Source organism: Barbus barbus (assembly GCF_936440315.1).
Source record: "Barbus barbus genome assembly, chromosome: 21".
Taxonomy (NCBI): Eukaryota; Metazoa; Chordata; class Actinopteri; order Cypriniformes; family Cyprinidae; genus Barbus; species Barbus barbus.
This window is the reverse complement of record NC_136749.1, coordinates 21,950,150-22,169,308: the sequence shown is the minus strand read 5'-3', so window position 1 is coordinate 22,169,308 and position 219,159 is coordinate 21,950,150. Positions and strand designations below refer to the sequence as shown.

The 219,159-nt window shown below is 37.7% G+C and overlaps 11 protein-coding genes across 12 annotated transcripts; 8 read left to right on the top strand and 3 right to left on the bottom strand.

The window, feature by feature from the left end:
- Nucleotides 1–16,522: 16,522 nt before the first annotated feature.
- On the top strand, nt 16,523–27,921 carry LOC306887148 (purine nucleoside phosphorylase-like). The gene is made up of 6 exons (XM_079444689.1): nt 16,523–16,661; nt 17,885–18,057; nt 21,856–21,959; nt 26,107–26,282; nt 26,414–26,604; nt 27,373–27,921. The coding sequence occupies exons 1-6, from the start codon at nt 16,639–16,641 to the stop codon at nt 27,618–27,620; spliced, it is 915 nt and encodes a 304-aa protein (XP_079300815.1). The 5' UTR covers nt 16,523–16,638; the 3' UTR covers nt 27,621–27,921.
- Nucleotides 27,922–35,367: 7,446 nt separating this feature from the next.
- LOC306887828 (calbindin-like) lies at nt 35,368–51,615 on the top strand (the record flags this gene model as incomplete). The annotated part of the gene is made up of 11 exons (XM_079445832.1): nt 35,368–35,446; nt 35,741–35,817; nt 44,030–44,104; nt 44,655–44,735; nt 45,404–45,460; nt 48,200–48,277; nt 48,379–48,434; nt 48,527–48,566; nt 48,648–48,701; nt 50,720–50,791; nt 51,502–51,615. 11 exons carry the CDS (start codon nt 35,368–35,370, stop codon nt 51,613–51,615), a joined length of 783 nt encoding a protein of 260 aa, XP_079301958.1.
- On the bottom strand, nt 51,142–60,409 carry LOC306887496 (2,4-dienoyl-CoA reductase [(3E)-enoyl-CoA-producing], mitochondrial-like). The gene is made up of 11 exons (XM_079445256.1): nt 60,196–60,409; nt 59,596–59,795; nt 59,110–59,167; nt 58,917–59,003; nt 58,679–58,826; nt 56,354–56,453; nt 55,443–55,515; nt 55,009–55,155; nt 54,609–54,671; nt 54,111–54,524; nt 51,142–53,811 (listed from the first exon to the last, which is right to left on the bottom strand). The coding sequence occupies exons 1-10, from the start codon at nt 60,262–60,264 to the stop codon at nt 54,465–54,467; spliced, it is 1,005 nt and encodes a 334-aa protein (XP_079301382.1). The 5' UTR covers nt 60,265–60,409; the 3' UTR covers nt 51,142–53,811; nt 54,111–54,464.
- An 80-nt stretch (nt 60,410–60,489) lies between these two features.
- Nucleotides 60,490–72,501, top strand: LOC306887495 (phosphoinositide 3-kinase regulatory subunit 4-like). Of its 2 annotated transcripts, XM_079445254.1 has the most exons (21): nt 60,518–60,740; nt 61,089–61,849; nt 61,943–62,076; nt 62,707–63,316; nt 64,189–64,323; nt 64,507–64,728; nt 64,808–64,981; nt 65,062–65,207; nt 65,331–65,534; nt 67,001–67,202; nt 67,313–67,333; nt 68,206–68,303; nt 68,721–68,943; nt 69,524–69,689; nt 69,779–69,943; nt 70,073–70,284; nt 70,430–70,561; nt 70,954–71,054; nt 71,153–71,241; nt 71,632–71,752; nt 71,840–72,501. In XM_079445254.1, exons 2-21 carry the CDS (start codon nt 61,132–61,134, stop codon nt 72,008–72,010), a joined length of 4,044 nt encoding a protein of 1,347 aa, XP_079301380.1. In that variant the 5' UTR covers nt 60,518–60,740; nt 61,089–61,131; the 3' UTR covers nt 72,011–72,501. The 2 variants fall into 2 exon arrangements, with proteins under 2 accessions (XP_079301381.1, XP_079301380.1); XM_079445255.1 differs by lacking the exon at nt 67,313–67,333 and having other exon boundaries at nt 60,490–60,740.
- A 2,166-nt stretch (nt 72,502–74,667) lies between these two features.
- On the bottom strand, nt 74,668–137,466 carry LOC306887497 (collagen alpha-6(VI) chain-like). The gene is made up of 40 exons (XM_079445257.1): nt 137,200–137,466; nt 107,973–108,070; nt 106,617–107,207; nt 105,027–105,581; nt 103,849–104,466; nt 102,890–103,447; nt 101,707–102,258; nt 100,324–100,896; nt 99,648–100,220; nt 98,746–99,095; nt 98,442–98,520; nt 98,154–98,299; nt 97,711–97,803; nt 97,567–97,620; nt 96,456–96,527; nt 96,326–96,352; nt 95,938–95,982; nt 95,604–95,657; nt 95,446–95,508; nt 95,017–95,082; nt 87,017–87,070; nt 86,895–86,930; nt 86,759–86,821; nt 86,408–86,470; nt 86,234–86,296; nt 86,082–86,144; nt 85,842–85,892; nt 85,664–85,699; nt 85,476–85,538; nt 85,333–85,395; nt 85,218–85,253; nt 81,396–81,432; nt 80,603–81,096; nt 80,145–80,241; nt 78,369–79,037; nt 78,013–78,121; nt 77,085–77,209; nt 76,728–76,898; nt 75,752–75,799; nt 74,668–75,624 (listed from the first exon to the last, which is right to left on the bottom strand). The coding sequence occupies exons 2-40, from the start codon at nt 108,046–108,048 to the stop codon at nt 75,452–75,454; spliced, it is 7,659 nt and encodes a 2,552-aa protein (XP_079301383.1). The 5' UTR covers nt 108,049–108,070; nt 137,200–137,466; the 3' UTR covers nt 74,668–75,451.
- Nucleotides 137,467–142,895: 5,429 nt separating this feature from the next.
- On the top strand, nt 142,896–157,473 carry LOC306886851 (calpain-7-like). Its single transcript, XM_079444182.1, has 21 exons — nt 142,896–143,299; nt 143,485–143,599; nt 144,688–144,845; nt 145,488–145,555; nt 145,792–145,998; nt 146,874–146,960; nt 147,537–147,663; nt 147,843–147,928; nt 148,194–148,287; nt 148,416–148,562; nt 149,286–149,392; nt 149,886–150,006; nt 150,115–150,259; nt 150,345–150,444; nt 150,529–150,664; nt 151,220–151,295; nt 151,399–151,544; nt 151,628–151,690; nt 151,783–151,913; nt 153,522–153,614; nt 155,848–157,473. Exons 1-21 carry the CDS (start codon nt 143,198–143,200, stop codon nt 155,990–155,992), a joined length of 2,454 nt encoding a protein of 817 aa, XP_079300308.1. The 5' UTR covers nt 142,896–143,197; the 3' UTR covers nt 155,993–157,473.
- Nucleotides 157,418–171,703, bottom strand: LOC306886852 (SH3 domain-binding protein 5-like). The gene is made up of 9 exons (XM_079444183.1): nt 171,416–171,703; nt 170,552–170,614; nt 168,339–168,467; nt 162,140–162,304; nt 161,931–162,061; nt 161,057–161,099; nt 160,542–160,761; nt 160,050–160,361; nt 157,418–159,038 (listed from the first exon to the last, which is right to left on the bottom strand). Exons 1-9 carry the CDS (start codon nt 171,494–171,496, stop codon nt 158,827–158,829), a joined length of 1,356 nt encoding a protein of 451 aa, XP_079300309.1. The 5' UTR covers nt 171,497–171,703; the 3' UTR covers nt 157,418–158,826.
- Nucleotides 171,704–176,137: 4,434 nt separating this feature from the next.
- On the top strand, nt 176,138–183,371 carry LOC306887364 (small ribosomal subunit protein uS15m-like). Its single transcript, XM_079445035.1, has 8 exons — nt 176,138–176,399; nt 180,503–180,565; nt 180,672–180,747; nt 180,885–180,933; nt 181,113–181,197; nt 181,312–181,370; nt 182,763–182,954; nt 183,064–183,371. The coding sequence occupies exons 1-8, from the start codon at nt 176,246–176,248 to the stop codon at nt 183,175–183,177; spliced, it is 792 nt and encodes a 263-aa protein (XP_079301161.1). The 5' UTR covers nt 176,138–176,245; the 3' UTR covers nt 183,178–183,371.
- A 365-nt stretch (nt 183,372–183,736) lies between these two features.
- Nucleotides 183,737–185,991, top strand: LOC306887141 (cornifelin-like). Its single transcript, XM_079444683.1, has 4 exons — nt 183,737–183,829; nt 184,784–184,939; nt 185,133–185,269; nt 185,404–185,991. The coding sequence occupies exons 2-4, from the start codon at nt 184,831–184,833 to the stop codon at nt 185,500–185,502; spliced, it is 345 nt and encodes a 114-aa protein (XP_079300809.1). The 5' UTR covers nt 183,737–183,829; nt 184,784–184,830; the 3' UTR covers nt 185,503–185,991.
- A 60-nt stretch (nt 185,992–186,051) lies between these two features.
- Nucleotides 186,052–193,233, top strand: LOC306887361 (protein OSCP1-like). Its single transcript, XM_079445031.1, has 10 exons — nt 186,052–186,318; nt 188,359–188,513; nt 188,844–189,011; nt 189,292–189,372; nt 189,543–189,646; nt 190,238–190,366; nt 190,586–190,655; nt 190,835–190,974; nt 191,853–191,916; nt 192,157–193,233. Exons 1-10 carry the CDS (start codon nt 186,207–186,209, stop codon nt 192,274–192,276), a joined length of 1,143 nt encoding a protein of 380 aa, XP_079301157.1. The 5' UTR covers nt 186,052–186,206; the 3' UTR covers nt 192,277–193,233.
- A 2,999-nt stretch (nt 193,234–196,232) lies between these two features.
- Nucleotides 196,233–215,096, top strand: LOC306887356 (serine/threonine-protein kinase 40). Its single transcript, XM_079445025.1, has 11 exons — nt 196,233–196,468; nt 199,186–199,312; nt 199,679–199,764; nt 200,747–200,890; nt 201,772–201,996; nt 203,862–203,914; nt 208,239–208,354; nt 210,229–210,373; nt 210,762–210,881; nt 211,130–211,214; nt 211,640–215,096. The coding sequence occupies exons 2-11, from the start codon at nt 199,195–199,197 to the stop codon at nt 211,856–211,858; spliced, it is 1,311 nt and encodes a 436-aa protein (XP_079301151.1). The 5' UTR covers nt 196,233–196,468; nt 199,186–199,194; the 3' UTR covers nt 211,859–215,096.
- Nucleotides 215,097–219,159: the final 4,063 nt, after the last annotated feature.

The following is a 219,159-nucleotide window of genomic DNA, read 5'->3' as shown; positions in this document are numbered from 1 at the left end:
TAAGACAACAAATGTCCACGGTGGTTGAATGCATGTATGCGTGTGTGTGTGTGTATTTTATGTTGAGTGCACTTGTTCATCCACATTGATTTGCATGTGGACACTCTATTCATCACTATGAAGAGGGCTAGTCATTAAGTTTGACTCTGTGTATTGATTCACATCACTATAACCCTATAAACCTCCAAAACTGTTGACACCTCACTGCCTCTATAGGTGACATGAGGGCTGACTGGAAAAGTATACATCTTGTTATCCACCCTGATGATCAGTCTAAGCCACTTGTTCCTACTTTTCTCATAAGATGTGACTTTCTGTTTCCTGCATTTAATGCCAACACAAATTCCTATTACGCTGGTGCTTTACAGCAATTCAGTTTCTAAATAAAGAGCTCTGTGTCAAGACAGGGCAAAAAGGAAATGGAATAGATTTTCTTCAAGTTCACTCTGCTGACACTTTTGCTTTAGGGGACAAAGCGTTCTGGCTTACAGATGAAATGGGGACCAAATGAAAAGCAAAAGTACTGCCAGGTTTGGAGTGACCAAAGTGCCCCCAGGAGCCAGGCTCTCATTATCACCAGCCTGTAGACGATAGTAGTGGGAACATTTGTATTCATATAGCATGACCACACATCAAGCCTTTGGGACAGACTGTTTACAGAGGTGATATTGTAGAACAAGCATGCTGACACATGGAAAAGGAAAGCAAAACTAAAATAATTCATAGACGTTGATGTAGGCATTTTATGCATGCAGATTTGATTTAAGTTGGATTGAGCTACATGATTTACTGAAGTATAAAATAATACTATGAAATAAATAATAGAAATGTAAATTAAACAAAAATAAATATTGACTGGCAATCATCTTATGCATGCACTGAACCATAATTGACAGAACAGCAAAAATACAATGAAATGAACTAATTTAAACAAATAAACTATTAATTTATATTTTATAACATTTAAATTAATGATTTTAAACACTTTTGTTTTAATTTATTACAACAAAAAAGGACAACAACATTATAATTTAATATGCTGACATATGTTCATTTAAAAAAAAAAAAACTGTTTATTTCAAGATATCTAAATATTTTAAAAAGAAAAACCTTTGACATTTTTTATAAAATATTCAAAATATTTATTAAATATACATTTCAAATAAAAGTAAATAATAAAATAGAACAGAACAGAATATAATAAAATAAAGTGGTTCAAAATGTTTTTATGTATTTGATTTTTATTTTTTTGGTTTGTTGAAATATTTTTTATTTAGGTCAATAGTTATATATAATATATACAATAACATATACAACATTATTAGTATAAAATTTAAAATGAATCAGAAATATATGACTGATTGAAAATTCATACAGTCTGAGCTGACAACTTGACAAAAATCACATTAAGTATCATTTGTTAAATGTTGTGTGCATGTTTGCAAAAAAGCAATTGTTTTTCCTTCTACATGGTTTTAACCAAAATCAATAATAGCCAAGATATATAAAACTCTTAAACTCTCCAACTTTTCAAAAGAGGCTTTAACCACTGACACTCCTTCACTTCACATGCAGTATGGTGTGAAGAAACACAACTGTCTTTGCTGTTATTCACCAAGCGCAAAAATGAAAGCTAAAGCTTAGCTGCCATAACTGATGCCTTGAGAGGAAGATAATTAGACTGGTTTTTACCCTCCGTTGCCTCCCTCTTTGTGTTTTCGATTTCATTTGGCTCTTAGGGCCTGCACGTAATAAATTCGGAGATAGAGGCAGATAAACAACTGTTATAATCTCACAAGATTTACAACATACGTTATTATGAAACCAATAGCCTGTGAAAAGCAGTTGGCATGAGCGGGTATGATGATACCACTGTGAAGGCCTTTTCTCCTCTGAAATGAACCACTCATGAAAACACAAAGCTGGGGAGGCAGATGGCAAGATATATAAGTCATAAAGTTCAAAAATTGACGGGATTATGTGTTGTCCTGGTAATAGTTGCTTTCATTGATTTAAGCCTTTATATCAGGGTTCAATTTAATAACTGTGAATTTTCCATCAGCAATCGTTTCTTTAAAGGAAATGGGTCAAGAGGTGAAAGAATATCACGTGAATCGACTAAACACATTTGGTACGATATCAGCGTCAAATAGAGAAAATATACATTGTGAAAAATAAAGTAATAATGTAATAAGTAATGTATGTGGGCTTATTCTATTTTTTCACCACTTCTCTGTTTGCTTTTAGCAGATGTGGCAGTACAGAGCAGCTGCTTGTGGAAAGCCAGCACTACTTGGCCAAGCAGAGCATGTGTATGTGTGTATGCGTGTGTGTGATCATGCGTGAAATTATAACACTGGGGTGTAAACACCGTCGATATGAGAATAACAATGCACTCCCAACAGCACAACTCCCTGTATGACTGAGGGGAAACTTAAACACTGTCATAGATGCAAAAACCTTGTCTATTGCTCTTTAAGAGATGTCTGAACAGAAGTAGTGAGATCATGAAAATGAAAAATATATTATAATGAAAAAAATAAATGAATAAACTGAGTAAAGAAAAAGATGGACAAACAAAATACCACAAAATCCCAAAATATATGTTTTTATTAACTTTTCACTAAAAGTGTTATGTTACACTAAAACAATTCTGAAATATTTTTATTTTTATTTTTATACAAAATGACAATTTGTTTTGAACATGAAGACATATTAAAGCTAAAGATAAACCAAATACTAAAAAAAAAAAAATCTGAAATATAAATTTTCATTTCAGAATTGTTTATGCTGATAACATAATTTATAATGAAAACAATTATAGTAAAAACTAAATTATTTATTAATTTAGAAAAATGCAAAATTTAATTTTCAGTAGTGGTGAAGTGGACTTTGGGACCCAACCAAACAAAAAAAAAAAAAAAAAAAAAAAATACAACAATACAACACAATACCAAATAATTTTACTTATTCATGTCCAAAAAGGAGTAGGAAGAAGCATAAGCTTATTTAATCCTACCCCTTCTCCACTCCACGTTGATAATAATAATCAATAACAATAGTCATCAAATCAACTTTATGGTAACAATAAATCACCAACTTAACTTCATAACTCTGTCATCTCATCCTTGTCTTAATACACCCTTTTGACATTCCTACATATATTTACAATAAATATACAAACAAAACCCAAATAAACACTATGTCTAAATAATCCGTATGAACACCTAATCAGATCCGTTCTTCCTCCTGATACATTCTGAGAACCATACGTTTATACTGCTTTTTAAACTGGATCACACTTGGGCATTGCTTGAGCACTAGACCTGTCTGTTCCACAATTTCACTCCACATACAGAAATACAAAAGCTTCTTAAATGTTGTACGAACATAAAAATGCATGTGCATAAAAATGAATATATAACTGATCAAATTGAATGCCCTGTTGCTTGATTTTAGTTTTTTTTGTTGTTTTTTTTTGATTGATTGATTGACCTTGTACTTTGCATTTTTCAATTATTCTTTAAAAAGGTTTTTTTTAAATAAACAAGAATTTTGAATAAAACATGATGTGAGCTTAATGGGAACTGGGGTGTGCTTAAAGGGTACACAAATGTACCCATTAAGCACAGCCAGACCTTTTGTATTTAATGATGTATATCTTAATCAAAATTCTTTTGTCATTTAAAATAAAATTAAATATTTTTATGTGAGAGATTAATATTTTATTTTAACATAACTTTTTGTACCGAAAAAACTTGCATAAAAACTTCAAGCAGTTGAATCCATTTCACTGTGACTCACATGCTTTGTTTTATTTTGATGGGGTTGGCCTAAATTATCATCCTCCAATTTAAATAATCTACAGAATATTCTAGCAATGACAAGCAATATAGGGGTTCAGTTAATTCACCTATTTACCAAATTATATTCTCCAGTCACTTAGTAATTCTGTCAGACACCTGAAAATGTCCTCTTCACTTTCTGGTCTTGTCTGACCTCTTTCTCATTTTATTTTCGCTTGAAACCTGACCTCTGTCCGAGGAAGCGTAGCTGTGGTGCACACTCGTTAAGTGTTTGGCATTTGAGGAACAAAAGCCCCCCACGTCCTGAATGTACCGATGGATCAGCTTATAACAAGCCCTGTCGCTAAGGGGCCCTAATGAATTCAAAGATATGCAAACCCACGTGGGCCTCTCATTCAGATAAGGTGAAACAGAATGAATCACGTTCCCGAAATACACAACCATTAACCTTTCTTCACTTGTCAGGCATGAGAGGACTGACACATCTGGCTTTCTTTCAGGTCAAATGCACAAAAAGGTGACATGTGGCTCAGCTGCCTGCAGGGACTTCCTTTTAAAAAAGCTTGTACAAAAACGATTTGCTTTTGTTTTTCACCTGACGAACAAATATTCTTTGATTTTCCTAACACTTGTATCAGTTATTTACACTGAGTAACATAAAATCCTACTGTTCTTGGTGTGAGTTTATTCAATCTTTTTCTTAATACCTTAAAACGTTGGCAACCAAATCACTCAATAAAAAAAAAATATTTTATTGAACATGTTAACCTCAATGGTGGGCACATTGTTACATTACATGGATATTCTGGTATTCTGCTAAATTCTGGGTTTGGAACAAGACAGCTAAATCAACAGCACTTGATTACCACAAAATGTACCAGGTAATGTATGTAACCCAGGTTCCCTGAAGGGAACGAGAGCTGCGTCGAAACGCATATGGGAACGCCATCAGCATAACCGACGCTCAGAATATCGTCTACAACAAGTCCAATAGAAGGGCGAGGCGTCACGGGCGGGGTGACGTCACGGCCAGGAAGTATATAAGCACGTGAGGCAGAGCCCGCTTCAGCTTCATGTCATGAAGCAAGCGCTGGCAGGGATACCAGAAGTATGGCTTCGAGACGCAGCTCTCGTTCCCTTCAGGGAACCTGGGTTACATACGTAACCTGGTACGTTCCCTTCCAGGAACTTCGAGCTGCGTCGAAACGCATATGGGAACGCTATACCAACGCCGCCAGACTGACACGTCCCACGTCCCAGAGCAGCTCTGTGGATGTACGTGCCCAGTGCTCACACTGGACACATACGGTTGTGCTTCTCCTGGCCGGGTTCCCCGAAGGGAGGAGGACAGAGGCCTGGAGTACGACCGGCTGCGGTATGACCGTTAGAACCTTCGGTACGTACCCCATTTTTCAGGGATAGAGAAAGACTTTAGCCAAACTGGGCACACAGTCAACATCGAAGGGGCCGCACAGGGCCTGAAGGTGACCACCCTCCTCAGAGAAATGGTGGCTAACCAGAAGACGGTCTTGGAGGTGAGGAGTCAATCTGTTATCTCCTCGACATGCTCAAAAGGTGCTCACACCGAGCCTCGGAACCGCAGCCAGGTCCCATGTGGGGACGTGATCGTACAGGAGGCCTCAGCCACTCAGTGAGTCACTCACTCACTGAAAGCCTCCGCGCACCGGAGGAAACATGTAACTAGGGGGTATCTGCCCACTGATTGGCCACCGATAATGAGCCAGAGCAGTCTCTGAAACTGCTTGACAGTGAGTGGCTGGCCTTCTCGTACTCTCTTGACTGCCGTGAGGATCGACTCGATCCGAGCAGGGGTCAGATGAGCCTGCATCGTGGTCGAATCCCACACTACGCCTAGATAAGTGGTTCTCTGAACTGGAGAAAGCACACTCTTCTTGGCGTTTAGTCTTAACCCCAGATCTTTCATGTGGGCGAGAACGACATCTCGATGCCGAACCGCCAACCGCTCTGATTGAGCGAGGGGACTGCTCCCGCCCAGCAGCCTCAACAGTTAGAGACCGGCGGAGGAGAAATATCTTCTGGCCTAAATCACCGCCCTCGTCTAAATCCGGGCTCACACGGTGCGATTTTTAATAGTCTTTTGCGATTCCTGCTTGTCACACTGTACGAACATGATCCCCATGTCAGACTGTAGGATCTCAGTTGTCTTAATGTCAGACTGTACGACAGTCAAGACGCGATAAAAACGGACATACTCAAGAAGACTTGTCCGGAGTTTTACGTCATCAATACGTGACCCGCATTCTCTTGCTATAATGGTAGCTAGCAAACAACAGCAACGTGTAGCGTTAGTTTTATTAATTACATGCCTTGATGTTTAAAAAAAAACAAACAAAAAAAAAAAGCGAAAAAGACGACGTGTGTGGAGCAAGTCATGGCTGGGCAAAAGAGGACTTTATGGACTTCCAGTTCTACAGAGCGAACTTGAGGTAATTTTGTTATTCGAGTTTAAACATCCTGCCCCTTAATAAATAAACTTTACCTAAACTTTACTTTGTACATATATTGTTTTTACAAATAATGAATGGTTTGAAGTTGTCACGCTAATTGCGTCATCAAGTTCAGTGCTCCTATTGGTTCTTGGTTTGACGGTCGTCGTAGGAGATGTCACACTGCAGGAAAGTGTCTGAACTCTTCTGACACTGCCAGAATTTAATCGGAGGAAAAAATTGATCGCAACGGCCATTAATCGGTTGTCGGTGAACATGTCAAACCAGCGATCTAGACAACTGATTTTAGCCTAGGATTATAGGAATCTTTTAGGATTTTCAAAATTTGTCTCAGACGACCAAATTAAGTCTCTCAGCAGTTCGGCCTGGTACGCCTGTAACACTGCCATTGTGTGCAGACACGCACCGGCCTGACCTGCTGCCGCATACCCCCTGCCCACTAGGGATGATGTGGTGCGCAGAGGCTTAGAGGGCAGGGTAGGAGCCTTCAGAGCCGACGCCCCCGCGGGTGACAGATAGCTCGCGAGCGTCTGTTCGACCCGGGGCATCGCTCTGTACCCGCGCGCGTCCAACTCCCGCACATTACCATAATAACGAGAGGCGGAAATGAGCGGGCGGGATGAAAATAGTTCGCCCCCGATCTCGACACCTCGATGTGGAGATGGGGAAAAACGAGAGGCTCCTACTTAGAGGTGGCCGCGCGCGCAGAAAACGCTCATCGAGTAAACTAGCGCGCGGCACAGGAACTTTCTCGGGGGGCCAACTGATGTCTAGTTTGGCCACTGCCCGTGTGACCACCTCTAAAAACTCCTCATACTGGGGCGGAGGCGGCGAACCCTCGTGAACGCTCGTCACATCAACCAGAAGAAAGACGCAGCGTCAAGCCCTCGTCTCGGGGGAAGAGACCGCTTCCAAACGAAAGACGGGGCGCCAGATCTGGCGGATACGGGAGGAGATAAGGACATACCCGTCTCACTCTCACCAGCCAGATCAGCCTGCGAGCCCCGCGAGCGCAGCCGCCGCTCTGCCTTTCTCTCTCTCTCTCTTTCTTTACGGCAGAAGCGGGACCGGCTTTATTTTCTCTTATGCTTGTGCAAACACTGCAGCTTACAAAGCTTGGAAGACAAGCGGGGCGTTGAGCCCTCTCTCTGGGGGAAGAACGCGGCTTCCGAACACAGAGAGCGGGCGCTGGATCTGTGGGGTGCTCACAAAGGCTCTCTCCTCGAAGAGAACCCTCCGGGTGCGGAGTGTGCGCAGCGAGAGCCGCTCACAGCGCACCCAGGCAGACCACGCACAGACTCTGTGTGTCCTCCCCAGTAATAAAGCGAGGGCAAGGACTAGCACACAATCTGAAGCGCGATCCAAAATCGCACCCTGTTTTAGTCTTGGCTTTGGCATGTCTACTCTTTCTCAGACAAACAACAGTAAATAAGACTCACAAAACAGATATGGACTGACAATACACAGATCGCTTGCTGAATGACAAAAAGCTGACGCGGGCTCTGCCTCACGTGCTTATATACTTCCTGGCCGTGACGTCACCCCGCCCGTGACGCCTCGCCCTTCTATTGGACTTGTTGTAGACCAGGGATCCTCAAATCTGGCCCACTCCTGCAGAGTTTAGTTCTAACCCTAATCAAACACACCTGAGCTGCTAATCAGAGTCTTCAAGATCATTAGAAAATCACAGGTAGGTGAGTTTGAACAGGGTTGGAGCTAAACTCTGCAGCAGATTGGACCTCCAGGGTAAGATTTGAGGAACTCTGTTGTAGACGATATTCAGAGCGTCGGTTACGCTGATGGCGTTCCCATATGCGTTTCGACGCAGTTCGAAGTTCCTGGAAGGAAAATACATTTTAACTAGTTCCTCCTTCTCTCTTTTTTTTTTTTTTTTTACAGCGTTGCAGAGAGGCACTTACAATGACAGTCAATAGGGCCAATCTGTAAACATTATGCATGTTAACATCCTTTTAGTGTGAAAAAATGCTTATTAACTGTGTAAAGGTACAGTAAATCCATCTTTACAACTTTGTTGCCATGACATTGGCAACTAAAATGACAAAATTTAGATTTAAACAGCTCAAATAATACACACATTTTAACATAAGAATTAATGTAAGTCATTTTATAAAACCATGTGCTTTACATTTCTGCTTTTAAATTCTCACTATAGCCTTGTTTTTACTTTTTTTAACCAAAAAGGGATGAGTCTAAATACATTTTTTGTTGTTATCAACATTATGCCACAAATGCTGTTGACTGAGCTTGTACTGAACCTGGGACAGACTATTATGAGCTTATTTTAAATGTATTAAATTTAAATTTATTAGCAAAATTTAAGCAATAAAATAATTATGAAAGACAAAATGAATTAACAATCAAAAACCTAAAATGCAACAAAAACTATAAAGTATTTCTGGCGAAATAATATTGTAATTAATAAAACATTTAAAGTGTCAATAAAATGTGACAACTTGCCCCGGCCCAGTATGAAAAACACCCTTCTCCTAAAAACATAAAATTTTCTGTGACCATCATCAGTTTGTAACATAATTTTGTAAAATATAGGATAAGGCCATTATCTTTATTATGTATTTATATTATCTTTCCACCACCTAACACACAGTCTCATCCCAACTCGTCACATATTGACGCTTGGTTTTTGCGTTGCTTTTTGACGCTCAAGGTACCCCTTTAGCGTCACTTTTCGACGTGAAGGGAAGGTAATTTTTTTAAATAGGAAACACTTAGCGTATATTAATCATTTTTAAATAAATTATGCCAGTACTTGCATCTGCCTCCTATATCTTGCGTTTTCTTCACAGATGGTAGGTTTAGGGGCAGGGGTTGGGTAAGTCACTATTTTGACTGTTTACATTCAAAAATCACACCTCTACATATATGCAATAATGGCAACCTTATTATAACGATAAAATTCCCAATAGCGCGTTAGCATATCGACGCCGAAAAGTTACGCTTCCCTTCACGTCGAAAAGTGAACGCCAAAACCAAAGCGTCAATATGTGACGACTTGGGATGAGACCGGGTTGCACCACCAGACCACTGACGGAAAAAGAGCCAGTTTATCACAATATGTAACCTCTCACACACATCTGACCATCTGATGTATGATTCTAGCTGGACATCTTCCCAGCAATATCTCATAATGGTGTTATCCGGAGCACATCATTGCTGATATGTTGCCTCTGGCATTTTTTTTCATGTTAACAGCCATATGGGCGACAAGAGACCGAAAACTTGTCCCTGCACAGATCTGTGGCAGAGGGAGGTAAATTGTAGCGAGGAATCCCTGAAGAGAGATTATGGAAGTACATGTTTTCATGACACGCCAGCGACAGATAACAGGTAGAGCGATATGGTGAGGACTCGATCGTCTATTCTCATCTGTCAACCCACCACGACATCCTCAGACAGCATGTCATCACTCATTATGTAACCCTGTCATCTACACAATGAGCATTCTTTCATCTTTAAGATAGAGGCGATGCTCACCATGTGGCGCAAACATGCCTGAGGCATGTCATAACCATCTGCCACTAAGAGAATGATGGGAAAATCTGAGTGGACTATTAAAGCTGGTGGGTATTTTCTGATCTGATTACACAGAGATCTATGTCTCTGTTAAAAAGATCTCTGCAGTCGCACCTGGCCTTTAACCTGTGATTGTTGCACTCATTTTTTTCTCTATTTCAAACCTCCTGTTGAGCTCAGAATAAGATGCACTGATTGGATAAAAATGTGCAGTATATAACTGCCTAGAAGCAACATTTTGTAGTCATACAGCTATAAACTCTATTTTCAAATACAATCCGTCTGATCACCATTGTAAGCATAAAATTGTAATTGTTGATGCATTTCTTTGTTTTTACTAGCATTTTTCTTTTATTCTTTATTTCTTTTTAAACATATTTCCATATGAGAGGTAGTGGATTCTTGGAAACTATGATCATATTGTAATAAGATTTATATTCAAATGTTTCTATCCCAGGATTACCAGATCATGAATATTGGTTAGTCTGCCACTACACCATAAACTGCGCCATACAGTATCTATCATTCTGTTTCCAGTTCATAACTACACCACTATTTTCCCTTTGACATTTTTTTTGCACGTAACATAAATCATAAATGTCGAATTATATTACATTTATGAAAGTATACTATGTTGATTTGACAAATGGACTTCTCCCAAATGGACTGTTCCTCATTATAGCAATAAAGAAGCAATTTTTGTTCAACGTTCAAAGAATGCTTGTGATATCATACTTCAATCACTGTTGTCAGTCTCCAACCAGCTAAGTGGATGCCTTCTCTTGACCTTTCATCATGCTAAGCCCCCATGACTCTCCATGGTGAGTAATCAATCAGCATGCTTTAACTCACTCTAATTAACCTCCTGAAGTACTAGTGTGATGCTCTGTAGGGTGGGTAACGTACTGCAATTCTTATGAACCGGCCTGCTGGTAGGCCTGATTAGCCATGTGAAGTCATGTCTGTGTGCGAAAAAGGAAATTATCTCTTTCAACAGCGGCTTCCCTAAACATTCCATGAGCGACAGTAATAACCGTCTTTTTTAACATCACCCAAAAACCCAGAGGTAATCATCACGGTGAAGTTCAAAACAACATTTTTATATTGTTTCCCTTCTTGTAAAGATAGAAACATGGGAGAATGCCAACCCTTACTGTTTCCAGCAAGTGAGCTCAGTATGGCATACCCCAACACTGTTTTCTTATTATATCCTGGCCTTTTATTCCTCTTATTTGACGGATAATATTATAAAATGGCCAATGAGAAGTAATACTTGGGAGAAAGTGTTTGTAAATCTTAAAGTCTCGATAAAACATAAGTAGTGACACATATTGTGTTCTGTATTGAGACATGCATCCAAATGTAACAGATTATCAAAAAAACTGGAGTGTTGTGGAGATAGATGAACCATGAAGGTTCAGTTATGATATTCTGATTAAACACTCACAAGGTCAGAACATTTAAAAAAAAAATTAAACATACACAGTCTAACTGTTCATAATAAGATCTATAAAATGCATTAAGATTTTAATTTCATCGGCCTTTAATCTGTACAGTATGAGATCCAATTCTCATTAACAGATGTCTTTTGGATCAAGACCCTTGCCAGTACCTGAATTCCCATTTACAAAACGTATTCACAGCATAGAGAAACACTATCTAAATGAAAAATATTATAGAAGCTAATATTTAGGATATTATTTAATAGTAAAAAATTATTTAGACATATTAAATTGCATCAAATACACACACACACACACACACACACACATATAATGAGATGGTGAGTATCTGAATTCATTTGCAACTGAATTTATTCAGAGATGAATAGAAAATGGTGTTTCACATTTGACTTGTCAAAAAGTAATTTCCCTGTTTCCTCAGCTGATTTACCAGAAGAAAATTCCATTCAAGGAACATTAAGCATTTTTGGGAAAATGTAATACCTGTTCTGTGACATTACACAAGGCATTTCCTGAGTCACTGCAAATGGGGGGCTAGCGTTGAAGTGGTATAAATTTGTATCTGTGATTGAAGTTTGGAGTTGCTGTTCCCAAGTATTTCTGTGTATGTGTATCCGTGTGTATGTGTTTGTGTGTTTGTGCATAACCATTAAAGGCGGAAATGAAATGACAAATTCACAATCTGATTCCTTCTCCTCTCATATAAATTTTCACTTTGCAAAACTGCTCTCTTAGCATCAAAGATTTTAGTCCTGGCTGTAAATATGACAGACATCAACACATAGCAGTAGATTACAATATTTGAGACAGGTACAGGCTATTTTCAATCCAATTTATAATGTAAATGTAAAGGTAAAACATTGATTAATAATCAGGTTAGATGAAATATAGAATTTTATGTGGATGAAAAAGAGGATATTTCTGTAATTTCTGATACTGTATTTGTGTCAGAAATTGACTAAGGTCTGTAGGAAACAATTCACATTTTTTATACAAACACCCTTTTTGCATTCCACAGAAGAAAGTCATTCATTCAAGTTTGGAACAACATGAGGGTGAATAAATGATGTCAGAATCATGTATAGCTACGCAATGACTGTGCTGAAAGATCATTATTAATACATGATAAGTCCTAGCTCTCAGCTGAGAATTTGCTGATGTGATGTACAGAATTATGGATCTGGATATGTGCTTCCCTGTTGCATCAGCAGTTTGTTCTATTGAAATGTAATTGAGTCTGATTTGTTGAGTTTATTGGGACAGAAACCTCTTGAAACTATGATGATTAAACTATTGACAACAAAGGAAATCTGACTTTTACTTATGTTTGTTTTTTTCTGAGCTATTGGCCTGGATATGCAATATCTGATTTTGCATGCTTACACAGAGTGACCTTGATTACAGGATGTGCTTTATTGGCAGAAGATCCAAGTACAATGTGAGTGAAAGGCAGAAATATTATTGATTTAAAATGCCCCTAGAGTACCACATCAATATTTTCGCAGTTATATAACCACTGCATTCTGAGAGGAGAAATGGAAGAAGAATTCCACAATTATCGTAGATTGATTCAAAAGTAAGATTTTATTGACACTTAGTAAAGTGATGTCATTATTAGTCTAGTCGTCTTAAGTTACAAATTGCTTTTTTGAGTAAAAAACAGACAATGGCAGTCTAGAGGTTTCAGACTTGACATCAGCCAGGGCCGCCCAGCAGATATAGGCTTGATGAATCATTAACCTTTGCCCTCATTAAAGACAAAGGTCAGATGATTAATTATAGGTTGCTTTAAGTCCATAGTGCTGACGTCAGTCAACAAACTCCATGCAATTAGACCAGCTCAGATGCATTATGGAGTTGCTATAGGTAAGATAATGAAGGGAACCTTTTTAAAGTCATATTGTTCTGAAAGGATGGAGGTATATCAGTAAAGTATCTTATAGTTCACCCAATAATGAAAATGTTTCATTTTCATCAGTCATCATTTACACATCCTCAACCTGTATGAGTTTCTTTCTTCTGTTAAACACAAAAGGAGATATTCTCGCATGTTGTAGTAGCCACTGATTACTATACTACAGAAAAATACTATGGAAGTCAATGGCTGCAGCAACTGTTTGGCACCGAATTGTACCAAATTGAACCAAGTATGCTTGAACATTATGTGTGTTTTTGGTCCGTTTAAATATCTACATTGTGTGAAATCACACTAGAGTTCATTTGGAAGCAGACCGGAGTTCGTTTTAATCTAAACAAACCTGCCAAATGTAAACACACCCTAAGTCATTTACATTCAGATTATGATCTTTAAAGGAATAATTCACCTCAAGTTCTGTCATCAGATACTCATGTTGTTCCAAACCTGTGTGACTTTCTTCTCTGAGCGCATATTACTGCAAATAATATTATGTGATGCTCAAAAGAGATTTAATTTTACTTGCAGTGTGATGCAATTGTTATTAATGAGCATATATCATTATTGAAATCTTATAGAAATAATGTGGTTCACAGCAGGGTAGAAGAGTCACTCACTTTGACAGCTCATGGAGGAAAGTTAGTCTTGGGTGAAATTGTGTTTTGAGATTCATAATTATGCAAGTATTGCTTTGTTTGTGTGTGTGCATGTGGCTTTTAGATGGTATGTAGTGTTTGGAGTGACTTTAGATTGTTGCATTCTTATCAGCACTGCAAAGTTATTTATAATACAACTTTTTTCACTTGCTCGGTGTCAACTAATCAGCTGTTTGATGAGTGGACAGATGGCATGTTTGGAATCAACACCAAATCATCCTTACATACACACACACACACACAGACAGACATGTTGGTTTTTGTGGTTTATGGGGACTCTCCATAGGCGTAATGGTTTTTATACTGAACAAACTGTGCGTGCTATTGCCCTACACCAACCCTACACCTAAACTTAGCCCTCACAGGAGACTTTGTGCATTTTTAGATTTTCAAAAAAACACCATTTAGTATGTTTTTTAAGCCTTTTGAATTACGGGGACATAGGCAGTGTCCTCATAAACATCCTTCATATTGTAATACCTCTGTTATACCCATGTCATTATACAAATTTGTGTCCTCATAAACCACATAAACATGCACACACACACATACACACACGTACAACACATAACATGCACTGCCGTTCGTTTACCTTGACTTCACGTTCACAGTCCCCTCTCCTGTTAGGTCAGTAGAAGCTTGTTTGCTAACTGAAGGGACCCCACTACGTTGCCAGCACATGTTGGTGAGACAGCTGGCAGACTGTATGTCTGGACAAAAAGTCACGGTCAGTCTCACCCATCCTCCCCACAGGGTCTCGTCAAATGAAAACTGATCAAAACACAACACCAGCTGAATGGCAGCACAGAAGGAGTCCCATTTTTTTTCTGAATTCTGAGTTTAAATGTAGCAATTATGATTTTTTCATTTAGAATTCAGAGTTTATGTCACAGTTATTTTCTCAGGATCCTAAGTTTTAATCTTGCAATTCTGCTTTTTTGCTCTTAATTCTAAGTTTACTTCTTGAAATTGTTTTTATTCTAAAGTATAATTCCAGATTTAAACATAATTTCAGATTTGTACCTCAAAATTATGACCTTTTTAATCACATGATTCTGAGAAAAAGTAATAATTGTAAGATGAAGTCGCTATTATCTTTTCGGTAGCAGAAATATGCTTCATTTGTATTTTTATATATTTGAAAACTTTTTTTCCTGTGATGGCAGTTATTTCAGTCTTCAATGTCACATAATGCTTCAGAAATCATTTTAATATGGTGCTAAAGATTTAGTGCTAAAGAAACATTTCTTCTCATTATAATCTAGGTTAACAACAGTTGTGCTGCTTAATATTTTTGTGGGAAAAAAATCACATATTTAGCTATTAGCATATGCTAACATTACACTTGATAGTGAATTGACCTTGCTAACAGAGTTAGGTTAATAGTTAGCATATATGTGAATGGTACACTCACACAAATCTGTTCAGTTTCCTTTTGGTTAATCATGAGCTATGTTCATTTTCAGTTGGAAATATGTACTTAACAAAAAACAGGATGATCTTTGAACCATTGGAGCTCAATGAATGAGCAATCACTTTTCTGTCCCTGTTGGTCAGTCTATGATCTGCGTGCTGTGGACATCATGTAACTGTTACATAATTTAACATCTGGGTATGTTACTCATTGACATGAACTACCTTGGACCCCTGGCACAAAAAAAGCCCTGATACTGAGCTTGTTTCATTCAACAAAAGCAGTAAATATGAAGTCGCTATTGAGTAATTTTAGGAAAAACAAGTTAGGTATTTTGCTTAATTGTGGTTTCTCATATAATGTTCAGATTAGGTTATTTTCCATATTACAGTAAGTTATCAGCTCAATATCTCTGTGCAGAAATGATGTCTCAGACACTGCTGTAAATGCATCAGTGTATTTAGATTTCGAGTCGCACCTCTCCAATACTGAGTCTGCCAATCGATTTCCAAGCCACAGTATAAAGGCTTTGGAGAATTATAATGGACCCTGAAGCTCTAAGCTATAATGTATTCAGTAATCGCACAGCTCAGCAAAGTGCACAAACATGTCAAAGTTTTCTATTTACCATAGTATAAGTCACTCTGCCCCTTCTGACAGTCTTACAGACTGATGTGGGTAGACAATATGTTTTTATTATTTTTTTCAAGCTAAGGTCATTGTACAGCATCTACACAGCAAATATTTGGCAAATGGTTTTCCCCAAATTATTGGGGGAAAAAATTATATTTGATTGATTTAGCAGAAATTTATTAGCTGTTTTAGCACCTTTCAAGGGTCAGAAAGTTCTTCCAAAAATAAAAAAATATTTAGAAAATTTGAAAGGTTTTAGTGTGTGTGTTTGTGTGTGTGTAGCCTATAGCTGTCATTAGGACCACAGTGAATTTCATTGTATGCACAGAAACTGTTTAAAACATATTTTATTTCATAGAAGAAATGTATTTTATTTTATATATATATATTTTATAAACATTACCAGTAGGGCTACAACATAAACAAAATATAGTGCATTGCAGCCTGTACACTAGCACATGGCTGTCTGCATTTTCAGTAAACTGTATTTATTTTAGCGTCTCAAGGTAAAGTTTCTCAGGGGAGAGAGTCATATAATTTCTTGGAAAGGATATGGAGGTTTCCTGCTCTCACCATTTATGCAGCCAATGAGACGAGACCTTTGAGAGGTTATTCGGTCTCTGTCTCTTTCTCTCTGTTAACTGTTCTGATAAGACAAGTACACACTTTTTGCAGGTGCTGTCAGCCTGTGACTACCTGTGACTGAGATCATGCACACCAAGGAAAACTCATGGTAAACTTTAGTTTTATGTCATTGATATAATTTACATACCAGACAATGTATAAAGCAATTATTATTAAAAGCATTATTGTTGAAAACAAACTTATTTATATTTACTATTTGAGCTAAAGAGTCAGTAGTCAGTGTAATTTGGATTCACAGCTGTTATCTTAGAGTATGATCTTTAATCTGCATTTAATCAATTCAGTAAGGTCAATAAAAATATATCAGGCCTGCTAAACACAGCTGAGTCACAATATGGAGCAGAATTATCTTCAAATGAGATGCAAATTAAATGACAACTGCATGCTGTAAATTTGTGTTTTGGACTCTTCAAAACTCCATCCAGAAACGTCCACTGTTTGCATTTTCTCTGCCATTTCTTCTAGGCTTTTGCCTATTCAACTTTAACCACATTATGCCAGCTTTATACTTTCAGATTTTTGCTACCAGCCAATTTTGAAATATCAAGAGGTGGTTTCATTCATATTAGTTCATTTCCTGTGTGCTTTATACAGAACACATTTTCATAACTGACTCCGGAAATCTTGAGACCTAATAAAAATGATGTTTTTTTTTACATTGCGAGTTGTCAAAGTAGATTAGGCTTGATTGTTATTATATCAATGTGAAGGTCTGTTCTGTATTTACATATTGTGTATTGATATCTGATCACAGAACATATTTCTAATTTTTGAAGAAAAGAAAATAACTTAACTGGCATTTTTCTAGTTTTCGAGTTAAAAGAAAAATCTTATTTGTATTCTTAAAGATCAAACAAAAATAAATATATGTTAAATATGCTAAAGGAGAAGGAAACAAACTTAATTCAAAAGATCTTAATATTATGAATATGAATATGAATATTTTTGTCTTGTTATAATGAATATTTATATATTTATACTAAAAACAACCAACAAATGAAAATGTTTTCAAATGCTCTGGCATTGCACAACTTAAATATAATACAAATATGAATATAATATGAATATAACATTTTGGTTTTAACATTTAAAAATAAACCAGTTAATAATCAATTATCTCGATGCTTTGAATTTATTCAAATTATGTCAAATTTGCAATATGAAAGATCATCATGTTTCTCATTGTAAGTACTGACTAATACTCAGAAGCTTGTATTTTGCAACTTAGCATTTTATCTGACAATTTGAGCAGATATCAATGTGACCTGTTTTAATGCATCTGGCCATCATTCTTTCTTTCTCCTGACTCAGCTGCTGTTCCTTTGATGACTGCAAACTGACTACAGAATGGCTGCTGAGCAGGACGAGACACAGGCCAAAGATAGCTATCGTGTGCGGCTCTGGACTGGGACTTCTCGCAGACAATGTCTCAAATAAACAGACCTTCAGCTATGAGGACATTCCCAATTTCCCAGTGAGCACAGGTACTAGGTTCATGGAAGCATATCAGAGCTGAACTGAAGGAAGAGTTTACACCAATTCTCTTCCTTTCTTTTTCTTTCTTTCTTTCTTTCTTTCTTTCTTTCTTTCTTTCTTTCTTTCTTTCTTTCTTTCGAAAGAAACAAACTCCAGAAACATGTTTCTGTAACAAAACATTATTTGGCATATGCAGTAATAAAGCAAATGATAGAGCCAGTGGATGTTCTTTTGTTAATTTACACAGCATGGTCATTTCAGTCAGCATGTTGAGTCTATAAAAAAGCCACTTGACAGATACGGGAGTTGTTGCTAATGCAGGGAGCGAATCTGAAAGCACAGAGGTTTTCATTCTGTCCCTCATTGTATTGTATGGTTAACAAATTATGTCCAGCTCCTGGTAATATGAGCTACAAAATGAATAACTACTGCCTATGAATAAAATATCATGACTGGAGCAAAAATAGCCCCTAATATCTGCCACAGGGAGTTCATACTATGATATCTTTGACAGGTTTAAATATTTATATGGCGAGGTGAATAATCTTGAGAAGCGTTCAGATGCATCACATGATATTTGCACTATTATACCTGATATTATACCTGTAGCAGGTGTGTGTGTGTGTGTGTGTGTATGAGTGTGTGGGTACTTGAATGATGGCTGAAGAATGAGAGCACTTGTAATTAAGGGAAAGTATAATAAGGGTCTTAGAATCCATTTGTGTTGTCATTCTTTCTCAAACCAGCGCATTTAAATTATGAAGTGGATTAATGGAGAGCAACAGAAGAATGACTGACAGTTTGAATAATGAGGACTATGGATGCTCTGTGCTCATTTTTTAAATAATAAATTGTGAGCATTGCCTATTACATCAGTCATATAAATCACCAAGTGTCAAGTCAAAATCAAATAAATCAAAATTCACATCACTTTAGTGTCACTACACCATATAGATGGATGTGAAAAGTCTCTACCAACAAATTATACATACATATTACATATACATATATATATATATATATATATATATATATATATATATATATATATATATATATATATATATATATATATATAAAGGTTTAAGGTTTAACTTTCAAAATATGCACCACTTATTTCTCATTAAAACAAATTTAGATAATAAGGAATTTTTAAGCATAACTAAATTTCTCTCAGAACTTTTCTAATTACAGTCATTGTTTTGCCAAATTGTATGACAATCTGAACAGGCAGCATGCACCGAAACGTTCATTTGCTCATTCATTTTTACAATGTTGCAGGAAATACATTTCACGGTGAGTGTAATAGCCCCCCTCTCTAAGTGAGTTTTTTTCCCTGAGAGTCATTCATCAACGCTTGTGCAAGAAAAGAGGAATCGGCCCCTGGAAAAACAGAGCTATTATTCCAGCAGAACCTCATTACGCTGCAGGTTTTAGGGCCAAACACATCTCATCAGCCAAAATTCAAGGTTACATTAACATAAGCTCCAATTCACTTGCCTCAATCAGCTTGTTCCTATGTCAAAGTAAGTTCCTGAAGCCACAAACAAACTGCAGCTTCCTACTTGCTCATAACTGTAAAAAACAATGTTTGCTCCACCTCTTCGCACACTAATGATACACAATCAGTCTCACTAATGCCATCCTTGATGACATCAGCAGTCATCCCTAAGCAGCAGATATCAACTTTTCCTATGTTGAATGAGCATGCAAATGCAAATCAAGGAACTTCCAAGTACAGCCAAACCAGCAGGATCTCTGAGACTCGGGAATAGTCATTAGTCAGTTAATGTCATGTTGTAGAAAAAGATTAGATGGTTTCTGTTATCAATAGCAGCATCTGACCCTTTATTTGCTCATTACAGAAGAGGTTATTAGATGAATAAGCCCTTAGGAAGACGCAATATATTACGAAGAGAGCAAAGAGTAAATGCATTACAGCAGGAGGGTTTTAATAAGTTAAAGATACAGTAGTGCTCATAAGATTACTTTGCATGAAAATTTGAAAAGTGCATGTTATTATCATTTTTTATTCAGTTATAAACAATAACTGAATTTATAAAAATGACTCTGTTCAAAAGTTTACATTCCCTTGAATCTTAATACTGTGTGTCATTTCCTGGATGATCCATAACTGTCAAGTTCCATGACTGAAAAGTTTAACTAGAGATTGTCTTACTATAGGGAGGGGAGAGGGTCTGTATTACTTACTATTGGAGAAAACGTAACGGCTAACTTGGATCACGTGTCCCTTAATAACCAATCACATTACAACCTTGACGTCACTGAATTTCAGTCACTAAATCAGCATTTATGGATACTATAGGAATGAATGAGAAGTGGCGTAGGCTGTATCCCATCTGTCGCAAAAAGTCAGTGACTACTTTTATTAAACGGCATATTTTTCGGTGTAAACTCTAAAATAAATTCAATCCAAAAGTATTGTTTAGTGTAAAACACGTTGAAGATTAGCAGATGGGCTGTCTATTCATTAAATGATAAGCCATTTCCTCTAAAAAGCTGTTTATTACGCTTTTTTGGGTAATGGTTGCAGACTTGCATTCTAGTGGCTTTGGTTTAACTGCCTGCTGTTATTCAGAAAAATCCTCCAGCTCCTGCAAATTTTCTCAGGTTTTCCAGCATCTTCTGGATATTGAACCCTTTCCAATAGTGACTATATGATTTAGAGATTAATTGAGGGACAATTGAGGTTCTCATATCTATTACAAAAGGTGAAAACATTTACTGATGCTCAAGCATCAGTAAATGTTTTCACCTTACTGAGCATTAGTAAATAAGCTAAAAATAAGCTTATTCAGGACAGTACTAAATAAAAAAAATAACATACAATTTTCATGATCCCACTTATTTTGTAAAAATATTAACATTTTGCGTAGTCTGCAAGGGGTATGTAAACTTATGAGCACAACAGCAGCTTTTGACCCCAACTGCATTTTATCATCCAACTGCTTTATCACACTGCGTTAGAGCAAATCAATGTAAAAGTGTCACATTTTGAAAATGTTTTCCGACTAAATGTCATCATAGAGTTTGTTGTGTTGCTGTCATGAAATTCTCACCTCAAGGTCATATTTTAGGATTTAATCCCGCAATTAAACTACAATTACAATTTTTATATGTTATATAAATATTGTATAACTGCAATATGCTATATAATATTTATATTATAAAATATATCAAATGTAATATAAAATTATAAATATATATATACACACAAAATGGCACAAAATCAGGATATTAGAATGATTAATGAAGGATTTTGTGACACAGTATTGCTGTTTTATTGTATTATGGCTTGTTTAAGTGATCTCTTTGTTATGGAGAGATGTGCAGTGGAGGGTAATTGGACAGTCGAGCTTGTTTAGCCCTTCACTGACCTCCGTTTCTCTGCAGCAAGTAAAGCAGCTTTATGGTGTTCAAATGCATTTAGAGGGCTTGTTTAAACTGAAAAGAGGGTGTTCACAAAATGCATTTTTGCATTCCACACTGCTATTATATATATTATAATATTTATATTATAAAATATATCAAATGTAATATAAAATTATAAATATATATATACACACAAAATGGCACAAAATCAGGATATTAGAATGATTAATGAAGGATTTTGTGACACAGTATTGCTGTTTTATTGTATTTTGACCTAATAATGCATAAGACTTTTTTCAAAAACATGGAAAAAATCTTTCTGACCGAAACCTTTATGAATCATATGGTTTATATAGAATATAAAAAAAATTGTATATGTGTTTTTACTCATATGTTTGTCTTTTTAAACACAGTTCCAGGTCATGAAGGGTGCCTGGTGTTTGGTCAACTCAAAGGCAAGTCGTGTGTCTTTATGCAAGGAAGGTTTCATCTCTACGAGGGTTACTCATTGTGTAAGGTGAGCTCAAAAATGATTTGATGTCTCTGTTGCAGGTACTACCACTGCCATCTTGTTTTCCTTTCACTTAACTGATTCAGCTTCATCTTGCCTTTCGATAGGCTTCTTAGATGCATCCATTTATAATACTTACAAACTCAGTGGCTTCTGTGCTTGAAGTAAAAGCTATTTCACAAACCCCATTTTTGGCATCAATGTCTCATAAAGTATTGTAGCGTGTATTTCAGGCAGTGGCCTTGGCGTCTCTTAGCATCACCTCAAGGACAAGTGAACTTGTTGTAAACAGCTCCTATTTGTAAAAACAGAAAGGAGCTGTTACCTCCTGTATGGGCCATTAACTTTATCTGTCACAATCAGGAGCCACACCGCATGAATACAGAGGCTGAATACTGAGAATGCAGGTGTGGAGGAGAAACGAACTGCTAGCTGCTGCTGTCATTCACATATCAAAGCAGTTCATTGACATTGTTTAGTTTGCACTTGCAGTCCATTGTGACCGTGAACCTTGTTTTCAGGAGAGAAAACACTTTTGTTTTCATTTAAAAATGGAACTGCATGCATTAACATATTAACATGTGATATTAATGGTGAATACATTTTCAAATCGGTTGAAAGTCTTATTTAATTTACAAGTTTGTCATGTTAATTTATCCCAGAGTTCAACTAAGCAGCATGAATTATGTTCCATCAAAGTCAGTCCAGGGAAATAATTTATCTGTTGCACATGGGGCCGGAGAGCCACTTTTTACTAAACTACAGAGGAATCTACAACCTCCTGCCCTGGGGTGGGACTGCCACTGTAATTGCAGCCCTGACAACATGACACAATGCATTACAATCAGTTGTCATGGCCACCGTGCCCTCTACAGCCAGCCAAGAGCTTTTCACTCTTAATATGCTGCTAGGGCATTAAATCCATCAGCCCCCTGTATTTGCAAACTCCAGTCTTTCAAAACACTATTTTGTATTTAATGTCTTAATGGCTGTGGCACATAAAACACACTGACACTGCATCACAATTTGCATAGTACTCATTTTAAATCGGATGTGAGAATTCAGTTGGTAATTCTCAGATCTTATCAGGCAAATGTTGTAAATAGTTTTTTTTTTTTTGTATATTTTGACCCATGACATTAGCAATGCTAATGCAACATTCTAACATTTGTCCAACAGGTAGGCCTACATATATTTTTTATTTACTTTTTACATTAAAAAAGACAAGGATTATGTGGATGAACCTGCCAAAGCAATTTATTTAAACTGTGAATCTAAAAGTAAATGCATTGGAAGGTTATGAATTTAGCTTGATGCTAATAATAATTTGCATTTTAGTACTGTGTATATATTTATTAATATTTTAAATTATCTTTCATTTTTATGTTTTCAGTTTAATTGTAGTTTTAATTCAGTCTTTAGCAGTTTTGCTTTTGTCATTTGAATTTTTTAGCTTTATTTATTAATGTTAGCAATTTAGTACTTAATTATTAGTTGCCAAGAAAACATTTCTAATTTTCATTTAAGTTGAAGATTTATTTTTTTCGTCTACTATTTATATTTTATTTCAGCTTTATTTCAATTGCTTTTAATAATTCTGGCTTTAGTTAACTATAACAACACTGATGCTAATGCAAGATATGCAGATTCAATTTTATGACTCATACGTTGTCTTCCTCTAAAGTATCAATTAATTGTAAACAGCTCAATTAGTGCATAATATAAGTATGTAAATTGGGATATAAAAAAAATGAGTTTTTTTTTTTATTGGGGGTAGATACAGAATTTTCAAAACTCCTCATATAATAAGCAGTAGTGGTTATTAAATCCTTTGTCAAACTGTGACAGCTGGTTTGTAAATGCACCTTCAGTCCACTGTTCATTTCCCTTTAGCTGACTCATATCTGTGAGTCACTGTGCAAATCTGTGCACCTCAGTTCAAGTGGCATGTGAACCGATCATCTCTTTCTCTTTACTAGTTATAGTGTGAAATAATCATGAATGAACATCAGAGGGTATCTTGTTTCAACCGTGGAAAGACGTCAGTACACTGCTTTTCAAGTTAAAGTCCACCAATGTTAATCTACTTTCCTGTCTGGTTTGTCATACATTGTATATGCCTACAGGTTGTTTCTAATCTCTTACTATAATATTGTTGCAGTGTTCATCTTGTTAATGGTTTTATACACTGTAACTGATTATAATTTCCTTATCAGAAGCTTTGAGATATGTTATAGATCACTTCAGTATTTCATGTGCACACAATGTGCATATTTATTTATTTATATACAATTGCTAAATATTTCTGCTTATTATTAACTAAACCCTGTCCAGTTTAAGTAAATGATAAATGTGCAATGAGTGTTTGAATTAAATAATTTTTTTAGCACAAACATGCCTCCTTTCTATGTGGGATTAATACAGGTTTCACCTCATTTATGCACTTTTTTGGCAAAACTAATATTGCTTGCAGAAATCAGGCATAATAGAATATGTCTTTTTCTAAAATTTAATTTGCATAATTTAGTAAATCCAGTGCTAAATAAAAAATACAGCGTGCAATTATGTAATCAGCAAGCGCAAGTCATTCTTAGTGAATTTTCTCCTTTAACGTCTTGTCTATACAAAATTGAAATATATACCAATTCATACAGTGCCAAAACATATTCTCATTACTCCATAATAGTGCACATTAATCAAGCTGCCGGTGATGGGTAATCAACGGACCATCTATAGACCTATAATGCAGCACCTATAGAGCAATTCTCTCAGGAGAGTTAAATACTCAAAAATTGAGCGATCTGATCTCTGAGAGTTTGCAATCCACGAAGAAGTCAGCTTTGATTTAGAGGGTACCAAACTGGGGTGTATTTCCTGAGAATGCCGGTCCACCTCGTTGACCCTTCTGTGTATAGCTGTAATGGCCGTGTTGCTTGTGGCAGCCCCGCACGTCCACCCTGGTTCGTCAGCTGGAGAACAGGCTGACAGACCGTGACATCCCTATTGAGCTGTGCTATACTGAGCCCGCAAGTTCATTATTCCTCTGCTGCTCGCACTGACACCTCCCTTAATGGCTCCCTGCTTTATAATCCTATATTTATCCCATTTAGAATCACTAAAGCTTATTTAATACTATAGTCTAAATCTGTGAGGCACTGTAGAATACCATTGCACATATAGGCTTGTGGATGGTGTCATATTCACACAGTCTTCTGAAATGAGAGGTGGCCCCTTTCCAGTCCAATATAAATTTGATAACAAATTATAATAATAATTTAATTATTTATATGTATAAACATATAAATAAATGTTGGTCCAGGGCCATTAGAGACCATTTTGACACCCTATTAATGGAAATCATAACATGGGTTATTTTGCTGAAGCTGTCATTCTTATAAAAATTCTGTCATTTCAATGTACACTTAATTTTTTTTATTTCTAATCACTGTCTTCCTGATAACATTAATGTACTTAATACATAAATGATATGCTAAAATACAGTCTCATTATGTTAATGTTAAAGGGACAGTTCTTCCAAAAAAATTAAAATTCTGTCATTATTTACTCACCCTGAAGTTGTCAAAAAAGAAGATATTTGGAAGAATGTTGGTAACCAAACAATTGCTACTGACTTCCATAGAATTTTTTCCCATACTATATGGAAGTCAATGGCTACTGTTTTTAGTTAAAAACATTCAAAATATGTTCTTTTGTCCTTAACAGAAGAAAGAAACTCATACAGATTTGGAACAACTTGAGAATTATTTTTAATTTTGGGTAAACTTTCATTCTAACAAAGGCGTTGGGACGCTCATTGGTGCCCCCTGCAGATGGTGGTGCAGGTGACCACCTGGTTCACCTGTGCCTGTAAATAGCCCTGTGTTGCTCTCCTTTCGTCTTATATTTGTTTTGCTTTATTTCTGTAATTTGTATTATTTCCTTATCCAAATTTGAGAAGAAGCAAAGACTGCACTTGACACATGCTATTTTTACATCTTTGATTTCCATATATTCCATTAAATACGTCTGAACCTGAGAGGCAATGGCTCATTAATTTAATATGTTAAAAGTTAAAATAATATATTAGACAGTTTAGTCAGAGAGGTTCCCTGCTTTGAGTAACAACTTGTATTTTCTGTGGGATTTTTTCCAGGTCACGTACCCCGTGCGGATCTTCAAGCTGATGGGTGTGGAGACCATTGTTGTAACAAATGCCTCTGGAGGTCTTTGTCAGGATTTCAAAGTGGGAGACATCATGGTCATTAAGGACCATATTAACTTGCCAGGATTTGCTGGGCAGCACCCACTGTGTGGACCCAATGATGAACGGTATGCAGATAAGGGAGAGAAACAGACAGAATAAAGTGTAAAAGTGAGGGAGGAAGTATTGAATATTATTTTACAGAACTGTTTTCCATTTCATGGAAAAGGTGGTGCGTTTTCTTTCATCTCTTCCTCAGATTTGGGATCCGGTTTCCTTGCATGTCTGATGCTTACAGCAAAGACCTGAGGAAACTAGTTTTGGACATCACTGCTGAGCTGGGCTACTCTAATTTTGTGCATGAGGGGGTTTACTGTATGGTTAGTGGACCCAACTTTGAGACCATCGCTGAGGCACGCATGCTGCACATCTTGGGGAGCGATTCTGTTGGTATGGACAATCACAATACACAAGAAAAAAAAAGAAGAAAATTTGGTCTTTTGAATCCGTTTTATCTAAAGCTCAAATTTGACTAAACATTAGACAATGTGTCTCAACTATTAACTGAAATAAATAAGTTAAAGTACCTTTTTAGGAATATAAAAAAGTAATAAAAATAACTGAAACTTAAACTGAAAATATAAAAAGCTATTGACGTATAAATAGTGTAATAAAATATGACCAGTGTGTAGTGAGTTCCTCATTGCTGCATGAATGTCCTCTCTCTGAGGAGTTTGAGTGGTTTAACATGCTGTTTTCTTTTGTGTATAGTGCCTATCCTTTAATCAGTATTTCATGAAAATTATAGCAGGTTAATAATGATGTGCCATACAAGCAGGCCCACTTTAATCAATGTGATTAGTTTAATCAGTGATCTGAATAACTCTTTTGCCCATATGATTGGCATAAACTATACTCACTGCTGGTCCTCTGATGAGCTGAATGATGTCTTAGATAATTGGGCTCCGATTACCAAACGGCAGCACTGTGGGGTATGTGCTAAGTGGGCTCCCCTGGCTAGACCGGTCAGCTCTTAGTTCCTGTGTGAGTCCTTCTTCCTGTGTATCCAACAAGACCCCAATAGTCCTCATTAAGTATTAAGTGAGACTCAGACCCGGTCTGCTTTATTAATGAATCACCTACTGTGCCACAACAAGATGACTGCCATTTAATTAAGAGTCTCTCTCTATTTCTCTTTTCCTCCTGCTGCCCTCTCAGGCATGAGCACAGTTCCTGAGGTGACGGTAGCCAAGCATTGCGGACTGCGGGTCCTGGGTCTCTCGCTCATCACCAACAAGGTATCTCTGGACTACAGCCGTGAGGAGAAAGTGAATCACGAAGAGGTCCTACAGATCAGTAAGATGAGAGCTGAGATGCTCCAGAATGTGCTCGTAACCTTCATCGCTCGCTCTCATCAAGTGGAGACCATCAACAACAGCAACTGCATCTACTCAAATGCCGTGTAGGGTCAATATAACCAGCTGAATTGAGGGTACTGTGAAAGTCATGTGAATCTATAGTACTACAGATCTTGAAGGCTCATGTTGTGGTTTTTATCTGGTTGGATGACAATTTCCAGTGTCAGACGTTACTGTGCCTTTGTGGAGGCTGTATTTGACCTTCATAATCTGATTGTTGTGTTGTTACACTTATGTATTTCCCTGACCAGAAAAGAAAATATGAAAATAACAAAAATGTACAATCTAAATAAATCTCCCTCAGTTGAAAGCATTTGACAGTTCAGATGGAACATGCATTTAAAAGCCCAAAAAATAAATAAATAATAATATTATAAATAAATAATGCAACGTATATGGTGCTTAATCTACACTATTAATTGTATTGTGTTTTAAGATTTACATTGACATCTATGCTTTTATGCATTTTATTCAAATTGACTTACACTTTATTCAAATTACACCTTTCTTTTTTATCAGTTCTTGCTTTTCCTGGAAATCAAACCCATAATCTTGCTGTTGTTAGCAGCATGTTTTATTGCTTTTATAGGAAGGCCAGACTTGAAGAAAATGTCTGTATGCAGTATGGAATAACAGAAAAGGCACTGATAATTTTCTGCCAGGACATCATCTGTTTTTCTACATATTTTTAGAGACTCCGCAAAAAAATAGCTAGCGGTGATACATTTTGTATATGTGTCAAGATCAACAAACATATTACAACAATATATAGGACAATATTTAGGACCATTGTTAGATGCATATGCAGATGCAGTAACTACACCTATAAAATAAATATTTGATATTCAATATTCTTTTATTCTGCAGAACACATGATATTTTGTAGAATGTTTAAACTGTGTTCCATACAATGAAAGTGTATTCTATGTGAGTGAGTGAGTGAGTGAGTGAAGTGACATACGGCCAAGTATGGTGACCCATACTCGGAATTCGTGCTCTGCATTTAACCCATCCAACGTGCACACACACAGCAGTGAACACACACACACCGTGAACACACAGCCATTTATGCTGCGGCGCCCGGGGAGCAGTTGGGGGTTCGGTGCCTTGCTCAAGGGCACCTCAGTCGTGGTATTGAGGGTGGAGAGAGCGCTGGACATTCACTCCCCCCACCTACAATCCCTGCCGGCCCGAGACTCGAACCCACAACCTTTGGATTACGAGTCCGACTCTCTAACCATTAGGCCACGACTTCCCCGTGTTCTACAGAATAAAGTCATACAGGTTTGTAAAGCATGATGATGAGTAAATTATCCATTCTAGTATTCATTCCAAAGGTTTTCATAGATGTTTACAACTCGTCATGACCAAAATTCCCTTGATATTTTGACACATAAAAAAGGTAATTTCCTGTAAATTTAAGAACTCAAAATTTTCTCTTTAGTCTAAAAACAGCTTACATTGAAGGCAGTCTGCCAAAACAAAAGGTTGTGGAATGTGCCACTCTATGAAGATCATCAACGCCTGCTTCTCATACAGTCTATGCTGCTTCTACATTGCTCCCTGTTTAGCCCCGCCCACTGATTCACACATGTAGTGTAAATAACCAGAGGTGAATGCGGGTCAGGGCAGAAATCAAACGATAAAGATTGCTCTAAAGATAACTAGACACTGCGCAGTGCCAAGTTGTGGAAGAACAGTCTTTGGATTGCCTTCATTTTGACCCCAACGACATTAGGAAAAAGTGGATGAACTTTATTTTTAAGGAAGTTCCTGACCACATCAGTAAGAACATGGTCCTTTGTTCACTTCATTTTAACCGTGGATTTGTTTACAAACAAGAAACAATTCGATGCAGGATTTTCAGAAAGATTGAAAATAAAAGACAAAGCTGTGTCAGCTATATGGAATCCAACAGAAATGTCACACCAATGTGAGTATCTGTTTTTATTATGTGGTCACTATTGCTCTGTCTGTTATTACAGATTGTTTGATATTTAATGAGTATTTACGTGTTTTTTTTACCTAAATCACAGCAGTATCCATCTATGAAGGATGTAGGCTGTTAAACATACACAACTATTAGCCAATCATAACAGACAAATATATTAGCCCCTGTGAATACCTGTTATGGCCCATAAGAGACCTACATAAGACCTAGTTGGGTCCCATCACTAGCCCATGTAGGAAGACTTATATAGGCACCAAATGGGAGCTACCTGGTTAACCCATATGGGCCTATGGAGCCCATCAAGGGCCCATCATCAGCCCATCTAGGCTAGCCCATGTAGGGCCACCATGGAAACTGACTACAAAATTAGCTGGGTCCCAGCTGGGTAGCCCAGGTGGTCCCAAGATATCGGCCAAGTTGCAACCCCTATGGGCCCCACATGGGTGTGTTGCCTGGGAGTGGCCACTTCTGAGCCTACAGTCCGCCACATCTATTCAAAGAGAGCATTCTGATGAGGGGGGTGGAAAACGGGACAGAAAATAGCCTATTATTTCTAGATTGTGATGTTTTTAAATGTAAAAATCTAACATTATAAGGGTACCTCAGAGAACAGTACAAAATAATAAAAAAGGCAGTCCATGACACATTTAATTATGTATTTAGCATTTTCTCATAGCAATTCTTATCCCCTTTTGTTATTGCACCATTGTTTTCTGTTATCATGAGCAAACATGGATTCATTTTCAATGCATCATGAGCCATGAATATTTTAAAATCAATGCTATCTCAATTTATGAGGTGTAGATGAGTGGTTTATATGCAGGTGCTGCTTTTTTCCATGTATTTATGAGATAGTCTCTGTAAAAATACCAGCTTGGGGCAAAATATTTTGAATAACTCTTTTACTGACAAACACTTTAATTTTTGCTCTTCTAAGATGTAACTTAGGGTCAAAAAGTCATTATTCTAATTAGCACCATCTTATAATGAGTATTCTTATCAATAAAATGGATTTTTACTTAATCGAAATTTTGACAGTGTTGGTGTTGCGGGCATAACCTTCTTTGATTTTCTTTGGATGTCAAGTACAGAAATCAAAAGTTCGCCTGGCCCAAATTCATTTAAATGCAGACATTCACATTCCTGTTTTTTGGAGTCAGCATGAAATACTGGTCCCTTCTGAACAGTCTTTAGTTCTTTGAAAGTTCTGCTAGAAAGCCGGATCTTAAAACTCTTTTCAGACTTTTAAATCTCTCACTGAACATAAGGCTGAACTTCGACCATTTAAGCTCCACATACATTAGCAAGGATGAAAATGCTTATTGTGGAATAATCAGAGAAATCCAGACTTGCTACTTCCCCACAAATTGCACCACAGTTAGAAGGTGTTCCACAATACCCAGGACAAAAATGTCTGTGTGGTTGCTGATAGACCTCAGCTGTCACAGATTTGATAGTGCACTAGGCTATTTGCTGCATCTTCAGGATCTGAGGGACAAAAAGTACTTTCTTTATGTGGTAAATCCAGGCTGAGACTGGCTGCAATCAGACTTCCTAAAAATAGCTGGCAATTATCTTGGGAGCAAAGTTGAATTACTTTGTAAATGGCTGAGTGAGATGCAAATTATTGGAAAATATGAATGTAAGCAGTTTTCATATCACAATTATTTTAGTGAAGACATTTCTATTATGAAAAAACAAGTCAAATTTGCAAGTAAGAGATAATTTAAAATTGGCGTATATGTGTGATCAAGACAAACAAAAAATAATAACCAAAATGGTTCCCTTTTCCCACTGGTTGCTCAACAGTGATCTGCTTAATGGATAATTGTTCTTCCATGAATAACATACACTGAGGCATCGGGGAAGTCGTGGCCTAATGGTTAGAGAGTTGGACTCGTGATCCAAAGGTTGCGGGTTCGAGTCTCCGGCCGGCAGGGATTGTAGGTGGGGGGAATGAATGTCCAGCGCTCTCTCCACCCTCAATACCACGACTGAGGTGCCCTTGAGCAAGGCACTGAATCCCCAACTGCTCCCCGGGCACTGCAGCATAAAATGGCTGCCCACTGCTCCGGGTGTGTGTTCACGGTGTGTGTGTGTTCACTGCTGTGTGTGTGCACGTTGGATGGGCTAAATGCAGAGCACGAATTCCGAGTATGGGTCACCATACTTGGCTGAATGTCACTTCACTCACTTCACTCACTTCACTTCACATCTTTTAATGAGGAGAGTTATCAAGATGTGCTTAACTATAAAAAGTTAGGCAGACCAAAAAATGTACTTGAATTATTATCACACAAGTAGGATTATGATATGGATCTATATCAGCAGATCTGGGATTACAGTTGTCACGGCCGTGCTGATTTACCATATTGCACTCTTTCTCATATGATACTGCTTATATACACAAACCGAATTCTGCAAATATTGGGACGTTTTTTTAAATTTGAATAAAATGAAAACTAAAAGACTTTCAAATCACATTAGCCAATATTTTATTCAGAACATAGAGATCATAACAAATGTTTAAACAGAAAAATTTTACACTTTTATATATATATAAATGACCTCATTTCAAATTTGATGCATGCTACAGGTCTCAAAAATGTTGGCGCGGGGGCAACAAAGGGCTGAAAAAGCAAGACATTTTTGAAAATATTCAGTTGGGAGAACATCTAGCAACTAATTAAGTTAATTGAAATTAATTTGAATTAATTTGAATAATTAATTTGAAATCTCTGTGCATAAGGGACAAGACCGAAGACCTTTGTTGGATGCCTGTGGTCTTTGGGCCCTCAGCACAATTCTGTCATTGACATTACTAAATGGGCTCAGGAATACTTCCAGAAACCACTGTCGGTAAACACAATCTGCCGTGCCATCTGCAGATGCCAACTAAAGCTCTATCATGCAAAAAGGAAGCCATATGTGAACATGGTCCAGAAGCGCCGTCATGTCCTGTGGGCCAAGGCTCCTTTAAAATGGACTGTTTCAAAGTGGAAAAGTGTTCTATGGTCAGATGAGTCCAAATTTAACATTCTTGTTGGAAATCACGGATGCCGTGTCCTCCGGGCTAAAGAGGAGGGAGACCTTCCAGCGTGTTATCAGCGTTTAGTTCAAAAGCAAGCATCTCTGATGGTACGGGGGTGCATAAGTACATACGGTATGGGCAGCTTGCATGTTTTGGAAGGCACTATGAATGCTGAAAGGTATATAAAGGTTTTAGAGCAACATATGCTCCCCTCCAGACGATGTGTATTTCACCAGGACAATGCAAAACCATATACTGCAGCTATAACAACAGCATGGCTTCGTAGTAGAAGAGTCCGGGTGCTGAATTGACCTGCCCGCAGTCCAGGTCTTTCACCTATAGAGAACATTTGGGGCATCATTAAACGAAAAATATGTCAAAGACAAGCACAAACTCTTCAGCAGCTGGAAATCTATATCAGGCTAGAATGGGACCAAATTCCAACACCAAAACTCCAGAAACTCATAACCTCGATGCCCAGATGTCTTCAACCTGTTTTGAAAAGAAGAAGAGATGCTACAGCATGGTAAACATGCCCCCATCTCAACTATTTTGAGACTTGTAGCAGGTATCAAATTTGAAATGAGCTCATTTTGTGCATAAAATTTAAAAATTTCTCAGTTTAAACATTTGTTATATTATCTATGTTCTATGTGAATAAAATATTGGATCATGTGATTTGAAATTCTTTTAGTTTTCATTTTATTCAAATTTAAAAAACGTCCCAACATTTCCGTAATTCGGGTTGTGTGTATAATATGCATATGTATATATATATATATATATATATATATATATATATACACACACACACACACAGACACACACACACACACACACACACACACACACACACACAGTACAACAGTTATAGCATAGTGAAGCTGAACTTTTGAAATCAGTTTAGAATTACTGTAACTCTGATTCATATGGTGTGTATCATATGGTGTGTATCTCAGCATCTGAGGTGTAGATGAGCTGTTTACATGTGCAGGTGCCACTGTTTACTTGCTAAGGTGTGATGCAAGATCCTCACAACAATACTCTGCAGGAGTGTTTCATAATGGCCTCGGTTCACACTACAACTGTCAGCCAACCCATCTGTGTGTCTATACAGCAAATAGTGGCCGACACCACACACATATGCCACATCGTCATGCCTCCCTCTCTCTGAGTGCTAAGAAACTCAAATGTTGTGTTGTGAATAACATCTGGACACACCATTAGCACCATGCAGTCTAATTTAAGCTCATTTTACTCGCTCTGCCAGACTACCAGGGAAGTTTCTAATTGCATGAGGGTGGCTGTGTGTGGTGAACTGTCCATCTATCTGTCTGCCTGCCTACCTGCCAGGCAGGATGCCGTGACAGAGGACCAGAGACCCAGCTGTCATTGTCTGGGCAGAGCCTCATTAATTAACATATGGAGAGCAATTATCTCATGGGTCATTGTTCATTTTTACGAATTAATGTTCTGTAATCAAGAGAAAACTAACAAGAAAACTGAATTGGGAATGATGTCCGTAGAGGCAAAAGGAAAATTAATTCCATAAATTCAGCACTAGGATCAATTCATACACAAAGAACACATATATGCAACATACAGAAAAGTTTGCTCTCCTGGATGTTGAAATCTCTGAATTGTGAAGCTAGCTATTAGTGGTGCTTTCCATATAAAGCCCCGTGACTGGGAACTGCAAATTTACCTTTGTAGATTCTGAACAAAAAATCCATAAATATCCAAAGAGAGCTAAAACTCTGTCACCATCAACCACAAAGAAAAAAAAATGCATAGTAAACTCACTGAACCAGACCTCCAAGGCCATCCAAACTACATCAGTAAAATAAAAATCTAGACTCAATTTTCCACCTAGGTATGTTCAATTTTCTTTTTGCATCTTGATTTTTGGAATCCATTTGCAAGATAGTATAGGACAAAATTGCACATAAATGTCCAACCAAAAGGTGTGAGAATTATAGGATTCATTTATGACTTTCGGGGAGCAAAAAAACCCACATCATTTTAAAGCACTGTTGAACATTTTCTAGATTATTAGCCAACGTGAAAGCATGCAGGAGGTGTCAGTCAGGCACAATATCTGTCGAGGTTCACGTCGCCTCAAACAATTTATTTATTTATTTTTTAATAAACCACAAAACCTGTTCTGAAATATGTGACGTGCAAGTCTATGAATAATGACAGTACTTGTCATGCTTTATCGTAGTATGGCACGAAAATGATTGCAATAGAAAATGTCACGGATAGCCTAACTCTGGTCATTTTGCGACATGTAAAAAAATGGGCGCGCTGGCAAGCTTGACAAACAGTCTAGGCTACGATAGAGAAAGCATTGTTGAAATTAATATATTGCTGGAAAAAAAATAGCAATATAAAAATAGCAAACAAAAAAAGCTACTAAAAACCTCCTGCCCAAAAGAAGTCGAAGCAAGTGAATAATTCGCACATTTTTATTGATTATGAGCGCACTTCATGCACGTCAGATTGTAAAATGGCATTTTTTGTGGCCAAATGTTCCACAGTTCCTATTTCGAGTTTTATTAGTGTAAATGGGCTCGGTTGGAGTCTGTGACATCCGCGCAGAAAGAAGTCCTGATTTAAATGCGTCTCACATCTGTCTAGCTCAGCAGTAAATCACCAGCGCGCGCTACCTGCGGCGCGCGGAGACAGAGGTGCGCTGGGCGTTTGCCATCATCTGAGGGGAGGGCGGAACTTCACTTAAATACTGGAGACATCACAGAGCCATTCTCACAGCATCGGTCTCACAGCTTCAGCGCCTGACACACGGAGAAAACATGGCAAACGCCTACCTGCAAGGAGTAGAGATCTCAGCCTCTCAGTTCCTGGATATATTCCATCATTATGACAACGATGGTAATTTCTTTCCTTGTTTTGTGGATTTCGTGAACTGAAACATTTTTGTGGAAGAAAATAAATTGGGATTATTCTTGCCACCTGCTTTGCAACTGGTTTCCAAAAGTTTGGTTAAAATTATTTGTCTAATGTATCTTACCTAACAGACAGTCATTAACATGTGAGGATGTCAAAATTTGACAAGAGATAGATTGTTAGTCGTTTCAGATGGTTTTGAAATATTCTTTTTGGCTGACTGATGAAAGCACGTCTCATCTGTGTTGTGTCATTGATTTGGGGTGTAAATGCTCTCAGGTAATGGATATATCGAGGGGAAGGAGTTGCAGAATTTTATCAAAGAACTTCAGCAAGCTCGAAAACAAGCAGGACTGGTAAGTCACAGTTTTCTTCAGGCTTCTGCTGCATATTGGTATATAAGCATCAGGCTAGTACACATATGTGAAACATCCCAAGAAGATATTGTGTTGATAATGCAATATAATAATAATAATTATAATATCAATAATAAGAACAGTATCTATAGTTATTATTTGGGGAACAAGAAAAAAAATAATTTCTCAAGAAAAAAAAAAATCCTGTATTGTTTTGGAGAAAAAAAAATCTAATTTTCCTGCTGTCCACATAATAAACTGTGAACTTTTGATTTTGTGGTTAAAAAAGAAAAAAAAAGAAAAAAGAAAGCCAATTAATTAATTTGGTTATTAGAACATGAGATGAGTTTGATTGCTTTAAAGAATAAAAGAAAATACATAATTATTATTATTCATAATATAAAACAAAATATAAATTTATTATATTTAAACATACTTGTCTAAAATTTGCCTAAATATGGAAAAATCTTGTCTAAATTTTAATTTTTTTTATGAAATTATTATTATTATTATTATTATTTTTTAATCTGATCCATTTTTGTTTGATATTGTAAGGATATGGTAGTGGATTGCAAGAAGATTGCAAAGTTCGATTTCCCTGATTTTTTTAGTTGTAGAGGAGTTTGAAAAAGCAAATGTTAAAGAAAATTAAAAATTTTGAAAAAAAATAAGAATTAATGCAAATGAAAGAAAAAAAAACAATAACTTTGTTAACAATGAAAACAATTTAGCATCAGACACCACTGCAACCCAACAAGATACTATCTGCTAATAATATCTCCTCCGATGCAGGTGTGAGGTGTTGGTCATGGTCACAATTCATCTAAATGGATCTCATTTTGGTTCAGTAAAATGACACTTTATCTATGTGACCTTTTCAGAAGATATTGCAATTTTAGTGGCATTACACATTTTTCTCCAGGCTAGCATATATAATAAATGATGATGAATTCTGCCTTTGCTCTATCATATGATGGAGTGATATGTTATCAGACCTGTTAAAGCTCTGATAGAGGACAGAGACTTTGTCCCAGTTTGTCTCAGTCAGCACGTTAGAATAAGTCTGTCTCCCCATCTGGGTCCATACACATCTGCTGCTGGCTCCTCCCCTCATTTGCTTCATAGAGAATAAATCCTCATTTGCGTTTGTTTTACAATAACTCTGCCGTCCTCTGTAGTTGCAATCTGCTGGTTATGCTGTTATCTATAAAGAACAGCAATGCACAGTGTGTTGAAAACGAAGATGAAAGAACCTAAGCCTCATTGAAGGGAACTGCGTGCAGACTTGATGTAGTGGAATGACCTTGGATGAAACTCATTACTGGTACGAATGATGGTTTGTTCTTGTCTGGAAAATACATATGCTGAAATTGCCAAGCAAACAACATTCATAAGGGCTGTGAATGACTGAATACATGCTGAATAATTGGGAACTGAATGACTGTAATGAATGTCATAATAACAAATGTGAAGTTTGTGAAGGTCAGAGTACGTAGCCATTTAACGACGCTCCATGAGCAGCCCGGGTTAGGTATCATGCTCAAGGTCTCAAGGCTTGCTCTTTATGGGATCAGATAATATAGGAAGCATTTCCATCTCAATGGCAGTTGCTCGGTGACTAAAGGACTGAGAATGTCTGGTCAAGGGAACAACTGAAAGATTTTGAGGCAAAAAAATAAATACATTAATAAATTAATATAATAAATAATATATAAATAAATTAAAATATATTGATAATTTCACCAAGAACATGCACAAGTCTTTTCTACTGGCTAAAATAAAATAAAATAATAATAATAAAATGTGCACTGAAAATATGAAATACAAAATGTTACCAATATACAGGTGCATCTCAATAAATTAGAATGTTGTGAAAAATGACATTTTTTTCTTGTAAGTTATTTCAAAAAGTGGAACTTTCATATATTTTAGATTCATTGCATGTAAAGTAAAACATTTCAAAAGTTTTTTTGTTTTAATTTTGATGATTAGAGCTTACAGCTCATGAAAGTCAAAAATCAGTATCTCAAAATATTAGAATATTTACATTTGAGTTTCAATTAATGATCATCCCTACAGTATAAATTCCGGGTATCTCTTGTTCTCTGAAACCACAATAATGGAGAAGACTGCTGACTTGGCAATGATCCAGAAGATGGACATTGACACCCTCCACAAAGAGGGTAAGTCACAGAGGGTCATTACTGAAAGGTGTGAATGTTTACAGAGTGCTGTATCAAAGCATATTAAATGCAAAGTTCACTGGAAGGAAGAATTTGGGTAGGAAAAGGTGCACAAGCAACAGGGATGACTGCAAGCTTGAGAATACTGTCAAGCAAAGCTGATTCTTGTGAGAGCTTCACAAGGAGTGGACTGAAGCTGGAGTCAGTGCATCAAGAGTCACCACGCTCAGAGATCTTCAGGAAAAGGGCTACCAAGCCACTTTTGAACCAGAGACAACGTCAGAAGCGTCTTACCTGGGCTGTGGAGAAAAGAACTGGACTGTTGCTCAGTGGTCCAAAGTCCTCTTTTCAGATGAAAGTAAATTTTGCATTTCATTTGGAAATCAAGGTCTCCAGAATCTGGAGGAAGAGTGGAGAGGCACAGAATCCATGTTGCTTGAAGTCCAGTGTGAAGTTTCCACAATCAGTGATGATTTGGGCTGTCATGTCATCTGCTGGTGTTGGTCCACTGTGTTTTCTGAAGTCCACAGTCAACGCAGCCATCTACCAGGAAATTTTAGAGCACTTCATGTTTCCTTCTGCTGACAAGCTTTATGGAGATGCTGATTTAATTTTCCAGCAGGACTTGGCACCTGCCCACACTGCCGAAGGTACCAAAAGCTGGTTCAATGACCATGGTGTTACTGTGCTTGATTGGCCAGCAAACTCGCCTGACCTGAACCCCATGGAGAATCTATGGGGTACTGTCAAGAGGAAGATGAGAGGCACCAGACCCAACAATGCAGATGACCTGAAGGCCGCTATCAAAGCAACCTGGGCTTCCATACCACCTCAGCAGTGCCACAAACTGATCAACTCCATGCCACGCCGAATTGAGGCAGTAATTAAAGCAAAAGGAGCCCCTACCAAGTATTGAGTACATATACAGTAAATGAACACGCTTTCCAGAAGGCCAACAATTCACTAAAAATGTTTTTTTTTATTGGTCTTATGAAGTATTCTAATTTGTTGAGATGGTGAATTGGTGGGTTTTTGTTAAATGTGAGCCTAAATCATCACAATTAAAAGAACCAAAGACTTAAACTACTTCAGTCTGTGTGCATTTAATTTATTTAATATACGAGTTTCACAATTTGAGTTGGATTACTGAAATAAATGAACTTTTCCATGACATTCTAATTTATTGAGATGCACCTGTACACTATATTGCCAAAAGTTTTGGGTCACTCCTTCTATTGAACAGGTTTGACTACTTTATAATTTCCATTTGTACAAATCTAGAAAGTTTCTAAAAAATCACAAGCACACAATTCCATTGATCATAATATCATAAGGTTTGTAACATTAAGATTGGAACTCCCAATACTTTTGGCAATATATTATATGTTGCCTGCAATAAAATCTGACAGAATACACTGCTAATCATAAATGTCAATTATGATAAAAGAGGCTTTTTGAACCAGTTTGGTAGTTACAGTATCAATCACCAGGGGCTAATAGATAAACCTTGACACTTTTACACAAACAAGCATTTACCAGAACTGATACAATCACACCATTTTATACTCTTCTAAAATCCAAATATACAGGTGTGCAGCTGGTCTGACATTATAAAACAGTGACTTTCTTGTCCTCCATGTTGTTCCCGAGGTTGTGTCCAGTGGCTGTACTTTATTGAGATTCCCATGTCATTGAGTTACAGCCCTATTAGACGTAAAGAGGAGGTGATGGACTGTGACAGGACTGAGGAAAAGCAGCCACTGGGTCATTTCACACCTCTAATGATATTGTGCTGTGCTTTTCTGCTCCCTGAATGTCTCCCGTGGGCCTCTGCATATAACAATTTAATTTATTCAGACTTTAAGACTTATAGATCGTCTGTGTGTCCAGGTTTCATTTAATCTTGTACATCTGTGCCTACCGTACTTCAGCACTGTTCACCTCTCTCAAATAAACTCTCAAATAAAGCACACTGAAAATGTATTCCTAGATGTACATGGAACTCAACGCAAAAACCTCAAAAATTGTGACAATCTACAAACAGCAAATGAGTAAAAATATGAGCCAGCCATAATTTATTCATGCTGCAATGCATGCTGGGAGCTGACAAACATTGAACAAATCAACAACATTGCGCCATATTAAACTGCAAACTGCTTGTTCAGATAACTCTGCTAAGCTAGTTGGGAAAAGATTTAGAGGAATATTGCTAGACTAATATGCATATATATGTATATATATAGTTTTTTAAAGATATTTTGAGATAAAAACAAATCCGTGGTTCTTTTATGTGTGTCACACCATAGGACATTACGTCACCGTAAAGGACAAAAATGGTAGTTATTAAATGATTTATATTTAATTTTGAACATGTCAAAGGAGAAAGAAAGTTTCATTTTGATACAAACAATATCAACATGTATTTAAACAATACACAAAATAATTTTCATCAACAAAATTCAGTCTCTTAGTCAATCAGTATGTTACTGAATCTCTTCTGGCCCCCCGCTGGAGGTGCGGCACAGCTAAATATGATTGGTATTCAAACTATATTCATTTATGTAAATTATTATTTTTTTTTTTAATTATATGGCTACTCTTTTTAAGGCATAATTCTGCATTGTTCTCTTAGGATCTCCTCCCTTCTGCGTAGATCCCTGTTAATTTTCTCTATATTTTTATGCCCTCTCTCTTCCACTAATTTCTCTCCCTCAATTCTTCTCTCTCAAAAACAAAGTATCACATTTTATGCTTATTTTCATGACACTTTATAACAGTACAAGTTTTCTGTAAAAACATCAGAGAATATTTTAATTAATGTAATTATTGCATTTAAGAACACTGAAAATGATAAAAAAAAACAAAAAAAAAGACAAATCTTATTTAATTATTCAAAATGCTTTTTAAAGAGACCTTGTCCTCTGGTGTAACGCCGTAGGATGTTTCAGCCTTTTTCTGTCAATTAATGACCTTGCTATTCAAAGCTAACCTGTCATTAGCGGTTAGAAAGACACATTTGCATAATTTTCCATGATTATAGTTTAACATGCAGTTTTTAATTTAAAAATATAATTTTGGGGTGTCACACCAAAGGACAACAAAACGAAACCCTTTTGTAGTGGTTGCAAAAAAGTTAAATATTTAAACAATTCTGAGACAAAAATTGACCATCTGCTCATGTCATGGGCTTGACGGGGGGCTTCAGTAACATGACCATGAATGAGGTCCTTCAACTAATTAAGTTTCCTCTGGAATTGGCCGATTTAGAATCATGTTATGGTGTCACACCAGAGGACATGGTTTTCAGAGACAAAATGTATCAAGTTCCTACTCTTTCAGAAATATATGGATGAAAAAAATTATTGCCATTTACTAAAATAGACACTTGTACAATTATACTGGAGGTATTTATTAACATTTTTATGCTTTTATTTTTCATTATAAAAGTTGTAATTTACTGAACCGTGCTTGGGACAGTCACACCATAGGACAATTTTGAGATCAAAAAAAAAAAAAAAAAATTCTAATAACACTGCAGCTTTTATAACAAAAGATCTTGTTTAAATGTTTAACCATTTACTGCATTTTAGATAATGACAATATTAATTTTTATCTTGTGGGACAGTAAATGCTGTTCCTCTGAACTTTTTATTCATCAAAGAAATCTGAAAAAGTTCTACTCTGCTCTTTTCAAAATAATAATAATAATAATAATAGGTTTTGAGGAGCAAATCAGAATATTAGAATGATTTCTGAAGGATCATGTAATGATGCTAAAAATTCAGCTTTAAAATAAGCAGAATAAATTACATTTTAAAGTACATTCAAATAGAAAACATTTATTATAAAATGGTAAAAAAAAAATACTGTTTTTGCTGTACTTTGGATCAAATAAATGCAGGCCTGGTTAGCTGAAGAGACTTATTTAAAAACATTAAAAAAAAATACTTTTTAAAAACCTATATGGCTACTCTTTTTTAAGGCATCATTTTTATTGCATTTACTTTCTGCATTGTTCTCTTAGGATCTCCTCCCTTCTGTGTGGATCCCTGTTAATTTTCTCTGTATTTTTATGCCCTCTCGCTTCCACTAATTTCTCTCCATCAATTCTTCTCTCTCAAAAACAAAGTATCACATTTTATGCTTATTTTCAGAGAGACTTCTTTAAAAGAGACTTAAAATCATAAAAAAAAATACTTTTCAAAAACCTTTGACTGGTAATGTATATGTTGTAGATTCTAATTAATTCTCACAAATAAAACTATTTTTATCTGAAAAGAGCCGCTCAACCGAAACAGTTTCATTTGAATATTTTCTCCAGTTCTTTTAAATTATGTTTTGATTTTATCCTTCCTTCACTGTCATATCAGCTAAAGCAGAAATATTTGGAGTTTTTGTCATTTATCTGGACAGAAACCACAGAAGACAAGGATTTCAGGATGGTTCAACAATTAATCATGGGTCTTTTCAACCAATCACACAGAATCCTCTGTGTATAGAAAAGAGTTTCACAAATCACCGTACAGCCATTAATCATTATGGCAGACATTATAGATACCATCACCAGTTCAGAGATGTTTGGCTAATGGATAAAGAGAGCAAGAAAGCATCCTGACAAAAGCATTGACATTAAGTAATGATTAATGCTCCCACTGGTAAGAAATGACAAACTGCATGATAAAACAATAAATAAACATAGATCTACAAACAATTGTTCTTATGTTTATATTCAACTTTAAAGGCCACCAGTGCAATTATATTAAAAATGAGCAGTACATTCTGATAAATAAATTAAATGTTTGCAGGCAACATATACATTTCATTATAATATAGAAAAAAAGTTTGATTACGTCATTAACTGATTTTTACCATACATTTCTGTCATATGTACATCAGCTTGACAGTCACCACTGATAAGCTACTACTAAATATATTGTAGAAACTTAATTCCCTGTGAAGCTGCTTTGCAACGATTTGTATTGTGAAAAGCGCTATACAAATAAACTTGAACTGAATTGAATTGAAAAAAGCATTAAATGGACTTCAAAGCTACTAGAACGTTTTTATTTAAAAAAAGTCTCTAAAAAAAAATGTCAAAATGAATTTGGAATTTTCTATATGGATTTTTTTTATAGGTGTTTTTTTTCAGGTCTGTTTTGAGTTATGCATTGTGTTGTGTAGTGTTTTAGGGTTGAAAGAAATGTCTGTTTTAATGGAAATTTAATGGAAAATGCAGGACATTATCTGTTTTTCTATTGATTTTCTATATAACGGTATATTACATATGAAATTTTTTTTTATTTTAATTATAAGCAACAATAAATATTGAGTAAAAATAAAGGATAAATATATTATAAATATAGTATATACTTAGGAATTTCTAAAAAAAAAGAAGAAAAAAAATATTTTAAACTTTCCATGTCACCTATGCTAAAGCACACTGGAAAGAATATACACTCAATTTAGTATTCTGCCCTACACCAGTGCCATGCCCTCTCAGAGATGCCTGCTTGAGGATATGCCTTCATTTGTCTCAGCCACCCTATTGATTCTCCCTGAAACCGTAGTAAGACAAATAACTTTTGGTAAATAGGCGAAAGTTTGGAAAACTTGGTGGGTTGCATTTCATTGGTGCTTCAAGCAGATGTAACAAACTCTGGAGTCTGGGCCTAACTTTCATCAAAACCAGTACTCCATCATGAGGGGTTTCACATTTTAGTGATTTCTGCACAGTCACTGCTTTGTGTCTCATGCAAAAATGGCCATTTTTTTTTTTGAGAGAGAAATGAGAACTCTTCTCATCTGTATCAAAAGCAGTGTGAAAACACAATCAGCATTGTGCAATGAGGGCTGAAGATAGCAGCACATCCCATCTGTCTGGGCACATTTGTTCTTACACATCAATGGCTTTTAGAAGGCAGTCGGAAGCTTGATTATAGCCACTGAATTCGGCAGCAAACTGTATTTTTTTGTTAAAGAATGTATTCTTTAGAATGCCTGTTTGTTAAATTATTTTATTTTTCCCCCAGGAACTAACAGACAAAATGAAGGCCTTTGTGGAGAAATATGAGAAAAAGGCTGATGGAAAAATAGGTATCATTGAGGTAAGAAAGCTAAAAACCTATGCTATGGTATTCAAATAAGAGATTTGTTGGACTGTCCAAATGGCTGGCACAAGCAATTATGTCTGGCAGGCACAGGCCGCAGTGTTTAGGCTCCAAAATTAAAAAGGTTCGGCATGGTGACAATCCAAAATTCAGCTTATGTGTTGATTTACCTGCGAACAAAAATGTTTGTTCATTTATGAAATGCTTTCATCCAACAAAAGTACCATGAGCCACTTCTGACCATCAAACATCAGTTATGAAAACAGAATCGCTTGTTCACATTGTTGAACGCATAACCTGTTCAAAGCAGTGAATGAGTGTAGATTTACAGTCATCAGTGCAGCGGTCAGCTCTCTGGGGAAAATCATTTCAGAGATGCTATCACTGACCAGATATCCTCAGACCCAGCAGCCTTTGACACTTCATAAACTGACATCCATTCATAACTGACAGTCAACTTGTCTTTACCCACAGGATTTGATGCACATTATATTAATTGAACAGTTCATACATTTTGATCTGATCTTTGTCTTTACATCTTTCACAGCTGGTTCAAATACTCCCTACAGAGGAAAACTTCTTGCTCTTTTTCAGACAACAGCTGAAATCCTGTGCAGAATTTATGGAGGTGAGGTTTATACAAACTAGAATATACCATTGCATGTCTTTGAAGAATACAATTACAGCACCAAGTCAGCATATTAGAATGATTTCTGAAGGATCAGTGACACTGAAGACTGGAGTAATGACTGCTGAAAATTCAGCTTTGCTAACACAGAAATAAACTACTATTTAAAATAGAAAACTTTTATTTTAAATTGTAATATTTAACAGTATTACTGTATTTACCGTTTTTCATCAAATAGCATAAGAGACTTCCAAAAAAATCTTACCAAGCCCAAACTTTTGAAAAGTAGAGTATGTTGTATGACTTAAAGACATTTAAATATGTAAATTCAATTCAGTTTTATTTGTATAGCGCTTTTCACAATACAAATCGTTGCAAAGCAGCTTTACAGGAAATTAAGTTTCTACAATATATTTAGTAGTAGCTTATCAGTGGTGATATGTCAAGTTGATGTACATCAATGATGTAATCAAACAGACGATGAACAGAAATTATTATATGTTGCAATCAAACTTATTGCAAAATTTGGTAGTTCTGTGTGTTGTTTCAGGGTTGGCATCATCTGAGGTCCTCTGAGGGGTTGGCATCATCTCTTCTCAGGTGTTCGGTCATCAGCTTCAGCTTTCTGTAACAATTCCAGTGTTTAATGTGATTAATTTCTCCACCAGGCTTGGAGAACTTATGATGCTGATCACAGTGGATACATCGAATCTGACGAACTTAAGGTGAGAAAAACTTTTCACCTCTCGCAAGATGTGAGCTCAGAGAGAAACCATCTTTGTTGAGGAAATTAACCTTGTGTGTAAAGCCCCAGACACCCTAATGCTGTAGGTGCATAAATGGTACTAGTAATTTTAAACCTGTTATTTTCTCTTCAATTATGCATGTTGCTATGACTAAACCAGGACACTCAACATGCACTTTTCGTAATGTGACTATAGTAACATGTCTGGTTCTGTTTGAGATCAGTTTGACCTGGTGGTGAGCAAAAATGTTACAGAAAAAAGCCATAAAAAATCTTAATATGATAAAAATGCACTAGATTGGTTATTAATTTTTGGAGTACATAATTTGTTCTCGTATGCTTGGGAGTATCAGCCATGAAGTATTAACCAGTTACTCAAAGAAATAGTTCACCAAAAATGAGAGAAAAAAAAAAATGCCGACAATTTACTCACCCTTGGACCATCCAAGATGTAGAGAAGTTTGTTTCTCCATTGGAATAGATTTGGATAAATTTAGCATTGCATCACTTGCTCACCACTGGATCCTCTGCAGTGAATGGGTGCCGTCAGATTTGAGAGTTCAAACAGCTGAAAAAAAAAAAAAAACCACAATCCACAAGTAATCCACATAACTCCAGTCCATCAATTACTGTTTTGTGAAGCAAAAAGCTGTGTGTCTGTAATAAGATGTTCTAACTTTAAACTGTTGCTTCCAGCTAAGATCCTCTATCATAATATTGCTTTTTCATGTGAAAAGGTCATCTTGTCTAAACTGGAAGAGTGTTACGCCCCGTCTAGCATTTCATTAGCTCTGTACTTGTACTCTGCATAAATGACAATAAAGTTGAATCTAATCTAATCTAAAAGGACGCAACATGAAATGAGAGAGTGGAAGCGGGGAATCTTTTAAGGGTTTTAATGAAACCAAACAAAAATACAATAGTCAAATAAATAATTAGGGATCTTTTCTTCAGGAGCTGACCTGGCCAAAATAACAAACAAAACTCTTACTTTAAGACCGCTTTCCTAAACCCGAACGAAAATAAAATAAAAAGTACAATATATTAATCGAACTTCCTAGCCAAAAACAGAGATCAAAAAGGTTTACAATAAAAAATAACGTCAAACTCCTTACTTTCCCAAACCCTCAAGATTTACAATGATATACAAACTATTTACAAGTTTACAAATGTCAGTGGATTTTGATGCATTATCTTGGTAAGTGTTATCATGGATAATGGATTGATATTTTGGCCAGAAGCAATGGTTTAAAGTTGAAACGCCTTAATGATGGATTTGTTTCTTACAAACTCACAGCTTTTCGCTTCACAAGACATTAATTGATGGATTGGAGTTTTGTTCGCAGGTAAATAAACACCACATGAGTTGTGTGGATTTATAGTGATGCTGTTTGGACTCTCATTCTAACAGCACCCATTCACTGCAGAGTGATATAAGGCTAAATTTCACCAAATCTGTTTCAATGAAGAAACAAACAACAACAACAAAAAAAAGGGTGAGGAAATTGTCAGCAATTTTTCATTTCTATGTGAACCGTTCTTTAAGTTTAAGTTAAGTTTGTTAGTTAAGACACTAAATTAGCCTTCAGTGCTCTCAGATGAACATGGACAAGTGGGTTAACATCTTTTGGGTTTGGCAGGGAGTAATGCATTAGCACATTTGGCACACAAACTTGCTGATCAGCATACTTAAAGTTCAATTCCATCCTATTATCTCTTTATGATCTTGTTTCATATCACTCAGGACAAACCTTTTTAAAAGAGTAAACTAATTAAAAACACATAATTAAACTAAAGATGCAAATCGCCTCAGAAGGCAGCTCACACCTTCTAAAATGTAAGAGACTGATTCATGAGGTCAATCATGAGCATATTGGATTGGATTAGATCTTGAGTTTCCTTCTTAAAAGTCAGCAGTGCGCTAGGTCTTTCTCTAGCATGTGGACTGGAGGGTACGACAACAAACAGAACAAAAGATTTGATTTTTAGACCAGCACTAATAACCATATGCATCCCTCAAAGGGGCTTGTGTAAAGCAAGCACTGAGGATTTGTGAATTTAAATGAAAATAGGGAGCGGTTTCTTTGAACAGCTGCTAGATTTACAGTCAGTGATTTGATGAGTGCAATCTGTCAACACTGGACTGCTTTTGGACCCACTAATAGACCTCCAGCAGGAAAAGGAAATTCTGAGAGCTCTGTGAATTATGGACGTTGCATTTTGGAGACATTACCACTATACAAAACATAATATGGATAGTTCCGGTCATGGATACTGATTGGTCAAAACTGGTTATATCCTTCAATCAAGTGCAAAAGTGCCTGACCGTTTTTTCAGCAGCCTTGGTTCAGAAAGTATTTTTCTCATGATTTTTTTCCCATATGGATTTTGAAAAGTCTTTGTTTAATAGTTATAAGCCCTGAACTAAGCCAATTAGTTACAAGGTGAATCACAACATTAGCATTTGAAAATTTAAGACAAAAAGACAAAAGGTACAAGGATTTAATTAGGAAAAGAACTACAATCCCATGAAGCATTGCAATGATAATCGAACTAAAAATGGCAGAGAACTTTTACCTTTAGAAAATATGCATATTATGTATACAAATGTTTAGGTAGTTTGAGTGTGTAGACAGAGAAACTGACCCTGTTAATCACAGAAGTGCAATTTACTGACCCCAAACTTTCTTAATGTATAATCCAACCTAATGTTTTTCAGAATTTTTTGAAAGACCTGCTTCAGAGGGCTAAAAAACCATATGATGAGAAGAAATTAGAGGAGTACACACTGACTACGGTAAGCTCAGAGTGAACTCCACAGCCCAACAAAAATGTGTATTTAGTGTCACCTTGAGAACTTGCCACTTGAGGGAATAAATATTGTTTATTTTTTTACAGCTGAAAATATTTGATTCAAATAAGGATGGGAAATTATGTCTGTCAGAAATGGCACGGTTAGTGAGCTTGCAAATTCATTATGAATATTTATCATTGCCCTATTAACTTTGATATAAAAATGGCAAATAGCTCTTATTTTTTTAAACAGGCTGTTACCAGACCAGGAGAACTTTCTACTCAAATTTCAGGTATGTCAGCATTAGGAATGATCTCATGAATGCATTGGATTTACCCTTAACCACCTACAACTGAACAAATCTTTTCTTCAGGGGGTAAAAATGGCCAGAAAAGAATTCAACAAGATTTTTGAGTTATACGATCAGGTAAGTCTCTTGCATTGATCAATCACTCTGTCATATCATCAAAATCCTCTGTGCCTGCACAGCCTTAAAATACCTCAAGCCTAAACTTAATACTGGTTGATTTTATGCATAACCAAGCATGCATAGATCAGCCAGAGTGTCTCTAATTGTATAAGACCCGAGGAAAGCAGCCATTACTATTCAAAGACAGTGCTCTTTCTGGATATCACCGCCAACACCATTGAATCTTTTGGCCCTGGCTCCATTGTAATGTATTACTGTGTCCCTGAATAGGGCAAGTTCCTCACTGCTGATGACAGCACCCCTGATCTTTATTGATTGGCAGGTTCGGGTTGCGAACTCACATGGCGACCGGCTCAAAGGCACACATACCCATTTTTGGGCTATTAGAAAACACAGAGTGATGATGCGGCATTAGAGGAGGCAGCATGTGCTTAAAGCTCTGGGGCATTTCATTACAGACACACCGACTGCTGGTCTGCATTTAACAGACATGTGGTTTGGCCTCATACTGTTTGCTCTGGGACAATGCAACAGGCTAGCTCGTTCTTTCATCAGGTAATTAAGAGGTGATTTAAAGCCACTTTACCAATATATGGAGATACATAGACTTACTTGATCGGCTTATTCTTAATTTAATGCTTTAATGCCTCTTGAAAAGTCATATTGAAGCTTATTTTTGATGCAGTATGAAATAGTAAACAAAACAATTCACACAAAAATTTAAATTATGTTATTTAATCTCAAAATATTATATCAATATATAAAAATACAAAAAATGGGAAAAAATGTGTGACGATTTGTTCTTGAGCATATTTGCAATCCCACGTTGCTAAACTGTTATTTTATGTCCAAAAACTGTGAAAATAAAATAAATAAAATACTTCTGTGTTCCTAAAAATGTAAGAAATATAAGAGGTCATTTTAAGGCCATATTTCAGACATTGAAAATACATGGACTTACTTAATTAGCTTATTCTTAATTTAAAGGGATAGTTCACCCAAAAATGAGAATTCTGTCATTAATTACTCACCCTCATGCCGTTCCAAACCTGCGAGACCTTTGGTCATCTTTGGAACAAGAATTAAGATATTTGTTATGAAATCCGGGAGCTCTCTGACCCTCCCATAGACAGCAAGGGTCCTACCAAGATCAAGGTCCAGAAACGTAGTAAGGACATCGGTAAAATAGTCCACGTGACATCAGGGGTTCAACCGTTCTTTTATGAGACTATTGTAAAAGAATACTTTTTGTGTGCAAAAAAAAAAAAAAAAAACTATTTTACTGATGTCCTTGCTACGTTTCTGGACCTTCATCCTGGTAATATCCTTGCTGTCTATGGAAGGGTCATAGAGATGGATTTGATAAAAAAATATCTCTGTGTTCCGAAGATCAACGAAGGTCTTATGGGTTTGGAAAGACATGAGGGTAATTAATGACAGAATTTTCCTTTTTGGATGAACTATCCATTTAATGGCAAATGCATAGATATGTATTTTTATGATACAGTATATATGTATAAATTTTAGTCAAAAAGTCAAATCAAATAAAATCTACTTTCTGGTTCCCAAAAATTTAAGAAATACAAAATATAAATATGATTTTAAAAAAAGATTGAAAAAAAGGATTTGATAGGCCATGATGGTGAATAAAAAAAGGTGTTTTCTTTAAACCAAAGCCAATACATATAGAACATACACTGCCTTTTCAGAAGCACATCTAAATGTCTCAGGCCATCTAAAGGACGTTACAGGCCCACTTTCTCTGGCTGTTATTTCTCCAAAGCACCAAATGAGCACCACGAGACCCAGCATGTCATTGCATTGACTCTGTGTGCAAAACCGATCCTTAATGCCCTGATTTCCAATCTCTCCCTAGAGAACATTGCATGAGGCGTCCCTAATGTCTGAATAGAGAATACAGGAAATGATGGTAAAGTGGCATGACACTGAGTTTCCTCAGTGGCTGTCACACATCTGTGCTCGTTAATGTTCACTATGCTCTCCGCCTCTCCCAGGACAGGAACGGTTACATGGACGAGAATGAGCTCGACGCCCTCCTCAAAGACCTTTGTGAGAAAAACAAGAAGGTACGCATCTAAAATAAAACCCAGCTGATCGGAGGTTTCATGCTTTTATTTTCTGTTGTTGATGTATTTTGACTCTCATTAGAAGCTAAAGATGAGCACAAACTATTTTCCTGAAGCAAACTCATAAATGATAATACTAGTGAGAAATCTAATCTCCTGCTGCTTCATGTGGATTGCATGCAAATTCTCAGCTTTAGAGGACAGAAAAAAGGAAGAAATTACTATCATACACAACTATCTTTACTAAAAAAGCATTTGTCTGAAAAGGAGGGGCCTTTTCATTCTAGAGAACACCTGATTGGACAAGAATCTATGTAGTGCAGGATGAGGATAAAAAAACTCAATAGCATCCATAAAACATTTTTTATTTTTTTTGATTAACAAAGGATTTCTGTCACTTTTAATCAATTTAATACATCCTTTGTGAGTAAAAGTATTAATTTCCCAGAAAAAAATCTTACTGACACCAAGCATTTGAACAACAACTGTACAGGTCATTTTGAACAAAGGGTTTGTTTAGACTTCATAAATGTAGTAAAGTAAAAAAGTAATTTTAATTAGATTATACAGTATATAATTCAATGTATTTATATGGTGTACTTTGGGTTTTAAAAATGTTGCTGCATGTCTGAAAAAAGCATTCGAGACTCATGAAAACTGAAAATTTCGAATGCCACACTGACACACATGCTCTTCCGATCTCTTCACAGGTACTAGAAGTCAACAAAATCCCGACGTATAAGAGCGCCATCATGGCTCTGTCTGATGGCGGCAAGCTCTACAGAACAGAGTTAGCGCTGGTGTTATGCGCAGAGGAGATGTGAACGCCTCTGTCTGTACACACATTATCCCAGAACCCCATCCTCAGCTCACCTGTGACGCGTAAAGTAGCTAGAACCCTCTTACGTTCTTTCATTTTGAACATGGATTTCACATAGACAGGCAACCCTGTGGCACATACTTTACAATTTGTTGTTTCTATACTGTTTCTAAGTGTACAGATTTTTTTTAAATGGCACACGTACAATATATACAAACTACACTGCATACATAAACACGACATTTCCCTCAAAAAAAGATGAGACCCAACATGCTAACAAATCCCCGTCCCGATTCAATATCCAAAATATCCACCAATAACTATTCAGTAAGTATAATAAGTATTGATTTATCTTACAATATCATAGACAAAAGCAATAATGTCCTCAAGGAATGCTGATGAAACATGGCCTGTTGGTGGAATCTATGTTAAACTCCAAAAGGCTGCATTTACTTTTGCGATGCATGTTTGTAACTGACGGCAGGCCCTGCTAGTGGGGTATTTTTGACTGCAAGCACATGCCGAATGTAATGAATCTCCCCAGTCCTGTCTCTAATGTTAGATTTTGCACTGTAAAGAATTACATGTCTATGCTAAACACCACAGACACTGTGTAAGAAAACATTAAACATATTGAATGACTATCTGTGTCCAGTTGTGTGTCATAGATCCTTTAGTCTCTAAAAATCAGCCTAATTTTAATTCCAAACTTGAATTCCATGACTTTCTTTGTTCAGTGGAAGAAATACAGTGAAAGTAATTGGGATCCATTGTTGATTTGTTTTGGACTTCATTGATTTTCATTGTATGGATAAAAACAGTTGAAGCATTCTTCTAAATATCTTCTTTTGCGTTCTGCAGAAGAAAGTTAGTCGGGTTTGGAACAATATGAGTAAATGATGAAGATCTGAAGAAGTTCATTGTTTGATTCGGTGCAACAATCACAAAATGCAAATGTTAGTTTGCTCTGTAATTAAAACCATTCTCAAAATAAATGCCTGGTTTTGAAAATGTATATGAAAATAAAGCTGGGGTTGGAGAGTTCAAGCAAAAAACACAAAGCAAGCAACTCTCAGTAGAGTTCTTCTTTCCCATTTAAAGTTTCAACAGATCATGATCTTATCTTATAATTGAACAGTTGACCTTACCAAAGCGGACACCCTAAGACATAAAACTTGCGTCATTGCGAACAAACAGAAACACTGTTTATAAACCTGTTTGTTTAGTTGGAACGTTGATAGATTGATGAAACTAAATCAACTAGGATAGCGGCATATTGAAAATGCAGTTGATTTTCCTATTTTCCCATATCTATATCAAGATATTATGGAATTGTGGAAATTTCGATTAGCCACCTTTGGGCCGGAACACCAAGGATGAATGGCATTCAAGAGAAATGCCTCTTCCCCTCAAGTGCTGTAGAAAATTGTTTTGATACCAGAATTTCGATGCCAATTTATAAGCTAATTTAGCACCCTGCCAGTAATATCCAGCGATTTAGGCTTGACCTGAAAATGCCACCGTTAAGACTAATTGATATTTAGCACTAATGACAATAAGGACACATTGAGACCTAAAACCATCAAAACTCAGGCTTCATCCAGCAAATATATTCAATTACATATTAAACAATCTATTATAACATAATATATTAAAAGATTACACAACTTTTCAAAAGTCAGCAAGATTTCTATTTCAAATATATTGCTCTATATCTATACCTGCTCTATAACTTTCTATTCAAAGAATCCTGAAAAACGGATCACAAAAACAACAGGCAGCATAACTTTTTTCAACGTTGATAATGTTACTTCAGTACCAAATCTAACAGAAATTCAATATTTTAAATGGTAATTTCTTAAAAAAAAAAAAGACTGACCTCAAACTTTTGAACTGTTGTGTCTAAGTGTGTACACAAATAAACTGAACATCATGCATTCAACAAAGTGTAAGATTTATATGCGATTATCTGTGTTATGAAAGCATTATAATTCATTATATGCTATCAACAAGAGCAGGTCAAGAAGAACACATACCATTTTTCCTAAGGATAAACACCACATATTTTTGTGCTCTGTCAAAAAAGACTGCGTTTGCTCCACCACAAGCAGTAATGTAATCTAAACTGGAAACCACCAGGAAGAAAGAGCAGAGAAAAAATGAAAATGAAGAATCCTGAGTGAAGCCTGATTTAAAAACACTTTCAAAGATCAAAAACTCTCCAGAAGTACAAAGCAAATCCTGTATTTCCCTCATTTAATTGTATTTTTTCCCCCACAAATTGATAATTAAACAAGAATTAAGGCAGAATTTATTCTGCAGAATATATTTTTGACAAAATGAACTACGCATGAACAAGTTAATGTACACTAAACTGTAATATCTACTTTGTCATTACATCATAATGCTGTTGAAAGTTATTGTAAGACTTCCAACACTTGTTGCCATAAAAGGTCAGGTTGATTTTACATGCTTTAAACATAGTAATATCTCTAACACGTTTTTTGTGGGATTTATCATAACAGGGACAGTAACCATCCATTCATCCATCTATTCTCCAAACCGCTTAGGATTGCTGGAGTCCATCCCAGTGTACAGGGGCAGTGTGTAGGTTAAAAATGTAACCTACATGTTTACAGCATACAGGATGTAATGGCCATTGTTACAATGGATAGATAAGGCAGAAACGGCAGACATCAATAAGTACACAAGTCTATAATTTAGCACAGCTCAATGCTTTGTATGTGCCAAGACAATATTAGTCTCAATTTACACAATGTAAAAATCATATTTTAAAATAGTCGATCCTCTGTGTTACAATGGGAGATTACGACTGTCAGAGGTTTCAGAGGTTTATGATCCTTTTGTGCTTCTGATCATTGCTTCCATTATGGCCCATTGCTCCGGTGTGACCTAGAAAATAAAATCAAAGTAAAGATACAATAAATAAAGTAATAAAAACTCCTCATTGTAAATATCTGATTGATTACAAATCACCTTTTTCAAACCATTAAATTCACCAGCAATGGAGACATATTCACCACCATCCATTCGAATGATCTATGAGGACAGAGGAGACATATAAGATGGAAATTTGTCTTTCACTGTGAAAAACATATTAGCTGCCCTGTCAGGGCTCCTTAACTTTATAAGTATAGGGCCATTACAGTAATGCGCCGGACCATATAATTCCATATTGATCTCTGGAGCGCTATTTTTTTTTCTCTAATTCTTCACAAAATTCCCTCCAATACTCAGAGAGGGAAAGAGGGGTGGAGTGAGTGCCCTTGGCTCCGTTTCTATTTGGCTGTAAACGGAGAGGCCCTGTGGGGATGATGCTAGGTGAGCTCTCACCCAGAGAGACAAAGCTCTTTTCACGCAAGGTCACCGAACTCACCGCGCCTGATACCCAGCTGGCATAATCGCTGCAGAGGTATGCAGCAAGGTTGGCGATCTCTTCAGGAGTTCCCAGACGACCCACGGCTATATTCTCTAACATGTTCTGTTCAAACATACCGGTGGGATCCAGTCTGCTAAAGGCACCCTTCAGAAAGATAAAGGAGAAATCACTGTAAAGCATATCGTTTTAGATTGATTACATAAACTTAAAAAAATATAAAGCTTTAAAGTTTGAAAATAATCCAAACGGGATTGAGTCAGAGAGCTGAACTTAAAAACCTAACCATTCAGACTGGTTTTCTGTTTTTTTTAAAAGATCTGATAAGAAGTATGATTCATCCTTAAACTGGACATCACTACTTCTCCATAAACAGACCTAGGTTTGGATGATGACGTTTTCAGAGAAGGGCCACTTAAAAACATGCACACTACCTTGGTTTTGATTGGTCCTGGTTGAATAACGTTGAATCTCATGCCGTATCTGCCCCACTCTGCTGCCAGAGACCTGTGGGTAGACTGAATCGGTCAGACCTTTTACACATGCTCTGATTTATTTGAAATCCATTTTTTGGGCACATCTGCACATCCTATCTATCAGACATGTCCAGCACAGTTTCTAGTGAAATTATCTTCCTGAGAGAGGCTTTTTCCACTTTAGGTTTATCACACAGAAGCAGCAGTAAGAAACATGGTGACTCACGATCAAGCCAAGGAAAATGCAATCAAAGGGCTGTTAAGGCTCTGGTGATCTTATGTACAGAATGTATAGAGCATGTATAAAAATAAAAAATAAAAAAAAATTGTATTGATTAAAAGAAAGAAAATTTGTAAATATTTGTAAGGTAATTTTTTACCTTAGACCTACAATTAATAATAATACAATATCTACTAAAAAATATATTTTTATCAACTTTGAAAAAATAATTTTAATATGTAATTTTAAGTAAGTTTAATACTATAACCTAAGATGATAATAATAAAAAAATAATAACAATATTTACATATATAAATCCTGTCATTGAACTAAACATTTCAGCAGAGATTATATTATTATTAATAAGCTAGTGGTCTGAATCATCAGTTAGATACTGTGCTGTTCACCTCTCCCTGTTGTATTTTCCGCATATTTAACACTCCTTAAGGGGAGAGGATCAAGATCCCCATCTTATAATTAAAATATAAATGAAACATAGCACACGGCACCTTCATTATGATAATATATGCAGCCCTCCAAGAATATATTAGAAAGGCATTTGACAGGAGGACCCGATCCTCAAAAGAGACCACAGCCTGCCAGGTGAATTGGACCTAAAAACGTGTCGGAAGTGTAACAGAATACATACGTGCAAAGCTTCTCCACTCCAGCTTTAGCCGCAGCACTTGGCACAACAAATCCTGAGCCACTCTCAGCATAGATTGTGGTGATGGCCAGAAACGCAGCACCTTTAGAAATTCAACAAGATTATCAATTTCTGGTGCTTCAAATAACATGGAACTAAGCTTCAGATCACCTGTGACACAATAAGATGATGATAAAACACACAGTGTCGTGAAGGTCAAACTTGTAATCAATAGTAATCTTTAGACTATGAGTTAATGGAGTAAATGAATAGTCTGTAATCACAATGTTCAAGGAAGCAGAAAGAGGTCAAAATAATCAGGTGAGAGGCTGGATATCTGAATTTGAGATGCTAATTCTCTCTCGCTCTCTCCCTCTCTCACACAAACACACACAAATGTGACTGAGGCAATGAACCAGAATCATCTTATCTTGCTTGTTGTCATTGTACCCACACACATACTTGGCTCTTATCATTGCAAAGTAAATGTACATAAAGACTAATGATGTCTTAATTTACAGAGGAGTAATTACACTGGCTTACTGGTTACAGCCAGAAGCTGTTATCTTGACAGAAAACAAAAGAGCAGAAAACAGCATGAATGCACATAAATTAGCCTGTAATAAAAACAGGCTTGATTACCAAAACAAAATCCCACAAACTTTTTATGCCTCATTTCCAAAAGCATTGCTCATGGAAGAAGCCACAGGCAACCTCATTACAGCAGAAGCATCAAGACAACAGGCAGAAGAAAAACATGGATCATCTGTACAACCATACATCTCTTATGCATGCCAAGGCTGCATTTATTTGATCAAAATGACAGTAAAAACAATACTATTGTTAAATATTACAATTTAAGACAACTGTTTCCCATTTTAATATATTTTGAAATGTAATTTTTTTTATTCCTGTGATGGCAAAGGTACATTTTCAGCACCCATTACTCTACAAAATGTATTTTAATATGACGATTTGCTGATACCTTCATCCAAATCGTGATGCATTATTTCAGGATTATTTGACAAATGGAAAGCTCTTTTGAACAGTAATGTAAAAAAATAAATATTTTAGGGTTCTATATTTATCTCTATTGACCGCATCTGTGACCAGCAACCTCAGAAAATAATGTTGACGTGTGCCTCAAAAACAAAAATGCACTTACATAAATTCTTCACAACAAAAAATAAAATGATCTAAACTGTCATTGTAGCAATATGACTACATTTTTGGATGGATGGACTTTTGGTTATACATTACCATGTTTACATGTAAAATGTGGCAGTACTTTTGGAATGATGTACATTGTAAACAATTATTTCAAAGCAATGTCAAACTTCTTAGAATTCTGATGCAAGGGCATGAATTTTCACACTTTTTATTTTTACAAAAACACAAAATTATTTTCACATATGTGATTGATAGAACTTTCTATTAAATTCAAAACATTCTATCAACTATTAAATAATCACCAAAACAAATAACGCAGATTATCAGTCATTTAGAGAAGGGTGCTATTGTTAATTTGAGTACTTTTTTTGCACTTACTGCCCTCTAGTGTCATGTACTCCAAATCAACTGCTTCCATTCATCTAATCGAACATCCGTTTCACGTATTTATGCATTTTGCAGAAGCTTTTATCCAAAGAGCCTTACATTGCATTCTAGGTACACATTTTGGTAACACTTTATTTTTGATAGTCCACTTTAGACATTCTACTAACAGTAAGTAACTTTGCAACTAGATGTCAACTAGCAGTCTTTAGAGTATTAGGACTGTCTTCTAACACTTTATTTTGATGGGTCCACAACATAAAACATACTGACTATGAGCAACTTAGTAACTTCTTCTACTAACCCTAAACCTAACCTAACAGTCTACTCTGAGGCTGATGACACACGGGGCAACTTTGAGCAATTTTGCTGGGCAACTTTTTTTGAGCAATGTTTTTTGGGCACTGGGTAACAAATTTCTATCTGGATACTTTAGATCGGCTGTGAGCTCTGCGTCTCACCTGGTTGCCTGTTGACGGCAATATTGTCCAAAGTTGTCCAAAAAAGTTGCCCAGTATATCATCAGCATGAGAGTTAGTTGACATGTAGTTGCAAAGTTTCTTATAGTAAGTAGAATGTCTAAAGTGGAATATCAAAATAAAGTGTAACCCACATTTTTTTTTAATCAATGCATTCCCTTGGCATTGCTAGCGCTATGCTCAATGCTCAATGTTCTGCAGTATATTACAACGTTCAGGTTTTCCTTAAAATTATTAAAAGTTGAATAATTACCCTGCAACTACTTTGCTCCATCTCTAGAAAAATAATAATCACCTTTCTCAGCTTTGATGAGGCGTTTCCCGATGTCTAGCGTGACATATGCGGTGCCATTCAGCACTATGTCAGTGATGGTTCTCCAGGCATTAGGAGAAAGTTTCTCTGAAGGAGAGATGAAGTTTCCAGCAGCATTGTTTATCACCACCTGTGGGTTGACAAAGCACATCAGAAACAGGTTTGTGTATTTGTCTGAATCTATTGTATCACTGCTGTTAAGATGGAGACCTAAACCTACATCAGGCAGGCCGACATCATTTACAAGCTGGTTAACAGCGGCCTCCACTGAAGCAGGGTCTCTAACATTACACTGGACGGCATGGACCTGAAACATGAACACATTTATCAAGTTCTACACCATAATCTGGAATCCACATGAACTACTCTAAAAGTATAACAATGTTTGCATAGACTTTCTAAAGCAGAGGTACCTTGTTTCCTGTCTGTTGTGAGATTTCATCTGCTGTTTTCTTCAAAACATCAAGATTTCTGGAAGTGTGACGACAGAAGACAAATAATCGCTCAAATTCAAAATGATTTAAACTTTTGGCTTTGCTTGTAGGGTGCATCAGCAAATAAAATAAAGGTGAAGGTGTGTTCAAAGTAAGATTTGTTTTTTAAATGTTTTTGAAAAACTCACCGGGGTACATTTACTTGATCGGAATTACAGTAAAAGCAATAAACAAACAAATAGTGTAACAAATTTAAAATAACGCTTTTCTACTTGAACAGATTTTAAAATGTAATTTATTCTTGTGGTGGCAAAGCTGAATTCCAGTCTTCAGTGCCACATGATCCTTCAGAAATCATTCTTATATACTGATTTGGTGCTCAAGAAACATTTCCTATTATCAATGTTGGAAACAATTGTGCTGCTTAATACTTTTTTGAAAATTTTAACAAAAGGGATAACTAACCTGCTGGCTATCATGCACTCTGCTCCCAGTGAAGACAGAGTGGTGGTCATGGCTTTTCCAAGTCCCGTTCCTCCTCCAGTGATGAAGGCCACTTTGTTTTTGTAAGTTCCTGGGAGAAGCATAACACCCTCAGAAGATGGGAAGAATCTAGCTTGAGGAGGCTGGCTCTGGTATAATGGGTTTGTCCCAATTCCAATCAGCTGTTAAAGGATGCAAAGAGGATCATTGAATTTTAATGCATTAATTCAGTCAGTAATAGTAGCCTAGCTATTATAAATAGAAACTGGGTGGAAGGTCATATGCCAGTTCTCTGCTTAAGCTAGAGAATTATACATTCTAGCGCATGCAATAGGTCTCACATGAGTGCACATTACAATTAAGAGATCATTTCACCCAAATATAACACACTTTGCATGCTATTTAAAATTAAATTCTCTAAAATGCACAATAAACCATATATAAAATATAAGATTGTGCGTTTATCTAAAGTTCCAGGTAAATAAATTACTTTATATTGGCAGCATTTTATGAGATTTCGAAACTCAATTGTAAAAGCATGCACAAAATCTTAAGTGCACATGGACACAATAAAACTCTTACTCGTGCTGGTATGAAGCACTTGTTTGGAGAAACTCTATTTAACACGGTCAGTCCTCTGAACAGCGCCATTGCGTCAAAATGTATCTTTTTTTTTTTTTTTAGAGAGAGAAAGCGTATTTGAACAATGTCATAACATGCAAATAATTAGTGGAGTCGGACTCAATAACGCCTCTGACGCATTGAAATGACTCTACAACTAAAGTCCGAACATCCCGAATGATATCTTCCGGTTTCCGGCTGATCTGGGATCAGACACGTGAGACATTTCATCCAATAGCGCGTCGTTATTGAGCTGAGGAACAGATCTCAGATCAGCCCATGAAGACGCACACCGCTCGAGTTCACTGCTGAGACATAATAACAAACGAGGCGGCCCTTTTATGTAAATGTCTGTATATTATATCGTTCGTATGATTTTGCATGTTTGTTAGTAACGTTTGTTTTAACCTGGGCAAAATGTAGGATGTCATTTTGAGTTAGGTGGGAGGAAATAACTATTGCTAACCAGTCGGTTAGTTGAAAGCGCGCTGGGCTCAAACATTCAGGTAAACAACCGTTTATTTTTACATCAGTGCTGTAAACAAACAATATATACGCACATGTACGTGACATAATACTTTATAACTGCAACCGATATAGAGAGAAAATGGCAAAAATGTAAATATTCGGAGTTTGTTTTCTAGCGAGTATTGCTAACAGATATGATGCAGCATTTTGTCTCATCACACTGTATGATGTGAAGACTGTATCCTGAATTGGAAGATTACAACGTACTAAATTTATAACAAAATTTTGCATGCATCCACTCCAGTTGCAGGTAGTTAGTAATAATTTTAAGGAAAACCTGAACGTTGTAATATACTGCAGAACCAACTTCTATCTTTCTGTAATAGGTACAAATTTGTCTTTGAGGACAACCATCTCTGATCCAGTGAGATGGGGAACCAGCTGGCTGGAATTGCTCCATCACAGATTCTTTCAGTGGACAGTTACTTCTCAGACATCCATGATTATGAATATGACAAAAGTCTTGGCAGTACGCGGTTTTTCAAAGTGGCCCGGGCGAAACATAGAGAAGGATTGGTTGTGGTTAAGGTCTTTGCGATCCAGGACCCCTCTCTGCCCCTGACCAGCTACAAACAAGAGCTGGAGGAGCTGAAGATCAGACTGCACTCCTGCCAGAACTGTCTGCCTTTTCAAAAAGCCACACTTACTGAGAAAGCAGCCATACTATTTCGGCAGTATGTTCGGGATAACTTGTATGACCGTATCAGCACTCGACCGTTCCTCAACAATGTGGAGAAGAAGTGGATTGCCTTCCAGATCCTCAATGCTGTAGACCAGGCCCATAAATCTGGTGTGCGTCATGGTGACATTAAAACCGAGAATGTTATGGTGACAAGCTGGAACTGGGTACTTCTCACAGACTTTGCTAGTTTTAAACCTACATACTTGCCTGAAGACAACCCTGCAGATTTCAACTACTTCTTCGACACGTCTAGGAGGAGAACGTGCTACATTGCACCGGAGAGATTTGTGGATGGCAGTATGTTTGCCACAGAAAGTGACCAGACAACTCCGCTTGTGGATCTCTCCAGCAATAGCCAGAGGACCAGGGGAGAACTCAAGCAGCCCATGGACATCTTCTCAGCTGGTATTCATCACTATTACATAGTTTTCAGTTTGCTTAAAGCCAATGCATTATGACATTTTTCAAACATCTTTCCTGTTTATTTTCTTTTGATAGGTTGTGTGATTGCAGAGTTGTTTACAGAGGGTGTCCCACTCTTCGACCTCTCACAATTGCTGGCTTACCGTAAAGGACATTTCCAAACCGAACAAGTGCTGATGAAAATTGAAGACTGCAGTATTAGAGAACTGGTAGCATTTCTATTCATATGAGATTTTTTGATACTTTGTATTATTTCACTTTAGGTTTTACAAATGTTTACACTACCATTCAAAAGTTTGGGGTTGGCAAGTTTTTGAAAATGCCTTGAAGTCCCTTATGCTCACTGAGACTGCTTTTCTTTGACCAAAATATTATTTTACCATTTTAATATATTTTAAAACAAAATGTATTCCTTGATGGCAAAGATCAGTTTTCAGCAGCCATTACTCTGGTCTTCTGTGCCATGGTCTTTTAGAAATTATTCCAATATGCAGATTTGGTGCCCAACAAAAATATTATTATTATTCATGTTGAAAGCAGTTGTGCAGCTTAGTATATTTTTGGAAATCATGATAGCCTACTTTGTTCCAGGATTTTTGATGAATACATAGTTCAGAAGAACAGAAATAGAAATCCTTTGTAATATTTTGAATGTCTTTACTGTCACTTTTGATCAGTTTAATGAATCCTTGCTGAATAAGTTTCTTTCAAAAAAATCTTACTGACCCCAGTCTTTTGAATGGTAGTGTGATTTATTTAATAAATTATATAGTAATTAACACAGTTAATAAATAATATGATACTAGGGAGTACTCTATAATTTCATGCACTCTATGCAGGTTGCACAAATGGTGCAGCGAGAACCGGAAAAGCGTCTGACAGCTGAAGAATATCTAAAGCAGCAGCGAGGCAAAGCTTTCCCAGAAATCTTTTATACCTTCCTTCAGCCCTACATGGCTCAGTTTGCTAAGGAGGCCTTCCAATCTGCAGACGAAAGGGTGTTGGTCATTCGTAAGAACCTGGAGAACATCCTCAATAACTTGTGCAGTGACGGGCAGACGGGGAAGACTGAAAAACAGGAGAAAGCATCTCAGGAGCTTAGTTTATCCAAGGAACAAGGGCTTGTGGTACTGGTTTCAGTGATCACATCATGTCTGCAGACACTACGTTTCTGCGACTCCAAGCTGGCAGCACTGGAGCTGATTCTTCATCTGGCAGGCCGGCTAAATGTGGAGACACTGCTGGACAGGATTACACCTTACTTACTGCACTTCTGCAATGACTCTATGCCACGCGTCAGGGCTGAGGCTGTCCGCACACTGACTAAAGTGCTGGCACTGGTCAAGGAGGTTCCTCGCAATGATGTCAATATCTACCCAGAATACATTTTACCTGGAATTGCCCACTTGGCCCAAGATGAAGCCACAATTGTCAGACTTGCTTATGCAGGTATTTTAGTGCTAAAACAAATGCTGGAGTGAATGGTTTCTAGATTATCTTGTCTAAATTACTCTTTTTAAAAGTGTAAATACTTAAGTTTTCACAATCCAATCAGTCTCTGATTTTAAATAAATCAAATCATTTGAGAATGATTGGAAATTCTTTCATATTTCTTAGATCACACAAGTAAAATGGATTGTGAAAACCATTTCATATGGACTTGAATATATATTTAGATAATGTAATGCAATTCCTTATATATTATTTTACAGTTCAAAAGTTTGGGGTCAGTAAGATTTTTTTTTTTTTTTAAAGAAAGCAATTCATAGTTTTATAGTTTTCTGCAAGGATGCATTAAATTGTACAAAAGTGATAGCAGTGACATTTAAAATATTATGAAAGATTTCTATTTCAATTAAATGCTAATTATATATTAAAATTAGTGCTGTCAAACGATTAATCACATCCAAAATAAGTTTGTTTACATAATATATTTTTTGTGTACTGTGTATATTAAATATGTATATATAAACACACACACACATATTTAAGATAAATGTTGTTTTTATATATTAAATATTTATATTTAATATAAATATACATGTAAATATTTTCAAAATATATGCTGTATGTGTGTGTATTTATATATACAAATATACACAATACACACATTATGTAAACAACAACTTATTTTGGATGCAATTTATTGCGATTAATCATTACCGCACTAATTAAAAATATAAAGCAGTTGATTTAAATTGTAATAATTTTTTACAATATTACTATTTCTTAATTATTTTCAATTAAATAACCAGCCTGGGTGATTTTTTTTTTTTTTATCTTACCGAGCCCAAATATTTGAATATTATATTATATTATAGAGAACATAGCACACTTGGCGGAGACAGCGCTTCGTTTTTTGGAGCTGGTGCAGGAGAATAATTTGAGCTCTGAACAAGACCTCAATGGAGAGGACACAGAAGAAACTCTTCACCCCAATGAAAACTACGATTCAGGTAAAAGTCTGCCCTTTAATATGATCTCACTTTTATGGTAGTCTTAAAAAAAAAAAAAGTTAATAGATATTGTCTGTATAAATCCCAATGTAAGATCCAACGTTTTGCACTACAGTAATAGCCAGCTTGCATGGAAATGCTGTCATTAAAATGTTGTGGATATGATCCATCCCTTGTCTAAAGAGCTGCAGGCCTTGCACGAGATGGTTCAGCAGAAGGTGGTGACGTTACTGAGCGACCCTGAAAACATAGTCAAACAGACGCTGATGGAGAACGGCATCACACGCCTCTGCGTGTTCTTCGGCAGGCAGAAAGCCAATGATGTCCTTCTATCCCACATGATCACCTTCCTCAATGACAAGAATGACTGGCACCTCCGAGGAGCTTTCTTTGACAGCATAGTAGGTAGGTTGCCATCACAGTCACTTCATATAATATCAGACAGTCACTCACAACATGTAACCAAATCTCCTCCTCCCTGCAGGTGTAGCAGCATATGTGGGCTGGCAGAGTTCCTCCATCCTGAAGCCTCTTCTGCAGCAAGGCCTGAGTGACGTGGAGGAGTTTGTCATTTATAAAGCTCTCAATGCTCTCACTTGCATGTGTCAGCTGGGGCTACTGCAGAAACCTCACATCTACGAGTTTGTCAGTGATATTGGTGAGAGAAATTCTGCTCTCTTGTACGCCACTGTATAATGTGCTTCATAATTATTGTGTATAATTGTTATTGTTCCACAGCTCCTTTCTTGTGTCACCCCAATCTGTGGATCCGCTATGGAGCTGTGGGTTTCATCACTGTTGTCGCTCAGCACCTCAACATCGCTGACGTCTACTGCAAACTCATGCCTCATCTCAACCCTTTCATCACACAGCCTATTATACAGGTGATTAGTCACAACTACTCTGAATAAAATTCTCCTTTTGTGTTTCACAGAAGGAAGGAAGTTATACAGGTTTGGAACGACATAAATGACAGAATTTTCAACTCTTTTTCTGCCTTTGGACAGATTGATAAAGAGATTGTGTTGCTCAGTGTGCTGAAAGAACCCGTAAGTCGTGCCATCTTTGACTATGCGCTGCGTTCCAAAGACATCGGAAGCCTCTTCAGACACCTGTTACTCCGCCAAAAAAAGCGCAATGTCTCCATCCCAGAATGCTCTGTTCCTGAGGATCCCGCAATTGCCCAGCTGCTTAAGAAACTTCTTTCACAGGTCAGGATTTTTATTTTTATTAATTACTATTGATTTTTTTATATTTTATTTAAATTTTATTGTCTTCATTAATGTATAAGGCTGCTAGTTTAGATTTTTTTGTACAAAATCATTTTAAAATGAGAAAATAATTACTTTGTTTTAGAACAACACTTCTGTTGTGAAATAGTCATAGCACTGACCCTAACCCTAGTCCTAAGTAATGACTGTTTTTTAAAACATTTTTATTGTAAAAAAGAAATAAAAAGATATTCATAATAACACACACACACACACACACACACTATATTGCCAAAAGTATTGGGTCACCCCCTTCTAATGAACATGTTTTGACTACTTTAGTCATTTCTATGAGTACAAATATTAATGTTTAAGCATATGATAATATTTTAGGGAATTGTGTGCTTCTAATTTTATAACAACAGTTTGGACAGGACCCTTTTCTATTCTAACATGACAGTGCCTCTGTGTATAAGGCACGGTTAAAAAAGACATGATTGAATCAGTCAGTGTGGAAGAACTTGACTGGTCTGCAGAAAGCCAAGTCCTGATCCCAGCTGAACACCTCTGGTCTGACTTTATATGCAGACCTTGAGCCAAAAACTCATCACCAAACACCAATGACTTGTACATAAGGGTACTGTCATTTTAGACACGTCCAAAACTGTTGCAACAGAGATGGAAATACAATTTTTAAATACATGAATTATTATGTTTTATATTATGAATTATATTATGTTTCCATCTTTGTTGCTACAGCTTTGTTAGTGCCTTTTTCTGTTCTAAAGAAGGGGGTGTCCCAACACTTTTGTCCTTATACAAGTCATTGGTGTCCAGTTCCTCCCATAGTAGCTTAATTGGGTTGAGATCGGGTGATTGGGGAGGCCATTCCATGACAGACATGATGCCAGCTGACTGTTTCCTCTCCAAATAGGATTTACACAGCTTGGAAGTGTGCTTAGGGTCATTGTCTTGTTGGAAGGTTTAGGAAGGTTGGGGTGTTTCCAAACTTTTGGAGGGCAGTGTATATCTTAACTCCCCACCCCCCAAGCATCCAAAATTTAATTATACAAGTAAAGTAGTTGTTATACAAAGGCTAAGACAGATATAGTCACATACAAAAGTACATATATACACACACATCAATCAGTAGAGTGAGAGGTATTTTTTGCCTGTGCCAATATTTGGTTATTTTCCAGAAACTGTATAAACAGATACCAAATTGTATGGTAGTGCTTTAATTTGCCCTTTATACTGTAGGCTATTCTTCCCAATACAATATAATGTGTCCAATCTTTCAACCAATGGTCAATGGATGGACCTTCTATGTTCTTCCAGTAGAATGCCATTAAACGAGTAATGACGGATTAATAGAAGTGTTGTTTCAGGAATAATAAGGCATGTTGCCTTGACTTATGTCACACTTGTATGAATTAAGTTGAGCTGTATCATGTGATTTCTAACAGGGGATGACAGAGGCTGAGGAGGACAAGCTCCTAGCTCTGAAAGACTTCATGCTCAAGTCCAACAAGGCCAAAGCCAACATCATAGACCAGAGCCACCTGAGTGATGGAGGCCATAGTGGAGTAATTGATCTCGGTACACTGGGAATCACTGGCCGACAGGTGGACCTCATCAAGCCCAAGCAGGAGTTTGAAGACAAGAGAGGTGGGTGACACACTGTCTGCATTCATATTTACTGTTATTTGAGGATATGTATATACTTCTCATTGCGTCACCATTTAAAATGAATGTCTTTAATTTTCATTTGATTTCAGACTTCATCCCTTCTGCCTCTGGTATATTGTTTAGATCTCAAGCAGCTGAGCTCTGTTTGAAGTTATAATCACTCACTTTGACTAACTTCGAGGCTTTGTGCATTTAAATTGGAGAAGTCATGATAACAGGCAGATGTGATGTGGATAGATGCACTTTGTTTTGCACGACAGCTCATGTTGGCTAATAATGCTTTTGTTGCAGTCAGTTTGTTACAAACCAGTGGTAGAGTGTTGCTGCAGTATGGATTATATATAGATTTTCTAGTATACACTAGCATTCAAAAGTTGTTTTTTTAACTACTATTTTTATTCAGCAAGAATGCATGGAAATTATCACAAGCGACAGATTTAATGTTACAAAATATTTCTATTTCAAATAAATGCTGTTCTTTTAAATGTTTTATTCATTAAAGAATCCTGAACCAAGCAAAAAAAAACATTTAAAAAAAATAAATAACTTTAGAAGGGACCCCATTCCTATGGATAAAGATATATTTATACTTTAATAGATTTATACTTTTAGTCCTCACACATTTTGAGTTAGTTAAAAAAATAAATCTGGGCTTGTAGAACTGCAGCTATAGATGAAGTTGCATATTTATTTGCTGAGAGTTAATGATCTCAACATTGTATAGTCCTCATCATTTCTAGTGTATTTGGGGAATAAAGTTTTATTCTGTTTGCCACACCTCTAGGAAAACATTTATTTTTTTATCTAATATTAATTTGCATACTGTCACTGTGCTGACTAAATCAGTTGCTTCTTTTCTTTTACACGTGTCAGTCCGCATGTTAACACGTTAACTGAGCACCGAGTGTTTTAGAAACCAGAAATGCATCTTCTATCAGAACCACTTTTAAAATAGGTCAATTTTTTAAATCTCTTCTTGCAGCTCGCAAACACACGAAACAGGACTCCAACTTGAACGAAGAGTGGAAGAGCATGTTTGGTTCTCTGGACCCTCCCAGCTCGGCGCAGACGCCCTCGACGGTACCTAATGTTCTAGTTCAGAGCGGTGTTGGGGAGCCCAACGGAACTCTGTCCGGAGAGCGCCTGCGATCTGAGAGTTCCTCACAGACTCTTAACCTCCCTCATGTTCCATCCTCAGCCCAGGTCGACCGCTGAGCCGACAGTGTGCTATCGTCCCTCCCCTGCTCTTTCTCTGCCCTCTCAGCCTCTTCCATGAGCCTTTTCAGCAACACCTTTTTTGTGCATTTGTCTGTGTTGCAGCTTTGTAGTCTGTAGAGGCTTTGAATCATAGCAGTCATCTGATATTTTCAGTCATGTTTGCACAAACATGCAGGAATGTGCTGGTTTTTCCCAGATGAAATATATTGGCATGTTCTTAAATAATACTGATGATAAACGACTAAAATCTTTTTAAACCCACTCCCCTTTCCTCTTCAGATTCCTGAAAGTGGAGCTATGCAGTCCAGGAAAACCACAGCGCTCCCTACTATTCAAGTGGTACAGTCTGTATCTGGAGCATCCACGTACCAGCGGCGCATCACTACATGCAAGGCAGAGCTACAGCAGCTGGTGCAGCAGAAAAGAGAGCAATGCAATGCAGAACGCATGGCCAAACAGATGATGGAGAGTGCAGAGTGGGAGAGCAAGCCTCCACTGCCAGGTACAGCAGTCACATGTCACCTCACTAATACAAGTACATTGTGTGGCTGTCTAGCTTCTGCTTGCTAGATCTTGTACAGAACTCATCTGCAGCTGACTTTTTTGTTGACCTTTCATTTTTATATTTAAACTGCAAAGGCATTTTAATTGGGAAATAAAAGCTAAAAGTACCTTTTACTTGGGTTATGTAAATTAAAAAAAAAAATTGATTTGAATTGTTCTGCAGTATTATATATTTTTGTAATGAAATATTTAGAAAAATGCTGCTGTTCATTATGCTGTTTGATATCACTAGACAGTACTGTAATATTATTAACAGAAACCGGGAGTGATAAAAATATTACTGACAATAAACTGCTGATGTTTGTTTGATGATGTTCAATCATTAAGTTGTTTTAAAGGATAGCCTACTGCTCCATTAAGTAACTTTTTGTTATTGGCTTATAGTGTAACTAACTGTTTTTTGAGAAGGGCGGTTTTACTGTGGTTGATCTACTTTAAATTAGAGTTGATTAGGGTTTTCTAGCTTGTTTGCCTCACACAGGTTATTTTCACTGTTAACTGCAGCTGTTACATTGCAGGGTGGCATCCAAAAGGTCTTCTAGTGGCCCATCTCCATGAGCACAAATCTGCCGTGAACCGAATCAGAGTCTCCGACGAGCACTCCATCTTTGCTACATGCTCCAATGATGGAACTGTAAAAATTTGGGACAGCCAGAAAATGGAGGGCAAGACGACCACCACAAGGTGGATAATATCTATACAATGTCTATAAATTGTCTAGGTTGTTGTATTACTTTTATGCAAGCTGAAATGACTGAAAATGCGATTTTCAGGTCTGTGCTGACATATTCTCGGATTGGAGGCCATGTGAAAACACTGACCTTTTGTCAGGGGTCACATTACCTTGCTGTTGCATCAGATAATGGTTCCATCCAGCTTCTTGCAGTTGAGGCAAACAAGCCACCCAAATCACCCAAAGTCCAGCCTTGTCAGACCAGGTGTGTGCAGGTCATGTAACTCCACTTGTAGCATCCTGAATTTGTGTGCTGCCGACAACGGTATAAATGAGTGAATCAAAACCATCACACGCAGCCAGTCAGATCAGTAAGCCACTGAATCTCTTCCAGGTTCCTGGACCCAAAGGATGAGGGCTGTGCGGTGGACATACATCACTTTAACTCAGGGGCACAGACGGTTCTGGCCTATGCCACTGTGAACGGCTTTTTGGTGGGTTGGGATCTCCGCAGCAATAGCAATGCCTGGACCCTCCGCCATGACCTGCGCCTTGGCCTCATCACTTCCTTTGCTGTGGACATGCACCAGTGTTGGCTGTGTGTGGGTAAGAGAGTTGGATAGTGAAGCAGACGTGTGCCGATCAAAACCCAAATTACAGAAGAATGTTTAAGACATTCCTATACCATTATAGTGATTCGTATGGTTTGCTCGGTCAAGATTTGACTTATTTTATGTCCTACTTAACACAGGCACAAGTAATGGCACAATGGCTTGCTGGGATATGCGTTTTCAGTTGCCAATTTCCAGCCACTCCCACCCAGCCCGAGCGAGAATCAGACGCCTGCTGATGCATCCACTCTACCAGTCCTCTGTCATTGCAGGTAAAAAGTCTCTTATGATCACCAATGCCACATTTATTTGATCAAAATGCAGTAAAAACCACAATATTTAAAAATTTAAAATAGCTTTTTTTAAATATATTTTTAAGTATAATTTAGTCTGGGGATGGAAAAGCTGAATTTTCAGAAGCAATACTCAATCACATGAGCCTTCACAAATCATTCTAATATGCTTATTTGATGCTCAACAGCTGTTCTATAGAATAAACGTTTAAAAGATTATTTTTCTTTACTGCTTTTAGAAGTCTTTACTGTCACTTTTGAGGGATTTAATGTATCCTTTCAGACTAAAAGTATCGATTTCTTAAAAAAAAAAATATATACAAGTATATAAAATAGAGTAAGGTTATAAAAGTTTTTCTTATTCTCTTCAGCTGTCCAAGGTAACAATGAGGTGTCCATGTGGGATATGGAGACCGGAGACAGGAAGTTCACCTTGTGGGCTAGCTCTGCACCTCCGCTTTCAGAGATGCAGGTACGTTGTCACTTCTGCATCACAATACACATTCATAATTAATAAATAAATTCAGACTTGCCTGCTGTCATTACACTGGACTCTGTTGTTCTCTACAGCCCTCTCCTCACAGTGTTCATGGGATATACTGCAGCCCTGCTGATGGCAATCCTCTCCTACTTACAGCTGGATCTGACATGAGAATCAGGTGAGGCTAATTAGCAAACTAATCACTGTTGAGGGGTGATGATTTAGCAGGTTAGAAGGCATCAAGGCTTGTTTGAATCCAATGTTTGCACAACAACCTGTTTACAAAGACTACGTCCACATTAATGTGAAATGTTTCATATTTGAAAGCAGCATTTTCGTTTCCATTCAAATGATTTAAGCACTTTCCAAATATGTCCAACTCTCGGTTGAATTTCAGATGATACTTTCATACAAAATCAGCTGCATGCAGATTAAGACACAACCAATATTTCCACAAGCAAATATCATTAATTGGGTGCAAAGGTTTTACATTCCCAAGGTTATGAGAGCATGTGCGGATATATTGAGCATGTTATGAATTTGAGTGCGTTCTGTATGATATCTGCAGGTTTTGGGATTTGGCCTACCCTGAGAGGTCATACATCGTCGCAGGCGGTGCAAACGACTCGCTTCACTGTCCTTCTGTGTTCTACAACCGCAAGATCATAGAAGGAACAGAAGTAGTACAGGTCTGAAGCTAATTTCCATCTGATGTTCTGTTTTCTGCACATTTATATTTGACTGATCTTCTCTTCTGTCTCCTTTGACCTTACCAGGAGATCCACAGTAAGCAGAAAAGCGGATCCACTGAGGACACACCCCGCCGTGGCCCAGAATCCCTTCCTGTGGGTCACCACGACATCATTACTGATATTGCAACTTTCCAGACCACCCAGGGCTTTATAGTCACCTCCTCTAGAGATGGCATTGTCAAAGTCTGGAAGTGAGAGAAACACTGTGCCAAGATGGGACCCCGTTAAATGGACATCTGATCAAGTGCACTGTAAATTTAAATATAATGCCAATTAATATAATAAAGTCATTTAGGAGCAAATAACTAACTATATATAAAACCGTGAAAGTTCAGTTTGCTTTGTATGTTTTTCTGTGCTTTATGTGAATATCAAGGTCATATGATCACACGATATGATCACACTGCAGAAAACAGGACATGGTGAGCTAAAACAGTGTTTCACACAGTAGTTACACTTATAGTGTTATTTCTGCACTGCTTAACCCATGTAGTTTTGTTTTGAGGCCTGAGTGCAAGACATGGATGAGATTGAAACTTCCATTATAATCACCCTGTATGGATATTACTGAATAAATGTCATAACATATATGTATTCGCTTTTTTGTCTGGAAAACCAAACATTGAGCACAGCATATTTAACATTGTCTCAAATGAACATGACCCATGGATTCCCAAATGAATAAAATCAAGTCCAACTGTATTTTTTTTATTATGAAAAACCTGATCCGATAACAGAAGTAAAATAGGTTGAGACCAGTTTTCACAATTTTTAAAGATTAAAAAATGCATAAATTTTACAGACCTGCAAACTCATCAGAGAAAAAAAGGTGACAGTGTTGGGGTTGGGGGGGGGTTGCAGAATGGGCGACGCCGACACTGTGAACGCATTAGCCTTGCACGTTCGCCAGATTCTAAATAGACATTGTTGTTTACAAGTAATGCGCCGCATCCCATGCAACAAGACGTCAAATTGCTTTGTTACACTGTATTACTCTCGCATCAGCTGTTGTCTAAACAGTCACATCTACCCACATCAACACATCAAAAACGCTTTCAAAGTAGGGCTACATCCAGCTGACTTGAATGACTGCTGCGCACACGACAACCTCCATAATTTGTCGTTAATCAGGGTAGCTCAGAATTGGAATAGTAGCCAGAACGCAGGGCAGAGCACCTGGCTTAAGTTAGGGGCTAATGATAAGGTTGCAACCTAAGTTGGCTATCTGAAATACTATATACTTACGTAGCAAGCTAAATGGTGAACTTTAGTTAGCAAGACGGTCAGACAATGCAGGAATTAACATTACAACTAGCTAACAATGTTAGATGGCTAGAAAATTTGCTATCTTGCTAACGGAAATTCCAGCATTGGATCCGCTTGTATTGCTTGCTATTAAGCATTTTGCTCGAAGCATAGGCTAACTGTATGAAAAAAAAACGCTAACTTAGCTGACGTTATTTGACTTAAGCAAACAAATAGCTGTTGTTTAGCTCCAAATTGGGGTGGGCGATATGGGAAAAATATATCACGGTTTTTTTTAGAAATATCACGATTCACGATTTTATCACGATTCTTTGTCATGTTTTACTATTTTGGTTTTACAAGTTGTCTGAGCATTACAGCCAAACTAGAAAGACAAAGATGCATGGCAGATATTTAGGCCAAAGTGGGTGAAGATAAAAAATCTTTTTCATTATTTTATCTTTCTTATTAAAAAATAAGAACAAAGATACACATTACAAATACACATAATATACAAATAATAAAAACAGTGCTTTATTTTCAGGTACAATAGGTGTATTTAGCAGGAGCATTCAATGAAATTGAATGAACAAATATAAAAATAAAACACTACATAGACTGATTCCTAAAGCAACTGTATTAAAGTTTTTCAGTCAAGAATAGTGAGTGATTTTTCTCTTTGTGTTTTGTTGTTTTGTTAACGTTAAATGAATATTTCCCCCAAAAATAAATATTCTGTCATCTGTCTGTCAATTCTGTCATAATGTTTTATTTTTATACCATCATTTACTCAAAAGTTGTTTTAAACATGAATGAGTTTCTTTCTTCTGCTGAACATAAATGCTATTTTGAAGAAGGTGGAAAACCAAACAGTTGCTGGTCCTCAGTGACTTCCATAGGATTTTTCTTTCTTGCTATCAAAGTCAATGTAGACCAGCAACTGTTTGGTTACCCTCATTCTTCAAAATACCTTATTTTGGGTTCAGCACAAGAAATTAATAGAGGTTTGGGACAACATGTGAGAGAGTAAATAATGACAGAAATTAAATTTTAGGGTGAACTATCCCTTTAATGACAGTCGACAGCATGTTTAGTGTCCTGTCCCTTTAAGAGCTGCACGCATCTAATATACAGGCACGCATCAGTTTCTCTCTTAACTATTTACTTTCATTTTAGAGATAACCAACTCAGTCTGTATGTAAACCTTGTGTGTTTTGACAGTATTAGCGCAAAATATAACTTAGTTGAGTAATCAGGCGCTCGCGCTGTTAGACAGGCGTTTTAGTGCGCGTGCTTCAGGTGTATGCGCTCAGAAAAAGCGCACGTCAGACCAGCGCGCGAATTAAACATTTAACCAGCAAGGCTTGTGTGCAAATAATGTACTTTTGCGATCGCGAATAAGTGCAGTGTCCTGTCAGAGTAATTCTACTGCTGTATGTCGTGTTGTACAGTATATAGAGACGGAGACCAGAACTGTATTTGATATAATGTGTTCTGTAGCACGATACTACGATATTTCTTCAAAAGCAGATCGTGGAGACATTTTTATCGTCCACGATCAAAAATCGTCATATCGCACACCCCTAGCTCCAAAAAGACTGATTTACCTTGAATTCAATTTCCATCAGAGTTTCCACATTAGGTCAGGTGTCTCTTGACAGGCGCGAACACAGATGGCAGTGTGTTTCAAGATCCTGAACCAAGCGCTGAGATTCCGATTGGTCCAGAAAAAATGTCATTTATAAGAATTGTCCAATAATGGCCTACATGGCATGCAAGCCCACCCCCACCTCCCTCTCTTGACAGGCGCGAGCTCAGTAGAGATTCCAACCGGATGTCAATTAACTCGGGACGCCCATAGCGCAACAGCACTATATGTCTTCACACTGCCTACAAGGCTATCGGCCCAACGTGACTTATAGAGGTTTCTGCCAACTGATAAGAATTTTTAAAAGTTAATTGCGACTTTTTATTTCACAAATCAGACTTTAAAAAATATTCTTGCAATTTTGAGAAAAAAAGTCTGATTTGCAAGATTAAAAACTAAAAAAAATGCACACTTTTTTCAGGATTTCAAGGTAAAAAAAGCCATAATTTTGAGATGTAACCTAAGAAGTGCAAGAGAAAAAGTAAGAATTGTGAGATAAAAAGCCACAATAACCCTTTTTTCCCTTAGCGGAAACAGGAAAGCTTCCATACCTGACTGACCATAAAAGTACCACAAACATAAAAAATATACTTATTTGCTATTGTGTTGGCGTGCCGGATAATTATGTGTTTTATGTTGTAGAACTTGCACAAATATAATTTTCTAGCTCAGAGAGAATGATTGCTAAATATGAGGGTGAAGAAAGTCTTTGCTCAAAAGTGTCATTTGGAAAGTGATCCTGGTTAAATGTCTCTTACACAAAGAGCTTCACATTCCTCCTGCGTAGTAAACCTGTTTTTGTTTCCTCCACATCCTCCAAACCAGAAGTGTATGCATTCATTTTGCTGGATGTCATAGTGCCAGCTTAATACATAGTGACTGCAGGGCCCCGTATCCTGTTTCATGAAGCACGCATCTGTGAGTGGAAACATCAGGAGTTTGGTCAGTAACACTTCAGGCGATACTGTAATCGCCAGATCAAATCCTTTTAACCAAGTCAGCAAAAGCCAGACAAGCAGTTACAGAGACAGCTCATTTCTCACCATTCACTAATGCCATTTCCTCTTTTGCCTGCAGGATTACTTCAGGATCTGGAGATTTAATAAAGAATAAAAATGTTTTAGAAATTATTTTATATAGACAAAGTACCTTGCAGGGCTCTAGACTCATTCTTCCCACTGGTCACACTTTTGCAACTAACTTTCTCAGTTGGTCGCACGAGCACATAATTTGGTCGCTATTTTATTTTATTTTTATTTTTATTTTTTTTGCTACAACATTTGATTAATCAATGCATGCTGATGAACTTTTATCATAGTTTATAGTTATAGTTTATAGGCAGGGGTGCTTGTAGGATAGGTTAGAAAGCCACCATGCATTTGTACAAGTGCCACCACATCAAACTTTTACTCGCACGTTCTCAAAAAATAGTTGGTCGCAGTCTAGAGCCCTGCTTTGTGTGATATAATTACAACAGAACAGAGTTGAAAATTAGAATTGCAAATTGTTCATGGTTTGAGTTTTGGGTGGGACTACATGCTTTTCCAAGCAACCCAGCAGAAAAATACATTGAACTAGACTAATCTGTTTTGCTGCTCTTCGTCGGTCTGGCAGACTGGTATGTTGGCTATTGATTTAGAGGGATTTTGGGCAACTTTTCAGCTATTCAGGCTGAAAGACTGGCCAGATTTCAGAAATGAAAATCGGGGACATTTTGAAGTTCCACTGTAAAAAGACCATTGAAATCTCACTTGTTATTATAAAATGAATTAAAAAATGAAAATGAAAATTATTCTACAGAAGCTGAAGTTCAGTTTGCCCTGGCTGGAGGACCAGCTTAAACTAAAAAAGCTCCATTCACATCTTCTTTAAAAATCTACAGTAGTTATTTTTGCAACTTGGTTTGGTTCGGTTAGTGACACAGACGTTAAACAATTAAGCATCTTTAAGGTTAGGTTACATTCAGCTATATGTACTTTAATAGCAAAGCATTTATAAGACACTGCACAAAGGACTTACTTTGTTGGCCACAGATCTGAAGGCATTCCTTTTCTGAATTAAAACGGTTAATGTTTCCGTCACAACCCCCGTACCAGAAGGGTAAGCATGTACCGACCGCTTCATTATAGTACCAGCGCTGCACATATTCACCACAGATAGTGCCACGGTCACTGTTCAGGTGACACGGATCTGAAAGCAAAACACTTATTTACTGATAAGCCATGCAGAGGATCCTGTAAAGTAATTTATACACACATATATAAGCAACGTTTAAATAAAACTGCTTTTGTTTAAAGTGAAGTATAATTTCTGTCCTTTTTGTTGCATTTGTTTTAACACTAGAGGCACTGTAATGTGAGGTTTTTAAGAGCATACTGTCAGTGCGGTCAATAGGAGACTTGACTCCTGAGTTTCCACGGCCTGAGTTCTGCTGGTCCTCAGTCTCCTCCACTTCCTCTTCCAACGCTACATCTGGGTATGCAGTGGGTGGCACCGGAACACTAGGAAATAGCAATTGTTTTGACACTGGGCACACACAGCTGCACCACTTTTTATGCAAAATGAATTGAAGTATAATTTATGATAAATTAAATTGCTTATAATTGATAATTAATTATAAATAAATTTGGATATTAATAAAATAAATTACATTTGCATTTAGTCTATTAGCAGACACTTTTATCCAAAGTAACTTACAAATGAGAACAAAAGAAGCAATATATTGTATGAATGTATTTATTTATTGCAGGTTTATTTTAATAACCTGCATCTTTGTAAAAAAAGAAACTGCCTTCTTTTTTAAAAAGATAACCTGCATAATTTTAAATATGCACTTGTCTCCTATGTAAATTACATTTATTTATTTATTTATTTTCATTTCATTTAATATTTTATTAACCTGCCTTTCTATGTATATAAATAAATGTACTCTTTTGCTGGTTTTAAGCTGCATCTTAATAAGTATCTGCCTCTTATTATGTAAATTACATTCATAAAAAAATTAATTGCAAATTTATTAACCTGAATTTTACTAACCTACACCTTTCTATGTAAATGACATGCATTATATGTAAATTACATTCACTATAAATAAATTATATATAAATAATAAACATATGTATTTATTTATTTATAAACCTGCTGATACAGGTTTGCAGTATTATTTATTAAATAAGCATCTTCCTCCTTACTATGAAACTAAATAAATAAACACAGTAATCAATGTTCAGTGTTATTTCTATGACCTCAAACAAACAGATATTTCACATTAGATGACAACAGATCAGATTTTGTCAGCTGATACCTATATACAGGTCTTTCTGCAGCATTGTAGTCCAAACGCTGACCTGGACGTTGCTGAATATTACTACACTGTTGCTGGAGTAACGGATGAGGGTAGGAGTTCACATTTTCTGCAATCACAAATAAACCATATTAACACACACAAGCTCCTCAAGATGAAAAACGTTTTGCAAAGCCATCCTTAAAGGGATAATTCACCTCAAAATGAAAATACTATCATTTATTCACCCTCATAGCAATTTCTGTGAATTTCACTGTGTTTTTTGTGCTTTCTGAGTGTCATCAGTGTGAGCATATTTTGACTGGGTGAACTATCCCAAAGTTTAAGCCCTCAAATCTGCATAAAGCATTCCTTACTGCTCAGAATGTGGAAGAACGTCCTCATGAAGCGCTGTGCATACTCATGTTCTCCATGTTTCAAGTGGCCCAGGTGAATGATGTGCTGTTCTAAGGGGTAGCTGGCAAGCTCCTCCACCTGAGCGGCGCTGATGTGGTCACCCACCATCAGGGTGAAGAGAACAACACCCTCACACTTCGCCACCTTGGAGATAAAGTCCAGCTTCGCTCTGTCCTGAGATGTCATCTCCTCTCCAATGATGACCAACACCATCTTGTTCTTGCGACCCCTAGGAGCGGAGAGGATGCCCTGCATTATGACGTATTCCATCGCAAGATCAAGTCGGGAAGAGCCTCCGGTTTGCTGTAGATCCTGGTAGATGCTCCGCTTCATTAAACTGCGATCTGGGAACTGCTGGAAGCCGAATATCACTTTGACAGCGGACTGGGCTTCACTGTACGTGGAGCTCTGCTGGTAGACGGCCACTCTCGCTAGTCTGTCAGCCCCGTTGGGTTGACTGCTCACAACGATCTGATCGAGCACCCCGCCGAGTACCTCCTTCACACCCTCATACTCGTCAGACAGGATGCTACGGGAGCCGTCCACAATCACCGCAAAGTCTATGTTCAACTCCTGAGGAGCAGATGGCAGGTTGGTGCCGTCACATTCTCTAGCTGGTCTGCAGGGATCTTAGAAGAGAAAAGAGAGCAGATATGATCACAAATAAACTACAACCACAGACCTCCATAGGGAGATCTGCAGAAATCAAACATCTATCATTTACAACGTTCTACACATGCTCCATTCCTTGCATGTATGTTTATGGGAATTCGTGGCCTAATGGTTAGAGTCGAACTCGTAATCCAAAGGTTGTGGGTTCGAGTCTCAGGCCGGCAGGGATTGTAGGTGGGGGGAGTGAATGTCCAGCGCTCTCTCCACCCTCAATACCACGACTGAGGTGCCCTTGAGCAAGGCACCGAACCCCGGGCGCCGCAGCATAAATGGCTGCCCACTGCTCCGGGTGTGTGTTTACGGTGTGTGTGTGTTCACTGCTGTGTGTGTGCACTTTGGATGGGATAAATGCAGAGCACCAATTCAGAGTATGGGTCACCATACTTGGCCGTTTGTCACTTCACTTTCACTTATTAAATATTTTTTTTGTATTATTTAATGCTTTTAGCTACCTATCAGTATATAATACTTTTACACATTAATTTGATGAGAAATGTTTGATTTCATATTGAATTGTCTGAGCTTATTTGCAGACTGAAAATATGAACAATGTTTGAGAGACTGTACACTTATTATATTGGGAAAGGATGTATTACATGAATTATAATGACAGTGAAGACATTTATAATATTACAAAAGATTTCTGTTTCATATAAACGCTGAACTTAAACTTATTCATCAAGGAAATACTGGAAAAACTATTTTCCAGTTTTTCACCAATTAATAATAATAATATTTCTTAAGCAGCAGATCACCATATTAAAATCATTTCTGAAGGATCATGTGACACTAAAGACTGGATTAAGTTATTTTCAGTTGCAACAACACTTCACAATAATTTAAATAAATGCCTTGGTGAGCAGATTCTTTTAAAAATATCTTACAGATACCAAACCTTTGAATGACATATATGATATAATGATATGATATGATATATGATATCTTCATGTGGTTTCATGCAGAACTGTTAAATATTAGATAATCTTCTATAGAATGAATCATGATTCTTCCTTATTTTCTAGCACTAGGTGTGAGAGAGATGGAGAGAAATTACTGGGTCTTACCAAAGCAAATAACACAACTCTGGATCTTAGTGAGAGTAGTATTCTGGTCTTGCAATCTACCCAGCACAGTCAAGATAAAACTCTGGGTTTCATCTGCCTGCACACAACAAAACATCACACAATGAGAATGAATAGGCCTGCACACTGTTAAAACACTGTGTTTTGTATTAAAACTTCTTCTGTTAGGCACATATATCATGATTTAATAATTAAAGGGACAATTCACCCAAAAGTAAAAATTCAGTCAGCATTCAGAAAGGTTTGAAGAACCAACTCACTAACTTAAAAAGTAATAGAAAAGTGTGACTTTAAAATTTCCCCTTGGTCAGCCATACATATTTGTAACAACATGAAGGGGAGTAAATGATGACAGAATGTTCATTTTTGCGTAAACTATTCCTTTAAATAATAAAAAGTTAAGGAAAATACAGATTTAAGTGTGCTTACAGTAACTTTACCTCAAAAGCTCTTCTAATATTAGGAGCATTCCTTAGTGAGATGACCCCAAGTCTAATGTTCAGGGCTTTGTACTCTAGAATGGCTGTGGTCAGGGACGTGGAATCCTGAGATTCTCCAGCGGTGAGGAAGATCGCTATCTTCCTCATCAGGACGCCCTTTCGCACACGCTTCAGGACATTCCTGCCCACGAACCGCATGGCAGCGCCTATGTTACGCTGATTTGAATTGCGTTCAAGGGCGATGTTATTCACCGCTTCAATAAGCTGCTTCTTGCGGTTATAGTCATTGAAGCGGATCAGGTATTTGGTGTTGGAGCTGTAGGAGACCACAGCCACCCGAGCCCCAGTTGGGCAGCTGCTCTCTGCAATGTTGATATTGTCCAGCAGACTAAGAACTACAGAACGCATGCGTTCAAATCCTTGAGGAAGCACATCTTCAGACATGTCCAAGCCAATCACAAGATCAGTAGGGTAGGCAGGGCATTTTATGTTATCTAGAGAGACAAATATACGAGAGTAAGACACCATATTTAACAATGAATTTAATTTTAATTGAATGAATGATGAATAATGAATGAATGAAATTAATTTTAAATTTAAGTTTATAAAATTAATGTAACATTTTTGGGTTTAGAAATATGACATAAAAAGTTACCTACCTCTGTAGCAAACTGTTAAAAAACATAAAAGATGTCAATAAAAAGCATGATCATCATCATCATCATCGTCATCATCATCATAAGGCTATTATCTATTTCAAGAAAAAAAAGAATCATAAATAAAGGCTTCTTACCACAGTTGTCTCTGACATATGAGATCAGTTGACAGTCCTACGAAAGAATTTATATTATTTAGATATGTATATATATTTTAAATTAAACATTATTTCAATGTTTTTACTTATGTATGAACAGAAGTTTCCCAGTTAATATTGGCAAATTTCACTCTTCCTCTGTACTTTTGACCTGTGGGGTCCCTCAAGGCTCTACTCTAGCTCCCATGTTATTTTCCTTGTATATGCTTCCCCTCGGATCTATCTTTGAGAAGTATGGTATAAGCTATCATTGTTATGCAGATGACACTCAGATATACATTCCTTTGAAACATAAGAATGGATTAGACCCGGTGGCTGCCTGCCTCTTGGATGTTAAAGCATGGATGTCTCTAAATTTTTTTAAGTCTGAATGAGAGTAAAACAGAGATTGTGGTGTTTACCCCTTTGGATACACACTGTATACCAAATCTAAATCGTGGTGTTCTGGCACCTTATGTAAAGCCGTATGTGAAAATTCTGGGTGTGGTTTGGACAGTCCCTTAAAGCTTGATAGACAAGTCAATCAAGTTGTGAAGTCAAGCTTTTGTCATTTGGGAACTCTGGTAAAAATGAAGTCCTTTCTTTTTTTTTACTAACTTTGAAAGAGTAATCCATGCTTTTATCACCACCAGGCTTGATTATTGTAACTCTCTTTATTTGTGGATTATTCGATCCTCCTTAAACCGCCTTCAGATGGTCCAAAATGCGGCTGCTAGAGTCCTGACGGGAGCTTGAAAGCGTGGGCATATTACCCCTGTCCTTCAGTCGTTACATTGGTTACCTGAGAGCTACAGGATTAATTTTAAAGTGCTCTTTCTGGTTTTTAAGTCTTTAAATGGTTTAGCACCCTCTTACCTCTCGGATCTGTTGATAGACCACCAACCTGCAAGAGCTCTTAGGTCTGCCAACTTAAGGCTCTTAGTGGTTCCTAGAACCAGACTCAAGTCTAGGTGTGACTGAGCACTCGCCGTAGCTGCTCCGAGACTTTGGAATAGTCTTCCTACAGAAATCAGAACCGCCCCTACACTATCCATTTTTAAATCCAGGTTAAAAACGTTTTTATTTGATCTGGCTAATTATTTGTGATTTGCATTTGCTCTACCCTGTGGCTTGCAGTTTTATTTGTGACCTTGTCTTTGTTTTTAATTCTGTTTGTGGTTACTTACTTTGTACAGCACACTGGTCAATGGCTAGTTGTGTTTAGTTGTTCTTTAAAAATAAATTGAAATTGTATTTACTAATGTTTCAAATTTAGACACTTCATATTTACACAGTATTCTGATTGTTGTGGAGTAAATATGCAAACATACTATATTTGTAATATATTTGTTATATTACATTTACATTACCACTTTTAGAATCCTGAAAAAATGCATTACAGTTTCCACAAAAATATTAAGCAGTACAAATGTTTTCAACATTGATAATATTAAGAAATATTTCTTCAGTACCAAAATAGCATATTAGAATTATTTCTGAAGGATCATGTGACACTGATGATTGGAGTAATGGCTGCTAAAAATGTAGCTTTGCCATCACACAAATAAATGTAAATATATATAATATTGAAAAAATATAAAATATTTTAAATTGTTATTTTAGGGTTTTTGTTTTTTTTAAAGAGGTCATATGATGCGATTTCAAGTTTTGCTTTCTCTTTGGAGTGTTACAAGCTGATTGTGCATAGATAAGATCCCTGAAGTTTTAAAGACTAAAGTCTCAAAACCAAAGAGATATTATCAAAGTAAAGAAGTATAAAAATATATTTATCAAAGTTAAGACTCTGCCACGATCCCCTAAAACGGCTCATTAAAACACGCCCCCACATGTCTACATCACGATGTGGAAATATTTGCTTAAGGCGTGGTTTCAGTAACTGCAGTAGTTTTGATGCAGCTGTGTCAGGGAGACGCTGTGTGTTTCTAGGCGAAACCAAAAGCACTTTAGTTGGCCTTCCGAAAGTAGATGCATTAAGGCCAAAGTATACTTCGGCTGTCCGCATTTCGTCATAAAGAGGGCTCGCAGACAGCCGTGCACCCCTTACATGTGTAGGCAATTTTTTGAGACAGCAGGGATGGTGAGCGTACCAGCTTTTTTCAACCCGGTTCTTGGCCCTATGATTTCCGTGATGCAGAAAACACTGACGGAATCTCAGAATCCAGTTATAAAAACGGAATTTACAGTTTAGCACGGAATGTCACGGAATTTGTCAAAGTTCGGATGAATTCATCAAAAGTAGGTCATTACACTTAAATCAAATCGCGGCACGGACTAGTATCTGTAAATATTAAGCCGCAAAAGTTGTTCTGCCTGTCTCTGTATGAATGAATGGAGCAGACGCGTGTTTTTCTTTACTACATACACTGACGCGCTGTGATTTCAGCATCTGCCATCTCAATGAGAACATGAATACATAAACAACATCTCCAGAACTGCTCTGAGAGTCACTTCACAAGCATTTTACCGTTTCATTCGCGTAAAACCAGTGTCGTATCATATAGCTACACACACAGAAATGTAAAGGTATTCAAGGCAACCCGTCAAAATAAAAGTTTATCTTAAAGACATTGTGCCAGAAATATATTACTATTATTTAGTAGAATGTATGTGGTACTATTACTACTGTTGAAAAAAAATAATAAATCTTTATTTTTAAAGAAAAAAATCACACAATATTTCTTCAAAATTTTAATTTTAACAAAATAAATTTTTAAATTTCATAAATTAAAAGAAATAAAATTTGGGTGAAACTTGTATACTGTTTTTCTTATTACTTCCGAAAAAACTTGAAACACAATTTTAAATAAATATAAAGAATGGCATTGATTTTTGTACATTTTATTTTTGTTTGACTTTATTAATAAAAAATAGTATGTTTTTTTAATTAGCATGTTTTTGTGTTTTGCTTTGGTACCGAAATTGGTAAAGAGAACCGTGGATTTTCACTGGTATCGGTCCCGAATGCTGAAATTTTGGTACCGTGACAACTACCGGGGCCTTTAAGAACCATTAAGAACAACAGAACAGCACAACCCAGATGTTATCACAACACATTTTATGGACGACCGTTTCGTGAACCTAGCTGAGGAGGTAATTCTGACTTTGCTTTGACAATCTGGCGCTTCTGAATCAATGACTGCAAGTATGTTTTGTTATTAGTTTAAATATTTGCTATTGACTGTTCAAATGCGGAGTTTTACGCGTTGTGTGTGTGTGTGTGTGTGCGTGCTTGCGTGTGTGTGTGAGAGAGGGAGACACAGTCACACACTGCAAACACATACAAGCTTCATCACTGTGTCTGTCTGTCACGACTCACGCGACTCTGTTCCCCTCTCTGGCTTGAACTGATGGTAAAACTAAGGACATTATTAACTGTCTTTACATTTATTTTGAAAGCTGAAGCTCGCGATTATGGAAAGGGGCTTTACATTTCCAATGAGTGCTTGCAGTGTTCTGCCAATCACAATGCACTGGGTCAGTTGGCCAATCAGAGCAGACTGAGCTTGTTGGAAGGAGGGACTTTTTAGAAAACTAAGCGTTTGAGAGAGGCGGGGCATAGAGGACCTACAATAATGTACAGTATTTGAAACATAATGTGTTTTTTGAACATTAAAGCATGTCAACATATTCTGTTACACCAAGTACACAAAATAATGATCTTTAAAGCATCATATGACCCCTTTAACATTATGCGAACTAAAGTGTTATTTTCAAAATCCAACAATTTATTTCCAGGTTCCTTTATATATAAAATTTTAAATGTTAAACAGTAGAGCAGTAATAAAAAAATCAGAAACTTACAGAAATCGGTCTGGTTCCTTGTGGTCCTTTTGGGCCCTATGTGAAGAAAACAACATTCTTTATCCGTTCAAATTCCCATAATCATACGATGTGACTAATTTGAAAATAAACATACCCTGTGCCCAGTCCCGCCCTCGCTGCCAGGATCTCCACGTGATCCTGGCCTACCAGCATTGCCCTGTTATCAGACATGCAATTTAGTCTTCTTAAGGTTCTCATAGAATGAGTAAAAAAAAAAAAACTTTAAAATGTTATTACCGCTCTTCCTCTGTTGCCTTTAGGACCACCACCTCCATTTTCTCCTTTGAAACCCTGATCACCCTGAATGTAAAAAAAGCGAGTGACTAAACAGTTCACTCATTATTGGTTATTCTATCAAGTGATTATGTTAGAACCAACCACATTATAATTACTGTACTTCCAAGTTTTTTACTTCCAAAACTCACCTGAAGTCCTGGATAACCTGGGAAACCAGAATCTCCCTTTGAAAAAAAAATTAAAGAAATAAATAATAAATAAAAGTCTGTATGTTGTTTTTAGTGAAATAATACCATACTGTATATTGTGGCATCACACAAATTTGAAATTTGAGAACAAATTATTGCGACATAATTCTCTATAAACCTTCTGTCCTTTGGGTCCTGGGAATCCATAGCCATCTGTACCATCTTTTCCCTATGATTAGAAATAAAGGCTGCAATCAGTGGTTGCATCCGTGTCTAACGTAAAATAAAGACAATCAGACAAAATGTTGAATTGTTACATTTAAGAACAAAACAGCATTTCCGAATTAGCTAAATGATGATGGATAATGCCCGACATTGCTGAGTTTTGGCAGCGTATAAAAAAGAAAGATAAAGTAACCGGCGGTCCTCTAGGGCCTGGAGGTCCGAAAGCTCCCTTGACTCCAGGATCACCTGGCTGGCCCTGTAAAGCAAAAGCAAGATGAGCAGGTTTAGTACTAAACAAGCTCACATTTATAAATAAAGAGGATGATTTTAAAAGAAGTCGCTGACCTTCTGTCCCCTGGACCCAGAGCTTCCTTTAGATCCTGGCCTTCCTGGAGAGCCAGGAGGTCCCTGTGTCAAAGAAATCAACACAATGTCATTGATGGCCGGATATGGTTTACTGGATATTAATGGCAACAGTAACCAAATAAAATAGTTAATTCATTGTTTTTCAGCATGCACCTGAGGTCCAGGTAGACCAATATAACCTTTCTGCCCAACTGGACCAGGTGGACCACGAGCACCCTGAACAGAGACAGAAAGTAAGACTCGATCACAAGCGCAAACTGAAAATATTTACATGAATCCAATTTGAGATCAAATGCATTTTGAATGGGGGTTACATACATTTCACAATAATTAATAGCTCTCCAAAACAAATTTAATCTTCAATTGCATATTTTCTTACTGTTAACAAACTGGCAAACAAATCAGCTGCAACGCTACATGTTTTTTGGATTATCATTAGGTCCACCCTGTATTTATTGATAGATTTAAAAAAAAATAGAGCAATAGGAACTATTTGTACATTACCAGTGGACCTGTGGCCCCAGGGAGTCCTTGTAGTCCTGGTGCTCCTAGAGGCCCAGTGGGACCCTGAATTCACCAGCAAAAAGCCATTTGGTATAATTTTAGAAGTGACTTAAATATTATTTTGACAATACTTTACCAGCAGACCCGCTGAGCCTCTTCTGCCATCAGGACCCTGAAAATAAAGACCAAGATATTAAAAGAGAAAACAGGCTTATAAGTTAATACTTCTGTACTTTTCAAAGATTAAGATTCATTTACTGGTCTGCTATTATCACCAATTTGGCCACGATTACCATCTGGTCCTGGTTCACCCTGTTCACACAGAGAGAGAACGATAAAAAAATAAGAGATTGATATTTGTTGTTAAATCATTCATATATATATATATATATATATATATATATATATATATATATATATATATATATATATATATATATATATATATATATATATATATATATATATATATTAGGGCTGTCAATGTTAAGGCGTTAACGCATGTGATTAATCTAAAAAATGTAACGCCTTAATATTTTTTTAACGCAAATTAATCATTTGATAAGGTTTGACCCCAACTTTTTGCCGTCATCAGGCCAGCCTCCACTTTGAAAAACACGGTCAGTCTAGCCGCCACGTTATTTTGCTCTGAGCGCATATACTACGCATTACGGTAATAGCTTGTTAAAACAGATCAGAGGAAACGCGATCTCTGGCATTCATTTATTAAACCAGTTTCTCTGTCAATAATGAATGAATGAATGAACAAATAAATAAATGGACCCATTATATTTGAAAAAACTGTCTGATGAGAAATAAAAAAATAAAGCCTTTTACAACTTGCATATAACCATTTTGTATCTGTAAATTCACATTGTTATAAAAATATAAAAAACCCTGTCTCCACAAAAAACTCCCTGTTTCCACACACCACTTTTAATTTAGATTAGTAGTTCACAACCCCAGGGTGTCACTCAACCAGTTTCAAAACGATCTGATGTTGCATTACAAAATAAAAGCCTTCCAAAACTCATATATGAGCAGTTTTGTCATTCATTTTGAATAGCTCTAAAACGGAAACTCCCTGTTTCCACAGACAAGTTTCAATTCAGATTAGTAGTTCACAACCCCAGGGTGTCACTCAGCCAGTTTCAAAACAATCCGATGTTGCATTACATAATAAATAAAGGCCTTGTGTATTTCAGCAGGATAATGCAAAACCACATACTGCAGCCATTACAACAGCATGTAATGGCTGCAGTATAAAGCCATTACATGCGATTTTAGTTGTCATTTTATTCAAATTTAAAAAACGTCCTAACATTTCCAGAATTCGGGTTGTGTGTATATATATATATATATATATATATATATATATATATATATATATATATATATATATATATATATATACATATACAGGGATTGAAATGAACTTTTTCACTCACCAGCCAATTTGGCTAATACATTTTTAAGTTACTGGCCATTCATAACTTCTACCAGCCAAAAAATAACACCAAAATAAACTAACAGCTTGAGGCTGTCTACACTGGAAGTGACAAAGCGACCGTTGCAAATCATTTTGTGTCAGTATTAAAGGTGTGCAATATTGATAAAAAAATAATCTCAACATTTTCTGGGATTTTATCGATAAAGATAATTAGATTATATTTTGTTGAGTGTGTTATTGTGCTGGTATCTTAAGGACTGTTGTGAACAGCTGACTCCTGGTGTTTTTTATTCTTCACATTCTGTGTGGTTAGTTCACAGCAGTGATAGAAATTAATCTTTTCCAAAAAAGTTTGATTTGTACCTTTTATGGGCATTTATACCTTTTATAAAGCCATTTTTTTCTAAAAGTGTGCATTTTTTGAGTCAAAATTTTACATTTAATCAGTCAATTATAATAATATAATACATTTAGGCTGTTACTAAACAAATGAAATCATTATCAATAAAATTAATCTTTGCAGAAGTTGCATCTGAAGTGGCATTTAGATGTTGTTTTTTCACTTGCAGTAAGAAATGCATACATAATGTTTTGATATTTTAAACATGAAACATTAAACATATTTGAAATTATTTAAATAATGAAAAGATACAGTAAATGTGAAATTGAAACCGCCAGTAGGTGGAATCAAGTCACTGTTAATAAGCGAGTCATTGAGACTGAACCGAATCATTTAAACCATTGATTTATTCAGGATTGAAACACCATCATGCTGCGCAGAGACGCAAAACAGTGCTGTGGCTGTGTTAGGAATATTTTCTCTTGTCGAAATAGCGCAAAAACAGGCAATATGGTGTCTAAAACGTAAGTCTCTTGATAGTAACATAATTTATTGAACTGTTGAATAAAATCAATATCACATTTGTAACCATGCTGATATTTTAAGCGGCACTCTTCGTGTGATATTGATTAACTTAATGAATTGATATACTGGTGCATATCAATAAATTAGAATGTCGTGGAAAAGTTCATTTATTTCAGTAAGTCAACTCAAATTGTGAAACTCGTATATTAAATAAATTAAATGCACACAGACTGAAGTAGTTTAAGTCTTTGGTTCTTTTAATTGTGATGATTTAGGCACACATTTAACAAAAACCCACCAATTCACCAATCTCAACAAATTAGAATACTTCATAAAACCAATAATAAAAATAAAAAAAAATTAGTCAATTGTTGGCCTTCTGGAAAGCATGTTCATTTACTGTATATGTACTCAATACTTGGTAGGGGCTCCTTTTGCTTTAATTACTGCCTCAATTCGGCGTGGCATGGAGTTGATCAGTTTGTGGCACTGCTGAGGTGGTATGGAAGCCCAGGTTGCTTTGATAGCGGCCTTCAGGTCATCTGCATTGTTGGGTCTGGTGTCTCTCATCTTCCTCTTGACAATACCCATAGAGCATAGGTCACTAACAGGCGGACCCAAAAGCCGTCCCATACGGACCCGTCTACAGCCAAAACAGAAGGTTAAGATTTAAACCACCTGACGGGGCGCTTCTATTTCTACCAGCGCAGCTTTTGAAGTCTTTACGGTAGTGGGGTCGCCAACTGGCAGACTCCAGTCCGAATTCGTGAAGGCTTTTGACATAATGAAATAAATAAATACCAAACGCTAATTTAATAAATCAAATTTATATTAAGTAACGTTACATCAAGGTCAGCTCTAGAGTCATTTGGGTGTAGTCGTGCGTGCAGTGATGAGAGATGCATGCGTGCAGAGATGAAACTCTCAGTGAGTGAAAAACGATGGCATTTTCAAAAATTAGGAAAGTTGACGCGTCCTTAAACCGTCTTAAATGGTACAAGAAAGTCTTAATTATGATTTCAGGAGGTCTTAAATGTGGGGACTGAAAGACAAGAATTGCGATTAAACTTAAAAAGGCTATTCATTCAATAAATATGAGCGCTGCACGTTTCAGATTCAGCTGCTGCGCTGCTTTGTGGAGTCTGTCTCTTGGGCTTGTGTACTGCCATTCCGCTGGAAGAGGATGATTTTCCATTTCCAGTCAGCCTGTAACGTTATGTCTTCTGTTGTCTAAGATCAATGTGAAAACAACCCATGATTTTAAGCAGCAAACACGCAGGGTTGTAAATGTGAACTGGTGGATCAACAAGAAGATAATGTGTTGTAAAATGTAACCAATTAAGGCAGTAAAATATATTTATATATGTTATTTAATTAATATAATACTTGATTGTTTTTGTGAAAACCTGTATCTGAACTGTAAATCATGCTTTTTACAGTCATTTTATTTTATTTATTTATTTTATTTTTGTGCAGGTCTTAAAAAAGGTCTTTAAATGTCTTGAAATTAAGCTTAAATATCTTGCATATACCCTGGCCTGGCAAAAACCATCAATTGTTTTTTAGAATTGTCCGGACCTCGGCTGGTGGAGAGGGTTCATTACTGGACCTCAAGCCATTTTAGTTGAAGACCCCTGCCATAGATTCTCTATGGGGTTCAGGTCAGGTGAGTTTGCTGGCCAATCAAGCACAGTTACACCATGGTCACTGAACCAGCTTTTGGTACCTTTGGCAGTGTGGGCAGAAAATGAAATCAGCATCTCCATAAAGCTTGTCAGCAGAAGGAAACATGAAGTGCTCTAAAATTTCCTGGTAGATGGATGCGTTGACTGTGGACTTCAGAAAACACAGTGGACCAACACCAGCAGATGACATGGCAGCCCAAATCATCACTGAGTGAGGAAACTTCACACTGGACTTCAAGCAACATGGATTCTGTGCCTCTCCACTCTTGCTCCAGACTCTGGGACCTTGATTTCCAAATGAAATGCAAAATTTACTTTCATCTGAAAAGAGGACTTTGGACCACTGAGCAACAGTCCAGTTCTTTTCTCCACAGCCCAGGTAAGACGCTTCTGATGTTGTCTCTGGTTCAGAAGTGGCTTGGTAGCCCTTTTCCTGAAGACGTCTGAGCGTGGTGACTCTTGATGCACTGACTCCAGCTTCAGTCCACTCCTTGTGAAGCTCTCACAAGAATCAGCTTTGCTTGACAGTATTCTCAAGCTTGCGGTCATCCCTGTTGCTTGTGCACCTTTTCCTACCCAAATTCTTTCTTCCAGTCAACTTTGCATTTAATATGCTTTGATACAGCACTCTGTAAACAGTCACACCTTTCAGTAATGACCCTCTGTGACTTACCCTCTTTGTGGAGGGTGTCAATGTTCGTCTTCTGGATCATTGCCAAGTCAGCAGTCTTCTCCATTATTGTGGTTTCAAAGAACAAGAGATACCCGGAATTTATACTGTAGGGATGATTATTAATTGAAACTCAAATGTAAATATTCTAATATTTTGAGATACTGATTTTTGACTTTCATGAGCTGTAAGCTCTAATCATCCAAATTAAAACAAAAAAACTTTTGAAATGTTTTACTTTACATGCAATGAATCTAAAATATATGAAAGTTTCACTTTTGAAATAACTTACAAGGAAAAAAAGAACTTTTTCACGACATTCTAATTTATTGAGATGCACCTATAACTATATAAATTTTCTGCCCCCTTATCTTGAATTGTGATCATTCCTAATGCATATTAATAGACTGAATGCAGTAAAAGAATGACTTCATCACATAGTCGTGCATGCGTGCACCCTGTAGTTTTTGCAATATACTCGATGATGTCATGATGTCTCACAAGTTCAGTATTCGCGATAAACCTGGCAGATTTGGCTTGCAAGAACTTCGCCAAGAAATTAATGAGTGAACACAACTTACGAAAAGTAACCCGTAAGTGATTTGACACCGTTACCCGCCAAAGCTGATTTTTACCCGCATTTGGCGGGTGTTAATTCCAAACCCTATATATATATATATATATATATATATATATATATATATATGTATAAGTATTGTAACAGTAAAGACAAAATTGCTCTGTTGGCTGTGGAGTCAAGACATCTGAAAATATGATTAAAAGATGAATATGAGACAAAACTACAGAATGTCACATTTTATTATTAGCCGTTTCAACACATACATGTTTTACCAAATAAAAAGAACAGCAATTTTAGAGTTCATCCCACTCATTGATGTGAGAATAAGTATTGGGACAGTTGAACACAAGGCAGAATCTTCTTTTAATCTTCTTTTAAAAGATTAAAAGCTATTATTTCGTTGCAGATCGCTTGCGCACAATCACAGCAGTGAGACTGTGACCCATAGACATCCCCAGACTCTTGGTCTCATCCTTTGAAATACTTTCCCCAGCCTTTAATGCAGCCAATCCCAATTGTTGCTTGTTTTGGGGAGTTTCTGCCTTTACTCTCCTCTTCAGCTGGTGAAATTCATGTTCAATCGGATTTAAATCTGGAGATTGACTTGGGCAATCTAAGACGTTCCATTTCTTTGCCCTTATAAATTCCTTGACTGAACTGGCAGGGTGTTTTGGGTCATTGTCCTGATGCAATATGAAGCACTTCCCAATGAATCTGGTGGTATTTTCTTGAATATTGGTATTTGATGCTTTTTGAAGACAACGTGTTGTTTATGTATTTTAGATGATCTTGTGAATTTGTAGTGGGATCTTTGTTGGTTTTTGTAACTATCATAATTTTTAACTGTTTATGATGTGATGTTCATTTATACTCCTAATGAGCTTAATTGTTTACAGATGGAGCTTTGTTAAGTGGTCATGTGTTCATCTTAAAAGAGATGAATTTGAACATTTGTATACTCCTGATGAAGGTCGTGTGACCGAAACGTTGTGTCAATTAATAAATATTACTTTTTTGCAAGTTACGATAGTGTGCGGGAATTGCTTGTCTGTTGAGGCGATCCACCTGGTTGGTCCTTTGTCCTACGCACCTATTACTTGCAGGTGTGCGATGGAGTTTGATCACTAATTGAATATTGGTAGGCAAGATGGTTTTGTACCCTTCCAAAGTCATTCTGCTACTGTCATCATACATTAAGTCATCAGTAAAGTTGAGACGGCCTGTTCCAGAGGCAGCCATGCATGCCCATGCCATGACAACACCTCCACCATGCTTTACAGATGAGGCTGTATGCTTAGGATTATTTGCAGTTCCCTTTTTTCTCCACAATTTTCCTTTCCCATCACTTAGATAAAGGTTCATCTTTGTCTCATCGGTCCATAAACACAGTTCCAAAACTCTTCTGGCTCACCTTTGTGCTTTTTTGCAAACTCTAATCTTGCCTTTCTATTTTTGTTGCTGGTCAGAGGTTTGCATCTTGCTGTGTAGCATCTGTAATTCTGTGTCAAAGTCTCCTGAGGACAGTAGAATGTCAGAGCATCACCCCAGCTTTCTGGAAGTTGTTGGTGATTTTACAGACACGTCTTTTAGGGTTCATTTTCACAGCTTTTATGATTTGTCTGTCATCCACTACTGTTGTTTTCTCATCCGATCAGGTCGTTGTTGGTTGCTGGTGGTTTCCAAACTCTTGATTTCTCTATGCCCTTTGTTTTTTCTAGAGCTCTAATTGACTTCCTCTTTTCTTTTAGCATCCAAATTGCTTGCTTTTCTCTCAAAGCCAGCTTCCTCATCTTCATCCTGGTTTGTGTGTGTCATCATCGAATGCAAGATTCAGAATACAGAAGTAATGGATATAACTGATACGACACATTCCCAGCTTTTAATATCTGAAGAATTAATGCGACAGGACACAGCTGATCACTTAGAAAGACCTGTGAGGCAACTGTTCCAATACTTTCCCCGGTGGGAAGTAGTGGCCTAATGGTTAGAGATTTGGACTCATAATCCAAAGGTTGCGGGTTTGAGTCTCTGGCCGGCAGGGATTGTAGGTGGGGGAAGTGAATGTACAGCGCTCTCTCCACCCTCAATACCACGACTGAGGTGCCCTTGAGCAAGGCACCAAACCCCCAACTGCTCCCCGGGCGCTGCAGCATAAAAATGGCTACCCACTGCTCCGGGTGTGTGTTCACTGCTGTGTGTGTGCACTTTGGATCGGATAAATGCAGAGCACGAATTCCGAGTATGGGTCACTATACTTGGCTGTATGTCACTTCACAAAATTAAATTATGCTCACATCAGATAGAGGGATGAAACTGGTAACTGGTAAAACTGGTAAAACTGGTAAAACATCTATGTGTTGAATCACCCAATAATAAAATGTGACATTCTGTAGTTTTGTCTCATATTCATCTTTTAATCATATTTTGAAATGTCTTGGCTCCACAGCCAACAGAGCAATTTTGTCTTTACTGTTCCAATACTTTTTGGAGGGCACTGTATGTATATGTGTATATATATATATATATATATATATATATATATATATATATATATATATATATATACACATATATATATATACACACACACACACACACACACATATACACACACACACAAGGACTGAGCAACAATATAAATAAATACTAATAATAAAATGTATAATAAATATATAGTCGACAACAAATTTCATTATCGATCATTATCGTCTGGTCTTTTGTCACTGCCATCTGTTTCATGGCTTACAGCTTTTATATCTGTTTTTATGTTTTTATAGAATTAAATGTAAATGTGAAATTTTTTTTTGGAATAGAACATCGGCCAGTATGCAGAATAACATGTTTTACAAAAAACAGAATACAGAAATACAGAAAATAAAATGACATTTTATTTAAATGTCAATCAAAATTATTACAAACAACAGATTAGTTTATACTTTTTATTTGCATAATGTAAAAAGGCACTGTTAAGTGTCAGTTGTTAGTGAAATTAAATAATCTCCCCATACCTGAATGCCTGGGCCCCCGATGTCACCTTTGCGACCGCGGGAGTTGTTGTCTAGTCCTGGATTTCCCTGAGTATTATTAAATGTATTAACAGGGGTCAAAATTCAGCCAAACACTACTGGAACATCTGCTGCATGACGTTTATCAGTCGCTGTCCTTGCACCTGCTATTATTCCCCACAATTCACTATTTTGCTTCAAGACGCTAGAGACATTCTTTGCCAAATTTGGCAACAAGAAACAATGTTAACCACAAACCATTCCTTTGGAACAGAGAGATCTTGACAAATGAACAGAAGTACTGTATGCAAACTACTTAAATATGATTTGAACAATCTTTTGAAATCAATGGAAATTAAAAATAATATTCCAATTATTGATCTGTGCTTTGTTACATTAAAGGATAATTATGTGCAGCTGAAATCTACTAACCGGATCTCCTCTTAGGCCTCGCTGTCCTGGGTTTCCGGGGTTTCCTCTGATACCTCTTGGACCCTGCGTTTTGAGTACAATGAAGATCATACATATGCACTAAAGAAAGACTGTCATTGTTGAGAAGTACAAAGAAGAATATATGTGATGGATTTTACTGGGCTGCCTGGATCTCCTCGCTCTCCCGGGCTTCCTGCTGCTCCTGTTATACCCTGAGAGGAACAAACAGATGTGGAACAGAAATGCATGACTTTCATGTTGTAAAAATTCAGGGGAAACTAAATATTTTGATTGTTTGCTTAGTGGTTAATATATAATACATCTCGTGTAAATAAAGTTAATATAATAGTGAGACTACCATAGCAAGCATTTAAGATGTTATATAGATATTATATATTAAAGATAACCTTTGTTTATTTTAGTTTGCTTCATATCTATGTATCAGCCCTGGATTAGTCACTGGATGTCAGAAGAACAACATCATTTTCTTACCTGTTCACCATTTACCCCATCTAAACCATCTTCTCCATCCTCTCCCTAGTCAAAAAGAAGATTAAAAGAGACTCATGACATTAATAAGCAATCAGCGGTTACGTTACTTTCATTAACAAGCCAAATGAAAGTGAATAAGAAAGGAGACGAACACAATTTATATGCAACCTCATAAAAACAACAAAAACCACAGGCTAAAACAAACCTTTCCCGATGGCAATCAAAGACAGTAATCCAAACACAGGTGCTGACTAGTAACTGCTGTCTGGCAATAAATAGGTAGAAACTTGTATGACTTGTATCTTAAAGTTATTTGCCTCTCTCTACAGAGCTTAAATGTTCATGTGACTTCAGATGTCAGTGTCCATATTCTTATGGTTGTACTCACAATGTCGCCTCTGTAGCCTCTGCCTCCCTGAAGAAAAATAAACAAACAGCAAAAACTAAATGTTGCAGTGTTTCAGTGCTAAAAGTCACATTTAAAATTAAGTAAGAAAACACATAGCACTGCATGTTACCTGTATGCCTCTTCTTCCAATGCATCCCTGATGTCCTCGAGTTCCATTCAACCCAGGAAGCCCCCTATCACCCTGAAACACAAATGTATTGTACATTAAAGTCATATGTTCAGTATATACTATATTCAGTTACTGAAGTTTACACAAAAATTAATAGTACTTCTCACAAATGCAGTGCAATTCAAAAGTTAGAGGTTGTAAGTTCTTTAATGATTTTTATGTTTTATGCCCGCCAAGGCTACATTTATTTGATAAAAAATATAGTAAAAACAAATATTGTGACATATTGTTACAGTTTAAATGGCCGTTTCTATTTTAATATATTTTAAAACATAATTTATTCCTGTGAGGCCAATTTAATCAATCACATCAATTATTCCAGTCGTCAGTGTCACATGATCTTTCAGAAATCACTCGAATTACTATCACTCAAAATACTGTGCTGCTTAATATTTTGTGTATTTTATAGATATTTTTTAACTATATATGATATTTTATGTCCAATCTCTGCTGTCACTATTGATCAATTTAATACTTCCTTGATGATCCTTGATGAATATTAATTTCTTTAAAAAAAAAAAAAAATCTTACTGACCTCCAAACTTTTAATGGTAGTGTGTTAAAATAGTAACTCCACATGAGATGATGACTACAGTCATATCATTGACCAAGAAAAAGTTTTTTAATTCTAGATTTAATCACTATAGCAAGTTGTAATGTATTTTCTATTTTTAATTTTATTTTCTTCATTTTTTAACATTATTTTCTACTGTAAAGCTAAACGATGTGAATTGTAATATGAATTCTAAAAGCACAAATAAACTGCAAAAATACTTAAAATTTTTTTTTTTTTTTTTACAATGAGGAACTCAATCAGCAACCAAAAACTTTTGCCGTCCAGTCCAAGACTATTATCATGTCGGGCCAGGGTAACAGTTGTTGTAACATTATTATGACAAACTGTGTTAGCAATTAAAAAATATTAAGGATACAAATAGCACAAGCACAATGAGGTCAAGGGCATTGTAAAGTAACTTGCTTATCACAGGTGATTTTAAAAAACAAAAATATATGTAAACAAATAAAAATTAATGTAAATTGGAGAACTTACAGGTAATCCTTCTTGTCCATGGAAACCAGGAAGTCCCCTCAGTCCAGGTGACCCCTGATCAGCAGAACAGTGACAAATTATAAACACTTATCTCCACAGGACTCAAATATTTTTCAGTAAATCCTCAGTCCTAAATCTAATCACCTTCATCCCTGGAAGACCATAATTTCCACCTGCTCCCTCGTGACCGGTGCATTTACACATCACATTACAGCACTCCCTTGCGGCAACTGTATCCTGCGGATTGGAAGAAAGTGTGAGAGTGACAAACACTTGGAGGTAGGCGTTATAAAGTGACTGTTGATACCAAGCACTTGACATCTTTCTTCAGCACTCTTTAAAAACTCACATCTCTTAGAGAGCTTCACACTCCCACCCACAGGAAGCCATTTGTTTACACAGCAGTCAAAACACTGTTGTGATTACTAAGGCAGCTAATGTACTTTAAATAACAATGTGACAAATAAGGCCAAAAATTTCTCATAGCACTAAGATTGTGAAATACAGAGCCATTCCTCATGGCCATGATCCGATTCTCTCAACGTCTCATCCTTTGATCTAGGATTTGGATATTTAAATTGACTTACAATCTGCTTCTGCATGACGCTGGCCACATTCTGCATGCCGATAGAGAGAAGCTGCTTGTAGTGCATTCCTCGCCCGAACTCCAGCCACTGCAGGTCAGCAGGGTTTTTAAATTCTTCTAGCGCCACAGTCATCAATGCTTTTACGCCTGTGAATGTCACAAAGGGAGTCTTAGTAAACATAATGAGCATATACAACCTCCATTGTTTTGAAGCAGGCACATCTGTAACTGTAATTGTAGCATGAAGTGCAGTGTTTTAAAGAAACTCATTGCTGTTTAATTGCTGTACCACTGGTCTTGAGGCTGTTGACAGCAAGCAGAAGGTCCTCAACAGGCTCATCCAACCCGTCTGTAAAGATGATAAGCATCTAGAAAGAGAAATCAAAGAAAAACTTTCTTCCTTGATGAAAAGACCAGCTTAAAACAACATCAATATCCTTATTGGTTCATGCTGGTTTATGGTGGTCAGTGCTCATTCGTTCGTTCGTTCCATCAATCAACCAACCAACGAACCAACCTGTCTGTCTGTCTGTCTGTCTGTCTGTCTCTGATGTATTTTTCAGATGAGCTGGTTTGGTAATTGCTGTTCTCACCTTTACACCAGAATTTGAAGCTCTGAACCTCTCCTCAAACGAGCGTAGAAGCTGGGTGTTGAATTTCAGAGATTGTGAAGTCTGAAATGCCATCACTTTTTTTACCACACCTTCATCGTACTCTTCGAAGGAAACATCATCCACCATCTTTCCATTAGCATCGACCAATCGGAAACCTACATTGGTATTGAGGGTTGGGCTTGGGATACAGCACAGGTTGTGCACAACTGAAATGTACTGGATGATCTCGGGCAGGTAGGACTGCAGCTTTTTCTGGTCTCTAAATATTGACCGAGAACTTAAACTGGTGCGCGAGTTATCAAATCCGATGCCAATGTCAATAGTACAACCTAAATAAAGAGAGACAGAATTTTTATGTGATCAATTGAATGCTGTAAATGTTCTAATCACAACAATATAATTATATGCATATATTAATAATTATTGCCACGCTAAAGGTATTAATAGCTGATATTCAAATTCTATCCTATTTTGCCTAATTAAAAGTAAAATGATTTTAAATGCTGCAAAACACATTATAATGTGCAATATGAAAAAATCTGCATTTAGACATTTGCTAAAGATTTCATTTAACAGTAAATTAATAGTTAAACCATTAGTGTTAATAAAGATTCATTTTAAGTGAGAGTTAGATGATGAGTAATCTGAAAGGTAATTTAAATGAAAAAAATATGGGAAATTAACAATTAATTATGAAAAATTAATATCCAATATCAAACAAAAATGATAAGCAAAAAAACACTCTAATATCGGCCAATAACAGTACAAATAGAGTACAAAAAAACTGTGGATTCCTAATTTGGTGTTAGTCTTAAAGGTATATTCTAATTTATTTTCAATTCTACAATTTAATATCACACATAGATGGTATTTCTACTCACTTGAAGGTATTTTAGGACTACAAAGGGCATCAACCAATGTTGCCGTTTTCAGATTAAGGTAGCTGAAGTTCTCCACTCTGAATATCCTCTCTTGTGACCCGGCAATATAACTGAGCTGCGACACTGAGACATCATCCCCAATTCCAATAGCAAAGATGTTAATTTGATGGCGTCGGAGATATTCGATTTTATTGTCCACACTATCTGATGAAATGCCGTCAGTAATAAGTACAAGATTTTGCGGTATGCTGCTCTCTCGGCGACTCCCTTTGCTCTCCTCGAAGAATTCCACAACTTTATCCAGAGCATTTCCAATATATGTCCCGTCTTTTATTTGCTTGATTTGTCGAATTGCTGATTTCACCCCCTCCACATCTTTATGCTCATTTAAGTAGAACTCCTTCTGATATGAGCTGCTGAACTGGGCTATACCAATTCTGAAAAGTTCTTGAGAAATACGCAGCTGGTCCATAACATTTAGCAAGAAAGCAATCATAGTTTTCCATGGCTCCTCCTTGATGCTTTCAGATCCATCAATCAGAAACACCACGTCGGCTACCTCTATCTGGCATTCTGCAAGACAGAATAATCAGAGACAATCCAGTTCTGGTCATGCTGATAAATCTGACATCTAATTTGACTTTGAATTCTTAAAGTCTGAAGCTAAAGCTTTTACCTGGTTTGGTTTCATTGCAAAGCACACTGGAGACATTCCTCTGCAGTCCTTTAAGGCCCTCATAATTATCAACGTGGAAGATTTTGCTTTTGTTCTTGGTAATGATCTCCAGCTCGCTCTCTTGAGCTCTAGCCACTCCAATTCCATACACATTTATACCTTTGGCTGCAAACTCATCAGCCGATGCACGTAAATTTTCTCGGTCTCTAGCATCACCATCCGTAATTACGAACAGCATTTGAGGGATGCGCCATTTCTGGCGCCCACCATTCTCTTCTTTGAAGTAATTGAGCGAGTATTTGAGAGCCTTAGCTGTGTTGTTGTTTCCAGTTGGGGTCTTCAAGGTTTCTATGGCCTCAACTACCTGACGTTTATTGTTGTACTGGTTTAAAGAGAATTGATTTGGAGTGCCTGAGTAAACAATAACGCCAATGCGAGTCAGATTGTCCCCAATCTGTGTGCTGTTCACCACGGAGATTAAAAAGTTTCTAATGTTTTCAAATTCTTGACTACGAATCCGTCTGGTGCACTGCACCAGGAAGATCACATCAGCCAAGTGCTTGCTCGAACAATCTACAAATAATATGAGAAAAACGTTTATTAATATTCCATTAAAAAAATCATGTACTCCAAGACTAGCTTAAACAAGCATAAATTGCAAGACTGGTCTAAGATGGTTTATTCTAGTGCTTGCTTGATATTGGTCATAACTATGTTGTTCACAGCAAAATTTAGTAGTCAACCAACATATTTGCATTTGAATAATTTTAACCGGGTGACTAACAGGAAGCAGAACTGCAATTCAAATAAGTTAAAAATTAAAATGGCCCCATGATTTATTCACCCTAACCGCTAAGTGTGTTACACGTGTACGTGAGAGGTACAAAATGAGTAGAGGAAAATGTCAGAGGATTTCGGTATAATCCAAGAGGAGACTGGTTTTCCTTTGCTGTAAATGCCACTCTCTCTTGTATGTGCATACGACAGCTAGCAGACGCTATAGATAACGATTTATAACGTTTTAAATATGCATATTTTTCGAACACAAGCATATCGCTTTGCTTCAAGAGGCCTTTATTAACCGCTTTATTAACTCTTCAAGTAAAATTGTGTGCAAAAATTACCTATAGAAATTTACTCTTAATATAACGTCTTTACTTTTGAAAAATTTAAATTAAAATTTACCAAGGGTGGCATTTTGCAGAATGCCATTGCCTGTTGAACATTTTGGTACTATAAATGAGTACAATGAACTTTCTGTCAATCAAATTTTTCCAAACCCTAAATAAATAAACAACATCCAATATACAAAGTTTATCTTTTCAAGAGGGATGTGCTGTAAACATGGCATAAATGAACATTTTAGGAATGTTTATGATTCACCTGAGCTGCAGAGCTTGAATTGGAGGTTTTTGTCAATGGACTGAAGTGCACCGAAATCCCTCTCCACGTACACTTTATCTTGAGTTTCACTGATCTCCAAGAGCTGGGTGGCGTTTACAAGGCCCACACCTATTGAGAAGATGGTCACACCCTTGTCTCTGATGGCCTTTGCGGGTAAAGCGACAGCATCATGAGCGTCCCCATCTGTGATAACTACAAGGAACTGTGGAACATCCGGCCGACCGCCGTTAGATTTGTCAAAATACTTTGAAATAAATGAGAGCGCGTTTCCTGTGTATGTGTTTCCCGTTAGCTGTTTAATGCTGTTGATCACTTTCTCTACTTCATCTTGGTTGTAGAACTTATTCAGTGGAAAGTGCTCCTGTGGATTATCGCTGAACTGGACCACCCCAATATGAACATTATCTTCTCCAATGCTGGTACCATTTACGACTTTGATAATAAACGTCTTCATTGATGTAAAGTCTGGGCCATAAATGCTAGAAGAGCCGTCAATCAAAAACATGATATCTGCCACTTTGTTCTTGCAGGCTAAAGAAAGTAGAAGAAAAAAATCCAGTAAATATATAACAAATTTAAAATTAGAATTAAAATCTTTTCGCGACACTACCATCCAAAAGTTTGTGGAATTTCAAGAATTTTTTTATGTTTTTGAATGCTTACCAAGTAAAAACAGTAATCTTGTAAAATATTATTACAGTTTTAAATAACTGTTTTAATGGATTTCAGAAATGGATTCAAATGGCAAAGCTGAATTTTCAGAAGCCATTACTTGAATCTTCAGTTTCACAAGTTACTTCAGAAATAACTCTTATATGCTGATTTGGTGCTCAAAAAAGTTTATCATTATTAATCTTGGGGAAAACTGTGTTGCATAACAGTTTAGTGTAAAATATAGTAGCTTTTTCCCAGATTCGTTGATGTATAGTTAGTAGAACAGTTTGTATTTGAATATGAAATATCTTTTGTAATATTATAAATGTTACTGTCACATTAGTTTACAGTGTCCATGTTGAATAAAAGAAAAAAAATTACTTTCCTCAAACTTTTGAATGGTGGTGTATCTTTAATAAGCATTTTAGTGTTTCAAGTTTGTTTAAATGTATGTTGTTTTAAACCAGACAAAAACGTGGATTTTTTTCATTATATGTAATAGTCTTACCCCCTTGTGAACAAATATCTGTGATAATTACATTCTTGAGGGCATTCAGAGCATCATAGTTGCGCACATAGAACCGCTTAGTTGCATCAGCTGTCATTCTCAAGAGCTCATCCTGGTTGGCATCCCTTAATCCAATGGCATAGACTGAAACACCTTGAATCCTCAGCTCTGCCGCTGGTTCACTCACCTCATCTTGGGATTCCTTATCAGTAATGACAATGAGAATCTCCTGCACCATAGCCGGACGGGATGCTTTCGCCTGACTAAAGAGTTCGGCCACATAAGTCAGTGCTTTGCCAGTCTCTGTGCCTCCATAGGGCTGAATGATATTCTTCACAGCCGCTTCTAAGGAGATTCTGTTTTTGTGCTCCATGAGGCTGAACTGTAGAGTCGGCTCACAATCGACTTTCACAACTCCCACACGAACTTGATTGGGTCCAATGTTGAATAGTTGCAGGACGCCTAGGATAAATTTCTTCACGTCTTCGAAGTCGGCACGAGTGATGCCGGAGTGGTCCAACAGGAAATAAATATCGGCTTCCTCTGTGTTCACACATCCTAAAAGTGAGGATTGAATTACAAGTAAAGAAACTATAAGCAGAAACCAAAAGTAACATACTAAATTAAAGCATAAGATATTTAGCACAAGCTCTTTATATTAAGTGCATAATGATGGTAAATAAAGTATAAAAAAAAATTAAAATACAAATAAAATTTTTATGAATAATATTCTCATTATGTAATAATTTCTCCTTAACCATTACATAAAATGGCTGAGAATTTCATCAAAAGCTATGAGGCAAAAAAAATCATGCTGAATCTAATTACTCATAACTAATTTAACAAATCTATCAATCAATTGCTTGAAATAGCATGTAATCCCTCGACAATGTTGGAAGTTAATGATTTTTTTTTTTTTTACTTTTTAACTCAATGCCTTCATTGTTTGTTGCTTTTACCTTGTTTTAGGATGAATCTATTGTTCTTGTCAAAATCTCTATTGACCACAACCTTACAAAGGCTCTTTCTGAGGCTTTTCTCCAGCGAAGTAAGCATCTGAAAACTATCCACATTGAACACAAACTGCCATTCAGGGTAAGATCCTATTTTTTTGAGCTCATCCACACTAGCATCCTTCACCCCGAGGGCATATACAGTGACTCCTGAACGCCTCAACTCAGCAGCTGGGACGGTGACATCATCATGTGACTTGCCATCAGTGATGATGACTGCAATCTGCTCAACACCAAGAGCTTTCCTGCTGCCCCTACTCTTAGTAAAGAGATTGCTCTTGGCAAACTTCAAGGCCGCACCAGTTGCGGTTCGTCCACCTCTGTATGGTATGATTTTAATATAGTCCAGAATTTCATTTTTATTAATGAAACTGTCCAAGTAGAATTCAGCACTGGGGGTTTCATTGTAACTAATCATTCCCACCCTCACATTTTCAGACTTCACGTCAAGGCCACTAATTGTGCGGTGGATGAAACGTTTCACTTGTTGAAAGTCGCTACTGGTGATACTAGTCGATTCATCCACAATAAACACAATATCCGCCACTTGGGCTGATCTGCAATCTGTTCAAAGACAATAAAAATACATTAATATAGGTTAACAAGTGAAAAATACTGTGGTAAAATTTAACAGTAACGATTATCACAAAAATACACATTACAGTTGCATATTACAGTTTACGCTGCATGGTTTTCAGTTTGTTTTACTTGCTCTTCATTTTGCTAAACAAGACAACAATATTAAGCTCTCTGCTGCCCCCTTAAGTACATATGGTGTTTATGAGAAATTACAACAGATTGACTGACATGCAACATATGCTAATGCTTTTGTGGGAAAAAAAAATCAGCATTTGAGGTAAATTATGGTTACTGTTTGGTTGAATTGCAAAATTGGCTTTTCATAATCTCGACATAGCAGCTACCACGGGGGTGGTGACCCACCTAATATAGAATAAAACTGAATCTATATATGTAACGCATATGACTGCAGTCATCATCTCATTTTAATCAAAAACATTATTCATATCTTGTGTGTCAAACTTACTTAATGCCTTAAAGAACATATAATTTGTAATGTGCTGTTATGTCTGTATTGTTCACAGTTAAAATAAAGGCAAACTAACCTCCTGTAACATTGAAAACTTCTGTTTCCTGAATCAGTTTTATGATATCTGCTGCAACAGCAATGATATTCTGATCAACCTGGAAAGTGGGTAGCGTAGGTGACAGGTAGCCTAAATCTACTTCCAATCTGATATCAATAACGGTCACATCCTCATCCTTCATTGTTCGTATGGCCCTCAGAGTGGAGTCGGAAGAGTTCCCTGTTCTCAGCACCAGTAGATACTGCTTGTAGCCTTTAGCAATTCTGCTGCCAGACGCCATGTTAAGAAACTGAGTACGAACATAATCTATGGCTTGTCCTAATTTTCGCTTTCCATTGGGTCTGGGCTCAAACCGATTTATGTACCCTTTGGTTTTTTCCGTTACTTTGTAGTCATTAAACAGGAACTCCTTGACGACATTCTCTCCAAATTGAGCCAGTGCAATCTTATGAGATCCATCGCCCACACTGAGATTCAAAGCCAGTTGGTTGAGAAGTTCCCTTATCTGCTGTGTTTCTTTCTGGGCCAAACTATCCACCAGGACAAATACATCAGCAAACATTGGAGCAATGGCTGAAACAGACACAAAATGAATAATTGACACCTATTTTATACATTTATGCAAATATAGATATATGAATATACAACATATTGCATAGTATCTGCTTATAACTTAACCAGCAGTGATGGTCATTTACTCAAGTCATTTACTCAAGCCATTCACTAGTCATAAATCACTCTACCAACTCTAAATTCCTAGAATTACAGACAGGGGCGCGCCCTGAGTTTTAGCGAATAGGTCAGGTATGATGGTCAAAGTAAGTAGGGTATGAAGTAGTGGAATAGTTTGGTGTTTTGGAAGGTTTTTTTCACTTAGTGCTGAAGAGTTTGAACAAAGCGTGAGAATATTTGTTTTTAAATTCCTTATTTTTATTATTATTTTTTTAATTCCTTGTTTATATTGTTGTGATTATTATTTTTTAATGACTATTTTACTTCCTTTTATGTAAAGCACTTTGAATTACCACTGTGTATGAAATGTGCTATACATAATTAAACTTGCCATGCCTTCACAAATAATGATTTTAAAAATACAAGATGGGCAGAACTCCTTTCAACTTCAGCAAGAAAAAGCTGCAAAAGACATGAGGCATGAGAGCAGCAGTCAAATGTAAGTTTGTTTTTTTGCATTTTATATGTACTCAGCATGAGCATAGCTCAGCTTGGACTAAAAAAGTAAATATTCATCAAGATTCTTCAACATGCTTGATATAAATGAGTTTTTTCCCTTCCCTTCCCCTTGTGGGTGTTTGTATTGTCAATATACAATAACAATAACAGTTAGTTAGTAACATCAGTGATGTACAGTACATAACCATAAACAGCACATAAAAATATTAAAATTTGAACTAAAAATAAAATTAAACCTTCAAAGAAAAATTAAAAGCTAACTTAAATATAACTGTATATAAATAGTATTAACACTGTACCAGGTGTAAACCGTTATCTTGCTTGACCACTTGTGGTTGGATTGCCAGAGACAAATTCAGAAATCAGGTGTATACAGGCTTGTTGACTTCTGAACTTAGTTTTTAAAACTTAATTTACCTTTCCCCTGATCTCTCATCAAGATACACACTGTCTCCTTCATGGTGGTCGTCAGTCCTTGCAGTTCTTGGTAATTGTCAATATTAACCACAAAACGCTCAGGTGGTCTGTTGGCAATGGCCTTTAGCGCAGTCATATTGGTTGGACCAACACCAATGGCAAAGATGATAATACCCTTCTGTCGCAGATCTTCAGCAGGTTTTTTTATATCATCGGCTGAGTCTCCATCTGTGATCACCACAACAATCTGAGGCACTTTTTCATTGATACGGCTTCTATTCGCACTCGTGAAATAGTTGTCCTTAAGGAAATTCATGGCTTTTCCCATGTACGTGCCTCCTGTTCGGTATGGAAGGTTATCTATTTTTTTTAAAAGCTCCGCTTTGTTTGCATACTCCCCTATCAGAAACTCTTTGAGGGGATCGGTGCTGAACCGAGCAAGGCCAACTTGTACCTTTTTAGTGTCAATTTCCAAACCATCCACGAAAGTGTGAATGAAAGTATTAACCTCCCGGAAGTCTCGAGTACTGATGCTGCTAGAACTATCCACAAGGAATACAATGTCATATGGCGGATTTTCATCCAGGCATCCTATCAATGAGAGTATAATAAGCAACACGTGACAATTAAGACATATATAAGTGTCATAAATGACACAACTACATACTACTGTTCAAAAGTAGTGGGTTGGCAGGATTTTTTAATGTCAAGTCTTTTATGTCATCAAGGCTGCATTTATTTGATCAAAAATACACTAAAACAGTAATGTGAAATATTATTTCAGTTTTAAAAAAACTACTTTCTATTTTAATAGATATTTTTAAATGAAATTTATTCCTGTGATGGCAAAGCTGAATTTTGAACAAAACAGCAATTACTCCAGTCTTCAGTGTCACATGATCCTTCAGAAATCAAATCTCATTTGATGCTCAAGACACATTTTGAAAGAGTTGTGCTGCTTAATATTTTTGTGGGAAACTTGACACTTTTTTTTGATGAATATTAAGTTTAAAAGAATAGAATTTACTTGTTACAATTTGAGTCACTGTCACTTTTGATCAATTAAGTGCATTCTCCCTGCTGAATAAATGTTTTCTTTTTATTCAAAATAAAAATCTTACTGACCAAACTTTTGAACGGTAGTATATATAGAATCAAAAATTATAAATACAATTTAAAAAATACACAATTGGTTAAAAACACTAAACACACATAACATTCATCATCAGTAGTATCAATAACATTCATTTTCTGTGGGCTGTGGGCCATGTTAAAATAAAAGTCCATGTATTATTTAGGAAATTATTAATTGTCAGTAAATTAGACATGACAAGTATTTGTCTGGAAGGTGTTTACCTGTTTGCTGCGCAGTGCTTACAAGGAAACATGATATAATGATTAAACCAGAAAGGAATGTCTGTATCTTCCCCATTGTCTGAGCACGTCCTGAAAACCTTAACAGTAAAAAAGAATAATTTTTATAAAATAATTCATGATATTTCTAATAAATTTAGTATCACCTGATACTAAACCTAACTTGACCCCTAACTTGAGCAAAATGCTCCATAGACCAGTGGACATCTGGTTTTTATAAAATGTGAATTAAAAATCTATATTAAAACTAAAGTCAAAGAAATACATCAGAAAGAGACAATTATTCCTTAAAACAGGCCTGCATATTTAAAACAAGGAACAATACAATAGCATTATTGTTGATGTTTATATAAAAATGTCGAAATTACTAAAAAATATAGCAATATAGTAAATGTGCTGAAATGAGTCTGCCTGTTTGTCTGCTACCCAAATGAACTAAAAAGATAGCAATAATCAAATAAATTAGCTACAACAGTGAGGCAAACAAAATTGTTTTATTTTTTTCCAGCTAAGAAATGTTTAAGTTGGAATGAAAGCAGAGAGCATGTTTCACACACAGACCAGCTGTGACATTTAAGGTCAATTGAGGGCATCAAGCTCTCATAGCCCAAGACCCCAAACTCTTTTATGTGGTGAGAAGAAAGGAATACAACCTCATGAGGACCCAAAAACCACATAAATGTTAGACTTCCCATAGTCCCATGTAATGTTTTCAGTTGCTAAGATTTGTCTTATTTTGAAGAAAAATAAATGCAAAATGTAATAAATGTTTAGACATTCCTATCCTTTCTGTGAAGCCACACAATCCAGATGGTAGCAGCAGAACCAAACAAAACTAATAATGATTGTTTGCAAACAGGTTTCAAACATTGTCCCTTGTCTGCCATTAATCAAATAACACATACAGTATTTCCACACTAAAAAGAATAGTTGACCCAAAAATAAAAATGTACCCTCAGGCCATCTAAGCTGTTTGTTTCTTAATTGGAACAGATTTGGAGAAATTTAGCATTACATCACCAATGATTCCTCTGCAGTGAATGGGTGCCATCAAAATAAGAGGTCAAACAGCTGATTAAAACATCACAATAATCCACAAGTAATCAACATGACTCAATTAACATCTTGTAAATGACAGGTTGCATGTTTATAATAAACAAATCCATCATTAAGATGTTTTTATTTTACTATTGTTATTATTTTTCATTTCAAACCACTTGTAAAATATAAATCCTCTATCCATAACAGGGGCGTTTCCTTCGAGGAGGCAAGGGAGACAGTGTCTCCTCAAAAAATTGGATGAGAAAATAATCTATATTATAAACATAAATCGCAAATATTACTAAATATGGCATTAAAAGTATAAAAGTACTCATTTTTTCTAAAGTAACGCTGTCAAACAGAGACATCCGCAGGTAAAGTTACAGCGGAGGCTTGCCTCCCTTCAGTCCATAGACTTAAAGCAGAGACCTTAAGCGTGTGGTGACTTTTCTGGCATTCAGTGTGATGAAATGAAAGATATATCTTCGTGTCTGTGGCAGTGTTTACATTGCTTTTATGATGATGATGGCCCGAAAATAAGTTGACTATTAAAAAGAACAGCTGAACATCAGTTCACAAATAAAAAATATTGGTAACATTTTACAATAAGGTGTCATTTAATATAACACGAACAAACAATTAACATTTATTACAGTATTTAGCCTATTAATCTTTGTTTACATTAGTTAATACAAATACAGTTCATTGTTAGTTCATGTTAGTTCACAGTGCATAAACTAATGTTAACAAACACAACTTTTGCTTTTAATAATGCAGTAAATAGTAAATGTTGACATTCATATTAATTAAGATTAATAAATGCTGTAGAAGTAGGCTATTGTTTATTCTTAGTTCATGTTAACTGAAGTAGTTAACTAATGTTAACTAATGAAACCTTATTGTTTCCAGAATATTGTTCCCTATCAGTCGGTCACTCCGAGTCACGTCGGTGACTGACGAATTGGGATCTCGCTTAGAGAGACCAATCCCCTACGAGAGTATCTAAACAAGCCAATGGATATTGGCATGCGATTACTGCATCCAGCTGCCGCTAATCACAGCGTGAGTATAAGTAGGCAGCGGGTGCAGCGCATATTCAGCTTTTCGCTTTGGAGCCGAGCGTTCATCGTTCTGCTCCTGACCAACCTACAGTGTCTGCAAGTCAGTGCGCTCTTCGAGGCATTCTTGTGCTGATGGTACGGCGCATCAGTGGCGGTGGTTCTTCCTGTGTCGAGTGGATTGCACACATCAGGTTGCACTACCCCCTGATTGTGTTGCAAACGGACCATCTCCCCTGTGCGCTTCAGCACACTGAAAGAGTGATTTCTAAAAGTGCATTCACGGGTACGTCTTTTTAAAGACGACGTTGCATCTGGCAAACTCGACGTTACGTCTTTGTAAAGACGAGTTGGGTCTTGCTTCAGACAACGTGTCACCCGTGCGTTTCTGGATGCGGTCGTTACCTGGTGCCGGGTGATGGTCATGATCGCTGCCTCACATGCCTGGGCAGTAAGCATGCTGAGGTGGCGCTCGTGGATGAGGCATCTTCTCAGGGTGGGAAGATGATCATCTTGGAGTTGCGGGCCAGGCTCTGATACCTCGACAAAGGGACGGAGCTCTGTTGCCTCTGCCTTGATTTGGCTCTCATTCTGGCTGCAGACAGACGGGGACCATTTCAGGCGGTGGCATGGTGGCAAACCCTCCAGGGAACCAACCCTCGAGGGACCATCGCCCCTCTTGCGCTCCAAAACCAGTTGAGCTGTCAGTGGAACATGCTGGGCCCTCTACAAGGGGAGCACCAGCAGTTACCCTGGCGCTCCTCCCGATGACCAGACGTTGACTGCTGCATCGGAGGGTGAGCTGGAGATTTCTGGGCAAGAAGATTCGGCTGCTGCTGCTCCGGCAGTAGCAGTGCCTGAGTTGGATCTAGAAATCACGACTATGCTTTCCCGGGCCACTGAGAGGGTAGGGCTCGAGTGGAGATCCCACCGTGTCCCGAGCCCTCGAGGTTGGACGACTGGTTTCTCGGGGTAGCTTGCGCTGGTTCTCAGCGCCCTGCCCCAGTGCCTCTCTTCCCGGAGGTGCATGGGGAGCTTACCAGGTTGTGAACGGCACCTTTTACTGCCAGAAACCGCCCTGTAGAGCGGTTGTCTCTGCCTCTGGGTCCCAAGGGGGCATGGAGAGTCACGGACGGACCAACTCCGGACCGCGCTCATCCTCCTCTTCGCCAGCTGGCAGCAGTGGGCGGTTCGAGAGCGTCATCAAAGGCCCTACTCACGCACCCTCTGCCAAACCTCGGAACCAGGTAAGCGCGCACCGCACACTCGGACCCCTTGGTCCGCCACGGGCCGTGTTCCTGTGTTCCACCTCGCTGCCCCACCGCGGGTACGTCGGTGGTCCCGCTGGTCCGCTTGTACGGTGTTTGGGTTGCGGAGGCAGCCCTTGTTCCCATGAGAGAACAGGGCGTTCGCATTTTCAACTACCTCAACGACTGGCCCATACTGGCTCAGTCTTAGGACCAGTTGTGCGAACACAGGGATTTGGTGTCACACCTCAGCCAGTTGGGCCTTCAGGTCAACTGGGAAAAGAGCAAACTCTCCTCGACGCAGAGGTTCTCTTTTCTCGGTATGGAGTTGGATTCGGTCAGCCAGACATTTTCATTTTTGGGTTAACTATTCACGCCACTGGTTGACAAAACTTTGCTATGTTGGGCTGGGCGGCATGGAGAGAGAGATAAAGGTCAATAAATTTTGTTATTTTTCATTAATCAAATTCATTCACATTCTATTTTGCCTTTCATAAGGCAATGGACACATCTGTATCCGCTAGCTTCTCTCCATTCATGCTTTTGAGAGGTACAAATATCCTATGCATAGAAAGTAAAACATGCCCGTCATCCCAAAGTAGGGGCTCAAAGGAAATCACATCTAATCTGTATTCTGCAATATTATATGTACTTTTTTTTACTTTGTTGTTTGTTTCAGTTGAAGTTATTTGCATGTGCATCTTCCAGCATCGTCCTGACAGTTTAATTCATTTATGAGCTGCTGAGTTGAGCTGGATGGTGCAGTTGCTTTAATGTGGTCTGCGAATCTTGAAACAGTTTCAGTATAAAGAATAGAAAAATTTAGAACCTTTCCAACAAATTAAGGTTTTCATAAAAGAAAAAAGTTTTTTCAATACAAAGGCAAAAAAAAAAAAAAAAATTTTTTTTCGATTTTTCAGAAATCATTCTAATATCTAAGATCTGCTGCTCAAGAAACATGTAATGATACATGTAATAACATTAAGCAGTTGTCTTTTTTTGGGATTCTTTGAATAAAAAATTTATACATTTCTATCAATTTAATATGATGAATAAAAGTATTAATTTCTTTCAGTAAAAAAATATTGGTGAATTTAAACTTTTGAATGACAGTATACATAAAAATACAGATTGAATTTTGTTTATTTAACTAATTTACTATCACTATTATTGTTGTCATGGGAAGTCGTTGCCTAATGGTTAGAGAGTCGGACTCGTAATCCAAAGGTTGTGGGTTCGAGTCTTGGGCCGGCAGGGATTGTAGGTGGGGGGAGTGAATGTCCAGCGCTCTCTCCACCCTCAATACCACGACTGAGGTGCCCTTGAGCAAGGCACCGAACCCCCAACTGCTCCCTGGGCGCCACAGCATAAATGGCTGCCCACTGCTCCGTGTGTGTGTTCACTGCTGTGTGTGTGCACGTTGGATGGGTTAAATGCAGAGCACGAATTCACCATACTTGGCAGTATGTCACTTCACTTCATTTTATTTTAATGAAATCAGCTTAATAAGATCGGTACCTGTTTAAATTCCATTATCATTTTGTTGTACTGCTTAAATTCACAGCAAACTGTGGTAACCAGGATTTTCTTCTTCTCCCACATTAAACCACGCCCCAGTGATGAAAGAAAATGAGTAGCCCAACCCTGTTCTATGCCATAAACATAAAAAATGTCAACAGCTTTGATAAAACAGAGTTGAACAGAAAACAAATGATATCCAAACTTCCCAAAAGAGATTTAAACCCTTAAGCCAGAACCAACTGGGTGAAAAACTGTTGTCAGGCCCATATGTTTAAGGGTAACAGGAAAGGTGGGTCAAACATTGTACACATGCAAGTAATTAAACTGTGAAAAGAGAGTTGACTGATTGAGAAAACCAAAACCAGAGGACATGACACAAAGATCAGTGAGGCAAATCTTTGTATTCACATTTATTTCCTGCCTTATGATTTCAGGGATCAGACAATGTTAGTCTGAATTTCCAAATCAGACTAGGCTCCTATTTTGATTGGCGATGCTGTATGCAAGCCTTCAAATCTATCACATTCATGCAGGCATAGAGAAAAAGTAAGTTTTCTTTTTATGGTCATCATTCTTTAGTGATGACCATAAAAAGTTGCTGTGTAAACGAAATTTAAATATTCCAGTAGGCTATTACTATATTTATTCTATATACTATATTTTTACCAGTTCTATTTATTTATTTATTTATTTATGCAGTAAGTAAGTTTACTATTTTCCTCCTTATCTATAGCCTACTACTTTTCACGTCATAAATCAAGACAGTTTGCACACATATAAGAGACCTCAAAAAACCAGCCAGTAGTTTAATAAATAAATAATTTAATAATCTATGCTACAATAATATAACAAAATAATTGCGTTTTATGTATGACTTGCAAAAAAATCATTAAATAAAAATTGCATTCAAGATTAAACTTAATGTAAAATTTACATTTAAAATGAATTTTAAAACGTTTATAATTATTTGCAGCTATGTGAAAGGAGACATGTTTAACTGTTAAAAATATCGTTATCATCACCATCATTATTATAATTAAGTATATAACCTTAACACATTTTTTAAACAAGGTTTTAAATAAAATGCAAGCAGAGAGCTTTACTTTGATACAAATCAGTTTCCAAAGAGTTAGGCTACTTTAAACTCTCATATTTCTAGCAGTGCTTAATCCTCTCCAAACACTTGCACAACCACTCATATCTTATTATAATAAAAACACACACAACAATAATTTTCAGCAATAATGGAAGCAATGCCTCTGCATGCAAGAATAAAGCATGTGCACTTACTGCAGCTACATCTGTCGGAGTGCGAGACAACAATCCCACTGCACGAGCGTGTCTGAGTGACCACTCCTCACTGAACACCCCCCCCCCCCCGTATCTTCATTCTTTTGATGAATTTTAACTACCAAGTTTCTGAATAAAGCTTAGTTCTATGCATTTGGAAAACTGTATCGAAATAATATTAATTTTTATATGGCTCATCACAATAGACTTCTATTCCATTTTATTTTGCAAAATGTATAGCCTATAGCATATTAAGCCTATAGCCCTAGCTCTGTCAGGTGTGCTGTGGAAATTATCCGAACTCTCAATTATATTTCGTTATTATTATTTTAAATCAATGCTATTGGTCTTCATTATATGAAAAGTATTCAAAAGAGCTTGTCACTAAACTTTGTAATGGTATTGGATCAAGCACTGTAACTGTCAGCGAAAACTTGTAACTTCACCCCGCCTCCACTCAGAATGAAGCGCCGCGCAGCGCGCACAGCCTGGAGACAGAGCTCCGTCTGTTCGCAATGCAAGAGTAAAAAATAATTGATGTTTGAACAAGTACAGCATTTTCTTTACTCAAACCAGGGCAGGGGCGGCGTTTCTGTATGGCAGAGTATGGCAGTCGCCAAACACTATGTCTATAAAGGCTAATGTTTTTTGTGTGTGTGTTTGAAGAGTGGAGAAGAGTCTTAGCTTTTGCACTCTTGTATAGGCTATAAGTTACTACATTTTAAATATGCTGTGCATTTAGTGCTTCATCGTTTATATAATGAGATTTTGGGCAAGTGTATTAAATGACAAGAAAAATTAAGTGCCCATATAGCAATAAAAGTTATAACCAGTATGTTGATGAAAGCATAACGTTAGCCTGTAATGTGATGCATTTGCTGCTCAAAAAACTCCATTTGAGCTTTATTTTCATAAAATGTTTAGTGCAAGTGTCTAATAAAGCCACATACCAACTCTGACGAGAGTTGATATGTGGCATACCCTATATGTCAGGTGTGGCTGAAGGGATGAGAGCAAGGACTCGCTTGCAGGAGGAAATAGGGCTTTATTAACAATAAAATAAACAAACAAAAACTACCCCGTAGGGGAAAACAGACTGGCAAGGCTGGACAAGGCTGGACAGGACTTCACACAGGGTAACATCGACGACGAACCAGCACAGGACTGCAAACACAAGGAGATTATAAAGGGAGCAAATGAGGAGGAGAAAGAGTAAACACAGGTGGGGCAAATTAACCAATAATCAGGAAACAAGGTGGGTGGGGTCAAGACAACTGGCACATGGAACCAAACAAGACAAGCCATGTGCTCACACAAAAAAAAACACAAGCACATGGTCAGCAAAACAAAATCACTAGCCATGTGCAAAACAGGACACGAACACGCAGCTAATGAGGAGACTCATAAGCTGCATGTTGGAGTGAGAGCACGATGCTTTACCTCTCTTCCTCTGAGGAGGTTGAGGTGATCAGCAGGGCAGAGCAGCCCCAACCGTGTTCCAGCTCCTCATTTAGGGAACATCACTTCTTGTACTCTCCATAATATTGGAGTCAGAGTTGCGCTCCTGGGCCAAAGGCTTCTAGCAGAAGACGGATCTGTGGATTGTCATTCTGGATAGTCTTTGGCTAAAACATCCTGCTGCCTATGACCCAGGACTTCTGAGGGCCGGCCCCTCTGGGGAAAAGCGGCGTACATCGCATTACACAGTGCCCGTCTCTCCTCAGTGCCCTCAGGAGATCGGTCTGCCAACCCTGCCATTGTTCCAGGGCGCAGCGGTCTCCAGCGAGCGCTTCTCTCAGTTACTTCCGCCCGGAAACGTAACGGAACTGAGAGGCTCGCCGCCCCTTTGGGGGTCTTTAGATCAGCTAGAGTGGCCGTCCCCTGCCGGTCTTCCGCTTCAGGGCACCGAGCTAGCAGCTCTAAGCACACCAGAGGCCTCTGGCAATGGAACGAGAAGTAGAGTACTCTCTTGAGGAAGGAGAGGCCATTGAGGTGGTCCCTCCTCACGAAAGAGAGTCCGGGTTCTACAGCTGGTACCTCATAGTTCCCAAGAAGGATGGAGGATTGCATCCCATTTTAGATCTGCGTCAGTTGAACCTCTCAGTCAGCAGACTGAAGTTCAAGATGCTCAAAACTCAAACAGGTAAGTATCTCAGATGTCACATTAGATCTAAAAGACGCATACTTCCACGTCTCCATCCTTCCCACTTACAGGAAGTCCCTGAGGTTTGCTTTTGGGGGGAAAAGCTTACCAATATCGGGTTCTTCCCGTTGGCCTTGCACTCTCACCCCGCACTTTTACATCAGCAATTGGTTGATTCTAGCTCAATCGGAGCAGCTGGCGATTCGACATCGAGGTGTCGTTCTCGCGCACTTGAAAGAGCTGGGGTTGAGACTGAACGCCAAGAAAAGTGTGCTTTCTCCAGTACAGAGAACCACTTATCTAGGCGTGGTGTGGGATCCGACCACGATGCAGGCATGCATGTCCCCTGCTCGGCTCGAGTCGGTCCTCACGTCAGTCAAGAGAGTGAAAGAAGGCCAGTCACTCACTGTCAAGCAGTTTCAGGGACTGCTGGGTCTGAGGGCACCTGCGTCCAATGTGATACCTTTTGGCCTGCTGAACATGAGACCCCTTCTGTGGTGGCTCAAGACCAAGGAGTTCTCCCCGAGGGGAAAACCACTCCGCACTTTCAAGGTCACGAGACGATGCATACGTGCCTTAGACATGTGGAGGAAACCTTGGTTCTTTTCCCAGGGCCCGGTGTTGGGAGCTCCTTATCGTAACACTAGCGATGGACACGTCCCTCACCGGTTGGGGAGCGGTCATGAGTGGCCACCCTGCCCGCAGTCTGTGGAGTGGCTGCCATCTGACATGGCATATCAATTGGCTGGAGATGCTGGCCGTGTTTCGAGCACTCAAACACTTCCTCCCAGACCTAAGAGACCACCACGTGTTGGTGCGCACCGACAGCACGTCGGTGGTCTCGTACATAAACCACCAGGGAGGTCTGCGGTCGCGAACCTTGTGCAAGCTGGCGCACCAGATCCTTGTGTGGTCCCAGGGCAAACTCCTCTCATTAAGAGCAGTGCACATTCCTGGGCATCTCAATGTGGGAGCAGACGTTCTGTTGAGACAGGGGCCGAGGCCCGGGGAATGGATGCTTCACCCCGAGGTGGTGAAGCAGATATGGAGAGTGTTTGGCCAGGCACAGGTGGACATGTTTGCGACTAAATATGGAGAGTGTTTGGCCAGGCACAGGTGGACATGTTTGCGACTAAAGAGTCAGCTCAATGTCCCCTCTGGTTCTCTCTGACTCCTCCAGCTCCTCTAGGACTGGATGCTATGGTGCAGACTTGGCCGAGGCTTCGTCTGTACACTTTTCCCCCTATCGCTCTACTCCCGGGAGTTCTGGCGAGAGTGCGTCGGGACGAGGTCAGTCTACTACTGGTAGCGCCGTTCTGGCCGGGCCGGGCCGTCGGACCTGATTTCTCTCCTCGACGGCACTCCATGGGAGATTCCCGTCAGTGTGGCCACTGAGGGGGCACAGCTCATAGATTCCGGTCTCTCAACCCAGGTTGTCAAGACCATCCTCCAATCCAGAGCTCTCTCTACGAAGAAACTATACGCCCTGAAGTGGACACTCTTCACGTCATGGTGCAGAGACCACCAGCTCGACCCAGTTAACTGCCCGATTGGTAAAGTTCTGGAATTCCTGCAGGCCCGTTTCTCTGCAGGGTTAAACCACTCCACCATTAAAGTTTATGTAGCGGCTATTGCGGCCTACCACGTTCCTGTCGGTGGTCAGTCAGTGGGTAGACACTCCCTCGTTACACGTTTCCTCCACGGTGCGCTGAGACTGAGGCCGCCGGTACGTTCACGTGTCCCCACGTGGGACCTGGCTGGGGTACTAGAGGCTCTTTGCAAGGCTTCCTTCGAACCCATTGAGGAGATATCTGACAGATTCCTCACAATTAAGACTGCCTTCCTTCTGGCTATTTCCTCTCTAAAGAGAGTTGGTGATCTTCAGGCCCTTTCAGTGGCCCCTGCCTATCTTGACTTTGCGCCCGGCATGGCCAAAGTTTTTTCTTTACCCTCGAGCGGGGTATGTACCTAAAGTTCCCTCTGTTACACCACAGCCCATCGTACGTCAGGCCTTCTGTCTTCCTCCCTTCAGGGAGCCAGACCAGCAGAAGCTTAATTGTATGTGTCCAGTGCGAGCACTGGGCACGTACATCCACAGAGCTGCCCTGTGGAGAAAGGCGGACCAACTGCTTGTGTGCTATGGTCCTCCTAAGAGGGGACCCTCAGTAGGTGGATAGTGGATGCGATTAACACTGCCTATGAGTCCTCTCGGCTCCCCTCGCCGATGGGAGTCAGAGCTCACTCAACCCGAGGTGTGGCGGCCTCCAAGGCCTTCCTAGCAGGTGTGTCTATGCAGGACATTTGCAATGCTGCTGGGTGTTCCACGTCCCTCACTTTCGTGAGGTTCTATAACCTCGACATGCAAGCCGCTCCGGGCTCTTCTGTTCTCCCGTCCTAGTACACACAGGGCAGGGACTTGTCAGTTTGGCGGCGTGGGCATCTCGTTCCCCTAGCGTTTTCAACGCAGCTCGAGTTCCTGAAGGGGATGCTGCGTCTCGAAAGCCACACTTCCGGCATCCCTGTCAGCGCTTGCTTCATTCCTAGAAGCTGATGCCAGCTCCGCAGCACGTGCTTTTATGCTTCCTGGTCGATTACGTCACCCGCCCTATAGCCTATGCTATACATTGCAAAATGTATAGCATATATATATTAACAGGGGTGGCATTTACGTATGGCAGAGTATGGCAGTCGCCATACCCTAGCTCTGTCAGATGTGCTGTGGAAATTATCCGAACTCTCAATTATATTTCGTTATTATTATTTTAAATCAATGCTATTGGTCTTCATTATATAAAAAGCATTCAAAAGAGCTTGTCACTAAACTTTGTAATGGTATTGGATCCTCAAACTGTCAGCGAAAACTTGTAACCTCACCCCTGACTGCACTTTTCGTGACTTCAGCGTAGTTTTCTACATCCATTCGCGGGGATTCATCTGTATGTTCTAAATCGATCGATTTTGAACTGAAAGTGTTTTGCACTGGATTTATCCTGGAATTGAACTGTATTTTGAGTCATCTTGTTATGATTTGAACTCTTCAGTGTTCCCAGCTGTGTGGACTTTGCTTATCAAAGAAACCATAACAATGTGTAAAAAATAAAAATAAAAGCCATAGCGGACAATGGACTCTTAAGGACTCTGGGTTTGAATTGTGGTGAAACTGAACTGTTGTCATCTCTTCAGGACATTTCTGATGTAGTCCATATTTTTCATATATTGTCAGTTTCTTCAAAGTTTATCCAAGTGTTTATATTTAATTTGTTACTCTAATATTCCAGTGCAGGAAATTAATTCAAGTGTAATTGATCTGAATGACATTGCTCTAAGTTATTGTTTTGAATTTCATTTTGTTTTGAAGTAGCTGATTTCATTACAATGAGGAGACGTATTGATGACATGACTGACTTAACTGACCGTTCTCCACACGTTGAGTATCCACCGAGACGGAGAGCGCCAGTATCAGCTGATTGTCTGGAGACGCAGGTCGAATCACTGAAAGATGAAGTGGCGATGCTGCAGAGATGCCAGAATGAGTCTCTCGACTTACAAAGAGGTATTATTGGCCGCTGCACACAAAACGTGCACATGCCTACTTCATATCAGTTACCTCCACAGGTTAGGCTTGTTGCTTCTTCTACCCCTCATGTCCAGATGCCAGCTGTTCAAATACAGGGACCTCAATCCATTCAAGCTGAGACACACCAGGACAGAGAATATAGTAGGCCTGGCTCAAAGCTCTCTGGAATTGAACAACGCGACCAGAACTCTAGCTTCAGTATTACATTAATCAAGACTGGAGCCTCCAGTATTTATGAATGAGGGAAAAGTTCAGCCCGATGACTGGCTTCTGCTTGTGGATGCTTATAGAACTTCCTTGGGTCTGAGTGATGCTCAAATTATGCTCGAATTACCACGCTTCTTAGCTAAAGAGCCCAGGAAGTGGTTTACAGTACTGAGTTCACATGTCACATCTTGGACACAGTTCTGCACACTGTTTAAGAATGTGTTTCTTCCATCAGATAACCAAGTGCGTGTCTGGAGAAGTATTCTTGACATTGTACCCAGGAGAACCATTTCCAACATTTGGAGCACACTTGCTATCTAAATTCAAGAAGCTCAAGTCTTCACCACCAGAGCAGGAACAAATTGATCTTATCTGCAAGCATGCACTGGAGCGCTATATGGCAAGCAAATTATCTCAGTAATAGACCTTTTGATGTGCGCCCACGAGCTGCACTGTGCTCTTAGCCCTGACTGTTGTAATGAAGCAGTGGTACAAAAAAGTAAACATGCACGAGAAACTTACTGTTTCAAATGCTCCACACCTGGCTTCACATCTAGGAACTGTCCGAACAGCAACGTGGTACAAGCTGAATCTTTTCCGGCCACTGAAAACCAGAGTGGTCAAGTTTCAAATGAGTCACGAAACACTAATGAGGATATGGAAGCCGCAACATACATGGACAGAGGGGAGAAAAACCAAAGCTCAGTTCGGCAGAAGGTAAACTTCAAGGGGGGGAGGACGTTTCACAGAGGCAATCCTCCCTCCAGAAGATAAATGTGCCTCAACCATGTCTTATGTCCCCACCTGAACCGCTTGTGCTTGGTCATGTGGAGGACCATACTTCTCCATCATTTTGGAATACACCATTTATCATTAAAGTCAACCTCTGTAACAAAGCGGTGGATGCAGCTCTGGACACAGGTGCCTCACTTTCAGCTGTTCGTACAAACATAATTTCGGATGTCTTGCAACGTTCTCAGAAGGTTGGCAAGTGTCAGTGGAGAAGCAGTCAAGACCAAAGACAGCTTTCGTATCGCACTGTGGCCCGTTTCAATTCAAAGTCCTCCCTTTTGGGCTTAGTAATGCCCCGGCCACATTTCAAAGAGTAATGAACAACGTCCTTGCTTGGTTAATTTATAAGTGCTGTGCAGTGTTGTTGTCATATTGTCATCGCTTCTCCAACGTTTGAGCAGCACTTAGTAGACCTTCGACAAGTCCTTTTTAGACTTGAGTCAGCTGGTCTCACGCTCAAACTGAATAAATGTCAGTTCTGTTTGAGTGAACTTACCTTCCTAGGATACAGGGTCACACACCTGAAGGTATTTCTTCTGACCCGAAAAAGGTGGAGGCAGTCACTGAGTTCAAAACGCCAACGGATGTGGAACAAGTGAGGAGATTAATCGGCCTCACAGGCTATTACAGACTATTCATTCCAAATTATGCACGGAAAGCCGAGACACTTTTTAAACTCACCAGAAAGGAAACCCCATTCAACTGGGATGACAGTTGTCAGGTTTCAATGGATTATGTTGCTATGGCTTTTGCAAATAGAACTTTGCACAAAGCTGAAAGGCCATACTCGACACCCGAGAAGGAGTGTTTGGGAGTGATTTGGGCTTTGGAACATTTTAGGCCTTACGTTGAGGGCCTTCATGTAACCATTTATACAGACCACAACAGCCTGAGGTGGTTGATAAATCGTCCCATTGCGCCTACAGGATTTTGATTTTAGCATCGTCCACAAGCCAGGTATTCAGAATAATGTTCCAGATGCTCTGTCATGCAACCCACTGCCGCATAGTGCTGGCCCCATTGACATTCTTCCGGCGCATGCAATCATAGGTGGTTTGGATCTGCGCAGTCTCTCCTCGGTCATGATCACTGTCAGAGAGCAATTGAGGCAGTTGCAGAAAGATACTTCTCTAAGTGGGTGGAAGTAAGTGCAGTGCGGTCAGCGACGGCTCAGGTGCAAGTAAATTCTTTAGTGAGATCTTTGTCCGCCATGGCACACCCACTTATCTCATTTCAGATCGGGGAACGCCATTTGTAAGCAAGCTCTTCGAACACGTGATCACTGCCCTTGGTACTGAACACTGGTTGACAACGGCGTGCCACCCACAAACTAACGCAACCGAGAGAGTGAACCGCACATTGAAGACTGTCATCTGTGCATATGTGGGGGACAAGCACACTTCGTGGGACAAATATCTTCCACAAATCTGTTTCGCTCTTCGTACTGCACTACATGAGAGCACTGGTCACTCTCCAGCAATGATGTTATATGGCCGTGAGTTGGAGTTATATGTCGCCGCTTGATTTGATAACATAACCAAGTGCTACGGGAGTAGACGATCCTGACATACTGTACCCTGAGAGTCTGAGAGCTACCCTGCAGGTTACTCACGATCATGCCAGAGCCAATCTGGAGGCAAGTCATACAAAAAGGAAACATTATTATGACCAGAAGCGTTGCACAGCCTCCGGTGCTATGGGTGACTTGGTCAGGGTCAAGACCCACCCCAAATCTGTCGCTGATGCAAACTTTACTGCCGAGCTGGCTCCAGTATATGCTGGGCCATTTGTTATCTCTAAGAAACTGTCAAGTGTCAGTTACAGACTTTCAAATGTACACACTGGGGGAGATGCTGGCGTCTTTCATGTGGCGAATCTACAGCCATTTCATTCATGGGACACAGCCATGAACAAAACAAGTTCCTTTGACAATGTTGAAATGTCTCTGCCTTGGAATGGGGACATTACCTCCCAGATGGATGGGGAGAGATCTGTTGATGTTGATCAGAGGCTTAGTCCTGACCACTCAAACAGACTTTCAGTTGGTCAGTCGGTTGGTGGTGTCCCAGAACATTTGACTGAACATTCACTTGACATGGTTCCAGACAGTATTGACGTGGGGGCTGTCTCTAAGTTACATGACATGACACCTGACATGAGTAATGCTGCAACCCTGCCCACTGTTTCAAACCAGGGTCTGGGTCATTATGTACTGAGACAAAGACGAGTCCCTAGAATTACGTCTGACTGGACAGTGAATAGGTCGACTAACCCCTACCATACACAAAGGCTTGATTTGCATTAAGGACGAAAGACAAAGTTTCAGTGTTGCTTAAGAGTGTTAATTGTTCTGGGTACATGTTCTTGGTACTGGTTCATTGTTTGCATCTGACAAATTTGTGCATTCCACTTTTGTATTTCTGTTATGATTTTTGTTTATTTCCAAACTAATGTGCAATGTACGAACATGTATGCTTGTACTATTTGTGCATTATCTATTCCTCTGCCCTTTTATCTTTTTAACTCAGTCATGTATGAAGAGTTGTTAAGTGGAAGTGTTTCTTTTGCTGTGTACGGCTGAGGGCAGCCTTTTTTTGGCCGGGGAAAATCTGTAACGAGTGAAATAAGATGTGGCTCCTTTAAGAGCGGAGCGCCATTCTGTAAGCAGTCTGCAGATGCATGTGCCACGAGAACCGCATGTGTGCTGGTCAGATGGTTTTATTTTAATTTATGTTGCTCATTTAAGTTTTTCTTCAAATAAGTAATGCTGTTGACAGAGGAATAAAGCTCGAGATGTCGAGGGTGACCTGTGTGAGCTTCGAATGATTTCCTAACTCAGCGTGTTACACCTGGAAATTATCTTGAAGCAATGTAGAGTCAAACACTGGTGACTAGATCAAAAAAGTGACTGATTTTTGGCCACACGTGAATTTTACATCGCATGATACTACAGTATCGATAGTACTACATACATGTTTGCATAGCAACTTTACTTTCCCTCGTGTTAAAACAGCTATCTTAACTCAGAACATGTGCTCTTTCTGTAAGGTGAGAAGAGACATCTCCTACACATAGTCTTATACCATTACAGCTTTCTGTTTCAAGCAGGCCATTTACTTTTTTTAAATTTAAAGGAATAGTTCACCCAAAAACAAGCAATTTCCTGTAGCTCAAATAGTAGAGCATGGTGCTAGCAACGCCAAGGTCATGGGTTCGATTCCCAGGGAAAGCAAGAGCTGATAAAATGTAAAAACTGTAACTTGAATGCAATGTAAGTCGCTTTGGATAAAAGCATCTGCTAAATGCATAAATGTAAATGTAACAAAAAATTGACCTACCCTCAGGCCATCCAAGATGTGGATGAGTTTGTTTTTCCATTAAAACGATTTAGCATCACATCATTTTCTCACCAATGGATCCTCAGCAGTGAATGGGTGCTGTCAGAATGAGAGTTCAAACAGCTGATAAAAAACATCACAATAATCCACGAGTAATCTACATGACTCAAAAAAAAAGAAACAAAAAAAAAAACAGTATGCTCATTTTTGTGGGAACTATTACTTTAAACTGCCATCTGTAGTTTCACCGAAATTCAAAAGAAATTTAAGTTCTTCGGAAATTCTTTGAAACTGGCAGGATCCCTGTTTGGCTGATGTTATGTTCTCTGGCATATATTCTTAAACTTCTTCTTCTTCAACAGGGGTGCCCAACTCTGTTCCTGGTGATCGACTGCCCTGCAAAATTTAGCTCCAACTCTAATCAAACACACCTGAAGCAACTAATTAAGGTCTTCAGGATCGCGTGAAAACTAAAGGCAGGTGTGTTTGATTAGAGTTTGAGCTAAACTTTGCAGGACAGTCGATCGCCAGGAACAGGGTTGTGCACCCCTGTTCTACAACATAAGCTGTAGTTTTACATGGACACATGCTTTATAGACTGTAATAAATGCAGCTAATTATGCTGATTGCTAAATTTATCCACCATGGACATTCTCAGTGAGAGAAAACTCAAATGTTGGCTGAATTGTTAGCATCAACATTTAGATTCTGTGAATTATCCAATAGATGTGTCAGACAAAGCTAAACAGAATAGAGGACATTATGCAGAACTGGCCAGACAAGCAGGCTGTTCAGATTTGTTTTGGCTAATGCCTATGGGATATTGTTTGTGGTTTAGTTTATGGGTTTATGGTTCATATCATTACAAAACCATTATGAATTCAAGTGCTTATGCAAATGTATGAGTTAAAAACATCTTATTCCTTATTCTTAATCCTGCTTTAAAAAACAAGAGTATCTAACATTATTGTTTGTCTTTGAAAGTACATGCCATCTCTTGTTCTTTCTCTTTTGACCTCAAATTATTTAATGTCTACTGTGTTGCAGGATCACAGAAAGAACTGAGAGTGGGATGTGTCTTATATAAATCCATTAATGCCAGATTGTTCCAATTTACAGCTGTGCAGATGTTTCTCCATGACTGGGAAAATTAAAGGCAGGTGTATTTCATTAGAGTTGGAGATGAACTTTGCAGGACAGTCGATCGCCAGGAACAGGACCGGGCACCCGTTAGTTAGATAAAGTCATAAAATTCTAAAATGTCAAAAGTATAAATTGGGGAAATTCTTTTTATATAGAATTGATTTCAGTTTCCTATATTTCTTTTCCTAGCTGATTTTTCACCCACAGAAACGCCCACATTTCTTTCAACTAGGGTCAAAACTGATGTGTTCATGTCTGTATGTGTCACATATGTGCATGTGTACTAATTATCTTGTAAATGTGGCATTGGCTATATGTAAGTCATATAGCTGCCTTTAAAATATTTGTTTACGTCAAGGTGTTTGCATATTTCTTTGGGTGTGCACCTAGCTCTCCTTTAACCAAAATGTTAAACCACGTGGGGAAGTCGTGGCCTAATGGTTAGAGAATTGGACTCGTAATCGAAAGGTTGCGGGTTCGAGTCCCCGGCCGGCAGGGATTGTAGGTGGGGGGAGTGAATGTCCAGCGCTCTCTCCACCCTCAATACCACAACTGAGGTGCCCTTGAGCAAGGCACCGAACCCCCAACTGCTCCCCGGGCGCCGCAGCATAAATGGCTGCCCACTGCTCCGGGTGTGTGTTCACGGTGTGTGTGTGTGCATTTGTTCACTACCCACTGCTGTGTGTGTGCACTTGGATGGGTTAAACGCAGAGCACCAATTTTGAGTATGGGTCACCATACTTGACAATACGTCACGACTTTACTTTACCACAACATACATTTACTGCACTGGAAAAAAGCTAATCCACTAGCTAATCATTGCCATATGAAAGGTAAGGACCTCTCTAATTAGTCTGTGATTTGTTAAGCATCTGAGTTCAGTTCTCTTCCATGTTGCAAGACTTACATGGAATCCAAAGTTGAGCAGTTATTAATCAACTCTTGAAATGTCTGTCAGTGTCAACCAATCACAATCAAGAATCTAACAATGTTGTAGTATAACAGAGCAATAGGGCACACGAGGCCATGCTTTCCAATGAAAGCACAAGCACTCTATGTGGCGTTCTAGGGTTTACCGTGGTGAACATCAATAAACGACACATGTTATCGACACAGGTACTGTCAATGATTTTTTTTAAATCTAACAAAAATATCCAGAAAATGATTCTACTCACCAAAAGATAACACTAACATATCTGTGAACAATAACATAAAAAGAGACTTTGTTTAGCCAATCAGGAAGTGATTTCTGTCTGTCAAACATTTTATTTAAATATATAGAAATGCAAATCCTGTTCTACTTTGTAAATAACATGAAAATTTAACTCTTGTTCCATTATTACACTTAGCAGATTTTCACGCATTTAGGATTTCCTTTTCTCACTGGATATTTATACCTTTGCAGTGTTTTTTGTACTAAAACAAATAATTTAAGGATGTTGGTGATTTGGTGAGTTGTTTTTGTAGAGTGGAAACAATAAATGTTATTTTTTTTAAATTGGTTCACCCCTCTACACTATAACATTAGTCAATCAACAAACAAATCATGTTATATTTTCAGTAAGAGCTTTTTATTAGCAGCCAATTTACCATGATATTTTAATGTCATATCATAAAAGTGCCATCATAGTGACTAGTCCACAATCTTCTGAATTCTTTTGAAACTTTAAGATACTGAAATTACATCAATGAAGCAAGAAATTTGGGCTTTAATCTGTACACCTCCCATTAAAACACAGACAAGGAGGAGCATGGGTATCACGCTTGCAAAAATGGATTTTGCCTGCCTTGTAATACAAAGATGAAACTGCTGGTCTCTGTGATGTTTGGGGGTTCCTGCTTTGTTCTCAAGCACTCATGTTTTATATTCAAAGCCCAAAATGCAACATTAAGTGTCTGTTCACTAACTTGTATCATGCAGCAATTATTTGGATCATGCTGCTGTTCCTTGATGGACAATGCTTTGTCTGTGGAAAAAACAGATTATTCACACTGATATTTAAAATTTTAAGTTTAGTCAACTTTAAATGTTAAGTTGTACTAATGACAACTTGGATATTTGAGTTGACTAAACTCAAAATATAAGTGTTTTGTATTTATTTTGTGCTATAACTAGTTATAAGGAATAGATGTTTGGTTCACGTGCTACTTGAACTGAGGAGCAGCGATCTGTCGCATCACATTAAAGAGGCGCAAAATGGTCTTTGACATTTAAATTTCATAAAAATGACCAATTAAAATATGAGACAACCTGCTCTGTCTTGTCCTTTGGTGTGTTGTCTCCTCTTATTTCTGTGATGCATTTGTCCCTGCATGAGAACATTAATGATGTGTGGTGTGAGAACGTCTCATCAGAATTCAGAATAATTTGGTTTGCAATATATATTCCATTGAAAAGATATTAAGACATGATCTCACTGACAATAAATAAACTACTCTCTGGCAGGATTGTTTTAGTTAAGATGTTTTAATCCAACAGGGAAGTTTATTGTCTCTCTAAACATTGTTCTCTGATTTATAGTTTTATTTTGTTGCTTTTGTGGCATGAAACCCATAAAGTATTTATTACTTTATGACTGTAGCAGTTTTAAAATAGACTTTGTGTCTGACAGCGGATTTCCTAGTCTCATGAAAGGGAATTGTAGTTCTCTGGCATGAGGCCTTCCAAGATTGTGAAGTCCAAAATGAATAAGATGTCATAATAATTACATTTTATGAAATGAATGCACTGCACATTGCTTGTTTTTCTTACAGTAGTGTTTTTTTTTTTTTTTTTCTTCTCTTGTGTCCACCTGTTACAGAACGGCAGACACAAGCAATTAGCAGGTTCAGGTATGTTTATTGAACAACAGAAAGGAAGAGAGGTAAGCTGTGGTGATGAACCTGGGGCTGGCAATCAGGGGATTGGCTGTGGTTCTCTTGATCTCTACTTGCAAGTTTTCATGGAGGGTCCAGGGACGATCGGCGGCCACACACCCACACCGCAGACCTTGGGACAGGAACACGGAGATCTTGGAGCAGACTCGGAACAGTATCCTGGGAACAGGTAGTACACACAGAGGTAGGTAAGTAGTTTAACAGCAATGGTGCAAATGCTTGTGAGAGCCTGGGAAGTCCTCTTCTCACGAACGAGACCGGACATCAAGTGTTGGGTGGTATGTGGCTTTATAGGAGGAGATAACGAGGGACATGATGAGGACCAGGTGAACGTGATGAGTGGCAGGTGGAAACAGGTGTGTGTGTGACATGACGGAAGAAAAGCAGGCCGATCTGTAACATTAGCTCCCCCTCCCGGAAGGTGCGTCCCGCACCATAATAACTACATCGGGGGAGGAACGTCCTGAAGGCCGATGCAGGGCAGGGACACAGGGGAAGCCTCCAGGCTGGATCCAGGGACTCGGGAGACCCTGGCGGATCAGGAACCTCGGGAAGCCGTGGCAAACCAGGAGGTTTGGGGAACCCCGGCGGGTCAGGAGACTCGTGAGGCCATGGCGGGACTGGAGACCCGGGAGACCATGGCGGATCAAAGAGCTTGGACGGCCATGGCGGTATTATTCTGGAGGAGCGGGCTCTAGGGGGCGCTCGGACAGCGCGGACTCTTGGGGGCGCTCGGACAGCGCGGACTCTTGGGGGCGCTCGGACAGCGCGGACTCTTGGGGGCGCTCGGACAGCGCGGACTCTTGGGGGCGCTCGGACAGCGCGGACTCTTGGGGGCGCTCGGACAGCGCGGACTCTTGGGGGCGCTCGGACAGCGCGGACTCTTGGGGGCGCTCGGACAGCGCGGACTCTTGGGGGCGCTCGGACAGCGCGGACTCTTGGGGGCGCTCGGACAGCGCGGACTCTCGGGGTTCGGGATCGGCGCTCCTGGCCGTGGCTTGAGAACTGGACTCTCGGGTTTCGGGACTGGCGCTCCTGGCCATGGGCTGAGAGCTGAATTCTTGGGATTCGGTACCGGCACTCCAGGTCGTGGGCTGAGAGCTGAATTCTCAGGATTCGGGACCGGCACTCCTGGCCGTGGCTTGAAAACTGGATTCGGGATCGGCAGTCCTGGCCGTGGTCTGAGAACTGGACTCTCGGGATTCGGGGTCGGCACTCCTGGCTGTGGTCTGGGAACTGGATTCGGGATCGGCAGTACTGGCCGTGGTCTGAGAACTGGACTCTCGGGATTCGGGATCGGCACTCCTGGCTGTGGCATGAGAACTGGATTCTCGGGGTTCGGGATCGGCACTCCTGGCCGTGACTAGAGAACTGGATTCTCGGGGTTCGGGATTGGCACTCCTGGCCGTAGTCTGGGAACTGGATTCTCGGGATTCGGGGTCGGCACTCCTGGCCGTGGTCTGGGAACTGGATTCTCGGGATTCGGGACCGGCACTCCTGGCCGTGGCTCGAGAACTGGATTCCCGGGATTCGGGATCGGCACTCCTGGCCGTGACTAGAGAACTGGATTCTCGGGGTTCGGGATTGGCACTCCTGGCCGTAGTCTGGGAACTGGATTCTCGGGATTCGGGGTCGGCACTCCTGGCCGTGGTCTGGGAACTGGATTCTCGGGATTCGGGACCGGCACTCCTGGCCGTGGCTCGAGAACTGGATTCCCGGGATTTGGGATCGGCACTCCTGGCCGTGACTTGAGAACTGGATTCTCGGGGTTCGGGATCGGCACTCCTGGCCGTAGTCTGGGAACTGGATTCTCGGAATTCGGGGTTGGCACTCCTGGCCGTGGTCTGGGAACTGGATTCTCGGAGCTCGGGATCGGTAGATTCTTTGGGGTGCTCTGGAGGCGCGGTTTCGTATGTCGCGGGCGGCAGAATCTTCATCGCCGCGGGCGGAGGCTGGACTGCAAGGAACCTCCTCTACAGTATAAGATGAACCCGCGAGGTGAAGTACTTCATTCATGTACTGTAGTAGGGAGCCCGGGGCAGTGGCAGGTTACTGTCCTGTTACCGTCTTTCTGTTGCACTGTGGAGCTTCTAATCACTACAACAAATTCCTTGTTTGTGTAAACATACTTGGCCAATAAAGCTCATTCTGATTCTAATTCTGATTCTGAAATGTGTCTGATTGGAGAATGTTAATCACTCAAAGTCTGGCACTGAGGAGTTCTCCCCTTTCAAAGTCTGCTGCCAAAAGTTACTTGGCAGCTGAAGGATAACAGTCCTTTCAAGCATCCTTGGCCTAGAATGTGATGTTATTTACTGTACTGTTACAACACAGTGAATATTACAGCAGCAACAACAACTACAGTATTTCTGCCCAGTCCCTTGACATATGATACTACAGATGATTTTCTTCTTCAGACCTGGTCCTGTTGTCATGGCCCAGCTGAGGGACTGCTTTCTGGATCACAAATGTTATATTAACTGGCTGCTGTTGCCATTGCAGTTTGTATTGTATTTGTAGATTTCCAAACTTCCATTTGGAAGTTTATAGAGAATAAATGAAGTTAATATCTAATTGTCACGTTTCTCAGGAACACGGAACGAGGAGACACAGAGATATTCAAATAACAGTCTTTTAATGACTTAACAGGCAGGGAACAGGTGTAGACTCACACAGAAGACATCTAAGAACCGACAAACGAGAACTGAAAGGACAGGGGCTTATAAAGACAGGATAATTACAAAGACAGGTGAATGGAATCAACTAATAATCAAACTAATCAGGGGAGAAACTGGGTCACGGAACACATGGGGAGCAAAAAACACAACAAAAGCAGTCCAAAATCCTGACACTAATATGCATGTAATGTTTGGATTTAGATCGGCCTATGGGACATAAATGTACAAGTGAGGCCAGTTACAGATAAACAGATGAATAATAAACAGTAATTTAATTTGATGGAATAAAATAGCTTCATCCCTAAATCAAAAATGAGATCAGAAGGAAACTGTGATATTATATTTTTAATTTTTTTTAGTATTGCTTGAATTGGTTGTAGATTACTGGCTCTGGATTGTTTTTAGTTCAAGGCCAAGGTTTCACACAGTCCTAAAATGATTTATCATGCAATAGCAAAGAGTTACTTTATTACGAATATTTCAATGTCCACCAGACTTGCCTTTAGTTTGAATTTCAAATTGTTTGTGGGGATTTTTGTGTGTGTGTGTTTTGATGTCATTCTTTTGGCTTCAGTAGTTCACTGCACAAAACAAATAGTGAATATTCTTCTCACAAATTAATCTGTATGTAGGCAATGGCTTTTCTTTTAACTTATTTTTTCTCATGTTTTTTGAGGATGAAGAAATGATGTGCAACATGCTGGTTGCATTGCATAATTTAGCTTCACAAAAGGAGTGATTAATTTGTGCCAAAATATTATCAACAAAAGATATGAAAAATGTGTTCTTCTCCCTTTTAAAATATTTAAGTCTATTTATTTTGCTATCCTGTGTTCCAGTTCAGTTCATTTTTATTTGTATAGCACTTTTCACAATGCAAAGCTTTACAGAAAATGCATGTTTCAATGATACAATGTAATTAGGACCTAATGAAAAACAAATAATGCATTAAATCAAGAAATTACATTAAATCTTTTTGAGCCTCATTGAGCGGCCACAGTTGGCTGAGTTAAGGAGGAAAAAAAGTGAGAAAACTTTGAAGAGAATCAGTCTCACAGGAGGCCCATCCTCCCCTAGCTGCCAAAATGATCTCATAACACTAACATTTCATATAAGATATGACTGTAATAATATGTTTTAATATATGTTATTTGAAAGCTTGGGCTAAGAGAGGTTACTTTAATCTAGATTTGATCTCGATTCAGAGTTTAGGAGCTAAATATGAGAAAGCTCTTCTCCTTTTTTTGACTTTGATATTCAATGTACTAGATACTCAGTAGTACATAGTATCATCTGTTATAGCATTTTATTATTAAAGCATTGTTTTGCAGACTTACAATGTGCCATTTGAGAACCACTGTTCTAGATCATTAGACATGATGTAATGGTTTATTTGAAGCCTGTCTGAAACCAATAAGGGGGCACCTTTACAAAATGTGCCTGCAAAGTCACTGGCTAACTGGGAAGCACATCTGGACTTTTAGTCCTACATTTTGTTACATTTTGGAATTTGAACTACCAAATAACACGATTTCTTTTAAATTACTTGCTAAACACATTTTATACCATCATCAGTTTCAAAACTTAAATGCTCAGAGAGCACCAGGTGGCAAGGAAAAAACTGAAACAAATGTTTCTTGTCTTTAGCCAGTTGAATCTTGTTTCAGTTGATTCTGGTTATAAGCCATCTTTCTTGGGCTCCTGGGATATCAACTGCTCTGTTGCATTTATTTACTTCTTCTCACACAACTGAGAGTGCCCTGTATAAAACATCCCTTCATAGCCAAAAGAACAGTGAGAGATGAATCACTGTGGCCAGCAACTCGCTGTTGCTACGGTGCTGACAAGACGTGAGACGTGCGGATCCATGTGCAAAGCTTTATTATAAAACATGGTCATACAGGCAGGGTCGGGAGACAGCAAACAGGTATGGCAGAGGCAAGACAGAGTAATTCCGTGGAGCAAGCGTGGGTCGATGATCGGCGAACAGTATCCAAAGGGGCAAGGCAGAGAGATAATCCAGAGTCGAGAGCAATAATCCAAACAGGGAGCGAACAGAGTCCAAACGGCAGAGGCAAAGGGTAAATCCAGGAAACAAGAGCAGGGTCAAACACGACAGGAAAACAAGGCAAGACTAGACTATAAGAATGGCTCTGTAAAGTTGCTATCGCTGAATGAGAGATAAACGCTAACAATACTCGGCCCAGAGCAAGAGGAAGTCCCAGGTTAAATAGTGAGTGCGTGATTGTGAAATGAGCATCAGGTGTGTGTGATGAGTGAATGGTGACAGCTGTGATCTGTGCAATGCGTTGTGGGAACTGTAGTCCAGTGTGCTGTGTAGTGTGAGAGTCAATGTGGTGAATGAGTGACATCTGGTGGCGAGTTAACGGAAGAGCATGGCCAGGATTCGTGACAGCTGTAATTCCTTGGAATTTTGACCCTGCACCATCTGGTTTTATTATGTCAAATAAAGGCAAATATTGCTCTAAAATACCATTAGCTTTAATAAATGAAGTAATGCTAAAGGGAGAGTTCCTTTCTTTTTTTTCCTGTGGAACACACAATATATTTTGGTAACCAGTCTTTTGGTTACTTGTTAACCAAACAGTTGGATTTACATGGACAAAAACACTTATTTTATGTTCCACAGAAGAAATGGAGTCATATGGGTTTTGAATGACAACATAAGGGTGAGATAGATTTCTGTGAACCTTCCTTTTAACAAATGAAAAAAATAAAATAAACATGTCAAAATTCCATATGCTCTGTACTTAGGACTATCTGTACTTAAGACTGCATGTTATCTTTGAATTATGGGTCCTTACTTAATCAAATAAATAAAACAATGTATTATCTTTAAGACATTATTTTACTGATATTTTGGCACAAAACACTTAATTTGCAATAATTGTTAGATTTCCAGAACGCTTGGCTGCAATAATTGGCTGCAACTTCTCTGTGATGTCAAGATGATAACAAACATCAGTGGTGTTCTACTCCAGATGTTCCTCATTAAGCCAAACATGGATAAAAGTGAGTGGTGATATTTTGATGGAGAGCTGCAGAACAAGATCTAAATATTTGCAGTTTCTGTTTTCTCAAATAAAGCTGAAAAGAGTAAAAGAAACTGATTTAGCAAAATGAAACACTGAAATAGGGTTAGTGTTTGATGCACTTGAGAAGAAATCTTCCATGTAACAAAACTTAAAGGCTGCACCTAATTCTAGTGAGAGATTTTGTTTAGAAGCATTTAAGAAGCATTTAAGCTCATTTGATCATAAGATTACTCAATTACAGAAATCGTCCACTGCAGAAACGAGCTTCCTTTGTTTACTGCCTAACTTAAAGGACGAACACTGAAAAAGGAAACTTCCCTTTATTTACATTTCCAGACTTCAGTGTTTTCTGTCTGCAGTTCTAATAAATCCATCATGTTTGTGAGCTTTAATAAAAAAGATAAGGAATAATCTCTAAACCTTACTCCCTTTCTAAAAAATACTCAAGTTTCAAAACTCAGCTTAGACATTTAACCTTATTCAAAATCATGATAAAACCGATATTGCTTTAAAAGGAGCAATTCCTTTAGCACTGAATGTTCTCTGATTGCAGCAGTTGTTGACCAGTTTTGGCTTTGGTTTTAGATTTTGTCAGTTTTGCCTGAGTTGAAAATAAAATAGTTATAATAGTAATAGTGTTTTTCCTGCACTTGAGGTCACTTTATCTGCCTAACTGCCTGTTTCTCTCTCATATTTAATGAGTCAAATTTGTGACATAAGGAAAACACGTGATTTCTTTTTGTATTTCTCATAATCTTCGAAGGCTGAGTCAAAGCCACTGATTTATAAATCTCTCAGTTTTTCTTGTGTTCTCCAGTCTTGACTGTGACCTCTGTCAAAAGGAGAATGAACAGGCTTTATAATAAATAAAAAATAAAGCATCTCAACATGGAATTATATTCTTTTTATGACGTTTTATGGCTTTATTCACCTCATCTCAAACAAATGATCATGGTTATTAAGTTAAATATAACTTAACACGTTGATAACACAAATGATGTGTTAGGACTTGCGTTTACTGACCTAATAAACTCTTTTGGAGTCAAGCAAAACGTCACCGGGCTCACTGGGCTCACACTTAATCATACGCTATTTAATTATATCGCATGGAATTGATCTTACCGATATAGATATCGTACCTCAAAGTGATGATGTTGCTGATCATTTCCTTGTATCATGCATGCTGCGTATTACTGATATTAGTTATATGGCTCCGCGTTATCGTCCGGGCAGAACTATTGTTCTAGCCACCAAAGACAGATTCACAAATAACCTGCCTGATTTATCTCAACTCCTCTGTGTACCCATAAATACACATGAACTAGATGAAATGATTAGCAACATGGGCACTATCTTCTCTAATACATTAGAAGCTGTTTCCCCCCTCCAATTGAAAAAGGTTAGAGAAAAACGTACTGCGCCATGGTACAATAGTTATACCCATTCTCTCAAGAAAGAAACTCGTAATCTTGAGCGCAAATGGAGAAAAACTAACTTAAGAAACCCCAACTAGATTCTAATTAACTGGCAAATTACAGACCCATTTCAAATCTTCCATTTATGTCTACAATTTTAGAAAAATTTGTGTCTGCTCAATTGTGTTCCTACTTGCAAAAAAATGATCTCTATGAAGAATTTTAGTCAGGTTTCAGGCCTCACCATAGCACAGAAACTGTGCTTATTATAATTACAAATGACTTGCTTCTTGCTTCAGACCAAGGCTGCATCTCATTGCTAGTATTACTTGATCTTAGTGCTGCGTTCGGCACTATTGACCATGACACACTCATAGATCGATTACAAAACTATACTGGTATTCAAGGGCAGGCTTTAAGATGGTTTAGATCCTACCTGTCCAATCGCTACCACTTTGTTAATTTAAATGGGGAGTCATCTCAATTATCACCAGTAAAGTATGGAGTACCACAAGGATCTGTCCTAGGTCCTCTGCTATTTTCAATATACATGTTGCCCCTTGGTAATATTATTAGAAAATACGGGATTAGTTTTCATTGTTATGCTGATGATACTCAACGATATATCTCAACAAGACCAGATGAAACTTCTAAACTATCTAAGCTAACAGATTGTGTAAAAAAGATTGGATGACCAATAATTTCCTCCTATTAAATTCAGATAAGACAGAGATATTACTTATTGGACCCAAAAAACAGTACACAGAATCTCTTGGATTACAATTTGCAACTAGACGGATGTACTGTTACGTCCTCTAAAGTCAAAAATCTAGGTGTTATATTAGACAGCAACTTGTCCTTTGAAAATCATATTTCCCATGTTACAAAAACAGCATTCTTCCATCTTAGAAACATTGCCAAGCTTCGAAACATGCTACCTGTTTCTGATGCAGAAAAGCTAGTTCATGCATTCATGACCTCTAGTCTAAACTATTGTAATGCACTGCTAGGTGGTTGTCCTGCATCTTCAATGAACAAGCTACAGATAGTCCAAAATGCAGCGGCTAGAGTTCTTACCAGGTCAAGAAAATATGATCATATTACCCCAATTTTACAGTCTCTGCACTGGCTACCTATTAAGTTCCGTATCATTTACAAAATATTATTACTTGCCTATAAGGCCATAAATGGTTTAGCTCCTGCATACCTAACTCGTCTTCTACCACGCTACAATCTAAGGTAGCAAAACTCTGGACTTTTGGTAGTATCTAGTGTAGTGTATTGTAACCACATATTATCTTTATTTTAGCTTTAGGGAATCACTCTTAAGATGATTAGATGATTTATATGATTAATTGCTATTAATCAGAATGTCCAACTTATACCTGGTTAACGATACCTTATTAACGACTTGTCCAGCAAGTATTAATATCAGCACGTTATTTCTTAACCATTTGTTTATCTTATTCGCTGGCCAACGATAAAACAACCCAAATAGTTAACTTTAGTTATCAAGCTCATGAGCGTAGGTAACGCGATCTTTTTGGCAAATAATTAAGATTTGAAGAATCACATAGCAACAGACAAGAGATTTCTTAATGGAATCAAAGTTTATTTACTACTCTAACACACTACTACATTAGACAACACAAAACAAAAGACATAAACACACACATTCGTTGCAATGGATTGTTCTGATCTGAAGAGAGTCTTAGGTTCTAATGCTCGTTTCAACCTGAGGGAAATCACACGCAGGAACTCTTTTATCTTTACTCTTAAAAGACAGATACAACCAGTTTCAGCCGATTTAGGAGATTTTGCCTTACTTTGCCTTCAGTTGTTTCCGATCGAGCTCAGGATCTGGAGGAAGCTCTCAGGAAGTCGTTCGGTTCTTGGCTTCAGATGTTAGTTTCTTTCAAAGTTGAACTTTGATCGCGGTGGCAATGCTCAGCCGTGATGTTAGTGGCCAGAAGCGCTTTTCTGCGCGTGAGCAGAATGAGAGACGAGCGAGGTGAGCTTAAGCTCTGCTTTTCAGTTTTTCAACTTCAACACCTTTCACAGTTGTGTATCTGTTTTTAACGGGCCGATTTGGGATCCGCCCACGGGCGCCTGACCCAATCGGATTCTTCCTGTGGGGCGTTTGATCCAATCGCAAGTGTTTCTGTGGGGCAGAGCCCCGCCCTGCACAACTGCGTGTTGTGCATACATTATCTTGTTCAGTTATTCATCACATGAAGAAATTATTGAAAGCAAATTTCTATCCGTTATTGTAATCATGCATTGATGAAAACAGATCATTTTCATTCACACCATAATATTATTCATGACATCATCTTTCGTCTGAAACCAAACTCCACATAATTTTGCATAACCAAAACACATATATCGATTCTATCCATTACGCAGTTAATGCATCGATTAAATGATCCTAAATTCTAAATAAACACATCGAGCATGTGAACTGAACATCTAGTGATCAGTTAAAGTTATACATTCTGGAAAAAGATTACCATAAGTTCAAAATAACGCAACAAGCTTATAAATGTCACAAACAAAAACATTCTTCATATAGGTTGTACCTATATTGTCTATAGTGTTTTTGTTTTCGAGTATAATTTGTTTCAGTAGCAGAACCTAGTATAACTTTGTCCCTTAAAACACACAATATCCTTACGCAAAGGTGTGGCTATCTTTGCCTGTTTCGATAGCCGGAGAAAAACAGGCGTGTTTCCCCCCCTCCTTTGGGAGAAGCGCGAGGTCTTAAAGGTCACTTCTTCAGCGATTACTTTTCTTGAATTACGGCGCTTAATGGAGTTAGGTTTAGGGGAGTACGTGGCGCCAATGTAAAGTAAAATCCGGGAGTATGAATTCTGTTTTTTTTTCTTCATCCGACTTTATGATGAAAGCAGCCAGGCGCTTAAAATGGCTCTTCTCTTAAAAGCATCCAGATGTGACTGTTCCATATATCCTGGTTTTATGGTCCCAGGAGAAAAGGGGGTTCGAAGCGATGGGCGCTGGAATGCAAGCTTTGATCCTTGCTTCAGGAATGTGTTGAAAATAGGTGTGTGCGTATCAGAAGTAAGACCAGTTCTTACACTAGGATAGCAAAGGCTGGCGAGCCCTTTAAGAACCGATTGCTTTTCCACAGGCTAGAGAGCCAATACAGAGCCAGGTCTTACGTCACAATACGTTTCATCTTTCGGTTCACTAGTGCGGCACAACAGCCTTGTTCGAGGTGCATCAGCGCCACGCAGACCGATCGATCGGCACACAAAACACTAAAGCACCGCGAGAGCGATCCAAAAGCATAAAGAGCAGTCTGGTTTCCAGTCGCTCCCGCAGCACCCTGATGCCTCGCACCGACCGGTCCGTGCAGCGTTGATGCATCCCAAACAAGCCTAAACAAACTATCAACAATGGTGGACATTGCGTTGCTATTGATGTTCATGGCTTTGCGAACCTACATTGGCATCCAAACACGGCGAATCAAACGTGTTCGCGTTTAGTTTCTATTTCAAATATGGCGGTCCAAGTTTCTGTTCGTCTTGTTGGTTACAATAACCCCGCCCCCAGCCCCTGACGCAAGCGGTTCTTCCTTCTAGCCCAGCAATGTTTTGGTGGGCTTTTCCTGGTTCGGAGCTGGTGCTTTGGGTGTCGAAAAACAAAGAACCGGTTTGAAACTAGGCTCTGGCTCCGAACCAGCACTGGAACTGCCTTGGTGGAAAAGGGGTATAAAGGAGGTAGAGCTTTTTCACATTTAGCTCCCAAACTCTGGAATAGCCTTCCTGATAACGTTCGAGGTTCAGACACACTCTCTCTGTTTAAATCTAGATTAAAGACACATCTCTTTAGCCAAGCATTCACATAATGCATCGTATAATCTTGTACTGCAGTTATATCTGATCAAATGTACATTGTTATTATTCTTTAGCTTGGGTTGAACAAATAATTTTTGCTTAGATGGAACAGCAGCTATGCTAATTATGTCTCTATTTGTTTCTCTGTTTCTGATTAACATCCCGTGGTAACTAGGAATTACAGAAGCTTCAGTCTGGATCCAACCCTTAAATGATCTGAGATGACCGAACACCTGAGAAAAGATAATGCCAACCCCTCAGAGGACCTCAGAGGATGCCAATGCTCAGACAACATACAGAATTACCAAATTTTGCCATAAGTTAAATATATTAAGGTTCTGCAATATATAAATATAGTGTGGAAACTTAATTTCTTGTAGAGCTGCTTTGCAACGATTTGTATTGTAAAAAGCGCTATACAAATAAACTTGAACTTGAACTTGAACTTAACCACAATCCAAACTTGGTCCAAACTAAGCAGCAAGAACAGACCACCATTCTGGAAAGAGTCGTAATTCCAAAAACATGGTCAGAGAACTAGTTTTAGAACAAACAGATTAACAGATACCAGACCTGGGGCCAGATTTACAATAGCAAAAACAGAACAACACAAAGGGTATACATAGTACAAATGAAAGAGGTATAAGGAGGCCAAAATGTTATATCTTTCTGTGAATTCCTTCTGGCTGTTTTTTAACAGCCGTTACTTCAGGCTTCAATGTCATATGATCCTTCAGAAATCATTCTAATATGCTGATTTTGTGCTTAAGAAACATTTCTTATAAAGTAGCGGTGGTGCTGCTTAATTTTGTTTTTTTGTTTTTTTTTGTGGAAACTCTTCAGGTTTCTACTTTAATTTTCTTTTTTATTAAATGTATTATGTGTAGTCTGAGTCTGTTTAGCTAAAGGAACAATATGTTGTTGTTTTCGGATATTTAAAAGTTTACACATTCCATGCTAATGATGGAGACAACGTGTTCTCGAAGTCAATGACTGTGATGTAATGTATTTGAGCAAAATACAGATATAATGCATTTGTGATAAATGTGACAAAAACGGTATCAGTTACAAATGTGTGTCCAAAAAGTTAAATAGTTGATTAAGTTTCATATACTTTCCTGTATTTAAAAAATGCAGATGGCATTCTGAAGAGCTTATCAGTTAAAATGTGTACATCAAATCGATTGTAACAGTTCATTAAGTCATGTTCACATTATGTGAGTATATAAAATGCATCTATAAAATGATTATTTGTCTAAATTCAAATTCAACAAATTTCAGTTCTCTGAAACCAAAAAGAAACTCTTGAGAATACTCTAAATGGGTAAAAAGGGTGTATAAAGAGTTTGAATGTACTGTTCATATGTTTGAAAGAACATTTGAAAGGAAAGTATCATGAACATGTTGCCAGTTAAAAATATATTTCATGTAGTTTAAACACTCTCATGTCACTCATGTTTCAGCAATGTTGAAATGGAAAAAACTTGATAAAATGTGGTGCAATGCTTTATATGTTCATCAAAGAGAAAATATAGAGACTCTGATGGTGAAGCAGCAGCTCCATGTCCTGTGTTTTATTAACTATTCGCATCTCCCCTCATCAGGCCAAGTAGAGCTCGCTGCATCCTGCGGTGGACATCCAACCCCACCCACATCCAAGTGTGACATCATATTGGTAGGTTTAGGGGTGGAGATGGGGTGGGTTTAGGGATCAGGGCTTGGAGATGGGTAGGTTTAGAGGTGGAGATGGGGTGGGTTTAGGGATCAGGGCTTGGAGATGGGTAGGTTTAGAGGTGGAGATGGGGTGGGTTTAGGGATCAGGGCGTGGAGATGGGTAGGTTTAGGGATGGGTTTAGGGATCAGGGCTTGGAGATGCGTAGGTTTAGGGGTGGAGATGGGGTGGGTTTAGGGATCAGGGCTTGGAGATGGGTAGGTTTAGGGGTGGAGATGGGGTGGGTTTAGGGATCAGGGCGTGGAGATGGGTAGGTTTAGGGGTGGAGATGGGGTGGGTTTAGGGATCAGGGCTTGGAGATGGGTAGGTTTAGGGGTGGAGATGGGGTGGGTTTAGGGATCAGGGCGTGGAGATGGGTAGGTTTAGGGGTGGAGATGGGTAGGTTTAGGGGTGGAGATGGGGTAGGTTTAAGGGTGAAGATGGGTAGGTTTAGGGGTGGAGATGGGGTAGGTTTAAGGGTGAAGATGGGTAGGTTTAGGGGTGGAGATGGGGTGGGGTTAGGGATCAGGGCGTGGAGATACGTAGGTTTAGGGGTGAAGATGGGTAGGTTTAGGGGTGGAGATGGGTAGGTTTAGGTAAATGTAAGGTGGGAGGAGTTGGATCTGGATCCAACCACGCCCCCTGGATCTTGTGGGCTGCAGCGAGACGCTCCTCCATCAGGCGGTGAGGGCGCTACAAACTACACATAGAGGAGTATATCAACAACCGCAAAACAAAGTCCAGACAGACTTTATTAATAGGGGGTCACAGTTTACAAGTCCATACTACCTATAAAACAACATTTTATGGCCAACAATTCCTTCATATCAAAACTTCAGGTGAAAATTACACAGCATCAGATGTGTTTGTTTATGACTGTGTGTGCAGAGGATGTGTTCACAGGTGGAATAGTTCAACACTGTGAAAACGGCCTAAATCACACATCATTGCTTCTTAAACACTTTCAGTTATTGGTCATATTTAACTTTGATAGATTAATAGATAGATAGATAGATAGATAGATAGATAGATAGATAGATAGATAGATAGATAGATAGATAGATAGATAGATAGATAGATAGATAGATAGAACACAATAGGCTATTATTTTGTAAACTTTAAAATAATACAGACTAGACTGTTATGGCATGTTCACAAACATTTTCATCCAAATTTAGATTTTTTTTTAAGTTGAAAAATAAAGACTGTACAAAGATTTTACACATTCAGTTTTATGGGGCTTAATTAAACTACTGTTTTTCACGTGTAGGCTATGCTTGTGTAGCCTACAGATGTTTATGAACAGCTGCAACATGACCGTGATATTTCCAATCATAGGGGAAGTTTTTTAAAAATTTAAAAAATAATTCCAACGCATTTTACTCATTTCTGGGGGAAGTGGTGGATTTTCCCACACTCGACGCGAATCACGACGATGTCCGATTCGTAAATGAATCATTCCTTGGGTCGGATCTTTGCAGTGCATTGGTTTACAATAGTAGTTCAAACTATGTGTTCATGAATCAGACTGGAGGTTTTGTTCAAATCGGAGTGAAGTGGTCTTGTCAAAAACAAATTGAACCAAGCAACAACCGTTTTCTGTCAAACACGTTTTTAAAGTTACAAGCAAGAAAATATTAAATCTTTTAGAGTGAACCGGGGATATTAAAACGTCTGTAGCCTATATATGTAAATAGTTTTTGTATTGTTTAATGTAAACATATACTTAAGTTCAAAATGACTTTGTTTTTTAATTAATTTTATGTGTCCCTGTCTAGGAAGACCTTATTTACTACATGATGTGGCATTACTGGAACATTTTAGTCTAGAACATGTAATATTAGAGGTAGGGATGTGGGGCACCACGTAATGAACCACTGAATTGTTTTTGAACCGGTTCATTGAAATGAACTGTTTGAAGGAACCGATTCGCGGAATGAGTCCGACGGCATCCGCTTTGAAAGCAATGACGTGTCGTGACCACCGCATCCGGAAGTACTGCGGGCTTGAGGATTTGTTTTGATGTCATCATAGCAATTTAAAACGTTGTGTTTTCACACCTTATGTAGAGTCACTAAGTTTGAAAGCTCCTTGAAATCAATATTTTTCAGCCTTGCCTTATTTTATGTCGGAGTTCGAGGTCGGGAAGTTCAACTCAAGAAGGAAATCCTCGGAGGAGCTGCTATGATGAAGAACAGGTTAAAATGATTTGCCATATGGCCTTTAAGCTCAGTTAACAACATTTAAACGTCAATTATGGATTGTACAGCTCTTGAACTCGATGCTATTAAATTTGCCAAATCGGCTGTATTGCATGATCAGAAGGGGAAATACAATGAAGCTGTTTTCTACTATAAGGTAAGATTCTCCTATTTGACATTTAAGGCTAATTGATCTTAAACTTCCTGAAAAGGCTTTATTCTTTAATGGAATTATCAGCTTGTTCCATGTTATGGCAATAAAAGCTGGCATTAAACAATTTTCAATATACAGTATATTCAATATTGAATACATATTCATATTTTCTTTTGGGTTCTGAATAGGAGGCTGCCCAGGCTCTCATCTATGCAGGCATGGCTGGATCCAAACTAACGTTAGAGAACATTCAAGACAAAGTAAACGAGTACTTGAACAGAGTACAGACTCTACTCAGTGCCGGTCAGTTTATGTGAACTAATACCAACATGACCACATCAAAAAGCTGTTTTTATCTATTGATATTCAGTATCATGATTTAAACTTTCTTTTAAGTTAATTCTTTAAGGCTGAATTTTTTTCTGCCGTTCTCTGTGTTCAACAAAAGTGAAACCTCCTTGTTGTTGTAGGTGGAAGAAATTATGCTCATATTTTCCACGGCCCAACCTTTAGAAAGCTTACATGGCTCATTTGAAAGTGGTGTGACTAACACAGCATTTGGGAATCACAAATGAATGCTGTCAGATTTCTAGTTCACAGTTAAATGCAATTCTCTTCCTCGTTCTCTTGTGTTATGTCATTTGAGAACAGCATTACATTTGAGTTGTTCTCTCATTAATTACTCACCTTTAGGTCATTGCAAAATGCTACGAGTTTCTCCCTTGGAACACAAAAGAATTGTATCGGTTGCTCTTTTTAACAATGATTGGTTTCAAGCTTCAAAAAGGATGCAAAAGGGCCATAAAATTATCAAGAAAGTGACGTATACAATTCATGTGCTTTAATGAAAATATTCTGAAAATATTTTAAATGTTAGCTTTGTGTGAGGAACAGACTAGAATCCAAGTTTTTATTCACTAACATTCTTGCGTTGTTAACCGCTATAACAGGATAATTGAGTCAGTGAGCTTATATATAATGCCAGAAACGCATAAATCAAGATATAAACTAAAATCAAAATCATTTTCCCCCCTCAATGACTATTTTTTTAATTGAAGAACTTACCGAATGAGATTCTGGGATCCTCTGTTGGACATTAGAGGGTATTTGAGTCTGAAAGGTTGAAAGCCCCTGCTTTAAAAAATGGTTAAAAAATTGGATGTAATTGAGGCAGATATCAAGATTTTCAGTGAATAAGAACCTAGGCTAAATATATGTCCCCCCCCCCACACACACACACTAAGCTATCGTTTGACTTCAGTAGATTTAATATATAGTACACAAGTCTTATGGACCATTTTTATTGAGCATTTGGATACTTTTCAAAGCTTGCAAGCCTGTCTCCATTCATTGTAAGTGTGTTAGTACACTGACTGAATCCCTGTGATTAGTTCAAGCACAGAGCACTGACCCTCTGAAGAGTAAACATCAGCTGGATCTGGAGAGGGCATACTTCCTGGTGACACAGGCTTTTGAAGAGGATGAGAAAGAAAACGCAGATGAGGCCATTGAGCTCTATACACAGGCTGTGGAGTTGTGTATTCAAGCGGTGAGTTGTCAGATAAGGGGAAATGCTTTGAGTTTGAAGATATTCTTTTGTTCAAAAGTCTCAAGAAAAAGGCCAATAAACTTTTTTATTTCAAATAAATCAATATCTTTATTTAGCAAGGACCCATTAAATTGATCAGAAATGACAGTAAAGATATTTACAAAAATGTCCATTTCAAATAAATACTTTTTTTTTTATAAAGAATTCTAAATTAAGGTATCATGATTCCCACCAAAATATTAACAACTTATAATCAATAACTATTCAGATTTGCCATCACAAGAATAAAGTACATTGTAGAAACCAGTTATTTTAAATGGTTATATTTCAACATATTATTATTTTTACTGTTTATTATTGTTTTACTCATCAGCATGAGACTTTTTTCAAAAACAAAAAAAATCAGGCTAACCCCAAACTTTTGAACGGTAGTGTATATAAAGAACTCAATCATAACTATACGTGTATACTCAGATACTAGCAGCAGTTCTGAAGTAATAGTTGTCAGTCTTCGGAACAGGTGGTGGTGTTAAATTGGTTGTTCTGGTTTCATATCTCTCACTGCCGGGTATATGGGCTCCTCTGTAACTAGAAACTGAGCCAAGCCCTGTAATCTTTGAACTCTTTCTCTCTCCCAAACAGTCCAATGAGACATCAGATCAAGCACTACAGGGGAAACTGAAGCAGCTTGCTCGACAGGCTCTGGACAGGTGCTTCACTGTTTACTCTAACACTAAAATACTAATAATCCAGTGTATTATGAATATTTTTAGTGAAAAATCACATAATCAACAGCAATATCGACAGCAGTTGTGGCATATTGACGATTACCATTGAATATTACTACAATCACAACTATCACACATTGAAAACGGAATGATGTACAATCAGTGCAATGCACATTTTACCTATAATCCTTTGTTTTCATCTCCTTTTCCTGTTTCAGGGCAGAGGGACTGAAAGACTCTCTTAGTAAACCAGCAAACCAGGACAAGGCCGCCTCCTCTGCATCCAAAGGCCCTGCTCAGGTGAGGCAGTTCTTTCCGCTGGGCCCAGACTTCTCCCTCCATGACAATGCGCAGCCGGTCCGAGCAGTGCAGTCCAGTGAGCCACAGGGTCAACGTTACACAGCGGAGGAGATTGAGGTGCTCAGGTAGGCTCAGAGCAAACCTGATGTCTTATATTTAATTGTGCATTCTCAGTTCCCTTGTGTGCATTTTGATCACATTTACCTGACATCTCTCTCGCTCACTACAGTTAATCTTAAAAAAGTGCTAATAATTTTATTGTAGTGTAAAATCCATCTCAAAATGAATATCAGTTTTTTTATGCTGTGCATTTATAATGTTGTGATGCCTAAATTGACTTTAAAAAATTATTTTAAATTAATTTTATTTGGACAAAACTAGGGCTGGGTAAAAAATATCGATTCTCCGATTTTAATCGATCTTCAGTTTAACGCAACGATATCGATTCAGGAAATCCCCGAATCGATTCTTAATGCGCGTGCTTCACGTAAGAGGATATGAATATTCACCTCTCGTCCTGAAGGTGTCACCATCTTTCGAATTGCTCCACTAAAAAAAACAACTGTGTGCACCCTATTATTAATGTAGATGTGTATTTCAGTAATAAACTTAAGTAGGAGAGTTTCAGTTACCAGCATTTATATCAAAATATGGATCCCATGTCTGCAAAACTAACATTTTAAATGAAATATTGATAGCTAATCGATATCGAATCGAATCGAAATCGAATCCGAATCGAAACCATAAAAATAAGAATCGAATCGAATCGCAGAATTGGTCACAATACCCAGCCCTAGACAAAACATTATATCATTTTATAATATGGTTTTATTTTATTGGTTATCAGCCACTACATGAAATAAAATTGTCTCATTGATATCAGCCACAATTACATGTTTTTAGCATTGATTCAATGTAATGCATATAAGTTCGTTGACATTTTGAAAGTATAATTTAATGAAAATATGTTCTTAACTTTTTCTTTTTTTGTGTTTTGCAGGAAGACCTCCAAGATAAATAGAATTGAATATGTTCCATTCATGAGTGTTGACCTGAGGGAACGGTTTGCGTTTCCTGTTCCATTCTCGTGAGTACTTTATGTATGAGTGCAATTTGAACAAGTGCAGCCGTTTCACTGACATCCACTGGTATTTTTGTACCCTGCAACAGCTGTATTTTGCTTAGATTTACACTAACATTCAAAATTTTGGGGTCAGTAAGATTTATTTTATTTTTTTTTTGAAAGAAATTAACACTTTTATTCTGCAAAGAGACATTAAATTCATCAAAAGTGACAGTAAAGACATTTATGATACAAAAGAGTTCTATTTCAAATTAAAGCAGTTTAATGCTGTTTTTTTTTTTGCCTTGAAGTAACTGTTGTTGAAAATTCAGCTTTGCCATCACAGTAATAAATGACATTTGAAAATATATTACAAAATTTCACTTGTAATTATATTTCACAATATTACTGTTTTTACTGTATTTCTGATCAAATAAATGCAGTCTTATTGAGCATAAGAGACTTCTTTCAGATACATTGAAAAAATCTTACCCACCACAAACTTTTTAACAGTAGTGAATTTAAGCAGTAGCAGTAGCTTATAACACTGAAATATAGTATAGTCCCAACATTGGGTGACATGATTATGTTTATAAATAGGGACAAATGTGGGAAACTAGCTCTGTCGCCAAAGCAGAAAGCTGTATTCTCACGTTGGGTTCGACCTGATGACATCTGCAATAACCCCACCATGATCTACACTGTGTCCAGCTTCAGCATCAAGCAGGTCACACTTTATGCATCTTTGCTTCTCATTCAAACTTTAGCAGCCAGTTAACAGGCAACAACTTGACCAGTAATAGTTTTGAATATTATTTAAAGCAGTTTTGCCATTCAGAAAGCTCTGTTGTTTGCTCATGTGACTTTAAGCGTATGTAATGGTCTTTTATTTGTTCATGTTTGCAGACGGTTGTGTCAGACTGTTCTTTCGTTGCCTCATTGGCCATCAGCGCAGCATATGAGAGACGTTACAACAAAAAATTAATCACAAGGTACAACGGGTGTGCTAGGCCTTACTGTTTACACTAATAGTTTGACTCGTGTGTAACCCTTGGATTATGAGGCTGCTTTTTGGATGCCTCATGGACTGAATCAACTTGAGAATGTCAGGTGTCCTCAGGCTGGAATGTAAAGAATTCCTGAACAAGCACCTCTTTTACTGTAATTTATATTAATAATAATTATATAACAAGAATTATAGAAGTCAATGGGAGGTTCCCACAATGATACAATGTTTGTTTGCATGTTTGTATGTAGCATCATCTACCCACAGAACAGGAAAGGAGAACCAGAGTATAACCCTTGTGGGAAATACATGGTGAAACTGCACATTAATGGCGTCCCAAGAAAGGTGCCTAACCACTCTAAACCCCACCTCCTCAAATCAACTTCAGTTTTTTCTATTGTTGTCTTCATTGTTTGAAGATGAACAGGTTCAGGACAATATTGTCATAGTTCAGGTGTGTGTTTCTCTGTCAGGTGATTATTGACGATTTCCTCCCGGTGGATCGCAATGGCGAGCTGCTTTGCTCCTACTCCAGTAATCGCAATGAACTTTGGGTGTCGCTCATTGAGAAGGCCTACATGAAGGTCATGGGAGGATACGATTTCCCAGGCTCCAATTCTGTGAGTGGCACTTCAGACTCAGATGCTTCTCTAAACAAAACATTTGTCACCAAAACTATTGTCTCTTTTACAGAAAGATGTTATGGCTGATGGTGAATGGATAAAATAATGATATTTTTATTCTGGGTTTTTTGATGAACATAAAGTTCAAGAGAACAGTCTTTATTTGAAATCGAAAACTGGTAAAGGGTCAGTTCACCAAAATCACTCAAAAATGAAAATTCAGCTATTAATTACTCACCCTCATGTCGTTCAAAATTTCGATGAAATCCAAGAGCTTTCTGACCTTGCGAGAGCTTTCTTCTCTTACGTGTCAGACTTCGACATGTGTTCACGACAGTACCACGACCACTTGTTGAATAAAGTCATTATTTTTTATTTATTTGCGCAAAAAAAGTATCCTCGTAGCTTCATAAAATTATGGTTGAACCACTGATGTCACATGGCATGTTTTAATGGTGACCTTACTACCTTTCTGGGACTTAAATTTGTCAGTTATGTAATGCGTTGCTGTCTATACAGGGTCAGAAAACTCTTGGATTTCATTAAAAATATCTTAATTTGTGTTCCGAAGATGAACAAAAGTCTTACAGGTTTGGAACAACATTAGGGTGAGTAATTAATGACAGAATTTTCATTTTTAGGTTAACTATCCCTTACTGACTCTAAACCTTTGAACAGCAGTGTATACTATGGTGACACTTTCACGTTTTCTTTTTGTAGAATATTGATTTGCACGCTCTCACTGGCTGGATCCCAGAGCGTATTGCTATGCACTCAGACAATCAGTCCTTTGACAAAGATGACACTTTCCGCATGCTTTACCAGAGGTAAACACACATTCACAGTACACACACAATACACTGGTTTGTACTGATTTCTGACCACAGTAGGTAACATGTTCCTTTAGATTCAGTGGGATGTAGCTGCTTCAATACTTTACTGGCCTTATTTCACTTGCCTGTATTGATTACGAGCATAAATAGTTTGTGTACAGTGTTATTTATGTAACATAGTATTTATTAAGATTTTGAATTGGCTTTTATTTTTAAATTTTCTGTTTTCATTTTAATTTTAGTAATTTTGTTATGTGCTGTTGTCATTTTATATATATATATATATATATATATTTCTATTTAGCTTTAATTTATATTTCTGTTTAGTACTTCAGCTTAAGTTTATTTCAGTTAGTTGCAAAGGCAACATTTCTCTACTTTTTAAAATTATTTTTTAAGTTTATTTTTACATTTTTATTTTATTTTTGTCATTTCAGTTATAGTTAACATTAACAATACTGATACTCTGGTGATCTTTTTTTGGCAGGTTTCACAGAGGAGATGTTCTCATCACCACGGCGACAGGGGTCATGACTGAGGAGGAGGGGGAGAAGTGGGGTTTAGTGCCCACACATGCATATGCTGTCCTAGACATCAGGGAATACAAGGTGAAACTCACGACCCCGGGTCTGTGTTAAAAATCTTCTGCTTAGTGGAGTCTCATGACTATAACAACAACATCATCATCATCATTTATCTCCTGCTTGTTTTCTCAGGGTAAACGCTTCCTCCAGCTGAAGAACCCATGGAGCCATCTCAGGTGGAAAGGGCGATATAGTGAACGTGATGAAAAGAACTGGACACCAGATCTTCTCAAATACCTCAATTTTGACCCTAAAACCGCACAGAAGTTTGACAATGGTAAGTCGGTGCTAAACTAGCAATGGCACATGAAAGATACTGCAAAAGAAGTTGTTATTAACCATATTGTGTGATGTTCTTTAAGGTGTATTTTGGATCATCTGGGAAGACTTGTGCCAGTATTACGATGTCATCTATTTGAGCTGGAATCCAGCACTGTTTAAAGAGTCCTCATGTATTCACAGGTCTGTCTCATTGTCATTGCATCTATATAATTGTCTGATTATTAGCAGATAATTAAAAAATATATGTGCATTGTGCTATTGTAGTAGCTGGCATGGCAAACAGGGACCGGTTAAGGATGTCTACAGCTTGGCCAATAATCCTCAGTACAAGCTGGAGGTGCAGTGTCCTCAAGGGGGCGCTGCTGTATGGGTCCTACTCACCAGACACATCACTGACAAGGTACTGCAACAGATTGCAGTGCACTACAATCAGATTGAGAGGACACAGTTAAAACTGTGATTAAATATTTAAAAAGTTTTTCTTTATGTATAATCCAGCAGCCCTTTCTGCTGAATTAGCAGGGCAACACTGCTACTAAAATCTGTTTTGGACCTTTAACATATACTGACAACCACCATAATCACACAAGTGGTAATGAGAAAACCACATGATGAATCAACACAATTAGTTTTTCCATAAGCTGAGATGCTATTAAGAAACACTGTTCTTTGTATGAAATAGCATTAAAAGTAAACTGTCACACAGGGAATTCTGGGAATGTCCGTTCACATTTTTTCACTGTAAATTATATGACTTGTCCACAAACTGAACATTCAACAGTATTTTATTGTAAAATGCATGAAATGTAAGGTTATATATATTATATTTTTCCCTTGTATACAGTAAGGGAACATAACTAATAACCATGTTTTTGCTATAGTATTTTTACAGTTATAATTACAATAATTTTGACCAAGTTCTTACGATTTTCTTACTTTCACATTCACTCTCAAGGATGACTTTGCTCAAAACCGGGAGTTTATTACTTTAGTAGTTTACAAAACCAATGGCAAGAAAGTCTATTATCCAGGTAAGCACATAATTTAAGAGGTCAAATACATTCACTTGTGTACATCTTTATTCTTTATAGCTTCTAATTCATTTATGTGCTCGGTTCTGATTTTATTCTGAAGCTGAACCTCCTCCCTACATTGATGGCATCAGGATCAACAGTCCTCACTACTTAACCAAGATCAAGCTGACTAGTCCTGGAACTAACACCTTCACACTGGTGGTCTCTCAGTATGAGAAACAAAACACCATCAACTACACACTGAGGGTAAGACACAATCAAGTGTGATAGTTTTTATTTTTATAGTATTTTAATCATATTAACTGTTGGCATGAATATGCTCTTTCAAGGTGTACTCGGTATGCAAGTTTAATTTCTCCAAAATCCCAACACCCTTCGTCCACACCAAAAGAGTGAGTTCACACCTCTGTTTTCGCTGTTTAAAGTATTCTTAGTGGGTGTTTTTGTTGGAAACTATTTCCAGATGGTCTCTCTCTATGTGTAGATAAATGGCCAGTGGAAGGGGGCCAGTGCAGGAGGTTGTGGAAACTACAGAGATACCTTCAAGAACAACCCCATATACCAGTTTAACATGGAGAAAGCAGGCCCTCTGCTAATCGAACTACGTGGTTCCAGGTCAGACTGCTCGTTATTTTCTTTGATTTCATTACATTCCTTTTGTTTCATTACATTTCAAGGGGTTACAATAGGAGTACTAAAATAATTGTGATAAATGTGCATATCCTTTCAAACCTGATCATCAGTATGAAGTGAAGTGAAGTGACATTCAGCCAAGTATGGTGACCCATACTCGGAATTCGTGCTCTGCATTTAACCCATCCAACGTGCACACACACACAGCAGTGAACACACACACACCGTGAACACACACCCGGAGCAGTGGGCAGCCATTTTATGCTGCGGCGCCCGGGGAGCAGTTGGGGGTTCGGTGCCTTGCTCAAGGGCACCTCAGTCGTGGTATTGAGGGTGGAGAGAGCGCTGGACATTCACTCCCCCCACCTACAATTCCTGCCAGCCGGAGATTCGAACCCGCAACCTTTGGATCACGAGTCCAACTCTCTAACCATTAGGCCACGGCTTCCCCCCTATACACTGCCATTCAAAAGTTTGGGAACAGTAAGATTTTTAATGTTTTTTAAAGACATTTCTTTTTTTGGACATTTCATGTTTGATTAAAAATACAGGGAAAAAACAGTAATACTGTGAAATATTATTACAATTTAAAATAACAGTTTTCTATAAGCTGAATTTTTATTATCCGTTACCTAAGTCTTTAGTGTCATATGATCCTTCAGAAAATATTCTGATTTATTATCACTGTTGGAAACAGTTTTTGCTGCTTATTATTTTTTTGGAAACCATGATACTTTTTCAGGATTCTTTAATAAATAAATAGTCAAACAAAAACAAAAACAGCATTTATTCAAAATAGAAATATTCTTTAACAATATAAGTCCTTACCATCAGTTTTTATTAATTTAACACATCCTTGCTGAAAAAAATAATAAAATTAATAAAAAAATAAATAAATAAATTACCGACCCCAAACATTTGAACGGTAGTGTATATTATTAAAATATTTATTTTTAAATAAATGCTGTTCTTTTTTTACTTTTTATTCATCAAAAAATCCTGAAAAAATGATCACAGGTTCCAAAAAACTGTTTCTAAAATTGATAAAAATCATCATATTAGAATGATTTCTGAAGGATTTTGTGACACTGAAGACTGGAGTAATGTTGCTGAAAATTCAGCTTTGCATCACAGGAATAAATTATGTTTTAAAGTAAATTAAAATAGTAAACCATTGTTTTAAATTTCATAAATATTTCCTATTGCATTTTTGATCAAATAAATGCAACTTTGATGAGCATAAGAGACTTATTTTAAAAAACATTAAACAACATTCTGATCCCAAACTTTTGAATGGTAGTGTATAATCTGAAGGCCTTTTGCTATGATTAGGTGTAACTTACATAGAGTATGTTAACTGCAAGCAAGCATATAGTGTTTTGCTTGTGTTTTGGATTTCCTTTGACATCAGGAATGACGTAGGCAGGGCCATCCTGTGCAACTACTCCATTGCGGAAGAAACACCTACACACTTTCAGATCCCTTCTGTCTTTCTTTTTCACTCTCTCTCTCTTTTCACTGTCGAGTGTGAGGACGTATGATGTAGCGTGATGCCTGTGAATATAAATGAGTTTGGTTTGCTCTCTGCAGGCAGTACAGCGTGGGCTTTGAGGTGGTGACCGTTTCTACTGCAGGGGATTCTGGATCATCAGGCTCTCAAAAGAGAGGGAGTGGAGATTACCGGTAAAGAAATACTCTTTGTTTTGTGAAGATAACTACATAGAAGGTGAAGCAGAGCCCATTGTATTGCTTTAAAGAAAATCATAGTGTCAGAAACCCTGTGTCGACTTCCGTTCTTCCATATGAGGCACATTGGCTGTGTTTGGGATGGGATGCTAGTGTACTGCTTACTGCATACCGCAGAGTATACATTTAAAAACACTTAAATACTGCCTACTACAGAATGCTTTTAAAATTATTATGTGAAGTGCATAATGATTTCATACGGTTGCATAATGCCCAATCAGTAGAATGCTAAATATCATAATTACACAACCTCAATGTTTAATTCCGTTATTATCATCCAGTTAGATGTAAAATAAAAATGGTTATTTGGCTTTTTTTTTTCAGTTTTGTGCAAAAACATTTTCTGCTTTTGAACATAAAAATTAATATAAATAATTATTCAAGAAAAAGTAAGAAATTGTGGCTGATATTACTTGACCTTCTATTTTGCAATGTGACAAGTGAACCACAAGTTGAGCTTGTTGTATTATGGCATATAGTGTGCTTTTATCTATAATGCAGATTTTAGATGCTAAAGCCCCAAAAATATGGGGCCTTTTTAAAACTTCAATTCACCAAAGCTTAATTTATTTATCATTTAAAATAAGAGTTTTGTATTTTAAAGTTATTTAGTCCTTTCAAAGCTGAATTTTCAGCAGCCATTACTCCAATTTTAAGTGTCATATTATCCTTCATAAATAAATCTGTTAAAGGATTAGTTCACTTTTAAAAAAAACTTTTGCTGATAATTTACTCACCCCCATGTCATCCAAGATGTCCATGTCTTTCTTTCTTCAGTCGAAAAGAAATTAAGGTTTTTGATGAAAACATTTCTCCATAAAATGGACTTCATTGGGACCCAAACGGTTCAAGGTCCAAATGACAGTTTCAATGCAGCTTCAAAGGGCTTTAAACGATACCAGACGATGAATAAGGGTCTTATCTAGCGAAACGATCTGTCATTTCAAAAATAAATAAAAAAGTTTGTTTTATAAGCACAAATGTTCGCCTTGCTCTGTTCTGTGATGCGCGTTCGTGACGTCACGTAATACGCAATGACGTGGAAAAGGTCACGGTTGACTTAGGCGGAAGTACCGAGTCAGTAGGCTTTTTAATATTAAAACACCCAGGATACGCACACGAAATGGGCATTTTAAACGATAAACTGACACAAAGACATTTGAATATGTGTATATGGTCCTCCTTCCGCACATTTGTAAACACTGACTCGGAGTCGGTACTTCCGCCTAAGTCAACCGTGACCTTTTCCACGTAATTGCGTATTACGTGACGTCATGAACGCGCATCACAGAACAGAGCAAGGCGAGCATTTGTGCTTATAAAACTTAAACTTTTTTATTTATTTTTGAAATGACCGATCGTTTCGCTAGATAAGACCCTTATTCATCGTCTGGTATCGTTTAAAGCCCTTTGAAGCTGCACTGAAACTGTCATTTGGACCTTGAACCGTTTGGGTCCCATTGAAGTCCATTATATGGAGAAATGTTTTCATCAAAAACCTTAATTTCTTTTCGACTGAAGAAAGAAAGACATGGACATCTTGGATGACATGGGGGTGAGTAAATTATCAGCAAAAGTTTTTTTAAAAGTGAACTAATCCTTTAAGCTGATTTGAGGATTCTTTGATGAATACAAAGTTTAAAAAAAACACATAGTTTATATTGTAACAAAAAGTCTTTTAAATGCATTCTTGCTCAATGAAAGTATTTTGCCTTTCCAAAAAATAAATGAATAAACCTTACTGGCTCCAAACTTTTAAACAGTTGTGTATTTATTTGCCCAGACCCATATATACGACTGCAAAAGTATTATGGTAGCATCAGCATGCTATTCTGAATACAACCTTGTGTGTTTTATTTTGGTTTACCAACAGTCAGCTGGCCTGTGTTCCACTTTAGTATAAGCATGCAAATGCTTGAAACGCACAGCCTTGTCTCACAAAGAAATCTAGGTCAGGGATAGTTGATCATTTATAAAGTAGTCATATGACTGCATAATATGTTTGAGAAAAATATATTTCATGGTTTGTCTCATCCTGAAAGCAATAGCATGGTTATCATCTTTGTTGATGCTCTGCAATAGATCAAAGTTTTAGCGTGTGTAAAACTGATTTAAAACATTGAATTGTTATACTACCCTATATAACGGAATTTGATCTCTTTATCCTCAGATGCGGTTTCTGTTATATGGAGGTCGAGAACTTGCCTGCCGGTATTTACAATGTCATCCCCACTACCTTCCTGCCTAAACAGGAAGGCCCGTTCTTCCTGGACTTCAGCAGTGCCACTCCACTGTGTGTTTCTCAGCTGCAATAACAGCCCCTAATTATCAGCCCAGCGGATTGTTTCCGCAGTTTCGAGACACTGAAGATGTTCTAAACAGCACTTATTGCTCACTAAAGCATGGATACGCTCATTTACCAAAATAAATAAACACCACCCACAGATGGTACCTGACATAGTGCCATATTTGTCATGTTAGCGTGTGATCGTGTATAACTGCTCTGACTCCTGTGCCGGTGCAGTGCCATGCTTGCAGGAAGTGTGTTCAATCAGCCAAAAACACACTCCTTTAAGTACTACAGTCCAAAGGTGCATTCAAAGATGACAGTGTGTGTGTACACTTGACCTGAAATGACTGTTTTTCACTCAGGAGACTGCAGTAAAACAGGGATGTATATTAATGATGTCTGATGATAGATCAGAGGGATCTATTTCTGTGTCTCTATACCAAGGGCTCGTTCTCTGGTCTGTTCGCTGATGTCCAGGTAGAAAGACTTCCAAGTTGCAGGGCTTCTCTCTTCAGCAGGCACAGAATGAGTGCACTTTTATCAAAAAGACAAAGAAAAGAGATATGCATCTATCTAAAGAATTGTTTTTGTTTGTTTTTTTTTTAGCTTTTATCCCCATCATGTGCATCAAATGTAAGAATGCTTGGTTTGAGTCACTATCTACCAGCACAACAGAGTACTGTATGTTTACAGAACACAATGGCAATGACCTGAATGTTCTTACATCATAAACTTTTGACTGAATGTGATGTTCTGTAATGGGGATTGCTTAAAGCTGATTTTTATTCATCTGCTTTAATGTATTTATTTGCAGATTAAAATGAAGGTGTACATGTTATCGGACATTATCACATTTTACCCGTCACTCTTTTACAATAAGGTTTTGTTAGATAAACTAACAATGAATATTATCATTACTTATTCCAGTTTTTATTGTTTTTAGTTGATTTCCACATTTATCCATTTGGCAGGTGCTTGGTTTAGATTTTGGCTGTTGGTGTATTCCCATGGTTTTTTGTTTTTTTTTAGTAAATTAATACTTTTCAGCAAGGATGCATTAAATTGATCAAAAGTGACAGTAAAGATATTTAGAATGTTACAAATCAAATAAATGCTGTTTTTTAAACCGAAGACTGGAATAAAGGCTGCTGAAAATTCAGCTTTGCCATCAAAGGAGTAAATTGCGTTTTACAATATATTAAATTAATTAAGAAGTGAATAAATAATGTCTTACCGACGGCAAACATTTGAGAAGTAGTGTGTGCAAAATCTTCACTAGTCAATATCAAAATGAATCGGTTCAAAGAGCTGGAATTTGAACGCGACGCTTCGGTTTTATAATGTGAGGTGAGATGTGTGTGCCTAAATATTAAATATTTGACGGTCATTTTATGTTAGAATTGTAAACTGTAATATTCAGTGACTTAAACTACACGAAATGTAGACATTTGTCATTGAAAAGGAGAAATTTTATTTGTAATGCTTTCTTAAACTCAAACCTTAATATAACATTTTGGTGTTTGTGTTTTCAACATTAGGCAAACATTCGTAGGTTTATTTTAAAATAATAATGCATCAGGTATCATTTCAGGTATCATTTTATTTCAGTCTGAAAACAATTAACGTTACACAAGCTCTGTAAACAACAAAAGTCTAAGTTAAACGCCATAAATCACATACTGCTACAAGGTTTCTTTCCTCACCATCGGTTCTCAAAACGACATTAACCAATGAACCAACAACACAAACGGGAGAGGAACGTTTGAAAGGAGAGAGAGAGAGAGAAAAAAAGATGAGACAAGGTCACACAAAAACACCACACAGGTTACTGACTAGACCTGAAGCAGTGCCATCTGTCTCAAAATCAGTGGCTACTGCACGCACAAGCTGGATGGAGGATTCAGTAATTGTCCTCTTCATCAGTGCCGCAAGTCCCCTACCGGGATCCAATCATTCCCATAAGCCTTCTGCCCCCCTCACAGTGCAAGTACCGTAGATCCAGCTTTTTATAAACCAACTTTGTCTTCCACAAAAACATTGTGAATCTGAATCTATTGCTCTTTTTCTATTTATATTGAAAACAATGATTGTTCTTTACATAGCGAGAGCATTGGGCGGCATGCGGTGGATTTGGCTTGTGGAGGAAGGTGAAAGTGACCCGTATGGATCGGCCTGTAGCTGCTGCAGGTCCCTTAATGACGCTGAGGTGGTGACCTGTGATGCAGGTAGTTGGCTTCACTTCCTTGTGAGTCACTGTAACAGTGCAGAAGTTCCTCTGAAGATTTTGATGGAAGTCTTTATGAAAGACATGCAGGTGAGTCTACTGAGCACCAGGCTGAAGCGAGATCATGCGCAGATGTCCTAGATATACAAGAACCCAGTAACGGTTGAAGAACCCAGTAACGGTTGAAACATTATACTGCCACACAAAAGACTGTATATTTTCCATGGCAGTTACAAAGACATTAAAGACAACCAGTGGCATAAATCTACAGCATAACGAATCTCTTATGCATTTTATAAGTAAAAAGACAAGTGTTAACCCCATCTTCAGACTCTCTAGATCCGGAACGTTAATTGTGTTTTACAGAGATGTTTGTCTTCTTTTCAAAGCTTAACTCAGTTCTGTGCCCCTCCAATGGCAGATTTGTCTCCTCAACACATTGTGTCATGGGTTGCTTTTCTCACACCCGTGAGATCGAGTGAAAGTTCAGTCTGAAAGTTGGCGGAACATTCTAGACAGTGAGAGGAGTGGGCTGGGATGACACACTGGTGAAGTGGAGGACAGGTGGCTGCCAGTGCCTCTTGCACGGAATGTGGATGAATGCATCAGATACATTGGCGTAGCAGGCATTGCAGTCACATCCCATCCAGCAGAATTGTGGCTGGGGAGAGATGCTGAGCCAGACCCAGTGGGTCCCGACCAACGGTTTTTCTGCTTTCGTTTCGGCTAAGTTTTAGAGACAGCAGGCGGAAACGGCTATCCAAGCCAAAGGTTGTTTTGGTGTTGCTGATGCTGTTGTTATTGAGAACATTGTCCAGTACGGCCTCGGCACCTTCTGCTCGGTCACCTATACGCAAAGATTAAGCCAGTTAATTATCCACATTTTTTACGATTACGTAGCAAAAGAGAAAAAATAAATAGGAAAAATAATAAATATTATTATTAATTAAATTGTGTATTATTTTATAATATATTATATATATATATATATATATATATATATATATATACACACACACAAATAAAATAAATAAATTGGGAACCCCTAACACGATGCATTAAGAGCCAGGGAGTGAAAACCTTTTGAATTTGCAGATCAAGGTAAATTGTACTTAATTTGTCTTCCGGGAAACATGCAAGTATCTTCTGTTGCTTCCGAAGGGCAGTACTAAATGGGAAAAAAATTATATTTCAACAAAAGAAAAATTTGGACATCTTCATCCTGTTCAAATGTTTTCAATCCCTGGCTCTTAATGCTTCGTGTTTCTTTCTGGAGCATCAGTGAATGTTTGAACTTTTAAATAGTTGTGTTTTGAGTCCCTCAATTGTTCTCAGTGTGAAAATATGGAACTCAAAATCATACAGTCACTGCTGGAAAGGGTTCAAATATGCAAAAGATGCTGGAAAACGGAAGAATCTGCAGGTCATGGAGGATTTTTCTGAAGAACAGTGCACGTTTCTTCTGAACAGTTAAACCAAGGGAATCATGAACAACCATCATATTTTACAATGCAATATTTTTTGCATTGTATTTATTTATTTTTATATGTATAATATACATAATTCATTTTTATATATGTTTATTTTTAACATTATGTAGCAATATTAAGTAATGTAATATTCCTTAATTTTACCAAATAAATTTGTTGTGCTTTCACACTAAAACACCACCCAGCTATCCATCAGTGAGATTAATGAACCCCTCTAGAGGGCACAGGTGCAAGCAGGCAGGAAACCAAGAAAAATGACATCGTCTCATAGGAGAAACAAGAGCAAGCCTTAATACAATCCTTCACGTGCAAATGCAGCGGTATTTGGGTCCAATCCGTCAACAGAAACGCATCTAAGTATATCTCACCTCTCTCTAGGTCACACTCGGGGGAGGAGGCGCCGCTGCATTCGCTGCGTGGGCCGAGGATGGGAGACATCAAGCTAAAGTCAGACAAAGAGACGGTGCTGGGCAAGTCCAGACTGCAGGGGCGAGAGGAAGGGGTGGGGGAGGTAGAGGTCGGAGAACCAGAGGAAGAGGACGACGAGAAGGAGAAAGGACAGGGCAAGTCCAGAGGGCTGTTCGGCCCAGAACTGAAGCTACTGTTGGACTGAGTCTCTGAGTCTTCCTCAGACATGGCACTAGTGCAGCAGTTTTCATCCTCGTAGGAGCCAGATGTCACTGCAGGACGACCGAGAGGAAAGATCAGACAAGGCTCTGAAATCTATATCAGTGTACTTCATTTATATATTGTATCAGACAGATTCTATATCTTATGTACAGAATTACTACGTATAGATCTCTGCTTGAATGAATATTTAATAACTGGTAACTGGAATATTTAAGATAACTGGTACTCACTCGAAATTCCATCAGACTCCAATTTGAAGCCAGACAAGTCTTCACCAATGACACCATCACCCTCTGCCCCTACACCTCTCTCCCGTGGGCCTATGCCTGAGGAGCGTCTGCGCTCATGGATCTCATCGGAGATCGTCTCCAGGTTTCTCAGGGCTGACTTATATTCCCCTTTAGCCTGTGTCAGCTTGGCCTGGAGGTCATCCACATTCTTCTTCAGTTGCTTAAGAGGTAAGGACAGAAAAAAAAATTAACCTGACATTGAAAACATTATATGGACTTATATGAACATTATATTTTATATTACATGGTCTAAAAATAGAGAAAAGAATGACTGACAAATACAGGCAAATAGATTAAAAATGTTTAATGGTTTAAGAATTAAGGAATTGAGTAAAGTTTTTTTATTAGGATAAGATATTTAGACAGTGTATAAAAAGACAAAATTCTGATACTATTTTTGTAGTATGTATTTATCATGCATTACTTAAAATTTCCATAAGTCATCTTTTAAGTACCTCAAGCTGCAAGTAATATTTTGCCTTCATTTCAAAATAGGGCCTGAAAAGGAGAGAGAGAGAAAAAGCGATTAGAGCTACTGTAAAGACATAAATAGCATCGTACATATCACCATGGCAACTGTTCACATATGCTGACACATTAGGCAAATGCTGAGTGAGAAGATAAGTAGGGTTGAGCTCCCCTTTGATCCTGCTGAGTCACTATCACTGGTGAGAAACCCACCCTCGACTAAAGCTCCCTTCAGATATTACTGGGTTTACCATGAGTTTAGTCTCACAGACGCTTAGAATTGAAGATGATATCTGCTGAAATTGCTAGTAAATTAACTATAACAAAGAAAAACCTACAGTTCCCAGAAACGCATAACCTAGCAAGTGTGCCATTTTGTATGCAATATGAGTGAGTGAGTGAGTGAGTGAAGTGATATACTGCCAAGTATGGTGACCCATACTCAGAATTCGTGCTCTGCATTTAACCCATCCAACGTGCACACACACAGCAGTGAACACACACACACCGTGAACACACACCCGGAGCAGTGGGCAGCCATTTATGCTGCGGCGCCCGGGGAGCAGTTGGTGGTTCGGTGCCTTGCTCAAGGGCACCTCAGTCGTGGTATTGAGGGTGGAGAGAGCGCTGGACATTCACTCCCCCCACCTACAATCCCTGCCGGCCCGAGACTCGAACCCACAACCTTTGGATTACGAGTCCGACTCTCTAACCATTAGGCCACGACTTCCCCCTCAATATGGGGGGGATAAAATAAAACAGTAGTAACCAATATGCATCAGACATGTTAAGAAAAGACTATTACAAGCATAAAAGTTTTCACTGAATGCCTGTGTGTTTAACAGATTAATTGGTGCATACTTAGACTTGTTGATGGTCCGTTTGAGCTTCTTCTCCAGCTGTTTCATATGGCTCATGGCGGCGGTGTATTTAGCAGCGGTCTCCTTGTGCAGTAGCTCACTGCGCGTTTTTATCTGCTCAGCCTCCATCACCTACACACCAAAACATGGATTTTTTTAGTGTTTTCTGGTATACTTCAATCTATCATCCCACACCTTTGCATCACTCACTCGCTGTGTTGCATGGTTGAGCATCTCCTGCCAGGCAGAGTCAAATTGCCGCTTATCATCCTCCAGCAGCCTCTGTTCAGCCAGGGCAATGGTCTCTTTGGCTGCCCGCAGTACCTCCGTGGCCCTCTGGAAGTCTTGTGTGGATCTCTGTGCTTCCAGCTGAGTCTGTAGAACAGGTAGAGGGCAGGAGAATCAACCATGCGTGTCTGATGACAAAGACAGCAACCAGCGCTCCGTCAAGATTAAACTTTGAGCAGGACAGTGCTGGCAGATTGTAAACCCCCTGCTCAGAGTACCAGCTGGCTAGAGACCATGAGGCTCAATGCCTAACCACTTCCATCAAAAAAACTGCCTGGATAATAAGAAATCCTTTGCAGCGAATTACTGATGAATGCAAACAGTAGTAACCAGAAATATTTACTAGCTTATATTTGTATTTTGAACAATACATAAATGTATAGTTTTTATAAAAATCTGTATTATGACCTAACATGCCATTTTAAACAATAGTAATCAACATTGTGGATAATCTATGAAGCAATCAGTGCTAGAGATGGAGAAACTTTTGCTCATGCACAGAACATCCTGTATGGTGACATATTAAAGCCACCCTTGAACTTCCTTTATGGTGAATGAAAGCCAGCTATGCTAAAGCCGTTCAAACATAATCCTTTCCTATTCCTTCACTTTTAAACTTTAATCTCCAAGTTACTCCTACTGACAGAAAAGCCTGCGTAAATCTCTTACCGATTCAGACTACTTAGCCAAACAAAACTGGTTGGAAATACGTTTTCCAACCAATGGCAAAGAGGCAGTTTTACAGTTTGAAGTGATTTACAGTGTAGAGATATCATGTAATTCAAATCAATTTAGAGAAAATCATAATGTAATTCATACAAGGTTGATGTTCTGCATTTAAGTGGAATATTACTATGACATCTATTTATCCATCCATCTCTATCCATACATACATATTTAGTATAAAAAAATCATGGTGCCATTTGAAACCAAAATAAACTGATTCTATTGGAAAAGAGCAGGATGAATATTCGACCTAACATATTGTTTTATTGTTGTAAGATGAAAGTCATACAGGCTAGTCATAGCAGATAGGGTGATTTTCATGATAAAACTGAAGAGTTTGGATATGTCTGTGATTCACGTCTGTACTATAAGACCTTAAACGCTATGACAAAGAAAACTGAATATGTACAGTATCAAACACTGTAAATGGCAGTCCCACAGATATGCAGTATTCGCAGGGATAATCCTCTACCTTTCCTCCAAGCTGTCCTATCATTGCCTTTCATTCATTTAAACAGCTCAACCCATTTACTTTTTCTTTCCCTCTTCCTCCATCCCTTCACTCCAAACAAGCTATTTTTAGCTCAGGCATCAAAGTTGATGTGATGCTGCCGCATTGCCACGCTGACAGCAGGGGATCGCTGCAGACGGCAGGAGAGACCTCCAATCCAATCAGTAAAGGACACAGACAGATGGAAGTTGTTAAATGAAATGTGTATTTTAGCAACATAAAACATAAGACAATACTCAAGCTATAGGACTTTAAAAATGGCCAGTACACTGTAAAGAACTTTGGAAGCTTTCAAGTTCATGCAGGGGTATGATTTTTAAAATATTCATTCAAATTATACTCAAAGGTACTCTGAGGTCAAAAGTTATTTCCTGAGGAGTAGTGTATTATTAACTGCTTCAAAACAGTTCCACTGCACAGTGAGGCATTGAAATTAACTAATATTTAACAAGCGGCGCAAAAAAATATTTTATTGAATTTTTCTCTCTTTTTAATGTGAATTCAGTTCATCGGAGCGGATTATTAATTTTACTGCAATTAAATGGGCAGAAAATGTACTATTTAAAAAAGTACTATTAAATCAAAGCTTTATCCTCTTTCAAACTCCTGATTTTACGGACTCCAGCTTTAACCACATTCTGACTGAAAATAAAGCAGAGGCAATCTCAAAATTAGATGTTTTGGGTCACGGGTGACCCAGTTGATATGCTGATTTGATGTTCTTAATTGTCCTGGTTCTTACATAAAACTAAAAGGCATTTGTGATGCTTTTATGCATCTCATTTCACATGGCATAAAAACAAGGTAATTTTGACTCTGACCGGAGAGCATCCTACTGAAGACCAATGCATTTAAGATGGCGGCGCGATCGATCGCTGCGGCTGCTCCGGGTCCCAAAGACGGTGCTTTTATGTCGTTTAATGTCGTCTGTTCGTCTCCAAATAGTGTCAGTTTACCGCTAACTCTTAAGGAAATCACCCCAGAATTCTGTTAGTAGTGTATAGGTTTATAGTGTTTTTTACTTCATTGTTGTATGTCTGTATTTATGTAGCACCGTGGTCCTGCGAGACACGACATTTCGTTCCACTGCATGTCCCCACATGTAGCGGAATGACAATAAAGCTCAACTTGAACTTGATTTATTGCTTCAATGCACACTGGACTGGGATTTCGAGTTTAAATGTGAGACTTCAAAGTTTATTTAATCAAAACATTTCTGCAATAGAAAATTAACTGAATTAGGGCTGAAAATACATTAGGGTTTCCCATAAAATAAACCCCCAAATTCTTTGTCATTAATGAATCAAGTATAGCTTAAATGCTATGATAAATATAGCCGTTCTGAACCAACTTATTGTTTAAAGATTATTGACTGAAGGCGGAAGGCAGCAGAGAGGTTTTGACTCAAACTGACAGCCATAAATCTGCTTTGGTGTCATGTGGACATCGTTATAACAGTTCACCACCAAGAAAGCACACATTCAACCAAGCAAGCAAGCATACATACATTCCAATTCCCCAGCAGAGGTCACGAAGACTACTGCAAAAGGACACAATTTTCACCCTCATTCCCCGAGTACTCTGGTTTATTAACTTCCTGCCAACACACATGCCATGTGAAGATGGATACAGGAAAAACAATCAATCAATCAATCAGAAAAGAGTAGGAAAGATGATAGGTTGCCACGGATGAAATAAAGGCATTTACAACCATCCCTCCTGATTTACAGCCAAACATTACAGAATATTATCAGGGGTTTCTTTGCACTGCCTCAACATGACTCCATGTTTGACTGCCAAAATTATGTAATAAAGCAGGCTAACAGATTTTCCTCACATAACAGCGCAACAGAGAACTGAATTTTGCACTGTTGCAACTAGCTTTTCATAGTGATTAAATCTTAAGAGTTAAAAGAGGGACTGAACCATCCAAGAAAGGCTCATTGTGGTTAGTAGGTGAATTAAAGGTCTGGTTTAAGCCTAGGCCTATTTGATGCTGTATAAGGATTTAAGATAATTAGGGGAGAGAATGGATACTAGTATAGACACATTCTGCACGTGTGTGTGTGTGTGTGTGTGCGCACATATATAAACGACTAAATCAATAAATGTTTGTCTTGGCTATTGACTGTTAATATGCCAACAACAATGTCTGAAGCTAAATTTTTAATAAAATCCTTTAAAACAAGCATTTTTTAAACAAATGAACCAAAGGGTTTTTTTCATACCATCCCTACTCGTCCACACATAGAATCAGGAAAAACAAACATTGCTATAATACCGGCATTAGGAGAACACAAGGTCACATTTAGGGCATCTGAGCTAGTCATAAAGTGAAGGATTTTTTTTTTTTTTTATTAAAATAAATTTATGTAATTTAAAATTTAAATAATCTTTCTATTCATTAAAGACTCCTGAGAAATTATATATCATGGTCTAAAATTGATAAGAAATGTTTCCTGAGCACCAAATCATCATGTGACAATGAGGACTGGCGTAACGGTTGCTAAAATTCAGCTTTGCCACCAAAGGAATAAATTAAATTAAAAAGTATTTTTAAATAGAAAGCAGTCATTTAAAACTGTAATAATTATTTAACAATATTATAATTTTACTGTATTCAAATTAATGCAGCCTTTGTAAGCAAAAGAGACTTCCTCCCAAACCCAGTAGTGTAAATGTCCAAAACAACATTGCGCCCCATTGACTTTTATTATAATTATTATATTTTATTTTGTGTTCTGAGGTAGAAGGAAAGTCATACAGGTTTGGAACAACATAAGGGTGAATAAATTCCTTTAATACCACCAAAATACTAAATCACATAACTTCAAAAATGTTATTCAGTATTCACCTTTATAAAAAAGTGTCAAGGCTCTTGAATAATAATGCTAAAGTCTTCACAAATCCATTTTACAAGCATCCTGGAAGAGCATTACACAGAAGCTGAAAAACTGATGTATATATGAGTGTATAGGAGAAGGAATGTGTGTGTGCATTATTTAGAAGAGCTCTTAATGAGAAATGTGTTCTGAATTATTCATATGAGAACAGTGCTGAAAAATCTTTCAACCTCAAATCAGCAGACCAAGTCATACACGGTGATGTTACGCTTTCCTGCATTCATCATACCTCATCACTGATTCCATCTAAACTCAAGAGTCTTCAACTGCTTTCAAAGCGGAGAGATACTGACAGCTTCAACTGCAGAGGCCCTGTGATCCATGCAATTTTTTTTTTAAAGTGCTCTGATGGACCCTTCACAATTGTATGAGTGTAAACTAGATTTTAAAGTGGGCCAATCTAAACACATCAAAGCACAGATAGATAGGAAATGGTAAAATATCCTCAACTCAAGCTCTAGCTTGATGAACAAGCCGTTTAAACCTCTGAACAAGAGGTTTTAACTTCTGAAAGTTATAGTACAATTTCATGGTACCTCTAACTGACCCCTTATAAATGATACAGTGCTTTTTATTCAGGGAGACACTGGAATGTTTCAGATCTACAATACGCTGTAGTCTAAAACAGCCACCTGTTTCTCGGAACATAGCACAGTATAACATCTGAAAAAAGGAAATGATAAATCAAGAACACGCTCAGAAGAAAACATTTTAGCTCTAAATAAGGTATCATTTGAATTGGGGGGATTTCCACTGATGTTTTTGACAAAAACTGGCAACAGTGGTCATAAATCTTTATTGGAAATATTTTTCTAAATATACTCGAGGAAATTTAGGGGGAGACGGTCAAGTGAGAGACAGTGCAGGGGTGGGGGAAAGAAAGACATGACAAACTGCAGAGACAGGCAACAGTTAAAGCTCCACTGCAGAGAGACACTGCAGAGGAGAGAAGAGAGAGACATGAGACTGATCATGCAGAGTACAGACAAGCCTGACATCTATTTTATACATATGAAACCCCATAAAATCACATCAGGACAACTTTGAGGCTTTTAGTCCATGGTTTTTAGCTTTGTTGTCATCTTTCTAAGTTTAATTTATCGTTTAAATGTTATTCTTGCTTCTCGTTAAGAGTCAAATGCTGTATCAAATTAGAATAGCCTGTCAGTATAAAAGCATCTCCTTCAGCAGAATGAAGACACTTTAAACCAGTTCAAATTAATCACCACATTTTTCATAATAAAAGGACCTTGACAACCCAGACAGGACTGTTTCCATAAAAACACTGCAGTTTGTCCCGGAGGAAAACAACAACTTCTAAGGACACATCGCTCTCTTTCACCACCAAGGAAACTGCCCAAAAAAAACACAGTGCTTTGTCAGTGAAATTAAATAGGCCATTTATAATTCTTCCTTTCATGCAGTGAAACACAACACTCTAAACTACCTTGCCCCAGTTTCAGAGCGGGTCAGCGCTCCCGTTGTAACTGATTCAGTCAATTAAAGTTCACTAAGTGTTGTAGAAATCTGAGGAACTTTGCTTTTATTAGGAAGACGAAGCAAATGTGACATTTTACATCGCTTTCTTCAACACCCCAGCTGCAAAGGCACTAACCGAGATAAACTGATAATCTGCTCTTAAAATAGCGCAGGCTCGAGATAAAAAAAAAAAAAAAAAAAAAAAAAAAAAAGAGAGAGAGAACTCAGATTTGAGCATTTAAACATTCGGTCTCTCTCAGCAAAGTGTTTTATGCCCCGCTGAACGAAGCCAAACACCTGTGACAAATCTAGAGTTAATGCTACTGTGCCATCCAGCTTACAGCAGATGACAAGATGATAGCACAGCAATCTCCAGAGAGGGATAAAAGAAAATACAGCACAGTCGAAATAGTGGCATGCCAACTAAAAACAGACGTTGTGTGGGAGAAGTTGGCTTTAGGAAGATGATACTGGGTTCTTGTTTTGATTTTCTTGGCCTCACCTGCCGTGCCACCCGCCGGGCCTCCCAGTAGGGTTTCGATTCCTCCACTGCTTTCCCAATCTTCTTCACCAGCTCGTCTAATTTTAGAGTGGCTTCCACCAGCACAGAACGAAACTTTTGCCTGGCATCCTAGAGACGGACCCAACATAAACAATCAAATGGTTACGTTCAGGGATGCACAAATTGCACAATATATCGGTACCATATCGATTACTAGCTAATGTTAGATTTTATTTATCATATCTGTCGATATTGGACAATTGTGCATGTTCATTTTTCCCTATTTTACAATTAAGTTACGTTTGCCATCATCTAATGCCCACTGAGAGTTAATCGTTGAGAACAATTTAATAATAGAAATTTTTCATACTTTAAATTTAATTTAATTAAAAATATATATTTTTAAAACATTTAAATTATTTTAATATATCATTTTAATATTGGCCATAAAATAAAAATAATTATCGGCTTATTGGTATCTGCCAGAATTAAAATTGATACAATTTTGTGCAAAAATGTTTATAGTTTTAATTTATTCAGGCAAAATAGTATCATTATTTATTGGTATCAACCAGAATTATAACATTACAATTTTGTGTACATTTTATTCAAAACATAGCTGGTGATGCATAATACCAAACATATCATGTCTACCAAAATGAACTTATATGTTAAGATGAGTAGAGATGGCACAAACAAACTTTATATAAATGTACCATATTGATTTATGCTGACAAAATCTGAAATCAGTTGAGTTACTGGCGACGAGAAATGTTATGCAACTACATGCATATTAAACTCTAAGAATTACACAGTGAAGATATTACAGATGCTTGATGCCCTTGGAATTCTGGAAAGTTTTCAATTTGTCATGGCATTTGGGTCAACTGTTTTGCACATAAAAATTACTATACATAGAGTAAAATCAGTTTATCTGTAATCCGATTTACAAGAAGATCTGTGAAAATGTCTAAAGCACACAGAAATATGCTTTTCACTTAGAAACAAGCTTTTTCATAAAGGTAATTCAATCATTATTTTATATTTATTGCCCAAGGCAAAGTAATGAGATTAAACTCCATTCGTCAAAACACAGATTGATTATTTGCAACGGGCAAACATTCCAGGAAAAATAAAACACCAAGAGTTAAATCTTGGAAGTGCAACATGGCCACTGACGCAAAAGCAAGACTAATTTGGTTGACGGCCAAATAGCTCAATTATGGGATTCTCAGAACAATCAGAAGAGTTAGATTCATGAAACTCTGCATAAGTAGAGATAAATATTTCGACAGCATGAACTACTGTCATTTCCTAGAAACTTACCTTGATGTCTTAAGATGGTTAGAGTCCTGGGTAATAAAGACTGTCAGATAAAAACCTCAGGGTCCCTCGTCTCACTAAATTTCACATACAGTTAACATATACCCTAGGCTACTTTATTCATTTCATCTACAGAAAACAACTTGCTCATATGTTCAGAGTGGAAGACTGTTTTGCTGATGTTTTAATATGAAGGACACAATAAAAATCCTATTTAGGCCAAGTAAACAATAAAGCTGGACTGCAAGAGAAATCAGCAAACAGTTGGGTATTTCTCTTTCGGCCTCGGTTTTGACTCACAGTCTGACTATAGACTAGCTAGGCGATCTTATTAAATTATTACATTAGGACATGCCCAAACAATGAACTCAGTGGCACTGGGACAACTCAGTGCGACCAAAGTGACCACATGACTGAGCTTGAACAGCTGAGTGTGTTTGTCTTAACATGTCCTTGTTTTCTGCGTGCAGACAGCGTGTCTAAAAATGCTCTGCATGGGGAAAAATCTAAAGGATATGAAAGCAAAATATCAACAACATATTCCTTGTCACTTAATTTTAAAATTAAAACTATTCAAATGTGAATTCTTTCATCTTTAAGTTTCCTATTTACAGTGTGTGAAGCACAAATTTCTCCTTTTACTGGATACAAGTTCCAGTCATTTATGGTGCTCAGAGAACACTTGATCTATTGCAAAATCCTGACATAACACATTTTGTTCTCTGGTGTGCCATGGTTCAAAATCCAAGTGTAAAACAGGTGACAGATTAACAATTTACCATCTGATATTATATTATAAGAAGCTTGCATATGGCATTTTCCTTTTAAAAAAAAGACAAGTTAAAATTGACGGAATTCTTGTCTTTTAGTAAAAACTTGTGCAGTCATACCTCAAGCTCGGTTTCACATCTGTTAATGTCATCTGTGGATTGATTCAGCTTCTCAAGCTCTCCCTATAAAAGAAAACTCAAGAGTCAAGAATCTGATATAGAGACATATTCCACTGAGGGATTCATTCCGGCTTCTCCTAGACAGCAGTAGCACAAAGAGAAAGAGACAAGTGGGTTAATGCTACATATGCATATATTTTGATGCCCGTGGAGAATTCCAAGCAGCAAGGCTCTAAAGGGCGACAATTAATGCAGTGTTGCCATGTCCGCATATTATAATCAGCTATACAATAAAGTCTCTAAATGGACAGGACCCAGTTGCGTTTTTATTATTATTATTATTATTTCCGGTATTGCTCGTGACATCTATAGTAGCCTATAATGAAGTATAATCAGTAGTTGCATTTGTCGTTTATTTCGAAATTTCATTCCTGTTTCTTGCTTTTCTTGTTCGTTATCCAAATTATGCATTTTTAAAGTAAATTATTCTACAAAACATTACATAGATTGAATAAGGCTATTTTCACTGCGATAAAACCCCAGGCTCGTTTCTTTCAGACGTATTGTTTGTTTTGTCAGAGCAGGTGGCTAGTTTTTTCCACTGAGATCTGGCAACACTGAATTGGGGCGCCAGTGCACTTAGTGCCGCAGACAAGCCGTCAATAAAAAGCAAGTTGTGACGAATTAATCAATCATTCCCTTCAGGATCAATGAGTCAATATAGAGATTAACATGCAATGCCACCGATAAGCAAAATGTGATATGAACCAACCAACTAAATCAATGTGTACATGCAACGAGTGTATGTGAAATCTCACTCGATAGATTGACATGCCTTTAAACACAAATAACAATGAAGTCTACCTGAATTCTCGGGTCCACCTCTTCTTCCTCGGGTGATTCAAATTCTTCATCCGACCTGTTCTCCTTGTCTGAGCTGTCCATTTTATTTTACTACCTTGCCAAAGAAATTATGCTTTCCTGTGAGGTGAATGCTAAGTATATGCGTCCGTTAGAGATTATTACGCATGAATCGCCGAGATCATTCCCTCACACTGTCTGGATTCCTCATTTAAAGAGAGTAATGCAGAGATGCACGCGCGCACAGCTGTGTGTGAGCAGTGAAGACTGTCCCCGCCCCCTTCGCTCTTCAGTGAATATCAAATTGTTGACAATGACAAAAACGCTTTGTCTAAAGAGAGAGCCCTGGGCTACCAGTGTTGGATAAGTGTACAGGTGTCATTCCACACAAAATTTTGCCTATTGTGTCAATCGTGAATATGAAAATTATATATGAATAGCAGACGCAAACTTTTACCACAGGCGTTACTATTATAGCAGCATCAGAAAAAAAAATATTCAGTAACTTTATTACTTTGAATGTTTTGTTTTTTCAAGATGTATTGTGCCTGTCCCATCCTGTTTTTCACACTTCTCCTTGCTTTTTTTTTTTGGAAAAACAAAATATCAAACTAAATCTGGTATTTTTATATTTATTATATATCTCTATAATAATATATTTATTAGATATCTCTATAATAATAATTGAATAAAATGTTTTATTTAATAGACTGTTAATTTGTTATTTTTTATTAATAACATATTTGTATGTATCATAATGTCATTATCTTAGCATATTTCCTCTTTTCTTTTACTTGATATGTTAGGTTTGTCAGTTAGGGATCTCAAAATGTTACTATTACCATGATTTATAAACAATTGATTAACAAAAACTGTATATTTATAAAAATATCAGCAATAAAATCTTATCATATAATCTTAGCCTCTTGTGAAAAAGCATATAGCTAAATGTGAACCATTTTACTGTTTTAAGGCAGCTATGTCCCATTGAATACAATTTATTAGAAATTGAAGAATAACAATCATCTTTTCAAAATAGAAGAGGCAGTCATTGCATGGAATGACCCTTTGGGAAAGTTTTGCCAAAAATATTCATTCATCATTATTCCTGTCTTCATTATATACAGTGTGTGTGTGTGTGGGGGGGGGGGGGGGGGGTGGTGGATGGTGGGTCGTGTTCTTGGGGTCATAGGCAGCATTCTTCCTCCTCCAAACACGGTGATTTGAGTTGATGCCAAAGAGCTCGATTTTGGTCTCATCTGACCACAACACTTTCACCCAGTTCTCCTCTGAATCATTGGCAAACTTCAGACGGGCCTGTACATGTGCTTTCTTGAGCAGGGGGACCTTGCGGGCTCTGCAGGAGGCTCCTCACCGTTCTCATGATCACTGAAACTCCAAGAGGGAAGATCTTGCATGGAGCCCCAGTCCGAGGGAGACTGAGAGTAATTTTGTGTTTATTCCATTTGCAAATAATCGCGCCAACTGTTATCACCTTCTCACCAAGCTGCTTGGCAATGGTCTTTTAGCCCATTCCAACCGTGTGTAGGTCTACCCTGACATCCTTGGACAGCTCTTTGGTCTTGGCCATGGTGGAGAGTTTGGAATCTGATTGATTGATTGCTTCTGTTGACAGATGTCTTTTATAAAGGTAACAAGCTGAGATTAGGAGCACTCCCTTTACCTGTATAAAAGACACCTGGGAGCCAGAAATCTTGCTGATTGATAGGGGATCAAATACTTATTTGACTCATTTGGGCTTTAGTCTGTTCCTGTCTGTTGTGCTGCTGAGAGGTTTGCGATTGTAGCTCCGCTTTTTTATTGAATCTTTACCTTACTTGCACTCTCTGTTGTTTAAAGTGATAATATATAACTGAATTCCCACCATATTTCTGGTATTATCCAGCAAACTAATTTAACTAATTTGATCGTTCACTTTTAAAATCTCCCTTTTCTGTCAAAGATACTAGAAAAGGTAGTATCCTCACAATTATATTCCTTCTTAGAGAAAAATGGTATATGTGAGGAATTCCAGTCAGGATTTAGACCATATCATAGTACTGAGACTGCTCTCATTGGAGTTACAAATGACCTGCTTCTATCATCTGATCATGGTTGTTAATTATTGGACCTAAAAACCCCACATGTAATAACCTAGAACACTATCTAACACGTAACGGCTGCTCTGTCAATTCTTCTTCATCAGTTAGGAACCTAGGTGTGCTGTTTGATAGCAATCTTTCATTTGAAAGCCATGTTTCTGCGTTTTTCCATCTCAAAAACATATCTAAATTGCGACCTATGCTCTCAACGTCAAATGACCTCAAGGTTAGACTGTTGTCCAAAATGCAGCAGCTAGAGTCCTTACTAGAACCTGGAAGTATGACCATATTATCCCAGTTCTGTCAACACTGCACTGGCTTCCTATCAAACATTGTATAGATTTTAAAATCTTTTTAATTACTTATAAAGCCCTGAATGGCTTAGCCCCTCAGTACTTGAGCGAGCTCTTATCACATTATAGTCCTCCACGTCCGCTGCGATCTCAAAACTCTGGCTGTTTGATAATACCTAGAATATCAAAATCGACTGCTGGCGGCAGATCCTTTTCCTGTTTAGCACCCAAACTCTGGAACAATCTACCTAACACTGTTCAGGAGGCAGACACACTCTGTCAGTTTAAATCTAGATTAAAGACACATTTCTTTAACCTGTCTTACACATAACAAACTACTACACTTCTATTATTCAAATCCGTTAAAGGATTGTTAGGCTGCATTAATTAGATCAACCGGAACTGGGAACACTCCTCATAACACACAATGTACTCATTACATCGTAAGAAAAATGGCATCTATGCTAATATTTGTCTGTTTCTTTCTTATTCTGTTTCTCAGTCTGTGTCCGGATCACATGGTGGATCGGCGCCGGGAGATGTTGTCTGCGGCCTTGATCGTCGGCGGAGGCCGGACACCTGTATTAGCCCCGGGGACATATCCCCAGTGAAGAACTTGACTAAAAATACAATAAAAATAAAAATAAAACAAAATAACTAAAAATATAATAAAATACCTAACTACATAATACTATTATTGTTAGAAAATGCAACAATATAAAAATAGAAATATAATACATTTATACATTTCAAATTTTAATTAAATCAATAATTAAATAATAAATAAACAATAATATCCTGGCCAGAGGAGAACTGGCCCCCCGACTGAGCCTGGTTTCTCCCAAGGTTTTTTTCTCCATTCTGTCACAGAGGGAGTTTTGGTTCCTTGCCACTGTCGCCTCTGGCTTGCTCAGTTGGGGACACTTGATTTCTAGTGATTATCGTCAATTTGATCTCGCAGATACTATTTAAACTAAACTGAGCTAGACAATGACATCACTGAATTCAATAATGAAATGCCTTTAACTGAAAATTGAGTGTTTAATCTTATTATACATTACTGACACTCTATCCTCCAATTTGATACTGTTAAATGCTTTGACACAATCTGTATTGTTAAAAGCGCTATATAAATAAAGGTGACTTGACATTAAAATGCAAATCAATTTATAACTTTTTTTGAAAACCATTTGTTATCAAGGCATATAAGATTAGATGCCAGACAGCTTTGTTAACCTTCCTAAGACGCATGATATCAAAATATATCATTAAATGAAGGATGGTTTGACTTGTGTTTAAAGGTCAAGTGAACTTTATGTACAGATCTGCAGAGCAACAATTCAAATCTTGATATAACATGATGTGATATAACACTCATGCAGTTTGTGACATTCAAATTAATGTATTGCAAAATGCCTATTCTACACCACAAGAGTTTATGAAGATATGCCCCTATAAGACATCCTTTGAGCTATCATATTTAAGAAAATAATTAAAGCCATGACACTTGTGTTAGTTTGCATTTATTAAGTGTTTTCACCAAAGGGAATCACTAGTTTTGTTTCCTGAAGTATTTGGCTTCTGCCTCTTGTTTCTGCTGTCTATAGCCTCTTCTGCGCTTCTGATTTTACTGAGACATACAGAAGTGCACTAATAATCTCATTACTCAGTTGGACTACTGATAATATTCATCACGCTGTAGACACATAAACTGTAGTAATCTCTTGAAAGATGCACCATCCTCTGCTTACAGAAGTTTCTTCAGGTGCAATCCTTTAATCAGTTTCTCTTAGTAAACACTGTCATTTTTTTAACAAGGACCTCAGATTCTGTCATAACAAAAACACTTTTGAAAGTACTGCTGAACCACATGTGCTGCTTGGAGACTGAGAAGGCCCAGGGCACGTTTTATTGGCTCATAAACATACTTTTCACTAAAAGTGTTTCTTTGATTGTTCCTAATCTTGTCAACACTTTTTTTGAGTCACGTTTTGATACACATAAAAATATCCTCCATGAAAAATTCTACATCATTCTCTCAGAGACCCCATAAAACATAAGTGCAATGCAATCTTTCTTACTTAAAAAAAAAAAAACTTTTATTTTTTAATCTGTAAAAGTCTCCAAAAGGACAAGTATGGGGTGTCCTGGCCTTAAAATGGCAGAAGGTCAGATAAAAGTATTAGATAATGATAAAACTGTACAGTCATTGTTCTGTTCTTTTTCTAGGTCACAAAGCGAAAAACAAAACGTATTTACATAAACACAATTTTTCACAATGCAACCTTCATTCGTCACTCGATTGCGTGAACTCGCAAATAATTTTCTGCGCAGATTACTAATGTCTGTTTTAAGATGGCGCCTTACATGAACTGAAGGGGCAAATGCGTTCTGCAAGAGCATATACAAATTAAAGGCGATTCCTATATTTAATTACAATGGTTTTAAAAAACGTTTTTCGATCTACAGTGTTGGGTTTACGGACATGGAGTGTATTTTCAGGCGCGAGGCAGGGTAATATTGTCTTACCTGCCTTCAAGCAGTCTCAATACAGCTTTAATGCGAACTGGACGGTAACCGGTATTTGTAAATGTAAGTATTAATTTTGGATTGACTCCACAACTAATAGACTGCTTCAACATTCTGTCTTATATGCACATATCCACAGACACGTGACTGTTAACTTATAGCCAGTATTATATTGATGGGTCATCTCAACACTTATGCGGTTTTATTTTAATTCGCAGACATAATTAAGCATTTTGTATCACTTTGAGATTGAGTTCTTATTATTTTAGTCCATAGGGGTTTCTTATGGTTGTGTATTTAAATTTTGTACAGCATAGTTTAGTAACGTTTATAGACAGCGTGTGCAGTTACAGTGTTAACCCCTAGGTGTCTCTAAAAGCCCAGTCACTGCATTTCCTGACTGACTAGGCATCAAATCATCAGTGTTTTGTCATATGAGCTTTATGTTTAGTCATGTCCACATACCGGTACTTCAGCTGCATTTAAGCTGCAGATTTTATCCTATATGATCCTAGCTTTCTTTTTTCAAATTATCATTCATCATTATTTGGCAAAAGCTACTTTCGTCACCTCAACTCTGTTACTCAGACATATTACCCTTTTTGTTAAAATCATCACTTTTAAAATTAATAATTTATTTAAAAAAAAAAGAAGAAGCAAACATGTCTAATTCGATGAATGGAGACAGATTAGTGCCATCTGGTAGACCTAAATAAATTATTTAAATTATAATTTATTCTTATTATTTTAAATAAAATTTATAATTTATGTGTTCATGGTGGGAAAAACAATTCACGTGTAATGCCTCTAGATACCTGTAAACAGCCCCACCCCCCTCTGTGTCATTCTGTATAAGGTATACATTATACTATATGTGACCCTGGACCACAAAACCAGTCGCTGGGGTATATCTGTAGTAATAGCCAAATATACATGGTATGGGTCAAAATTATGGATTTTTCTTTTATGCCAAAAATCATTGTTCCATGAAGATATTTTATAAATTTCCTATTGTAAATATATTAAAACTTATTTTTTGATTAGTAATATGCATTGCTAAGAACTTAATTTGGACAACTTTAAAGGCAATTTTCTCAATATTTGAATTTTTTGCACCCTCAGATTCCAGATTTTCAAATAATTGTATCTCGGCCAAATATTGTCCTATCATAACGAACCATACATCAATGGAAAGCTTATTTATCCAGCGTTCAGATGATATATAAATCTCAGTTTCAAAAAATTGACCCTTATGACTAGTTTTGTGGTCCAGGGTTCTTTTTTTTTGTATTTCTCATCAATTTCCTATTGTAGTAATTTTTGACTGGGAAGAACACGAGTGACCATTTTTTAAAACCATTTAGCCTTTCTAGAATCATGACAATTTTGTGTGTGTTCTCATGGCAAGAGCCAAAAACATCACCAAGTGTCACCATTCCAATGAAGTAAAAACATTACTGAAGACCACTAGAGGGTTAAAAAAAATTGACTCATACAAGTTAAGGGAAGAAAAGCACTTGTCACTTATGTGTGAGTAAGTAGCGATATGACTAAGTGTGGGTTATTGTCTCAGCAATGTGAGAAAATTAACGATTGTGGGTCTAATTTGATGTTGCAGACTTGTTAGGGGGGCTGGTGTACATTTACTATTTGAGTTATAGTTTGAATCTCCCCCACAGTAATATTATAATAGTATTATCATTATAAGCTACTAATGCATCAAGAATTAAACATTTTATGTTTTGAAAAAGTTATTTTCAAAACATAAATCATAAAAACATTTTTAATTATTTGCACTGCACATTTTGGTTGACCTGTAGTACTTGACTTATCCACATTATTGTTATTAATTCACTGGTAGTCTTATTAGTGTACTTATGGGAGTGTTGTGTATTTGTGTTCTTTGCTGCCTTTTTAGGTGGTCGTCTCTAAAAGATTGTCTCAAACAAGCACTTAACAGGATGTCCTTCGCTAAGGAAGCATGTATTGTGTAGGATGACAGGCAGGTTATGAAGTAACCATGTGGATGGATACTTCACCCTCTGGAGTGAACTGGGGTCGCTGCAGAGTGATGGTTCATGATTACTCTTCTCATTTTTTTTTTGTGATTTGAAACATGTGTGTTATCGACCTAGACCTTTAATCACCGAGCTAGACCACTCCAATTATGAAAATTACAGCAGCACAACTGTTTTTAACATTTGTAATAAAAAGAAATGTTTAGAAAGAAAAATAAGAATAATTTCTATTCTACGTAAGAAATATTCTAATCATTTTTGAAGGATAATGTGACACTGAAGTCGGAATAAGAATACATTAAAAACGAAAACATTTGAATAAATATTTCACAATATTACCATTGTATTTTTGATCAAATAAATAGTCTTGGTGAGCATAAAAGCTCAGCAATTCAAATCTTACCAACTCCAAACTTTTGAATGGTACTGCATGTCATTTAGCAGATGATTTTATCAAAGCATTTTACAGTATCTTTATTAAAGGGACAGTCCCATAGAGTATTGTGGTGTGGTGTTCATGGCCCTTTTTTGTAGCTCTCAAGAGAAGTTGCAGCCAGTATATTTCACTAGGGTTACATCACTGTTTCCCGCGCATGCTTTCTTATTCTTGGGGCAAAAAGTAATGTGTGGGGGGAATGTGTTGAATTACCAGTTCCCGCAAGACTTATGAACTATGAAGGAGTGGGTGTATAGGTTATTTAACACCCTAAAACGTTTATTAGGCTGATTTTTTTAAACCAGCTATGAAGATTTTCTCATGCATTGAATTTATAACTCCCTCACATTTGCATAGAAATACAGCAGATGTCTTAAGCATCAGCAAAAACATTTACCCATTGTTTTAGTGCCTGAAAGTCTTTTTCTTAGTAATCAGAGTTAAGTAGGTCACTGCTTTAGTCTTTCTTTGACACATACTAATTTAGTAGTACAAGTAGTACCATGCTTAACAGAGTATTTCACCCTGAAAAAATTCTGTCATCATTTACTCACCCTCATGTTGTTGTTCCAAACCTCTATGACTTTCTTTCCTCTGTTGAACATATTTGCTCAGTGTTTTTTTGTCTATACAAAGGAAGTCAACTGTTCAGATCAGGCTTTGAATGATGAGTAAATGATGAATTTTTTTTTTTTTTAAAGACATATTTATTCAGTATTAACATGGCCAATGTACAGTGCACTTTCCTGGGGAGGAAAAAAAATCAGTTTAGACTATAAAATAATTACTTGAAAACCTTATAATAGTGATAATAAACATAATGATGACAGTAACTATAATAGTGCCATTTACAAGTGTTAATGTAGGTGACTGTATGAAGTCACATGTAAAGTTTTACAAGTAAAATCCAAAGAAAAGCACATGAAAAGGTTTCCATTACATATTCATATTCATCTCTAATAAAACTTGACATGACATCAGTTCAGGTGCTGGCTAAATGCATCTCCGGCTGCAATACTACCATTTAACCATTAGGGGGTAAGAGGATGTGATCAGCTACAGATACAGTTTAAACTATCCTCAAGTTTACTTGGAAACCACTAAAGCTGGTAATCTCTAAATAGAGCCCTTTTTCTTCATGGTCGGTCAATAATTGTCTAAAACAGATTTATTGTAGGCATTATATAGTACATGTAAAACTGGGTGTTGGAATCCAGTGCTTGTTATTTTGTAGTTACATGATATGACAGTGCAAAAGTAATAAATAATGTAAGAACATTTTACAAGTTTGTCCTGTTTTACCTGGCTATGATGATTATAATGACATTTTTTTTGACAAGTGGTATCATGACAGTCTCGGGCGTTTTTTTTCCTTGAGGGGTTGTGCGGAAAGGATGTGGCCAACCAAATCACCCCCACTTTTGGTGACACTTTGTCACCATTGACGTGTATTAAATAGTCTGAGGTACAGAAGAGAGTGACTATGAAACTTTTTGACAAATACACATTTAAACACGTCCTTATTAAAGGGTTCTGCATCATTACTAATTATTAAAGCAGACATGCAATGATAACAGCATACATCAAATAAAAAAAAGTTCTTCTTGGGGCTTTGGGAATGTAGTTTTTTAATTATGCATTATTGTTTTTTACTAAGCAACTTTAAAGGGCCTCAGGCAGTATATATATATTGACTTTACTGTTTGTTTCAGGTGATGAAATCCCCCTATACCAACCAGTGAGACAGTATGCTCGGCCCTCTAGAAAGAAACAAGGTAAGAGAAAAAATGTAATCTCTACACACAGTCAACTTGAAAGCCTGCCTGTTTGATATCAATTTTTCATAGGACTCATTGGCTCGTTGCTTTATTTTCTTCCCAGAATTCCCAAGTCAACTTCAGGACCTGCATCCATCTATGCTGAAGCATGAATATGCATCCGTCCCACTTGCACAATCGTATGTTTTTGCATTGACCCACTCATCCTGTAAACATTATGATTGTATATTTGGGATTAGGAAGTACATTATTTCTTCAGACTTCCTTTATGTGCTTGAATGCAGAACGGTAGCAGTATTATGTCATATCTTTGCAGGGTAGACGATGTGGTGAAGAAACTGCTTACGCTGGAGCTTGCAAATCATGTACGGGTTTTCATTTCCTTTTGATACTTTATTTAATATTTTCAGAATTCAAAATGGGCAATAACCTCAGCTGCATTTATTGTAGCTTTTTATTTTGTAAGTCACGATTGACTTAAGAACTATAAAAAGATGTTAAATCACATTTTAATTGAATTATCTGTCATAATGTCTTTCTTTAGAGTGAAAAACTGCGTTTGAAAGAGGAACAGCTTATTGCCAAGGTGCAGAGGGATGAGAACGACCGCAGCTCAACAGAAGTCAAGGGCAAGTTCTCGTTTTTTTTGTTTTTTTTTAACAGTTGACAAAGTCACTGTTTTAACCATACTGGAATCTCAGAACTTGACTCAATCGTGCGGAATGTCCTTGTTTGCGTTACAGTGGCGATTTTGACAGCACGTATTCGCAACTTCCAGGAGCACTTGCACAAGCACCCTAAGGTAAACACAACTCTTCAGTAGCGTGACTTTTTTTTGTCGGCCTTTAGTAAAGGTGTCAGAACTTTTGTTCCCACTCCACTTGATTAGCACCCACAGAGAAACAGGATATCCTGTGCATATGCTCATGTGTTCAATAGTAATTGAATCATACACTATGGTTCAATTTAATTTTTTTTTTTTAAGAAATTAGTAGTTTTATTCAGCAAGGACACATTAAATTGATAAAAAGTGACAGTAAAGACTCATTTTGTTTAATGCTGTTCTTTTGAACTTTCTATTCATCAAAGAATTCTGAAAAAAGTGTATCACAGTTTCCATAAAAATATTAATCAGCACGACTGGTTCCAACATTTGTAATGATAATAGATGTTTCTTGAGCACCAAATCAGCATATTAGAATGATTTCTGTAGGAAAATGTGACATTGAAGACTAAAGTAATGGCTTTGCCATCTTTGGAATAAACTACATTTTAAAAATAGAACAATTATTTTAAATTGTAATCATATTTCACAATATTAATGTTTTTAGTATATTTTTGATCAAATAAATGCAGCCTTGTTAAGCATAAGAGACTTCTTTAAAAAACATTTTAAAATCTTATCGATAGTGTACAGTGAGCCCAAACTGTATTTTAACACTTACAGAAAACACACAAACACTTTTTAAATAAAACACTTGTATATATTGTTTAAAATGAAGACAAACAATTTAGACATCTATTCTAGTCGTCTCTTTCTGCCCATCTTTCTTGAGCAAATATGTTCAAGGCTATTGTGATAATCCCCTGTGACTACTCTGCTTGAAAAATTGAACTTGAGAAGAAATTACTTCATACCCATAATATTAACTTTAGACTAGTTGTTAAACTGTTATTGCAAAATTAAATGAAATAGGGAAGTTATTTGTGGGAAAATCTTTAGAATAATTTTTTGCATTTATTTATTTCATATTATAATTAAATGTATCATTGTATATGCTAGTTTATATGAATAATTGTAAACACATTCATATCATAAAGCATAGCTTTCTGTTCCAGTCCTCTTATTTAAAGGGATAGTTCACCCCAAAATAATTTACTCACACTTATGTTGTTCCAAACCCCTTTTGTTCATATTCTCGCATCATATATATATATCCATCCACTAAAATTCTGTGTAAAGACTTGCACTAAATTGCTTGATTTATACAGATTACTTTTACAATAGATTACTTTTTGTACTTTTTAACACGTCAAAGTTTTGGTTGGGTGGACTTTCAGTGGATGGACAAAAAAAAAATGAGTCTTATAGATTTGAAACAACATGAGAGTGAGTAAATGATGACAGAATTTTAATTTCAGAGAGACAAATTAGTGTACAACAGCATCAAAACCTCTTGTTTCATTCCATCAGGATAAAGCCAACAAACGATGGATGCTCATGGCCATCGACAGGCGGAAGAAAAAGCTGAAGGTTCTGAGAAGGACTCGTTATGATTCCTTCGAGAAGGTGTGTCAAGAGCTTGGAATCACATACACGTTTCCTCCTGAATATTATCGGCGGGTCACCCGACGTTGGCTGGCCAAAAAGGCCTTCTGCAATAAGGTAATGTTCTCAGCCCAGCTCAGCCAAAATGCCCCAGTGTTTTGTTTTTTTTTAGGATTTCATGGTTTGTGTTTCAGCTGTTGTTTACATTGTATTTTCTTCCTTTCAGGTCTTTCAAGAGGTCCAGAAACAAAAAGCAGAGCAGAGAGAGAAACAGAGAGCAGCGGAGGCTAAGGGAAAGGAGCCAACATCCTCTACAGAACCACAAGGCCCTGTGGCATAGTGATGTTCAGACAGATGACAAGACTTGGGTGCTGACAAGTCCAGAGGAACAATCTGATACATCCATATTTGAGGTCACATTCAAAGAAAAACTAAACCGACATCAAATTATCATCATTTATTTTGCCCTTCATTGGTAGATCACTTATTTCTCTGAAATGTTTTGGCTGCACCAAATAAAAGATCTTAAAATGCATTGTTTGGTCATCATTCCTCAAACATAACTTCACAGAAATACTTTGATGATATTAGTTTCACTCACTCAGGAGTTTTGGATTGGCAGCTGATGAAGACCTGTGTCATATGCAAGACTGATGCATTGTGGTTGTGTGGCTAGTGCAAATGGTTTGGTTGCTCTCAGTTCCCTGAACTCTGTCATTTTACAAGAAATGCTTGACAATCAGGTGAATGATCTGAGGTCAAACTATCAATTCTTTACTCATGTGAGATTATATATTGATTGTTAAGAATTCTGGTAGATCGCATTTCCTATTACAACTCAGACCTCCCCCTTTCTGATGTGCTTTGTGTGAAACTTGTATGCGTAAATCGGAAACGCTGCATACGAGAGTAGAAAACGCGGTGTGTTGGTGTCTGTCACAACTTCCTTTTCAGCTGCAAGCCCCAGAACAAGAGGCTCAGAAGAACACGAGGTACTTTTTTGTAGTCTACTATTTTATATACATTTTTCAGATTATTTGTTTACACTTTATTTTGTGTCCTTGTTACAATGGAATTATACATTTAAGTACTGAGTATCTTTAATTAACTGCATGTACTTACTATGAGGTTAAGATTAGGAATAGGGTTTGGTTTAGGGTTCCTTGCATGCAATTATGCATACTTAATTATTATAATAGAAAGTGCATGTAATATGTGTAACAAGGACACCTCAAAATAAAGCGTTACACATTTTAGCCTTAATCTCAAAGCTGTTAGTTTCTTACATTGCATTATTATTATTATTCAGATATTATACGTTAGTGGTATATAAACTATAAATATCTGTTAAAATAACAAGTGTAAGTAGATTTGGTTCAGATGTTTTTGTTGGTGGTGTTTTCCATAGACAAAAACTCTTTTTATACATCAAAATGTGTATGGGAATGTAAAATATTCTGTCCTGTAAAACAAAATTTTAAAGGTACAGTTCACCAAACAATGTAATTATTTACTAACCTTCGTGAGTTTCCAAACCTGTATGATTTTCTTTTTACAGCAGAACACAAAATAAGATATTTTGAACAGTGTTTTAACTGTTTTTGCCCATACACTAACACTCAATGCGGTCAAAAATAATATTGGAAGCCACTGACTTTCATTGTATGGACAAAACAAAACAAAACAAAACAAAACAAAAAAACACTGAAGGATTTGTATAAACATCTTTTGTTTATACAAATGGAATAATACATATTTGGAATGGAATGTGGGAGAGTAAATTATGACGGAATTTTCATAATGGGGCAAATTATGGCTTTATTAGTACAACGGAATGGAAAATATCATGAAATAGATCTTTTTCTTTCTAAAATGGTGATTAAATGTTAATTAGGAAGTGCTGTTTTGTGTAACGACTGATAGATATGCATTTGTCACTCTTCTAGGAAGGAGCCATTTTCACATCTTTGCTGGACTGCTCATTTTGACTGAGATGTCAAACCCAGTCATCACTCAGCCCGGTGCTGGATCTTACGGTACAAATGTGCAGACTGGAGAGTGGAGCACCGGTCTTTGTTCTTGCTGCAGTGACCTACTTGTCTGTAAGTTCTGAGAGCTGTCAGCAATTCTTCTGAAGAACTTCAAAGATACCAGTTCACTGGCATATTTTAGCTGTGGTTTAATATTTAGCCAAGGAGGACTAATGTTAGTCAGTTTCCTGCTTTTATCAGTGGCATGTCGTCAACATAAAATGCATGATCTTTGAGCTATTTTATGCATTTTTTCATTGTCTAGGTGCTCTTGGCTGTGTCTGTCCGATAGCTCTCAGCTGTTACACAGCAAACAAGTACGGTGAAAATGTATGTCTAGCATGTGTACCTGGAGGAATGGCTGCAATGAGGACACACATGCGACTGACCTATGGAATACAGGTAATGTATACTACAAATTAAGGATTGGATTTCTCATATTGCATATTTAAGAATTATCATTCATGCCATGTATTGCTGTCTCCACATGTTTTGTACATATTACACAATTATGTGCCTTTTTTCCCCCCCTGCAGGGCACAATATGCAATGATGCTTTGATGACCTGTTGCTGTGGAATATTTGAAACATGTCGAATGACCAGAGAAATTCGTATCAGGAATGGAGAGACCTAATTACTGTCTTTACTAATAACTGTTTCAGTCTAAATATTTTTTTTTTTCATATGATTTTTAAAAATTAATTGAAAACAGTCATTTGTTAACAGTCCGTTCATTATTAAAGGCAGGAGAATTAAAACCAGGATAGAATTTATAAACATATTCTTTGGAAATAAAAAGGTGTGACCAATCTCTTTACCTGGTCAACAAAGAGTGTTACATTACTGAAGTTTAAAAGTCTTGATTTTGTGTAAATTCTTGTAATATTCATTAGCCGAATACATTGTATGTGCTGACAATTTTGCTGTAATGCTCAAAATGTGCCAACCTGTAGCATTAATATGTTACTGTACAGGAGCTGTGAGTCATATTTAATAAACATCAAAAGTACAGTGGAATCAATCATACTAATTATGTTATAATGCTTTTTTGTTTTGTTTCACAAACGACCATACAAATTATATGACTGCTTTCGCATCAATACATGAAATATATAAACGTCCCAAAATTTTGCTTGTGTTCCTGGCGAGACGTATTACGTCATCGGCGCGCAGCAGTACGAGCGTCTCTGATTGGCTGTTGTTGGCGGTGACCTGGCAACCGGTTTACAGACGCTTGTTTATTCTGCAGGATCTTCAGAGAGAGCAGAACGCGTCTTTTTATTGACAACTTGTGATTGCTTCCCGATACTAGCTGCTCTTCATCCATCTCCAGAGAGGATGTCGACGCGAACGCTGCCTCTGCTCTTCATTAATCTGGGTGGAGAAATGCTCTACATCCTGGATCAGCGCCTGCGGGCTCAGAATATCCCAGCAGATAAAGCGAAGAAAGGTAGATGGCAGCTAATATGCCACGGAGCTGATGAAGCAAGTCATATAAACGTTGTATGATCATGGTTCATGATCTTCCTAAAGAAGCCGTTGGGTTATCTGATATTGCTGTGCATAATTAGCCAGTTAGCCTGTGTATTTGAAAACAGTGATCCAGTGGGCCATTCAGTTACAGCCTTATGCAGGAAACATGCCATTTTTGCAACGTTATGTCATTCTTTGTAGTCAACATTATATAAAGCAAGACACTACAGACAGAAACATTGGGGGTTTTTTCATGCCCTTGTCAATTTTGAGATTTTCATAATGTGTCGTTTCAGACTAGTGGAAGGAAAACATCCAAATGCAAATTTAAGTGTTTATTTTATTCCACTATCTATGCTCGTCTGTAAATCACAATACATATTTTTAAAGACCATTTTTTTCTCGTGAATTGAGCCAGAAATCTCTGTAGTTAGGCTTATTGTTAATAATATTGTTAACTGTCATTTTCAGTTTGGCTTTATACAGCGCTCAGATTTCTGTTCTGTAAATTTATGCAAATTAGTGCATTTTTAATGAATTAATACTTCGTTTTCGCATTCAAACATAACATTTCAGAAAATTAGTACAAAAAAATGCTAATTTTTAAATTAAATCAATCAGCTGGGGACGTATGGTGATATTTATTAGTAATTTCTTTTACTCTGTTCACCTGGTGTGTCTTACCTTAAATAAGCAAAACTATTTTAATTATGTGGTGGATTGTCCATTGAAACATAGTTGACCCTTAAAAATATGAGTTTTTGCATTTAGAAATTTGATATAGTAAGATAAATTATCGCAGAAGCACACTTTTCTAACAAACATTTTACAAAAATTATTTTGTGGCTTTAAATAATAAAAAATGTTATTCAAAATATGCTGAGAAAAAAAAAAAGGTAATTTTCTGCTAGGACATTATCCATTAATTTTACGTTAACCCTAAAACACAACCCAATGTAGTCGAACTTTAAATTACAAGTGTGAAAAAAACACTGTAAAGAAAATAAATGGATATACTGTATACACTGTATATTAATATCTAAAAATCAAGAACATTTCCAAGAAGTTTTGACTTTGGAGGTTGTCAGTACGTACACACTTTGTACTTTATAAAAGATGTCATGTCAAATGGACTGCATGTGTTCACTTCTGTTGCAGGCAACACTGTGGCTCAATTACATTTGCTCAACAGCTTGTCAGTATCATGGTTTCCTGTCTAATATACGTTCCTGTATCAGGGTTTCCTGTGTCTTTTTCGCATTCTGAAATATTCTTAATAAACCTAACTTCGCAGTTGTGCTGGCATCACACTTTGGTATCAGATGCCACAGAGGTCTAAATACATGATTAAGTTGCTTGTTGCTTGCAGATGTGATGTTAATACATGTAGCTTATGCTTTACCTGCTCTTTAGTTAACTTCCTCCAAGGAACATTTTAAATATGTCCTTTTTGATTTGCAATCTTTGTAGCCACTGTAGGAGATTGGCTAGAGGAGGACAGAAAAAGAGGTATTGTTAACATTCTGCTTGCTCTGCTGCTGGCTGTAAAGCAAAGTAGCGTGTATGTACTCATGCCAGCTCTCATAGGCACTCGCTGTGTAGCGGGAGATGGGGTTTCTGTGCTGTTTCAATTGTAATTTCACATTTTGAATGTTTTTGGGTGAAAATACTATTGTAGAATAAGAACCCAAAGATTCAAGAGACTCATACAGTTATTTTTTTAGTACTGAGATATAAATCCTCCATATGGCAGTATATGTTTCTAGCAATTGTGTTTTCCTCAGTCAACATTTGATGACAGTTTTCAGCCTGCTTCTCTGTGAAAACATCTGCCAAGACAATAAAACTTGGTTTTTAACTACATTTTGAGTTATGTTATTTTTGTTTATCTATCTTTCTTGGCAAACCAGCTTTCTACAGTAAAGACTGCATTCTGCTTGCTTGGTTTTCAGCTTCGTATTTGCACAGAATTGCTTTTGACGCACTGCAACTCTCTCTTGTGTTTGTGTTGTCATAGTTATGAATGATATCATTACCACCATGTTCAATAAGAAGTTCCTGGAGGAGCTGTTCAAACCTCAGGAGCTGTACTCCAAGAAGGCCCTGAGGACAGTGTTTGACCGACTCGCTCACGCCTCCATCATGAGACTCAACCAAGCTAGTATGGACAAGGTAAAGTCTAAAGTCAAAGATGAATTGTCATTTTCTTGAATTAATTGTTTGCTTTATCTTTTAGTGCAATCCTTGCACATTTGTCTAGCAAGAACCTTCTACAGAAACCTCTGTATTCGTGGTAAACAGATCATGGTTTTTTTTATATTTTAGTTTTGAAATGTGCCAAAGTTATAGAGTAACATCTGTTCACCAATGTTATTCTATTTTGATCTTTACTTTAAAATTCTCATTAAATATTATCGCGTTATAATAAGCAAAATGGTGTTGAATGGCTCCCTCTGGTGTGTAATATGATGAAATATGTAATGACTACTTTTCTGTGCGCAGCTCTATGATTTGATGACCATGGCGTTCAAGTATCAAGTCCTGCTGTGTCCTCGCCCTAAAGACATCCTCCTTGTGTCCTTTAACCACATGGATGCCATCAGGGACTTTGTGAAAGACACTCCCAGCATCCTCAGCCAAGTGGATGAAACAAACAAACAACTCGTAGAGGTAGCAAGGTCTCTTCAGTTTCTGTTTAAAGGTGTTATTACTCGGTATTTTTCATTTTCGGTTTATTTTCAATTATTTAATATAATAAACCATTTTTTTCATTGTCAGTAACTGTTAATGTAATATTATTTCATATTGGTATTGATATGATTTATTACATATTTTAAATGGTTGTATATTTGATGATAATAATAATATATAATGTTAATATTTAAAATTAAATATTAATATTAATATACAATTGTGAGCTTTGAAAGTGTATTTTGCTTGTAACTCCTAGATCTATAGACCTTTATCTGGTGGAGAGTTTCAACTAATTAGACAGACTCTCCTCATCTTCTTTCAAGATATGCATATAAGAGTAAGTCTTTTCTCTATTTTGATATATGTACATTAATACAGAATACTCAAAAACCCAATATGTAAATTTAAAGTCCAAAAGTATTGGTCATGTTTATGAAGGGTCAGAAAAGCCATATATTTAAATATGATGTTAAATATGTAACTTGTTTTTTTGGGGGGGGTTTTTAGGTATCAATTTTCCTGAAAGACAAAGTACAAAACTCCAATGGGCGATTTGTTCTCCCCACATCAGGCCCTGTTCCGTATGGGACGCACAACCCAGGACTCATAAGGTTAGCAGGATAGGATTCTGCTTCTGTTCCTTGAGTTAATGCAGCAAAAACACATTTTTGCACTGAAATGGCTGAGAACAGCAGGATTTAGTTTGAACATTATAAATAAATAGCGTCTTATTCATAGTTGTGCATTGTGCATATGTTTGTTCGGAAATCACCTCCTTCATTTAGAACTGACATAGTCTGACGGTAAGGGTTTATAGTTAATTGCATTATCAAGAGACTTGGACATTTTCTAAATATAGCAAGGTCTGTTTAGACTGTGACAGAAAGTATTTCTACTGATAGTTGGCATATGAGATGTCCATGAACTAATTTTTATCAACATCAATATTTAGAGACAATTTTTTGTACAATATATCCAAGTTCCTTAATGGATTACCATCTTCTATGCTATCATTTTTAATCAACAAATACATTTTAAAAGTACTAATTTTTCCATCTCGCACTCAATTAACATAAGGTCAGAAAACTTCATGTATAATAAATATTAATGTTTTTTAAAAGTATTATATAATTTCTTACTAGAAAAAGGTTGATTTGATCTATTTATGATTTATTAATTCTTTTTTCATGACTAATTCCCAGAATGTTTAGCTGTAGTGGTGAGGAGGTGAGAAGGATGCAGTACCGTGACGGTGGCAATTACTGCTGCGCTCTCCGTGAGGGTTCTTTTGAAATGTATGGTGATCGAGTCATCAAACTGGGCACAAACATGTGAGCATCAACCACCTTCTAATAATACTCACTTCTACTAATAATGACTCGCACCTTCTGTGTATCTTCAGATACAGGGGTGTAATTCATCACGTGTTAAGTTTTGTCTGTTGCAAAGCACCATCTCTAAATGATATGTGAATAATTTAGCTGTAAACCTGAGACAGGTAGCCTTTCACTGGAGCATCAGCTGTACAATTGTCCTGTTTGCTCTTTTAGGTACAGTGTGAGCCGCCCTGTTGAGACACACATGTCTGGAACCTCCAAAAACTCCTCACAGCACACCAAGGTGGGATTATGACTTGATTACACTTTGTTTATTTATATTTAAAAAAATATTGTTGACATTGATAAACTGTATCCTTTCCGTATATGCAGGTCTCTTGATCATAAGAACTTATGGTTAAAAAAAAAAAAAAGATGTGTAATACTAATGTAATATTTGACAACATTTGTACACTTCTGAAGGTCAACACAACTCCGAATCCTTTGGCAAAAGAAGAGCTGAACCTGCTTGCTAGACTAATGGGAGGTCTAGAGGTGCAGAAATCAACTAACACTGACTCTGGCTTCCGTGTGAACCTTTTTGCCACTGACGAAGAGGAAGAGTGAGTCTTTTTTGTTTAATTTTGATACTTTTTCAGTATTATTGTGTGTCTCACTGAAACAAGGAGTGGTATTTCACCCCAAAATAAAAGCAAAATGATACCATTGTTGAAAGCATATGTGTAGACATTTGATTTTTAAATTATTATTATTATTCTCAGTATTGATTCTCATTAGATTCGGATAACTAATACAGTAATTTTTACTGTATTTATTTTAAATTAAATGGGTTTTAGCAATGAATATATTACTGTTTGTGTAAGATATCTTTTTTTAATAATATTTTTTTTTTTTAGCAAGGATGAAGTTTCACAAAACATTAAGCAACACAGCTGTTTTCAACATTGATCATTATAAGAAATGTATATTGAATGGCAAATCAGCATATTATAATGATTTCTGAAGGATCTTGTGACACTGAAGACTGCTGAAAATTCAGTGTTGTAAAGTATATTAAAATAGAAAACATTTATATTGTAATAATATTTCACAATTAATTAATATTAATATTTTGCTGTATTTTTTATCAAATAAATGCATACTTGGTCAGAATAAGTGACTTGTTTTTATAAAAAAAACATTCTGTGATTTTAAAAACCTTAATTATTCCAAACCTTTGACTGACAGTGTATATATGCAGTTTAATAGATCTGAGTGTATGTATATATCTAAAAATAGGCTTTTAAAACATTTTCTTTATGCAAAATATAATGTATTACTTTTTATTGTGGAGTAAAATGTAACCCTGCCATGTTCCTGATAGGTTCTGGGAGTCAAACATCACCGTATGAAGAAAGTGTAGCTAGACATATCAGTGAAATGGATGCTGTTTGTTTTGCATGAGATTTCATACAAATATTAAAACAGATTATCCCCACAGGGAAGCTTTGATATCAAGACCGGATGAGCTTACCTATGAAGTTATTAATATCCAGGCAACAAAGGTAAGGCTGAATGTTTGTATGCTTGTGTTCAGTAATACACTTAGGTTGTTTGATCCTTGGCCTCAAAAAACATTGTAATGCCTGATTACCAGTGATCCACCAACACTGAGACGAAGATCTCAGCTTGTCTAATTGGTTTTTGACAGGCTAAAGATTTTGAGTCTTAAGTTAACTTTGAACTACCAGAGGACCATGAGAGTAACAATACACATGTCAATACAAATGTCTGGCTCATTTCAGGACAAACAGACCCATGCAGAGCTGGCTAAGATCATGGGGGAGTTTGTAGAGACTGGAGAACCCGCCCCCAGTTCCAGCAGCAAGGGTGACGACCTCCTGGCCATGATGGATGGACTGTGACTTAAACTTGATGTTCCCTTTGACTGAGCAGAGTGACTGAGCTGTTAAGCAGGATAAAGTGCTACAATGTCTTACTCAGCAAAGAGGCCTCTTGTCTGGAGCTACAGTGACAACCGTATATATTTAGAACGACAGCTAAACTCAACAAGAACGCCTCTCTTTGAGAATTTCACACAATTTTTGTCTCCTGCCACCCACCGAATGTGAGAAATGCAAATAGCAGATGTAAAAATGTAATATGTGTCTTGCTGTGGGACCATATTCACTTTTTCACATTCGTTCCGTCAAGTTACTTTGGACCTACTGAGGTGGCACAGGCCATATCATCATGTATTTCAGCGAATGGTTTGATATCAGGTTTCACAGAAACGTCTGCGAGGCTTTGATGTCACAGACACATCTGTGACATTTAGATCAGTGGACAGAATAAAACGCCTTTTTCTGGACTGTCTTAGTTGTCTAAGAGGACAATCCGTGCACATGGAATTCATTTAAATCTATTTGATGTGCAACAGAGAGGTGCAGGATATGCATCCACACAACAAGCGCAGATCAGGGTAAAGGAGGATACCGAAGTGCACTTTCAGTAAATATTTAGTACAGATCCCAAAACTGGTTTACAGGAAGCCCCAGGACAATTGATGTGTGTATGTTTTGTCTTTATGTAAAGGGAGTGCAACAAAGTCAGGTATTTCAAGCTCCAGAAATTAAAAGGTCTTAGAGTGTGCAATTGTTGCATTATGTAAAGGGACAATGTATACATGAATCCACATTCCATGGAAAGAAAGAAATGCAATATGGTGGATGAAACTGTTTATTTTTCATAATCATATATGAGCTTATTTATTGAGGTTAATGTACTGAATATTCATTTGTGTCTGTTTACGGTTATATTAAAATAGATTTGAATGTGAAATAAAGTAGATCTTTTTGCAAATAGTGACTGGTCAAAATACCAAAGTTCCATGTTTGTTTTTAAATAATACTTTCTTGTTAAAGTAATAGTTCACACAAAAGTAAAAATTTGCTCACCCTCAGGCCACCCCACATGTAGCCTAGATAAGTTTGTTTCTTCACTGGAAACACTGGAGAAATTTAGCATTACATCACTTGCTCACCAATGGATGAATGGGTGCCATCAGAATGAGAGTCCAAATAGCTGATAAAGCATCACAATAATCCACAAGTAATTCACACATCTTCAGGCCATCAATTGATGTTGTGAAGTGAAAAGCTGTGCGTTTTTAAGAAACAAATCCATCACTAAGGCATTTTAACTTAATACTAAAACTTCTAGCCAAAATATTGTCCATAGTCCATAATATAAACGCTAATAAACAGTGTTTGGTTTGTGTTTGCGACAAGACGTCTTTTTCACTGAATAGGCAATAGGCCTATTATGGATAGAGGATAATACTTGTGTATTATTATGTTTATAGTAGATGTTTCGACGTTTCAAATCGTTGAATCAAACTCATCTACATCTTGGATAGCCTGAGGTGACAAAATTTGAAGGGCATTTTTATTTTTGGCTAAACTATTTGTTTGAGGTAAACAGAAAATCGTTCATTCGTTCTTACATTCAAAGATGAAGTTACACAAAAACAAAGAGGTTAGTGCTTCTTTGTCAACACTAGATGGCGCAATGGAATAATGCAGCGTTGTTGACATCTAGAAACTGAAAGATTACTATTGGTTATCACCAATGTAATGTTTTTTTAATTATTATTACAGAAATGAACATAGAAATAGTCACTAAGAAGTAGTCACTTCAATGTAAGCTTATGATATTTGATACGCTAAAGTTTTAGTGTGTAGGCTACATTTAAACATTTTGAACTCCCAGCACAGAATTTTGTAATGGGCCTAAATCTGACTGTGGTTTTATGTGAAGCGAATGTAAACTTTATGAAAAGAAGCTCCTGTTATTGCATTTCCCCCTAACTCTCCAAGTCTCTCTATGCCACATGCTGTTTAAGCACTTGAACTGTTATGACTTTTCCAGACAAGCAATACTGAAAACCCCTGTGTTCATTTGAATAGTCGTGGGAGATGAATCTCTCACCCACACAGTTATGAATGAATTGCTGTCACAGTTGTTCCTCCATGGGAAAAAACTTCTAATATTCATTACCTGTGCTTTTTTGACTCCCACAGCAAAATATTTGGACATGATGTGACTGTGCACTGCTGCATTTCTGGGACATTTCTGCATTTCTTGATCTTCCAGAACATCATGAATATTATTTACAAAAAACTAAATTAATTTATTTTCATTCAAGTCATCACCTACACTGCAAGAAACAAACTAAAAAAAAAATCAACTATTTCCACTCAGAAATTGCTTGATAAATATGTAAATAATAATAATAAATAATATTAAAATTAAACAAATAAAATTATAGATTATATTAATTTAGAAATGAATTATAAATTATGTATTTATTTATTTTTTAAATGTTTTTATGTTATATTTTTTTATTGACATGGGTACAATCGTTTGGACACATGCCAGACCTCAGCAGAGTGAAGCTATAAGTGAATGATTTATTATTTCTTGGAAATATTGTGGAAATAAAATACATAATCCTATTTTGAGAAACTAGATGAAGGTTCACAAAAGGCCTCCATGTTATACAAATTGCACAAAAACATATAAGCACAACATAAAATTTTGCAGGATAAAACTATAGTAATATTTAATTATGACACAAATAACCTAATTTTTATGTTTTAAATATATTGTTATTCCAGTACAACACTTATTCCAAGAACAAGAGATGGTTATTTGAAGGAAAGTAAAGGAATAAAGGTAATGAGACAGACTGCTAAGTGCTAATGAATGCTAAGTCCAGACGTTATAGTAAGGAGTGTGCTCGTGAAATTGTCCTTGCAGTCTTTCTCGAATTCCACTGCTTCTTTATCAGACATGGACACTAAAGTATGATTCACAGTTTCCACCCCACACACCGTGGGTTGGCCAATGTTTAGCCACGGGCTTATAAAAGTGTTTCATGTGGTTTAAGGCAAAGGCCATGCTGAGTCAAGACAGGAAGACAGCACAGCCTTAAATCAGTTACTGCCCTTTAAAACACTCTCTGTTTGACATGCAGTTCTGCACCAGCCCACTGAATTGAAACTTGCTGTTGTGGGTGAAGCCGGTTAGTTTTGGGGGATCTAAAATTGGATACGATATTGAGGGTCTTGTGAATGCAAGAAACCCCAGAGCTTTGCTGTACTCGTATGAACAGAGGTAGATTATTATTTATCTATTTACCCTTTAGTCTTGGATGTAATCGATGTGTCATGTTTATTTTACCTGGCACTGATTCTTGACACTTATCTGCAGTTTCTTAAAGTGACAACATTTCCACTATTAAATTAATTAAACATTATCTCTAGAAAGTTCTTAACACAAATGCAACATATATTTATCGATTCTCTTTATTTTATCAAAATTATGACAACTCATAACCTTTAAAACCACATGTTCTCATATCTGAAAACTTTATTATATTAATACACATGCATATTTTTAAGAAACATTACTTTGATCATCAATGTTTGATGATCTGAAAACAATTTTCAAAAATAATTACAAAGAGGCAGCAAGTAATGTATTGATATTTTCTGATAAAAAAATATTTATTATAAATATTTGACACATTATTTTGTTTCTGGCAGCAATTATTTTTATTGATAGTATTAGCTATTATATATGAATAGCGATTGATTTCCATCGTAAAACATTTTTGTTTGTTTGTTTGTTTTTTTTATATGCAATGTGCACATTTGTCAAAACTTGACTGGAGTTATGCAGTAGTACTCTACTGCTCATTTGCATAGTGCCTACGTTTATCATTCCACACTAGCGAAGAATGCCAATCTCAAGAACGCACGTAAGGGGGCGGCAACACCAAACAACGTTTTCTATTGGCCGTGCCGCTCCGTCACTCACAGCATGTGCGTCATTTCCGTTGTCAGGTGGTGCTGCTATGGAAAGATGTGATCAGTTGTCCTAAGAAGGCTTTTCCCTCAAAACCCCTGTCGGTTAACGTGAAATTTCTCCGGTTCGCTTGAAACAAACTGCTTCGTGGTGGAGTGTAAATGTCGGTGCACCCCTGCTGAACATTTAATCGGCCAGAAATGAGTGGGAATTAGTGTACGACAGAGGATTCCCTCGGCGGTTTTGGTAAGTTGTTAAATGGCCCGTCGGTCGGCTGAGGAGATTTTCACAGTCCGTTAAAGGGACACGGTGAACTCATTGGCTTTCTGGTCTTTAATTTCGTCTTTAAATTCAGATAAACGCGCCTTTGCAACGATTAAATTGTCATATTTTAAAACGTGTTGCGACAGACTATATAAGCTAGAATACAAACTAAAATAAGCAAGTTTCGCTTGCAAATGCTAGACGAATTGAGTACGCTTGTTGTATTAATAAGAACGAGAGCTTTGTTTTCTTACACACGCTTATATAAGTCATTTATATTAGTGGTTATTGTTATAATTTTACTTGTAGCTGGTTAACAGCGTTCGTTGGTGTACGCCGTGTACTCGGTTGTGATCATATTGCAGTGCTCCTGTCTCTATTCCCTCTGCTGTCGTTTTAACTATAAATGGAAACATTAGTCACTTGTTTTTACACACCACAAATCTTAGACATCCAAATATCGAACAAAACGTGTGCAAAAACGCGCATCTGATACGGGTTACATCAAGCTCCCAGCCGGTGCTCGGCGGTTGTCAGGTTCTCAAGTTTACGATGCATGCAGTGACAGCTAGTATATTTAGATCTAATAAAATATTAAAATGTTCTGCCGCTGTGTGGATCAGAGCGTTTAAATCATGCAGGGATGATATTTCACTTCTCTGGTGACTGCGGTGCGTGTATACACACTGCATCCGTTCAGTCTGATCAATTCAAAGCAGTATGACTAATCGTTCATATAGCATGATTTCATCATCAGCAAGTTGTTGTTGTTGTTAAAGGGATGGTTCACACAAAAAAACGTTTATGTTTTTACTAACCTCTGTGATTTGTTATTAGTTCAGTGGAACACAAAAGATGATGTTAGTATTAGAGACTAAGAGCCTTAGTCACCATTCACTTCCATTTAATTTTCCATATTTTTTTTTCCCAATGCAATGAAAGCAAATGCTGAGTGAGACCGTCTAGCATCTCCTTTTGTGTTCCACAGAAAAACGTCATGTTTGAAACAACAGGAGGGTGAGAGAGGAACTAATGACAGTTTTTTTTGTTTACTGATATGTGTTTCCTGAGAATTCCATGCAGTAGCTCTGAATTAGATTCAAGATTGCAAGCATACGTGCATCTTGCTGTCGGTGAGATCATTTAAACTGCATTCAGGTCTGGCGTGACCTGAAATTATTACAGATGGTTTAATACCAACCATGATGTCTTTCGTTTCCTTTGAGGTTGCAGGTCACATTCTCAGCCTTGGTTGTGCCAATGCACAGACACGCTCTTTACAACAAGCTGTGGTGATTTAAAGATGTCAGATCTCCAGTAATGCATGTCAAAAGGGTTGATGAGAAAGCAATCACGTCTCTCACCCCTGTCTGTCACATTGTCAACAATCTGGGTCCACAAAGACAAAAAGCTGTAAACGTGTGAAATGATCTGCGATAACTGCCAACTGTACCCCCTCCTACGTCCTCGAGACAAGCTGTGTGATCTGTTGCAGAATTACATTTGAATGTCTGTTTCATTCAAAATTACAATGCGACCAAGTTTATAGCTTAAATGTTAATCACGGCTGTCTGTGAGATGCTCTTTTAGTTCTACTTTATATGTATTTGCTATTATTGCACATTGATTGTCATTTTATCAATGGGATTTCATGCCCAGTCTCTGTATTGTGCCTTAATTTAAACAGAGTTGAGATTGATTTTGAAGAGCCCAAGGGGTGTAGAACTGTCCGCGATGCTAAATGTGCTCTCCCACCCCCTGCTTGCATCGTGATATGATGTCTAGAGGCTGCGTGTGTCACGCTACCATTGGTGTCAAACAGCAGCATTTCATATTTCTGACAAATTGCTACCAGTGCAAACCCCAGGGCTTGTGTGAATCATGCTGTATCCGTCCGTAGCACCACTTGCCTTTCTGTAGAACCACATAAGTGATCATCAGATTATACAAGAACCCAATAAAACAAGCAGGCTTTTCTCTGAAAGAAGTCTTTTATCCTGAATGTTTGACCATAATTAATGCACTGCTTGTGATGTCTGAATTTTTTTGCTTTCGAAATGTTCCTTGTTGCAGACCGGTCAGTATTGCAATCTTGTAATATGCAGATTACGCCAGAGAGATTTGCAGATAAACCCATGCAGATTAAGGAACGGAAGGATTACAAATAGTGAAAGGGGAAAAACATTAATTGCAGCAGCAGAGTTCAAGATTCATGGGTTATTTTAGTCAATTTGAGATCCGTCGGTGCTGAACGTTTGCCTTTCTCGGGCGAGTTGTGGTCAGTGGTGCCATTTGTGAATGGGCTTCTATTGTCTAAGGCAGAAGTCACATCAACAGTTCACACCTGCTGCTAATCTTTGCTCATGCAAATGTATATGGACCTGATGGGTTGTCATTCATACAGGCGTAGAGCTCTTAATGGCATCTGACTGTTTTGAGGTGTCGGGGAGGGCATGACTTTTGCTAAATCTCCTTCCCCCACCTGTTATTTGCCCTCTTTAGAACTCACGCTTTGTTGATGGTGTACTGAAAGACCTCATTGGATTGGCTATTGTCCCTCAAGGCAATAACTGAATGAGTGTCATAAGGTTGCTTTGTTTGGATGCCTTGGAGATTCGATTTTAGTCAAGAAGTCACATTTCTCTGGTTGCATGTAAGGTGTTTTATGTATTGAGTACATTTTCTCAACTCTTTTTCAGATCTGCACAATGTCTAAACGCCGTGCTTCGGAACGAGGGGCCGGAGAGTCATCCGGCAGATCCAGCAAGCTCCTTTGTCCTGGGATATCTGGCAGCAATGCTAAGAGAGCCGGTCCCTTTGTTTTAGGTAAGCTGCCTTGGGTATTGCAAGTGAATCTTCAACACTAGACCTATCTTTTTGTGTTTCTATGCAGGCGAGAGGAGGAGGGGGTAGAGGTTCTGTTCGGAGACCTCTGTTTGAAAAGAATTGCAGGAATGTTTTAGATTGACGGCTTCACTTCTGAATCTGCAGGTCTTTTCCTGTATGCCGCTATCACACTGTCATCTTGCCTTTGAAATTCACCCATCACAGTTGGAAATAGCAGTGTGACGTAGTAATGCAGGGTGCTGTGATAAGAGTGTTTATGATTGGCCTCAAGGGGAATTGCTGTGCTCTGTACTGACTTTTGCATCTGTTCACACTTCTTTTCTTTATTTCTTCCCATCTCAACAGGCCCACGGCTGGGAAACTCTCCCGTGCAGAGTATAGTGCAGTGTCTAGCCAGAAAGGATGGGACAGATGATTTCTACCAGCTAAAAGTGAGTACTTTTTTAGGCCTTGTTTGCATAGTGTTAACATCTTGGGGGAGCACAAGTGGTCAGGCGAGACAGATCACCATTTATATCTGGCTCCAAATTCATGTCGTGTGACTATTTGTGATCGCATTGCGTAGAGGGGTAGAGAGTGATACTATCACACAACTTTGGAGCTGATTCGGTTATTAAAAGTTCAAAAGTTTGGCTATTTTTTTCTTTTCCTTTTCTTATCCTCAATACAGTAAAAACTGTAATATTGTGAAATATTATTACAGTTTTTAGCATTACAATAGCTGTTAACTTTTAAAATATTTTATGATGGATTCAGTGAAGGATCAGTCAGACTTCTTTCTGAAGATCTTGATTAATTGGGAAAAAAAATAAGTTTTTAACCAGCCATACAACATTTTTGTCCCCGTTTACATTTAATGGGTTTCAGATCTGCCAAAATGGCTTTTAAAACCAGATGTGAGGTGATACAGAAAGACACAGTTTACAAAAACCCTCCCATGTGATTCAAACATGTCCTGACCAGGGAAGTAAGACTGCTTCTAAACACAAAAGCCCCTGTGTGTCTCACTGTTTGCATGAACCTTTGACCTGCCCCAACAAATCTCCACAATACTGTCCAATTCATGACCGACTCTAGTTCAGAGATGACCATCAAACCTCTTTGTTTATGGACCAGCCTGTTACTCGAGGGGCTTCACTGAAAGGTGCTTGTCAACCTGGAGTCTAACCTTTTGACCCCATTCGTCCATGCCCCTGAGTCTAGTGTCCCTCAGATGGTTGTCCAGATGTGTTGAAGGACATGTGAGGGACTTATCTTTGTCCCCTCTGTAGATAAAGCATTTAATGGACCCTCTGTATTGCCTCAAGATCATTGATAGCTTAGTGTGCCATCAGTGAAGATAAGAGACTCTCAGGATGGTTTAGAACAGGATCTAGTGGTGTGGTGTCTTCTTACCTTCGACCTTTGTTGTAGATTCTCACCCTGGAAGAACGTGGAGACACTGCAGGAGAGACACAGGAAGAAAGGCAAGGGAAAATGCTCCTGCATACAGAGTATTCTTTACTGTCACTCCTCTCCAACCAAGAAGGAGTGGTGCACCATCATGGCCTCTTCCAGGTAAGACCAATGCTTCATAATGCAGAATTTAAGTTTTTCACCTTATATCCGTTAATTCTGTTTTTATTAGATTGTGGACATCTGTCCACAATCTTCCTTTCAAAATTGAAATGCACCAAGACTTGTTTTGGAATCTGGCTGTGCCGTTTTGAATCAAAATGTAATCGATTTGTGAGATGCCTAAAGATTCCCTTCTGTACTGTACGTTCTCAGTCCCACGACTTAATTTGTTTCTTCATTGTTCCTTCAGTTGTTTTAATTTTCATCACAAAGCGCTCGCAGTGACTCACCACTTACTTTCTCTTTGAGCAAGATGCTTTCTTTTTTTTCTCTCGCTCTCTTGCGTCTGCTTTTCAACTATATCTAGACCTCTCCTTTCTTCCCCGGTGGAAATGGGCTGCAGAACAAGCCGTACTGTGCTGTCAGGGCCATTCATTGAAGCTCACAGTATTGATTGGTTTATTATAGCTTCTCTCTAGAGTGGGCCAGTTAATTATGGATCGCTTCTTGTGTTCAAAGGCACAGTCATTGCAAACACAAACCACACTGCCGATCGATTCATGGCCCTCGTTTGACCCCAGTCTCAGGTGACCGAAGGAGGGCTTTCATCATTCAAGCTGTTGCACTTGGCGAGGCATACAGGAGAATCGCTGCTGTGCTTTTTGTACTACCAATCCGTTAGCGTCATCTTGTTCTTTAAACCCTGTATTTTCTTCTTTCGCTCCATTCAAAAGCTTAATGGTGGAGTGTTCGTTTGCTTTGTTACTCATTGTTAAATGCACTGCTGGGCTGTCTGAGGTAAAGTCTTTTATGCTGTCCCTGCAATTATTGTCAGCGCAAAACTTTTCTAATGCATTATCTCTTTCACTTCTCCATCTCAGGACCGCTCCTGTGAGATTGTCGAGGACATGGAGGCCAACAAAGTGCGGAAGATGAAGAGACGAATCTGTCTGGTGCTTGACTGCCTCTGTGCCCACGACTTCAGCGACAAGACGGCCGACCTCATCAACCTGCAGCATTACGTCATCAAAGAGAAGCGACTGAGCGAGCGCGAGGCCATCGTTATTTTCTATGATGTGGTGAGAGTGGTGGAGGCATTGCATAAGGTGAGCTGCCAACTGGTTTTAGTGTCAATGTGAAATCAAAATTGTCTGTTTTACTTGACAACATTCTTAATGGCGCTGTCAAGGTCAGGAGTTTGCTTACCTATTGTGGCTTCCCAATGATAAAATTAAGTCCTGCCATTTTTCCTCTTTGAATATATTGTTTTATTTGGAAGTTTGTCATATTGCAGAACTTAAATGGTTACACATTAAATTTTATGTTTACTGTGTAATTCACCCTAAATTAAGTTAGATGATGGTACATGGCGTTTTTCTGTAATATACGGCAATGGTGATTGTCAGGTTGCACGCTCTCCAAAGTGTAGCCAACTTCTTTAGGTATATATATATATATATATATATATATATATATATATATAGCTTGAATTTCGGCGCGGGATCGCGCATAATTTCAACCATTCCCGCAAATTTAAATTTTATAATGCGAGAAATTCCCGCACAAATATATTTGCTTTATCTCAGATTAAATACATCTACAGTGATAAAAAAATAAATCACTGGTTCAAACAGCCTGTCTTTTTTTTTAAAACAGCGCTGCACCGGCCTTCTCTGTCGTTGAGTCCTGTAGCAGAGCATCGGGCGTGTTCTCCATGGCCCGCGTCGCACTGATTCACACAAGGCTGTGTAACGCGCTCTAATATTCTGAGTCATAATGAGTTGCTTGTGAAGATGTTATCGGCTTCCAAATTATATTATTTTAATCCCGAAATTCAAACATCAAATGCTGTTTTGCTCTTTATAGTGTGTGAGTGGATAGAGCGCGCCCGCCGACTCAACACAGCAGCAGCGAAGCGCGAGTAAATCATCATCTCCTTATCTTAAAATGCGCATTTTATCGAAAGTTAACATGAATGAACATAAGAAAATAGACTCCTGTTCACTGATCGTCATCATCTCTCACGTAACGACCCATGTTTCAACGGCGAGAAAACGCCAACAACTTGGTATGCATGATATTTGTCCTTGTGTTATTTAATTTATGTCGGAATAAAGATCATTCACTGAAATGGTTTTTAATCTTTGGAGAGCTTTTTTTCTTAAATAAAAACAAAAATAACACTCTGATTAGATTATTTCACAACGCTTAAACGTTAGGGGAAAAAAATAATTTGGCTATAGAAAGCGGAGACATTTCTTTTTTATTCAGAAGGCACAAAAATGAAAGCCATCATCAAATGGAAAGAGATGAAGAGGAGGAGACAGAGGAAAGAAGTCACAAGCAATGGAAAAAAGTGACTAAAATTGAACTGAAACATGAAAGACACTGAAACTGAGATACATTAATATATAGTTTAAACAGAGTTCTTAACGTTAATTTGAAGGAGAGCATGACGTATTTTGTATGAAGTTTTGAAAAAGCAAAGAACTGAACTGATCTGAAACCCATGAAATACACTGAAATTGAGAGACCTTAATATATAGTTCTTAATGTCAGTTTGAAGGAGAGCATGGTGTATTTTGTATAAAGTTTTTTTTAAAACAAAGAAATTGAACTGAAACTGGAATATACAAATACAGTGATTCTTAATATATAGTTTTAATACAGTTCTTAATGGCAATTTGAAAGAGAGCATGACAAATTGTTATAATTCTTTGAAAACCAAGATACATTAAAAACTGTAGACATAAATAAATGAAGATGATTAATTTAGCCCGATGTGTCAATTTATCCCCCCCCCCCAGAATCTTTAAATCCCCCCCCATGTGACCCATGTAAGGGGGGAGTTCCCCCCCAGTTTAAAAACCTAAACTCAGGCCCTGTGTGTGTATATGTGTGTGTGTGTGTGTGTATATATATATATATATATATATATATAAGTAACTGTTCGCGGTTTTTGCTTTTGTAGAAGAACATCGTGCATAGAGACTTGAAGCTTGGAAACATGGTGCTTAATAAAAGGTAAGACTCCTCTCTTCCCTTTTCTTTTACCTGCTGTGCCGGTGGAGTTTTCTGTGCGCTCAGCCCTTTGTTGGGGTTTCATGGAGCACCGTCTGGCCTCATTGACCTCTCTCCTCTTGAGCTCTTAGTGAGAGTGTGATTCATCCCCACAGGCTGAAAAGGGAGGGGGAGTGAGCAGTGGGAAGCTATCCCAGTTAAAACGAGTAGTCATGGAACGTGCCCCTGGTTCGTTCCCTGGAAAAAAGGAGAGGATCATGGAGCCAGGGAAGGGGGGGCGGGCGGGTGATGGAACCGCACATGCTGGCTTGAAGGCATCTGAGGTCGGCAAGCATTGTGAATCGGATAGGCCTAGCAGAATTCCTAATCCCTCATCCATAAAGACCCTCTCCAAACACCATATGCGCCGCATGCATATGTGTGTTTTCTGCTGTGTGTGGAACGGGTACGCTTTTAACCACAGTTCTGTTGTCTGTGCCATTTCAAATGTCCCCAGGAATGAGAGACTCACTGACTAATTGAAAATCCTCAGTTCTGCCTGTCACATTTGCCAGCATGTGCTGCTCGCTGCTGAGTTCTCGCATATTGTAGTTCGGTCACATAAGTGCACAGCTTGTCTAATTATGAAACCCGTCACACCATATAAGCTCAGTGGCATGAGTAGTGAGAGGAGTGGAGCTTGTTTCATTTATCTCCTCCTTTCCTCGTCTCTTTACGGGCAACTGTACTTCTTGTGTCCTGGCTGACTGAATTGAAGGTATGCATTGTGCACCTTTTCTGCCATTAACCCCTTCAAACCTACAGCAAACAAGTGGAAGTTTTTCTGTTAGTAAATTTTTTTTTTTCTTCTTTGAGCAACTACCATGCTTCTGACTACACTACCATTCAATGCTAAAAAAGTGCTTTTTGAACTTTATCAAGAGTCCTAAAAAGTTTCACCGTTTCCTCAAATTATTAAGCAGCATGTTTTTAACACTGATAAAAATAAATGTTTCTTAAGTGTCAAATCAGCATATTTCTGAATGATCCTGTGACACTGAATACTTAAGTAATGGCTGCTGAATATTTCTGTTTTTCTGGTTGCAAATTATTTAAATAGAAAATATTTAAAAATAAACTGTTGTTTTAAAATGTAATGTAATATTTACATAAATATTTGCAATATAAAATAAATAGTGTTTTTCTGTATTTTTATTAAATAAATGCAGCCATGCGAGCATAAGCAAATTCTTTCAAAAGCATTAAAAAAAAGCTTGCAGAACCCAAATTTCTGAATGGTAGTGTACAAATAGACATTCGAGGAAGAGCATGTGTCATGGTGGTTTTAATGTTTGTGGTGTTTGCTCAGAAATGCACCTGGCAACTTTGTGGGCGACACTTTGGAGTTTATTTATAGACTTACATGCCCACCAATTACTAAAGCTGGTGTTTGCACTTAGAATTCAAATTTTTGTGTGAAAAGGTAAATGTCAGAGCTGTGGCAGTGCAATCTTGCTTGAGGAGAGGTTGTCACTTCCCGTCCTGCTTCTTTTCTTTTCTAGTCCTGTTGATTTTAAAAAGTAACAGGAAAGCAAAAATCAAATACACTGGGTAGATTCAAATTCAGAATAAGACTAATAATAAAATGGCTTAGTAAACTACCAAGATGCAATGCAAAAAAATTTCAGAAAGGATTTGGGAAATCATAGAATATGAAAATTGAGTAACACGTGAGTTTCAGTGCATTTGTGCCTGGAGCTTTTTTCTTTTTCTTTTTCCCAATATTGTTTTTTCTTTTTTTTTTTTTTTTTTTTTTCTTAATATCTTGCATGTGCCGTTGTTGAGTCAAGCGTTTTACACCTTTCCACGGGAGTCAATTAAAAGGACAGGCACGGACCGGTATATCGTTGCTGAACGAAAAAAGAAGACATCCACATGTACTCGCACTCGTCACTGGAGCCTATAGTGATGAAACCAAGCAGTCTGGTCTGTCTGCTTCAGTTCAGCAAGAAAGCAGAACACTGTGTCCCAGCTGGAGATAATACAGCCCTCTGCCAAAGGATCCATAGCTCAGAGCTGAGTCACACTCACGTAACGCTGGCAAAGCTCTCTCTCTCTTTCTCTCTTTTTCACTCTCCAAATACCCCTCTGATCTTACTGTCTGTGTGACCCTTCCCAGCCAGCAGACTGTTGGCTTTGGGTGGAATGGAAAGTACTTGGTATTAGTCATAAGTGGTCCATGACATGTACGCTCTTTTTTTTTTTTTTTGACAAGACATTTGGGCCTTCAAAAACCACTGCAGAATCTGGTGGTCGTAATCGACCTGTGCAGGCATTGTTTGTCCTCAGCAGTTTGTCAATAACTGCCTGTAGTGCAGAAGCTTCTCTCACATTTCACAAGGGTTTGTTGCCATTACTTCATACCTCTTTTCCCTCCTTCACACCATATGGCTGTCACCATCAAGACTCTATAAAAGTGAACAAATTGCCTGATCTGCACATTTTCTTTCACTATTAGCTTTGTTCCTCTTACAACACTGCTTGCACAAGCAAAGGAACTCCAATACCAAACAATTGCATCAAAATCCCACATTAACCTCACCCAGCAGAGGCAGTTCTGACCGGATTTCGGCATCGAGACTTCCTCTTGCGTTTAAACCATTTAACTTTTCCCATCAACAGGGGCTAATTTTAGCAGCACCGAGAGCCCGGGAGGCTTCTGGTCTCTTCACATGAGCAGGAAGATGAGAGTAAGCAATGAGAATCTCCTGAGGAGAAACGCTCGCTGACTCTTCGCTCAGGAACCAAGGCTCATGGTCATGATGAAGCCAGACGAAAGCTTATATTAAGGCTAAAACTATTATGAAGATGAAAACTAGTGGAAACAGTGTGTCAAAAACAAATGGTTTAGACATTAGGAGCAGGTGCATTTGAAATGGTTGACACAACAAGAAACTGCCATGCAAAAAAGCCATACAAGATGAAACAAATGAAGTTAGTTTAGTTTGCTTCATCTAGCCATCATTAAACAAAACTTTTGAAATTGTGTTCAAATGCCTTGAACCACAAACTTTACTGAATCATCAATAATTTGTCCTCTAGTGTGAGCCATCTGGAGCTTAGATCCAGTTCATGCTCAGAAATATTGTTGTATTTGATAAATTAATGCAACACTAAAAGTAAACTGAAATTGAAAACCATTTATAACTGGTACAGATGCAGTGTAGGATGGAAAGACTGAAGGGTTTTTTTTTGTTTAGTTTTTTTCACAAAGTCTGTTGTGACTAATCTCTTTTCTTTTCTAATCTAATTTAATCATGACCCTCCTTTTTAATGAAGACGGTAATCAGCTTTAAATCAGTAAAAAACTCTGCTGGGAAAAAAAATCAAGCTTCAGGAACGGGCCTGTTTGTAGCTGTTAGGCGTAAGTGTGACAGTCACTTTCAGGGTGTGAAAGTGAGAGCGTAACCGGGGAAGCATGGGAAAAGAGGATGTAGCTGAGAGATGTAGCTGTAGTGGTAGAGGTTTTTTTGTTTTTTTTTAGTGAGGGGAGATTACAGCTGTGACTGTGTGAATTCTCACATTGGAGGTCCCCCAGTTCAGCTCTGTCAGCTGATGTGTTAGTTTTGCTCATTGTAAATGTGAATGCATTTTTTAAGTGAAAGCGTTCCTATGTGTATGTTAGAGTGCTTGTTTTCATTGCATGCCTGTCACTGAAAAAAGTGTTGTTCTTTCCTTTCTGAGGTGCAAGATTAGTCATCCCTGAGCTTGTGAGAAGCCACAGGTGACTCACTTGTTTGTCAAGTGCAGTCATGGTGTGTTCTGTCATGTTGGGTTCTGCTTTCTGGAAAGGCAGAATGGCTCCCTGCCACAGATTAGACTTAATGACAGAGACAAAAATATCAGAGGCATGTTTGCACAGATACAAACTGACTCGCCTAACAACAGTAAAGTTTCATTTTGATATGCGTGTATAGTGTAAAAAAGTGTGTTTTTATGTATAGATGTATACCCACTTTATCACAATCATATTAAAGTCTATTAAATTCATAAAACTATTTTATATATATATATTATTTTGGCTGATTTTGCTAGACTCCTCCTCCTAACCATCTGAATTTTATTTTAAATTACAAGCTAGATTGGCATATTGAAATAACGTCTTAACTAATTTTCTTTTATTCAAAATATGGTTTTCCTTTTGATTTTGTGACAAAATATGACTTGGACATGCTTACTAAGATGCACATCATGGATTTCACAAGCTATCTTTTTAATCTAAACAGTGCGACTTGATGTGAGGGTTCATGGTTTTTCTTTGACGTCATTGGTGTTTTGTGTGCTGCAGGACCCATCGGATCACCATCACAAACTTTTGCCTTGGTAAGCATTTGGTGAGTGAGGAAGATCTGTTGAAGGACCAGCGAGGCAGTCCAGCCTACATCAGCCCAGATGTCCTGAGCGGTGAGAATTCAGCTTGTGTGTCTGTGTGTGTGTGTGTGTGTGTGTATGTTTATGTGTATGATTCACATCACTCACCCTCCATGTCACCACTGTAATCAAAACTCATAAACCCAACCACCTAAACGGCCCTAATCAGGACAGCAGTCACAAACCGTCAGCATGGATGAGCAATAGTCAGGTTTTTAAGTCATTATGTGTGTTGTGTGCCGCAAGACTTGACCTGTTAGCTCATCAACGACTCGATACCAAAACTTTACTCTTAAGCTTGTTGTCATGGCCTCGAGCAGATCTCGGCAGTGCAATAGATCAAATTAACAGCGGTTGTATCACGAGGTGTATCTTTCCAAACAATCTCTCTCTCTGTGTGGAAGCTTGAAGTTCACTCAAGTGATGTAATTTCAGTACACGGGACTCGCTGTTTATCTTATCTGTCAAACGTTTATGTAGCACAGTCCAGTTAGCCCTACTGAATAGTTAACACGCAAAAATTATTTTGACCTTTTTTGGTTTTCACAAACTTAAGTGGCTATTCAGTATTGTTTTTGGAGATTTAAAAAAATCGGTGCGTTACAAAAACTTTCAATAGAGATTAGCTTGTATTTAACTTAAAATATTCCTTAATATTACATGATAAAATTGTAGTAATGTTTATATGAACATTTATATTCCTAAAATATATATTATTTAATAGAAAATAAATGTCTTATTATTCCCCTCACATTGTAATTTAAGTAAATTTAAAACGTAATTATATGCCTCTCTTTAGATTTTTTTTTTACATTGCAAAGCAATTAAGATTGTCATTTACGATGTATAAAGTATGTAAATGCATTCATATGGTATCAAAAACCTGTGCATAAAGGCATCACAGTTGCCTTCTGAGATGCTTTGTTTTTTGCTCAATTCAAAGACACCATCAGCTCATTGAAGGATTTAAATGAAGCGATGTGACGTTGATCTTAAGCATATAATTCATTCAATACTGAAATTATATTTTAAATGTTTAAAATGACTATTTTATCCAAAAGATAAAGATTAGTTTGTGGAGTCCTTTTTTTTTTTTTTTTGTCACATGAACTTTGCGTGCAGAGGGCTATTTATACAATATGAAGTTGAAGATCCCTGCATTTTAAATCTTGTTCGTTTAGTTGACTCGCTAGCTAAAATATCAAACAGCACCACCTTTCCAGAACTGTCTTTCATGTGTGTTCGGGGTTTTTCCAAGACCTCTATGGATGTAGGCTCTGGTTAGATGGTGCATTCCGAGCATGCATGTTAAATAGAGGCGCAGTCGAGCTCTTGTTTGCGGTCTCCATTCACAGTAAAATGACAGAAAGAAACCGGGAGTAAATCAGCCAAATATGACAGCAGAACAAAGGCAGAGCTGCTTCAGTGAGTCATCACAATGAGTCATGCAGAGAGGAACTACTCTTCCTGCTCTCTCTCTCGCTCTCTTCCTCTCACTGTTTTTCCATTGCTCACTCTCTCTCTCATCTCCCTCTCTTTCGCTTTCTCATGCGTAGGGTCAAAGTAGAAGCAGAGAATTGTACCTTAAAGAAAAATATACCATACAAATCACGCTGTTTACTAAACAGAAACCTACCCAATTAACCCCTCTTTTTTTTTTTTTAAAGCTCCCATGACTCATTTGTACTCTTTTGGCACATTGTGTTCTGCCCATTTATGGTGGTAAACTAAGTGGTATTGTGAGTGTGAACAGGATTTGGGGGACTTTATAAGATTTTGACACTATTGGTAGCATATGTTTTATATGTACACTTTCACTACTCATCCAAGAGAAAGTTCCAATCTGATTGAATAAGCAAACTGTTGTAGAGCTGCTTGTAAAAATTGCACTTTGTGTTTCCATGTAGGCCGACCATACCGTGGTAAACCCAGTGATATGTGGGCGCTCGGTGTGGTGCTGTTCACCATGCTCTACGGCCAGTTCCCGTTCTACGACAGTATACCTCAAGAGCTCTTCCGCAAGATCAAAGCAGCAGAGTACTCCATCCCTGAGTGAGTATCTCCATTATCTTTCTGTGCTTTGATAGGAATTAATTGTTGAAAAATGTTTGGCCCTTGTTTAAAAGGATTGTTCACCCAAAAATGAAAAACACTCATGTTCTTCATGACGTGATATTGGATGTCAAAAGATTTCTGTTGAATTGTTCCTCACGTATAATTGATTTATGACCTCAGAAGATGTATGGACCATTTTATGGTGCTTTTGTGCCCTTTCTGAAGCATAAAAGTTACTTGTACCTTATTAATAAATCTTTTGTGTTCCACGGAAGAAAATTATTTTTTGAATTTTTTGGTGAGCTATTCCTTTAAATGAAGACTCAAAAAAAAAATGTGCAGATGGAAATGCTAATGTGCCTTTGTGCCTGTGTCGTTTGCGCAGGGATGGGCGGGTTTCAGAAAATACAGTGTGTTTGATCAGGAAGCTTCTGGTGCTTGACCCCCAGCAGAGGCTCACTGCCACAGAGGTGCTTGAGTCTCTGAGCGGCATCATCGCATCCTGGTGCGTCTCATCTCTCATCTGAAACGAGATCAACTTTTTAGTTCCATTTTTAGCCAAGACTTCTTGTCAGAGTTCACATAACTTCTTAGGAATTCATGTGATGGGATGTTGTCATTTTGGTTCAGCGATGTTGTCTCGCCACATTTTTGCAATCCAGTGCAGTTTTCAGTCATGCATTTAAAGGTTTCTTGGCTGTAGATCTGAAAATTCCCATTCGACTGATGTATTTATTTATTTTTTTTAAATAGGCAATCTGTGTCCTCACTGAGCGGCCCTCTACAAGTGGTGCCGGACATAGACGATCAGCTTAACCACCCCGAACATCTTCAGGAGGTCAGTACCGCTTGTAGATGTTAACAATAATATGCTGTTGCATGAATTGCCTAATTTCCTGTAGCTCAAATAGTAGAGCATGGCGCTAGCAACGCCAAAGTCATGGGTTCGATTCCCAGGGAAAGCAAGAGCTGATAAAATGTAAAAACTGTAACTTGAATGCAATGTAAGTCGCTTTGGATAAAAGCGTCTGCTAAATGCATAAAATGTAAAATGTAAATGCTTCATTAATATCATTGGGACCATTTATGTATGACCCGACTTATTTACATATTCATTTTATTTGTATCTTATAAATAAGGTCCAACATGTGTAATGCCTTAAGTGTCACTGAATCATGGATAATAGAAACTTCCTCTTTAAACTGCATTAACATGATGAGGTACTTTATATCGCTGAGAAACGTTCTTTTATTGTCCCCTCAGTCAAAAGTGACAGAGGAGTCGTCTCAGTACGAATTTGAGAACTACATGAGGCAACAGCTCTTGTTGGCGGAAGAGAAAAACACTATCCATGAGACCAAGAACTTCCTCAGCAAGAGGCATTTTGGTAACGTGCCTCCAGTGAGGCGCCTCGGCCACGATGCTCAACCCATCAGCCCTCTGGATGCCGCAATACTGGCCCAGCGCTTCCTCCGGAAGTAGCACCGCCATTCTGCCCGCAGGCGGGGGTCACCAAGAGTGGAGCGAGCCACGGAACTGGGCGCACTCTTTTATGTACTTTTGCGTGTGAGAGTGTGTGTGTGAGCATGCAGCATGAGTCTGGCAGACACAAACATGGGCCAAGGAACAGCTCAGCGCTCTGTTGCTCCATTCATCTGCCCAGGACACAGACTCTGGACACGGATCGAATGAGACTCTGACCACCTCCACCATGCCAATCCTTGCCCAAATCTGACAAACACACACACACACACACACACACACACACACACTTTCAGCAATACCCCAACAGAATCATGTAGCAGATCACACACAACCACCCTTTTTCCATCCGCCTCTCCCCCAGCACTTTCTACAGGAACGCCTCGGATCACATGATCAACCCTTTTGTTCTGTTCCCCGCAACCAGTTCGTCTGTTCCGCTCCCATCTGTATCTATGACTGCAAATCTACCTCTTACCATTTTTTTCTATCTCTATTTCCTCCTTTCTTAGTCAGTTTTTAACAACGCTCTCTGTTCTTATGAAAGCAGGACTCATTATGTTGAGGGGAGTCGAGCACAGGCTCAAGAGCATTAGCATTGTGGTTGTGTAACTATTGTCAAAACCAGTGATTGGTTTTTCCTCACAATCTAAATAAGCTTCCCCCCCCTCCTCTCCTACTAAAATGGTAGCATTTTAAGATTATTCTCTTTATTTCCATTGAAGATGTTAAGTTTCATAAGTTAGAAAGCTAAAAACCTCATATTACTCATAAATCATAGCAGCGCATGTTTCTCCTTCCTCTATTTGAATGGGTTTCTGTTGGCAGCTAGCATCTGTGTCTGGATGCATACAACCAAAAGCATAACTTGGCATCCAATCCGGCCGATATGGTACGTTATTCTCCCCTTTTGCTTTCGTCCAATCAGAAGGCAGCAGAAAGTGCAAGAACACCACTTCCTGTGCATTCGACCAAATGGAAATGAACTTTGAATCAGGTGATATACCACTACAGCGGACTCTAGACAGCTGAGCTAGGTGGTATTTTTGTGGATTTCGGTGTGTGTCACACAGGGACTCATCTTGGGGCTGTGCTTGGAAAAAGACGAGGCTGGTGATGGGATGAAACTGTCAGGAAACAGGGCGGCTGAGCCGGCAGTCATGCGGAAGTCCAAGCCAAGATAAGCCCCGTAAGCACAGCCCTTAAGCCCTCCTTTCCTTTTGTGTCCCTCCGTCTAGAGCGCTCACCTTCTGATAGCATGCCAAGCCATCAAAGTGCATCTTCTGCCATGTCCTGTATCTCCGGTGCTTTCGTTCCCCACACAGATTTCAGCTGCAGCTCAGGGATCGAGGATTGGCCGCTAGGGAACGTTTCTGGCCACAGTGATACAAAGAAACCCATTGCATAGGGGATTGTTTCTTTTTGTTTTTCGTTTTATTCTCTTACCTACCGCTCATTTCCATGTATGGTTATTAACTGCTTCATGATCATCAGGAAGGAAATTCCATGAAACCCACTCCTCTCATCTGTTTCTTGTGTGAGAATATTGCAAGGAAACAGATTCTTAATGTTTTTCAGTCCTGTTTTAAGCTACCCCATGTGTATAAAGCATAACTGTGGGATATCTTGCCTTAGATTGTCAACAGATTCTCAACTCAACCGTGAGCAGTGAATATGTACTTTTGATGCTAGAATATATCTTAATATACTAGGCGGTTGGCTTGCATTGACCTGTGGACCTGTGGCTTAGTTTGCAATGCCTTTATATCTGGCTCCACTCATGTCATTAGATGAAAAGGTCATTTAGTACTGTAGATCTCTGAGCTCATGACTAGCAGCTTGGCTTGTCCTTTTAATCTCCACTTTAATTTCCTCTTTTTTGAAGACATACAGCCTGGTAGTATATCCGTACCTTTCTGTGTTCCTTTTAATTTATTTTCTGTTTTTAATTCATCTGTCATGGTAAATGTAGAGATCATGTATCACTCAAGAGCATTGCTGTGATCTCTCATGATTTTCCTTCTATCTTCAGTGAAGGTTTTGTTTTATTGTCTCTTTCTCTTTTTTTTTTTTTTTTAATTCTTGAATAATTATTGCAACAATCCTGTCGGTATATTAAGCTACACTAATTAGGTGACTGACTTTGCATAGCTCTATTTTAAGTCAACTAAATTATCGTGCACATTAGCATGACATGTAGAATCGATGTAGAGTTTATCTTGCGAGAGAGAATGATATCGTACTCTGGCCAGTGTGATAGACATCGTAATGGCGGATAGGCGTCAATAGTGCAAACCCCTGTACAGGGTATTATTATTCTAAAGAATCGCACCAATGTTTCCACACAAGCCACCATTGAAAGCATTAGTTTTTTTCCCACCTCAATGTGAATATATTTGGTTATAAAGCAGTATTGTAGTGGATAATATGCGTGACTTGACGAAGAGGGACTTTTTGTGAGCAAATCAAAGTCCTTTCCTTATATTCAAAAAGGAGTGCCTCAAGGCTATATCCTTGGTCCACTTAGAGTTCTCACAAAAGCCATTATATCATAGCAAATTTGTGCAGTTGCAATATGGCTGCTGTTGATGTGGTTGTGTAGTCTGTATCCAAAACCTAGATGAAAGAAATTAGAAAATATTTCTGTTTAATATGCCCCTACACAAGTGACCACAAACTCCCCCGCCCCCTTGCATAGACAGTTTCGTGATGTCCAAAATTCTGTCTGCAGCATGAAGAGAGTACGTTTTTTTTTTTTTTTTTTTTTTTAGCTCTGTATACAGTTTCAAAGCAATTAGAGCATGATTCTAATTAGCAAGACGTGCCCAAGATGCAGCAGAAATTGGAGTGGATGTGGGTGTTTTGCAAATGATGAATACTCCAAAAAACACAAAGACACTGCAAGGGAAGATACAGAACATGAAGTTTAACTTAGATTTTCTTTTCTTTTTAGGCCACTTTGTGCAGATGTTTCATAAATTGGGAGATATCTCTTTAGAATTGTTACTTTTTTGCGTCTTTTATTAAAACTGGAAAATCTAAATCTGATGTAAAACAAACATGATGAAACTGGTCAAAAGCCTGAAGGTTTGATGTCGTAAGCTGCTTGGTTAGAATGGTGTCAAAGAAAAAAAAACTGGGTAATTGTACAGAGATGAAAAACAAATTTGTATAAAAGACATATTTTTGTACTTCATCAAATCTCTACATGCATGTCAGCAATAAACTTTGATATGGAAAACTGTCTCTTTGTATGATTTGAAATGTAAATTAAATTTTGCCTTTACAGTATTTAAAAAGCACTTAAAAAAAACAACAACAATGCATCTCTTTGATGACATCAGTATAAGAATTTGTTTCATTCAAATAATCCCTGTTTGAGATTTTATTTTAATTCTCAATAGTACTTTATTTTGGGTGAAGTTTTAAGTATGTTTTTGAGAACAAAACGCTCACAACTGCATTTTAGGTGCAGTTCTGCCCTCTTGTGGTAGACATATGGAATGACATGCACGACTTTTTGCAGAGATGCCCAGACAAATTTGATCTCTCATCTCAGTCTGAATTAAATGGCTCTGTTTGGATGTGATATTTAGAGCCATTACAAAGTGTTTTGTTGGAATATCATCCTGATTACCCCTTAAGTTATACACTTTTTTTAGTTTAAAAGCTCTTTTCATCAGTTACTCCTCAAGTATCAACAATTCCCCTTTTACAGAAGACTTTTACTCCAGCACTTTGTGTATTTGTGCTCATTAATCATCTGAATCTCTGTGTAGATGTTGGAGCTCGAAGGTTGCTGGCAATTATTCACCTTTCTCTCCTGAAATAAGATGTTTGCCAGTTTCATTTGCCAGAATAAGCTTCAGTGTGAACCAAACCTTATTAATCAAGACTTGGACACACAGGACTAGTTTGAAGCAAACATTGAAAGTCCAACACGTTAAAGTACATCTCCCAAGAGTTGTAAAACCAACTTCAGCCTAATAGTTTACAAGCCACTTATTTGTTGAAAGCAAATGTTGAAAGGAATCACTCCTTTAACATGAGCCCTCTATTGTTGAGTGATTTTGAACAGCAAAAAACATTCACATGATGCACACAAGGCATCCATATGAGCTGTTGAACAAAACTGTGCTCGCAAAGCAAATTCCTCAGCTGTTTGTTTTCATTTCGCTGTGCCTGTCCCTAGTGTGCTCAAAACAACACGTGAGAGTTTACATGCAAGATTTCCAGAGCACATTTTGGACATCCTTTATTGATGATCTGATTTCCCATTAAACCATCCTCAGAATGCAATATGTGTTAGTCCTGATCTTTTATAATGGCTCAGACTGCCTGGGGTTAATGAAGCAAATTTGACGTGTTTGATAAATGATGTTACTGCTCCCCTGAGGTTCAGCACTAGTTTTACAACTCAAAATCACCATTAAATGTGTGAACCACTACGCCTCACATCAATGCCCATATTTAAGACCGAAAACAGTGCTGGCTAACTCAAGACACTGGGGTTAAATTGGAGACATTTATAGTGAGTGCTTTGGTGTGGGTTGTGAAGCTGTTGTGTACTCCAGACATTCAAGTTTCCAATCTTATGATAATTCCATTCTAGTCTTATGAAGCTCAGTGGCTCACATTTTAATTTATCTGGTTTTGTTTTATTTCACTTACATTTAATTTTCAAACAATTTTTAAATGTGCTAAAACTCTCTCTATACAAACACACAAATGTAAACTATTTGGAATATATATATATATATATATATATATAAAATATACACATATACATATATTGCATTAAAAGTATTGAAAATGTATAAAAAAATAAATGTAACCTAATTAAAATGTCAATATAATAATGTTTATTTATATTTGGTTACATTTGTTACATTCTATATATATGCTTACTTCTCTTACATAATTGTTTTATCTCTTTGTATGAAAACTGCCCCATGTAAGATACCTGGCCTAGTCAGAGAGGTCAAGATACTTTAGTATTGCCATAAAACGCAGCTGATTTGTCAAGTTACCAGGAGGTAATTACTGAAGAAAGAAGGAATTTAGAGGAGTTCTCAAGGAATGACTGAATCCCATTTTTCCCTCTAACTTATCAAAAATATGTTATGCAAAGACAAATTCCACCTGCACTGCCTTTCTGTATACCAGTGTGCTGAGTCCACTGTCACAAAAAAATAAAAAAATATTCTGATATGTGAGCTTTTTATTGATGCCTCACTGTCAGCTTGAGAAATCTTCAAAATGTCTTCAGGTTTGGAACAATGTGAGGATGAGTACATGATATAATTTATTTTTGGGTGAACTCTCTATTTGGTCTATATCACATACTGCAAGTCGGTCTCAGTGACAGCAGAACATGTGTGTTGTCTCTCGGGTGAAGTCTGACGTCTGAAGGCCTTGTTGATTTCTAGCAACCATTTTTGTACCCAATTAATCGCATATGATGACATGATGATACATAGTGTTCAATGTGAACATTTCCCTCAAGTAATAGTTTTCTTGCTTTGTTGAATCAGGAAGGTCGCCAAGCTGTAATTGAAGTCGTGATCCTCCAGAGAGAATCATCTTTGTTGTCCATTCCATTCTTGTCTCTTTTTTCCCCCTCAGCACCCATTCTGGGGCAGTATCCTCCATCCGACCCGAGAGCCCCATTGATTCCATTATCCGCTGGATGAGATCCAGACTCTGTCAATTAAAGCCTTCTGCTGTAGCGGAGGACGTGCTGAGTAACCCGCTGTGTCTCCGTCTCAGAGGCCTTTGTATCCTTGACCTTGAGCGCATGAGATACGACCACTCTCGCTGCTTTCCCAAAAGACTTGACACTGATTTATCTGCCACCCTGCAAAAACTAAGCCTGTATATGGCACAGCCTCATGGCCCACAAGTTTCTTTCAAGTTTGTTACTGTATTAAATTAGAAAATTGCAGCAACTCAATGTAGTTTTGTGTATTTTTGGGACTTTGTGCACAAGCATCACAAGCATCATGCAGATTTAAACAGGCAGGTTTTAGACAACCAACATTCCAGAATTTCTTTTTTCTTTTACTTTTTTTGCACTCTATTTATGTAAAGTGCCATATTCCTGTAAAAACTGTACCTTTCTGAACTCTTCACAGTTCAGGTACAGTCTTTCCTCCTTTCCCTTCGTTTATTTTTGTCACGTCTGCTTATTTCATGTGTCTCTGTGTAATTGAGAAACTGAAAACAGGCTGAGAGTGAGGCTGTCTTTCTGCACTTGCACATCTGGTTTTGGGGAGAGAGGTGACCTCTTCAATGGGAGCCCTTGTCTCCTCTGTCAACACTGAGGGATGGACAGGGATGCCTGTATGACTGCATATTTATGTGTGTCAGAGTGGATAGCCAGTGTGTTCAGTACCCTGAGCATTCACTTTTGTTTTTTCAAGGACTCACTGGGAATTTTCAAAAAATTCTGGGCAATCTCCGAAACACATAACCGGTCAAAAGCTGCTGTACTTGAGTATTTTTAAAGCATTAAACAGGATTATGTTCATATGTCATAATTGTCTAGTTCTATATAATTTTATATATATATATATATAGGTTTTAGGTCATTCATGTCCACAGCACAAATTGTGTAGGATGAGTAATGCTGAAGATCTATATTTAGAATTGGATGTTTGTCCAAATGTCCAGATTGAAGATTAATACCGTACAGTAGTAACCTATTCATTTTTCCTGTTTAACAGGAAAACATAAACTCTCTCTCTCTCTCTCTGTGCATAGAAACTCATTGAAATCCCTCAGAGGTTACAAAGCGGCTAAAGTTTTTGTATGTGTATGAATGTACACTGAGAGAGAGAGTGATTATGACTGTAACAGCTGTCCTCCCTCATACAGGAACATCTCTATGGAGAGAGACTCAGAGGAAGCACAAGTTCAGCTTCCAAGAGAAGTGGAGAAAAATGTCAGGAAAGGCATCTTGAGCTCCATGCTGGATCAATCCTTTCACTGCTTGGAGTTGAACCAAACTTTGGCAAAACACAGCATCAACATTCCTTTCGGACTGAAGGCAGGCAAACGCTGGTGTGCAATAATGTTTTTGCCATGAGATGTGTTGAAAACAATGTTCTGCCACACCCCTGTCATTTTATATCATTGGCAACCGATGTCCTGTTGTTGTCATTGGCTTTGGCTCCTGTGCAAAGGCAACTGTTGATTTAAACTGATGAATGACTGAATTTTCTTCTTTAAGGGGAGAAAACACATTTGGTAAAACCCTTATACTTAGGAAACTGCGTTGAAAGAAACATGATTTTTATTCA

Bases quoted from the DNA above. Each gene is read 5' to 3' on its own strand.
- LOC306887148 (XM_079444689.1), top strand. From the start codon at position 16,639: ATGCACACCAAGGAAAACTCATG. The intron at 16,662-17,884 runs GTAAACTTTAGT...CTCCTGACTCAG, and splicing joins CACACCAAGGAAAACTCATG to CTGCTGTTCCTTTGATGACT. The intron at 26,283-26,413 runs GTATGCAGATAA...TCTCTTCCTCAG, and splicing joins TGTGGACCCAATGATGAACG to ATTTGGGATCCGGTTTCCTT.
- LOC306887496 (XM_079445256.1), bottom strand. From the start codon at position 60,264: ATGGCGCTGTTCAGAGGACTGACCGTGTTAAATAGAGTTTCTCCAAAC. The intron at 59,004-59,109 runs GTACCTCTGCTT...TTCATGTTTCAG, and splicing joins CACAACAGACAGGAAACAAG to GTCCATGCCGTCCAGTGTAA. The intron at 54,672-55,008 runs GTGAGTTCGGTG...CTGTCCTCATAG, and splicing joins CCAGCTGGGTATCAGGCGCG to ATCATTCGAATGGATGGTGG.
- LOC306887495 (XM_079445254.1), top strand. From the start codon at position 61,132: ATGGGGAACCAGCTGGCTGGAATTGCTCCATCACAGATTCTTTCAGTG. The intron at 65,208-65,330 runs GTGATTAGTCAC...GCCTTTGGACAG, and splicing joins TCACACAGCCTATTATACAG to ATTGATAAAGAGATTGTGTT. The intron at 68,304-68,720 runs GTACCTAATGTT...TTTCCTCTTCAG, and splicing joins CGGCGCAGACGCCCTCGACG to ATTCCTGAAAGTGGAGCTAT.
- LOC306887497 (XM_079445257.1), bottom strand. From the start codon at position 108,048: ATGGGGAAGATACAGACATTCCTTTCTGGTTTAATCATTATATCATGT. The intron at 96,528-97,566 runs GTAAGTTCTCCA...TTTGTGTTTCAG, and splicing joins ATGGACAAGAAGGATTACCT to GGTGATAGGGGGCTTCCTGG. The intron at 95,983-96,325 runs GTGAGTACAACC...CTTTTTGACTAG, and splicing joins GAGGCTACAGAGGCGACATT to GGAGAGGATGGAGAAGATGG.
- LOC306886851 (XM_079444182.1), top strand. From the start codon at position 143,198: ATGGATTGTACAGCTCTTGAACTCGATGCTATTAAATTTGCCAAATCG. The intron at 149,393-149,885 runs GTAAACACACAT...TTTTTTTGGCAG, and splicing joins TTCCGCATGCTTTACCAGAG to GTTTCACAGAGGAGATGTTC. The intron at 150,007-150,114 runs GTGAAACTCACG...TTGTTTTCTCAG, and splicing joins TAGACATCAGGGAATACAAG to GGTAAACGCTTCCTCCAGCT.
- LOC306886852 (XM_079444183.1), bottom strand. From the start codon at position 171,496: ATGGACAGCTCAGACAAGGAGAACAGGTCGGATGAAGAATTTGAATCA. The intron at 168,468-170,551 runs GTATGACTGCAC...GTCCGTCTCTAG, and splicing joins GATGTGAAACCGAGCTTGAG to GATGCCAGGCAAAAGTTTCG. The intron at 162,305-168,338 runs GTGAGGCCAAGA...CCTGTTCTACAG, and splicing joins CCCGGCGGGTGGCACGGCAG to ACTCAGCTGGAAGCACAGAG.
- LOC306887364 (XM_079445035.1), top strand. From the start codon at position 176,246: ATGGTTTTAAAAAACGTTTTTCGATCTACAGTGTTGGGTTTACGGACA. The intron at 180,748-180,884 runs GTATGTTTTTGC...ATATCTTTGCAG, and splicing joins TCCGTCCCACTTGCACAATC to GGTAGACGATGTGGTGAAGA. The intron at 181,371-182,762 runs GTAAACACAACT...TCATTCCATCAG, and splicing joins ACTTGCACAAGCACCCTAAG to GATAAAGCCAACAAACGATG.
- LOC306887141 (XM_079444683.1), top strand. From the start codon at position 184,831: ATGTCAAACCCAGTCATCACTCAGCCCGGTGCTGGATCTTACGGTACA. The intron at 184,940-185,132 runs GTAAGTTCTGAG...TTCATTGTCTAG, and splicing joins CTGCAGTGACCTACTTGTCT to GTGCTCTTGGCTGTGTCTGT. The intron at 185,270-185,403 runs GTAATGTATACT...CCCCCCCTGCAG, and splicing joins GACTGACCTATGGAATACAG to GGCACAATATGCAATGATGC.
- LOC306887361 (XM_079445031.1), top strand. From the start codon at position 186,207: ATGTCGACGCGAACGCTGCCTCTGCTCTTCATTAATCTGGGTGGAGAA. The intron at 189,373-189,542 runs GTAAGTCTTTTC...GGGGGTTTTTAG, and splicing joins TTCAAGATATGCATATAAGA to GTATCAATTTTCCTGAAAGA. The intron at 189,647-190,237 runs GTTAGCAGGATA...ACTAATTCCCAG, and splicing joins CACAACCCAGGACTCATAAG to AATGTTTAGCTGTAGTGGTG.
- LOC306887356 (XM_079445025.1), top strand. From the start codon at position 199,195: ATGTCTAAACGCCGTGCTTCGGAACGAGGGGCCGGAGAGTCATCCGGC. The intron at 199,313-199,678 runs GTAAGCTGCCTT...CCATCTCAACAG, and splicing joins AGCCGGTCCCTTTGTTTTAG to GCCCACGGCTGGGAAACTCT. The intron at 210,882-211,129 runs GTGCGTCTCATC...TTTTTTAAATAG, and splicing joins AGCGGCATCATCGCATCCTG to GCAATCTGTGTCCTCACTGA.